This window comes from Motacilla alba, chromosome 5, assembly GCF_015832195.1.
Source record: "Motacilla alba alba isolate MOTALB_02 chromosome 5, Motacilla_alba_V1.0_pri, whole genome shotgun sequence".
Classification (NCBI taxonomy): Eukaryota; Metazoa; Chordata; class Aves; order Passeriformes; family Motacillidae; genus Motacilla; species Motacilla alba.
The window spans coordinates 55,673,774-55,962,131 of NC_052020.1; the positions used below are offsets into that span (position 1 = coordinate 55,673,774).

Here is a 288,358-nt window from a genome sequence, read left to right on the forward strand (position 1 = left end):
CTGCCAAGTTCTTCTCTTATTTGGTCATAGGTAATGATCCCTCTATCAGGGAATGTGGAGGAAAAAGACCACACAGAATATCCTCCTCAAAATGCTGTAGTTGAAACATTAACTTTCTGGACCAGAAAGATTTGGGAGCTCCATGGCAACCTTCACGTCTTGTTTGAAGGATAATGTTGTTTACTACCAGGCATGAAGTGAGAAACTTACAGCTACTGAAGCCAAATGCTTTCAAGGTATTTGCTACTGAAAGGTGACTAAAAGACAATTTTTATAGCAACCATAGTTGTTTGTGGGCGCTGTTGTAGTTCTCAGCTCAGGCTGCAAGTGAGAAGGAGAGCTGCTGGTTCTGTCTCTAAAGCAAACACGAGGAGCTCGGGTTTCTGAGGACGTGTTGGTGCTGCAGCCACAAATCTCAGTGCAGACCCAGCCCAGGCTGAAAGAAGGAGCTGAGTGTGAGTAGGGACTGGCCACGGCAGTGCTGAGCTCCTCCATCAGCTGTGGCTGTCTTCACAGGCACGTGGTGAAGGCAGCATTTCAGTCTGGAGCTAACACTGAGAGGGTCCACGGTCTCTCAGACTCATGCCAGCCCATAAAAGTGGCTGACTTGGGGCTTCTGGCTGCCAAAGGAGAAGGATTGATATTCTTTAGGGAGATCCGCACCTCCACAGACCCCAGGCAGCCCTGTAAGTACTCATCTAATGGGAACTTAGATGACTGAATCCTTGGAAAGAGGGAATATTGGCATCTCTGAGATAACTGGAGAGATAATTCATGTCTTGCATCTCTTCAGTCATTTTTCTTAAACTCTCTGAGTCTGATCATTCTCTCATCGGACTCACAAACCCAATTTTTTTTTAAAGTACCTTCTATTTAATAACCAAAGAAATGCACAATAGTCCAAATCCCCCTGCCAAATAAATCTGTCAGTAAGGAACTCATGCTTAAAAATTGCTTTGGCCCAACATTTCCTGTACATAATATTAAACTTACTCTTGCACCATCAACAAATTTAAGATCCTGTATCTCAGGGGTTGTAAGACTTCAGAAAAGCTGCTGATCATAAATGACACCTGCAGATCATACTGAGATTTTTTTTAATTCTAATCACATCGAGTTCATGGCCCCACTACTTATCTGGGAAGGGAGGGAAAAGGTCAGGTTAAGCGCTGAGGGTTGGGAGAGGGAGCACACCGTGCTGCCTGCCTCTTTTCCATGGGATTGAAGGACAATAAGTTTCTCTCCCCACCTAGTGGTCACTAAGAGCCTTTTAACAGAGCAGCAGCCTGAACCAGGGTGCTCAGCAGCAGATCCATGCTCTGATTTTTCCACAAAATGAGAAAATCGGGGAGGGGATGGTTGCTCCCTTTGCTGTAGGTTATCTAGCTCAGCTGAAAGCAGAGAGGAGGATCCCTGGAGGATTTCCTTTTTACTCCAATACACTCTTAAAATATGGTGAGGGTAAGAAACTGAACTGATGGTAGGAAATGACTGCGAACCAATGATGGGGCTGTGGCTGCTGATTTTTCCTTCTGCTGTAATCCTCCTTCTGTGGGTTTTGTGGTGAGTGAGAGCAAGTTTGAAACGTGACAGGCACAGGAACATCTTCATTGCTCAACAGTGTGTTTGGCCTGGCTGTGGTTAATTCTGGAAATAGTGTGGCATCGGGTGAGGGGAGAGGAATACGAAATTAAAATGAATATGGATGCTAAGCAAAGCTGATGCTGACTCTCCTAAACATGAATAAGTAAGTCAGGAGAGTAAGCAGTGAGAGCAAAGTTTGAATTCTTCCCATTCCAATGCCCTAAGGAGTTATCAGTAACATGAGAAAAATATATATGAGGAAAAAACATGGTCATAGTACACAAGACGCTCCACCTCCTTCCCTGAGACTGCTCATCACACATCCTGTGGGGAGTGGGCCTTTTGGGGCAAACAGTGCTTTTTTTTTATTGCTACCCCTCCTTTAGAGCAGCTCACAAGGCATCACAGAGATGAGCCCTGCTGGTGCTTGGTGCTGACTCTGGGTTACCCCGGGGATGTCTCCCTGCCTCAGAACTAGATGATCTCCTGCTGTGTTTCCCAGAACTTCACTGCAATTTTGTTAATCTGTAGCTGTGAAATGAGGGTAATGATATTTTTCTTGCTGTGAATAAAACTTCAAAAATGAAAGTTGAAAACTATAATTAAAGACTGCAGCTATGCCAAAAGTGCTGACAGAGGCTTTATCAGTTACAGGGCAGCTTGAGTGTCCTTCTCTACAGCTTGAAAAGTCACAGGGAGCCCCTGTCCTGTCCCAAATGTGGAGGCAGGGCCAAGGTAGGGGTCTGGATCATCAGCTCACAACCCAAAACACAGACTTCCCAGAAGAATTTTGTAGGAAATCCCTGGAACTGAATCCTGGCTGCCCTGAGCTCTTTGTCCCTTCCCTCTGGATGCAGACCCAGGTGATCTCTGGGGACTCAGAGGTTGCTCACTCACAGTGCTGCTCCCCCATCTCACCCTGGCATACCCAATTCACTGCTTGCTGAGGAGCTTTCCCCTCCTGCACACTAATAAAGTCTTTTAACTGAGATTTGAACTGCTCTCAGCTCCAGCAAATTGGGACAAGCTTCCCTGGAGAGAAGACAGATGTCTCCCCTCAGACTTCCCACCACTTGTCTCAGGTGTCAGACTGACTTTGTCTTTAATAAATACCTAAACCAGGGAGAGAAGCTGAAAGCCCATGGGAAGGGATCAAATTATCCTGTGGCTCAGGTGAGGAGGAGAAAAAAAGGTCTGGCAGGAGGTTTCCACATGTGACACCACGTTTCTGAAAGGTACAGTGGGATCAGCTTGGGATGGAAGAAGTGCAAGTTAAATTGCTTCTCAGCTAAAACCTAGTTATTATTTTCTCCACTTGACTCTACAGGGACCTTCATGCTGTGCCTTACAGTGGTATAATAAAGCAGATGGAGAGAAATGTGCATCCTCCCTCTAGCTCTCTTATCAATACCTCTGCTGAACAGTAAATAACAGGGAAATGGAGCTTGTCAATGTTCCCAGCTGCTGTTGCTTTCTCCAAACATACAGCCAGATATTTATTGCTAACTGTTCTGAAATACAGAACAGCATGGGACAGGGCTGTGGACACATTGTCTTGCTTAAATAAGATATTACTGACAGCCAATGTTAGAGAGTTTGGGGTTTTTATACTTTTATTTTCAGCAGATGTTTCCCTTACAGAGGATGCCAGAGAAGCTGTCAATGTAGATTAGCAGACTAATTTCAAATTAGGTTAGGTTGACAGGTAACCCTAATTTACACCTTGAACTCCTAAAGGGAGTGTTTGTAGGGGTATGGGGCTGATGATGCATTGCTGGTCTGGCACAGCACGGAGGGGCAGTGCATCCCCTCCCCACCCTCCTGGCTCTTGGCCCAGCTCTGGTTTGTCTGTGGGCATGTCCTGCCCTCCTTGGTGGGTAGGACCCTCCTAACTGAGGCCACCTGCATGCTCCTGAAGCTTTTCCTGAGGTCATTAACACGATGAATGAAGTATTGAGTGCAACTGATCAGGAGAGAACACATCAGGAGCCCAGTGTGCTCTCAGTCTGAGGGCAGATTGGTGGGACACCTTTCTGCAAGCTCCTGGAAACCACACTTCCCTTGTTTCTCATCGCTGAAATCAAGACATGCAACATCTACCACCTCCTGCTTTCCCACTCATCCTGTCAAAGAGGGAAATGAGTTTGGGCAGGGTACTACGTGTTCTTGACACTCACTGTAGCTTTTATAAAATCACTTTATAGTTCTCCTGGTGTTTATAAACAGATTGTTTAATAATTTGAGCTATTCTCTTTCCAGACTGATGGCTTTTTGGTTCCCCAGACCCTCATTTCCCACCTTTAAAAGTGAGAAGTACTCTGTTTACTCTCCTGGTGTGCAACACAAAACATATTATGCAAGAAACAGCAAACTAATATTGCATTGTAGCAACTATTCTGAGTCATCCCAAGGATTAAACAGGAACAACAGCAGTGCTAGGACCTGAATGTTCAGAGAGATAACAAGGCAGCAGGGAAAGGCTGGGCCAGCAGCAGCATCCCACCCTTGCACAGGGTGGGTGGCAGCATTGGTGGCTCAGTCAGGATGGGCTGCAGGGAGAAAAGCATCTGCCAGACAAGAATTGCACATGCTGGAGCACCACCAGAATCTGAATGTTTGGGTGTTTGGCTGCTGGAATGATGATATTTCAGAAGAAGTGTGCTGCTGTCCATCTCCCAGTGTGGAAAAGCCAAACTTGCCTTTTCCAGAATGCACTGATGGACTGAAAGAACTGACAGGCCAAAGTCAGACATGTGACTTCTGTCATATCCATATTAATCCTTGGAGTTGAAGAAAATGAAAGAACACTGTAGTTTAATAAAAACTGAATTAAGTTCCCAAACAGTTTATTTAAAAAAAAAAAAAAAAGCTTCCTTTTCTCTGGCAATGCTTGATTGACCTGTTTTGGTGGATTAGGTACTGGGGCATGATGCTTATATAAACTTTCTTAATAAGCTGTGCTAGACACAAACATCCCTTATGAAAACTATTATCTTCTTGCTGCTGACAACTGCATCCTTTTTATTGTTCAGTACATAACACAAGGCAAAAGTACAGCGAATTCAGAAGACACATTTATCATCAATAACTTCTTAATTTTCCCTTTTCCTGTCTTTCCATTAAGGAAAGTAAATGCTTAAATCCAAGTATACCATTGCTGTCTTGGATCTGTGTTTGTAATTTCTATTCCTCACAGCTTAGATAATGAGAATTTGGGGAAATCCCATCATTTTGTCATGAGGAATTTCAGTTTCAAACACTCTTGATGTGCACCATCACATGAAATATTTTTTTAATTTAACATTAGGGAGGAGTTTTGATGCTGTGCAGTGGCTCCTGGGGTTCTCTCTTTACATGTAGGATGGTGTCTCCACCTTAGCCCCTTGCTGTGAAATCTGAGTCTTGTGCATGGCTATACAAGTCAACACTCTGAAGGAAGCAAGGAGATGACTGAATTCCTGAAGGTGAGGCAATATTTTAGTCCAAATATGACCCCAGTATTTGAGGTGAGGCCTCACCAGTGACTAGCACAGGGCATCACTTCCCTGGTCCTGCTGGCACAAACTGGCTCATGATAAAGGTTGCCAAATCTTTGAGTTTTACCATGGTGTTCTTTCCTTCACACCGTGAGTTTTCAGTAATCTTTGCTGATGGCAAGTAGCTTTCTTTTCCCAGTGCCTTTCTGCAGTGCTTTCCCACGTGACAGACAAAATCATTTAAAAGTGATTATTTTTTTCTTAATACTAAAGCAGCTGCATCATGATCCCAAGTCAAATATTGCCATTATTTAAAACAGATCTCTTCTTCATTCCTTCAGTATTTGGTCAGAAGAAATTAAGTGAGCAGAAAATAATGGTCACAAAGCCCAGTTGCCAAATATTTCCATTATAGAGAGCTCTCAGTCAAGTGTCTGCAGACATAATGAACAGGAATTGCAGCCAAGTTCACAGAGCATTGGGGACAATTTAATGGGAAACTCACAGGACAGACTGAAGCTCACTTATGGAGGTACATCCCTTCTCTCCCTAAAATGAGGAAGATTTGACTGTAGGGTCACTAGAGGCATAAAGGAAAGTCCTTCAGAAAAACCTGTCAGTAGAGTGGCGTGCAATAAATGCTTGAGATCAGCTGCAAACTACACTCACCTTGGTTCTTGGGAAGTGAGTCGAGGGTTACTAGGAAAATGAATCCTCTGCTTCCAGTGAGATCAGGGGTGCTGGCTTCTGCACTACGTCCTGGTGTTCCCTGGTGGTGGAGAAACCTGTGGGACCCCGTGGTTAGGAAGGACTGTGGTCACAGCAAGACCTATTGTAACTCTTAATAAACCATAGCTGGGAGGACATCTCACAAGACAAACACAATCACTTTTTAAATTTCTTTTGTGGCTGACAAAATGGCCCTAAGGAAACAACATCTTGCATCCTAAGAATATCTCTAAATAAAAGTGAGGTGAAAGTGGGCAGTGACAACAACATTATCCCTGTGGCACTGCCATGACTGGGTATTTAGGAATACCCTGGAGGTGTTGAACAGCCTTTGGTGCAAACACTCCTCTATTTTGGTAATAACCTCACTGACTTAGTGGTGCAACACTTCCAAAGCAACTCAGGAGAGCATCTGTCCCTGTTAATATGAAACATTAAATAAATACATTGCAGAAATCAACCACGGCGTGTTACTTGAAGATGATGAATTGACACCAACCACCCAGAAAGAGCAGAGACTGAGCAAATTACACTCTATGAAACAGAGTGTTGAAAAAGCTGGAATATATGTAACCTTCTCAAAATGGTAGAGAAATCTGGGCCCACACCCTATATCAGTGAAAGGGATGTGAAGAAAAGGTACACATTTATTTTTCTCCTGGTTAATTGGCTGGCTTGCCCTATCTCAGGGAGTCTTCTTTTTAAATAAAACCTAGTTAAGTGATGTTTGAGCAGTCAGGCCATCCATAATTCAGGCTGGTGAGTTGCTGGCCCTCTGAAGCTGGCTCTGAAGGTATAGAAGACAAAGCAGTGACAATCTGCTGAGGGTATTTCAGGGGATATTTCTCTTCAGCTTTGGGGAGACAAAGAAATGCACAGCTCCACAATAACCTACAAAACACATGAAAGCTGAAGCCTTCTCCTTTGCCAGGAAATGGAAATTCATTAGATCCCTCCTGAAGGCTGACAGCAAGATGTTTGCGAGGATTAAGGTTTTGCTTCATTTCTGCTCCCTTGGAAAGTGCTGATGGTTCTGCAAAACCAAGAGAGACTGTTGGATGGAGAAAATAAATTAAAAAGAAATTCTAGGATATATTTAAATGTTAAATAACGTTTAATGTGTGGTGTCTGAGACAGAATGTGCTTAATTAGGGGAAACAGGAAATCTGTCTAAGAAAATAAATGGGTATTGACTGAAGATTTGAGGGGAGGGGACTGAACTGACCCAGGGTGTCAATTTTGTGTTGCTCTGGGGATGAGTTTGGCACAAATTGTATAAATGTCAAAAACAGGTAAAAAGATAATTGTTGATTTTGTTTGCACTTAGCCTTGCTCATGGTGGTTGCTGTTCACAGCTGAGTCTCCTGAGAGGATTAGTAATTCAACTAATGAAGACTAATAATGCAGGTAAATTAGTTTGTATCTGATGTAATGGACTATTTTTTGAAACTCTAATGATGTAACTGGGAAATCTGTACTCATTTTCAAGTTCCAGATGGTTTCAGAGCTAAGTCTGATTTTCTGAAAAAATGCTTCAGATGCATCATCTTCAGAACATCTGTATTTAAATTAGAGCTGTCTTGTCCTGTGTGATGAGCAAGGTATGAATCTTCCTTTACTCTTCCAGGAAATGTGATTTATGGTTTTATACTGTACAGGAATGGCAAAATGAGCATCCAAATTAAGCCAGGAAGAGGCAAGTTTGGGTGCTGTGCAGGGATGGGGTCCAGATTTGGTTAATTACTTCACACTGAAGGAATGACCACATCAGAAGTGAAATCTCTGCCCTGCATGTGATTTGGCAACTCTTCTAACAACCAGCTCAGAGCATGAGCTGAACTCTTGACACTGCCTGTCCACCTACAGTGGGATTTTCCCCTCTCACTCCCTGTCTTCCACATGCACATGGTGTTCTTGGCTGGTGATTGGGGCTTGGTGAGACTCAGGCTGAACTTGCTTCCAGCTGAGTTTGGATAGTTGATCCCCCTGGGAAGAGGGGGGCAGGTGAGCAGAAGAGATGAGATTGTAGAGCAACACACTCTTATCTCCCTTCCTTCTTCATGCCAAATCTGGGGTTTGAGGTTTGATATGGAGACAGGACACACTCCCACATTGTTTTTTCAAGAACAGTTTTTTTTCCAGCACTTTTCATAGACAAGCACCTCTATTATTTTCTGCAAAAGTGCACTTAAATGCTCAGATCTTAGTCCTATTCTCTTTCTACCACTTGTGACCCCTTAATTTAACATTAGGGAGGAGTGAATCTGCAGACCTTTGGCAGCAAGCTGAAAGCCACCAGCTGGAAAATATCCCATACCACATCTTGAAGCAGCCAATACAGTGTCTGCAAGCTTGGCATGTCCTTCCCTCCTCTGAGCACCTTGCAAATAAACCACCTCTTGTGGGTGTTTAAATTGTGCTCTTGGCTTCTCTTTGGGCAGAGCAGTGTTTTGTTCAGGTGGGGTATTTTTGAGTGTGCACATGTGAGGTCTTTATGGAAAACTCTTCTCCAACAGCCAGCAGCATGTGTGTGTGTGATCCACATCCAGGAAAGGACTTGGAACAGATTTCCTGGAGCTCTTGCTCATGCCAGACCCCTTGGTACTGAAAGAAGGGTTCTGTGGGAGCTCTGCCTTGCACAATTCCTGTCTGCTTTTCTGCCCTCCTGACTTCAGCCCACAGGAGAGCTTGTGGTGGCCCTCTGCAGCATTGGGAAGTTGTGATGATTAATGTGAGTTACCTGTGTGTTACCTCTAGTTTAATTCCTATCCCCAGCTGAAAACCAGAACAAATTACTGCAAGGGAACTGGTGAACTCCTGTGGTGTCACAGAACTGCAGCCAGCAGGTCACAGAGCCTCGAAAGCCAAAGTTGTGATGATCAGAAGGTAAGACTTCATGTGGAAAAACAAGAAAATTTTCTCAGTGGTGTGTTGTAGCTTTGAATAATACATGTAAGGAGTGCCAAAAGTCGAGTAAAAAGGGTTATTTGATGGGCAGGAGGAACCCTGGTAGGTGAGTGGGCACCAGGGACCAGCTGGGTACAGGAAGCTGTACCATGGCTTGTGTCCTTTTCTTGTGTGTCTGATTTTGTTCCTGAACAATGACTGCTGAACTTCTTAATCTACTCTTAATTTTGGTTATTGTTAAATGTTTTCTTCTCTGTTGTTTCTCCAGGGAAATGTTAAATGATAATATATTTTTTTTTTCTTCCCCATCTGTCTACTGGTTTTTTACCTCTTCCTGGAAGAAATCCAAGTTTAGCAATTAAGGCACTAGGAACAGTCAGAGGTGAGATCAGTAGATAAAATGTAATTCTAATAGATCTATGAATCTCTCTGCAGTAAATATTTTAACACCTTGGGCCAAATCCTCCATGAACACAAACAGAGTTTTTGGAGATCACACTGTCTTACACCTACTGGGGATCTGTTTAAAACTGCACTGACAGCTCCATTGTGATTGTCTGGGAAAACTTAAAAAAAAAATTACCTTAGGAACATGAGGTACAATACTCTGCCCAACAGGCAGTTTGGATGAAATGCATGATTTTTTTCTCACCTCCTGTGATATATGCTTGCTTATCTTTTCCCTTGGCAGTTTTCAAATACCCTGAAATAGAATTATGTGTGGACAGGTGAAATCTTCAGTTGCAGTGGTGAGCAGTTGGTTTACATATATTAACTAGACAAGGGGTGTAACTTATTCCCTAATTTGGGTGCTTAGATGAGGGTTTGTGGTAGAAACATTCCTCAGGAAATGAAACCACAAAAAGATAGTTTTGGAGGACAGCAGCAAATTCCCTGAAAATTCCCAAATCCCTTCACTCCTGGGCATCTTGTTTACCCTTCTGCCAAAGTCTGGAGCAGGTTTCCATGCCATGGCTGGTGGCAGTCACTATTTCTGCCATCCCTGACCTCAGAAAAGGCTCTCATGGGACACTGGCCCTGAGGTCTCCCTCACCTGCAAGCCCTGGGGAAACTGAGGTCAGGTGCTACCCACTGAACCTGCAAAGTGCCAGATGGTGTTCTGTCACCTCCTGGTGTGGCTCAAAGGCTCCAGAGGGACACGTGGGAAGGTTGCTGGCCACAGACATGGCAAGAGAAGGGCTTTTGAGTGAACAACAGCCCCCTCGGTGGTCAAAAGTTTTCCAAGAGACTGTATGGATGAACCCTAACAGAAGATGAACAATCAAAAAGAAAGTTTGTTAATGTTAAGGCAATGGAAGCCTGGTGGCAATTCCTGCTTGCCAAAACTGCGGGGCACAGGACAGGTAGGAATAAAGGCAGCAGCATTTAGATGAGAACAGACAGCTTATTGCATAATTAAAGCAATTAATCCCTCAGTGTGTCTTCCTTCACAAGCAGAACCAATAACCTCATTTCTTTTCAACAATGACAGCTCCACTAACTCAATAGAGAATTTAAAGAAAGCACTGGATAAGAATGCAGAATTATTATAACAGGAAGAAAAACAGTCTCATTGACATGTTAGGTACATGCTCCATCCTTTAACAAACAGAGATTTCAGGGAGCTGAGAGTAAAATTTGAGTCTATAAACTTTCCTGTAATACAGTGTAACATTACGTAACATAACACAAAGTATAACATAATATAGTGATACAAAATAATAATATAAAATTTAAAAGGCATCTGTTCTTCAAAACCAGGGTCCAAGGCTCATCTGGCCCTTCTGGGTGGCCTCTTTCCTTATGTGGGATTGATGTGAAAGCTGTTACCTCAAGCTTATGTCTGCGCTGAGTGTGTGATCAAAGAACAAACCACAACAATCTTTAAAGTCACCAGAAAGCTGCATGTCTATCAGAGACGTATTTCATTATGATTCAGAGATGCCAAAAACATCTTTTTCCTTCAAGGTTTGCCAACTCATTTGAAAGAAGACATAAAGGATGCATCTGTGCAAAGGCTTGAACAGCTGGAAAAGGGGGAAGCCAGTTGCTTATCCCTTCAGCACTCTTGCATATGCTCAAGTAAACACTGCACAGGCTGGAAAGGATGTGCCCCACTATTGTATTTGCAGGGACCCCCGTGGCAGGGAGGAATGATGAATCTGACTCCATGTTCTCAGGAGGCTAATTTATTACTTTATAATACTATATTATATTAAATAATACTATACTATACTAAAGAATACAGAAAGGATACTTACACAATGCTAAAAAGCTAATAGTGAAAACTCGTGACTCTTTCCAGAGTCTCAACACAGCAGGCCCTGGATGGCCAAAGAGTCAAAACAACTCCCAGCAGAATCCAACCAAACAATCACCTGTGGGTAAACAATGTCCAAACACATTCTACATGTGAGCACAACACAGGAGAAGCAAATGAGATAAGAATTGTTTTCCTTTTCTCTGAGGCTTCCCAGGAGAAAAATCCTGGGTGAAGGGATTGATTGTTTCAGAGACTGTGAATGCTACACCCCAAACCATGTCTGTGTCTAGCTGTGAGTGCTCAGAGAGGAAAAGCCATGCCTGGCTCTGACCAGAAGCTTTTGGAAGCAATAATGAGCAAAGCTCGTGGCAGCACCAGCGCATCTATGAGACACAGTGATGTTCCCACAGAAATATGTTCCTGTGGTTAAGTACACACCAAGAGAAAATACACCCCATGCAGATTTCTTGGTCAGTTGGTTTCTGGCAGGGGCAGACAATTAGAAAGAGGAGTTTTCAGGCATAAATCAGCTTTGTTTGGGCTGAGCAGCATTTGTGATGTCAGAAATGGAGGCCCCAGCAATGGCAGATGCTTGGCTGTCCTTGGCTCTTTCACTGTGTTTCAGTGTTAAAGTGGCTGTCCTGGGAGGAGTCAGGAGCTGGGGGTTACCTGGGTTTTAGGGAACTACACCAAATTAATTAATTTTGGGAAAACATGTTTTGCAAATGGGGAATAAAGATCAAAACCCATGAAGTGACATTATCTCTGACAACCTGCATTTCTATGGGATATTTTTGTCCTCTGAAACAGAACTTGGCAGTGGTGATTGAAATAGGGTGCTTTTGTTGTTGTTGAAACTTAAAAAAGCAAATACTCTCTGCAATTAAAATTTTCAGTTGGGATGGTTTTTTTTTGGGTATTTTTTCCCAGTAGGCTCAAGGATGTTTATTGGGAATTACCAGTAGAAGCTACAAAAAATTGTCTTGCTATGTACAACTTGTCATTTACACATGCAAAAATTAGCTCTTTGAGAAATGTTTGTTGCTTAGGTCTGTTCATTTTGGTTTTCCTGGGAGCCAAGTCCATGAATGAAGAATCACAGAATGCTTTGGGTTGGAAGGCACCTTAAAGACCATCTTGTTCCATCTCCTGCAGGGACAAGGGACAGCTTCCACTATCCCAGGTTTCTCTAAGCCCCATCCAACCTGGCCTTGGACACTTCCAGGGATGGAGCATTCACAGCTTCTGTGGACACCCTGTGCCAGGGCCTCACCACCCTCACAATCAAGAATTTATTCCTATTCTAACCCTCAGATTGCCCTAACCCATGTGCAGGATGTTGCACTTGGCCTTGTTGAATAATAAACCTTTGTGAGGTTTATTATACTTTTTGTATGAGATTTTTTTTTTCCCTCAGAATCAGTTGTGATGGCAGCTGCTGCCCTCAGATTTCCTATTACAAACAAACAAAAACCCAGAACTTTTGGTTCAGATATTTGTCTCAGTGTTCCAAGAGCAGCTAGATGAACTCACAGAGGAAGAAGCTGCCTGTCAAAGTTAAATACAAAGGAAACATCTCTGGCTGAGGAAACTCCTGGAGTGCAGAATATCTATTTTGGAGTACATGGACTGTACCTTCACATGGCTGCCAGGCACTTGTATTCCTTCCCATACACCTGTTCTCAGTCAATGCTGGAAACAGGACAACCTGGGTCTTTTATCTGCAGCAGCATCTCAGGATTTTTTCCTTGTGTTTTTATTCCGTGTCATGAAACCACAAAAATTTTGTTGCTTTGAAAATGTTTCTCAGCAGCAACACACCTGATTTTTGGAGCTACTTTGGCTGCATATTACAGCAGAAGATAAACCAGCTTGTTGATATGGTAATCTACAATGCAAAGTTTGCGTATGAAACACAAAAAAGATAGAGTGTATTGAAACAGAAAGGAGCTGCAGTGAGGTGCACCCCAGGTAACTCTGGAAACTGTCACATTTTGAAAGTAACCACCAAAAATTAAAAAAAAAAAAAAACATGTGACAAAACCTCATGAAAATCCCTTAAAAGCTTAACACAAACTTCATTAAATAACAATCAGAGCAGTAAACTTCTTGTGGTTCACTCTGGCCATATGAGCTCATTTGTGGCTTGATTTTCTCTTGATGAAATTCTTTGTGAAAGCTGCTCTCAAAAGCAGGAAAAACAATGGGTTAGTTTCATATACCTGATTTGATCAGATTGCCCAAATTATCATTTTTTTAATGCTGCCAGGGGATCAGAAACAACCTTGTATTCTTCTCCTCAGTCCCTGTCATTTTGGCATCCATGGTGTTTGGACCAGGGAAGTGTGAAAGAAACACATGGTAGCAGCAGTGCAGGGGAAAGCTTCAGTAAGTGGTTCAGGCCACTGCAGCACTTACATGGGGTCATCTGGCTGCAGAAGTCTTGGAGAACTTTGTACTAGAAATAACCAGTGGACCCCCAAGTTGTTGTGACCCCCAGCTGTGACCTCTCCACAGTGGTGCAGCCACTGTCAGTGATGCCTCAGGTTTTAGCTTTTCTATTTTTCAGATTCTGTACTGTTTTAGATTGTAGTTCTGAGCTATAATAGGGGAGCTCTCTTCACAGAGCAGGGAGACAAAAAAAAATTCCTTCTCTAGCTGGGAACCAAGGAAAAATGATCCAAATCTCAGGCCCAAGAGCACAAACAACATGGACTGAAGAGAGAAAAAGAAGAAGGATGGGACTTCATCAGCTAAAGCTCTAATTGGACAATTAACTCCAATATGCAAATGGACCAGAACATACAAAAGTGTGAGACCTCATGACTGGTCATCCATTTGGGCCATTTTGGATTTTGTGGCCATTTTGGGTGTAGCCCTTGTGGGCTCTTGTGTTGCCCAAAGTGTATTCATTGAGGCCTTCCAATAAATCCCTACTTTATTCTTTAACTCTGTTTAGCCCCTGTTCTAGGTCAGCCTTCACAAGGCATCATCAGGACAAAGTGGAAGTTCTTTGATGTGTTCAATTTGGTTAAAGAATTGCTGATTGTGTGTTAGAGAAGAAAATGCCTCTCTGCAGAGATAATCTGGTTTATCTGTGCTGAGTGTCTCTTGCTCTCACCTGATGCCATTTGGATGAGCTCTGGTCACACTGATGCACCTTGAGGGGTATATTTGCACCCTGTCTTGTGGTAGCCTGCCTGGAAAATATCCCAACTGTCAAAAATAAACCTATACATAATTCCTTTTTTTTCCCCCCTAAATTTTGTACTCAAGACTTCAAGTTTGATAAGTGAAAAACCATTTAATCAAAACACCTTCCAAAAAAGGAAACTACAAATTAAGAGGACATGTTGCCTTAACGAATGTCTTCAGTTAATTTGAACCGGCCAGCTGCTTGAGGAATCCCAGAAGGATGTAACATAAGGCTATGCCTATTTTTCACCAGCAGTCTCCAAGAAAATTTACCAATTTTTCTATTATTTATTAAGGTCTTCTGTGTCCTTTTATAGAAATCTGCCCAGAAGGAAGCAGGGCTCATCTTCTGCCTCTGATGGCCCAGGCAGGATCGTGTGCTGTGTTTGACGTGCTGGTCCCTAAGAGCCTGGAAAAAATTAAGAAATTTGAGATGTCCTGCAGGAATATGGAAGACATCATGTGCCTTGGAGCTTGGTGAATTTCCAGCAAAATTTACTTTTGCTCCAGATTCATACTAATTCCTCAAAATCTGCCAGTTGAACACTCTTAGCTAAGAAAACTGGGGGAAATTGAAAATCAGGGTAGACCAGAGGCACCCTTGCACACAGGGTCTGAATAGAGAAAAGAATAGTTTTAGGTATCCCTGAGAACCTGGGGAAAATGTCTCCACAATGCAAAGCAGCTGTGAAAAGCCAAGAACATTACGGAAGCTGTGTTAACAAGGGAATAGGGAGTAATACAGAAAGTCCAGAGGCTTGACAAATTAATCAGAGCTGGGCAGCAGTTTAAGAAACCTCACAAGGATATAAACCAGAGCTGCTCAAGTGATTTCCACCAAGAGCTGCTGGATAGATGTAAGCACTGCAAGGGGTTGGGTTGTTTAACTTCCAGAGGGATCTCAGGTTATTCAGGAGTGCTGGGGAGAGGGAGGAGGATTGGCAGCACCAAAGCAAAACCAGGGGTGATGCTCTGGGGGAGGTGTGAGACACAGAGCTCCTGTCTGCAGGGCACAGAGGGGACAGAGAGGGATTGGATCACGTGGGGACATGGACAAGGGGGAATGGCTTTAAGATGAAGGAAAACAGATTTGGATTTTATATTAAATTCTTCCCTGTGAGGGTGCTGAGGCACTGGCACAGGCTGCCCAGAGAAGCTGTGCAACACTCATCCCTGGGAGTGTAAAAGGCCAATTTAGATGGGGTTTTGAACGACCTGGTCTAGTGGAGGGTGTCCTTGCCCATGGCAGGGGATTGGAATGAGATGATCTTTAAGGTCCCTTCCAACCCAAACCACTCTGTGATTCTGTGATTTATTTCTTTATTTATTTATTGTGGGCTGAAACGGGATTCAGGACATAAGAAGCTGCAGGATTTGAGAAATAAACTAGCAGACAAAGTAAGAAAAAACAGAGAAGATCTGAATAAAAAGAATTTCAGGCAGTATTTTCTACACTGAGTCTCTGTGCAGACTGCACAATATAGGATTAGTAAATCTTATTCATTAAAAGCAGAATTGTGTTATTTAATTTCCAATTAATATCCTCCTAGGCAAAGACAACAGAGTAACTGGAGACAGACCTGCTCATGCTGCAGGTCAAATTGCTTTTATCTCCTTTAAGGGTGTTCCTTACTGATGCAGCTCCTTGTTCTTCTGTCTGCTTATGCCAGCTCACAGATCACCACAGTATATTCACATTTCTAAAATGCATAATGCTTTGCCTGAAACCTTCTTAAAATTGGCCTTGGGTAAAGATCATCTTCAGATCCTGATCACTATTACTCGTGATATGGAACATTAAAGAGGGGAGTGTTCTTTTCCCTGTGCAAAAGCATCATATCCTTGGGTGAGTTTGGTGGTTCACTCCTTTGCAGTGCTGCTCTCTGAATCCACTGTGTTTATTTGTTCTGAACCTGCTCCACCCTTGGAAGGGGCAGGTGGAGGAGGTAAGTGCAAGAAGAGGAGCTTAAGAGGCAAGAGATCAGGGTCAAAAGGAGGAAAAAGGAGAGGGGTGAGAAGAAGCATGAAGTAGAGGGAGAAAGAAAAGGCTGCAAAAGGAGGGAAAGGCACAGATACTCTGAGCTGGGAGGATGTCAGTGGCTGAGATGGAGCCATTGGAGCCTGGCAGAGGACCCAGCACTGAGCCTGAAGTGCAGGGCACAGGGAATCTGCAGAGCCTGTGATCTGAACCATCAAGTGCATCCAGCTGTCTTCTGCTCAGCTCATGGGACTGGGCTTGGGCATCACCTGGAAGGAGGCTGAAATCATGGAAACACTTTGGTGTCAGGAATTGATGTAACCAGGACAAAAGAATGGTTTAGAAGAGGCAGGCAGTTTTGCTTCACAGCACAGATAATTCTGATTGTATTATGTTTTCTGGTTTTGTTGGCAAATATCTGACAGCATGAGACAAAAAATGACTTTTAACTTATTGTTTTCTCTAAGGAAAGCATTATTTTTTAAAGATCTCCCCATTAAATCTGCATATACTTGGAGCCTGAAGAAAACAATCTGATGGAGCAAGGGGATGGAAGAGCAGAAAATCTATTTGCTAAGTCCTGCAATGGAGAATATATATTTTAATGCAAAACACTGATGGCAAGGGAAGCTTTAGACAGCTTCAAAGCAAAAGCATCCAGGCAGGCAGTCCTGCAGGACTTCAAAACCTTGTGTGGAGACAAAGCTTTTTGTATATCAGAGCTTGAAATTCAAATCAAGCAGAGATCAAGCCAAGCCAACTTTGAGCATTTTGCATTTCACTTGATGTCCTTAAAGGCTGCAAGAGTTCCTTTATCATTTTCTTGCATCACATGCCATTTTCAGTGCTGTTTTGCAGGAGTTTCTTTGCTCCTTTTCCTCCAGTTTCCTTGAGTGGTTACACAGATTTGTAGTGTATCACATGTGTTTTTTAAAGCTTTTGTTCAGCTGGATTCCCCTTCCCTCCCTTCAACCTCAAAGGCAGATTTACAGGAATCTTTCAGAGATATGACACTGCATTATTTTAAAAGCTTTGCTCTTCTTATCTTCATGGCCTTGGAGGTCACAAAGAACTACATGTGAGGATGAGCATCAGGCTCCCCAGCAGGGAATAAAGTCAGATTGGATTGCAAAAAACACTTTAACACATAAATCCAGATACTCTTTGCAGTGTCTCCCCTCTCTCCTATCACTGATGAGATTTCTTGAGTTTATTTAAAAGAAGACAGGAGGGGAAAGTGCCAGGAAGAGCAAAAATATCCCCAAACCTTTTTCAAAGAACCTGAAATAACATCCAAATAATGCTGGTAACAAGAGTGGCTCAGTTAAGATATTTTATGACAAAAGCAGCAAAGGAATGTTGTTGCCTAACTGCTGATAGGGTTTATATTTCATTAATGAATATCCAAAAAATCATCTCATGTAGAATGTTTTCAAACTAAGGGCAGAGAGGAAATTACTTTTGCTTTTGTTGAAGGAGCAACTGGATATTGGAAAATTCTTACAGGCTTTGCTGGATTTGATTCAGAGAAATGCTTGCAGCTTGGTTCTCCATTGCCTGTGTTTTATACTGTAATTTCAGCCATGCTGTCTTTCTCCATGTGCTGCTGCAATTAAGGAACCTGGGTCTTTTATAACTTACAGCTCATCTGTGCCAGAGATGGGGAACTGGGAGACTTTGGGTATGAAACTCAGGTTTGCCCACATCCAGAGACAACTGAGATGGCTGAAGGGTTGCCCCCTCAAATCTTGGCTCCCAGGGTGCAATACCAAAACCTGCACCAGCTGCCTCCTGATCTGCTGGATGAGACCCAGGTGGCTGAATTAGCACCAGCCCACCCTCTGCCTGGGACAAAGAATGAAAATGGGACAAATCAGCCTGGCTTTGTCAGTGACACAGTGCCCCTGCAGGGCACCGAGGGGCTGGGTGGCACCTGGGGGGCTCCCAGGCTCCCACTCTGGGTCCCTGGGGATTTCAGCATCCCTGCAGTGCGTGGGTGCCACTGGCAGCCTGGCAGGGAGTGAGGAGAGGGGCTTGAGAAAAGCTGTGCCCAGCCAGGTGTGCAGGGCTGGGGCAGGCAGAAACAGCTCTGCAGTGATTTAAGCAAGACAAAGGAGCAGTGCTGGTTTTGGCTGTGCCTGCTGTGGCTGAGGGAGATGAGCTTCATTTGGCCAGCAGACACAAAATATCTCCTCGTGTTCCTCTGCATTTCAGGGCTCTGTCTTTCCATAGAGAGTTCAGTTTGTCTCTCTTGCTCCTAACCCTGCTATCACTGGCATGCTTTTCATCTGAAGACAGAAATTAGGCTGTCCTACAAGGAGAGGAGCTACTCCAGGAGCTGAGCTGAGGGAATGGAGTGGGATTAAGGGGCAATGGTTTCAAAGTGAGAGAGGGCTGGCTTAGATTAGATATTAGGAGGAATTTCTGGACTGTGAGGGTGATGAGGCACTGGGACAGGTTTCCCAGAGCAGCTGCGGATGCCCCATCCCTGGAAATGTTCAAGGCCAGGCTGGATGGGGCTTTGAGCAGCTTGGTCTGGTGGAAGGTGTAGGGACACCTTCCACGGCAGAGGATTTGGAATAGATGATCTTTAATCTCCTTTCCACCCCAAACCATTCTGTGATTCTGTGACACTGACAGTCCCTTCAGCTCTGAACAGCTGCTCCATCAGTGTGGTGGACACCAGCTGTGTCCCCAGGAGGAAGCTGCTCCTGCAGACCCCCAGCCCTGGCCTTCCTTTCTCTGAGGAACCCTGGAGCCTGTTGCATCACAGGCTCAAACAAGAGGGGGTGGCACAGGAATCCTCACAAATGTAACAACCTCAGTGGCAGCATTTGGTGCCATGATCTAGTTGAGGTCTTGGAACATGGGTTGGACTCGATGATCTTAAATGTCTCTTCCAACCTAGAAATTCTGTGATTTTTGTGATTCTGTGATTTGCAGTAAAATGTGAGAGGATGGTAATCAGAGTGTGCCTCCCATTCTGATGCTATTTCCAGGTGAGGACAAGAGGATGGTCTTTCATTTTGCTCTGCTGCATAGGTCTGAGCTGTTTGTTGCTTCCATAACCTTAAAGGTCTTTTCCATCTGGAATGGCTCTGTGATTCCATACTGACTGGTTTCTTTCTGAGGGACAAGGTGCTCAGCCAGCTCTGGAGGGTTGGTCCAGCATCTCCTCTGGGATGTCTCTGCCAGGTAGGAGGGACAGGGAGTGTTCAGCTGTGGCTGGCAGAGGTTCTTGCTGAAAGGCAGAGGTACAGAAAGGGATACAAGCAGCCTCCAGTCACTCACAGGAGTGATTCCTGCCTCTGAAGACGTTGGCTCTTACTGCTCCTGAGATCAGAGCTAGCAGAAGTCTCTCAGCATCTTCTGCTGTGAAGAGTCAGGTGAGCCACTGTGCTCAACATTCACTCAACAGAAAAAGTGCTGTTGGCTGGAGGAATTTTGGTAAAAAGCCCTTCCCTTAATTTTGTGTATTTTTGTTTAATTGTTTCTAAGACTTTTTTCAAAGAAGGGTAATTCCAAATGTAGGTAAAATTGACTACAGAACACACACCCAGCTGGAGATGCTGTTAGTTTTCAGTTTGGAGGCCTCCTCAGAAACCAGTGAAATGTGTTGTGGAAAAGCCAAAAACCCCAAGTAATTCTGGCTTTAAACACCTGACCCACAATTAGCATTTTGCCTTTTTCTAGCAGGTAACACAGAAGCCCCAGGCTGTATGACTGCTGGTTATTTAGTCAGGAGAGCAGGAGACTCAGGGGGGACCTTGCTGTTCTCTACAGCTCCCTGCAAGGAGGCCGTGGCCAGGTGGGAGTTGGTCTCTTCTCCAGGTGACAAGTGGAAATGGCCTCAAGCTGTGCCAGGGGAGGTTTAGATTGGATATTAGGAATAGTTTTGTTGCTGAAGGGGTGTCAAGCATTGGAGCAGGCTGCCTAGGGCAGTGGTGGAGTCACCATCCCTGGAGGGATTTGAGAGATGTGGAGATGTGGCATTTGGGGACATGGTTTCATGGTGGGTTTGGCAGTGCTGGGTTAAAAGCTGGGCTCAGTGATCTCAGAGGTGTTTTTCGACCCTGATGATTCTATGAATCAATTATTCTGCAATTTCCATGTGCCGTGATTGAGGACAGGATATTGCAGAGCACTCTGATGGTATGGGCTGGCTTTGTAGATACAGAAACAATTTATATACCAGAATGTGACTCTGTGCCTGTGAGGGAGGAGAGGAATTAATTCAGGTGAATCTGGAGCATAATCTCTGTGCCCATGCAAAGCCTTAAATGTTCCGTGGGATGCTTTAGTCAGCAGGAGGAGATGAGGAGTCCCCGTGGGCACAGGCGAGGGTTTAAGCTGGGTATAACCAACAGGGGGCATTAGGTTTATGCTTATTAAATGTGTATGTCTACTCCTAGCAGAGAAAAATCTCGGAGTCGTTTGATTGAAAACAGCAGGATGTGAATCTTGTACCCTATAAAAGATGCAGGATTTTTTTTTTTGTTGTTTTTTTCCCCAGAAGATTTAGTAACTGTATAAGTCTGATTTTCTTTAGGTCTAGCCTGTATCTATTCTGAGACAGAGATAAGCGAGATAGATGAAATTAACCATCAGATGATTTTTGCATGATTTGCAGCTCAAAAAGCACTTGAAAAATAGAAGTGTTTCTAGTACAAATTTGTTTGTATTGATAATTCCCAGTTTTCTAACCAGAAATTAACGTAAGGCTGCAATTATATCTTTCTGATGGAAATGAGATTCAGCAGTGCACAGTCAACTGCTGCCCTTAATTCTGGAGAAATCCTTGCCCTGAATTATTTGATTACTGAATGCAAAGGACTCCAGTGAGGCAGTGAGGAGCTACAGGGCAAGCACAAATTGTGGTCTTTGGAAATGAAAGTAATATTTATTCCAGAGATAATTATTATGGCTACTCATACTCCTGTACATGGCACTATTCATATACACATTCCTTTTATATTTGTATTTTGTATTCACAGCACTGGCTGTAGGAGCAGCATTTTCCTCTTCACACATGAAGTGGAAAGCTGTAGCCTGCTCTGCACTCCTGTCATACCCCGGCAGCTGGAAAACTTATTTTAGTGAGGTGATTTCTACAACTTGTAATTAACTTGAACTGGATTTGAAAACATGGAAATAGATAAAGGAATTAGATGTCAAATAGTTAGGGGATAAAGCTGTGACCTGCTTTCATGAAGCAACGTCAAAACAAATTATTGTCCTAAGTGTTCAGATGCTCTGTTTCAATAAGTTGATTTAACTACCTGCCTGATGTTAAAATGGGCTTTACACCACCTAATAACTTCTTCCAAAGTAAAGTAAAAGTTAGGATTTTGAAGTAAAGAAATTATCAGCCTCCAGCAGTTGCAGGCTTTTTGCCTGGGATACTCTCAGCAACTCTTGTTCCCCCGCTGTCAGAGAAGAGAAATTCTAATGGATCAGTGGCACACAGTAACTCCTTTCCCCTGAGCCCTCTTTAAAGCCCTCTCATAAAAAAAAAAAGAAAAAAAAAACCCAAACCAAAACAAACAAAAAAAGAAACAAAACAAAAAAAAAAAAAAGCAAGATGAGCTTGGTTCATTTTTATCCAGCAAGAAGCTGTTTGGAGGGAGGGTTGGATCCACTTAATCAGCGGCTTGACTCTGGGGGACACCACATTCAAAGACTTTTTTCCACAGTCCAGATGTGCTGCAGGCAGTTCAAGGTCTGTAGGCTTCAGGCTGGTCACCCACTAACAACAGAAAAGTGTGTTTTATCTTTTTATCTTACCCTGTTTGTAAACACAAGGGAAGGAGCCAGATCACCTAGAAAGATTTTTTTTTTTGTTTGTTTGTTTTGAAAGTTGCTTGGTCAATGCTCTGGCACATCCTTCCTTCTCACTGAGCAGAATTTTGTGTCCCCTAATACTTAACTCAGGCTGAGCAGCGTTTTAAACAGGATCCCATCTGCTGGGCCAGTTTGTGTTAGTGAAGAGTGGTGTTACTCTGTGTATCCAACAGAACAGCAAATTAGGGACACCTTTCCCATGCTAATCAATTAGTCACATAAGATGCTCCTGCTTTCCAAAGAAGTGCTGGAGTACCAGCTGTGTGACTTGTTATGAAAGGTCTGTGTGTCAGCAGATTCTGCCTCTATGTTGTGTTTTTCTGCAGAGCCAGCAGCAAATCCTAATAAAACTTAATGTGAGAAAACATTGCCAGTGAGGTGATAGGTGGAGATTAACTGCACTAAAAGGAGGCAATTCCATGCTAAGTCTTTTTTAACTTCTCTGAAGAGTCACTATTATAAACATACCAATTTAAGGGCTTCTTTCTGCTCCCGTGAAAATCAATATGACAACTCACACTGAATTAATCTAAAAAAGAAAAAGCAGCCAGCCAGCTGCTCATCCTACACTTGGACAGCTACACTTTCTGGCTTTCCAGTAACACAAGTTCTAACAAGTATGTTTAAACTCAAAATTAGCCCCATGCTGAGCTCTAATGACAATTTCTAAAAAAAAAAAAAAAAAAAATTGCAATTGAGGTAAGCTCTGATGCAAGTAATTTCCTTCTCAAAGATAATTTTTATAAACAAGTGTATATAAATAAGTTTAAAATTGGAAAAAAATCCCCAACAACTTGTTCTTAACTGCATCACTGTTATTATAACATATTCCCCCAAACATATAAAACACTTAGGTTGCCTGCATTAGAAGCAAATGTTGTATTTAACACCTTTTTCTGGTGTCTGGGTTTTTAGGTACCTTTAAGTTGGGTTTAAGTTCCAGGATATTTAATGCCACCCATTTATGTCCATCCTTCAGCTGCCAGAAAGTCTTGAGATTTTCTAGTGTACTTGAGGCACAATCCCCAGGCTCTCAGAGGTGTCCCTGTAACATAAAATGGGGTGAACACAGTGGTCTTTTAGTTCTGGGCAAGCTTTTTTTCTGCAGCTCCTGCTGGTTTCAGAAGAAGCCCCAAAACTGGCACGATTCTCACATGGAGAAGGGTCCAGAAGAGGTGTCAGATGTGGAAATAATCTGTACCACCTCTGGGGAGGTAAATGAAGTGTCTCCTTGGCCACAGGCACCCGTCATGACTGAGTGCTCTGTCCCCCTTCCTGCCGGTGCAGCTTCCCACCTGTGTGCTACCACCTGTGGAAGGACACAAATATTCACCATCTGAAGAAATAAAAAAAGAGCCATGATGAAAACTGGATCCCCAGATCCTCAAGTCGCAGGACCAGGGGCTCTCAGCTTGCCCTTCTTTAGCAAAGAAAATGTCTGCACTTTGGAATGCCCCAAAAAGCCTGTAAACCTGGTCAGAGCACAGCCTATGAAGCAAGTCATGTCTTGGAGTCTGCAGGAAGCTGGAAAAACAGCTCTGATGCAGAAAATGGCTCCATTCTCCAGCAGGGTGCTTGCTCTCCTCTCATCTCCCACGTGTGGCCGTGGCTCCAGAAGAGTGGGGGTTATTTGCTGCTGCTCCTTTCACCCTCCCCCAGTTCCCCTGTGTGCTGGGATTGTGACCTTTGGGGTGAAGGAGGGGTGTAATGTTATCTGGGGCTTTTATCAGACTTAATCCAGGCTATTATCTACTCCTGCCTGAAAAAAACATCCCTTTCTGCTACTAGGGCAGCATTTATTCTGAGTTCCCTGCTCCTGTGGTACTCAGGATTTATTGCAAGTAGTCCAAAGACTCCCCAAAATATGGAACTCTGGAGCCAAGAGCAGGTTTTTTTTTAACTGTATTGCAAACTGTACCCAGGAAGGACCTGTGAGCCTCTGCAGTCCTTGCTTCTGTCATGGATTTCCTCAGAGCATGCCTGCAAGGATGATTTTGGGGTAAAATCTAGGATTAGTGAAAAAGGCCAAGAGAAGCAGAATGAGCTTTTGTGACATGTTCTTAGATGGACACTGCTTTAAATGCAAAATGCTTCTTCTAAGAGAAACCAGTGGATTGTTTCCAATTCTTAATCTTTTCTGTGATGATTCAGCTATTGGCAAAAAAAAGCTGAAGGGTATGATGTTGAAGCACTGTCATCCCATCTTCTCATGATTGTTATTTAATATATTACCTGTTCAGGGTAAAAATATTTTCCCCTTAAAAAAAACCCAACAAAAACAACAACCTCCCCCCCACAAAAAACCCCACCAAAATAAAAAAAAAAACCACCCCACAAAAAACCCCAAAACACCCAAACCAAACCAAAAAACAGCCATCCAACAACAAAAACAAAAACCCAAAACAACAGCAAGAAGAAAAAGGCATGAGTCCATTTTTCTTGGTCCTCTGTAATTAATGCAGTGATTTATCTCTGTAAAAGTTGCCAATAAATTATTGGTTGCTATCAACCTATTTCTCAGGATGAAACCCTGGGAGAGGAAGTTGCCATGGACTCACCAGAGCCCCCGGTGATTAATGTGGGTGCTGACATTTGCTGTCCTTATGATGGAAGAACATTTCCTGCCCTTATTCCATATGTATTTCTGACTACTCAACACCAACCGTTTACTTTTCACATCTGACTCTGACTGTGATTTACCCTTGCTTTAACGTTGCTTCCTGGGCATCTGCAAGCTGCCATCCTGTGGCACTGGTCATCCTGGGGCTTTAGGTTAAATCAGAGGACTCTTCTCTCCTTTCCAAGCAGGAGTTTGAGATTTCCACCTCTTCTCTCCTGAAAGGTCCTGAAGACATGAAAACTTTCACTCTTATCCCTGTATGCTCCCCTAGCCACAAATGTGCCGCAGCACGTGTCAGAATTTCCTTTCAGGGTTAGAATTGTGAGCTCTGTACCCTTGAAAACGAGGGACTTCCTTCCTTTCTTCCAGGGAGAAAGTGCACAGGAGCCTTGGTTTGGACCCTGCAGCACCTGCCTGATGCTGTGATAATGGACTTTGAAAGTTTTGATGCTGTTCAATTCTAGGTGTTATTTTAGGTCATTTCAGAAGCTTTAATGGCTCCCTGTTTCTGCACAGCTGGACTCATGATAACTGAAGCACAGACCTTGCAGGTGAGGGAATATGAAAAACAACATTAATAAAATGATAATGTGTCAAAGGCTCTTTTCCCAAGTGTCTGATTCTGGCTTAAGAAAAGGCTGTGGAAAAGAAAAATTTGGTTTCTAGGCACTCCAAAGGGAGGCAATGGCCATATATAATGGCTGGGTTGCTTCTGCCCTTATGTCTGTGCATTGCAACACAGTCTTCAGTTACATTCCCCACAATATTTCATGTATGTGTGTATGTAAACCTCCCCCACTGACTTCTGACTCGTGTGCAGCTTTGGCCTGTGTGCCCACTAGAGAAAATGAAAGCTATGAAATAAGGTAAGGCTATAAAAAGTGTCATGCTAAAAGCAAGAAGGAGCTGTTACTGTTAAATCTCCTGTTAAACAGGGATCTTCCATGAAGCTGTGCAAGTCATTCCAGCCTAGGCTCTCCCATTGCCCATTCCTCCTCTATTTTTCATAAGTTCCTGGGGAATGCAGAGGTTGTGATGTGAAGTGCTTTGCTCTCACAGCTGTAACCAAAGCCTCCAGACACTGAATGCACAAACTTCTGCTGAACTGGGACTCCTCTGCTAAAGGATCCTGGCTGTCTCAAGTTGGACACTGTGATTTCCCTGATTTTGACCTTAATCTTCCTGTGCCCCAGTTTCCTGTCTGATCCTGGTATGACGAGGTAGAATGCAGAAGATATTCAATGGTGCCTACAAAGCACCAGCAGATTAGTGATGAGCACCACACACACAAAAAATTAATCATGCCATACTTGAGCAGAGGTTGGCTGGGGTCCCAGGAAGGTGGCACAGGGCCATGTTGAATGAGAAGTGTAAAAGGGAAAGGCTTAGCCATTATCCATGCACTGAGCCATCCTCAGTGCATCCCAGGTGCAGGATACACAGGGAGCCTTAATTCTCCCTAATTCCTGTGTGCTTGACTCAGCTGAATGCTGTTGCTTCCCTTAAGTTCTGCATTCCTTTGCTTTGCACTGCCAAAGCGACTGAGGGACAGGAGATTCATAACCTCCAGGTCTAGCTGTCCAGACTTAACTTGCCCAACACAACAGAGAATAAAGAATTCTCATCGGTGCCAAATTAGAATCCAGAGAGTACTTTAGGACTGAGGTTTCATCAATACTTTCCATCAATTTTTATACCAAAAGCAGTGACTTTTGTGAAGTTTTTATTGATTTCCTGTCTGCCAAAGTGCTTTTTCAAATTTGTAATGGGGTAAGAAGCAAAACCCCTCAAAACAGGGAAGGAAAGAAACTGCAACTTTTTATTTTTAGGAAAGAAACAGCAATTTATTTCCTCCCTCTCTCTATTTTTGTCACCTAAATATTTTTTTCTGGTATTATCAGCTGCTGCTATAAGCAGAGATATTTCCTCCTTTTTGAAGGCTACTGTCTGAAGGCAATGCAGAAATGCAGATCTGATGCTATCCCTTCAGCAACTTTGAGACTCAGATTCCACCTTAATGGTGAGCAGGATGGTGGGTTCAGAGGTGGACTCAGAGATGCTGCTTTGCTTCCTGCAGATTTCTGACAAACACCCCCACAGTTCTTGGGTAATGTTTCTGGAGTCAGTAAAAAAAAAACCCTGACCTTATAGTCATCCCTGTGGAGGAGAAAAATTTGCAGTATGAGCTCCTCTGTTGTCCCACCCCAGTATCTGACAACAGATGTACTTCACTCATAGATAAAGATTTATTAACGGTCTAATGCCTCTTAGCAGAAAAGTCTCTTCTGTCACATTCTTGGGTGCAGATTTTTTGCCTTCAAGGAGAAAACTCTACCTGCTTTTCCACCATTTAACATCCTTCAAATGTCTGTCTCTGGCATTTGTTTTCCACTTGAGCTGTTGTTACAGTAATACATGCAGGTCATTGGAAATCAAACAGTGCTAATTTGGAGCCCATATGTACAAATCACATTGCTCATAACCAAAGCCCACAGACATCCTGATGGTGGTTTTTAGAATGGGAAGTCTTCTGTGTGCACCTGGGGTAGCAAACAGCTCTGAGCCTTGCCAAGGGTATCCCACGACTCAGCTCTGCTCACAACATTTTTAGACCTACACGGGTGAGTCTCACTGGGTCCCCAGGGTGGTCCCAGGGAACCTGACTCACCTTGTTACACACAGCACTGAGAGCAAAGGAGATGTGGATCTGTTCAGCAGCTCGGATGTGCCAATGACTCAGGCTGTTGGATTGGATCAGTGCCTGACCTGTTTATGCTGCTCTGTGTCTCCCTCCTCTCCTAGGAGCCCTGGGAGCGATGATTCTTCAATTCATAAATTCACAGAAGACACATTTAAAGCTCTGTGCTGTGAATAAGAACCAGTTCTGAAATGTTTAATAGTCCCTGAAGTAAAATAACCCTCTCCTGTAGGTTTAGATTCCAAGGGTCAGCTCTTCACCACGTGCAGCTGAACTTCATAGTGTGTGCTGTCTCCCCTTGCTGAGGGAGCTCGGTGCTTGCCCACTGCTGGGTGGATTTGGGGTATTGTGCCTTTTGTAGAAATACCAGAAAAGAGGGAAGTCACCCTGAGCAGGTGCTTCAAATTTCAGAAGAAAGGAAATGGTGAAGCAGAAGAGGAAGGAATCGTGATTATTTCTACTCTGGTACAGCGATGTGCTCATTCCCTTTCTGCCTTTTTCCTTTTAGGAAAGGAAAACTCGTTTCTTCCCTTAAAGAAACAAAGTTTGCAAGCCAGGAAGAAAGAACTAGGAATGCTGTGATCACCCATCAGGAATGTTGTTACATTTAGCTTAAACTACTTTTTTTTTTTTTTTAATGTTTTAACAATTAATTAATTCCTTGAAATTGAAACTGTTTTGACTTACCTATTCTGGAAAAAAAAAGGCATTTTGAATCACAGTGGGTTTTCTGCCCCACTTGAGAACAGCAGGTTGAGACTGGGGTATTTTTGATGTGGAAAGGAGCTGCCTAGTTGTCTTTTTCTTGCTTATACTGACCTCAAACCTTTCTGACAGTTTCCTGCGTGGTGGCTCGATGCTGTTTCCAAGGACAATTTGAAGATTCCCAAAAGAAGACAAGAGTCTCTCTGCAGTTCCCAGTTTGCTTTCTTTGTCAGACTCTTCTTTTCAAGGTTATCTTTAGCCTCGTCCAGCCTTCCAGGAAAAGAAAAGAAGTGTCCTCTGGGGTTTTTTGCAACCTTGGTATAGAAGCATCCCACCACATCTTGCCATTTCTATCTGACATCTGTGACATTTAAAGATATGTTTTTGGAGCTTGTCCCTCTCCATAACCTATTGTTTAATTAGTGCTACTGGAAATACAGCAACAGAACTTAAAAACGAGGGATCTGAAGTTGAGGAGATGGAGCAGGGAGGATGGAATGACTCTTGGGCATGAAAGTTTAGTGGAAAGAGTGAAGAAGGGCTTGATGAAAAGGGGCGTGGGAGGGCAAGTAGCAAGTCTAAGTTTCAAAATGAGGTTGGGAAATGAGTAGAAAAATTCAGATTGGTTGGGAGGGAGGGAATTGGGGAGCAGAGGTCCTGGAAGTGCTGTCCAGACAGATCAGTCACACATTTGCCTGCGCACAGCTGGGTTAGGTGAGCTACAGCTCCCTCGAAACAAAGTTGTTGCCTTCCACCATCCAATTACCAGGAGAAAATTTTCCCTGCACCTCGGGGCAGCGCTCAGCAGGAGCATCTTTTAAATACTCTACTCTGAGGAAAGCCCTGAAGATGCCAGACCTGGGAGGAAAACAGGAATGTTTGACAAATCGGGTGTGGTTCACATCTCAAACTTGTTTTCTGTCAGCGTTCCCAACTGAGCTGCTCCTGATTTGCATTTGTTTAAATGAAAGGAAAAGCAGATATTTTCCAGGGACAGCAGCAGTGGCACCCAGGAAAGTGCTGCTCCAGCAACAGCTCCTGGTGTGGTAGAGATTTCAAACTTTGGGCCGTGGAGTGCAGGTGACCTCAGTGTGCCTTGCTGGACCAAGACTGAAGCACAGGAAGGAGCAGGTGTTGCAAGCAGAATGAAAAAAATAAATAAATTGATTTTTCCACAGTGGAATGATGTCCTTTGGGAGAAGCACTGCTGCTTGTGCCAACCAGGGCAGGAGCGTGCAGCACAACGGGATATGCTCTGCAGAAAACACTGATTTTCCTTGTCTTATTCCTTCTACGATCCTTTCCTGTCTGCAGCAGCATGCAAAATTAGCAGAGGCAGAAGCAGTAGGTCGAGAAATTCCTTCCAGGATTTTACTGTCCATGGCTTTAAAAAATACTGTGCTAGTCAAGAGACGGCTGGAGGGAGGACGGCGGCTGGGTCAGGAACAGGGCAAGGCGTACCCGGGAACTCGGGTGTGGCGGCTCCCGGCACTGACTCACCTGCTCCTCTGGGGCTCCGGCGCGGCAGAGCCTGGTCCCTGAGTACGAGGAGAAAAGAGCTCTCCAGCCCCAAATCCGCCTCGCTCGGAGAGTGGGGGGAATCCTCCAAGAAATATCTTGATGCCTTCGGGCAAGGCTAGTGGCATTTAACACGTTACGTTGCACTTTGCGTTTATCTTTTGCGGGCAAAGCGCGGCCGCTTTCCAGTGTTCCACAAGCACTCCTGGGTGTTTTCCCTCAAACCCCACAAACAACACAGTGTACACAAACACAACAAAACAATGTAGATTTGAACAGAACAACCACAAACAAAACAATGTAGAGATGCAAACCCAGGGGGTTTGCGTGAGTTTCGCTCAGGGCAGAACTTCGCAGGGGACCAGCGACGGGGCGGGGGGGATGCTCGGGGGATGCTCGGCTCCGCGCGGTGCCTCCCGCATCCTCCCCATCCTCCTCATCCCCGGGCGTCCTCCCCCGTCCCCCCCCATCCCCGGGCGTCCCCCGGCCCGGCGGGGCGGGCGCGCAGGCGCAGGGGGGGCGGGCGCGGCGCTGGGTGCGCGGAGCGCGGCGCGGCCCCAGACCGCGCTGCAGCCGCCGCGGGGGCGCCACTACCATGAGCGGCCGCGGCCGCCCCTGCGCGACTCACGGGCACCGGGCGCTGCCGCCGCCGCCGCCGCCGCCGCCGGCCCCCCCCCGCCGCCGCCGCCGCCGCCGCTGCCGCCGCGCACCCCCGGCCCCCGAGCCCGGCGCTGCAGGATGCCGGGGGGCAAGAGAGGGCTGGTGGCACCGCAGAACACCTTCCTGGAGAACATCGTCCGGCGCTCCAGCGGTGAGAGATTTCCCCCGTCATGCGTCCATCCGTCCATCCATCCATCCATCCATCCATCCATCCATCCATCCATCCATCCATCCATCCATCCATCCATCCATCCATCCATCCCTCCGTCCCTCCGGCATCTCGCCCCGGCGTTGCCGCGCTGGTGGGTCCGTGCCAAAGCGGTGCCTTCAAGGAACGGGATCCGCTCGCCCCCTCCGGAGCATCCCCTCGCGGTCCTTACCCTGTCTCCCCGCACTTCTTACATCGCAATCGCTACTGCCAATTCGAACCTTCTTCTGTTTTATGAGACAATAAATTGTCATCCTCTCCACTCACCGGGTCTTTTTTTTTTTTCCTTTCCCCTTTTTCTTGTTCTTTAGTTTTGCAATAATTAGGACTTGCAACTATTTCCATTCAGGGGGTTCAAAGTTTTTTTTGCAATTCTGTGGCACTTTAAAGTCTGTGGCGAAGGTGCCGGGAAAGCGGTGAGGGAGTGCCTGTGGTTTGGATGATGACAATCCTGTGGCTGAGCAAATGGCTAAAGAACTGTCTGCACTTGGTCATTTACGGCTCCTCTGTTAGGTGAATATTTACAGGGCTAGTTCAGGACTGTGGCATCTAGTTATTCCTTGCTGCCAGAGTTAATTTCACCTTTTCTAGTGCAAAGCCCTGATCAAGAGCACTGTACACAGCTCCATTAAAGTTACGATGTGTTTGCAGCCCACTGTCTCTTTGGGTGTGCTGGTGTCGATGCTGCTTTAGGCAAGTCCTGTGCTAGTTACATTCATTTTTAATGTAGTTTTTGCACTGGCATAGAACTACTGAGACATAGGAATGTTTGCACAAATGTAGGAGAGCTGGGCTTTGGGTTTTGCTGAAAGATAACTCCTTGGTCAGCCCAAGTTTAGGGTGATGCTGCCATGGGGAAGCACTGTTTTGCCAGTGTACACCTGGGGACAGGAGTGGGAAAGGTGAGCAGAGCATAGAGAAGACTTGCTGCATTTAGTAATAATCAAGACACCAATGGGTTGTGAAATTATGCTGAAAAACATTCCTTTCCACCTTTCCATATTGCACAGTGCTGGATGTACCGCGCAGTCACACCAGCATGGTCTGGTGTGCTGGCTGGGAGTGGATTTTGACTGCAGGTAGTGAATTGGTGATTCCTGGATTTTCCTCATGAGCAGGAGTGGGATGAGGAGTTGTAATTTGTTTTAAAATGTTGTTTGTTAAAATGCCAGCTTTGTATTAGGCTGTTTTTGGGGGGCTTCCTCCCTGTCGTGTTGCCTCTGTCAGTTCCGTGGTCGGCAGCTGACTCCCTGTCAAGCCCTGTAGCTGCCCGATCTCCAAGAGCTGCTTTCCCACAATAGTGTATTTATTTCCCAGAATATTAAATGCAGGCTTAATTAATAGGCATTTATATAGCACTTTCCCTCTGACAATTTCAAAGTGTTGGGTGGAATTTAATTACACTTCACAGCTCCTTGTGGAAGAGGACATACAGAGGTTTTTCTCAACATGTTCATCAAATTGTGGAGTGAATGGAGGCTTGGGGCATCACAGCTGATTTCCCTGGGTCATGCAGCATGTCAGTGGCAGGGCTGGGAGTATGGTTTGGGAATGCCATGGTTTTGTATTGTGCTCTAATTAAATCCCACATCCTCCCCGGTGAAAGCTGAGTAAAGCTTTGAGACATCAAAAATTAGAAAAGCTCAGAAGGCTTTTGAACATTATACTTTAAAAGTATGTATCCCCTCAGTTTTTAACCTGGTTTAATTTAGGAGCATAAATCATGCTGATCTGGTCATTCATTCTGCTTTTTCTGTGCCACTGATGATGTCTAAGCATGGTGTTCTCTAGAGAGGTAAATCTTCCCTGTTGGACACAAAGAGGAAAGTAGATTGGGAATTTGTATTTAACTCATGTAAGTTGTCAGTGTTGTGAGCTGAAACATGATTTAGTTCTTATTTTTGTCATCCAGGACATAGCCTTATTCATCCTTTATAGAAATAGTAATTTTCATTGGATTCAGTACTGTTTAATGCAAACTTAATAGTATATAGTGGACCAAATCTGGTTCAAGTATCTCCTGCCAGTGCTTGGAAGAAGACAAGGATTTGGTCTGCTGGCTGTCAGCTGGGTTTTCTTTTAGACTTGGATTCACCAAGTTCCAAGGAATTTTTGGTTGACAATTTGAGGAATGGGGTGAAGGAAAGACTGATGATTGTTTTTTAAAATACATCTTCAGCATTCTCCCCAAAAAGCCTTTCTGTCACTGTTCCTGGTTCAGGAACATTCTCCTTTGAGATTTGTCATGTTTATGCAATTCCATTGCACTTCTTGATCATAAATATTTTCTTAACAATCAAGAGAAGGTTTGTAGGTACGGGTAATAACTTCTATTAGGCTACGGGTACTGCTGGAAAAAATCAGGCAGGTATTTCAGCAGATAGCCTCTTCTTCAGGTGAAATAGAAGCAATGGCTTCAAAATGAAGTGTTGATGGAGACAAATTACTCAGAGTTACCAGAGATGGATCCTAATAACAAAGTTTATAGACAAAATTGTAATAATTTTAAAATGTGGAAAGTCAGGACTGGGACTGGGAGCAGGTGTAGCAGTAACACGGTGTGCAGGCTTGGTGTGGTGTCTAGCCTCGTGTTAAAAGCAATCATATATTAAATTTTCAGCATTATTTGGGCACTTTCTCTTTAGGAATGTTGTGAATCCTTCCTTTTTACCTCATCTTTGGCTGCTCATCAGGTTGAAATTGTGGGAGAAGCGCTCACAGTGTGCAGCCAAGAGCAAAGCACCAAGGAGCTGAGCAGAAAGGAACGGGGTGGCCGTGAAACGGTGACCATGGCTCTTTGCCCTCTGTGTGGGAGAGTGGGAGAGCTGGGCTGCCCTGCTGGATGCCCTGCTGGATGCCCCTTTCCATGCCAGGGTGTTTGGGAAGGATGGAGCTGCTGTTAGAGCGATGGAGAGGTCCCACCATGTTCCCTTGGGGGAACAACGGCTCTTTTGGAGACGACTTTACACCTTGGAGCTTGTGAAGTGTTTTAGGTCAGTGTTGAAGGTCAGTGTTTGGGCAGCATCACCGGCTGCAGGTCCTTCCCAAAGCATGGGGTGCTGCATGGCAGCCTCTGCTTTGCAGGGTCTTTGCCCTCACCACAGCTGAGCTCCGCTTAAGGAGACCCAAAGCCCACGGGGAGAGCGGGGTCTGTCCTTAGGGTTCCTGTGCCTGGTGAAAGGGACAAGCAGACCTGTCTTCAGGGTAATCTCAGTGCACTCCCTGCAGTCTTTTTTTTCCCTTTCTTCTTTTAAAGCACAGTGAAAATACGTTGAGGCTTATGTGAGGCTCACAAAGATTGATACAATCTCGCTACAGCCTTGGCTGTGCCCTAGATCTTAAGAGCACCAGGTGTTTTGCTGAGCTCAAAGGTGTTTTGTGAGAGCACTGGGCTAAATCACATTAAGGTGACTGCCTTTTACTGCCATTAGTATTTGGGATGTTTAATAAGGACCATCCTAAGGGCAATGTTCTCTCCCAAGATGTTCTCAGCAGGCTGTGCCCGTTATTACTGATATTGTTCACCTCTTCAGTGCATTCAGAGCTCTTACTGATACTGACCTGTGCTCAGCGCTGTGGAAGTGCAGAGGGTACAGAATTGGGCAAGTCTCTAGATCAGGGCTGGGATTTATGGACCTGTCCCATGGGCAGAGTCATCCAGCGAGTTGAGCCAAGCAAGTTTTGTCTTGCTTTCACAAATTCTATCAGCAGAAAAATTAAGTATATGTTAATGGCATAATTTGCTTTTATGGTAGAGCATGAATCTGTGGAAAGAGTGAGTCTGGGACTTGGCAGCAATCTGCAATAAAGACTGCTAACAGTTTGGAAGAGGGGATGAATTTAGTGAAAAACTGTATATAATCTTATCTATATGATAAGAGTCATCATTATTGGATATTGTTTCTGTTGCAATAACTCTTAGAAGCTTCCTCATGAAAGTGGGTCTTTTCACAAGTGCATTGACACTGGGATGAAATCTTAGCTCTCTAAGGCTTACATGGGAATTTCAGCATAAGTTTTAATGAAGCTAGCATTTTATTCCTGGCCTTTTTCAGCTTTATGCTATGTTCCTAAAAAGCAATTCCTTCACACAGACCTTTATGCCCTGCTGGGTCCCTGTGACTGGTGGGTGGAAGGATCAGCCGTGTTCATAGGTGATTTTTGTCAAGGCAGGTTACCTGGAAAGGAGGGGGAAACAAGTGTCACATCTGTAGCAATAAGACATCTTTTAAATTTTTATTTCACTGGTATTACAGATAAAATAAGCATCTCTTGTCTCTTCTGTTCTTACTAGCTGTGTAGGGTTCCTGTCTTCCAGGCAGGGATGTGGGATGTAATGCATGTGGGCTTCTCTCCCCTGTATTAAAACAAGCTGCATTTTCACCTGGCACCAATTAAATCACACATGCTGCACAGAGAAAGTTCTTTAAAGCAAAGTACTTCAAGTTTAGTGGATGTCTATCACTTGGGATCCTCTGAGAAAAATGCAGGGCTCAGCAGTTCCCTAAATCCCTGCATGAAAGCAGGATGCACCTGGGGTGAAAGTTTCCATCCTCCAGTTCAGCTCAGAAGTTAATGAAGGGATTACCAAGGTGCTCATGTCATTGAGGTTTTCTTTGGCATTTGAAGGCACAGGGCTCCTTCTGCAATTTCTGTGACTGCAGGGAGCTTGCTGACATGTAAATCAATGCAAAGTGGATTTTTACACTGACAAGCATTACTAGATGACATATGTGAGGGGTTTGCAATTGCAGACACCCTGTTTTCCTTGCTTTTCAAGTGGGCTCGCTGAGCACAGACAGATTAAGCATCTCTGTTTGCTGCTGCTGAAATTGGGGGACTGCTGCATGGTCTAAAGTGTTTATTTTTACTTTTAAAAAAGAGTTATGGAAGATCTGTGCCATTTTATTAATTTAGAAACTTAAAGAATGCCATGTTGTTAGTGAAAGGAAAAGCTGGATTTTCTTGAGATATGATCAGCTGCTTTGTGGTCTTGTTTCTAATTGTGGCACTGCTTTCCCTTCCTTCCTTCCTTCTTTCCTTCCTCCTTTCCTTTCCTTTCCTTTCCTTTCCTTTCCTTTCCTTTCCTTTCCTTTCCTTTCCTTCCTTTCCTTTCCTTTCCTTTCCTTTCCTTTCCTTTCCTTTCCTTTCCTTTCCTTTCCTTTCCTTTCCTTTCCTTTCCTTTCCTTTCCTTTCCTTTCCTTTCCTTTCCTTTTCCTTTCCTTTTCCTTTCCTTTCCTTTCCTTTCCTTTCCTTTCCTTTCCTTTTTTTTGTATTTTTTTTCTTATTTTTCTTTCTTATATTTCTTTCTGTGCTTGGTGGGAGAGGTTTCCATCCTCTCTTTTTGGGGGATGTCTGAGAGCTGCTGAGCACTTGCCACAAGAGGTCACTGCAAGAGCTGCTGCATTCCCAGGTTAATGTTGAAACCTGAGAGAAGGAAAAGAATTTCTTTTTTTTGAGGAAACATTCAGGTTTTCTTGTTGCAGTTGGAAGGAGTTTGCAGCCAAAGAACAATGTCAGGAAGTGGAAATACATTTAATTGGCCTGTTTTATAGGGTGCTGTCTGGTGGTGAGCTGGGATTTTAAGTTATTCTCTTGGATAGCTGAAGGAAATAGGATTTTCTGATTTGATAACATTAAAATATAGAAGATTTTGGAGTTGGTACTCTAATAATCTGCTTTTCAGATAAAAAAAAGGACAATACTTGTTTAATCAGCACACTCAGGGGACTGGCTATTGGTACTGCTAAGCCCTGGCTGTCCCAAGTGGCCAGGGCCTGACTTCCCACCCAGGAGGGGTTCTGGGATCAGTCCTGGTGGATGCTTTGCTCCAGCCCCTGGCACAGAGAGGAGGGCACACGGGGTGCAGCCGATTTTCTGCCCAAACAGGTGTTTTTGAGAAGCAGCCAGGCTCTGTGGAACTGCAGCCAGGACTCGCTGCGGGCTCAGTGTTTGCAAGAGGAGCCCTGTGTCTGAAGAGCTCCTGTTCCCACAATTTTCTCCTCTGGGAATGTGAAGGCAGCACTTTCATTTGTATAAAGCTGGAAGTCTGGATTCTGCTTCTCCCTGAGGCTGCCTGTGTGCCTTGAGTGAGAGCTACAGCGTGCTCCAGTTTGAATTTAGTCTCAGTACATCTATGTTGTGTTCTGCATAATTTTAGTAGAGAGCAGATTCAGCAGCGGCATTTCGAAGATAACTGGGATAGGTGAGGGTTAGTTTAATTCCAGGATAAATGGATGTGTGTGGGAGAAACTGTGATCAGGGAATTGTATGAAATGTCATTTTCCAGGTAATTCGTAGAGGTGCTCTCATGTCCTCATTGCCTCAGAGCTCTTCCTGGGGTCAGTGATGTGCTGCAGTAAAGGCAGGGGCTGTTTGTGGGCTTCCACATTCCAAATGATTGCAGTTAATTTTCTGACTTTCGAGGAGGTAAATTCCAGGCAGGCTCTAATTTTTCTTCTTGAGCTCGCTTGCTAAATTGCTGAGAGCTGCTGTGTTCCCAGCTGAGTGGCTTACATGTGGATTTAATATTTCAGCCAGGGCTGGATTATTCATCTTCTGTTTTATTTGAGGAGCACGTTTTTGAGGCAGGAAGTGGATAATTTCAGCATAGCCAGTGTGATCACACCTTGCTCTGGGTTTAGCCCTTGCTGCATCTTCATAATATGAGTATTAAATAAAGACAGCACTGGCACAGAAAGGTGACGTAAAGAATCAGTCCTTTGAGAGTTTTTTTTTTTTCCAGGCAAGCAACACTTAATGTACTGGGTAAATTGGATGACACTGATGTTTTGCATGCTTTAAAGACACTGGGGAAATTATAGCTTTGTTAGAAAACAGCACTGTGGTTTTACAGACAGGAGTACAAAGTGCTGGTGAAGCTTGTGCTTCAAGAACAGAGGTTTGTCTGCAGCCAATCCCACAGCTGGAGGGATGTTGGTGCCTGTTGAGGCAGATTTCAGAGGGCTTTGCCCTCCAAGCGGGTTTAGGCTCTTCCTCTGTATTCCATGGGGATGCAGCACACCTTGAGCACGTGGTTGGAGTGAGCACAGACAACACCGGGGATTGTCAGGGCCAGACTCGCTCAGGAAAGCTAAGAAAATTAAAAAAGAGATCTTTTTTAATACACCCCTCCTGAGTACACCCTTTCCAAGATGCTCTAACCAAGTCTGCAGCAATTTGCTAACCCTGTGTAGTTTTGAGGAGAATCAACTGACAGCAGTTGAAGTGGTTTGGGGCTTTTATATTAGCAAAAAAAAAAGGCAAATTCCAGATATTTCTCAGCCCCCATGAGGTCTGAGCTGCCTTTGCTGTGCAGTGGAAGGGTGGTAGTTCTGAAGGACAGCTCTGTGTAAAGTTGATAGAGGTAGGAATTTGTTCCTAGATGAAAATGCTGCTTCTTTTTGTTATTATAATCATTACTGTTGTTTCTGTTCTGCTACTACTTTATTTTCTTTAGAACATCTTTTCAGTGGTGACCTTTCTAAAAGCAGTCAGTTGCCAGTTTCCTTGAGAAGAAAGGGAATTTTCAAAAATGGTGATTTAAACAATTTTGGTTGCAAGTGGTACCCAAGCATTCTTGAGAAAAGATGATTAGAGACAACGTTTCTCACTTGGTTAAGCATATCTCCTGGAATGATTTAGCTGTTCTTGCTCTCCTGTCATTACATAACAAGAATTTTACACTGCTTTAGGCATTTTGGTAGTTAAAAAAATTGCTCACACTCCATGGCCTTTTTATTTTGTTTTAATAACAAACACAAGGCTCAGCATCGTGTTGAGTGCCAGCTACTGCAAGATAGAGTAAGATTAAAAGCTTGCTGCTCTACAGCATAGGCTGCCTTTATACAAAAGAGCCTTTTTTTACAAAATAGAAGCGTGGCAACAGCAAATGCAGTGCCTTTTAAAAAATTGTTTTCCTCAATTGTGTTTTCCAACGTGAAGTTTTGCTGACTGCATGCCTCTAATACCCAGTTTCCTTGCCATCAGCATTAAACCTTGCGAATAGGAGAGTTATGTTAGTTAATAAAAAAGCCTGCTGCCTTCCTGAGAGGAATCTGGCAACTCTGAGAGAGACAAATCTGCTGGCAGGCCCTGATTTTTTTTACAGACAGACAGATGCTGGTGTTTAGAGGTGTCCAGTCAAGGACTATGCACAACCTACAGAGTTGTGATTTGGGTTCCCTACAGTGCATCACAAAGGGGAATGGGTGGAGAAGATGATTGGTGGAGTAAATTACATCAAGACAAGCTTAGAAATAATAAAAATTGACCTTCTATCTGTAAGGAAATAGGGAGTGGATGTGCACTTTCAGTGCATCGGAGAAATCCAAGAAGGATGAACACATCACCAGAGATTTTGGGGTAATCATCAAGTGAGTTTTGAAATTAGCTGCATGTAAGTGTTTTCAGAGTACGAGATATCACACCATGGTCATCTGGATCCCAGTTTCCTGAGGTTTCTCCATGTGCTGGATCAGACCACAGCCTGTCAGAGTTACTGTCCTGCTTGCAGCAGTGACCAGTGTCTTGCTGACCAGTGGGGAAGTCCCCAGCTTCTGTAGAAAAATACTTGTGAGATTGGGACCTTCACAGACAGAGAATTTCCTTTCCTGGCACAGCAGGGATATTGCACAAATTTTGGTTTACAGCACCTTACAGATGACATCAGCTGTATTTATGCCCTGCCATTCATAACTTTGGCTGTCCTTTGCAATTCCTGTTGTGATCTTTCCATGAAGTTGTGACATAATTAAAGTAAATTCAAGTGTTCTGGTGTAGCTGTAGTGGCTGGATTCAGTGATGCCCAGTTATAAGTAACTAAACTCTCTTAAGAAACACTTGTTATTGAGAATACCTCCAACAGAACATTTTATCTCAAAAGACTTGCTTGCAGAATATAGTTCTTGTCTATTTGATCTGACAGGAATATGGCTATAGAGATCCCAGTGCTGGTTCCATGCCCATCACCCTGCCATTTCCAGTCTGTTTGTTGGCTCCTTTTCTTTTTCTTCTGAAGAGGGCCTAAAACACCCCTTTTATCTGTCAAAGACTTGAGCAGGGAAGGGGAGATTGCCTCTCCCATCAAGGGAGTCTGAACATTGCCTGTTGTGGCTGCCCTGTGGCAACTGGAGATGGAGATAAAATTAGTTTTTTTTCCAGCCCTTGTCTCCTACACCTGGTTCAGGCAGGCAGCTGGAAATTGGACAGAGTGGAATTTGCCATAGACTTCTGGAAATAATGATCAAAGATAAAACTGTGATGACCTTTCTTAGCCAGGAAATCATGAATCTGAACTGTGGGAATACAAAAGTCAGGCATGCAGGATTTAGTCCAGAACTGGCTGTGGATCCATTCTCATTGGAGGAAAATGCAGAAATGGACTTTCAATGAATAGTCAGTGGTGATAACACGATTTTATAAAATTATGGTCAAAACCAGAGAGGTTCTCTCAAAATGTCCTGTCATCCAGTGCACAGTTTGGATTTTTACAGCTGGGTGTGGACTGGCTTATGTAGAATTAAATGTGCATGGAGTTATGATTTGTAACTGTAGAAATAGGGAAGAATTAGTTGTGTCTTGGTTGAAGAAAATAATGACTCATGATAAAATATAAGGTAGGTGAAATCCATAGGGTTCTGTGAATACTGAGATTTGGGTCCCCAGTAAAACCAAAGGGTCAGACACTGACCTGTTCTTCCTTCAATTTTATCACGTTGCTCAGTGAGCAGCAGCATTAATGAAACATAAATTCCTGTGGATTTGTGCCTGCACTTGGATTTATTGGTCTCTAACAAGAGGCAAAGATTGATTTAAGATTTTCCTTCGACTGGAATTGCACGCACACACAGACACACACACACACAGACACAGATATTGGTAATGGACCTAATGGACCTGGCAGTGCTGAATTTGCAGCTGAACTCAAAAATCTTGGAGGTCTTTTCCAACCTAAAAGATTCTATGATTCTATATTCCTGTGCTGAGAATGGGTGAATGAGCTTTGCTTGCTTAGGAGACAAGGGTAAAAAAAAGAAGTCAATTAGGTAAAGGAAAATTCAAGGAAAACAGCTTCTAATATGTGGTCAAGATTCTAATATGAATATTATGGATCTGATCTAACCTAAAAAATTAAAAATACTAATATCTACCAAGATGTTTCTAGTGTCTTTTTTCCTCAAATTTTAAAAGAAAAACAAGCCCACAACAATTTGTCAATAGCTTGGCTTTATGTTTTGTCCCTCCCAAGTTTCTGGTGGATTTGATCAGTTTGTTGAATGCCTTATCAAATATTTTGAGACCCTGAGGTGCAGAGAAGTATACAATCCATAGAAAACAACCATTAAATGCTATTTATCTGGCTGCATCACGTATCTTCGGCTGCGTGCTCTGTGTCCTGAAACAGTGATGGGGTGGGAATACACAGCTGAGTTCATGTCTGAGGCTGGGGAGGTTTGCAGGACTTTTGGATTTTTTTTGTTTTTTTTGGACTGTGGTCCTCTGGGGAGCTCAGGGATGTGCAGAGCACCCCTGAGTGCATCATCACCAGGCTGTGCCCTTTGTGTAGAGGTGAGGTATGAGCAGGATTTCGGCCAGAGATAGTTCTATAAAGACAATCTTTCCAAATTTAACTTGCAGCCTCGGGTTGTGTCCCTGTGGGATGGGAAATTCAGAATTGCTGATGCTCCCAGCATCTCCAGCTTCTGGAGTGTGGTGGTGATGGGGTGGCAGCCATGGGGATAGCTCAGGTTTGGAGGGTTGGGGGTGTCTCCCCTTTTCCAAACTGGAGGTGCTGCCCAATGACAAAAGGAAAAAGCCTTGCAATACTGTTAAAATGGTAAGATAAAAAGCAACTTTCTAATGAAAGCTGCAAAATATGGTGTGCAAATATGGCTCTGTGCACATGTGAAAAAGGATTTTCACAATTTTTTTAAGGTTAATTAATTAGTGTCTCTAGCCAGTACATCCAATAGGAAATCAGTTTCCCCAGTAACCCACCCTGGGGTCAGCCCTTTGGAGTTGCTCCTGGGGCTTCCTTGCCCTATTTTCTGGTTATATCTGTTAAGTTCTGGTGGAAAACACAATGTCCTTGTGAGAAATTCTCTCCTTAAGTATAAGATTAAACAGAATTTCAAGAATGTGTTAGAAAAGGGTTAATTTCATTAGAAAGGGCAGAAAAAGTACTGGAAGGTATTCACATATTAAAAATCTACAAGGCTTCAGATATATGAAAATATATAAAGAGCTAAAAAATCTTTAGACATCAGTGGAGATGCAGGTGTGGGGGGAATGCCAGTACAGTGGGAGGAACTCCAGCAAACCCTTTGTTCCCAGGTGTTTGAGCTGCTGGAATCCAGGGATATTTTATGTAATGCTCAGGCTTTACTCTGTGTTTCCTGCTGTTTGTAGCGAGGACATCTTCCTGTGGGCAGGAAAGCAAATTTTAAAGTTGACATTTAGGCTTAAAGACTATTTGTGCTGGATCCGAATAAATGCCTTGAGCATAAAAGTGTTAGATTTCACAAAATCTAAACTTCTATTTCTCCCATTGGTTGGCTTTTAAATATTTTAAAATCTGCTTTTCTGTAGAAAATCCAATAATCTCCAGATTATTTTTTTTTCAAAATTCATGCTTATAAAGAAAAAAAGAAATACTATTTTTTTAATACCTGTTCTATATCCAAGAGAATAATATTTGCAGAATGTACAATCCAGTCACAGCTATAAACACTCTGAGTAGGGCATGTGTAGCTCATGCAAACTCACTGTCACTTTTATGGTAAAATTAGTATGCACACCTGAGTAAATGTCTGTTGTTGTCATAACCATTCTTTGGCTATTATGAGGAAAAATTTGTAAAAATGTCCTTTTTTTTCCCCACAAGAACTGCTGAAAGGAACATTTCTTGTAATTTTTATGCAGCAATGATTGTTAATAGTTACATTTTAATAGCTTTTTAGCACCAGTGAATGGGACCATATAGTTCCATAGCTGTAGTCAAAATGAAATTGAAAACTAACAGTAAAAATAAAGAAAACACTGAAGATTATCATGAACTGCAATTTCAAAACATCTGCTTTCCCCAGCATCACCTGGCACTCTGTCCCTCATCCCAGGGATGCTGGCTGTGTCCTGCAAAACAGACTCAGAGCTGCCAGGAAGAAAAAATTCCTTCTCTCAAGCAAAAAAGTCATTTTTAGCTATGGGCACACATACAATTCAGCATTTAATTCAGTTTGCACGTTAATTTAATGTTGCTTTCAAGATATGTATCACATAAAAATAAAACATGCTATCTTGCCCAGATGTTGGGAATAAATGAACGCTTTCTAAATTGTTAAAGCATTGGGGCTTATATTGGTGTTTTGTGGTGTAGGAAGCTACTTGCATTACCAGGATTATTATTATTATACAGTTATCCTGTTTGATCACAAAGTTTTTCCACTTGGATTTCCCTCTGAAACATCAAGGTAGAAATTCCTGTCACGAATAACTCTGCATCTTCTGTGTAACACAAGGAGGATTTCATTGTCCTTTGCCACTGACAGCAGCCCTGTCTCCCTTTTGCTCTTTGTGCTTTCAGAATCCAGTTTTTTGTTGGGAAACGCCCAGATTGTGGACTGGCCTGTAGTTTACAGTAATGACGGATTTTGCAAACTCTCTGGATACCACCGAGCTGACGTCATGCAGAAGAGCAGCACTTGCAGGTATGCCCATTGCCTTTTTTTGCTGCCACTTGGTGCACTTGGAAACTTCTAATCTGCTGGGAAGAATGGTTAGGTTTTGGGAGGAAGGACTGAGGTAAGAAAGGCATTGTTTTGCAGATGTTGAAGTCTTAAAACAGGCTTTAAATGGATCTTATTTAGAATTCATACAACTCACAACTTACACAGAACATGGTAAAGCACCTTGAAATTTATCCTGGCTAGTAATGGTGAGAACACACTCTAGCTAATGATCCAGTAAAGAGAGTGGGGTTTTAGGTAATACAGTTCAAAGGCACTTTTGCTAGATTGTTCTGAGTTCTGTTACATGCCAGGAGGCAGTGGGCTCTTCTGCAGCCCATGCTGGCCCCTATTATTAAGCATAAACAGACCCCAGTAATGCACAAAGTGCATGTTTGTTCCCAAGAGAGTGATTAGCCTGCTGATATATTTACTCTAAGCATTGCAGCTTTATGGCTTTTTTCTTTTATTGGTGGTCTTTCAGGAGCCAGCAGCTGTGATTTGTGGCTGGATGTGCATTTGAGCTGTGCCTGCTGCCTCCTTTAGAAAGAGATGCTTTTGGGGAAGGACTGGCTCCCTGACGTATGTGGGTGTGTGTGAGAGCAAAGCAAACGAGGGACAGGGGCAAGAAGGGAGGGCTGAGATACAAGTTTGTGTAGGTTTTCCCTTTCTGCCTTCAGGGACTGACCAGTTCCAGACATTGGGGACAGAGGATGGAATATCTGGAAGTGTTCAAGGCCAGGCTGGATGGAGCTTGGAGGAACCTGCTCTGGTGGAAGGTGTCCCTGCCCATGTCAGGGGGTTTGGGTCTTTAAGGTCACTTTCAACCTAAACCATTCTGTGATTCTGTGATGATTCTGTGATTCACGGTGATGATTTCTGAGAGATGATGCTGCCATACACTGGTGATCAGGTGATGCTTCAGCTGGCAGGGCAGGGTGGGCAGGGAGCCTGTCCCTGGATGGCAGTCACTGCTTTCTCCAGAAAGCAACACGTGCTGGTCTGTGGTCACTGCTCTCATCTGCAGGGAACAGGAGGAAGCAGGATCTGGGATTGCTCTGTGCAGCCAAATGTCCTCTCAGGGGCAAGAGGCAGGAGATGGGCACGTGCTGTTGAAATAAAATATTCATACACACAGTAGCAACAGAGTCAATGCACTCTGTGGGGCCAAAGGAAGCAGCCTGATCACAGCTGCTCTGGAGATACATACACACTTTCCCCTTTGCTCTCTGCCATCCTCTGTATTGAACTGTCTGTGTTTGCTTGTGAGCCAGTGCTTTTATACCCCGTGCCCATTGAAATAATTACAAATACAGAATGGGATTGTAGGAAGTTGTTGAGGAAGGGAAGGGTTAGCAATACCTGTCTGATAATGATGCACATGTGCTTCAAATATTGAGGGGACCAAAAGGTTTGTTCCATCTGGGTGCTTATTGTGACTGTGATAATCTCCTGTTACCATTTACAAGGGTCCTGTTTTGACTCCATTCAGACAGGTCATTGAGGTGAATTGTACAAATCGAGCAGGAATTACTGTGGAAAATGGAATTGGTAGCAAAGATTGTTTTCTTTCACCTTCATTCTAGACACCCACCTCTGGATTTTGAAGGGAGCCTTCTCTACACTCAAGGCATGACCAGCACTGTTGTGTCTGGCTCTTAGAGAGGTTGGATGGAGCTTTGAGCCCCAAACTGATCTGGTGGAAGATGTCCCTGCCCATGGCAGGGGGTTGGAACAAGATGATGTGCAAGGTCCCTTCCAACCCAAACCATTCAGGGATTCTATGAGTTACATGTACAGAATGATATTTCTAACTTGTTAGGAGACATTCCAGAGCTCTAAGAGCTGGACAGATTTTCAGCATACGTAACATGGAAGATGCAGCCTCCAGAGCAGGTGGAGCTGCTCTCTGATGAGAGATATGGAGATGATTGGTGTTAAAGGCCAATGGTTCCTGCTTAGACTACTCATCAGAATATTATTGGAGGTTTTTTTTTTTTGATATCTGGGGCTATTATTGACAGTATTTTCTGAGTCAGGCTCCCAGTCCAGTTTTTGCTATGTTATGCCCAGATTATGTTACATTATATATAAAATTTGCTTTATATGCAGGGTTTCTTTGACTGCTTTGGCTGCTTTGACTCTAAGACAAGTGCTTTGGGCTAAGAGCGCTGTGGTGCCATCTTCTAATTGCAGGTTTTGGAAAGATCTGCTTTTCAATGCCAAAAATCCAACCAAATTAAATACACAGGTACAAATGATGTATATCTAGCCCCTGATCCAAGTTGTTTTTATTACTCATCATAAGTGTGATAAAGGACAATTTATAAATATTGCAACGTTTGGTCAATTGGCCTCAGGCTATAAGTGGCTCAAACTCATCTTTCAGCCATACTTTTCTCCTGGTAGTCCAGTGAGAATTCACTATATTCTTTCCCACCCCATCCCCTGCACTGGGACTGTTCATATGCTGTGTAGGTGTGGCACTCATGGACATGGTTTAGTGATGGATGTGGCAGTGTTGGGTTAGCAGTTAGATTTGATGATCTTAAAGGTCTTTCCCAGCCTAAATAATTCTGTGGTTCTGTAATTTTAAGTCTCAGATGGTCTTGCCTGATGCAGATCACAGGGAGAGGTGGATCAGCTGAAGGCACTGAAGGTGTGAGTGATTTTTTGTTCCAGCTCAGGCAATGAGTTAGTCCTGTGACAGGCTGGTAATTCCTTTGAATTTGTACTTCTCTCATCTTTTTAATCAGCAACAGTATGCTCACTGGCAGGAAAATCACTTAGAAATCCCTCAGTATGAGTGCCAGTCTCCTTAGTTTAACAGGCACTGTATAAAAAACTCACTGTACATAGGAGTCAGGCTGTATTGGGTGATGGGAGTTGATACTTGTTCTTTCTGAGCTCACGTGGCACTCAAAACTGCATGTGTAGCTTGGGCTGATATATAGAATAATTGGTATAAGTGAATGCTAAAATGCATTGAATTTTTAGGTGGAAGAACTTTTAATCTGCTGTGCCAAGTGAAAATGGGCTGACAGTCCAGGAGGAACAGGGCTTATGTGTGACTGAGACACCTCTAACCTCCATTTAGCCAAAAAAATCCCTGCTGGAGGTGTATCAGTAGGTCAGCCAGCATCCAGGAAAATCACTGGTTTTGTGCCCAGTTGTCCCCAGACACGACTATGTGTGTCTTCATGAACACGTTAAGAATAAACAGTTGTAAAACACTGCAATGCAGTTTAATGTTGCAAGTTATTTCAGTATTTTCTAAATATTGCTGCTTATCAGTTAAGCTCTGTGATTTCATCCTGCCTTTGGAAGAGCAGACATCCTTTAATGGACCTACCCTGGCATTTGGCACTTGGCATTCACTCCAGGCTTTGCTCTGCTTGCCTTCCTTGCACATGAGATTTTCACAGCCACTGTTCCCACTGGAACACTTGGTCAGCATCTCTGCCCTGCCTTGTTTTGATTTACTGCCCTGACAAGTGGGATTAAAAACCAGCCTGCAAGGGAAATCCTGGCTCTAGTGAAGCTAATGGCAAAATTCCCACTGTGCTCAAAGAAATGGGATTATGCATGGTGGGTACAGCTGGACTTGAAGAAGGGTAGATTTGGTGCTGGGATGGCACCTCTGTGGCCTGAGTTTTGTGTGTCCTTGCAGTGCCAAAGCTGTGCAAGGAAGCCCCACTGAGGATGACTGTGGGACCCACAGAGCTGCGCCTCAGGAATGGTGTTTGCTCTTCACCTTGCAGAGTTTTGAAGCTAAATGTGTACAGATGTGTATCTGTATTTGCTGTTCCTGCTGTGTGGATGTTTGTCTCCTGTAATCGATGCCCTGACTGCTTTTGGATGAAGAGAGCTGTAAATTTGGTGTAGGGCTGGATACCTTCTGTGCTTCACTTTTCCTCTGTCCTGCATAATTCCTCTCAAAGAGCTGCTGCTGCCCTGCAAACCCAGACCTGCTCTGATGCTGCTGCTCTGCATCCTGGCAAAGGACAGAGCAACACAATGTGAAACTTCAGACAAGGCTTTTCCATGCCAAGAAATACTTCAACAGGGAGCTGGGAGCCCAGGCATCCTAAATGACAACTGGTCTGTTTTAGAGGTGGAGAAAATATCTAAGATTGTTCCTCTCTCTGTGTACTTCAGCAAGTCTTGCTTCTCTTTGATAAGTGGGTTTTCTGTGTAGTAAGATTCCCAGTAGCAGAGTGGTTTTGATATTTATGTCTTGTACAGTTTGCACTCAAGGCATTTGAGAAGCACAGAATAACAAAAAAAAAAAAAAAAGAGGCAGAAAAAGACAGAGTGATTGACTAAAGAAGTAGGAATCCCTCCATGTGTACAAAATAGGACAGACTAAATTAAATTAAACTTGTGATAAGCAAAAATCTTATATAACTTGTGCAGTAAAAAGCTCTGAGGTTCCTTTGGTGCTGTTAAAAATTGCCTCTGAAAAATGTTTTTATTGTTCCAGAAGCCTTTAAAATGTCTCTTTATGTGTGAATATAATATGAGATTTGAGCATTACAGGTTTACTGCAACAATAGGCTGCTTGTAATTTAAAACATAAAGTTGATTGATCATGTTCTGCAGCACTAACTGGTATCGTCCACCTCTCATCATCAAGTAGGATTTGTCATTTTAACACTAATTAATGATGACTTTCAGTATTATAAATCATGTAAAATCAAGCACTCAACAAATTCTTGCTATTTTTTTCCTTCAGGACTATGAGAAACATTGTTTTAAGTCTCAAGAAAACAAAAAGAGATGCATCAGAGCATTAAAAAAGGCATAGATTAAAAAAAATTAAAAATATCAAACTCTTTTTGTTGCCATCTCATGTATAAATGTATAAAAGGTTATCAGGTGAAATGGGGAAAGGCAGGTCATTTGAAAAGCAGCAGTAGGCTGTGTTCTGCACGTCCTCGAGACAGCTGTGCATGTTAATGATAATCAGGACATTACTGAAGCCTCGTGCCTGGGTAAAACCATTTCTTGCTGTCAGCTGCTCTAGTGGCACCTCCTTTGCTGTCCCAAAGGTGACACTACCGCAGCACTGTCACCCTCACCACGAAGCCATGCTCCCAAGTGCCCCATCCTCGTGTTTTCTAAACACTTCCAAGGGTGGTGATCCCACAGCATTCCTGGGGAGCCTGCTCCAGTGCCTGGCCACCCTTTCAGTGATGTTTTTCCCAATACCCAGTCTAATCAATGCCTGTGCCTGTGTTGCCAGTGAAGAGGCAGCTGTAGTGACTCAGATGTTGCAGCCACTCTGATGCCTCCATCACCCAGACCAAATTGTATTTGCTGGGAATGTCCTGACAAAGGCAGGAATGATGAATCTGACTCCATGTTCTCAGAAGACTAATTGATTACTTTATAATACTATATTATATTAAAGAACACTATACTATACTAAAGAATACAGAAAGGATACTTACACAATGCTAAAAAGCTAATAGTGAAAACTCGTGACTCTTTCCAGAGTCCTGACACAGCTTGGCCCTGGTTGGCCAAAGAGTCAAAACAACTCCCAGCAGAATCCAACCAAACAATCACCTGTGGGTAAACAATGTCCAAACACATTCTACATGTGAGCACAACACAGGAGAAGCAAATGAGATAAGAATTGTTTTCCTTTTCTCTGAGGCTTCTCAGCTTCCCAGGAGAAAAATCCTGGGTGAAAGGATTTTTCAGAGAATGTGAATGCTACAACCAGGCACCAGCCTGTTGTGGGAGCAGCTCCATTGCTTCCCTGGGCTGGCTGTGAAGGGAAAAGATTCATGCTCTGGCCTTCATTGAGTACTTTAATGCTTGCTGAGCTTCTAACCACTGTGTTGTTTTATTGTTTCTTTCAGAGCAGTAGACATAAAATAAATGTTTATTGAACCTTTGGAGGTCTGTTGATCGATAAGAGAAGCTGGATTGAAACCACAGAGGCACTGATAGCTTTTCCCTTTCATATTCTCAGGGTTTTCTGTTGTAGGTTTCAGCTGAGGCTCGAACTGTTTGTGAACTAAGAGAATGGGGGGGGGGGAAAGTCTGATCAATTAAAAATATATTCATCCAAGTGTCTGAAAGCTTTTATGTGATGTTCCATTTTCTTTCAGTTCTGTAACTGGGTATTTGCACAGAGCAGCCTTCACTTATTTTTAATCCAGGGGAGAATGACAATAAAAGCCTGGCTGTTTCCTTACAAAGGCTGTCGAAAGCAAGGTCAGGGGGTTGGGTTTGCTTACACCAGCTGGAGGTCTGACCTGGAAAAGAATGCAAAGATGAGATGCTTAAGTGGCAAGAAATAGCAGAGTTAAAATTACATTTCTATATTCTCAGTCTGGAGAGGGATGAGCCTCCAAAAGCTTTTTAGTATTTTCCACTGAACTATTAAAGAAATGCAGTATACAGTAAGGAAAATGAGGATGAATTTGGTTGTTTGATTGTAGTGCAGACATGGCTACACATTGCAGTCATTGCTCGTCACTGTTTAAATCCTACCTCTATTTGTTTTGGTGTTTAGTAAAAGAATTCAAATTATCTTATTGTCCCAGATGCATCTTGACAAGATAGATTTGCAGCCATCAGTTCAGCCAACAGCCTTTACCTATAGTAACTTACATCCCTCCTCCAGAAGGACTTTCAGAAGGATTGAACAAAATTTGGGGGATTTTAGAGATTCTGTTCAGTTTTCTCTGTTTTGACAGGAATACTCCCATGGCCTGCAGCTGTGATGATAATGGTTTCATAAGCTGTCAGCTCTTTTTCTAACCTTATATCCTTAAAGATATACTCAGTATAGCACTTAATGAAGCATTATGTTGGATTTATTTGCAGTAAGAAGGTGGTCATGGTTACTCACTATTGTAGGTGTCCTTGTGACACTCTAAATGTTTAAATGGAGTATAAATCATAATTAAGCCTTGGTAAATGACAGCTCATAGCATCTTTAATGCTTTTGCTACTTAAGGTGATTGTAACAATGCTGTTGCTTGTCTAGAAAAAAAGAGATTTTTTTTTCTTTTTTCAGTTTTATGTATGGTGAACTGACAGACAAGAAGACCATTGAAAAAGTCAGACAGACTTTCGACAACTATGAGTCAAACTGCTTTGAAATTCTCCTCTACAAGAAAAACAGTATGTATATATTTGTGTGTGTGGTGCTGGGAGTGATAAAGCTATTTAAAGCATGTAATAGATTGAAGGAAATTTTCATTTTGACATATGGGTAAATTTGGGGCAAGATTTGGAGAAGAAACAGGCATTTTGGTTGCCACAGCTCAGGAAGAGATCTCTCTTTTCAGGCCAAGCATTCAGATTGCCAAGAATAGTAGTTGTTGCCTGCTGTCTCTAGTCTGACTCCTTCTTTCAAAAATATATTTAGTTTTGAGGATTGTTTCCCTGAAGGAAAACTGGGTTAAGTGAAAAGAAATGCTGAATGGGGTTCCCCCACATCCCGCAGGAAACTCCCCCATGTCTCCACAAGTGAGAAGCCAGGCCCTGGTTGTGGAGTGGCTGTTCCTGGTGGTGTTGAGATGCCTCTGTGGTGTGTAAACCAACACGTAGCAGCTCTGGGGAGAGCACTGAGCCTGGCACATAGCCCAGGGATTAGTTAGAAAACCAGGGCCTTCCATGGCTCCATGAGATTCAGGGCCTGTGTACCTTCTTGGTGGCGTTGGGATTGCAGGGAGTTGCCAGAACTGGAGATTTTCTTCATTTTGTCTTTACCATGAGCCATTCCAGCCACACTTTCTGTCCTGGGCAGTACTGGCTTGTTGACTTAGAGCACATTCTGAGCACATCCCATGCTGTTGTGTGGCCTCATGCTGGACTTGTGCATGGTGGACAGATCTGCTGAGCTGGTGGTTGTGATTCCTGTTGTTGTCAGTGTAAATGAACAGCCTCCTTCACTAGCACAGAGCCTCTTCCAAGATAGAAAGCCAAAACTCAGAGCAAAGGTGCTCCAGAAAAGCTGGTTCCTCTACTCTGCACAGAATTAGCCCAGGTGACTGGGTTGGTGGCCAGGAGCAGTCCAAGCAGTCCTGATGGAGATGCTCTCCTCAGTTTGGCTCTCAGTACAGGGTGCAGGTGCTGTGGGGCTGGGGATCTTTCCCCCTGGTTCACCTGCCTGGAGCCCAGAATCTGAGGCCATGCTTCCCCTGGGTGGGCTTTGGTGCTGACAAGGGATTGCCAGAGCTTTTTCCTGCATGCTGTGGCTGAGGGAAGGGAATGTTGTGCCTCAGGAAAGAGCTCCCTGTGCCTGACAGCCCCATTTCACTGCAAACTCACCTAAACCTTTCATGACATTGAAGGGAGCATCCTGGACACCTCCTCTTATGCTTTACCTCTGTTTTCCCTTTTTAGACTCAATCTTCCTGTGTGGGCACTAAAATAGCAGGAAATGCCTGTAGAGTTCTCAGTTCTGCCTGCATCAAGGCATTTTAGCCAACATGTTAATTAAAGAGAGAAGCCAGAGCAGCTCTGAAGTCCAGCTGCTCCTGCAGGTGCCCAGGGGAGCCCTCCAAATGACCTCTTTTTAGTTCCCAAGAATATGGATGTGTCTGTTCCACAGATCTTCTGCTTCTCTTCCCGTTTCCTGTGCATTCCGTGTCACCTGGATGCCCCCTCACATCAGAGGAATCTCCTGGGACAGGCTGATGTTGGGTATCTTTGCCAGTGGTGGTGCCCAGCACTGCCATGCCCTGTGTCCGTGTGATTTCCAAAGTGGTTCCCAGAGACCCTGTGCTCTCTCCAACCCTGGCTTCTCTTAGTAAATGCTCCTCTTAGCTCTTGCTCTAGGATCGGCTTGAATTTTATTCCTTCTATTTTATTTATGTATAAAAAAAGTCTTCTCGGTGACTTTCCTGTAACAAGGCAGATGATTTTTGCTTTGGGTTGTGGATTGTCTGCTGGAGCTTGATGATGCTGCAGAGATTTATTGAGCTGCAGTTGCCTTAATAAAATGTTCACCTTTGCCCAGATCTCCAAGCCTACACTTCCCATAAATTATGCAGGATTACAGAAGGACTTTATGGAAAATTACTCAGTATTCCTCTCCGGGCTTGAGTCACTTCCCATCCATAACATCTGTTGTCAGCTTTCTTCTCCATCACCCGAAGCCCAGAACCTCAAACACTCACTCATGCTACCAGGCTCACTCTGGGCTCCAGCTCAGCAGCTGGTGTGCTCAGGGTTTCCTTCCATTTGTCATTCTCTGAGCCTCGTGGAAGATGGTCCTTCAAGACACTGCCTGCCAATCCTCCAGGCTGAAAATGGGAGCAGAGAAGGAAATAAAGATTAGTTATCTGTTGGTATAAAGATTGGTTATCTTTATCTGTTGGTATAAAGATTAGTTATCTGTTGGTATGAAGATTAGTTATCTGTTGGTATGAATGTACTTCTGCAGAGTATAGGTGGTTACTCTGTGGAAGGGCTTGTGTTTATCACCTACATGAGGCTTGCAGTGCCTTCAGAGCACCCTCCCACCCACATTTTCAAACTGTAGGTCCAGGTGTTGTGTATTTTTGATAATGTAGCACAATGTGGTGGTTTTGTTTTTTTTTTTTTTTTTTTTTTTGGTTGGTTTTTTTTTCCTTTACCCATTCCCTTTTGCTTCTGGCAGAGGGAGATTTTGGGGTTTTCAAGTTGTTTTCCCATCCTTCTGTGCTGTGTTAGAGATGCTCTTTAAGGGCGGATGTTCTCTGGCAGCATCTGTTTGACTGCTGCCTTCCACACTCCCCTTGGTGTTCTAACCAATCTTGTAGCTTCCAGCTTCAAGACTTGAAAGCTTGCTACAACTCTCTTCTTTTTTGCTGCATTCCCTTATTATATAGTCCTTACCTCTGCCCACACAACTATTCACCAACCACATTAGGCATGCCTGCATATACATACATAGATATATATATATATCTATATATATCTATGTATGTATATATATATGTATATATGTATGTATGTATATGCATGCCTCTCTCTAGATATGTTTATCTAAATGGTAATACTCAGGAAACCTCTTTACCTATTTTTTCTCATTTTGTTGCTTCTGCAGCAGTAGCCACCTTGCCTCTGTCTTTGATTTTTGACAGCACCCTTGTACAGGGTGTTTTGCCTACTTGCTTTCATCTCAAAGGGTACCAATGGATTCCCAAGTATAAGTGCAAATTACTTCTCCAGAAAGCTGCAGCACTCTGTTTTAGTAGTTATGAAAAGTCTTTTGTCTTGGGTTAGCAACTGGGAATTAAGATAATCAAGTAATCAGCATAATAGCTCTGGAATTATCACAAAAAGCAGTCCCACACCTCTCCCACTTCTCCAGTTTACTGGTAGTGAGTTACTGGTTTAATCTGGGTTGAATTTCAATAAACCCTTGTGTGTTTTAACCTTCCCCACAGTAATCCTAGCCCAAATGGTTTTCTCTGCCCTCTGGGATCTGTGCTGCAGCTCCTGGCACAGCTCCCGGACCTGGTGCATCAGAGGAGATTTGGGGGGGCCAGCAGTGCCCATGTGGGATAACAGTGGGCAAGAGGCTTGTGTCAATGTGTCAGCTCTCAGGCAGCTCAGGAGAAAAGCCACTCTATCAACTGGTTGAAAGCACATCAAATCCCAGAGGTAATTATCTGGCTGTGAAGGCATTTATGGTGCAGCGTGCGTAGGTGCTCGTTTGGGAGGGAGGGACACAGAGCTTTGCTGGATGGAGAGCATCTGATGTTCCCAGATGCAGGGGAACAGGGTGTTTCTAAGAAAATTGCTCCAGTGTTCTAGTATTTTACCCCTGGTGGAGCACACCTGCATGTGTGTAGGGGATTGCCACATGTGTGTCAGCCTGGAAGCTTCAGCTCCTGAGCACCTGCAGGAGCTCTCTGCAAACAGGGGTGACTTACCAAAAGCCAAGCTGGCCACTCCAAAATAAAGGGCTCTTTTTGGCTGTTTATTTGATGGGTGGTAGGATTTGAAAAACACTTGGTTTCATTTTAGAAATTAAGTAGAGATAACTGCTGGGAGAGTGCAGCATTGGGCAGGGCAGTGAGGAGGTGGAGGTGTGACCTGAAACACAAAAAAAGAAATCAAATCTGATTTGTCCTGATGGGACATTGAGAGTCCAACTCAGGTCCTCTTAAATAATGTAGTCATATAAAATTTGGAGCACTTCACAGTATATTCCGTCATTTTTGGATTTGATAGCTCCATATTTCCATATTATGGAAGAGGGAATTTATTATGTATATATTATAATATTCCATATTATGTAAAGAGGGAATCAAACATGCCATTCATCTGTTTTTTTCTCACTTTTCTACATTTCAGACCTAAGTTTGTGCAACATGCTGGGAAAAAACAAGAGCAAGAGGGGAAGAACAATGTATTTTATTTCAAAATAAATTTTTATATAGCCTTCTGTCTCTGTTTATCATCTAGTTAGATTAATGAAGCTGTAAAAATGGGAATATGTTGTTTTCCTTGGAGGAAGTAAACTTGAAAACTCTGGAAGTTGCAGAAATATTGAGATACACAGCTAAACTAAATGTGTGTTTTAATAGTGTGTGATATGGGTTGGGGGTAGTTTGTGCTACACCACATTTCAATGTCACTTTTTTCTCTGCTCTAGGAACCCCAGTTTGGTTCTACATGCAAATTGCACCTATAAGAAATGAGCACGAAAAAGTGGTTTTGTTCTTGTGCACTTTTAAGGATATCACTTTATTCAAGCAACCAATTGAAGATGATTCAACAAAAGGTAAACATGAAATACATTATTATTTTTTGTGAAGGATAGAAGTAAATGCTTGAGCTCAGACCTGTCACAGGGACGTGTCATGTCTGTGATCTTTGTCTTGAACTGAGGAAATGTTTCGTGACCTGTCAGAGTTTCAATGCCACTCTCCTAAATTATTAAAAAAAAAGGATAAATCACCCTAAGTGGAAATTCCCTACCAATGCTTTTCTAGAGTCACAAGCCTTCATTTTTCTTTGTAATTCATTTCTTCATCACTACAGCAGGCACTTTCTAAAAATTACAGTTTTGATTTGTTTGAATGCTGTGCTGTTTTGGGAGATCTTTCTGTTACAGGATAGGTGTCATCTTTTCAGGAAAAAAAAATAATTCCAGCTCCTTGTGATGAGATGCTGATATTTCTTCTCTCTTGGAGGTGAAATGTGAAACAGCCTGCTTGAGTCATTTATTACTGCTGAGGAGTGATGACTGCATGGCAGTGGGCATTGTGCTTGTTACTTATCAGCTGCAGGGCAGGATTTTGTTGGAATGCTCTTGTCACTGAACAGCTCCTGGCCAGACCTGCAGCCTTGCAGGACAAATTTGTGGGGAAAGGTACAAAGGATCTGACAGCATCATCCTCTGCTTTAGTTGCAAAACATGTGTCTTGTGTCAGGTTTACATGTGTATTGCTTTGGGGGAAAACAATGCATGCTTACATAAAGCAGGACATGATCCACGTCTCTTGGAAGTTACCTCCTGATGATTAATTCTTTACTATGTTTTTCCCTTCATGCTTGAAGAAGGTTTGATGTCTCACTTGGAGCTGGTGTGCTCTAAGCCATCTTCTTTAGGATAAAAAGGTGGTGTCATTTGAATGTAAACAGCTTCTTAATTTCTAGATAGCACTTACTGCAAGTGTTTGGATAACTGAGAAGTCAGTTTATAAAAGCGGACTTAAAATGAAAGGTTCCCCTCCTAGCTAACACTAAATATGACAGATTTTTTTTGTCTAGAGAGTATTATCCATAAAATTATAAGATCCTGATATAGGAATACCTTCTCAGTCATCATAAACTTTATTGTCTCTACAATTTAGCTAGCAACCTGCAAATGTTCTTTATTTTGCTTGCAGCTCCATAATGTGGAATTCTTCTGCCTGGAAAGAAACAGAGTTTTTTAGGGTGAATGCCAGTTAATTAAAAGGACTTTATAGGTATCTGAAGGCATGGGACTGGCTCCTTGCTGCAGTGTATGTAATACATAGTGTGAGCTCGTCAAGGAAAAAGCCAGTCTTTGCAAGAATCCTCTTGTAAGGTTCCCTATTCTATGATTTCTGGAGGAACCAAGATGCATCTCACATGGAAGTCGCTCCCAAATCCTCCCTTTTTCCCAGCTCTGCCCCGCTTCCCACAGGACTGAGTTGCACTGAGAAGTGCAACTGCAGTAGGACAGAGATAACATACTGAAGGTGGCTCTCAAATGCAGAAATGATGAATTTCACAACAAAGGAATCCTCCTTTGGATTCTCAGCCTGGGGGATTCAGACTCTGCTGCCTTCCCTGGGGAGGCAGGGAGGTGCTCCAGGGGCCGAGCTCTTCCCCTCCCCGTCTTGTGGCTGAGGAGGAGCAGAACCCATGTGGCATCTAGAACAGGAATATATGTTCCTATGGGAAAGAGCAGTAGCAGTGAAATGCATGACTTGTGTGCTGCTGCTCTGCACTGGAGAGCACCATTAGCTAAAATGCCAGGTATTAATGATGGACATCACAAAATACTGCCCTTAGCAGCCAAAGAGCCTTGGCTCTATGTCTAAAGAGCCCTTACTTCTGTCAAAGTCATACTCTAAAAACCCCCAAAACTCAAACAGAACATTGCAGAGGCAGTGCAGCCACATCTCCCACATTTCTTTAAAGTACAGAACTGGAGCCTGAAGAATCTACTTTGGTTAGAGCATTGAAGAGCATTGATCTGTGCCTCCAACAAACCTCACCATCACAAACCACTGACCCGATTTTTCTTCTGCTTCTGTATAAATTAAAGCTTGTCTTTTGCATCCTTGATATAAGGAAAACATATTCAAATATTTGCAGCATTTTACTACAGGGGTGGGAAAACAGCACTGTTGCATTACCCTGTGTGTCTCAGCTGTGTGGGTCTCTGGGATCCCAGGGCTCTGGGATCAGAGTGGTTTTGTGTCAGACATGGTGCTATGAGAGATACATAATTCATTGTCCCTGCAGATAACATTACAATGTGCTTAGAAGCTGCCAGGCCACTTCATTTTTGAATTATGAGATTGGTAAACATATGCATTAAAATTTAGCAGAGAATTTTTAAAGTCTTGTGGAACAGGGTTTCAATAAAATGCTGCTGCCGAGTGCTGGGATTTGCCATTGAAAAGGCTATTTTTTTTTTCCTTTTTAAAAGAAGGATATTTCTTAAGAAATTCTGCCAGGACCATGCAATACATAATACATAAGTAACTATGGTACAGATGAGTTACTGTGTGTTACTTATGGGAGCAGTAAATTTGAATGAAAAATTCAGCAGGAATAAAATATTGATGCCATTATGCAATAATCTCTCCATACCAAAATGTTCTGCACTGTTCAAAGGTGTGTTGCTTTATTGTGAAGCTTCAGTATATCATGCCCCTATGAGGTATTTAAATCATGCCACTGGTTGTATCTACACTGCAGAGTGTCTGTGTGTCCCCACTCCTGGAAATACCCGGTGGGGTTGGCGTCTCATGGAGACCTTGCCAGGGAACAGCAGGTTTGGGGGGACAGAGAGTGGTGCTGAGGATGCAGATCTGCCCAAAAGTGTCAAGCAGCTTGTTGGGTTTGGAAAACAGGACAAACAAATGACAAACAGTTGTCACACTACAAAGCACATTGCCAGGGTGAGGTGAGATTTTGTTTTTCCTGATGTGGGTTTAAAAACGTGTTTGTTGAGTGCAGAAAATGCATCTGACTTCACGGGGACAAGCCCCGTGCGGGCAGAGGGAGTCAGAGAGGTCTGGGACACTGTGACAGATGGTGTGTCTGTGCTTACCTGTGTGCTCACCACTTGCTCTGTTAATGCTGAAAGGAGGAGGAGGAGGAGGAGGAAGAAGGGAGGAGGAGGGAGCTTTGCTTGCCAGAGGGAGTAAAAGTAATGAAAATTTTTCTCAGGCTCACCCAGGGGGCTGTGAATTTGCTGCAGACCAGAAAGCTGTTGAAACTTACTGGACTGTAAGCAAGACTTGAGAAAAGGGATATTTAAAAGCTATCTTCCTCTCATAAAATACAGTGACAGAGATCAAAACCCTTGTTTTCTGAGAGGGTACAGGCAGTCGACTGTTGACTGAAGATTGGACTGACTTGTTTTCTTGTTACTTGTGCTCCAATCTGTTATTGCTGCGTGATGCGTGGGAGACCTATGATGTATGGCAATGTAACAGTGACCAAAACCTGCTGTAAAGCCATTCCTTGGAAATGAAAAATTACTTCAGAAAGTGTCTAACGAGTCAAAAGTGTCAAAACCCCCAGCAACTCCAGCAGAAGCAGCAAAACTGATGATGGAAGGAACGATCAGCTTCCTGGTTGATGTGTTCCCTCCTGGGTGAAGGTGTCACCAGCAGCTTGGAGGTCTGGAGGGCAGAGAGAACCCCTCCATTGGTTTAGGTTTGGATTTATACTGCCCCAGCTCCTGAGCCAGTGGCTGATGAGCTGTGGATGGGGGCGGTGTGGAAGAAGAAGAGGTATGAGAATTCATGGTGAGGCAGGAGGTGATGGCTGCCCTTGGTGGTCACTGGGCCAGTGCTTTATTTTCTGGTTAAGGAGCTGTGCTGTGCTTGTCTGATCTCTCCTTTCCTTCTCCTGCTCCTCTTTGCTAATAGGAGTATTTGTCTGATCTGGATTCAGCAGCAAGCAGCAGGTCCCACCTGAGGTGGCAGAGGGCAGATCCCCAGGTCTCCTGGCTCAAGCATGCACAGCAGAGGTGGAAGGCCATTACAAGCATATGAAAGATCCTATTATGTATTTTCTTTAGGTGAATAAAACCAAAAGGATCTTTTTTTTTTTAATGTTTGTACCATTGTCAGGTCACAGTTGGATGCTTTTATCAGCTTGCTGAGCTTTTATTCTGTCTTCACCCAATGGCCTTTTAAAAACATCTGAAGACTTTCAATTCCTCCAAAGATACACAGTGGTAATAATCTTCTGTTTATTTATCAGGAAAAAAATTAAGCCATTTTTCTGGGCCCTAACTATTAGAAGGGTGAATGGGGCCACTTAAAATGTTAACACCATTTGAAGCCAGGAGTTCTGTAGAGTCTATGGAACAAAAAGTTTAAGTGTACAAAAAAACCAAAAAAAAAAACCAACAAAAAAAGACCAGCAATTTTGGTTAGTAGTGGAGTTTCACCCAGTTGTGCAATGGTTTTATTCCCTTTGTTATCATCAGTGAAGATAAAATGTGGCCTCTTTGTAAACTTAGAATTTTTTGTTGGCTGGGATTCTTACTGGTTATCTGCAGTCTCTGAGGAAACATCAGGCTTGTCCCATCTGTAGTGATGGGGAAGTTCTAGTGAATAATAATGAGATGTAGAATCAGGATGCAAAGTTGTGTTAATGAGCCCCCTACAACTCAGGACAGTGTGCTGTTAACAGATGGAATCGGGAAATGGCGCAGCAGGATCCTGAAGTTGCTTTTTTTTTTTTTTTTTCCCTTTTCACTTGATAGAGCCAGACTCTGATAATCAAGTCTGTCTGGGACAATGCTGTAATGCTTCCAGTGATATAACTCTTTATGGTTATATAACTCTATATAATGATACAACTCTATCTCAGAGTGTGACAGGGCTATAAAAAGTGTAGTAGTTGCAGAAATATGCACTTATGGCTTGCTAATCCTTGCTAAGCCTATAATTCTGATCCTTTTTTATCTTTAATAAGTACAAGTTATTAAGCATATATAACTAGTTGCACATGGGAACCTTTTTTTTTTTCCTTGAGGGGGTATCCATCCTGGTGATAATAGAAGAAGTGGGTGGAGGGATTAGAGCATGAAAATAAGGTTTCTACCTTTAGCTGAAGCACAGTGTACCCTGGTGAGTACATCACCTTGACAGTAATCCATCACAGTAATTTAAGAGGTTACAATTTGGATATCCTTAACAAGTTTTTATTGCACTTTTCTGTGACTGTAATAACAAGGGTAACAATTGAGACCCACTTGATCTCATGCTGCCTCCTTCTGCTGTTTCCCTCTTCCAGGCTGCAGGGAGATCACCTCCAGTTCTCCATTCTCCCCTGGGTCTGGAGGGCAGCATCCAGGGACTCCTGGGCCGGGGGAAAGGGCTTTGGTTTGGGAAGCATGACAAGAATGGGCATTTGCCAAGACACCAGGTGGGTTTTCAGGCCAAGAGCAGACAACTCAGTGCAGTGATGCTGAGAGAGAATCTCTTTTAGTATTTAGATAGATAATATTCAGATGAAATACTCTTTTAGGTAGTATTTTAAACCATCCATTTGGGATAGGCACAGCTTGCCAGTAACCTGGAAGACCTTCCAAGGTTGCTTTTCTTCTGTTCCTGCAGGACAAGCATCCCTGTTATTCATCCCTGTTATGTCTTCAGCGGTGTGCTGCTGGCACTTTCTGCAGACACTGCTCAGGCCAAATAGTCACAGAGAGACTTGCTTCTTCACTTTCAGGAGTGATGCTCCAAGGCCTTATTTTCACTCCCTCTTCCCCCTCTGTTTCCTTTTTTTGCTTTACTGCTGCTGGATACCCCCTGTAATGAAGAAGAGGGAATTTTCATTTCCATATCCAGGGTTGTTTAGTTTCTTTCACAGAAATGAAGTACTTTTTTTCTGAATATGATACAGACTTTGGAGCCCTTTGTGTGCTCCATCAGCAACCCATCAATGCACATTAACTGTCTGCAAATTTCTGGAAGTTTAATGTGCAATGAAAATGAAATCCCATTGAAATGAAATCTAGCCCTGTGAGAGATTGAATTAAACTGGAAGCTGATCTTTGAAGCAGAAGCTGTTTGTAGATGGATACACTTTGTATGTAGAAAACTGAACACTCATCATTAGCCAAATCTAAAATAATAAGTATAAATGTAGTGGGGTTTAAAAGCCTGATCTGTGTAACACGGGGCATTCCACTTCACTAAGTTGCTCCTCTGCTGAACCCATGAACTTGTGTGGAACTAAATCATCCCCTCCAGGGAGGCATCCAGTATTGATTTAGAAGAGGCTGAGCATCCACTACATTACTTACTATGTTTTGTGCTTCTCCATTAGGCTTTTGGCATTAAAGAAGTGTCAAATTAGCCTGGCTTCAGCTTCTTGCAGTGGCATCTTCTTATGTCTTTTTTCCCCACTGTATTAAGAAATTCCCACTAAGGCATTCCCACTAATTCCCACACATATAATCAGCTCATCACTGTGCCTTCATTTGATAAAGTAAATGAGCTCAGCTCCTTAAACCTCTGTCTAGACTGAATTTGGAGGTCTGGTGATGGCAGATACATGGATATTTTAGCTGCCCTTTAATCCAGCTCATTGGCAGCAGTAGGGATGAAGCTGTGGTGGCCTGGATTCCAGCCTTCCAGGTCCCCAGTGAGTTTCTGCAGCAATTATTGTGGCCGGGGGGGTTTCCAGCTAATTCCTCTTTATTGCTCATTGCTCAGCCTCCAAGCCCAGTTCTTACTGTTATGTATCCAAGGAGCAGGTGACTTTTTGCCAAAGCCAATTACATGCTGAACTGCTCATCTACCAAGACCTTTGGATCCTTTTCAGACCTTGTCTTGCTTGGGACATATCCCCCTCCTGTGCTGGAGTTACAATTTTCATTGCTTTTCTCTGGATGACTGTTTTCCATTTAAAGCATGTTTTAATGGCACGTGCCTAGGCATCAAGCACATCATCCTGACTGTCCTCAGGACAGTGCTGATGTAAACAGCATCTCAGTGCTGTTTAACATTCCTCTAATCCTCCTGTCATTTGACACTTCTATCAGTCATTTTATAAGACTTTCAAACCCTGGAGACAAGCACTGAATAGGATCCCTGGCCACTGGTGTCCAGAAAGATCCCAGTAACAAATTTTTACTATTTTCCACTGCTCCTTGTTTGATACTTGCCAAGTAATAAATTCTTCACCCGTTTAACCTGTAATTTATTGAACTGTGTGGTCTCAATATCTCATTGAGAGTGTCACACAAGGGTCAATTTGGTGAAGATTGCTGTGCAAGAGGCTTTCGCCACGCTGTGTCTCTGGGGTGATTCAAATGCAGAACCAGGATGAGATGATGTGATGGGATGAGCCCTTTGCTATCTGACCAACTCCTAAAAGCCAGTTAACTGATATTTACAGTAATTAGTATTTTTTCCCCTTCTTCTTCCCCAAATTTGCACCAGTTTGCGTACACTTATGGGAAGAAGTTCTCCAGTGGCTCTTCGTTTGTGTATAAAGTTTAGCCTTATTTACAGAAAAATTAAATGTAAGAAGTTGGGCACTGTACATTTAAGGCTATTTGAGAATTAAACTAAAAAATATTTTGTAATTCTAAAATGTACGCCTAGTGTAGTCTAGAGTTATATAAATCTTAGCTCTCCTTATCAGTAGATCTCAAAATGGCTTGCAAATTAGGTAATTAGCATTATCTTCATTTTAAGGAGGAGAAACTGAAGCTCAGAGAGGTAAAATGATACGCCCAAGATTACCCACTAGTTCTTCATCCATACTGAGCTACCCAGCAGTTGCAGTGGGTGGATGGTAGCTGGGAAGACAACACTGAGCAAGAAGGGAGGTTGGATGTAAAAATTATCCCAGGAGTGCAGTGCATTTTCAGACCGTGAAACACACAGTTTCAATTCTAGAAATTTATCCCAATATTTTGAATTTCATTTTAATAGACTCTAAGTCAGAAATATTTTCACTGCACCATGGGAATAATTGAACATTGTTTGACTATTAATCTGTTTATTCAGGAGTCTTGTTTATTCCCCTCTGTCTCTAAAAACCCAATACTGGGATTATCAAGTTTTTCAAAGAGACAGTGAACTCTTTCAGACATACTTTGCCTGCAGTAAAGAGCAAACAGCCATTTTCATGACAAAAACCATTGTCATGATTTTACTGCTTGAGAGTCTAGAAATAGTTTGGATTTATACATGCTAACTATTTATGCCAAAGGATGGTCTGTGTTACCAATTGCATTCCACACTTCCTAACTCTGAGCAGGGCTAGCTCTTTGCTCTTGTGGGTAAGTCATAAATTATGTATTATTTAAGCATTCTGCATGTTAACTGTTTTGTGCTTCACAACGACATCAGAACACTCTTCCCATGGCTGGGATGTGTTCCCTGTGCACCTGCAGGCAGGGATCAAACACAAGCACTGCTGGAATTGCCCTCTGCAATTGTTTTTTTTACACTGAATAGAATTCTTAACCCAGGTGTATTCCCTGCAGTCTAAGGTAGGGAATAGTTCCCTGTTATACTGATTTAAAAGTCACCATTATTTAAGACCAGACAAACTCTGACAAAAAGGTTAATTGCAACCCAGTAGAGCTGCATTAATGCTTTATTAGGGGCAGCTAGTCATGTCAAGGTTTTTCAGAGCAAGGGCACCACAAAGGACATTAACATTTCACCTTGAGATTGTAAACTCTTCATAAACTCTGATGTATGAATTTAGCTTTAAAATAACATAATGTAGTTTATGAGCTAAATATTTTTTTTTCAGTGTGGCTACTAGCTGGGTGGTTAGATCTGCATTTGGAACTGTACACAAACCCAGTCAGAGAGACTGCAAATTTCAACTCTTAATTAAATTATGGTGAGAGTTCCAAAGGTTTTATCGCTTGCATTTAGTTATATTTGAAAATATTATCTGTTTCATGAGCTTTGTGAGCTTGGAAATCCTTCTGATTCCAAGGCTTTGTCTCCACATAACCTTCAGGAAAGAGTCTCAAATGTCTTTTCCAACCTAAACGATTCAATGATTCTGTCTCATCCATTCCAGCATCACTTCTGCTTGGGGAAGCCTCCCTTGCTGCATTTCTTTGGACAGATTTTACTCTTTTTTTTTTTTTTTTATGCTCTGCCATACACTGCATCAACATCTTGGACCTGGCTGGCATTTCTCCCTGCCCAGGGAAGGCAGCAGAGATGAGCAGCAGTGTTGGAGCTGCCTGTGGGTGTTTGTGTGCTGGACCCATGTGCAGGGTGTGTTGTTGGGGAGCAGGCTGGTGCCCAGAAGGGCAGAGAGAGGTCCCTGTGGCAGTGCAAGGGTGCAGCTGGCAGAAATGTGAAAATGTGGAGTCTCTGAATGATTCTGGAAAGGATTTTGCACACAGAGAAAGCAGCGAGTGCGGCAGTGGAGGGGAGGTTTGTGCAGAGCAGCTGCCCCAGAGCTGTGCCCATGCCAGAGATGCTGCACACATGTGCCCATCCCAGCTGTCCAGTGTAAAACAGAATGATGGATTTGGGGTCCCAGGGAGAAAGATATGTGAGCACAACACTGCTCTTGTTGGAGGAGGAGCTGATGGAGGGCACGTGCTGTGAGTGGGACAGTTTGGACTCTGGTGGTGGAGGGACAAAAGGATTGAGCTCTAACCTTGAAATACCATTTCCCCCTCAGGCACCATGAAGTTTCTGTAGTGGTGTATGAATCTATACATTCATACACCACTGAGCGGGTAAATGAACTCCTCAGACCCTTCTGGAAAGCTTTTCCTCCTCTGAGGAGGTGTTTGGGTGCTCTGTCTGCTTCACCTGACTATTCCCCACCTCCCCCACCTGTGCTCCTGCACTCCCCCAGGAATCCTGTCACAGCATCAACAGCTTCAACCAGTGTCACAGCGTCTAAGGTTTAGAAAAAATACCTTTTAAAAAAAATTAATTTGGTATGCCTGTTTTTATTTCTCTTCAGAGAAACCTCTGGCTCAGCTGTTGTGTGAAGGTCATCACAAAGTTATTTCTGTCTCAGTTAGACCCAGAGTCAGAGGGCTGTCAAATTGGCAGTCCTGTTTAGGGCAAGAGGCATGGAGAATAGTGGATGTAAAATATTTAATTGTGTCTAAAATGCATGGAGGAAGAAGGAAGTTGCCAGCTTGAAGAGCAGGATTACAGCTGGGCCAAGGCAGAGAGTAGTTTAGCCCATGTCTATCAGCATGCTTGCCTTCTCCTGTCCTTGTAACTGTTAAACCTCCAGTTTACTGAGAATGCAGTAATTTTACTTTGAATAATGGATAGAAACAGGCAAATATTTTGCTAGGTTCCTGTTTAAGAGATCATTGTTTTGGATCCTGAGAATGAATGCAGATCATGAGGGTTTTTTTTAAAGCAGGGGAACATTTTGTCCCTGGATAAGAAAGTAATGAAAGAGAACCAGGAGAAACAATCATTTTATTTATAAGCTATTCCAGAATTTTCCAATCGAGGTGGTTCACATCTTTGTGTGGAACACCTAATTTAACTGCTTGTAAGGAGAAGCAGCTGCTGGCCTGAGCTGGTGTGTGGTCTGAATGCTGCTGCTTTTTTTCCCAAGAATTTGAGTGCAGTGGTGCAAGTTCAGGGTGCTGTTTTTCAGGCAGTGCTGTGGAAAAAGATGCAATCCAGCTGAGCTGAAGAGAGCGTCAAAAGTGTTGAATTTTCTCATAAGTACATTTTTGTTTTTGCCCCTCTTGCGCCTGCTATTTGTGCATCTCCTTTACTCCTTCCAGACTGAAAATATCTGTGAGGACAGACGGTCACTAATACTTGGGATAAAATTATCATTCTTTTCAAGTGTCTGTCTGAAGAGGAAAAGAAAGGAGAGAATTGTTTGAAGAAACACTGACAGCAGTAGGCAGCTATGCAAATTTTCCCTGGTCTATTTAAACATACACATTGGTTTTAAATATAATTCCGAACTTGTCTAGTCTACAACAAGGTCAAGAAAGAGAGAAATGTACCCTGTGCAGATTATTTCAGACACAAGGCAGCCTGTGTGCATTTTCACCTTCCCACTCATAACCCAGCATCTTGCTGTTGCTGTGTTTTTAATTCTCTAGGGTTGTAAATAGGAAACAAAAGAACCTGGTACTTTTTTTTCACACTATTGCAGATGGGTAGATTGGAGCAGGTAAAACAATGCTGGACTTGGTGCTGAGTTGGAGAAAAAAAGTCATGCTAGTGTATTCTGTGTTTCCAGTGTCCAGAATCATGGGCTTCACAGGGCTGAAAGAAATGTGAAAATGTGAAGTCTCTAAATGAGGCTGGAAGGGTTTTGCAGAAGGTCTGCTCTGTCACAAAGCAAAACTTTGGTCTTGATGGAGAAAAGACATGATGAAATGGTTTGTCCTGTGAAAAGAAGAGGTCAGAGCAGATGAGCAGAGTGGTAACCTTGAATGCTAAAATATGTAGCTTCTTTCTTTCACATGAAATTGATGATTTCATGTGGTGGTAAAGAAGGATTTGAAAAAAATCGTAGTTTTTCCTTTCTTTTTACTTTTACAGCAGAAGAGTTGCTGTTGTCTGGTGTGCAGCTTATTGCTCCATCTTCCCTAACTTCCCCAGGAATTCTGCATTTGTGGTTAATGGAGGACAGATGCTTTTCTTACCTAGAATAGCGACAAGGGACTTCTTACCAGTTCTACTTTTATAAGACAGGCATTTTAAACCCTGTATTTTTGTGAGAGGGATCTCTCAGCCTGAAAAGCACCTCGAGATAGGGTTTCTAGAGAGTGCATGAAGCCATTTCCTGTCATTGCCAGCCTCTGACTCTTCTCCAAATCCTCCTCACTGCAGGAACTGGCCTCACCAGTGAGGAGGAGATGGGAGGGATCACCCTCCTGGACCTGCTGGCAGTTCTGTGTCTCACTCAGCCGAGGATTCCCACTATGGACACGTTCAGCTCGGTCCTCTGGCAATCCCCACACCATTTTCTGCCAAACCACTTCCCAGCATGTATTGTCCATGGGGTTGTACCTCCTTAGGTACAGGGCTTGTCACTTCTCCCTGCTGGACATGCCCATGTCCCTGTCAGGAGTTGGAGTAGGTGACAGCACTGGGATGTGACAAATGAGAGTGATTTGGGCTGCACCCAGCAGTTTGTCTGTGGTGGTGTTGTTTTTGCTGAGCACTTCTCCATCGCTCTTGTATCAGCTGTGAGGCAGGATAACAAAATAAAGATTGGGGACTGGCCCATATTTGTCCTTCTGGACCACGGGGAAATATTTTTCCAGGGGGAGAGGACCATGGCTGAGTACATGAGTATGTGAGTACCTGCCCAGGACTGGAAGTGAGTGAACATCTTCCTGGAGGAGAGCTGCTCTTTTTCCCTGGTTCTTGCTGTGTGTTTGCAGTGACCCAAAATAAATCACCTGCATGCAGTGTGGCCTCCAGCAATTACTAGAAATGCTGGGGCAGAGCCATCACAATGCTGTTACCAGGCTCACTTGGTCTTTGAAATTGCTGGTTTAGAAAAATAAAGAACAGGTCTGACTTCTGTCTTAAAGCTGTCTCCTTCCTGCCGTTTTATAGACAATTAGGAAAAGGAAAAGTGCAAGGATTTTTTAGTAGAAATTAATAGTTCACAGATCACTGTAGTCTGCCTTGACCTTGTTAAACAGAGAAAGTGCATATTCCTAACTGAATATCCCTGTAAGCTCCAGAAGCATGAGACATATCTGAAGCTCACATTTAAAGTTTACATTTGAAAAGTTAATAAAATGCTTCTATTTTTTACCTTTTCCCAGTGAATTTTTTATGTGCATTTTTGAGGTCATGTATAAATAGCCAGACACAAATGTTTGTGCAGTGCTGGTGGCGTGTCATGGTATTTTAAGCTGTTCTGATTGTTAAATGATGAACAATGGATTTACATTTGTGTGAATGTGATATGTATATGGTAAATGGCAAAGCCAAGTTTGTACCTCATTTTTTCTTGAATTTTTACTGTCTTTTCTGTTCCCTGCTTGTTATTTCATCTCCCTCAGGGCTTTCCTTAACATTCCAAGTCCCTGACCCCTATCAGCAAAAGGCATTTAAGAGTAAGCCTAGCACTGGCACAGGTTGCCCAGAGCAGCTGTGGCTGCCCCATCCCTGGGAGTGCTCAAGGCCAGGTTGGATGGGGCTTGGAGCAGCCTGATCTGGTGGAAGGTGTCCCTGTCCATGGCAGGAGGTTGGAACGAGATGATTTTTAAGGTCCTTTCCAACCCAAACCATTCTGAGATTCTGTGATGATTCTAACATAGAAATGCTATGTTTCCTTTCTCAGATGTGAATATTTCCCCTAATTTTAGCATTCAAATCAAATGAAAGTTAAACCTTCTCCTGAACCCCTTTCCTGTCTGTGACTTGTTTGATATTTTATCCACAACTCTCTGATAAAACAATGACATTATACCTGGCTAAACGGAATGTTCAGCATCTCCTCCTATGTCCTTGGGAATATGTTTTGTTTCCTTCCTTAAAGATACTTGGATTTTTAATTTTCCTGCTCAACACTGAGGTGCTACACTGCTGAACATCCTGGTGTTTTCTTTGCTGCACCCATCTGCCCCATCCACTGATGCATCCACAGCATCACAAACGCTGGGGTGTTTTTCCAGCAGGAATGACTTGCTGCCATGTCCCTGGGCTGGTGCTGCTGTCAGTACCAAACTGCTGCTTGCTGGGTGCTGCAGGACAAATGTTCTCAGGGGCAGCTCAGTGTGTGGGTCCCAGGCTACAATTAAAGCAGATGTTTATCATTAGTATAATAGCTAAATTTATTTCTTAATGCCATTTGAAATCAAGTTCTTAATCTGACTTTAAATGCTTAATGATATATTTTTTTTAGTTTGAAGCATTGTGGCTGATGCAGTCTTTTTAATTTATTTTCCAGTTTATTTTTGTCCCTGAAGTTTAGTTGGGGCAAAAACCAGTAAAGACTTAAAGATCAGACTTCTGGGGCTGCTCCAGTGCTCCTGAATCAGCAGTAGCTTTTCTGTAGCTGGGAAGGATTTCCCTTCAGCGGGATTTGCAGACTTGGGAGGCTTTTGCATGAACTTCAGTGGCTTAGAATTAGATTTCAGCAGCAGAGTATGTCCCCAGAAGGCTGAAAACAGGATGTCATCCCTCTAACACAATGTTTCCAGAAGGCTGAAGAAAGAATGTTTTGATTCCTTTCACATTTACCTGTGTTGCCTTGAAGGAGCAGTATTTTCCCTCTTTTGCAAGGTCTTTAAGCCCGGAGCCTGAAGCTGCTCTGTGCGGCAATTTAGAGAAACCATTCAGGTCTGAGACAATATTGCTGAGCAGAAAGGAGCTTTACTAGCGCTGGATGGTGCCTGAGTAGTTCTGATGTGATTTCTGACTCGGTTCCCTTCTTTCCCTGCAGGCTGGACCAAGTTTGCCCGGCTGACGCGGGCGCTGACCAACAGCCGGAGTGTCCTGCAGCAGCTGACGCCGATGAACAAGGCTGAGGTGGTGCACAAGCACTCCCGCTTGGCTGAAGTAAGTGGGGTGGGCACCAGCCTGCTTCCTTCCTGGGGAGGTGGGGGGAAAAAAACCCACCCTAATTCCCATTGGGAAAGGATGTTCTTAGAGGAAAATATTCCCAACTCTGATTTTTTCAGCCTCGCCTCTGCTCGTCGTAAAGCAGCATCACGTGGCAAGCTCATGTTTTTAGTACAGGTCATAAAAGCACTTTTACTGAAATGACACTATTTCTGGGCACACAGTCCTCAGCTTCCTGGGTGTTCCTTAACTTGGGCTTCACAGTGTGCTTCTCTACTGTGCTGGAACACAGAACCAGGATTGATGTCCCTGAGTCCCTCTCCCAGGAAAATGGGATTGTTTGAGAAACCTCTTTGGAAGCATCTCAGTCTGGGTCCCCATGGCCTGTATATACCCTGATCTTGACTTTCCCACAAAGCCATTCCTACAACATTTCCCTCATCACTTCTGTCTTCAGAGCTGATGAAATGAACTCTTTGGCAGGTTGCAAATATCTGCTTAACAGTGCACGTGGTTCAAGAAGTGAATACCTTCAGGTTAACTTATGAAACAGGTACCACCTTCACCTTCATGTCCACTGGTAATGAAAAATAAATTGGTCAAAAATACAGGGTCAAAATACATGAGCTACTGAAAAAGACAGCCCTTGTGCCAGAGAACTTATCCTGTAGAACGGAAAGCAGCTTTAAATGTTTGTTTTTTTGGTTTCATTACCTTTCTGGTTTTAGTGAACTTTGATAATAAAAATGTCGAATTATCAGAATGGAACCAAACAGTTTTCAGGTGTTGGCAGTGTGGCATTTTCCCTTGAATGATCCCATACCACTAGCTTGGATAAATGCTGGATTCTGACACCTCATGCTTTTCAAATTCCTGATGTTTCAGTGTCCTGTAAATCCAGTTACAGCCATTCTTGGTTTAGTCTGGAGAAGAGAAGACTGAAGAAGATATGGTAACAATATTCAAAGGAGTCCAAAGCAGCTGCATAGGATGAGCGAGGAAATTGTTCCCCAGGACCACTATAGCTAGAGGGAAAAAAAAATGGCAAGGGAGATTTAGATCAGGCAGCAGCAAAACTTCAGGTAAAGGAGTAGGTGTGCTCAGGAATAGCTGGGATGAGGTTGTACTCAGGAGTAGTTGCTTGGAGAGTGTGCAAACTCCTCTCTTAAAAGTAATTTATGGCTGGAAAGTGCATTGTAGTGCTGTGAGGAAGGCAGACTGAGGGGGGTTCACCATCACTGCACAGGCCCCATTTTCCATATTTCTGTATGTGAGGAGGAGCATTATCTTCACAGCTCATCCCCTGCAGAACGTGCTGCTCACCTTATCAGACTTAACAGTTACCAGTCATTTTTATTAGCTGTACACAGGAATAATTCAGACAGTCTGTAGCAAATGCAGCTGACTAACAAGATATTGTGTATTCTTTGGTGATTAAAAATCCATGCAGCCTGAAAGAAATAATCATTATAGTTCAGTGGTCTCCACAGCCACTTGCCACCCACTCACCATGTCAAACTCAGCATGAGATTATGTTAAGAATAATAATTATGCTTTTACAGTATCGTGGGAGCTCCCAAGCACTCCACCACCAGAGGCACAGGGAACTATCAAGCATATGTTAATCACATTCTGCTTGAGCCCTAAGTAGTTTATTTTTCCAGCTCTTGTGAGGACATTTCCAGCTCCTGCCCCAGTGAACAAGGCAGGGAGCAAACAGGCCTGAAGAAACCAGGGAAAGAAGTCTCAGAGCTGATCTATCAGCAAAGTGTTGGGCACTGATGTGTCCAAAGAGATATCTGGAGATAACAACCAAATTAGGAGGCAAAGCCAAAATGGTCTGTTAAGTGCAGGTGGAAATTTTCGCCTTGAAAGAAATTTTCACAAGGCTGCTGTGAGCAAATGACTGTGTTGATTGCTGCTTTAATTCCAGAGAAAACCCCATGGATCCACCAACAAGTTCAGTGTTTTGCAGTGGTTATAGAAGTGCTGACAGTGAGTCTGTCCTGGGCACTGGGGGAGGGACACCTGGAGTTTGATGTTTTTATAGGTCTGACCAGGGGTTTGGCATCTGTGCTTGTCTCTGACAAGTGCCACTGGGACCACACCACTCCACAGAGGGCTTTTGTGTTACACTGGGGCTGGCGTGACACGAGGCTGTTGGCAAAGAGAGCAGCCACGGGCTCCTGGAGGTCTCTGCTGCTTTCTCACTGCTGCCTGTGCTGTGGGTCCAGTGCTTTTCTGGCCACGGGATAAATCTGTGCAATTCTGATGACCCTGCAGAAAAGAAATGGCTAATTAATGTAACAAGTTAGTTTTTCCTTGTGCCAGCTCCACTGACTTACCCTACAGATCCTGATTGCTAAATATGGGCTTAGGGAGGGTGGGACCAGGTAGGCAAGAGCAGGTTTGCATCCCTTCAGCCTGACACTGGCCCAGATTTGACAGAAGCCACATCCCCCATCACAGAATGAGGGAAGTACTGTAGTTGTCCCTTGGTGTTTCCTGCAGAACAGATTTCCATCAGAGCCAGACTTTTACTGTCTGATCTCAAGACTGCAAAGAATTAATGGAGAATCCCTATCTGTGGTGCTTGAGTTCGTATTCTTAGTTATTATACAGTTTATTTGGAGCCATCTACTCCTCTCCATTGAGGAAGGATCCTGTGTTTCATCAGCTTTGCACATTTGAGGCTGCTGTTTTCAATCCTAGAAATATGGAAAGATAAAAAAAAAAAATATCCTGTTTTCAATCCATCACCCAGCATGGGGCAGGTGTAGGGCTGAAATGAGTTTTAAAGTTGGTGTAATTACTTATTTTATCCCATATGGACTTGAGATCCCCAAATGGATCTTTCAGTTGTCAGTGCAATAAATTGCCACGTGTGTGTTCCTTTGTGCTTTTGTTTCTTGTGCTGGACTGAGATAAGAGGTAATTAGATTAGCTGGGAATGCCTTAAGTGAATTTGGCTTGGTTTTTGCAGTGTTTCCATTTCCACAATTTTACAGCAGTGAGCATGCAGGAGATTATAGTCCTATGCAGAAAAAAATGAGAAGTAATTACAGGAAATAAAGGAGAACCCACTAGTGATATTGAGCTTGTGGGAGCAACAACTTTTTGAAGAAAATATGAAGGAAGTGTGATATTGGCAGGGTTTTAGGCAGAGGTTGGGCACATGATGCCTCATTTTAGGAGGTCAGCCAGCAAGACTGGGGTCACCTTTGATAGGGTGTTGCTCTGGCCCAGCAGTGATTTAAAAAAGAGGTCAGGCACAAAGAATTAGTCTTGTAACTATTATAAATCTGAATAAGTGTTCATGTTTAGATTATGTGTTAGGAAGAAACTCCTTTCTGTGAGGCTGGTGAGGCATGGGAGCATGTTGCCAGAGCAGCTGTGGCTGCCTCATCCCTGGAAGTGTTCAAGACCAGGTTGTATAGGGCTTGGAACAACATGATCTAGTGGAAGATTCCCTCCCTATGGCAGGAGAGTTGGAGATAAATCTTCATTTAGGTCCCTTCCAACCTAAACCATTCTATGATTTTATGTTCATAGCTGCAAAGCATCTGCTGGTGTGGCAGGACCCAAAACCTCTGTAGGAAGCCTCTCTTCCCTTGCTGTTGGCATGGTTTCCCTCAGTCCATCTCCAAAGACCTTCCTTTTTTCAGGAATATCCTCAGATGCCATGCTGCTCCCATTCATTGAGTGATAGCTGCCTCTGCACATCCTAAATAAATCAGATTATTTAGAAACTGTGGGTTGCCTTGCAATGTCCAATGAGCACAGTCCTGTCTCTGCTGCTCCCCCCAGAAGTCTGTAAGACCCCTCACTGGATCCTGTTCTCTGAAAACAGTAACATTTGCCTCTCTGCCTCTTACAGGTTCTCCAGCTGGGATCTGATATTCTTCCTCAGTACAAGCAAGAAGCTCCAAAGACTCCCCCACACATTATACTCCACTATTGTGCTTTTAAGACCACCTGGGACTGGGTCATCTTAATTCTAACCTTCTACACAGCAATCATGGTTCCATATAACGTGTCCTTCAAGACAAAGCAGAACAACATTGCCTGGCTGGTGCTGGACAGCGTCGTGGACGTTATTTTTCTGGTTGACATAGTTTTGAACTTTCACACCACCTTTGTTGGCCCTGGGGGAGAGGTTATATCTGATCCCAAGCTCATAAGGATGAACTACCTGAAGACGTGGTTTGTGATTGATCTTCTGTCCTGTTTACCATATGACATCATCAATGCCTTTGAGAATGTGGATGAGGTGAGTGGCTATGGTCTGTCTCAAAAGGATTGTTTTAACTAAGGATTCATTTAGAAGCTTCTTCCCTGGTGCCTTGTGAAGGCTGATGTAGAGCAGAGACCAGACAGAGTTAAAGAATGAAGTAGGGATTCATTGAAAGGCCTCAATGGATCCACCTTGGGCAGCACAAGAGCCCAGCCCGGCCTACACCCCTGGTGAACCCAAAATGATCACAAAATGCACAACCAGTCAGGAGGTCTCTCACTTTTATAAGTGCTGGTCCATTTGCATATTGGAGTTCATTGTCCAATTACAGCTCCAGCCCATGAAGTCCCATCCTTCTTTTTCTCTCTTCAATCCACGTTGTTTGTGCTCTTGGGCCTGAGATTTGGATCATTTGTCCTTGGGTTCCCAGTTAGAGAAGGAATTTTTTTGTCTCCCTACTCTGTGAAGAGAGCTCACCATCCCCTAATATAGCTCAGAACTACACACCAAAGCAGCACAGAATCTGAAAAATAGAAAAGCTAAAACCTGAGGCATCACCCAGTGAGGCAGCTCACGCTCTGTGCAAATACAGGGGGGTGGCCTTGAGCTGCTGGGATTTACCAGCAAGACATTCCTGTGTTGTGGAGAGGGTCTGAGGGTTCCCGTACCATGTGTGGGTGTTTATTTTAGAGGTGGGAGTTTTAGAATGGCTTGAGTGTCATCCAAAAGCATTGGTGCAAATCCCTGTCAAAGTGGGCTGGGCCAGTTGGGATGTCCCCTGTCACAGCCTTCCTTTGCAGCTCAGTCTTTGGGCAGCTCTAACCCATTGCAGGCCTTGATTACAGTTCTGTATTTGCTCTGGCTGAAGCTGGTGACAAATTTGCCACTTACATGAAAGCAGGGAATGGCTGTGAATAAGCATTTTTTAAAATCCTGACGTAGGACTACCTTTTGAACCAGGCTGTAATTTTTTTAATGCCATTTTAAATGTTTGATTGAGAAGGAGATTTATTTCCATCTTTTGGGTACAATTATTCAACTACAGCTAAAATTTGAGAAACTGTTTGAGGAGAGGGAACATAAATATCATAGATGGATGATGAATGAAACCTTTTTAACTGCTAAGAGTGTTAACATTTATGCAGTAGAGCTTGTGGCCTAAGCTAATACAGAAAACAAGCAATAACTACAACAACTAATGCATGCACGAGTCAGTGTACAGAAATTCATTATTAAAATGGAACTGTAATGGCTTTAGGACTTGTTTTAATTTTTCTCTAGAGCTTTTTATCTTCAGGGCCATAAACAGATGAAAAAGCCTCTGTTCAATTTTGAACATTTTAGCAGTTTTTTCTTAGAACACCGTTTAGTAGGGTTGTTTTTTGTTTGTTTTTTTAATTCTCAATTCTGCACTTATATATCCTCACTATGTAAAACCTACTTTCTTTTTTTTTAATGCAGGCTTTGCTGCAAATTTTGTAGAGCTCCTTTAAAATTCCATCCCTGCCTCTGCATGCTGAGCAGCATCTTTTGACATTGTTCCATTTTATTTATAGCAAATATGACAGAAGTGATAATACTTGCAGCTTAAATTGAAGATCCTATGAGGGCTGCCCATCTGAAACCAGGTTGTACAGTCAGGCTGTGTAAGAAGGTGATATTAGCAAGGTTGTAAAGTAATACATCTTTTTAAGGTAACCAGTTTCAGACTCAGAGGAACCTGATTTTTATAAAAAATGCAGCATTATCTCCAGACTTTTGTGCTTTAATGTGTAAAACAAACAGAAAATTTCTGTGCCCAAGCAGGACAGATTTACAGGATGAGGTTAACCTCGTTCTCTAACATGTACATGGGAAAAAAAAGTCTGCAATATTTGTGACAGGGAAGAGAATCTTGACACAGAGAATTATAATTGAGACACACCTAAAGTGACAAACTTTAATCAAAATGTAATAACCATAGCAAGATATCATGAACTCCAGTGATCCTAGTGCAGCTGTCATTTACTTCCAAACAAATGAAACATTAACCCCTTTTTAATAAACGAGACAACAGTGAGATTCCCTTGTCATGAAGCGCTGTGTTACGCTCTGGAGCCTCCAGCAGGTTTGTATTTACTTGATTTCCCTCCCCTCCATCTCCAGCTTTCCCTAGTGTCTGAAAAGAGTTGAAGTGATTTTGAAAACAGGTATGTAAACAGTCAGCCTTTCCTCCCTGGGTCTACATTTTCTCTTTTCCCTGTCCTTCAGGGGAGATCTTCTTTTTTTTTTTTTTTTTTGAGATATGTCTTGATTTGTGACATTTAAGTCTTTCAAGCTGGTTGGTGTGTTCTGGATAGTTGCAGTTATTAATGCTCTTTATCTTCATGTGGTTTTTAACATTTATTTTAACTGGTGCTTCTTGCCTGGGATTTAACTTTTTGGCCCCCCAGCAGCAGGGTGCTCAAACACTGTTCAGAGGTAAAGAATAAGTAAATCCATAATCTTAATTTGGGAGAGATACTCTGATTAAAAACATGTTTCTCTTTAGAAAGTGAGTGTTTCCTTCTTAAGGCAAGCAGGAGAGAGAAGAGTTCTTTTAGCTCTTGATTCTGCAAGGTTTTAACTCTCTGTCTTGGCCCTGGTTGTTGGATAAAAGTCTTAAAGTTGATGATTGTGGCATTTCAGATAAAGTTGCAAAAAATGAGTTTAGCAATGAAGACCTTGAAAGGCGACTTCCCAAATTTCTCTTGTTTTCCCTCATCTGACCCTTGTTGTCCCACATAAAGCAGCAAATGCTTTTTTGCTAGTTGTTAAGGAGCTAGATGAGAAGGGGGAACACCGTTGGAGGGGGTTTCTTGTTCTCCCTATGGGCAGATCTCTCACTCATGAAGAAGGATACGGCCAAGGAGGGTTAGGATTTTCTCTTTCTTTTGTATCTGTAGACTGTTCTATGTGATACAGGTGCTTGAACTGACCTAAGATGCCTTAAGCACTAGAGTGCTATTTATAATACCGAAATTAAGGAGATAAATTGAAAGATTAAACAAAAAAAAAAAGGTAGAAAAAAGGAAATATGTGTTTTATTACCAAGAGTTTTAGTCCTTCAAATGCAGCCAGTGCAGGCCAGAGTAGGAACTGTGTCATTTCCCTCACAGACAACTTTAGTGAAGGCTGGAGTTCCCACCTGAGGCAAACATGACTGCAAATCAAAGTTATTTCTTTGCTGAGCACATGTAGAGCCTTGGTAGAAGGAGTTGATGGAGAGGATTATGATACACAAATTGAGAACTGGGGGGAATTAAGATGATTTGAGGCAGAATTAGAGGTGCTGGTTTCCAAGCCTGGAGTTACAGAGCCAGGCTGTTGGAGTCTGCTCAGGGGGATTGGGATGAGGGGGAGGGAGGGGGAAAGGGAACATAATGAGAGACACCTTGCACAGCACAGAGTGATCTAAGTTGATGTGATGTATGAGGAATTAAGTGCCTAAGTGGTATTGAAGGGGCAGGAAAACAAGGTAAAATAGATGGAGAAAAATGAACTAATGGGGAGGAAAGTGGAATCCTTAGTGGGACATTTGTTTTAGGAAACTTGCTAGGATGATAGTCCCAGAAAATCAGAAAAAATGCATATCTTTTCTAATTGGGCAGCATGTCCTGCACTGAACTACCTTCTGGCTAAACCAAAATCATACAGAAAACCTTTCCTTTACAGAAGTGAGACAGGGCACAGTATAGTGGGGAATCCAGGCAGTTTTCAAGGAACAAACCAGAACAGAGTCTGTGTACTCAGAGTCTCTGAAACTTGGCTGAATTATTTTTTTCAATTTAATATACGAGTTCTCTGAAACTTCAAATTTAGCCTAAAAATGTCTGCTTGTCTCTTCTTTAACATTATGAAAAAAAAAAAGAAAAAAAGACACAAAACTTTGGATTAAAGGGGAATATAGTGTTTGGATCCAAAGATTTTGGTCCCATGAAGTTCCTGTATGTACTAGGATGTGAAGTGTGTAGAGACTGGAAATTGGATTATTGTCATGAACTTCCATGTTGCTTGTAGTGCTTCTAATTTTCTTTTCCCTGAGTAATGAGCTGCATGTAACAACTCTTCCACTGCTCTATGCCCCAGCTTATAAAATCTATAAAATCAAGACTCCCTGCTTTTGAAGCTGGAGAATTATGTTACCTTGAGACTTAGCCTTTATATATGTTCTGCCTATTGGAGAGAGAAATATCCAACCTCTCTCAGTCTGGGCTACCAAAAAGTTGTTTGTAACCATTTTTTCCATACAAGTTAGAATTATCAGCCTCATATTGTGAGGAAATTGTCAGCAAATTTGCAGGTGCCCAAGGATGCTGATCAGGTATGGTCAAACCATGCTAAAATCTCCCTTTGGGACCAAGTACACTGATTGGCATCCCAAGACACCAGCATGTTGGGCAGGTATTTGGCTCTTGTCTTCCCATGCATTTGAGCCTCTGCAAGTAAGTATTTTGAGTAAATATTCCCCTAACTAGATGGATGGACAAGCTTTTGGCCAAATGGAAAACGCTTCCACAAATTAGGGTGTTAAATTCAGTTGAGAAAGCCTCTTACTGCTTTGAAAAATATGATATTTTTTCTGGGAATTTTAATTGAGATTCATGAATTTCTGAGTTTGTCATGAAGTAATACCTAGAAGCTAGATCTCCTCTGTGTCAGACACATGGTCCTGAAATGACATATCACATACTGTGAAGAAAGGGACACGAAGTCAGGGTGGTGTCCAGATGATTTTCAGATGAGTTGTATAAAAGATCATCCTTTCTACAGAAATTATTTTTGCAAGCCAATGGCTGGAAATGAAAGCAGAGAAATTCAAGTGACCTCAACCAGAATTCTGTGCCTGTTGTTTAATAATGTAAGACTACATGACCCAGTGGCCTTTAAAATTTAGTGATCTATGCAGGGCACGTTAAAGCACGGACTCCTTGTAGTTGTAATTTTCTTTTAATTGCTGTTATCGATCTATTTCAGCACTGTCAGGAACTTCTTTGTATCACTGCAATTAACAGAAACTAAAATTGCAATGTCTGTAAATCGAAAGCAAATAAAAGCTGATTAAGCTGGTGTAGCCACGTTCACACCTGCAGTGCTTTTCTGCAAACATTCCCTTTGCGGGAGGTATTTGAAGGAGGGTTTTTGGTCACCAGGCTGAACGGTGTATGCAAGGTGAAGATAAATGGGTGTCTTTCAAGAGTGTGACTTTGGCTCTGAAGTACAGTCTATGGCTAGCTAGCTTTTTTAAATCTTGGTGGCTGACATGGAGAAAATAATTCCCAGAACTAAATCCTGGCTGCAACCAAGTGTTAAACTACAATGGAAATTCCTAGCAAGTAATGACAGAAGCACTAACCCTGGGACCTGGCATTGCCCCCCTTGTTATGCACTTAGAAGACAATTAAATGTGGAGAATGCTGTCATTCTGTTGTAGTGTGTGAAAACCCACAATAGAATAATACAGTGGCATGGGTATGGTCTTAAGTTATAAATGTATCCACTGTAGGTATATATTGTGTAGAATTTCAACCATTTTCACCCCTTTCACTTAGTCACCTCTATCACCCCATTGCACTGACTTGCAGAATTGCATCTCTTCTCTTTGGCTTTCATTCTAAGGTCTTATTAAATTTCTGCCACCGTTTAATTAATCAGCTTTAAGTTTTTTTCTTAATTTAATTAGCCAGTTACTTTAATGTTGTACAAGATCTGGGATATGTCTGCAGGTTTCCCTGTGGAAACACCTGAAAGTCTCCATGATGTGAGAGGCAACTTGTGAAAGGAAGGAGCTGAGCCAGAGCCAGGGCAGGGGGTGGTGGGTGACCTGATAGTTTTATTTTTTAATATTTTATTTTAATGTGATGTATATATTACTGGGAAGCAGATATTGGGTACAAGCCATTTAAATCAAATCTTCAGTCAGAGCTCTCTAAGCTGATACAGAGTCCAGCAGAGGAAATTGTTGGTGGAGCACTTTCAAGGGAAGCTTGGAGTCCTGTGTGATCCCTTTTGCTCACAAAGGAAGGGAAGGCTTACAGAGGAGATGAGGAAATGAAATAATCTGATCAGATGCTCACTGAAGTGATGCTGATGGGAGTAGCACAAATTCCCATTTTGTCCTCTGCCCACCTTCCCTATGTGAGTGAAAATTATCATATTTCATGATGTTGTCTTTTCCCCCCTTTTTTTGGGCACACTGATGCACTAACAAATACATAGTGCAAGATGCCACATCCCCCTATATTGCCTCTAGAAGAAATATTTTGCAATCACCCTTCTCTTAATAACCTCAGTTATTTACTGTTTGACATGTGCTGCACTGTATGGTTGTGCCATAAACAGTTCACTGGAATTTTATTTATAATGTTACAGCTTATTGACATTTGTGTTAGAGGAAAAAAAAAAGGAAAGTTTCTCCATCCCCCTGGTAAGAAACCAGAAGATAAATCCCAAGCAATAAATTTAGGGGTACTTTTGGAAAATGCACTAAAAAACCTGCTTGCTTACATTTTTCTGTAAGGACTCAAAATTTTGCTCACTGAAGTCACTCCTCCCATTGCTTCCAGTGGTGCAGGGTCAAGTATTAACTGGGCTCTGCTTGTATCTGGACCTGGGATCTAGATAGCTGGTGCAGAAGAAGGAAAGCCCTTTACTCCTGTGTGTATCTACATAATTGAATACAACTCTAAATTCTGCTCTTAAAGTGGTGATAAATCAGAAATGTCACTGGTTTTTTTTTGGTTTTGTTTTTTTTTTTGTTGGTTTTTTTTTTTGGCATTCGCTCATTTTGATTTGTAGCTCTGCAGCTTTATAATATTAATTGTTTACCAAGAAATAAAGATTTCTGATACAAGTTGGAAGATTTATTTTAACATAAACTCCAGTAAAGTAGAATTAAGGAGCTAACCAGGGATTTTGGAGCTAAGCTCTATTTAAGTAGCTAAGCTTGAAAATTTCTTTTGGGAATGATTTGCTGGTTGCATTTCAAACAGCCTTTACCTCCTCCAGGATACTCCTCCTGCTCTGCACAACATAGAACTTCTTGGTTGTGTGCCTGCAGCCTCACCTGCTCGTGTTGGCAGGGCTCTCCCATTCAGTCATTCCCAAAATCTGTAAGCACTTTATTTTTCCTCTTACATCGTGTGCCCGTGTAACAACTGTTTGGTGGAGATTGCCCAAGGTTTACAAAAATCCTGCCTCTTTCACTGCTTCAATACTTTAATTACAGAATTCACAGAATCAGCTAGGTGATTTATTTGGGTGATTTTTTGTTTTTTTGTTTTTTACTTCTGGTGAGAGAAAGGTAAGGAAAATTTTGCCCACGCGTCTTTAAAGAAAGTATTTGGACTGTGTTTCAAAATGTGCTAAGCATGGGATTCACCTGATGAAACATGGGGCCAGGCATTATCCACAAGGAGGTACAGGCACATTTGGGGCATGGCTCCTCATGTTCTAAGATGCACCTCCAGAGGTCTGAGGAATCATTCTGCCCTAAAGCTTCTATTTCTCACCCTTGAATGTAGTGACACTGCTGTGACTAGCTCAGATGCAAACTTCTCTGTGGTCTAGTTTGAGCTGGGGTGAAATATATCCCCCCTTGAGACTGTGTTTGCCTCACTTCAATTTTTCAAAGGATAAAAGCAAAAGCAGAAAGAAAAAATAGGTGCGAAACTCACGGGGTCCTTTTGAGTCTCTCAGTCATCAGCTTTGGTGAGCAGGTTCATTGTTATCACCCATCCTATAAACAGGTCAAAATCCACCTTTCTTCATGATGTCTTAAGAAATCTCTCTTAATTTGCAATCTGTGCATTCCTCCCTGTGCCAGCCTCCTTGGTTAAATATTTCTTTTCCCACCCCCATGTTTGTCTCCTCGATGTGCTTAGAAAGAAGAGTCATCCCTCCCCTGCATAAACACGCCTATTTTCCTTTCCTTAGTTTAAGCAAACTGATCTTGTCTAGACAACTCATTTATGAAATTTTATGAGCATTTTTGTGACTGTTCCAGCTGCCTCTCTCTGCAGGAAGTGAAGTTCAAATACATCTCTTTAGGGCAGAGCTTTACAGATTACTCCAGGTGGAGAATTCATCTTCACTTTGCAACTGGGGTTTGGCTTTTCCTGTTGATGGTGGAAACATTCAGCTGATCTGTCCTGGAGCTGGATTAGTCTCTTGTGTGAGTGCAGCTCACTGATTGCTCTGAGTCTTGTGGGATGGGTGTGTGGGATTAACTCATATACCCAAATATTTCTTTTTCTCAGTAATCTTCAGTTAAAGACCCTTGTAGTTGTAGACATTTTTGTTAATTTGTGCTGTAATGGATGCCTTGGGACTCTATATTGTCAAGCTTTATCTCATTTTCCTTTATTTCCACATGGTTATTTGTTCCTGACAGTGTGTTCCAAAGGTGCCATTAGCAGATTCTGTGACCGTATATGATTTCTGTTTATGTCACTAAGAAACCAGAAAAATCACTAGGAGTCACCACTTGTAACCCCTGCTAGACTCCCCTTTTAGGATTTCCATTTTTCCACCCTGTTCACAAGATCTTCAGTCACCTTGGTATCCCAGTGGTGGTCCCTGTTTTCCCTGTGTTTCATAATAATTTCACCTCTTACGTTACTGAAATACTGCATTTCTTATATTTAGAAAATGGGCTGTGTTATCAGAGAAAGCTATCAGGAAACCTTGGATAGATCCCAGCTAGTCTAAGCTTAGCTAACCTACTGCTCCCCTGATTGCATTTTGATTTATCTCAAAGTTTCTAATTACTCTTTCCCTTAACATTTATTCAGGTAATGTATCTGTTTATTTCCTTCTTGATGCATTAGATTTTCTGGGAAATAGCAACATCATTTTTAGAAACTAATGCTGAGGATTAATTTAAATTTTAGCCCAAGCGTGGATTATTTTTACTTCATTGCAGCTTGACCACTTTAGTTGTTCTTTTTTTTTTTTTTTTTTTAATTTTGAATTTGACGGATCTTTGGGTATTTGTTTTAGTATTCTTTGGAAGGAAAATTTCAACCTGGCATTTGGCAATTCTTACTTTATCTCTACTTCCTCTCTAAGGTGTCGTTTTCTGTTGATCAATTTTTTGTTTTTTTATATATTGTCAGTTCTCTGTGTTTTCTTCCTCTGGGTGATTATTTACTCATTTATAACTGATGTCCAGCTTTACAAGTTTTTCCCCTTCTTTGAGTTACAACCTTTTGTACCTTTTGATGTCAGGACATTCCAGGTGTCTTGACCCTTCTGCCTTTCACAGTCCACCTGTCTTCACTATTGCTATCTCTAGTTCAATATTTATGATTTACCAGCTCTTGCCCTTTTGAGAGCAAGAACCCCAGTCCAGTTTACTTTGAATTGTTTACTATTTTATGAACTGATTCAATTCCTTCCTCAAGCCAGTGGGGACTTCTGCAAGCCCTGCCAGAACCGAAGGTAGTGTAGCATCACATTATGTGGAGTAATTGGCTGTTAAATGAAGAAATGAGCATGCTGCTGCATCTGCAGAGCATCTCAGCCTCCTGTTATTAATAGCATTTATTCCCCAAGCTCCTCTGGAGCAGGATCAGTCTCACCTTGGGAGGCAGTGCTCTGGAGTGCCTGTTTCTCTGGTACACAGCGCAGATTGGGTTGTGTGCAGATGCAGCTCTCTGGGTTTCTGGGGGTGGGTTTGATTTCTCCTCACAGCAGCTGTGTCAGCGATAGCCCTCAGCTCCTGTGTGCCCAGTGGGAGGGGAGGGACGTGATTCATCCCCTCCCCATCTGTCAGAGGTGGATGGGGTGAATCACTCCCCTGACATGCCCCACTCCTCCTCTCCAGGGAGGAAGGATGGGCTGCTCGCAGGGACAGGGTGGTTGGCCATCAGCTTGCAGCCTTCTCTGGGATCCAGAGAGTGCTTGGAGCTCAGTCCATGCTGTGGCCACACAAAACCATTTTGCTCTTGCACACAGGTGAGCCCTGGCTGCAAAATCCTCTGAGGATTTGATCACTTTGATGGAAGTTTTGCTGTAGCTGCTTGTGTTCAGCATAAAGATACTAGCTTAAATTTAGTTTAACATCTGCATATGGTGCAATCACCCTTTCACTGCATTTGTGACACATCCTACTAACAGTTCATAGCTCTGGTTCTTGGCCACCCCATAATCTTCAAAACCACAGTGTGCTGAACCTTAAAAGTGAGTGAAAAGTTGTTTTCTTCCTCTGACCTTTTCTGACACAGTGTTTTCTTTTAAATGATGCAGTACCGATCCCCATTTTCAAAGCTCGGAGTATTTAGGTTTTAGAACACATTTAAAATGTGTATTTAGTTTATTTTTGTTGTTGTTATTGCGTGTGTACCCACAGCTAACAACAAATAAATAAATAATCATGGAGTGAAATCTAATTGAAAAAGTGCCTAGAGTTAAAAACATATTGTTCCCTATAGAAGGAAAAAGACATGCATGATTTACCATTTCAGTATACTGGGATTTAATTTCAAGGTTTAAGCAGAATTTTGTATGTTAAGATGGTTGAAACTAATGGCTGTTTTTGGTTTTTTTACTTAAAAAAATTATGCAATAATTTCCAACTTCAGGAAAGATTAATTAGATTAGCAAGTAACCAGCTATTCTTTTTCAGATTTTACAAATATGCAGCTCTGCTATTCTGCTGCTGCTTCAGTGTAGAACAGACTCCACTCTTTTTTCCCTGGTTTAGGAGGTTTTGGGTAGAGTCGTCATGGACTCAGATGATTTCCTGCCCTTGTTAACCTTCCTTTTCCTTTGGTGACAGTGTTCCCTTCATCCTCTTGCATGTTTGGCTCTTGACCCCTGTACGACACAACTTTATCAGCTTCATCTTTCCTGCTGCCTGGCTTATCAGGGATTCATTAAGTGCAAGAGAACTTTGCTCCCTGTTCTTGCTGGAGGTGCAGAGATCTATTCCCACGCCGTGCATGGCAATTTTGGGAAACATCTGTCTCAGTCCTGTGGCTGGAAAAGTTCAGCTGGATGCAGACACACAGCTTAGACACTTCTTTCGTTCTGGAGGACAGCAGTTTGACAGTGTGGTAACATCTAGGGTCTGAAATGGCAAGAGTCAGGTAGTTTTAAAAGGAAGGATTGGTCCCTCTGCATGTCAGACTGAGTGCTGTTATCAGTTGTGACTCCACTATCAAATTTAATTTCCCTTCTTAGTGTATCAAGAGGATTTGAGAACACAGACTTTGCCAGGTGCTTATGTCAAGCAACCTGGGCTTTGTTTAATCATGAATGTCTAAGTTAATTCCAAAGTTAAACATCCATCCCTCAAAAATATCTTTCTGGATACATTTGACAGAGTCTACATCTTTTGTACAGCTTCAGCTGTCTCCTGAATTGAAATGGTGGTACAAAAATGGCTGGTTCACAGCCACTGCTCTTGTCCTCTCCTGATCCAGCGGCCTTAGAGGTCCCCAGGAAGGACTCCTGTGAGTCACATGTGGAATAGTTAAATGGATGATGTGTGCCAGATGGGAATTTGGTTCCAAACTTGACACCCAAAACGCAGTTTTGGAGTAGGTGGTTTTTCAGTGGAAAGATTTCTGCAGCTGAGATGATTGATGATGAGCAAGCTGAGTGTCCTCATCTGATTAGGACGTGATAAAATACATTAGCCAAAACCCCAAGGGGCTGGATTGGATGGTTGATAACATAAGGAGATATTCTCAATTAGAGAACACAGCCCAGCAGCTGTTACAGACAGTTGGCCCAGTTGAAATGGCAATGGAGTCACAAATGCTCCTCCCAGAAGGTTGGATCTCCAGGATCCAACATGTGCTTTATTCACACGATAAATAAATCCAAACTGGATTAAATGCCCCATTCACAATTTCTAATCACCTCTCTGTTCCTTGAGTGCTGAAGTTACTTCTGTCAGAGCAGATGTTCATCCTGGAGGAGGAGGGTTTCCGAAGTATTCCTTATGAAGCATAAATACAATTAAAAGAAAAATGAAATTAAAGGCAGCCTGCAATCAATTGAGTTTAGAAAACTGAATTTCTTAATTGCTCAAATGTAATTCAGGGTGGTTAGTCTTTCACATAACTTCTGTCAAAGATGTTGCTGAATCTGAGGCAGAGCTTGGCATATTAACAATTGTGCATTAATTGTTGGCAATTTTATAAGTATGAAGGGTCCAGCTTGACCCAACCTGTAGTTAGTGCATATGTGATATATATATATATATATATATATACACATATATACTCTATACATGATATATCACATATTCATTTAGCATTTGTTTAGTTGCTGTTTCCTACAAAGTGCTTTATGGAAGAGGCTTTTGAGGCTTCCAGTATTGTCTTTCTATTTTGGAAGATTAGACATGAACTGTGAATGTTCAATTTATCTCTTGATTTTCTGGCCTTAAGTAAGGGGTCAAACTGAAGAGGCTTTAAGATTTACAGTGAAACTTACTTGAATGAATTACTCTTTGGAAATAATACATTTCAATGTCAGCTAAAATGAAATATTTCTCTTTGTTTTATATGTAAGAGATGTGATTGTTACCTGTGCCTGGGGAAAAAAAAAGACAGCACAAACTTTCTCTCAGACTTTGAAATAAAAGCTGTATTTTTGTATTATTTGTATAACTGCTAAATTTTCCATGTAACTTAGAGAAGATGAAGTGTGGGTGGGGGATGAAGGGCACTCTGTAAACTCTTCTGTTCAAGGGTTGTTTGTGCAGTAAAAAGTACAGTGTAAGCTGTGCCACTGGGACAAACTTAAACTACTTGGTGTAAAAAAGGGCCCCCCAAGTTTGAATTCCAGGTTTTTAACTCCTTCCCTAGCCTTAATCCTTAAATGAACAGTGACACTTTAATAAAAAACAGAATTAATGCATCTCTGTTTGACCAATGCAACAGGATTTGGTCCTACAAGAAAAACACCGTGCTGTTTTCTCCCTCTTTTGAAAGTTGTAAGCATTCAAAGTCAAGGTTAACTCAGTAAAATGTACTGCAGGATAACTATGAAACTAGTCTGAAGTTCTTTCTCTTTTCTCTCTTCTTTTTTTCTTTATCGTAGGTATTGTTACTGTGGTGTTGGACCCTCATTCAGTGGTCCATTGGCCACAGCCCATTGTGTCAGGAATATTGGAAGGGACTTCCTAGTTTATTGGAAAAGTTGGTTGCTCAGAGTGTCTCCCAGTCATAAATCCTAAAGCAAATAAGTAGATATACATTTAGATGGAAATAAGGATGATACTCTGATCTCTGTCTTGTGTAAATGCAAAATGCAGAAATCAAAATGGGAAAATTCCACTTCCCTCTGTGGTATTAGTCATCATGAGAGCTTGAATGCAAATATAGAGCTTCAATTTAATAAGGATTTGGGGATCTGAAACACATTCCAACAGGATTTGAAAAGCATACAAGAACTGTGCCAAACAGATTACATCTAGAAATATCAGATGTATGATACCCTTCAAATGCTGGGAAAAGGGAGGGAAGGTGCAAAAGAAGGAGAAACAGAGGTGCACAAGAGACAAATGTTTTTCTGGTATGGAAAACTCCAGAAACTCCAGTCTTTTACTGTTTGATAATATAATTAGCCAGTGTTTTGACTAGACTGATTTGATAATGATGCATAGAAAAGGGCAATTTAATCTTGGCACAGTAACTAGGAATGTTTGCCTCATTGCTTTCTATGTCTTAATTTCTACTTTAAATTAAATGTCTTCAGCTTCTGAATGTTTTATATTAGAAACCTTCCTTTACAAACCTTCTATTTTGAGCCACTAGTTAATTTAATGCACAAGTTAGTTATATCATGGGATTGCAGTAGATCAAGAGCATATTTTTGTTCTCTTTCTGCATCTCTAAACTCCCAAACCATTTGTGCATTGAGAAGGACATACACATTTCTCATCCCTTCTCAGATGTTTCTATTAACTTTCTGATGGTCCTTGTGCTCTTATTCCCTAAATATTTGTATTTCCATTTATTTGTATGTAATCTTTCTTGCATGACAGGAAAAAACAACAACACTGCACCAACACTTGCTTTAGGAAAATATCTGTTGATTGGAAAGGAAATTAACCCTGTATGCAAAGGCATGTGCCTTGTGGTCCATATTTCCCTTGCTCAGGAAGGTGATGTGCCCCCACTTGTTTAATTCCATGGTCAGTCAGTGAGACGTCTTGTAAATAACAAAATATCCAGAGTTATGTTTGAAGGATAATAAGAAGTGGAGAGTTTTGTACTGGAGGAAGTTACTCAGCTCCTGTTTGGTGGATGAGAGCATCAATAGGCAGATTTCTCTGAGTTTCCCACTGTGATTACATTCTGATATTTCTCTTGAGCATCTCTTACTGTTGAGGGTTCTTTAAGTAGATGGGCCCCGTTTTGGCCAGAATAACAATCCTCTGCTTGGGTTTAATAGAAGGCTGTTCTCTGGGAAACTTCAGGAAGACTCCACAGGGTTGGTGTAGTTCCATCTGTGATTCCTCTTCCACTTCCTTTTATCCTCTTGGGGTCAAAAGAGTCTCCAATTTACTTCAACCTGGTGAAGCATTGAACCACTCCTTTTGTAATAAACTTGCTGTTTCCACTTTGGATTCTGTAGAATCCTTCTGTTGCTTTGAAAGACCGAGTTTGAACAAAGTAATTTATCCACCTAGTGAGTGCCAAACTCAATTTAGCCTGACGAGGACAAAAGCACTGGAGGGACAGGAGGGTTTGATCTTGTATTCTGTTATCTGAGGCCTGAAAAATTACACAGAAAGATTTTAAGCAGATGCAGGAATTGCTGTATAGCCGTCTGTGCTAACCAGCAGGATGTTTCAGATCAAATAATGCTTTTTATTTCTTTCCAGGGAATCAGTAGCCTCTTCAGCTCCTTAAAAGTGGTGCGCCTTCTGCGGCTGGGTCGGGTGGCCAGGAAGCTGGACCATTACCTGGAGTATGGTGCTGCTGTGCTGGTGCTCTTGGTGTGCGTGTTTGGGCTGGTGGCCCACTGGCTGGCCTGCATCTGGTACAGCATTGGGGACTACGAAGTGATCGATGAACTGACCAACACCATCAAAACAGACAGCTGGCTCTACCAGCTGGCCCTGAGCATCGGGACCCCATATCGCTACAACACCACGGGCTCGGGCCAGTGGGAAGGAGGGCCCAGCAAAGACTCCTTGTACATATCCTCCCTCTACTTTACCATGACAAGCCTTACAACCATAGGATTTGGGAACATAGCACCGACCACTGATGGGGAGAAGATTTTTTCGGTGGCCATGATGATGGTTGGCTGTAAGTAAAATCTGATTTTCGTGTGTTTAAGGGTTCTGTGGCCAGTACCATGCATGTATAGTGCGCTTGATTTAAGCTTTCTTGACATCCTAAAAAAACCTGCAATACCTGTAAATAATCATGAAGTGAACTTGGAATTCTTGAAGACAGGTATTGAAATTATGTAGTTGCTGTACATTTTAAATTGCTGGCAAGGTTAAGTGGTCTGGGTACATAAGTGTGCCCAATGGCAAGTCTATACTTGGAGCCTCGTCTTTACACTTTAAAGATGGCTTTTATCATGTTCTATCATGTAAGGTCTTTGCTAGAATTTGGTTAAAAGTTGCAAAGTGTATTTGAATTCAGGTAGTCTGAGTTTTGCTTATAAACTTACACAAGCCTGGAATCGTTTGATGTGGTTTTATCCAATTCTTGGAACATTTAGTGATTTCATAAATTGATTGTTTACTTTATGACACTGCTTTGAGCTATAAATCCTGATTTTATCTTCTGAATGTGGTGGCCTTTGTCACCAGCAAAGCTGGAAGTGAAGGAAATGATGAGACAATATATTGCACCTTTTTTTCTGCATCCTGCTGTTTCACAGCTCTGCTGAAATAGTCCAAAGTCAGGAGTGGTAAGGCACAACTCTCATTTCATGTGCTGCCAAGGTTGCATCACTGAGGGACTCTACAGATAACCAGAAATCTTCAAAATATAGTAGAGACAACTTAAAATGTTAATACCATTTGTTAAATCAATAACTCGTGGTATTTCTCTGGTGCTTTCTATTTTCTGAGCACCATGCAAACACTAAGCAATTATGTAACAAGAGAGCAAACAAAACCTTTTGATAATAAGATCTGCATAATCTCTCTGATAATTATCTCAGCTAACACTTAGAGCTCATCTCTGAGAAATACTGAACTATAAAAAGGAAGTTTTCTTGCCACAGTCTTTCTAGATCTTTAGAAGATTAAAGACAATTGTTTGGAGATTTTAAAATGTTATTTAAAAAGAAAAGTTGCAATTTTAGGACTCTTGCAGTGTGGTGCAATGAAATTTCTGCTGCACACCATCTTTACAGGATGGGTTGATGTGTTGCAAAACATTTCCAAGTCCATAAAAAGCAAATCCCCAAGCCAGAGCACAAGTGAGCTATTGCAGATAGATCACCAAAAGCCCATAGGAGCTGATATGCTGTTTGTTGACACTGATTTGTGGTATTTACAGAACCTGGGGACTTGGAGAATAAAGTGGATATAGAACATTTTTATACATTGTAATATTTGCTTCCCTTGTTTTGGCTTTTTTTTTTTGGTGTGTGTTTTTTGTTTGTTTGTTTTTGTTTTTCTTTTTTGTTTGTTTTTTTGGTTTTTTTTGTGTTTTTTTTTTTGTTGTTGTTTTTTGGGGACTTCTGTTGTCCTGTTGAGAGGGATTTGACAGAAAAAGCTAAGTGGTAAATGACTTAGGGTGTGATGAGAGCCATAAAAACCATAATGAATGTCACTACTACTATTTATGATGACAACAACAAGAACAAAATACATGCATGGCCTCAGCAGGTGAAAAGGAAGGGGAGATAGTATCTAGGTGGGTTTCTTCCTTGCATTTTCATCTCTGAAACTCATCCTAAAGGTGGGCAATGCTAAGTAGCAGGATCAAAGTTGGCACTGACAACAGCCTGTGTATGTGGCACTGGCTAGTGATTTCCATAAGTGTAACCTACAAAATTACTAAATGTTCACATCAAATATATAAATGGCAACTGTGAGCTTAGCAGTTGGGAAATTGTGTATAGGATTACAGGCTTTTAGACAAAGTCAGAAGTAGATTCTAAAATTTAAGAAGTGTGGCAAAAGGACAATTGAGTTGCTTATTGCATCAACATAATAACACCAAAATAAGTGTGCCTTCTCTTGTGAGTGGGGTGAAAAGCACTGTGGCAGGCAGGAAGGCTACCGACAGGAGAAACCTTTTTGGTTTATTTACAAGTAAAATTTACAAGTAAAAGTGCTCAATTATCATCAAATAGTGAATCTTCTGCAACAACATCAGTGCAGATTTAAAGATTCCTAATCCGTGCACATCAGTGTGAGGAGTGCTCCTGACTGAAATCCAAACCTTGATCGATCTTTTTCCACTGGTTAGAAAATAAACCAGCTTTGGAACAGGCACTGGTCATGGGCCTAATATTTGCAATATTTGTGCAGAGAGATCAGACCTGCAGGATTGTATAGACATGCTTTTCAGAGCCAGCTGCTGAAAGCCTGGCACTCTGAGCTCCAAAATTAATCAGGGATGCACAAAAAATAGTTGAGGGAAAATGCAATTTCCCAGGCATTCAGTGTGTCCACTGTGCTCAGGAGAAGGATTTGGCCTCATGAAAAGGTGTAACTAAGAACTGAGTTATTTTCAAACCAAGATGATTTAGTTTCTCTTTTGAAACAGTGTTTTGAGATAAACATTCAGTAAAATTCAATTACAGTTCAGTCAATAAATATATCTGGTCCACAAACACGCTCCTGTTATAAGCAGAGAGAGGCTGTGAAATACCTTTGGTAGTTCTCCTAAAGAAGTTTGCTAATACCAATAGCTGATATTGGCAGTGATTTTTTTTTTCTAACAAACTATGCCAAATGAATGTTTTAAACTTAGCACTGGAATTAGAGATAGTAATTCATCACAATCCCAGCTGCCTACTCATGCAAACTGCAGATAGGAAAGGAAATCTTGCCAGCCTTGTCAGCGAGCTGCAGCTTGTTCTGAAAGCCCCAAGTTTCCTATTCATGCTGGCAAAGTTATCAGGACCTGGGAGGAGTATTTGGAGAGATTTGCAAATCCTTCTGGGTGGGCAGGATTGCAGGATGGTGTTCTTGTTAAAAATAGGCAGATTCAGATTCTGTAGGTGCTGATGAAGCATTGCTTGGTGCGGGGCAGGGGCGGGGGAAGCCCTGATGGATGGGGAGCTTTTCAGCTGGATTGGCAGCTTGTCACTTGCTTGTTCACAGAGGACAGATTGAGTGGGATAGTTAAGCTGAAATACATCACCTGTCTTGCAGGAAAGAGAGTTTTGAATAACTTAACCTCATCTTGTGGAGCTTGCTTCAGATTTCTTTTTGCCTCACTTGTTTTATCTTGGTGTCCAGTGCTGTTCAGCAGTATTTTTTTCCTTTGCTTCTTTACACTTGAAAAGTTAAAAATAGCAAACAAAGCATCCCATGACAAGGGAGCAAGGTTTTTACAAGGGTTGTTGTTTAAATACCTATTGTGCATTTGCTGCCTGGAGTTGCTGAATATGCATTGAAAATCTGATTTTTGTAGTGCCTTTTGTGTTGATCTAGGTCATTTCATCCCCTCCCTGTGCAGAGCAGAACAAATAGGTAGGTCTGTTAGATCCTTCGAATGCACCAGGAATCATTTATCATTCAGGAAGGACCTTTGTTGTAAACCCCCCATTATCTTCTGTCAGCCCAGAGCCTCCAAACAAAATCTCAGCCTGTGCTGCTGCGTGTTGCTCTACTTCTGTCCACGAGCAGCTCTAAGGCTCCTGCAGCTCAGCCATAGATATGCAGAGGTAAAACTGACTGGGTTTGTGTCTTTCACAAAAAAACCCTCAAAAAACCAACAACAACAACCAAAAAAAAAAAAAAAAAAAACCAAAAAACCCCAGAAAACCCCAAACACCAAAAAAACCCCAAATCGTATCAAGAAAGAGAACGGAAAGAAATTTTTGGTGCATACACCACTATCACTATCTTGCAACTCAGCACAGCCAGGCCTTTAGTGAGCAGAAAAATAAAAGAGAAAAAGCATTTTGAGGAAGGTGGCAGTGTGGTTGGCTGAAATAGCTTGAAAAGTTCAGGAGAGATGGGGTTTCTTGAAGAAACAAGTGTGAATGTTTAAAGAACAAGAGTACCATCATATGCTTTCTTCCTTCCTGTACTTTCACTGTGAGAACAGCAGGCAGCTTGCCCAAGTCCTTGTTTAGGCAGGGATAGAGTTAATTGTTTTCCCAGTAGCTGGTTCAGTGCTGTGTGTTGGATGTAGAATGAGAATAATGTTGGTAGAACACTGAGGTTTCAGCTGTTGCTGGGCAGTGCTCGCATGAAGTCAAGGACTTTTCAGCTCCTCATTCCCTGCCAGCGAGGAGGCTGGGGGGCACAGGGAGCCATGAGGGGACACAGCTGGGACAGCTGACCCGAAGTGGCCAAAGGGACATTGCACACCATATGGCATCGTGCTGAACAATAAAACTGGGGGTGCTGCAGGGTGACTGGTCAGCAGGCAATGAGCAATAGCATTGTGCATCACTTGTTTTTTCTATTCTTTTATCGTTATTATTAATTTTTCCCACTTCCTTTTCTGTCCTGTGAAGCTGTGCTCATTTCAGCCCATGAGTTTTGCCTTTTTTTCTGATTCTTTCCCGTATTCCAGTGGGGGAGAGGGAGTGAGCAGGTGGCTGGGGGAGTTTTAGCTGCCTGCTAGGTTGAAGCACAACACCCAGCCTGGGGCTCAGAGGGTCTCTGACACATTTTGTGCTGCTGGTGTAATCTGGAGTGATGGGTTTGGCCCTGACCATGTGCACCAGTGAAATGGCTCTGTGTGGCACAGAGCAGATTGCAGCATCAGTCTGGCCCCATAAATACAGCAATTACAGCAGTTTATTTGTCCAGCCAAGTGGATCTGGCATGTACATCCAGGCACTTGGAGAAATCCAGTTTATTCCACTGGTCACTGAAATGCTCTGCTGATCTGTGCAGCAAGGGAAGGGCAGAACAAGATACTGAAGGCAGGAGTGTCAGTGAACATTGAGTAATTCTCTGTTTCTCAGGCTGTGAAAAACTCAGAAGGATCTCTTAATTATCCATTGGTCCCCAGAATTGCTGAGCAAAGGGTGCTTTGTTGTTTTTCCTTTAGGGAAATAGTTTTATCTATATACATAATTACTTTGGCTTCTATTTACTCCAGTTTTATGGGGAGATTGTTGTGGGAGAGATGATATTTTTCAGTGACTAGTTTTAAATTATGGTGAGAACAGGCCCGGCAATTCGCATTGGTTTTGCATATGAGCAGAAGAATTTGTTGTAGTGATTGTACAGGATACTTTCTCTGAAAAATGGGAGTAATTTCTAGATTCCTTTTTCCAAGAGTTTCTAGTTTAATGGCTCAAGATGCTAACTTCTTGTTTTCCTCTTAAAATACCCAGGTGTATGATTTTCAGCTTTGAAAAGGAGACAGATGTAGTTGCTGTCACTTGGACCCCAAGTTATTATTGTTCATGGGAGAGATGATGAAGGAGAGTGTGGGTGGGTTCCTCTTGATATCCCAGAATCACAGAATGCTTTGGGTTGGAAGGGACCTTGAAGATCATCCAGCACCAACCTCCCTGCCATGGGCTGGGACATGTTTCACCAGAAGGTGTCTGCTAGACACATAAATATAGATATCACTGATATCTTAGTTACCGATATTAAACACATACATGTCCTGCCCTCCTTCTAATTATATTAAACAGAGAGAATAGGACTTGCTCTTTCCTTTTTAAAATTAGTGAGATGCTCTTATCTGAGCAACCTCTGGCCCTAAACTCCCCTGTATTTGGCAAACAACTCTGAAAGGCTGCTGACTGCTCCTGGCACCCCCCTTGCTGCTGCTCAGCTCTTTCAGAGCTGTGACGTGGGGTGCCAGGGGCTGTCAGTCAAGCCTCCATTGATCTGTCAAACCGAATTCATGATTTAAGTGGCTTCTCTCATTGTTCGAGCAGCGTTCGGCAGTTCCCTGCCAATATTTGGTAGTTAGCCACTTGAATGCCGTTTGGATGAATCATGGAAGTTTATCCAGCAAATTTGTTAAGCAGTGGCTAAGCCCACGCGCTGACACAACACTGTATCATTGTAGGGAAGCGCTTGTCTGGCAGCCTCCCAGAGAAGCAATCCCAAGAGCCCCTAGGATTCAATTTTTGATCCTGAGGAAAGTGTGTAAGATAGCACCTTCCAGCAAAAATCACTGCCAGCAACGTAGATTAAATTGTATTTTTCCTAGCAACAGATACTAATATGAGAAGGTTTTACACCTGTAGGAATTCATAGGCTGGAGTGTTTAGCTGTGGTTGAAATCCAGCTCTGCCCCTAAGGGTGTCCTACAAGAGTCAGTTCTGTGGAAGGGCCGTCTGTTGTCCTGCAGAGCTCTGGGATGTGGGAGAGACATGGCTCTGCATCGAGGAGCTGCAGAAAGGTTTGTTTGGCCTCTTCAGCAGAAGAGGACTGGTGCCAGTTTTTGTGCCGCTCCTAAAGTTTCTTAAAATGGGGGCCAGTGAAGGGAATGTCTCTTCCAACAACAATACAGCCCTGGTAGCAAGCTCTTAATTTTTTCTTTGAATCACAAAACAATAAAATAATTTGGGCTGGAAGGGATCTTAAAGATCATCTGGTGCAAACCCCTGCCAGGGGCAGCAACATTTTCAACCATGTTGCTCATGGTCCCTGGCCTTAAACACTTCCAGGAATAGCACATCCACAATTTTGCAATGCAGCCTGTTCTGCTACAAACAGATGTAATCCTCAAGCATTCAGAAAGGTGATAAGTTCTTCAACATCCAAATCAGTAGAGAGTAAAACTGTTCACTCACATTTACCCATTAGCGCAAAAAGAAGAAAGTGGCACAGAAAGTTACAAGAAGTTGCCTTGCAAGGGAAAATTTCCCCTCTTGAGTGCCATTGAAAAAGCATTTTGACACTTTCGGATTGCTGAACCATAGCCCAAGTGCTATTAGCTCTACAAAGAAAGGATATCAGGGTCTTTCTGTGATATCTTTTAGTTGTTACCAATCTTACTTATGTCTCACAGCTGGGGCAGATGAAGTATTTTGAGCCAGGTTATTGGTGTCAGTGCAGCAGTTGAACTTGGCAATCTCAATATTCTCTGTGCAGCTTCATGGAAAAGCCTTAAGAGTATAATCACATCTCAATAGCCTATAGTAAAAAAATCAAATTACTCTTAGGGAGCAAAAGATGTAGCATCATCCACTTTTTAATGGAACTTGAGTGTAAGAGTGGGATTGTAAAATCATCATTTAAGTTGGAAAAGAGTTGTAATGTCATTGAGCCAAACCATTACTGTGGGGTAAGCTGCCAAGCCCACCACTAAACCATGTCCTCAAGTACACATCTACATGTCTTTTAAATATCTCTTGGGATGGTGACTCTACCACTGCCCTGGGCAGCCTGTTCTGGTGCTTGACCCCCTTTTCTATGAAGAAACTGTTCCTAATATCCAATCTAAACCTCCCCTGGTGCAACTTGAGGCTGTTTCCTCTTGCCCTGTCACTTGCTACCTGGGAGAAGATACCACCTCCTGGCTACACCCTCATTTCAGGGAGTTGTAGAGAGCAATGAGATCCCTCCCATCTTTCTTTTCTCCAGGCTAAACACTTCCAGCTCCCTCAGCTGCTCCTCATTAGATCTGAGCTCCAGACCCCTCCCCAGCTCTGTTTCCCTTCTCAGGACATGCTCCAGCACCTGGTTGTACCCACCAGACTGGGGCCATATGTGCTTTGTTCTGCTGTAATTCTGTCAGAGCAGGAGATTTTTAGATATTCAGGTTCTAGTTTATAGGAAAAACATGTGTCTTTATATAAAGAGCTTTAAAACTGTAAAACAGCCTCCTTGGGAAGCTTTATGGGATTTTTTTTGTCAAGGTTATAGCTAGCATGTGTTTATATAAGGTTTACTTTTATTGTCATTGGCTTGATGTGTTTAAAGGAAATTATGGTATCAAGAGAGATAGGACAGTGAGTGGGAGAGGTAACAATGAAGAAGGAAATGTTATTTCATTCTACTGAGCTATATTATTTAAAACAACTGAAAATTGTTATTGAATAAATGATACATAAATGTTGAAAATGAACCTTTTTGCTCACACACAGAGTGCAAGCAATCACCTGAGATGGTCCCAGAGGGTATATCAAGTCCTCTTGGATTACTCAAAACAACTGTATCTCTCAGGAAACAGAAAGTTTTAATTAGCCCAGCTAGATCAGCAAATACATCTGACTGGCTAAGAACACAACAGCTCAGTTTTATACCATATTGTGCCAGAGGGATAAACAAATCTGAGATAAAAGATAACCCCCAGGGTGTCACACTGCTTGGATGGAAGGGGCTCACGAGCCCCTTTGTGTTTGCCTGTTCTGAAGTTTCAGAGAGCCAAGTGAGTGATCTGAGTCTGTGTCTGCACAGAGATCCTTGGTTAATTTTGTGTACCCAGGAGATAATACCTCTGTGTGTTATTCATTTAAGAGGGAGAGTTACCAAATAAGTCAGGCCAGTTAACAGGTAAGTCCTGCCTGATGTCAGTGGGGATGTGCTCCTTACTGGGCTCTGCTTTCAGTGGAAAAGCAGGTATTTTCTCTTGAATCTCATTAATATTGGCCCAGTTTTGCTTGCAGGTAACTGCTGTGTTTTATCAGCTAGAGTGGAAGTTAGGATGGGCAGCTCAGCGAGGAGACAAGTTGTTTTGACAAGCGTCCTGTTGCAAAAAATTTGAATCATACCACTGAATCAGGCCTTAAAATATAATTTTCATGTTCAGCAAGAGATTTCTGTGTTTAAATTTTGTTGGGTTGACTTTCAGAACTGAAAATCCGTGTGACGTTGTCACACATCCAGAGACGCTGACAGAGCTGGGGGTTTTGTGTTGTTTTTGTAAAATATACAAAAAAACCCAGTCTCTGGGAGTTTCATTATCACAGTACTGCCTGTGGTGCTGTAACACATTTGGTGGTACTGGGGATATCAGATAATTGGATGAAAGATGAGACATACCAGTTTTTGGTTTCTAGTTGCTTTCCTTCTGTGGGTCTGAACTTGTACAATGTCATGTTCCTCTTGAACGTTCTGAGCACTGAGGACTCAGCCCGTGTGTCTCTCATCCTTGTTCATCTTTCCTGTGGCTTTTTCTACAAGAGCTTGGTAGAACCAGGAAAAATAAGCATATTCTGTGTGGGAGTATGACTGTGAGTTCCTCCTGAAAGAGCTTCACTCCTTTCCCTTCCATTTTGGAGGAAGGACAGGAGAGCATCCAAACTGGCATCTCTCTCCTGGGTACCTGCTGTGCATCCCTGCGAGTGCTGAGTCAAGTCCACTCGTGTTTCAGCAGGAATATTTTGGTCATGAATGATTAAGACTAATTTTCTTCCACTGGCCGACAGCCAGCATGGATTTGTCAAGAGGAGTTCATGGCAAATTAATCTGATTTCTCTCTTTGACAAGATAACTGCCTAGAGAATAAAAGGAATTGATACAATATATCTGAACTTTTTAGAAGTCTTTCTGACAGTTTTTTACTTAGTGGCCTTACTATAAATGTGTGAAAGAGGATCTCAACACAGTCATAACAAAGTTGGTGATAACTGATTGAACAATCTCTCTCAAAATATAATCAAGGGCTTCGCTGTCAAACTTGGAGGGAATTGCTAGTGAGATTTTTGCCCTGCGTGTGATTCTGCTCAACACTTTCATTTGCAGAGATGAGTGACAGAACAGAGAGAGCGCATTGGGAGAGTTCTGGGAAGGGCTGCAAGCAGTTCAGATGACAGCATCAGAATCCATAATGATCCCAATCAATTGGAAAAGCGTCCCCAGATCAGCAAGGTGAATGTCAAGAGAGGGAAATGCAGTGCACCACGTGCAAAGAGGGCAAATCAAATGCATAAGCACAGTCTATGGAATGACTGGGTCTGCTGCTGCGAGGCTGGAGAGGATTTTGGAGGATATTGGAGGAGGAAAGGGATAGGTGACTGCAGACTAAAGTAGCAACACAGCAGTGGGGTAAAACCTGTAAATTTCACTCCAGAAAGTATCAGGAGCAGTGCTACAAACAAGCTGAAAAGGTATTTATTCTGCTGAGCCTAAAACTGTTCCTTTCTTTTTTAGAAAGGAAGCAGCACTTTAAGGAAGCTGTAGACCAGCTGGAGGGAGAGGAGATCATAAAAATGTGTTACAAGGCAGGATCTCAAGGGAACAGTTGGAAGAACTGACTTTGGCTTAAGCTGATGGAAGCTTAAGGGGAGCACCAAGATTGACTTCAACCATGGAAAGAATGTGTTTGAAAGGGAAAAAAATATTGATCTTCTGAGTTTCCTGGAGGGCAGTCAGGTCACTTAGGAGGGAACGAAAGACTGATGTTGGAAACAGGGATTTCCAGTACCAGTCCACCAAAAATTTTACAGCTTGGGCAGAACTTTGCAGATCATGGGCAGAGCCAGCACCAGATTTGGTAGACTCCAGTTCATTGATGAGCATTGCTACAGGTATCCTTGCTCCTCCCTCAGGATTGCACTCCCTTGAGGTCCCTCCCAAGCCTACAAATCTCTGATGCTGGAGAGAGAGTAAGGCACAGCTACAAATCCCTGTTATGTCTTAGCAAGGCCAAGCTGCCAAAGCTTGCTTTTTCTAGGTGGTTGACCATCCCTAAACATCTAGTGATTAATTTCAGTACTAGAGTTCTGATTTTTTTTTTGGCTTTAAAAATTTTTGTGACTGAAATATAATTCTGAGCTAGAAGTTCTTGCCTCTGGATTTTCATAATGACTTTTTAATTAATAAAGATTTACACTAAAGAAAGAAAAAAATTATATAAGACATTTTGTTCCCCCCACCACCTTTTTTTTTTCTTCTTGTCTTTCTTTCCTTAAAGTTTGGTGTTTTTTAAATGCTGCATCTTTTGGTATATCATGCTGGAAGTATAGTAGGAGAATGGAAGTAAAATTTTCCTTGAAGACTGAGAAAAAAAAAAAAAGAGAAATTTGGGAGCAATTTTGTTACTTTCAGCCATTTCTCTTTTCAAGGGGAAAATAAGCAATCAGGTGAAAGGAAAGAAGACCAACAGAGAAAAAGATATTTTAAAAAAGTTGAAAGATTAGTAAGCTTTTATCTTACTTTGTCTACATTTTTGTTGCGTAACAACATGAAGGATTTTCTAATAGAGCAGAATATTTAATTTCTTCCAAAGTGTCTCATGAAAATTAAAACACATCTCAAAGCTCCATTGTGAAGTGTAATCAGAATCGAAATAGGATGAAGTTGATGGAAAAGGATTTATAAATATCTGCTGCTGATTTCTGCATGGTGATGTGACAATGGGAGATGGAGTGGAGGCTGCATTCCTCTGCAGGAAGAGCCCAGCTCTGTACCAGTGGCATCACGTTGGGAGAATTGTGTCAGTTCTTCCTCAGTGGAAGATGGTCAGTTCTGAGGTAAAAGCCCCTTAAATTGGATTTTTCCTGAAGGTGGAACACTGGGAGGAGCAGTCATATCCATGGCGCTACAAAATTTGTGGTTTTGCTTGTACATTCCAACAGCAGGAATGTACAGGCATGTTCTGTGGCAGCTACAGAAAAATTGTGATTCTTACATTGTATTGGCAAGGTTGAACCACCTGAACTCAGCATCAGTGTCACCCAGGCAAACACTGTCACCCTGTGAATGGGTGCTGCATCCCTCAGGTCTCGTCTCTCTTGCCTTATATGTGATCAGAGGATATTAAGTTAAAGGCTAGGAGGGCAGAATGAGGTGTGATGAAGTTCTGTCTATTTTTAAAGTTCATTTTACCCAGTCCTTCAGTGCTTCCTGAACAGGGAACTTTAAACTCATGGTGTGTTTTTAAGTCCCACTGACCTCATTGTTGCTTAATGAGAGCTTACCTTTATGTGTTCTCTGGCCACAAACCATGATGAGGGGAACATTTCTGACATTTCAGGTTTATTGGTGAATCTTCCAAGAATTGGCAAGAGGGAATTAGGGGTGGGGTAAGTCCCATTTTTAGGCTTATGCCTAAAATGCATGGAGGTGTATTGTAAAAACCTCAGCATCCATTTCAATGAGGTCCCATGTGTGGAAATTATTTTTTTTTACATTATATGTTTGAATGACATCTGATTGGTAAAGACATTGAAACAAACCATCCTTCCTGTATATGGTGAAAGGACAAGCTTCATTTTCCCTTCTCCCTCCTCATCCAGGAACATTTCAAAGCACAAAATCTGCTTCCACTCCCTTTTTTTTGAATAGGAGATGGAGGCATGAAGAAAGTTACTACTGAGCTTCATTAATGCAAGCATTTCCTGCTGAAATTGATAATCCACCTTACCTAAAGGAAATGTAACTTTCTAGTTAATCAAACACAATCTTGAAAGGGGGAAAAAAAGGGCAAGTCCATAATGTAAGAAAGAAGTTTAGCATAAAGCTGCTGGCATCAGTGCCAAAATAGGAAACTATTTAATGGCTGTGAGTCTGAAATAATTATGTGTGGGTGAAGATTGGTCATGCAAGAAGGATCTTGTAATCAAATCTTCTTGTCTGAAGATGAATGAAGGAGGAGAGAAGGGGAAGACAAGTGTGTGAGATCCCTACAAAACCTGTGGCACAGCCACAGCCCTTGGGGGCTCTTGGCCAGCCCTGCCCTGCCCCGTGCACGAGGTGATTTTAGCAGATTCCTGTCCAGTGAGGAGCCAGGCTGAGTGTGTGATTCCATGGCAGTGATGCTGTGCTGAGCCCCATCACATCTTTCACTTTCTGTCTCCTCTGGGAAGTCAAGGGGTGGCACTGGCTGTTAAATGGGATGTAAAACGACAGAATCGGAGAGATTTATCTGAAACATTACTCTGTGTCAAAATAATAAATCTTCATTGGCTGAACTTCCTTAATATTATTCAGGGGTTGCAACACATGTTCCTTTCTTCTGTGTGTGTTGATGAGCTTTGGAGCAGGGTTACAGTTTTACTTTGTAGATCCCACAGGCTGCTTTGGACGTTTTTGAAGAAAGTATTTTTTCCCCAAGCTTCTGAGTGGGGTCCAGCACTGCAGCTTTTTTTTTATGTTCCACCAACTGCTAAGGGAGCAAAGCAAATGAAAGCACAAGCTTAGAACAAGTTTCTGTTTACCCTGTTGAAAACCCAAACAAGCCCAGGAATAGCAGAAAGTATTAATGAATTAAATCCTGAGTGCTTTGCTAAACAGAGGATTTGATGATAAATGTTGGGGCCCTCCCCTTCTTCCTGTCTTAGGAACAACTGAGATTTAAACTCCCCTGCATTACAGAAAAAATAGCAAGAAAATTATTCATATGCTTTAAACATGGGTGTGCTCTTGTTTAAATGCTTCTTATAAGCATTTAAACAAATATTTCTAAATGTTTGCAATATTCCACGGGTGATTAGAGGCTTTGAGAGGAGTTTAATGGAAGCTGCAGCAGTACTGAACACCCACACGGACACCCAGAACAGGAGGGACAGGAAGCCGAGCTGAGCAGATTTGATCCTGCCTAATTAGTCATGTTGTTGTTGTTTTTACAGTCTATTATTGATACACAAACATGCTGCTGAAGAATTCGTAATCTACAACACTGCAGTTCATTAGAGTTTTTAGTGGTGCTCTAATAGCCACGCTCCATCTGGATGATAATAAGAAATAATGGGCCACAGAGAAGTTATGCATCCTCACCTTCTAATCCATTTTCAGCCAGCTGAGAAGGCAACAAAGAGGATGTTTGCTGAAATATTATAAATTCAAAGGGAACGGAGTCCTCTGTTCTTTATCTCTGCAAAAGGCATTTATCCCTTTATTCCTTTGTGTGCTGCTCTACTGTTTGTAACCAAATTTCTGCTGTGGATAAAGGCAGATCATCGTGTCAAAGTGACACAGACATCTCTGCAGCGGCATGATATCTTTAATGGTTTTTGTGTTACTACAATCAGAATGTCAGCATTAATCAGTCTTTCTCATAAGTTTATTGTCTGTCAGGTTATAATTGCAGCAGCAAGGCATGCTCAGGTGTAATGGCAGCACATGGAGGTTGTTTACTGATGTGTTTTCAGGTGCACATGAAAAGGAGAAGGACTCAGCTGTGGCTGCTTTTAATTGGCAACGTTTAACATAGAAACAAGAGCTTTTGGGTAGAGGTGTCTAAAGGCTGAGGCTTTCATCTAGGAAAGTGAAACTGTTTGGTTTAATTTCCAGATCTGACATCTCGTAGAATTGTGAGCTTTGGCGTTTGGTAAATATTGTGGTGCTTTACTCCTCTCCAAACCCACACCTGATTTGTTGGTTTAAATGTTAAATGTCTGGGGGCAGGAACTCCACATGTTTTTGTAATGTGCCTACCTAACCATGTTACGAGTTATAGGGAATGAAGAAAACCAAATTACACTAACCAAAATTAAAAAAAAAAAGTAAAAAAGAAAAAAGTCTGCACGAAATTAATCTGAATTTCTGTAGCTGACTCCACATAACTGGTTCAGACCTTGGGTTAAGTTCAAAGAGTGCAGGAGACATTTAATCTTTGCCAATCTACAGCTTAAAAGCTGAGGTGAAGGCAGAGGTAAATGTAGGATACTGTGCATTGCTCTGGCTGGCCCAATTGTCTGCAGTCAGGATATTCCATGATAGCCAAGAGTTCACATGGGCCTGGGCTGCAGCATTTGTGGGACTAAATCTTATGAACCTTGTAGTTCATCCTAATTTAAAAAATAATGAAATGCATACATTGTTTTGGTTCAGTGGATGGAGCCTAACAAGTAGGGCTGGAGGCAATTCCTTCTACCAGGAGCAGTGTGTTCCATGGTAAATAGTTCCAGGATTATTATAGCCAGGGTACATGGGAACTGTACAGATCTGTGCTGAAATTAGTCCCTGTCTCATGCTTCTCAGACAAATGTGATGAACATATGTAGGCATAAAGGCAATGGTCTGATATATCCTGATCTCTTAAATTGAAAGTAATGTGTTTAAGGCAGAGTCAATGTTATTTAGTTGAATGGCAAAAAATTCCTGGCTGACATTGCAAAGCCACAACAGGTATCTGCTATAAATATGCCAAAGTCCCCTAACAGACACTGTAAATGGGAGTTGTATAGGATAATATACAAATATTGAAAATACCAACACAGCTTTGGGGAGTTTTATGTCCCCAAAGACTCTCTCTGTCTCACTGTCAGAGAGATCTTGGCTTTAACGTCATGTCCCTGTTTTCTGTAAGCCTTTCCCATTGCAGTCAATATAGAACATTTCAAACTGGTTTAGGATCTGCTCCTCCCTCTCCTTTTGCTCTCCAAAACAACACAGAAATATTAGTCACAAAAAGGAAATGTGAGATAATAGCAAGGTTAGCATATGCTATCCAGCTACCACTCAGAGGCTCCTGACCTCTGAGCATGAGGCCTTGAAGTGCTAAACCTTCAGAGTAAATTAATATTGGACACTTCTTTTTTGTTTCATAAAGAAAAGGAAACCACAGTTTCATTGGTTTCACTTTTTATATTGCTTTGCACTTTCTGCATTAGATTTTCTTGTTTTTTTGTTCTTTCAACCTGTTTCTGTTTGAAGCACTTTGGATTAAGTTTAAAAAAACCCACAGTAAATCCAGTTCTTCTGTAGATGAACAAATGTTGGTTTTGAATGCTTTTTATATTAGAATGATATTTCCAAAGTTTTTATGTGCATTTTATCCTACTGTGATCAATAATTGCATTGAATTTGAGATGTGTGCCAATAGCTGCTGTTGCTCTTAGACATACTTCTGAAAATTAATGAAAAAGTCTGTATTTTTCATGTAGAGCTACAACAGATGAAAACCAGCCAAAATAATTTTCCCTCAAATTTCCTGGGAACATTCACCTTGACGTTGGAAAATATCAGGCCAAAACAAATTAGTCTGATGAAAGGAAGGAAGTTTAGAGTGGGAGGTGAAACTGTCTCAGCTGGGGAATGCAGTGTTCAGTCTGCAGATGATAGTTTAACTTTCTTACTTTTTAATTAAAAAAACCCACAATGCTGACTATACTTTTGTGAGACATAGTGTTGCCTTACTTCCATTTCCTGCCCCAAATGAAATTTGGCAATCAGCTTTATATTTGCAATATCCTCTTTCCTTCGTTTTATAGTTGCTTCACATTCAAGACACCTAAATAAAAACATCATGAAAATTAATATCCTACTCAGAAGATTTGGTTGAGAGTATCGCAAAATGAGGACAAATTTAATTTTGTGACAAATCCATTTCTTAGGTTTTGATTCTGTTTAGTTCATTTCAGAACCCAGTACTAAACAACGGACTTTACTCAATTCCATTTAAGCAGTCTGGGTGTCCCATGGATCAGATTGAGATGTTTTGTCAATTATCCCGTTGTTATCCTCAGAGGCTCTATCCTCATACGCTGTTTTTCCTGAAATGGTTTCTGTGAAGATGGTAATTAATTTTTTCCCTAATCTTTCTCCCCAAATTGCTGTTGTGGCACAACTGTGCATGCAGCTATGGAGTTCTGTTTGGCTATTGGGATCAGGCCATCTGTGTTGTCCCAGGGCAAAATCCTGATGTCCATGTTACCCCTGTTGTTTTGACAATAGGGGGAGACCTGCAGGATGCATAGGCTCAGCTGTGCAACATGATAATAATTTCAGCTCACTTTTTGTGACAAGGTAGAACATGGAGTGTGTTATCTTGGAGGCTGATCCTTTCAATAAAACAAGGAAATCCTCAATTCTCTCTTCTCTTCTCTTCTCTTCTCTTCTCTTCTCTTCTCTTCTCTTCTCTTCTCTTCTCTTCTCTTCTCTTCTCTTCTCTTCTCTTCTCTTCTCTTCTCTTCTCTTCTCTTCTCTTCTCTTCTCTTTTCTCTTCTCTCACCAAGCTGGCATTAGTCAGGGTGTATTTGTGATGTTGAGATGTAAAAGTGAGTATCTCTCAACTCAGAGTTACTTTTTATGGCTGATCTGTTTCTATAAGCCTGTGTTGTGCATCACAGTAAAGAAAAATACTTTTTTTTTTTTTCGTTATGAAATAATCCGTGTGATCCCATCATGCAGTGGAAATAGCATGGAACATGGGAAATAATTGCTGCTAATTAAACCTTCCTGATTTAAAACAATTTCTGTAATCTAATTAGGCTAAGTATGTAGCTCAGTTCTGTATGGATTAGTTAATGAAAATATTTTTGAACATGAATCATGATGAAATTAGAAAAGGTTAAAATTAATTATGGTCAGGAGTTTTTCTTCCTCTTTTCCACCCCTATCTGTGTAAATTAAATGGGATGTGAGGTCTCCTCCCTGTGTTTCATTTTGCTGGCAGAGGAGAGAGATTCTGCTGTTGTCTGAAACATTTATCACAGCAACAGCCATAAGTATTTTCTTTCCTTTGGGAGGTGAGTGCTCTGTGTTCTTTATGCAGGATAAATAAGCTTTTTCACAGAATTATGCTGTCAAAGTCTTTAAGTACAGAATATTGGAGACATTTTAAACATCTATTAAAAAGGCACTTTGGGCCCATTTCGTAGCAGTCATTCTGTTTGCTTTGGCTTTAATCTTGCCCATTTTTCACTGGAAAATCTGATGCACACTTTTCCCACACAAAGGACAGACTCCCACCTTTTTGTAGTCAGCACCTACAGAGCTGTCCATTTATCAAGCACTTAATAGAGAGTACAGCAAACTTATTTCAGAAGCAAAGAACTCCCACTTTTAAGGAAATACAGGCACCAAATAGCTGTGCTAAATTCTCCAAGGAGGAAGATTCAGTTTGCCTCCTCCTTCCAGTGGCTGCATTGGCAGAGCTCGTTTCTGGGTGTTTTATGCAGATCTCTGAGATTTCACCTCAGCAAAGGATGAGCAAGACTACAGGCAGAGATGGTCCAAGGGAAAAATGGCAGAGGAGTGTGGTTTTCCTCTTCCAGACCTCATGGAATAAAAAGGGCCCAGACTTTGGAGTGTCAGTAGTGACCTGGGTTCGTGTTGAAACCTGTGTGAAACTGGAATGGTTGTTCTGTGCAAGGGGCTTGTTTGCAGTGGAAATGCCTTCATGGAAAGGACAGTGCATTATTTTATTTTTAATAAAACAAGTGCGTTTCAATTCTAAAATTTCCATAAGTGAAACAACCAACACAGCCAGATTGAAATGTTCTGAGCCTTTAGTCTGTCAGTTCTTTTATTGGCCTGAAAAAAAATGCAGTGGGGGAAGAAGGAAAAGAGAGGGACAGCATATTCTGCTTGAAGCATGCAGGGGGGAATTTCAAGGCACTTTCTCCTCCTCCTCAAGAAGTTTATTCCTTTATCTTGTGATTCTAATTCCATCAGAAATTCTGTTCCTCAACCTCGTGGTTTTAATCCCTTTGCTAATTCCACTCCGGGGCTCCAGGTTGAGTGGAGTTTTGTGTAAGCACATCTTTGAATCTGGTACAGTGCCTTCTTACCTTGTTTCTGATCAAAGGCTGACATGGTGGGAAGAGAATTAGAAAATGCTTTTATGCACATACCCAAATACGTTCTGAGGGACAACCAGCAATTTCCGATCCCAGAAGTTATTGTGAGACATTTAGGGCAGGAAATGTTGGCAAGCAGTGGCAAGTTACCTTACCAGGGGTATCATTGGCTTAGATGAACATTAAACTACTCCTGTGATGAGTCTTGTAAATGTGGTGACCATATTATTGCAGCAGTGTCCCCTGGGAGGATTTCAGTTAGGAAGATTTGCAGATGAGTTGGATGTTGGGGCTCAGAGAGTACCAGGAAGGTTTGGGTTTGAGTGTACTGTGCCTGTATTTGGACCCAGCCAGGAACATGGATTTACTAGCCAGCACTGAGCAGAGGCTGAGGATGGATAGATGAAAGCCTGTGCATCCTAAAATTTCTCTCCTTTTGAGCTTTTCAGCTTCCCAGGATGCATCAATTTTTAAATGAGACTTCAATCTACAATATTTTAGCCCAATTAATGAAGGTTTGGGTTTTTTCCTTTACTTTTCCATTTTTGCCAGTTATGTAAAACCATCTGCTGTTTACATTCTTTATGTTGTTTCCTTCTGTCTTTCACTCTGTGGAAATAATCTTGGTATTTGGAAGTTTGATTTGGAAGTTGCTCTGTGTTTGTCTGTGGTGAGTCCAGTGGCTAGCAAGCACAGTAAGGCTTGGAGGTCCTGTGACACCCTTGATACTCAGAGTTGGTACTCAGGGTTGATTTTCCAAGGGCAGAGTGAGTGCAGGAGGCTGGGAATGGCACTGGCTCCCAGCATCCACACAAGCAGCTTTTCATGGATGTTCAGTTGTGCAGCTGTGGCCTAGAGATGGTTTTCAGGATAGCCTTGAGCTCAGCATTGAAGTAATTTGTTTCCTTGGCCCTGTGAAGATCTGGTTTGTGTTCCACCTTCTGTAGAAGATGTAGGGGGGAAGAGGTTAATCTGAGTAAATTTGGGGTTTGATGCTCAACTACTGCTAAGCAATTATTCCTACTGACAGCAGGAAGGCATTTTTCAAATGCTGGTTTATTTTTATTCTCACTTTGCTGGAAAACCCACAGATTGCTGCTTTACAACTTCCCCATTTGCTTATCCCAGCTTTTGATCAGCGCTAGAGGTACATATTAAAACTGCTGACAAGATGTTCATCAAGAGTATCAAACAAAAAAGAGGAGGAAATGAATTGTCAAATTTGTTCCTCAGCATCCTCTCCTTCCTTTTTATCCCAATGACTCCGTTTCTTAGTCTTGCCTGACTTGGGGTAAAATTCATCAGTGCAAATTATCATCCCAATTATTATTTAAATACCACTGGTTTTAATTAAAGAGAAGATTTTGTCTGCTATTCTTCCACCTCTCCTTTTTTTTGTTTCCATCCTGTTTTTAAAAAATTAAATGCCAGCTCTGTATCCACTCAACAGCCTCAGCAATTTAAACATTAAATACCTGACAGTACATTGACTCTCAAAGATGATACATTGGAAGAGCTGTAATCCAAAAAACCCTTGGAAAAACTCTAAACCAGGGATGTCAGTGCACTCTACATTTTGGTGTTGGTCTTAGTTGTGTTTCATTTGTTAAATGCAGAAGCAGTGGTGGTGTGAAAGACAAGAGACCTGATGTTAGACAGCCTGGCTCTTTAACCATGTCCTTGTTCACTGGGTAAAGCTGAGGGGTCTTTTAGCCTCTTCCCTAAGATGATGTGATAGTGCAAAGACTGTATCTCTATTTTATAGGAATATTGCAGTGAAAAGAAGCTTTGATATTATGAGAAAACCACAAATGCTCCCATAATCTGATGTTAAAGTAGCTTAGATAATAATTTCTGAAATATGAAGAAGAGTTGGAATGGACTGTGTTTGTAGTCAGATGGAAGCCATAGCTTAGTTATGCTGGAGATCTTTTAGTTGCAGTTTTCCGGGGTGGTTCTCAGCCCAGAGTTTTCTTTATGCTTTATCTTGTGGCAGATTTTTTATAGGCATTTCAGTCACTGAGGCTGTTGTATTTAATGCCTGTATTACTGTTACCACAGAAGGAGTTAATATCCATAATGATATTTCCCCTGAAAAAGCCAGCAGCATTTATTCTTGCTCTTTGTCTTTAAGGTGATTGTCAAGATTTTGCTATGTTCGGAGAAGGAAATCACGACATTCAAGCCACCTCAGAGTAGTAATTGCATTAGAGTACTTTTCAATTCCTTAGCTATGGCCTTGGCTTCTTTAATTAGCAGAGAAATTTAATAGAGATGTATGAGTGAAAGGAAACTAGCTTTGGAGTGTTATCTGAAGACAAAAACAAATACCCACTTTCAAGGGTGACTGAATGTGGACAGCTGAACTGGATCCACAGGATCTTCTCCAAGGATATGTTTTGAAGGATGAACACCAGAGGTTACAAAAATGCCCCACCATGACAAATCTTCAAAGAACTGGCTGAAGCTACAAAACTTACAATTTCTGTCCAGGGAGAGGTGCCTTTTCCCTGCTTCCTGCATGAGAGTATGGGGCAGAACTATGGAAATGGCCAGATGAGTTTGCTGAGGTTTCATGGATTTCTTGTTAAAAACAGTGGGTATTTAAATGTTGGGAATGCCATGAGCAGAAGGGTATGAGGCAGGGTAGCTGCCAGGATCCTCTGCCCATCTGGGACCCAGCCCCACAAAGTCAGCTGGAGTCAGAAGTTGCTCTTTGACAGGAGCCAGGGGCGATTCCCCATGGCAGAGTTCCTGCCCTCCCCTGGGTCCTGAGAGGGAGCTGGTCATCTGTTTCCCTAGGAAGACCTCCCTGAGGAACCATCCGTAGGCTGAGGGATTTCCGTCCCTCATCATTCACCCTCTAGAGGTTCCAGGTCACCTTTCTAGCTTATCCATCTTCCTGCCCTGGGTTCCTGCCTGTTTCTTCCCCAGGTGTTCCCTCCCAGGTGAACTCACTCATCTAGGACCAAGCCTGGCCACTCTTCTGAACCCTTTTTTTTTCCCCACATCCTCTGGGTTTTCAGCACCCTCCACTGACTGCAGCTCCTTCTGCCTGGTTTCTCCCATATCTTTGCTGATTCTCTCAGTCTCTGCAGAAAAGCAGCATTCAAGGTGACTTGGGAATATTTAGATTAAAAAGAGAAGCAGCTGATGGTTCTGAGTAATTCCAGGGCTAGTCCTTATTGCAACACAATGATGCAGCCATCAGAATTTTCTTAAAGTTTGTTTTCTGCTTCTGTTTTTTTGTTCTGGATCTGTTCCACGCTGTCCAAAGACCCTAACAATGATTCAGTTTTCACTTTGCACGGCACTCATCCAAGGGAAATTCTGCGTCCTGAATGTTTATGCTGAAATGCTCTGGCATGGCAGCAAAGCTGCGTGTACAGACCAGTTTTGCCTGCAGTACCCTGCCCCTGGTTCTTTTTAAAAAAAAATAAATTCTGTGACTGAGAGCATTTAATACAATTACATAATTACATTAGGAGACAAAGTATATTTTTTTAAATGGAGTTCTTCTTCCAAAATTAGTTTTTTAAAAGACTTGAAAAAAAGGCTGCTTCTTGGAAAAAATCAAATTATCAAGATGTTATTTTTGTGCAAATGCTTCCTACTTTTGAAGGCTTTATTTTTCAACTTTTGCAAAAACAGTTGAGTACATTAACAAGCAATTGAAAAACATCTGAGAGCACTGTAGCCATTTTATACTCCTTACAAAAAAGGGAGAAAATGAAGATAATGTTTTGCCTTTTTTAAAAAAGGTATACTTTTTGCATAAGTAATAGGCTTTTATTTGTCAAATGCCTTTCACTGCATGTTTACTGCTATTTGTGGGAAAAGCAGCAGCTATAGTACATTTCTTGAGAAGAAAAGCTGAAAACAGGCAGCTTAAAATAACCACGGTCAGGTGCTTGTTGGGGATACGGGCAGAGAGGAGAAGATTGCACCTGCGTTTGCCATCCCAGTGCAGCTGACTTCTTAAAATCTTTGATCACCCAGTTTGTCATTTCTTTTCTCAGTCAGAAATAGTGCTTGGCTAGCAAAGCTAAGCACTACCTAAATTCTTTTGCCTTTTCCCTTTCATTTCCTCTTTGCTTCTGCTGGTGCTAAAATCAATACACAACTCCCAGAAACGTCTCTGGAGTTGCCTGGGGCAAAGGAGTCAGTTTGGAGGTTTTGTTGTCAGAGTGTTGTTAATTCAACACCTCCAACAATGCAGATAATGTCAAACTGTCAGGATACAGACACTTTTTGGGTTCTCAAAATAAGTGGCAGCTTTTCTGTATCGATTTGGAATGGATAATGAAAAGTTCGTGTAGCAAAGGTAAAAAGATTCTAAAACCATTACTGCCAACAACAGGAAAAAATATTACATATTTTCAGTCTAGCCTCAGTCCTCCTTCCTCATCTTTCACCCTTTTCCATTCCCTTCCTTTCCCTTCCCAGCAAGGGACTGTTTAAAAGTTCTGTCAGCTCACAGGGAAGGACTGCTGCAATCACTGGAGTTTGATTCTTCTGATTCCAGTTTTATGTAACTTTTATTCCTCCTGAACGTCTATTGTCACTTTTCTCTGAATAGAAGACATTATACTTAATACAGTTTCTTCTTGTCTTTTTTGTCATTTAAATGTAAAGCCCACAAATTTAGAACCTGTTAAAAATTATTTTTAGTTAGGAAAAGAAAGTGCTGGGTAATGTTCTCTTCTCTGACCAACTGCTGGATACAAAGAGCTGGTGAACAGCCTCCAGGGCCTCCAGTTCATCAGTGACAGTACAGCATTAAGTCATCTTTTAGATCCATGCAGAGGACAAAGCCACTGCTTCTCTGCGGACAGGTGTGCTGCCCCTGTCATGATTTTAACAAAGAAGAGTTTTAATGATTCAGTTTCTATTTGAGATAAAGTAGGTGAACCACAGCGAGAAATAGACTTGCTTCTGAAAGACTGTGCTGTGTATTTTTAGAAGTTGGCACTGAGAAGTTCTATTTTTTATTTTTCTCTGAAGGAAAGTGAAAAATATCATGTGGGGATCAGTCCTGGTAAGTGTGCTCAGTAGCCTTTCCCAGATGTCATCTCAGCCTATGTGAGGATCATGAGATCAAAAGGAGAAGTTTTCTTCTTCCTGTAATTAAGAAAAACCATGTTACTGAATGAACAATTGCTTTCAAATCGCTTGTAGTAATTTAGTACTGGACTGTGCCACAGTGGTAACTGGCCTGAACATCCTCATGACATTCAATCCACAGATATTCAATGCGGCCCTTGTGAGTCTGAATGCCCTGAATGCAAATGTCATTGGGGCATTGCAGAAATCCTTCCTAGGAAACAAATTGGGAGATTATTAAAGCCAGTTAAAATCTTTGAGGGAGAATATTATTTTAATAGAAGAAGCTAATTTGTCAAAAAAGGACGTATTTAACTGATCTTGCCAAAATATCTTTTAAAACCTTGTTAGCACCCTGTGTGTTCCTGTCATTCCATTATGGGCTGATAAATTCCACATGGGACAAACTGACCTATCAATTCTGTCAATAACCATCCTTAGCTTTGAGGTTTTATTGTCTCGTGTTACTTAGTGGAATATAAAATAGTGCAAAACTGATTTAATTTTAATTCCTATCACCATAACCCACCCACACCTGCCCACAGTTTTTAAATCTAAAAATTTTTCTTTCTTTCCCATTTGGACTCAAAATCAAAGCTTGCTGGGAAGAAGAAAATCTATATATCAATCTATACAATCAATCTATATGTTTTTGAGGGAGATTGCAAAGGCAAATATAAAAATATCTATGGTACCTGTAAATTAGGAGACCATGAGGGGAGATGCTTTGCCATATGTACTTCATAAAAGTCTTGGGGACATTATTTTATTTTACTTCTCAAATTATTGAGCAATTAATGACTCCATGTCTGCTTGTGGCAGAAGATTTCTGGGGTAGGCACAGGTTGGCCTAAGTTATCTGTGGGTCCTCTGCAGGGTCAAAAGGATCATTTCTCACCCTCCACACAGTCCCTCTGAGTCTATGTTCTTTGAAATACTTGCTGTTGGCTGACTACTTGTTGGGGAGGAACCTGGAAATGGACTGAAAATTCATTTTGTGTGAATGAGACAGGAGATGGGCAAGCTCTTAATAATTATAGTCAGTAATTTGTAGCTTTTGAGAATTTTAATTTGGTTGCAGAGCTCGGAAATCTTTCACAAATGAAAATAAATATATTAGCTGAATGAATCAGTTATTGATTCTGGTGTGAATCTGCCCCAAATAATAATTAAAAATGGAATTTCATAATAGCCTTATGCCTCTGAAGTGTGAAAGGGAGATAACATCAAGGACTTCAGATAAAGTTTTGTTATTTGACTTTTTCCCTAAATTTTCATTAGCTTTTTATCCTAGCCTTGTGAATGAATCCTCATCAACAACAGTAAAAGTAGGTTTTGCTCAGCAAGTTTCTTAATAATGTATAAATGAAAATAAATGGATTTTTTCTTACTGTGCAGAGCTTGGCTATTCCCAATCTGTATAATTTCTGCAGTATCGAGTGCATAGTTTTGGGGAGCAGAACCACAGCTCTAGTGGTGTGTGTAAGTAAAAATAATGAATATAGTTAATATTCTGTTTTGCTAGAGACATTCACAAGGACAAATACACTATATCCATGCTGTGCATTTCTGACTGCCTTAGATACAAACTGTGGTCCTCTAAACTGTTCATAATTGCCCAGAGGGTTGTGATATCAGCAGTGTGATCACTGTCCAAAGCCAGGCCAAAAGGGATTGTAAGGGATTCGAGCTGCGAATGCTGCTTGGTGTGTGCTTAACATGCTTTGGCTTTATTTCATGTTTTCAAGTTAATGTCCTGGTTGGAAAGGTTTGGGTCAGGAGGTAGAGAAGGTAGTGAGAAAATTTGGATTAAAGTTTGGAGCAATATAGGGGCCAAGCAGGAGGGATTGGGGTTGTCAGAATTGAGGGGAACTTGTACCAAGGACTGCTCTTCTAAGTAGGATGCCAAATTAACCTGGAGCTCCTGACTGTGCCCCTGCTCTTTGCAGGAACTCTTCTCAATGTGTCCCTTTTTCTGTAGCTGTAAAGCCCTTTGAGAGCTGCAGAGCCCTGAAAAGCATCTCAGCCATTCATGTCTGCTCTGAAAGGCACTGTCTTAAATCACATTGCTGCAATTACAGGAAGCTTTCCTGACATTTTAGGGTGAGGCTCCATCTTCTTAGGCATCTGTGTACTGTAAACTGCATTTTTTTCCTTCCATGCTTTTGATTGAAGTGAATGGTGGGGAGCCTTTGCAAAAGCACTCAGCTGTGACCCAGCTTGTCTCCTAAACCATATCCTCATCAGCTGATCATGCTGATGGTGCTGTGCCATCTCCCTGCTTGTTGCCTTCCTCTGGGTGCCCTTGGCTTGTCCCATCAAGCACGGCCTATGTGCCTTCATGCCTTCACATCCTGGCTTGTACCACCAATGGTGTGGCCAGCGGGACCAGGGCAGTGATTGTCCCCCCTGTGCTGGGCACTCCTGAGGCTGCACCTCAAATCCTGTGTCCAGTTTTGGGGCCCTCATGACAAGATGGATGTGGAGCGGTTGGAATGTGTGCAGAGAAGAGAACAGAGCTGGGGAAGGGTCTGGAGAACAAGTCAGATGAGGAGCAGCTGAGGGAGCTGGGGGTGTTTAGCCTGGAGAAAAGGAGGTTCAAGGGAAGATCTCATCACTCTCTGTAACTCCCTGACAGGAGGATGCAGCCAGGTGGGGGTCAGGCTCTGCTCCTGGGAAAGAGGTGATGGGAGAAAAGGAAATGGTGTTAAGTTGCTCCAGGAGAGGTTTAGATTGAGTACTAGGAACAATTTCTTCATGGAAGGGTTTGTCAAGCACTGGCACAAGCTGCCCAGGGCAGTGGTGGCGTCTCCATCCCTGGTAGGATTTGAAATGGGTGTGAATGTGGCACTTGGGGTTTAATGGTGGCCTTGGCAGTGCTGGCTGGAGAGTTGGACTCAACAATCTCAAAGGTCTTCTCCAACCTAAACAATTCTGTGATTGCATAAAGCTGTGCAGTCTTGGTCAGTATCAGCAGAAGAAGGCTTTACAAAACCCTCCCACCCCCCAATTTTAGCCCTATTATTCCAGTGAAATCTGCCTGCAAGGATTAGCTCATTAATTATTTTTTGTGGATGTGTGCGAAGGTAGGGAGCTGGTGAAGGCAAGATGTTCTGCATAAATTCTTCAGGAAGATCCAGGAATGGAGAAATATGGAGTAATTTCTTGCAGCGTCATGGCAACCAGCTCTACCCAGAGGAGGCATCCTATCAATTAGGTTAAATAATTACGAACAACATTGAGTAAAATGAAGAAAAACAGCTTAGAGTCATGTCAGGTAGGAGGCAGCTGAGCTACTAAACAAAATAAAAATAAGCGATATAATTCTGGAAGAATTCAGCAGAAGCTCAAGGCAGATGTGGAGAGGAGGAAGAAATGAAGAGAGTTAATGAGATAGTGAAAAAAAACTTATGGTGGAAACTTACTCAGATAAAATAAAAAGTTTTTGGGGAAATCATTAGTTTTGTTGAAAATTTATTATTTTTCTAAATTACGTATTTTGAGGAAAAGAATTGATATACACAAGGGTTTTTCTGTTTACATCTGAAATAATATATCCCTGTTTTTCAGAGAACTTACTCTTACTCTGCTATTCAGATTTTTTTTTTCACACTACAGCAAAATGAAAAAAAATCCTTCCCTTGGTTTTTCTGCTGGAAAAAAATGGGAGGAAACCTTAATTTATTTTTAAAAAACTTTACTTGGATGGTGGAAAAGTAGAACATATTAAAAAAGAAAAAAACCAAAGATATTTGACTTCTACTTTCACTTTAGAAGGTCTTCTACAGTTACAAATTCAAACTAAGACTCAGGTTAAGGTGATACCTTTTTTGTTGTTGCTAAAGCTTCTCTTATTTCATTGATTAAAAACACCAAATAATGAAGTAGGAAATAGTAATTTTTAAAACCATGAGTGCACGTCTCAATTTTATAAAATATTTCATTCTGAATTTCCTAATAAAAAATAGAACAGGGACAATTGACATAAATGATTAAGTGTGGAACTTAATCATAAATGTTTAAGTATGGAACAAAATTGAATAATTTACCTTTCTTTGTAAAATGTATGTATTAATGAGAAATGTGAAGTGACTGTGAAATGATGATGGTGATTATTATTATTCCTAATTCTAACTATGAATAGGCATGAAGAAGATTAAAATTGTGTCCCAAAGGCCTTCTCTCCTACCTTTGGGAAATTTCTCATACAGCTTCTCAAAGGAAAATACACTCATACGTGTTTATTGCCAACCCTAAAACTCACTAACATCAGCAGCTACTTTTTATTGACCTCAGTGAATTATGGACTACAGCCTCTGGGAAAAATGACTTCAGATTAATATCATTAAGAACTAAAGCAGGTTAGCTTGCAAATTTGGTTCAAAGTGTTTTTATTTAGGTTAGGTAAACGTGTTTTAATGTTATGCTTACTAATATGTACTCACAGGAACAAGCTCTTGCATAAAATGAGAACTGTGTGAAAGATTGTTTCTCCCAAACCATCAGTAGAGGAGATGAAGAGGCTCTGCTCCGTAGTTAATAAATCTGAATGCCTGAAAAGATTAAAGGAAATATTTGCAATTTGATCAAACAACTGTGGGGAATAAGATGAACTCCTTAGGGATTGGGTTTGTGAAACTGAATAAAAAATGTAAAGAAAAGAGCTTTGCAAAGTCAACTGCAATTAATAGTTCAGTATAAAATTAATGTACTGTACTGCAAGGGCTTGGGGAGAAGCAGGCTGGAAGGCCTGAAGAGATGTGCTAATAGATGGGTTGTTGAATATCATTTTCCTGGGGTTTGAAGACTCCATCCTGCAGGGCTTGCAGCAGTTTCTTACAGAAGTAGTTGGTGGTAGGACAACTCAACGTGAGAGATACTGGTGAGAGATACTTGCAGGTGTTTAGTAGCATGCAAAAAACATGACTATACTGCCAAACTCCCCATTCCATGTGCAATGCCTGTTTTGTGTGTAATTTCAGATGTCATTGTCCCTAAAAAAGGACATTATTGGCACACGTGGCCAGCTATGAGTGCTGAGAAACAACTGAGGGGGGCAAAATAAGTGGGGGGAGAGACCCTGCAGTCATTCCCTCAGCTCTTAACATGTGAGCAAACCTGTCAAAGGCATCAAGGCCACTGAAATTAACCTCTTGCATTTGTGGTTGATCTCACTAGTGTGTGAATAAAAAGAACAAGATGTTCAGTGTTAATGGCACGTTCAGGCTACTAGACTGGAGGGCTGAATGTGTCTTTTAGAAACTGATGCTTTCTCCTGCTGCTAAAGAGTTAATGCTTGAGAGATATCCCATCCCATAACTGTTATAACTGTTGGGTCAAATCTTGATATTTTTATTCTGTCAAATGTCTTGTTTATTTTCACTGGACTTTCAGGGTTGGCTTTGTCACTCTTGGGTAACATCCAAGAACAGCTTTGTCCTGCTCTGGGAAATCAGTCCTGCTTGTAGTAGAAAGATGATAAAATCTTCCCAGTTATTGTGACCTAAACTGTGATATTGGCATAAACCTAAGAGAATTTTAAAACAATTAAATTTTGCACAGACTTTTATTTTTAACTCATAGTTGTATCTAAATGCAGCTTAGGAGACAGCTTAGGAGAAGCATAGGAGAAAACTCCCTTGTGCTGCAGGTCTGCTGAATCCTGAAATCAGGGTTTCTGCTTTAATCCAGCAATCCCACCACAGAAGTGATTGTGAAAAGGACTGATGAAATTCAGTGTCAGTGCACACAAATGAGTAGGTAGCTATACCTGCACAGTAATGTTTTCTGAATTAGCAGCTCCCACTGAGGGATGACACCTGACTCTTGCTGCTGAGAGTTCCTTGAAAATATCGGTGCAATATTCAGTACCAGTCAACAAAAGGCAAATGGGATTCCTGGGCAGGCAATTGAAATTAATGTTGTTGCACCACACTGCACTGCTCTGCAGCAAGATGCTGTAAGATTAAAAAGGGTGTCTAAAAGGTGACAGGAATGAGGCATGGGATGAGGGCTGGAAACACAGAGTGGGCGATGGTTTTAAAAACCAAGAGTGGTGTGAGGGGGTTGGAGAGGAGCAATTACTCACTTTCTAGAAAGGGTGGCTGAGGGTGGTCAGTGTAAAGGCTGGGGCAGCCAGGCTTGCAGAATAGCACAAAAAATAATGCTTTGGTGAGGAAAAATCTCAGAAATGGATTTGTGCAGTGGTATTAGATATTCTGGGTGGAGATGGTTGGTGTGAGTGCAGTCCCTGGGCTCTCTAGGTTTGTGGAAAACTGAAAGGAGTGGCTCAGGGCAGGAGTGCACTCTGCACCCTCTTTCTTGAGCTCTTCTCATAACTATCTGGATGGGCTGCAGTCAGGGGATGGGTTTTGGCTGGGTGAGCAGTTATTGTGGGGCTGCTTGTCACATTTATCACTGTACACATCTCTGTGTTCCCATCCCTGGCATCTTCCAGGCACTGTCTGGAGCTTTACAGCAAGAACACCGTGGTCCCACGGAGCAACTTCACTGCAGCATCCCAGAGCAGAGTTGAGTGCATTTTAGTGAAATGGGACATTTAAAAATGCCACGAAACAGTCATCAAAAAAGTCGAAGGAAAGTGATAAAATACACTCAATTATTCTCCTCAGACACTCTCCAGACACCAGTGTAATTTCATTGACTTCAGTGAAATTAGTGTTAATGTAGGAATGGAAATGCAGCAAATCTAATTCCAGCATCTCCTTCCTGGAATAGTGGGCAAGAAAACAGAGAGGTAATCAGGTAGAAACAAGTGCTGATCAGAAGGAGTTGGACAGGGAGGAGGGGAGCTCCAGGAGCTGCTGCCAGGAAATAAAGATACTTTTCCAGTCTCCCATAGTCATGGAAAGTTCAACAATACATGCACTGAGGACAAAATGAAAAACTAGGCTTTATTTGGTCTTAGTTTTATGGTATATGCAATCTTTTGTTGTTCTTTAGAATATTCTCAAATGCCTTCTGCCAGGACAACATTGATGGCTAGCAATGTTTTAGCATCGATGGCAAGCTAGTCCTGTGCAAACATTTACCTTTGCAGAGGACTTAGTGCAGTGTGCTAGCAATGTTACCAGGAATGTTTTTTGGTTTTGGTGTTATGGAGAAGGGAATGGTGCAGACCTGTGGGACTGGTGGAGAGAAGTGGAGGTAATGTGAAAAGTACAGTACTTGGACAGCTCGTTTCACCTGAAAGCAGATATTTTTATAGCTTTTGGAGTTCTGATGTCCAATTCTACAAATAAAATCATAAATAATAAATAAATAATATATACTACTATCTGGCTTTGTGATCCTCTGATGAACAACACAAAAACATTTTTGGGGTGTTGTCTGCCATTTTGCCCTTCACAAGGGTGCTTTGTGTCACTTTGCAAAGGTGAGCACAGAGAGTCTCTGTAGGACCGTAGGTGTTCTCTGAAGTGCTGTAAAAGCTCCCCAAATATACTGGAATTCAAATCCATTGTTTAGGGAATAAAACCTTTTTCTTAAGTGCATTCACCTTCCCCATAGAGTCTTCTGCCCTCGGTAAGAAGTGGTTTTGTGGCAGCTCTGAGTGACTGCCAAGCCATAGACCAGTGACAAACGCGGTCCCACCACCGAGTCAGGCAGGGGGGTGGATGATGTGCTTTGAATGCACAAAGGGTTAATTGATAGTGCTGAGTGCCAAAATGAGAGGCCAGCTTCTTTCCTCCTCCCAGAGGGATGCAGCACAGAGCAGGACATGTGATTCATAGAGTATGAAAGTGGGAAACGTGCTTGTTTTCACAGTTGGGTTTCACTTGGCTATTGGCTGTTCTACAAGACAACCACAGAGGAAGCTCTGAAGAAGCTGTCAGGCTTGGTGACAGCTCAGCATCTGTCACAGCTAAATCAATACTGCCATGGAGGACAGGTTCCCAGAGTGAATAATCAAAGTAGAGTAAAGCTAATTCACCTTGAAAGTCTGAAAATGTTGGTGTGAAATTTTTTAGAAAAAACCAGCATTATTCCAGCAAAAGAGGAGAGGTGCTGAGCCCAGCCCTGAACTGTGCCCAAGTGTGGGAGTGGGGAGCAGGCTTCACACCAGTCATGTGCACAAATGTACTGATAAAATGGAAATCTGATGCTAATAAATTGGGCAAAAAGGAGTTTGGATTGGCCCTTATTGCTAGCAGTGTGCTAGGAACTCCTGGCTTGGTTTTGTGGAAAATATTCCATTGCAATATAAACTAAGGGTGTGTGTGAAGATGATGGATGTTCCACTTTTTTTTGGCTGTTAAGACTATTTTTTTTGCATCAAAATGTGATTTTCTTCCATTGTTCAGGTTTCTAATATTTAAAATTAAAAAACTGGAGGAAAAATGTTTTGCTGTGGATGGTTTTAGTTTTATAAAACCTGGAGGTGAATTTTTTCAACTTTTTGTGAAACTTTTTTTTTCCATTGGTTTTAGTGCAAACATGTCAGGGAAGAGAAATTTAATCAGATATAATCTGTCAGCATCAGATGGAAAATTTTGGATACAAAAGTTTGCTAAGCTCTGTGTAGAAGTGCTGAATTTGCTGGATAGAGAATTAGAGGGAAAGTGCTTCTGTAGATGACTTAGATGAGTAATAAATATTATTCTTGAGTTCAGTGAAGCAGTTTTGTGGTCATTTTATGGAGCAGAATTACTCTGAAAATAATAGAATGGAAACATCATCTCCAAATTTGAGGCTTTTAATATTAAGGGTTAAGTACTTTAATTTGTTCCTAAAAATACCCTGTAATTACTCACAAAAATCCATTTCACACAGAGTTCAGGCTGAGTTCTACTAAACACAAGCAATATTGTTTTACCTGTTCTCTGTCTCATTAATATTTTCAGACAGATATTGTATAAATTCTCACTGTTATGGTAACAGATGTGTTTACCACATCTCTCAGGGCTGTACATGGCCTGTACTTTACAGCTGGAATAATTCCTTTAATTGTCCCAAATCCATTCTTGTTATTCGTGCTAAGATAAAACCGAACATTTAAGTAAATGAACAAGCAAAATAGGATTTTAAACAATTAGAAAGAATGAGCAAATTAGAAGACTCAAAGGAAAATTTGCACCTGCCAAAATTCTGAGCCCACTGATGTTGTATGTTCATTCACCTTTACTGTGTATGTGTGTATGTACATATATAAATGTGAATTTATGAGAATCTAAACCACACCAGCACACAGATTTATACAGCACAAACTTCTGCACTGGCATACACATAAAAAAAGAGCCCAGGAGCACAGAGCCAGAAGCATCTTTTCATACAGTGCAGTTCTTTGGAGGTGTGTTTACAAACTTTCCATTATATTTTAACAAGACAGGCAATTTAGGTGGTGTTCCCAGTGTGGAAGTGATGTTTTGGCATCCTGCCTCCAGCAACATTGCTATCCTGAGTTCATCTTAATGTGACAAGAACTTGGTGTCCCACTAAAAAAGAAAAAAATCCTTTAAAAGTATTAAGGGGGAAAAAAATCAACAAGAGAAAAAAACCTCGTGGCTCAAATCCAGCAAGGAGCTGTGAAGTCATTTCACACAGGGATACTGACAGCTGCCAACTTTGCTCAGGAATCTTTTCTCTTTGAGATGATCCCTTTGGTTCCTGTGCTACAGTTCAGTAGTGCTGGAGACCCTTTGTGTCCTGTGCTTGTTATTGGTGACAGTTTTGACACACTGAGGCACAGAGAGGAAGGCTCAGGATGGTTTTGAATCCTGGGTCTTAGTTCTGAACAGCAACAACAGTAAGGACTGTTTTTTAGATGGAGAATGGAAAGAGAAAGATTGATGTGATAGGTGGATGATTGTCTGACAGACACAATTCAGCTTTTTCTGAAATACTGGAGAGATTTGCATGGAAATGAGGCGATGTTGGAGATAATATTCAAAATGGAGAAGATGATAAATAAGGATGGAGCGAAGTGTGTTAGAGGCACAGAAGTTGCTGGAATTCATGGTGAACGTAATTCTCATGAACTTTGGTTAACTTCTGCTTCTCTACTTTCCTCCTGCACCCACTGTAATTTCTTTAGGGAAGTGATTGTGTTTTAATTACCATTTACCTTTGCACAGGACTTAGCGCAGTGTGTGAAATGCTAGATGTGCCATTTGGCGAGGAGGTGATGGCTTTTTGAAGAAACAGGAATGATGAAGCATTATTATAAGAAATGGTTTCACTCATTTCACTAGTGAATTCTCATCTGTGTTTGTGTCATACTGTTCTGCTAAATGGTAAGTTAAATATTCCTGCCCCACCTGTCACCATCAAAAGCTGTGAACCATTAAACCCAACTTCCACTGCATATGAAATGTGTAAAAGAAGCCCTAATCAGCCTTTTACTTCAGAGCTCTTAGAGAAAACGATTCTAGAATTAAGGCCTTTTCACTGCAAAATAAGGATTTTTCCAGCAAAGTGATGCTTTTACCATTCAGTTAACACAGGGTACTGCTGTTTGCCCTGCTGCCTGTTGTGGTGTAATTGCCACCATTTTTCAGGCTGTGCCTTCCCATATGTTGCTTAACACCCTTGACTAATGTGATGAGGAAGAAGCAGACCCTGGCAGTTCTAAGACCTGTAAAGCTTTCAGATGGAAAGAAATGCAGGAAATTCAATCAAAATACCAACAGGAACCCCCTGAGCTTGTGCAGGGCTCTCTTTCTGATGGCTGCCACTGCTTCTCAGGTGAAGGAACAAAGTAATCTAATGACCTGAGGTGGCTGTGGAATGGGATGTTGGGCAGGGAATGTGTGTGCAAACTGAAGCGCTTAGCATCAGACCTGGGGGCCCTTGGCCCCTCGACCTCAGGGGGTTGAAATGAGGAATTTTGTTGTCTGTGCTGCTGAATAAACTCAGCCAACTCCAGCTCTTGTCCATCATTGCCACAGGACTGGAAGCCAAACTCACTGATAGCTGTGGACAGTGGTAGCTTTAATTTAAGACTGTGTTTTGCAATACCATTTCAGCCAGTCTTGGCTTGCAGCTCTGTGCAAAAGTGCAGGTGGTCAGGTCATCACATCTGCGTGGCAGCAAGGCATTGGAGCTTTAAAGTAAGTATGTTCCATTAGCTGAGTGTGCTCATGGAAAAAAAAACCAAAAAGCCCCCAGGTTCACCATTTAAAAACTAGTGACTGACCATGCAAGTGCAGTTGAAAGCCTTCATTTTAATAAGAATTTATGCATAATGAATGCCAAATGCCCAAATGCCTCTAAATCAGCTGTTCCTCCCTTCTGTGCAATGTCCCCTGCAAAGGGAAGAACAGTGAGAGCTCCTGCACTTTACTACTGATAGTCATCTAATTTACATATTCATTAAGTTCTTGTCAAGCAAATATCAATGTTAACAGGGATTTTACAGGCCTATCTTTATTATCACTATTATCTTAATTTAGGATTTGCCCTGCTGTAGTATCAGGAAGGTTTAAAGAAAGAGACTGGATGTGGCACTTGATGCCATGGTTTAGTTGAGGAATTGGGGCATGCGTTGACTCAATGATCTTTATGGTCTCTTCCAACCTTGTGATTCTGTGAATTCTGTGAATTCTGTGAGCTCTGTGAAGCTGCTGGGCCAGGAAAGCAGGGGTGGGTGTCCGGTGGACCCAGGGAGGAGGGAGCAGTGCACCTTGTGTGGCTGCAGAGTGGGATGTAGAATGCCACCCAATGCAGGACACACGTCTGGGCCAGGCTCTTGGTGGGCTTTTGACCAGACACAACAGTGTGCAACTCCCCCCTGATTTTAGCAGTCAGGTGGTTTTGGTGAGGAGTTCAGAGCTGAATTCCCTGGCTGAATCCAGACCTTTGTCCATTAGCTTCTCCTCTGCAAAGTGAGTGGGACAATGGGGCTTATGCGAGGATAAATACATTGGATGATGTGTCATGGGATAATACAGTGATCTGGCTGCAGGGGTAATTGGAAGAAAGTTTTTTTTTTTTTTAATACTTTGGATGGTTTTGGAAGAAAAATCCAAAAGTTAGTGTGCTCTGGTTTTGGCATCTCCCTGTAAATGGGGAAAAGCAGTGATTGAACACTAATGTAAAACATTGCTGGGGTGGGGGAGAGTATTTTAACAGCAAAATATTTAGTGGGGCCAAGGATTTAGAATCAGGGTTGGCCTTTTGAAGAGCTGTAAAACCACGGGGCCGTGTTGGTGCTTTCACTGGCACAGCTGGCAGGCGGGAGTGTCCCTGAAGGGGAGAGGTGGGAGGCTGGGGCTGGCATCAAAGAAGTGCTATAAAACAGTGATGGGGGAGGGGGCTTAGCAGGATTATTTTCTCCCAAGTAGTAACTTGGTTGAAATGTGTTGGTGGATTTGAGGAAAGCTATTTCTGTTGAGAAAGTGGCAGCTTTTTGCTGCTGCAGCATCTCAGCGAGGCTGTTTGATGCAGGAGATGGCCACTGCCTGGTGTTGCACCAAACAGAGCCTGCAAACATTTTGCAGTCTGAGCAGATGTAGGTGAGGTGGAAAGAAATAACAGAAAATTGCTCAGCTTCTAAAAACATAAATCAGATACTTGCGTACTGGGTTTCTCTCTATTTATATTTAGTAAATTGTGTGGTTTGACCCTGTCTGGATGCCAGACACCCACTTTGGTGTCTGCAGAGGTGTTCCTGTCACTTTTCTCACCCTTCTCTTCTCTGGCTGCAGTTAATACCTCTTTTTTTTTTTTCATATTCTTAAATATGATACCACAAAGGTGTTACCATAATTTCTAATAGGCTCAGCCTTGGCCAGTGGCACATCTGTCCTGGAGCTGCCTGGCATTGGCTCTGCTGGACCTGGAGGAAGCTTCCAGCAGCTTCTCACAGAAGCCACCCTTGTGGACACAGAAGCCACCCTCTCAGTACCAAAATTAGGCTGTGCAAACCCAATGTAAAAAAAAAAAAGTGTATTGGAGTTTTTATTGAATCTCTCCTGAATGATAGAACTTTAATAATTCTTATCCAAAAATCTTGCAGGAATAGCTAATTTCAAAAATTAATTGAAGAAGTTGCAGCTAGCCTCAACATGCAGAAATGAAAATCTATATTTTTCCGGGATCACGGCTTCATAGAATTGTTTAAGTTGGAAAAGATCTCTATGGTCATTGAGTCCAACCATTAACCCAGCACTGCCCAACCCACCACTAAACCATGTTCCCAAGTGCCACAACTGCATGTCACTTAAATCCCTTCAGGGGTGGTGACCCCACCACTGCCCTGGGCAGCCTGTTCCACTGCTGGACACTCCTTCAGTGAAGAAAGTTTTCCTAATTTCCAATCTAACTCTCCCTTGGCACAGCTTGAGGCCATTTCCACTCGTCCTGTTGACTGATATTTGAAAGAAGAGGCTGGTACCCCCTCACTAATATTCTATACAATTGCAGTTTAGAGGAACATTGTATATGCTTGGATTAACAATACTCCAGGATGTAAGGAAAATCAGCTCTCTCAATTAAGCCTTCAGTTCCTTAAGGCAGATGTTCCTATCTGGATGTATTTAGCATACAGTCAGGATAATAAGAGATCTGAAATGCTTTGGGATTATTTAGGTAACTCTGAGTCATTTTTTTTTTCCAGAAAGTTCCTTATTTTTAAATAGGCTAAAACATTTATGTAATACCATTGCTAAATCATTCAGAAATGTACTTTATAAAAGTACAAATGTAGTAACATTTTATATGTAAAAATATATAGTACTTGGGTTCTTGTATGTAATTTTGGGGAGATTTTCCACACTTAAGAGTAAAAATAGAAACTACAATTACAGTTGGACCACTTACCTCACCTTTAGGACTGAGAAAAAATATTTCTGCATCATTACACCAGATTTATCTCTATAAAATTTAGTGAAGACTGTTCCAGATTTACACACATAGAACAATTGAGTTAATGAGCATTGCATGACTGTAGGAACATAACAGGAAATGTTTGGAGAAATTCAAGTCATTAAAGAGAAGGTGAATAAATGCAGTTTGACCCTAGCAGTCTTTTCATGAGATTGGGTAATTTCACCTTCAACCTCATCTCTCCTGTTTATTGTAAATGAAGAGACTAAATTAAAACGATTGAGTTTTAAGTGTATGAATAACCTCAGAGATTTCTTTACAGGTTGTTTAAATACTTTTACTGTAAAGAGAGGCACAGCATTTTATTTTCTTTCAGAATCTTTTGCACATGTTTTTTACTGCCAATTCCACCTGCCAAAAATAATTAAAATACAGCAAAAGTGAAGTGCCCTTGGTAGTGCTTATCTGCCTTTGTTTTTTTTTATAGGTGAGGGGTAAGACTCACACTTGTCACTTCAATATTTTCTCATTAAATAGAGATTCTCTGACAAATCTTCACTTGCTAATTATGGGCAAAACGGGTTATTGATGGAGAGCCTTAACCCTTTGAAGGTAGCAGCAGCATTAGATTCTTGTCAGCATCTCCAAACTTTTGTTGCATACCAAGACCTACAAAACGATAAACCCAGCTTTTTATAAATTACCTCCTTTTCTAGTTATCATGTAGAGAACAGGGATGGGGAGAGGACTTACAGAGAGAGGTAAATGATGAAAAATCTTCTCTCTCCCCAAAATCTGCAAACCACCCTCAGCAGCGTGTGGGCATGGGGGAGCACCACGAGTGAGGAGAGCCTTTGAGGCACAGCTCCAAAGCTGTGAAGATCTAAGTAGGTTCTCTTTAACTCTTTGCCAAAGATCCCCTATGCAGTAACCTGTGAGAGAAGTGGAGTATTTGGATGAACTCAACCATTTTTACCATTTCCAGTTCAAAAGGAAGGCTTTAGTTTCCAACAGAGAAACAATGCTGAGTTTGTCTGTGCAGTCTCCACAGCCTGGTGGATTCTGGCTTAGTGAGGTATTGCTGGGTGGTGTTTACACGATTTTTTTGTACTTGATTCAATGATTTATTCTACCCATAATTTCTTGAAGAAACTTTTTTTTTAAGTGCAGCTTTTCCAGGACCCTATGAGACACAGAACAAGAATTTCTTCTCTGGCTTTATATTTTTCTACAAATCCTCTCTGCCAAGAGGAGGTAATAGGTGCCAGTTGCTTCAGCCAAGCTGCTTTCACCATGCCATTCTTAGCTGTTTCCAGCCTGGCAGGTGACAGAGTTGCATCTCTTTGTGCCAGTCTTGCAGGGCACATTTTCAATCAGCCTGTGCTCTGGGTAGGTCTGCATGGCCAGTTGGGTTGGAGGCACTGGATTTGCAGATGCAGTCTAGCTGTGGCTAAAGGTCGTAGGAATTCTACTTCTGCAGAAAAACAGCATTTTGGGGGCAATTGGGGCTTCTCTATACATTTATAATGATTTGCAGTAACATCTAACATCAGGGATATTGTGCCCTCACATACCTGATGAGATGAGTGCATGATAAATCAACAGCTGTTCAGAAGGATGAGGGATGTTGCACTTAAGAGAAGTGATATTTCATCAGGTTTGTCCTACTGCAGAAGTCCAAAAGAGCAGAGAAAGCTAAAGAAATAAAAAAGTCATGTGGCATTCATCCATCTAAACTTTTTTATAATCCATATGCTTGTATTCTTAAGTGTTGCTATATGTCTGAATGGATACAGAGGTATAGAAAAATCTTTCTGTAGCTTGCAGATATGACACAGCAATCAGAAAAGCAAGGAAGAAACCTGCCCTTGCAATGTCACACAGACTGTTATTCTGCTCTGTTTTCTTAAACAGAAATCTTGTGCTCATTTGTGCTCCACATTGTGTGACTTTGTTCGGTTTGAATCCTGTATTTGTGATGAACTTCGACATCTGATTTCTACCTGCACACATAAATATCACAGTGTGAAATGGGAGTACGGTTCTTCTATTAGAAAGGTTTTAGGAGAACACCATGTTTCTTTAAAAATGCCACCTCTCATGTAGGGGTGATGTACAATAGAAAATTGGTTTGAAACAAAGTGGGATTTCTGGAATGAGGTAGAAATGGGCTGTGTAGAGGGAAGACATTAAGCACTGAGTGATAGAAGGCATTTTCCCCTTTCACAGTGGCTTATTTCTTACCATTTGTAGGCTGCAGGTTTTGGTTTTTTTTTTTAAAGCAATATGGAAATGCATAGCTGAATTCTGCTATAAAGTATGTCTGAGCAAAGATTATTAAAAATGACAGGCACATTTCTGAGTATTTGATAATGTCAAAAACAGAAGTAGTGCAGCACTTTGGTATTATGAGATACCAGAATATTTCTCTTTTCTGAAAAGTCTGTAATGTCTAATGTTAGAGTGTAAAACATAAAGTTCTGTGACATTATCCTTGAATTATGATTAGCATTTACTAGAGCATACATGTTTATTTTAATTTATTATTTTTTTTTCCCAGCTCTTCTTTATGCAACTATTTTTGGAAACGTCACCACCATTTTCCAGCAAATGTATGCCAACACCAACCGGTACCATGAGATGCTGAACAATGTGAGGGATTTCCTAAAATTATATCAAGTCCCAAAAGGCCTTAGTGAAAGAGTCATGGATTACATTGTCTCAACCTGGTCCATGTCTAAAGGAATCGACACAGAAAAGGTATGAGTACCTGAGGTAACAGTTTGGATAGCAAGAGTTTGTGTCCATTGTGTGCTTTCTTCTATATAGCAGCTTATAATTTACTAACAAGTTCTTAACTGCATGCTACACCTTTATTATGTTTGTGTTTGGAAAAAAACTGACTGTTTTAAAAATAGACTGTTTTGCTGCTTTGAATGTATGCCTTTATTTTTCATTGTTGTAAATGTTTTCTGCTTTCCAGTCTTGGTTCATCCAAATGCTAAATAATTTTAATGTACTTAACTATTGAAATCAATGGGAAATTGGTCCTTAGATTAGCCCAAGAACATAGTTTGGTGTCTAAACTACATCTGAATTATCCTGAGAAGTATTGGCATCTGTGCATTGCAATTAAATGAGTTTGATTGGCTTGGACCTTTTGCTGATGCCCAGGACATGGGCGTATCCATCAGCATAATTAGCATAAGGTTTAATGGCAGTAGAGATTGATCTCCCTGAGCTCAAATCTCTGGACTGGCACTTCAGGCCTTTGGTGGGGAGGTACGGAGAATGTGATACCATTGGCATCCATGCCAGGGTGGAAGTCCTGCAGGACTTTGGCCCTCAGAAGGAGCTGATCATTTAGGTTTCTTCAAAAGCTGGTTTAAGAAGGTCATCTTTGGAGAGTGATTCATCATGTGCCAGGGCTGACCTCATGGCTTGTCCTCAGGAATTCTCTTTCTGCACTGCATGTGCAGTGAGCCTGTCCAGCCTTGGATATTTCAGAGAGCTGAAGTCAGATGAGGAAAGGATTCCAGCTGCAATGCCTTCAACATAAGGCAAGATAAAACAGTTTTAGGTACAGATTTTTGTTCAGTGGGGATCAGCGATGCTCCTGTGGCTCCTGTGGACCTGGTGCATGTCAGCTTAAATTAGGCATTCAAGCTCCAGTATCCATGATTTCCCTCCTGAGAACTTAAAGGCCAAGGGTCCAAAGGAGTTAAGGAAGAGTCATGACAGATGACACATGACTCTTGAAATGTGCTTGCAGAACTTGAAAGTTCTTTCTTCAGTTGAATCTCTGGTGCAATATGGGAGGGTGATGCAGATCATTTAGGGGTGCCAGGATGAAGTCTCTGCACAGAAAAATTTAGTCTTACGTCATGCTGGTGCAACACCAGTTCTCTGATTTATCATCTGCTGTGAAATTCAGTTTACCACCACAAATACAATTACTTTAAGTAGCAAAAATCTTTATTTCTTTGATTCTTCTGCTTCAGTATGCCACATTCTTTAATATGTTAACTTCTTATACACTAATACCCTAACTTCCTAATCCCAATTCACAAGTGTTAAAAGTGAGCTTTTCTATTCTAAACTCCTGTAAATGCATTCAGTCCTATTGTATAAACTTCCAACGACATGAAAATTCAACTGCCATTTGCATTTATCTCCTTGCTATTAAGCCAGAGTCCTGTGTTACTCCACCACAGTTTCATTAAATTTTAATGATGCTTTGCAGTTAATTAGGAGAACCTATGCTTTGATTACTGAAATTTCCTACCATAGTTTCCGCATGTCCGGTTTTATAGATGATAAAAACACAGTTAGAGCCCTAATCTCTGACTCATGGCAAGCATTGTTCTCTGGTCTGTAAGTTGGAGTGGCTGCTTAGCTAGATAATTAATTTACCTGTAAAATCTGTGACTTAGGTTTTTAACAATTTTCCCTTAGTGAGGACTTGCCTAAACCTAGGCCTGGGTGCAAATCCAGTTTAAAACAGTGGAAGGATTTCAGGAACCTCTGCATCTGGACATCAGTAGTTGCAGTTAATCGAGCTTCCCAGAAAAGCCCAAGGTTCAGAAGAACAGAGACAAGAGAAACGTAAGAATTTGAGCACAAGTTTGAATATTTTGGTATTTTGTGTCCCTTACAGCCTGCAAGTCTGCAAAAGCAGCAGCTCCAGTGGCCTGTAGTGCCTGCACAGAGCAGCCCGGGGCTGTACGAAGGCAAGGACAAGGCAGTTTGCTGTCTGCTGCAAAAAACCTTTGCCTTTAGCAAAAGTTTGGGAAGCTGTGTTGCAGCCAGTCTTACATTTATCTCCACTCGGGAAGGTGTTATGATTTACTTCACCCAAACAAAATGGTGTGCTTCACCCAAAACATTGTAAATTCCAGCTGGAAAATTATAGAGACAGTGGTACAGCCCTAGAGATTGGCCATCTAGGGTGCGTGGTTTCTCTTGCCTCAGGTCTTTCATTAACCCTTCAAGCCTTGCTGTAAAACCCTCTGTACCTAAATTGCATCCATCTGCACCAAACCTAGAGCAGCCAGAGGGACCCCAAGGTACCCAGTATCACATCAGATTTATTTTTGTGGCTACAAAGGGGCTAGTGGGATGCACTGCACCCACAGCTGAGCTGCTGAGTCCAGACAGTGCTCCAGCTTGGTAGAGGGGATTATTGTTCCAGGTCTTGGATTGCTTCTCTGCACTGCTTCTTCAGGCAGCCTGGACTTGACCTTAGAGGTTTCTGCAGTTTCATTTTCAAAGCTTGAGCAATGGCATTCTGAGCAGTCTGTTGTGAGGATATATTTGCATCACATGATTTCCCATTTTCCTTAATTTTTATGAACTTTTCATTAAGCTTCTCATATCCTGCAAAAACACATGTGCTCATGACACAGGATAATTACTGAAGAATTTCAGCTTTTCATTTTCCCTCAGACAGTTTCTATCATCCAAAGATGTTTTTCAACCTAATATACTCTATTACATCCTAAATTGTTCCACATGTATCTCCATGGTCACACTGGAGTGTGTTTTGGGACATCACTTGCTCCAAATTTGTAGTACATTTCACTCAGTCACTCAGCATGTTGAAATGGCTGTGTTTTCAAACCCAGATTTAAAGAACGAGTAGAAAGAATGCATTTTTTTTATATGAGCATTACATTAGGTTTCTGTGGTGTTGAACAATCCCAGCACTGATGGAGCAGGAGTTAACATGTGTTTCTCTGATAACTAAAGATTTTAAATTAGTGTGCTTGAAATCAAAATATAAGTTAAAAACTTGATTGAAATTACTACCACTGCACATCTGTTGATTTGTTGCTTCAAATATTTATCCCTGAATAGCACATTCATTGTGTAGTCTCAAAGAAGATCTTGGCCAAAAGTGATGAGTCCTTACATGAGAACTGAAGGCAAAGTGGAAGTTAGAATGGAGGAGGTGAAGTTCAAGTCCTTGCTGCCTGTGTAGCAGGATGTCCTGAAAAGAATTTAAAACCTCAGTGTGTTTTCCTTGTATGTGGAAGAGGATTTGGTCTCCCACACTGAAGTGGAGGTGCTTTAAGCTCAGAATTTTGGCTCCCCTGATCGCCTTGGGAATAACTCACCTTTAAATCCTGCCTTCAGACCACATTGCTTCAGCCTGTCTCTGAGTGCTCACAAACAAGGAATTAACAATGACACTAAAAGCATTAGCATATTTATTATTATTACCTAAGGGGAAGCAAGTGGCCTCTGATCCATAATCTTAAATCACTTAAACATGAGAGCCCTCCTCTGACAGCTGGGATGAGATATGTAATACATGGACACTCATCTCCTGGTGTAACTGTGGCTCAAAGAAGATGAGATTTTTTTGGTTTTTTTATGTTTAGTGATGCATATTTTTGGGTTACTCATCTAATAACAAGCAGGGTTAAAAACATGACAAAACTGAAAAACTGTTATATATTAAGCAATATCTGTCATCCATCAGAACCTGGGGTTGTTTAGTGAGAGGTAGAAGGGGCAGTGCTTTCTTGGTATATGACCATTTTTAAGTGGATTAAAAAAATCTTTGCAGAAGTAATTTGGCATATGAAAAGCACTGAATTCAAATATCTTAGTTTTTATTAAAATATCCAGGCAGCAAATGAGAAATTTATAGATACTAGCTCTTCTGTAAGAAATAGGTCATTATCCAGGAAAGCAGAACAACCATTAACTAACATGCAGATGTCTCAAGGTCTTATCTAATGATAACACTCTGAAATGTCTGTAAAACCCAAAGATTTTCTCATCCTGACCTTTGTGCTGTTATATGGCTTACAATTTGCTCAAAAAGCCATTAAATAAATGTCTATCATGTTTTAACAGTAGTTTCCTTCAGAAAAGCCATAGGTTGAACGAGAAAAAAGTGATCTTATTTAGTTTCAACCTGAACATCAATGGCAATTGGGATAATGAAAGCAAATTCCACATTGCACTGACTGAAATGGAAATCACAGGAACATTACACAGTATTAGAATTATTCACTGCTAAGCTTTCATAAAGGAGATGGGTTTATGGTAAATAGACACAGGTTATAACTTCATTAAACTTGAATCTACATGAGGACAGCGCAGCTTATTCATGTTTGCTGTTAATAAGAGCTTCAAGAGCTGTAGAAATAATTAGTGATATCCTGAGACAAATTGAGGAATCAGGCTGCCATTCCTGCAGTGTCCCATCACACTGAGGTGTCCAGAAGTGCTGACTGGATTTCCTTGTGGATGAGCAGGAGTAGAAGCCTGCCAAGCTTCGTGGCCAAAGGGAACTTCCACAACATTAGCTGTGACAGCTGCCCACAGTTCCCTGCTGAGAAGGGCAGGTAAAAATTGTTTGGACAAGCATTTTTGTTTCGTTGTAGAGGCTGTGGAGATTGTTGGTTGTTCCTTGCAGATCAGGATGAGGTGAACAAGGAGTTGTGCCTCACCTCCCTAGAGCTGAGTTAGGAACAGGTACAGTTGGAATCCACAGTTCTCTGGAGAGTGGGAGGCAGGAGAGATGCTCAAGATCTCACTGTCCTTCCCATGGGTCCATGAGCAGGGCCGGTGCACTGGTGGGGCTTTCTGTTTCCCTTTTACGATTGTTATCCTCCTGGATGTACTCTGCAGGACCAGGAAAGAGTATTCACAGTTATTTCTGCCTCTTGCTTGTAATATCTTGAGATTAATACAGAATAAATGGTGAACTTGTCATGCTTGAGGAGATGCCAGGGCTGTAGAGTTGCTCATGAGCTTAATTCCTGGGGGAATAAGTCCCTGAGTGGATGGGCCAGGCAATTTCCTGGGCCACCAAAGGGATGGAGCAGACAAAGGGGCTCTCAGTTCCAGACCACATCTTGGGGAAGCTCTATCCACATCTGTTTTCATCTTTCAGTTCTCTGAGTGTCTTTACACAGAGCTGCATGTGAGAAAATGAAGCCGCCTCCAGAAGAAGCACAAAATGAAATAGTGCACTGAACAATTCCATTCTTCCAAGGGTGACCTTAAGTGCCAGAAGCTGTTGTGACTTGAGAAATTCTTTGATGTATGACATATTCTTTCTGATGTTTCTTTTTTGTTGTTTTATCTAAAAAGCTGGTTTTTAAGCATAGATTTCCCAGTAGTGTCCTATCCCTTGCCCAATTAGAAGGCTGTGCAATAATTTTGCTTGCTGTAGTTATGACAACAAAACTGAAAACTATAAAACCTTTAAATATTCAACCTTTAGGCAACCTGGGATCTACTACTTGGGGTCATCCACTGATGTTATTAGTGTGCCACTTTTCGGTGCATTAGAGTAGTAGCCCCTGTGCTGGTGAACCACTTGATTCCCTAAAGGACATTTTGTTGCCTTTCATCTTGCCCTGATTTTCAAACCCTTAGCCAGATTCTATCTGTCTTGACAAAACTGAATTTAATGGACTCTAGCAAATTTCTACTGATTTTTTTAATGTCTCTAACCAGTTACTTGGTTAAAAAAACAAGTTAATTTTGTTATGATACCACTAAATCTATCAATTTGAATCACTGGTTCAGCTCATATATTATTAACAAGAAAACAAGCCAAACTCAACTTAGATGTGATTTTCAGATCTCGATTTCAGAGCGTTTAAATCCAAGTGACCTTGGATCTCTGTGCAATTAAAACAGAGCACAGCATTGCTGCTGACATTGAGTTCTTAGTGCCAAGATACTCAGTGATGTGCTAAAGACTACCCTAATGCACGCAGGGTTAATCACTGCTCAGCTCCATACATCATCTTTGAGATCCTTACAAAATTACCTGATTATTGCAGAAAAATGCTGTGATTTACCAATCAGATGCTTTCTTACCTTTGTCTCTTTGGCCTCCATCCAGTGCTGAATGTAATACTTTTGGCCAGGCCTGAAATAGAATTCCATACTCGTATGAGCCAAATCTTCCTAAAAATCTGAGTAACTTGGTCAGCTGCCTAGTGAGTATTGTGGTTTTTTTGTAAAGAGCTGACCTTGATTCTGACTGCTGAATATGTCTGAAAACCCAGAGTGGCCTTTTTCCACAAAATAAAAAGACCTATTTGTGGCCTTAAATGGGTTTGAGGTTGGAGGAGTTTATTTTCTTTATTTTCAAAGCTGGCATTTTTAGTATCTCTGATATTTGTTACAGTTATTCATTCAGGAAACAGTCCTTGTTATTACACCATAGAATGTCAAAGCTCTTGGCTTGGTTATCAGTCAATATATTCCCTGCCCACAACCCCCAAAATGTGGGAATCCTGTGTGCTGAAAGAGAATTGATAGCTAATGTTCATTATTCATTGGCCTTTGCCCTTTTTGTTGACAAGTCTTAACAAATTCTATAACACCTGCTAAGCCATCCTGTAGTGTTTTCCAGCTGGGGAAGATTTTTTAACAAACACTAAAACCTGTAAACCCATCCTAAAAATTATTACTTGGACACGCTCTTAATCTGTGCAGTTTTTGTTTTGATTCATTTGCTTTTGTTTGAATTTTTTATAGTCTCTGCTCCCCATAGAGCTCTTTGAGCTATTCAGGAAGCTTATCTTGAACAGCCTGCACATGCTGAGGAAATGGATGAGAGAGTTAAAAAATCAGATGGAACCTCCTGGGGAGTTTAATTCCCCACCCCTACAGATCTCGAGCTGAAAAGACTGTGAGACCTTTTGTGCTAATTCCCTGTGAGTCTTCCAGAGCTGGTTCCTGCCTTTCCCAATCTCTAGCAGCAACCACAAGCCATTCTCTCACTGTCAGCATTTTCCAGATGAGATGATCTAGAGATGATGGTGCTGTTGAGTCTTTGCTCTGGGAGTTATCGTGCTGGCGTCTGTATCAGCTGGGTGCCAGGTGGTGATGGCAGAGTTCAGCAGCTGTCTTTCAGTGACTTTGAGGAGATTCAGTTTCCTGTGCAAAGAGGGAAAGTGGTAAATACTATTTTGTGCTTTCCTTTCTCCTCCCTCAGCTTTGGAGTGGGTCAGGTCTTTGTGGATACCTGTGTGCTGTTCAGGGAGCCTTGCTTCTCTCCTGGTGAAATCAGAGTCGGTACAGCCAGCAGAGATTCTCCTCTGGGTAGAATTCAGCTTTCTCCTCTGATTTTGCTCTGATATGTAGCAGGTTCTGTTCTTTTATGCTGCCTGGACACGTAGGGGAGAGCTGGCTGCAAAGTCTGTGGCTGCAGATTTATTACAGAGCAAATTCTGTAGCAGCACAAGCACCTGTCCCCTCCAAGTGCTCCAAACCCCTCAGTTAGCAAAGCATTGCCATCAGCCACCTGAATACCCTGCCTGCCTTACAAACTGCCTGTTTCACTGCAAAAGGCCACGGAATCTCCATGGAAATCTCCTCTGAAGAAATTTGTCCTGGTGGTTTTTTGCTGTGCTGCTGGAAGGACACACAGGGCAGAACCAATGGCCCGGCTGAGCTTTGGTTCTGCTGCCAGGATATGTTGGAGGCATTTCCCTCACAGTGAAAGGACTGACTGAGCATTGCAGGATATCCTCTTCCTTAACCTCATTTCTTTCTTGTTTGCATCCACATGAGTGCATTTGTACACAGTATGGACTCAGGGACGGCCATGGTGCTACTAGTTTGTATTTCTTTGGCTGCATGCTGCCTTAAAAATGCTGAGATCTCAGGGAGAGCAATTCACAATAAGAAGGTCCAAAGTCTTGTATTGTCAGTAAGGGGTCATTTTCATGAATATTCATCAGAATTTGAAGTGCTCATTTGAAGAGCATGCAGTAAACATGTAGCTGAGTATTATAATTGTCTATCTTTGCTCTCTTTTTCCCCGACATGTATCTACATTTATCTATAGCGGTCAACAATGCCTTGCCAAATCTTCTAGTCTTAAGTATTTGTTTTACTTGTCATCTGTTTCATTCTCTGTTCTCAATGCCTATGTAGCAGGCAAGAAAAATCAAATTAAGCATATTTGTTCCTGGCTAACTCTTAGATCATTACTCATTCACTGCTGATGTTGTTGGTAACTGATATCTCCGTATATCTCTGTACAGTGATTTGTCATTAGGAGAATCACTTTATCCTGACATCAGAAAATTTCTGAATTATGCTTTCTAAGGCTGGCTTTTCTCTGTGCAATGTATTTTTTTTTCTGTCTCTTCATATTACAGTGTGTAATGATAGATATGCTGCTTGTGTCTATAAAAAGAATAATTCTTTGAGTGTTCACTTTTAATACTCTGTATTTAAGTCTGTATTTGTGAGGGAATGGTATGCTGCTTTGCATCTGAGTGGCTTGTATTCTTGAGGGACACAATTATTTTACAGTCCAAACAAACAAAGGGTCTTGGAACATCTCAGAATCTTACAGGAACAACCTCTGCATCAGTTTAACCAATTATTTTCTGCCATTTGGAAGCTCAAAAGCTGAAATTTGGTAATCAGTCATGAATGAACACAGACATTTTTCTTAAGAGCAATGTTTGAGAATTCCTAGCTCATGGCCTTGTTAAGTCAAAAGCACTTAAATTTCTGAAAGTATTAAAGGGACATAAAAAACTTATAACCATGATTCAGGCCCAAGAGTAGATAAAAATGTTCAAAATCATCAATCATAGTAGAAAAGAAAGCAGAGTTTTTCATTAAGTTACTATTGAGATGAAGAAAGATGGCATGTTTCTGTTTTATTGTAATAAAGACAAACTTTCTGTTTGATCCATAAGTGAGGCCGAGGTGAAACAATCACTCTCAAAAGTAATTTTTTTTTTTTTTTTTTTTACTGAGAAACTAAGGTGTGCCCATATTTCTACTGGTAAATGGAATGACTCAGGTAAATAGACTTTAGTAAAATTGACATTTGCCCCTACTAAATTATGGAAATGTGATACAGAACATGGTCTACAGTGACTCAGACAAGATACTATTACTAATGCAAATGATGGCTTATAGAGAATATGCCTTGTCAAATGTGTTTATTACTATTTTTTATGATAAAGCATACTTATGCAGGGTATTTTAATGTTTTCTGTACAGCATTTTGTCACAGAAAAATACCATTAACTCAAATTGACTTACTTTGTGTTGACTAAAATAAAAACTAATGATCTGGTAGCTCTGGGAAGTTGGTTGTAAGTGAGAAAACCTCATGCAGAGGGAAGTTTCCAAAGAGAGCCTGTGCTTCATAGTGTTAGGCAGAAAAAGCATCTTCTATCTCTCTTGTTTTTTCAAAATTGAGAGGTGACCTGGTCATATGCTATGAACACATGCATGTGGAAGAGATTTATGAGTATTGCAGGTCTTTTATCTCAACAAGATCATAGATTCTCTGGCTGTTGGCTGAAAATTTAAAAAGAAAAAAAAAAAGAGTTCAGAAACAACACATGTTTTGAAAGAAAGAGGAGCTGTCCATTGGAACAAATACCCTGTACCATTTACAAACGTCCAGGCCATAATTTTACGAGGTAATTTGGGATTGATGGGAATATTTGGAGTGGAAGAGGTTAGTGCAGATGGTTATAGTAGTCCCTTCTCACCACACACTGTTACAGTACAGAGAATGGGAGTTTCACCTTTCTGCATTCATTATGTCTTTGAACCCAAAGGCACTTTGATCTATCTGAATAAGAAGAGGACTAATTATTATTATTAAAATAGAAGTTATTTATTCTTTTCACACTCTGTACTTTAGGAGCTTTAGTAATGCTTTGCAGTAATTTGTTTTATACCTCTCCTGCATTAAACAGAAATTAAAATCGTGGCTTGAGTTCATTAACATGACCATTTACCTCAAAGCTTAGTCAGGGTTACCAGAGTCTCCCTCTGCTATTATTCCATGATAGTCAACTCATTAACCCAGTGTTCCTGTCTCCTGCACTGTCTGCAGAGCAAGCTGCCAGATTAATTCCACACGATGGGAAATTAATCAGTACTATTGATCTGCAGTCTTCTTGATATGAGACTTACAGGGTGCTCTTAGTCTCATGCTCTTTTCTATCATTTAAACTAGAAAAACATTAAGAGGCTTTATGTGTTTCTTAGTGCAATTAGCTACTGTGCATTTTGGGGCTATGAGAATGTTAGTGTGTTTGGGAGGGTGTGCAGATATTAAACACACAGTTTACAAATCCAACAAGACCTACAGGTTTTCACTTTCTTTCTTCAGGCGTATTTGTGTTACTGTTTCAATAGGGAAAACTATTTAAGGTAAGACAGTAGTTGAAAGTCTTATTCAATTGATCTACAATGAAGATGTCTTCATAGTGAACTGTCGTTCACTCACCTTTCCTTTACATTTCATGAGGTTTCAATATGCTTCCTTTTTCCTCCAATCTCTTTGGATTTTCTAGTCTAGTAAGCCCTCCAGAGCAGGTAATTCCTTGTATATCTCACTGAAATTGAGCCCTGGTTGTGTTTGGACATGTGTTGGTAAGTGGTCACTACATCAAGACTTCTGAAAGTTGGTTTTTCTGAGTGTGAACAAAATGTGGTGGTTTTCTATTGTGGATGGTCTGTCTTTGCATGTCTTCAAACTCCTTCAGCTCTGTGTTTCCGTTCTGTGCTCCTGCAGGGACTGAGCATAGCAGCAGGCAGACAGTCTGGGACCAGGTCTGGAGGGACACCCACAGACAGGACAGAGCATTTCCACCTCTGGAAATGAGTGTGAGAGCAGTGAGCAATGAGCAGAGTGTAACAGAACAGTTCTGTCTTCCACATCACCCTTTCAGACGAAGTGAAAGCAGCAGATGGTTGGGAAAAGACTATCCCAAATCAGGATAAAACTCCCACCACAAGCTGTATGAAATGACTGGATGGATGGATGGATGGATGGATGGATGGATGGATGGATGGATACACAGATGGATGGATACACAGATGGATGGATGGATGGATGGATGGATGGATGGATGGATGGATGGATGGATGGATGGATGGAGGGATGGATTGGATGGAGGGATGGATTGGATGGATGGATGGATGGATAGATGGAGGGATGGATTGGAGGGATGGATGGATGGATGGATGGATGGATGGATGGATGGATGGATGGATGGATGGATTTCAAGATCCCCCCCAGGCACATCTTCAGACCCACCCCTCCGGTTTATTTCAAACAGCGGTGGCCTTGGTGTCGCATGCCCAGCTGATTATTTTTCCATCTTTTCTTTCATCCAGGTCCTCTCAATCTGCCCGAAGGACATGAGAGCAGACATCTGCGTGCACCTGAACCGGAAGGTTTTCAACGAGCACCCTGCCTTCCGGCTGGCCAGCGACGGCTGCCTGCGAGCTCTGGCCGTGGAGTTCCAGACCATCCATTGTGCCCCGGGGGACCTCATCTACCACGCTGGGGAAAGCGTTGATGCTCTCTGCTTTGTGGTCTCAGGATCCTTGGAAGTCATCCAGGACGACGAGGTGGTGGCTATTTTAGGTACTGTGATTTCTGCTTGTGGTCTGTGTGTGTTTTCCTTTTGCTGAGGTTTGAATATTATTTGAATAGTGAGTCTTGCCTAACATCAGCTGGGACTACGGGAAGCTAGCAGTTGTCATAAGGTGGAGATGCTGTGCCTCCAGAGATCCTTCTCTAGAGGCAAATCCTTCATTTTTTGTGCCATTGAGAGTGCTCTTTCTGCTCAGTATTGCTCACTGGTCACAGCTACAGTGTCTCTGAGCAGAAGAGAATGGCATCTGTGTGCTTGACGTGTTTTAAACTGAAGAAATGCACATTGTTTTATCTTACTCCCTCAGGAGGATTTCCACATTAACCTTCACACTGAAATTTTCATTTTTCTGTGTTCTAGCCCAGAATAACACCTGCAAACAGTCTCTGCAAGGAGGCAAAATTTTTGCTTGTAGTGAGCTGGCTTTACAGAAAATAGAGTCTGATCTGACTTTGCAAAGGGATGGGGTTACACCATGTATGTAACCACAGTCATGAGGACTCTGAGTAATGGGGGAATTTAGGTATATCATGCTGTCACTCCACTGTGCTGTCTGGTTTTGGGAAAGAGACCAGTGCAGACCCTTGTTAGCTTGTATGGGATTGGGAAAGGTGTGGCACATGGTGGGACTGAGTAGTCAGCACCGGTGTGGAGACGGGAATCCTCCTCAGAGACAGAACTGTGTGGAGGAAAAACTGCTGGCTCTGCAGAAAAACTACCCAGAGCCTGTCTTGCCTGTTTCAAATAGACCCGTTTGTTGTAGAACTCACACCCTGTTAAATATTTGCCTTTTCTTAAGGTGGAGCTGTCACTCCCTGAGGGCAAATCCAGTGGGTTCCTGGTCCTAGGGCAGTTGTCAGACCCCACTGAAGCTCTGTGCTGCTTCTTCCCTCTAAGGGTGGCTCCAGAAGGCTCCTGACATGCTTCCCTAAAAATATGTGTGTGCCTGGGACTGGGGTGGGATTGGGCAGAGTGTGGATGGGGCTGCATGGGAACAGCTCCCCCAGGGCATCACTCCCAGCTGGAGTAGGAGCTCAGGAAAACTCACATCCATGCTCTTTGGAAATACCTGCTGCACCTTTCTGTATTCTAGTGTACACTAAGGTTTTAAAAAAGAGAGATTTCATGTAAGAATGAATCTGTTTCCATATTCAGATGTGAAGTCATTACAATGAAAGCTCCTAAATCAACAATTTCCATAGGAAATTATTCCTTGTATTCCAGCTCACTGGACTATTTCATTTTTATAATTAATCTCAGTGATGATATCTTATATTTGCTTACAGTTATTTAGAAAACAAAAGGCTTAAGAGGAAGTAGCAGTATTTAAACAAATACATGGTTTTTAGAATGAAAACAGTAAGTATGTAATTTACTGAACTAACAGCTATCATTCTTGGATTGCATGCAAAACTTGATTGCAGTTATTAATGGATACTGTATGTTTGGAATGACAAGACAGTAAGAACTTTTTGTTTCTACCTTTTAGATGTATTAAATCTAGTATCTATGTTCATCCCCATTTGACCAGAGAGACTTTTAACCATATCTGGTTAAATGAATTACCTTTAATTACCAAAAGTGCCTTCAATTCTTTCATGACTCAGAGCTGTGTTCACCATGTACTACAGGGACTGGCAGAATGTGTAAATGTAACTTAAGGCAAGATAAACTGCTTCCTCTAGTCCTAGAACACACTGAAGAGTTTTTTCATACTCTGACAGATTATTTAGTAGAATAGTGAACTGAGTAAATTATGGGATATTTTGTCCTAAAAATTCATTTGTGGAAGAAAATCTCTCCCAGATGTAGTTGCAAAGGCATTTCTAGTGGCAGCTGTGGCACCTGAAATGGCAACTGCAGATCAGACACTGAAAAACGTAATTTTTATTGATCTGTTCTGCCTTGAGAAGTTCAAGAACAAAGAACATAAATCTGCCTGAGGGAGAGACCAGGTTTAAAAAAAGTGACTAATGGGAAACCTGAGTATATGCTTTGAATTCTCCAAGCATCTGCTGCCACACTGGTTTTCCCAGGGAAAGTCAACTTGCAGGATTGTGCTGCCAGTCTGTCCATCTTCTCCACCTCCCAGCAGTGACCTAGAGTAGAGGAAATGCAATAAGTATCCTTTGGAAACTTGTCCTCATTAATTTCCTCTATGAAAACAGGAATGAACAGGACATTCTGTCTGCAGCCTCTGCTCCTTGCAGAGGAAATAATAGTGCAATGTGGTTTAATATATTAGTGTGTTATTTGCCTTACTTAAGGAAAGAGGGAGGGAGAAGGGGTGTTTTGTTTTTTTTTCACCCACAGATGGATGGTTTGATGTATTTTTAAATGTGGAATATCCAAGAGAAGTGAGTCAGGTACGGACATCAAAACAGGTTAAGAACCATCATGTCCCATCTTTGCCATTCATGCTTCCGTTCGAAGTGCAGGGCTTCATCCTCCCTCAGGTCCTGGCATGAATCACTCCATGGATTTTGCTGCTTTTTCCCTTTGTCCATCTTCCCTTCTCATGTTCCCCTGCCTCCAGCCAGGGTGAGTTGGCACATCCAGCCTCCCTGCCTGCAGAAACGGTGTCCTCAGGAGACTTGGCATCCTGTCCAGGTGCTTTTCCTTTTTTCCACCTTCATGGAACAACCATCCTTTCTTTCACCAGCTTTCTTCCTGCCTCAACAGTGCCAGCTTTGGTGTTCCCTGTGCTTGAAATCAGGTGAAACCTGGTGATTGACAGGGTAACTTGCAGCACTGTGACATTTGGTTCCCCCCAGTTTGATTTTGTTCTCATTTGCAGATAATTAAACGCCCAGCCGCTGCAGTAATCAGCATTACAGGAAACACTAACAGTAAGAGAATGACTCCAGTTGTAGACCTGCAGTTCTTAGGACTCATTAAAGGAGATATCCAGGTGCCCCATTATGTTCCCCTCATTAGTTACCTCCCCTTCTCAAGGGCAGTGTCCCACCTTTTGCAGGTCCTGGCTGTAGCAGGGAGCACTCCATGTGCAGAGCTGGGGTGCTGCTTCACTGAGGAAAAGGAGACACAGACATTTTAACACAACTCATCTGCAGCTGCCAGGAGAATGGAGAAGGGCAAAGAGTCTTGTCTCTAATTATCCAAACTTTCCCAGCAAGCGAGGTGACCCTGAGAAGGCACGTCAGTAATTTTCCACCATCTCAAGCAGGAGTAAACAATTTTAACTGCCAGTGCTCTGCATGAGGAGGTGTTACCAGCGAAGGATCTCAGAGAGGACCAGGGGTTTGGAGTCCCCAGGCTAATGAAAAGAGGCATCAGCTACCCGAGGGCACCTCATAATTCACCCTGCTGCAATTAACCTGAATTTGCTCCTGATGAGGAGTTACACATCAGTGGCAATGCTGTCTCTGGAAGTTGCTTTCCAGCTCCTGCTATTTGCACAGCTGGCTGTTTAAGTTGTGCAGTAACTTAAACTGGGCATATTGATTAACAAGGTTTAAAGAAGTTGTTTTTTCAGCAGAAAAATAATGGTCTACTGCGTTCAGATGTTGATTGTAGGAATTGATCAAAAATATTGCTCGAGCTGCATGGCGATAAAAATATATTGAGCAGTGAAATCCTGGTGGGGGTTGCTGCTGAGTGAACTCAGTGTGATAGTCAAGTCAAAATGAATATAAATGTTATAGTTCATGTTTCAGCCACGCTTAGGGTCCTGATCCCATAGTACTCAGTTATTTGCCTTTATGTATTACATGTTAATTTGCAGCATGTTCTGCAAATAATTCCAGAGCAACCCATTGTTAATTGTTATTAGACAAACCAGACCTTATTAAAGGTCTGCTTCATTAATTATTTTTAAATTTTTTTTATCTGGGAAGGTGATATGATGCAGTATCAGAAGAGTAAAGCAAGTTTCTTGAGTTTGGTATGGAGGGTGAAAATTGGGATGAGTCTTTTTCTGCTCTTAATGCTACTTGTGTTTGAAGTTCAGAAGATTGATAAAAGATCTCCCACTAAATCCCACAGAGAAAAGTTCTTTAGAAGAAGAGCAAGTAGCAGCTCCCATTTGGGTGAGCAGGAATCCCAGGAGCTCTATAGCTCTCATCCATGGCCATTAGCAAGATGATATTTGGTATCCATGCATCAGCACGCTGAATTTCCATGCCTGGGCAGCCAGGCATGTGCTTTGGGCAGGACGAGACTGACTGTGCATGTGGTGCACTTTGTGGCATGAAAACCTGCTAGTCCAGATCCATCTCACGGTATTAGTGGCTAATTGCTTGATTTTAATTTGTTTAGCTGCAGCTTGGGTTTCTTCTCAAGTGAAATGAGGGTGGCAGAATTGGCCCCTGTGTCAAATCAGCTCTTGTTAATTTATAGTGAATTTTTGTGTTGTTTTCCGTGTGAAGTCGACCAAGGCAGACTAATTGTGAACATTTCCCCAGGTTAGTAGCATGCACCTGGTAGCAATTTACAGAACAGGCTGTATCCTGTTTCATCTATAGGAAAAGTCCCCTGTGTTCCAATGAGTTAAAGCTCTAAATTAACTAAGAGGAAAATGATTCATAGAGGAAAGGGTTGGGGTTTTTTTAAGCTAGCAGAACTGAAATAATTAATGTGATTTAGGCTGGGTTTAAGTTCTGAATCTGAAAGTATTTTGGAAAATACTTGAAGGGTTACTGGTCTGAAAATGAGTGTGATTTTCTGGTCTGCACTGTGTAGTTCTCCTTAAGTGCCTTGGAATCAGTCAGATCTTGCAGGTCTGGCTTGACATCTGCAGTACCGTTGTAGAATTTAGTCCTACTGATGCTTGTTCAAAAGTGTCATTAGTTCTTGCTGACAAACCTGATTTTATCATATTGTTTTGTAAATTTAATATATTTTTGTGTCTCTGCATGATGGTTAATTATGATAAGAAACATCAGTCTTAATTTAGTGCCAGCTAGTGTGTTACAGATTTGATCCACAGCCTTCAGAGTCAGAAAGATTTCTTTCTCTGAATTGATATGTTTTTGAATTAGACCTGCATGCTTCGCTGCCAAAACTCAAAAGTCTTGCCAGCACAAGAATAGGAAAATTATTTTAAAATCGTGTGGTACAATTCTTTTAAATCAGACTAACAGTTTGATAGAACCTATTTCTATATAAAATCAAAATGGAAATAACAGAATCACAGAATCACAGAATTTCTAGGTTGGAAGAGACCTTTAAGATCATCGAGTCCAACCCATGTTCCAAGACCTCAACTAGATCATGGCACCAAGTGCCACATCCAGTCTTTTTTTAAACACATCCAGGGATGGTGACTCCACCACCTCCCTGGGCAGATGATTCCAGTATTTGACCACTCTTTCTGTGAAAAACTTCCTCCTTAATTCTAGCCTGTATCTCCCTTGGCACAGATTGAGACTGTGTCCTCTTGTTCTGTCTGTTACTGCCCGGAGAAAGAGACTGACCCCAGCTCAGCACAGCCACCCTTCAGGAAGTTGAAGGAACTGGGTTTTCTAGAAAGATGTGAGGCAGTGATGCTACTTGCACTAAAAATGAGAGAGATAAGGAGAGAAATCTTTCTGGACTTCGGGCCCTGCTTGCAGCAGTCCTGAATGCTGGAACAAAGGTGATTCCTTTGTGTTTCCAGGTGCAGATGGAGAAGGTTGCACTGTGTTAAATAATGCAAAGTACTTTTGCCAGCATGGACCAGGGTTTTGGCACAGTCATTGCTGCTTTACTGACTGTTTGACAATGCTTCAGAGGCTGGAAATGCTGTTTTCTCCTGTCATTCTGCCCTTTCACGTGCAGTCCCATAGAGGTGGGTTTATGTGCAGCTCAGTGATCAGCTCTGGTCTGATTTTCAAGGAAGTTTTGCAGATACACAGAAATATGAATTTGTATTATTATAGACCCCAATATATTTAATTATGACCTCCACTTGTGTGCATGCTGCCATCACTTCATGGTGTTTGGCCCTTGAACTGATTGGATGAACATTTTCTCTCTATGGTGCGTTTTTACTGATCTTCAAACAACATCAGCCTTTGCTTTTCATGAGCAGTGTAAGATTTGAGTGCATCCTGATGGAAAGCCAACATCATTCATCATGTCTGGCTCATGCTAGCGTGACTGATGAGGCTTTGGAGATATTTTCAAATGGTTAAAGGGTAGCTGGTTTATTAGCTAAGACTGCACAAAAAACCACCTCCTTAAGAAAACTGAATCCCCTTTATGTGTTTTTACCCAGTGATATTTCCCACCAAGAATTTATTCTTTAACTGCCTGCCTAAACTTTCTTCCAAAGGATTCATCAAGCTCTTATTTCTGCTAGGATATTTATTAGCTCAGTTTCTGTCCCCATCTGAAGGAGGATAAATTTTGTCTCTACATAAATACACATTTGGATTCTGAGATGTTGTTCAAACAGAGTGTTTCTGAGTGTTTCATTCCATCTGCAAGCTCCTGGGGGGTTCCATAAAGCCCTTAAGAATTTTTCTACTTGAAAGGTCCAGGCATGAACTCCTGTCTGGCGAATTGGCAGGTCAGTCCATGGTGTAAGGCTGCAGAGAACATCTGTCCCCCCACATCTGTTTGGCAAGGTGATCAGAATATAGAAGATAGAGCAGTGCATAGAAGTATCGTGACCTGTTATACAGCTGCATACCATATGATTGCCCCGAAATATATTTATGTGAATATGCATGAATATATATGTATATTTTATGTACAGGCACATATACATAGTATTTAGAATGGTAGCAGTGTAGCTATTTCAGCAAAAATGATGCCTGCCACCAACAACCTTCACATGTCCTCTTGTTGCAAAAAACTGAATTTTTATGATCTTAGTGGCCTTTTCCAACCAATGATTCCATGATTCTGTAGATATGGCATTTAGGGGCATGTTTTAGTGTGGATTTGGCATTGCTGGGTTAAGGGTTGGACTTGATAATCTTAGAGGTCTTTTCCAACCCAAAAGATTTTATGATTCTGTGATGTGTAAAATGCATGCACGTAGTTCACTTGCACTCTAATTTACAGTGTTCCTTCTTCCAGCGATGCTTTGGGCACTGGTAGCAGGGGCAGGAGGGTTTCCAAGAGCTTTGCTTCCATTCAGGAGGTGCTCAGGACTCAGGACAGGGCAGATTTAGGAGGGAATGTACTAAGGCCTCAATAAATCTCTGGAGAATCTTTGGGTATTATGCAGGCTGCAGCAGCACCTCTGCATTCCCAGCTCAGCCCCAGCAGCACTTCCCCTGGAGCTCTGAACATCCCCTGCAAGTGAAAAATTCTTGTCTGTGTCTCTGGGTAGCTGTGTCAGACCTAGCCAGTTGAATTTTCTGTATTGTAACCGTGAAAATTTTGTTTTTATTTAGTTGCCATGTGTAAAATCACTCTCAGAATCATGGAATGGGTTGAGACACCTTCCACTAGACCAAGTTGCTCAAAGCCCCATCCAGGCTGGCCCTGAGCATTTCAGGGATGGGGTACCCACAGCTTCTCTGAGCATTCTGTTCAATGCCTCACCACCTGCTGAGTAAAGAATCTTTTCCTACCTTCTAATCTTGTCCTGAGTGAGAAATTACCTCTCTGCACAGTGAACTCTAGTTAATAGGGATAAAGTATAGTGCATTAATCTCTGTATTTATGAAAGAAGAGGCATTGTTTTGGAGAATCTGGTAGGTTTTGTTTTCATTCTGTACATTCTTTAGCACATTTATAACCAGCAAACAAGCTCAGAAGTGTGTGTGGGAAATGTCACATTCAAGATCCCTTAAAGGCTTCCAAGATTTTGTACTTTCTGACGATTATAAACCACAATGTAAGAGGAGTTTAGAGTTTCACCCTTCAAATCCAGTGAGTGATGGCCCATGGAAGAGTGAATAACTTCAGTTCATTGTGTGTATCCCAACCTTTAAGTCCCAACCAGTGCAGTCCCACATCCCTGCCACACTGAAGGACACCAAGATCTTCTCAAACTTATGAATATTATTTCATTTATCCATGGTCTATATATAGATTCTGTAACACATTGTTGTCCTGAGTTTTGGGGTGAGCACCCATTGCTTTCAACCTCTTGGTTAAATTAACTACATATTAGCCTAAATTTGAAAAGAGAACAAGTGGTTTGCTCACATTTCAGTGGTAAAACCACTGTCTTTTAAGCACTCTGCACTGAAAATGGGACTCAGCTCTGTCCTGTGTCCACCTCAGAGAGCAAATCCATTAAGCAATTTTCTGCATTTCAGAGATGGACTGTTTTCTATAAATTATGTAACTCTGTTGAGCATGTCTATAAACTGGGTTTTGAACTCTAAGTAGAGACAAGGACAATTAACTGCAAAAGGTAATTTCAAAACAGTACATTGGATAAATTATAATGGTACTAGAAAATGCTCTGTATTAAGGAAAACATTTTAAAGCACCTTGTTATATAAATTATACCAGCTGTGTTATGTATTGTAGTTAAATTTAATTACATAAAAATATGTAGAATCAAAAGCAGCTCATTGAGATGCAGTTATAACCTTTCTAAGGGATGATTCTGTTATAGAGACATTTTTTAGAAAATAAAAACAGAGAAGGGAAGATAAGAACTTGCACATTTCACTCTGCCTGAGAAATGTTAGATATGTTTTACTGGATACAATACAAAAGCAGGATTGGAAATAAAGAAATAGAGCCTCTGACCCCTGAAAGTAATAAGGTTGGATAGATTACCCCTCTGGTCTGTGTTCTTACAATAGAGCGGAGCAAAATGTTAAAAGTTCTTACAAGAGGAAATACTAAAATCCATTACCTTTTTGATGCCAAAACTGTAACATCCCTAACCTTTACCAAGGGGCTGCCCGAGGTGCCTGGAATCAATAGCCACTGGCTGGCTGATTTGAGTTCCCTTTTAATAACTGCTAAAATACAGAGCTGGGATATCTCTGGGGCTCTGAAACGAAAAATACCCCTTGTACCATGGTTTCTGCTTCAGGATTTGAGGTGTCAGCCACAAGCCCCACACCAAGGTCCTGGCCAAACCCAGACAGCAAGAGTTGGAATGTTTCAGTGTGTTTTCTGTTGCCTCTTCTCAGAACAACCAGAAGGTCCAAACCTGAAAGAATATCTCCAACCTGCACCCATGCTGGGGTTCTGGTTGGGTCAGAAGTGTGATTGTGAATCTGGTGTCCTCATCCTCTCCTCCTGCTTGGGTGTCTAGCACAGGTGGGGGGGATGAGGATTCCTTGCAGAGGAAAGAAAGCTGGGCTAAGTCAGAGAATTCCCAGTCCCTGGAGCTCTTCTGTCCATGGCACTGGACTACAGCTAGTCCCAAGTCCTCAATCAGCTCTTCTTCTACACTGCAGAAGTAGCCTTAGGTGTAATTTTCCCCTCTGGTTGAGGGTATTTATACGTGTAGGTGTCTCAGGTGTCAAACCCTCTCTTACTCAGCAAACATTGAAATACAGGCTTAAGTTTAAGCCTCTACTTAAATGGATGAATTTGGGTTTAGAACTATACTTTCGGATGTGTTTAAGATTTAGAGGTGGTTATTTTAAAGTTAAAAGTCTCAGTGAGGCTTTTGGTGGGTTTTCCAGAAAGAGTGTTACCACTGACACTGAATTAAAAATGTTAAAATGTCCTTTAAAATGTGGTCCTCGGGCCCTGGAAGCTGACTGCTGTCCCTCACTGTAGAGCCATGAGGATGAAAGAATCTAGATGTCAGAAGGTTTTTGTAAGACCAGGACTCCTAAATCACTTGGGAACAGACACCTGAAATATTCAATCACCTGAACATTAGTTAGGTGCTCATTATATTCAGTAGCCTTTGAAAAATCCATTACTTGAATCCTCAGCTACAAGGAGACCTTTACAATCTGGCTCTTATGCTTTGTGACACTTCACAGAGCAATCTATAAATACCTTAAAAAACCTGGGGCTACTGCTAAGGATGCTCAAGTACCTCAGCTAATTTTAAAACTTTTACCCTTGTTAGTTTTCATGGTTGGGAGCTTGCGTTGGGATAATTGGGAGCATAAGACAGGTTGTGAAAAAATCACTTGTGTGCTGAGAAACTCTGCCTAAGCATTGCCTTTTAACAAATCTGCCCTGCTGGTTTTCAGGTAAAGGTGATGTGTTTGGTGATATCTTCTGGAAGGAAACCAGCCTGGCCCATGCATGTGCCAACGTTCGGGCTCTGACCTACTGCGATTTGCATATAATCAAGCGAGAAGCCTTGCTGAAAGTGCTGGACTTTTACACTGCTTTCGCCAACTCCTTCTCGAGGAACCTCACGCTCACCTGCAATCTGAGGAAGAGGGTAAGCTCCTTATTTTCCCCTTCCTCTCACCGGGTGCTTGCAGTGTTTAACAACCCCCCATTTCCTCCTGATGTTTTCAGGTCATCGCAGATTGAGTGGCCTTTCGATAAATGCTCTTGTCACTGTTGGTAATGATGGCTCAATAAAAGTTACCTGTAGATTTGCAGCTCTGGAGAGCAGTCCTAGCAGGATGACATATGGATAGCATTTCTTTTCCTTTTCTTCATAGTTGCTGGTTTTCATTTTGTTGGTTTTTTCCGCCCCGTCGCATGAATGTATAAAGTTATATTTTATAGAATCCAGATTCTGGATTTCTCAAGGTTGAAGTCTGTAAGATACAGTTCAGAGGAAAATATGATAGATCTCCATGTTATAGACCAACTAAGAGAAATTGATTGATGTTAAATAAATAAAATACACCCATCAAAGGTTCTGTATTAATACCTGTTCTCATAGTTGCATAGTCTAGAATTTTAATATGGCAAAGTTAATAAAGCTGGGTAGTGATTTTACATTCACAGCTCACTTCTTAAACCCTCCTGCTCATTTTATAATCAATCAGCAATGCTCACTATCCATTAGTCCTTTCAAAGAACACTCCATCTAAAAATTAATTAGCTATAAAGACGTATCTTGAAAACAGGTTAAGGGATCCTTTAATTCACATTGCGGCTGCAAAATTTCATCTTTATGATTTTTTTTTTACGATTGATGAGGGTTATATAAATTTCATTTGCATAGAGAAATCTCATAACAATGATTTATAGGTTGCTGAGCATTAGCTGGGATCCTCTAGCTGCTGAAACACGTTTTTCTGCAGCTGTACCTTGGGCATCTCACCTGATAATGTACCAAGGCTACCTCAGTATTTCACAAGACCATTTCAGCCTCTGCAGTAAGAGGACTTCAACACAACTACAATTTTACTTTCTAAGCCTAGTTTCTTTCTAGCCACTGGAGCTGCTTTCAGAGGAGGCTTCAATTTCTGTGCATCACTTGTGCTCATTGATACCCCAAGTGTGGCACAAAATACCCATGGCAAGAAGCAGATGCAATGGGATTACAGTGCCCCTCTGTCTGTGCTGGAGCTTGAAAGAGCTGAGTTATAATCAGGTTTGGTTCCAGCTTGTCAGCTTACCTCTGACTCGAGTTTGTTATCTCCCCTTCAGACCTGAAGGGGGGCTTTGGGGCTTGGAAGCTGGTTCATGATTTCTAGCTTATCACTTCTCTGTTGATAAGAAGTGCTCCAAGCCTTGACTTCAGCATTCCCCCCCTTGCCATCCCACCGGCCACAGCCCTGCAATGACAACTCTGCTCAAGCATTGCTGATGGTGATTTCATGGGACAAGATAATGCCACATATATTGTACCAAAATGTATTCTTTCCTTCTTAAAACTGTTATCCTGTCACTCCAGCTGGCTTCCTGAGAAAAACATGGACATGTCTATTCCTGACAGAGCTGTGTGCTGGAGTTCAGTCCAGGGATGCATTCCGAGAGTAGCCTCCTGGCTGAGTTGTCACAGAACTTCTTCTCATTTTCTCTCTTTCTTCTCAGAATTTCTTCCTCATTTTTCAAAGGAAAATTGGTTTCTCTGCAGGGCCCTGGCATGGGGAATCACCCAGGTGGAAAAACCCATGGAATTCCAGTTGCCAGTAGAGATACCTGCTGTTTAGCTCAGTGTCAGGTACATGGACTTTGACTTGGGGACAGTGACTCCCAGTGAGAAGCGGCAGCATTCCTAAAGAAATGTTGGATTTTGCAGAAGGAAAGGAAATGCTGTTTGAGGGAAAGTGTGGGCATTATGTGAGAGTGGATGAAGAGTCAAAGAAGGGTTGTGTCAATGTGGGACATGAAGAGTGGAGTTAATTTAATTTAAAATTGGGTGATGGTATCAAGGATAGTCACCAATCACCTTCATAGCTCATGGAGGATGGTTCCTCTGGGAGGAAATCACCTGGCACCTCTTCAGTGCCCAGTCTGGGATGGGAAAACCTTTTGATTTCACAGAGTTCATGATCACTAACTTTTAAATAGCTCACGTCCATCAGCTGAACTCCACCCCTCTCCTGCAGTTCCAGTCAATGACTGTTTTGGAAACAGCCTGGCATTGCAGTCAGATGCGCTGAGCCAGAGCCTGCTTTGCAGAAATTCTGTGTTTTGTTCCTGGGCACAAAATAGATCATACTACATTCAACACCAGGGACACAATCCAAGTCCTGTTACATAAAGATATTCAGGGGATTGTTTCAAACCTCCTATCTGCTGGAAGGATACGTGATTCCCTGTTGGGAATCGCAGGAGCGTTTGGCAGTGAGTTCACCCCTGAGGAAAATCGGTGCCACCCAGGAGGGGTCCATCAGGTGAACAGAATGCAATTGTTCAGGCACTGAGGCTGGGCTGACAGCTGCACTGTGCTGCAGCAGCTTGTGCTGGAGTCATGGAAGCTAAATGGAAAGAAAATCTTTGTCTCCTTTAATTGATTTCTATAGAAATATATACTTAGAACTTTTTCTACATAGTCATCACTCATAAGGCTTGACATTTAATTATAAGTTAAATAAACTCCTTGGGGGTTTGTGCCTGAGAAAATGGCTGTTCTCACTGTCAAAAATACATAGGCAGAAGTGTTCTTGCACCAGGTCTGCTCTTTGAAACACATATCCATGGATTTGGGTGCACACACCATGTGTTTGTGCTGCCCTGTCCCTCAGCCAGCACTTTGATGCAGTCCACAGACTGCAAAACATTTAGACGTTCAAAAGGCTAATAAATTAATAATAGTGCTGAGCACAAAAGGTTATTTCCACATGACAGGGAAGCTTAAGTCTTGTTGAAGTGGGAAAATAATGTTTTCTCACTCCCAAATAGCATTTAGAGCCTGGCATGTTGAATGACCTCCTTAAGGCATCTACTCAGCAGAAGTATTGCAGCATATCATATTTTGTGCTCAGATATCTTTACAGCGTGTCTGACATCACTAATGCACACTCCAAGGCAGTACCAGGACTTTGAACCTCTTTTTTTTTTTTTTTTCCAATCAAGGAAAATAATTATTCTGAAAAGATATTCTTTAAAATCACAATGAGATTACATTGCTGCCTCTGAGGATTGAGTAATAAAGCAGGGTTTGGGATGAGTCTTCAAAGAGTTAATTACTGCCTTCTGATGCTGGAAGAGAATATTAATAATATCTAATTCATTAAGTGCCTCTCAAGATTTCACACAGCTGGAGGGGGCCCTCTCTGTAAGCTTGAGCCATGGAGCTTGGTCTGAGGAGGGGAGTCATGACTGATTTTTAGGAGGCTCTGTGGCATCCAAACATCAAAGGGAAGTGAACACCTAGGGTGGAAATCTTGGGTGGAAAGGAACAACAGAAGTCAGGGGGTCTGCAAATGGTTGCAAAGTTTCATTAGTAAATGACACACTTGGCACGGGAATTTTTATGAGTTAGTCCCTGCTCTCCTTGTGTAAGCACACAGCAGTGGGTTTTGGATAAAGGAGTGGGGTGAAAGGGAGCAGAGAAAGAGAGAGATGAATGAAAGCAAGAAAACAAGCAAAAGAAGGGTGAGGAAGAGAGATCACCGGTCCTGGCTCCAGGTGGGGTGTCCAGGGTTGTGGGGTGCATTGAAACACAGGCTTTGTGGGGGTACCTGTTTGCAGACAGGTTTTCCCATCCTGGAGATAAGTTTCTCATTTTCTATGCAAATTAGTTATCATGCACATTTGGTTCTTCCAGACCTTCCTGGCATTGGGTTGGAAGTCTTTGTGGGTCTTGGGTGGTCTTGATCCCCTGCTACTGTCCATGCCCACATTTCAACCTCATTCCTGCACTTTTGCTGTGCTGTGTTGCTTTTATTCCCAGGAGCCAGAAAAAGGATGTTTGTCCTGGAAAAGTGCTGCCCTACCTACCTCCATATGGCCCCTGCTCCAGCCACATTCTGATTTTTTATTTTTTCCTTTTCTCATCATTGCTGCCATTTGCTAATGTACCACCTCTGCTGAACTGTGAGCCCAGCACAGCCTGTGTGGGAAAAATCCAGATGAAACCCTGTCCCTCCTGAAATCACAGCTAAATTTCTCCTGTGTTCCATACAGCAAAGATGTCAGCCACAGCTTTTAAGGCACACAGTCACATCCTGCTGCTTTCTGCCGTGGCCAGAACGAGCTGTGTTAAAGGAATGAGTCAGGGGCAGCCGGGGAAGAGGACAATTGTTCCTGCCTGACCCCTGGTGCGTTTGCTCCTGGAAGGTGTGCTGAGAGTGAGCCGAGGAGATGTGAGGAGAGATGAGTGCCTTTAAGGCAGTGAAGTCCCATTTGGGGAGCTCAGGTTTTTTTCCCTGTGATGCTCTTTAAGCCAGGGACAACTGTGAGCAACTGATGTTATCTAATACCTCCAGCACACGGAATCTCTGGGGCTTTTTAGCAGGCGAGGCCATCAGACTGTGTTAACACACACGTCCTATTTTCCTTTTTTCCTTCAGATTAGAATAATTTCTTTTTAAATTGCCTTCCTCTTTTTGCTTGAGGTTTTAATGCATCATATATGGTTTCTTGACTGAATCACTCATCAGTTCTGTGTCATGTGGTTTTTAGAAAAGCTTTATTTTAAGTTGACTTCTGCATTCACGTGTCCTAAAAGTGAAGGTTGTCCCAAGGTTCATTTACCATCCCTGTTTTCATTTTCCAGACCCTCCCAATGGTGTGCTGTATTAGTGACAGTCCTGATGCAGAATGCCAGAGGCAGAGAGCATTGTTCAGCTATCAGCCCTTGCCCCTGAAGGTCACTTGTGTTCTGGTGACCCTGAGGACTTTCACACATTTTGAGCTCTGAATTGAGCTGCTCACAATTGCAGGACCTTAGTTCAGAGCTGTTAGCACTTCACCAGCTGGTGCTTATACACACAGTCCCCACCAGTGCTGGTGAGTGACTTGCTGGCATGGAAAGGGGTCAGAGCATCCTCCTTGTCTCAGGCCTTTTCTCTCCCTCTCTGGTTTTAAGTTGTCTGGTTTGGTTTTTTGTTTTTTTTTTTTTTTTTAATATATAAACGTGTTGTCCCAAAAAATGAAGTCCTATAGGGATAGTTTATCTTTAGTGACAGTTTAGTGTGATTACCAAACAAGTAAGTTACACCCTCAAAAGTCAATTTGGTTTCATTTTGTTCGCATCTGAGGAGACTTTTCAGCTGCCATTATGCTTGGAAAGACTTTCACTTGGAAAATATTTGAAGATTTTTATTGTTTTACTTTATTGCATTCACTGCTCTCTCCAGATACGTTAATACTCAATTGCAATATTTCCTAAAGGACTGTTCCACTGATTTATATCTAACACCACCTCTGATGGTGTCTACACTTGGGGGCTTGGGTGGGAAGAGCCCACTCCAAGCCTTCAAACAAAGTGACCTTGTCCAAATTGTTGATTGGTGGTCCTGGGCTGGAAATTTCTGGAGAAACTGCTCAGGGATCTGAGCAATCTGAGCAATCCAGACCCATGTGAGGAATTTATCAGTACAGATAGTGCAACAATTCCTTGTGTATTTGTAGCTGTGTGGTTACAGACAGCCCAGCAAAGGCCATCCTCCTTCTGCCACTGAGAGCCCCACGGATCCTTCCAAGTGAGAATTACAGACATGAGGTGAGAGTTTTTTCTCCAGCTCTTCCTTCCCATCTCCAGCTCCCCTGAGCAATTCCTTGTGCCTTTGCCCCTCTTCAGGGACATGGGGATTTGAATTTAAGGCATTCAAAGCAAGGAAGTGAGTCCTTGGAGGACTGTGTGTGACTTTGCTAGGTAGAAGAGCAGCATAAAAATCAAAAGGGAGAACTGCAGCAGCTTCAAGTTCAGCCCCTGCCAGAGGGGTGGGACAGCTGGAGCAGAGTGAATGCTGCAGGGGCTGCCATGGGTTTGCTGCCTCACTTCTGGAGCTGTGATAGAGCTGGACTCTTTTCCCTGAGCCTCACTCCTTTCCCTGTCCTTTCTGCCACTGCTTCATCCCCTGTACGCTCATCTCTTCTTCAGGTCATCTCTTCTGGGTGCTCCTCAGGTCATACTGACCGTGGGAAGTGAGGTGCAGTGGCACCTCTGAATCCCCTCCCTGGAGGAGCAGAGGGAACACAGGGGGTTTCTCTTGCTTGGCTGTGGCTGCACTCGTGGCTGAGTGCAGAACTTGGTGCTAAGTGTGAAACTCTTGAATGCATCCAGGGCAGCAAAGCTGGTGAAAGGGCTGGAAGGAGTGTGGGGAGCAGCACTTTGGGCTCTCTAGTGTGGAGAAAAGGAGGCTGAGGGGTGACCTCATTTCCCCCTGCAGCTGCTTGGGGAGGGGAAGGGCAGAGAGAGAGCTGCTGATCTCTTCTCCCTGGGGTCCAGTGGCAGGATGTGTGGGGATGGTTCAGAGCTGCTCCAGGAAAGGTTTACTGGAAATCAGGAAGCATTTTTTAACTGAGAGGATGGTCAAACACTGGAATGGGCTCCCTAGAGAGCGGGTCGATACCCTCAGCCCATCAGTGTTTAAGAGGCATTTGGACATTGCCCTTAAGATCAGGCTGTAACTGTGGATCAGCCCTGAAGTGGTCAGGCAATTGAATTAGATGATGGTTGTAGATTCTCCTCTCCTCTCCTCTCCTCTCCTCTCCTCTCCTCTCCTCTCCTCTCCTCTCCTCTCCTCTCCTCTCCTCTCCTCTCCTCTCCTCTCCTCTCCTCTCCTCTCTCTCCTCTCCTCTCCTCTCCTCTCCTCTCCTCTCCTCTCCTCTCCTCTCCTCTCCTCCAATACTCACCTAAAACCCAGGGCACTGAATATCCCGTGGGATCTTTGGGAGCTTTGGGGTACTATGGATTCACAGCACAGTCTGGATTAGCACATTTTGCCTTCAGACTGCAGGCAGATGCAGAGATCAGCCAGTGCACTATCATCTTTAGTAGTGTTTCAGAGCCACACAAATCCCCCAGTGTACCAGCAGGCCAATATTCTATTCTGGATATAATCTCTGAGTTAAATACCTTCCTCAGACGTCCTGCCCATGCTTCTGTAGGAGCAAGAGACAAATCACCAGCTCTGTTAAAAGCAGGACTGAACCAAATTCTGATAATCCTTTGGCATTACAGAGGTAGACTTATTATTTTCCTGTATGTGGAACTTTCCTGTCTAAATCTAAATCAAAAGGTTGTTTTATGTTGTTATTTTTCTGCTGGTTTTTAAATGCAAGGCAATTTAGCATACTTCTCATTCAAGGATCTTGGAACAGCATTGTCTCACTGAGAAAAAAGAATCCTGTGTGCTGGTGTGATGCTTTCTGCTCTCAGAGACTCAGCAGCTGATGCTAAAGACCCTCAGCTGATGTACCCCAGAGAAAGGTGTGAGCATCCCTTCCTCAGGCAGGCAGTGCAGTCTGGGTGATTTGTGTGTGGAAAGATCATTAAACAGGAATGGCAGGGAGGGGAAGGTCCATATGGAGAAAAAAAGGTGACTGGCTGTGTTAGAGTGAAGATCCAGATTGATGATTATTTGCTATTGTGCTTTCTGTGCATTAATACTATTTTCTTGTTTAGAAAGCTCTCATAATTAAGGTATTCTCCTTGGTTGACACAGAAAGAATTCTGCAGGCTGTCTGCTGATACCAGTTCAAGGCAGCATTGCTTGCAGAGGACATGACTGCTAATAAAAAAACAAATCAAAGGTTTGCTATTTTTAATCTTGTAAATATTAAAAAATAAACATTTTGTGTTTACCTCCCCTCATCAATTAGAATTGATGCTTTTAATCTCTTTCCACTGCAGAGGAAAAGGAGGGAATGTGCATGGTGCAATGGGAAGGAACATTGCCATTTCATTTTTGATTTCCAGTTTTTACCAGCAGGCAGGATTCACACAGAAAGTGGGGACAGAGGTGTGTTGTGTTACCTCACACCCCTCCAAACAATTATTCCAGAGCAATGGATTTCTTCTTACAGGGGCTGCTGAGTCTAATTGCTGTGATCTATGACTTTTTTTTCAACCTGATAACCTCAAGAAAACAGGGAGATGTTAAAAAGCTGAGATGATTAATTCTGTCAGTGCTTCCTGGAGCTGAACACCAGACATTTTAGCAACAGCACAATATGACTTGAAGGTATAAAATGAGCTTCTACCCCAGACTTTTCATTCCTTAAACCTTATTTCTGCCAGACTGGGAATGCTGGTAGAAATGCACCCAAAGCCATGGCTGGGGAAAGAGAACCTCTGCCTGTTCATTGGGATCATATCAGTAGATCCCCATGGGCTTCACAAGGCACAGGCAGAGCTTGAGCATTGATCCAAGTAGGAATTGTCTGGCTCTGCCCAAAATGGGATCCATTTTGACCCATCTAGAAATTCTCAGTAACAATTTCACAGCAGTTTTGCAATGGAGACAGCACTGATTTTATTTATTAGGTTTTCACCTTGACTTGAACAAAAAGTCTCCTCAAATAAATAAATAAATAAATAGCTTCTCAAATGCTAAATAAAACTCCCTATGTAAGGCCTTTCTTTTCTGTGCAAGTATAAATCCATTAATCTATTATTTTTCAGCTCACACTTCCCAGATGCAATAATACCCAAATGTGCTGGTTCAGCGCACAATAATCATTGCAGTCCTGCCAATCCCAGATTTACCTTGCTTTCAGCGCTATTTTGGGGCTACTTTCTACAGAGCATGTAGGAAAGGATTAAATTGTAAACAAAGTGCTAGAGGAACTTTGTGGGAAAGTTTGCATAAATCCCACTAGTTTAGTTAAAAATAAAACCCAGCCTGTCACTTCCAACTTGATGATGGCTGATTGACTGTGCCTTTTTTAATTGTCTGCCAGTGGCTGTGATTAGCAAGCTGGCTCAGTTTAGGTCCCATGCAAAGAAACTCTGGAGGAACAAATTCAGGAGATGCTTAAATATATTCCAGAGGTGGGCATAGCTGTCAAGAGGGACAGGGACATTCTGGGAAGCACCTGAAATTAGCTGAGTCCCCTATTATTGCACTTCTGAGCAACTTACTGAAAGCTAAAAATATTCTGTGCATTTTGGAAGGAATATATATTATTAATTTCACTCCCCCCCCATATTTTTTACTTCTCAGAGCTTACAGCCCTAGCTCTTAATTTGTTTCCCTTTCTGAAGATAGCAAAACCATAATATAGGTTTTAGTTGTAGGTTACTGTTAAAAAAAGGAGCACAGTGTGAGTGTTCTAAAAGCCTCTGATTCTCTTAACTCCTTGATTAAACTGTCAGTGATCTTTTGATATTTTGAACTTTGGGACCTCCACTCTGACTTCTGGGTGAATATCAGATTTTTTATTAGTACTCCACAAAGCTGTCTCAGCTGCCAAAAAGGTTCTATATACTGTTTCCTATAATAAATTTCCATCAGTCACTGTACCTCTAGAGCAGGGGGACTTTACCTCTCCGTGCTCTCTGAGTTCACATCCCTTTGGAAGCAGTCCATTGTCCTCTTTTTTATTATGAACAGCACTCCTGTTACCTCAGGAACAGGCTCTGGCTTCTTCTGAGAGCCTAAAACACTTCACACTCCCTTAGAAATGTGAAAATGGGGACTTAAGCAACCAGCAGATGACAGCAGCAAAGAACAGCCATTACTAATCAGGATATTTCTAACTGATCAGATGAAATGAAGCCTTTTAATTGTGATTAAATTTGCTTTTCCATTCATGCCCACTGCTTCCCTCTCAGTGCACAGACATCCACTTTTCCTTGTCCATGTCCCTGACCTTAACAGAGCATCCTGTCATCTCCATAATTAATTTCTCTGTCTAGTCTCACTCTTTTCACCAATTCTGCCTTCCTTGACTCCATGCCACTGTAGTGAATTTCCATCTTCATCATTTTTCTGAGGTGAATCCCCTTCTAAATGGGACAGTTGTTGGTCAGAGCAGCTCAGTTATGAATGACCATCCTTCTCCCAGGCTGTATTGGCCATCCTGCCAAGGAAGGCCACGCTAGAAATGTAAATGGATGAACTGCCTCATGCATGCTTTTCATGTGTGGATTACTGTCCCTGTTCCCATTTAGTGAAGGACTCAGCCAACAACCTCAAGATGTTCTACAAAAGTGCATGAATAATAATTTACAAGCTCAGTGCAGCCATGCATTTATGTCCCAAACAGATGCCTGGCTGAGCCTGATGAACCATCAGCTGGAACTTAAAGCATTTGTTAGAAATTTTGTAATACGTGTCCCATGAAGAGCTTCCTGCCCGACCAGTTGGGCTCAAATTCAGTCCAAAATGTCAGGCAGCTGCTAATGGGGATGGTCAAGAATCTGCTGGGACAGAGACTGGGCTTGCAAAACCCCAACAGCTTTCTTTAGCCTTGCTGGCCTTCTTGAGGGCAAGGTGCTCTGGCCCCATGGATCAGCCCTGCCCCATGGTGGAACACAGAATTACAGAATCACAGAATAGTTGGGGCTTTAAAGATCATTTCCACTCCCCCTGCCACAGGCAGGGACACCTTCCACTACAGCAGGTTGTTCTGAGCCCCATCCAGTGAGGCCTTGGACACTTTCAGAGATGGAAAACCCACAGTTTCTCTGGGCAACCTGTGCAAATCCTCCTCACAGGGAAGATTTCCTCCTTAAATTGAACCTAAACCTGCCCTCTGGCAGTATAAAGCCATTTCCCCTTGTCCTATTACTGTGTGCCCCTGTCAAAAGTAAGAGCTGCCCCCCTCCAGCTCTCTTGTAGCCCCTTTGGATACTGGAAGGGGCTCTCAGGTCTGTGTCCAGGCTGAACAAGCCCAGCTCTCTCTGCCTGTCATCACAGGTGAGGTGCTCCAGCCCTCTGAGCACCTTCATGGCCTTAACATCCAGCATAGCTGTACATTTGTAGGTGTCCCCCAGCATCTAAGGTGAGTGGCAAACCCCACTGAGGAGACTCAGCCTCCTGGACAAGGCTTTCCTGGGAGAAGGTGACTGAAGAGCTGCTGTCTTGTGTGGGAGGCTTGGGGTTAGCTGGATTTTTTGGACCTCCAAAAAAAAAATTTAAGAGAAAAACAGAGAGATGCTTTAGCCGAAGTTTCTGAGCTCAGAAGGAGCTCTGAGAGGCAAACACAGCATCTGAGATGGAAAATAACAGAGGTGGAGATCTGTACTTTTGTGTAGTGTCTTTTTACATCCCTGCAGCAGTGTTTATCTTGCACCAGCTGGTGTTTCATTAATTGTGTGTGCACAGGGAGTGGTAGAAAGCAATACAGACTGTGTGTAAACAGGGTGAAGCATGGCCAAAAATAGGGAAATACAGAATGGTCAATATTATTGATTGCAAAGACCTGTTATTTGTGCAGGTACAGGGTTTTCTTCTAGCCCCAGACAGGAAGAGGAGATTGACTCCAGTTTTACATGAAGCAATTTCTGATCAGTTTTAAAGCCAGCATACAATACTGAGAATTACAAACTAATTTGTTTAGGTCTGGAGCAATGAGATAAGCGAGGGCTGCAAAACCAGCAGGCTCAGCCCCTGTGGAGCATCCTGTGTCAGTGCCTGAGTACATGGACGGGAACAAAACCACTGCTGGTGAGCTTTACAGAGATCCACAGCTGGCCAAGAAGCAATGGCTGCCATACAGATAGCAGGGCAGATCACCAAGAACCACGTGAGAAAAATGGAAGGAGCTTTCCCCGAGAGTAGATGAAATGTGGAGACCCAATAGAATGATACCCACAAGCAGGATATGGTCAGATCATTAAAACCCTTCACAGCACAGCCTCAGCTCATTGCCATGAAAGCCCAGGGATTGATTTAATGCAGTCACTGTGCAAGTGGGAAGGAAATGGCTCTTCACCACACCATCTGTTCATGCCATCCCCATAACCCCACCAGCTAACTCTCATGTGCTGCCTCTTCCTCCTGTGGGTGCCCTTCAGAAATAAATGCGAGGCTCTGCAGAGTTCCCACTTGCCAAATGCCTCAGTGACATTTCCTGAGCTGGGAAAACGTGCAGTGCTCCCTTTGGGGACAGGGAGAGCACTTCATCCTCGGGGTGTGTGTCACACAGGCAGCCCCGTGGTGCTGTCCGAGAGTGGCTCTGCCACGACTGTCATCAGCAGCTGCCTCTCTGCACAAGTGCCTTCAGGGAGCAGCACTCTGGATTTTCACATGGCTGATGCTGTGTTTCCATGTTGTGGTAGAGAGCTCACTAGCTGGTGGGTAGCTCTCCTCCTGGCTTTCCCAGCTGTGGGTGATTTCCCTTGACTCTGCACCAGAAAGGAAGAGCTCTTCTCTGGTGCATATTCAAGTGTGAGGAAACATTAGCAAAATCTTTGAAATGGCATCTTTGCTCTCTAAAAATTAATTTAATTTGATCCTGCCATAAATAGAAGGCTCCTGCTCTGCTGACAGTTACAAATGCCTCTAAAAAGATGTAATTCCTTCAGTCTCCTGAGCTAAAGCACCCTCAGTGGCAGAGCCATACCAGACACTTAAGGTTAAAGAGAGAAGTTTTAGGTGAAAGTAGCACATCCTCTTCATGGTATATTTCTTCTTGACAGCATACTCCTAATGTTTGCATGCTTGTGTCTTGGGTCTTTTTTTTTTCTCCCCAAGTGGTTCCTCCCCACTGAAGCAGTGACTGTCATCATATTAAAGGCAATTTCAGCATGTTCCAACAGCCAGCACTCCTTAATCACACACTGCCAGCTAAGAGCTCCCAACTGGGAAAAGCTTTGCTCTTGCTGGGCAAGATGTTTCACTTGAAGAATCCCTGGGATACTTTTTAATGTTATTTCACCAAGCTTTCTGTAGTTAAATGAAGTAGATATTAAAAGTTTAAATAACCTTTTGGTCTTCTTTTCCTGTCAAATTTGGATTTCTCAATGGTTTAACTGTGTTATTTCACATCTATTGCACAGTGGGCTGACCCTGTCTTTCAGAGGTGTTAATCTTTTCCAAGTCTTGATTTCAAATTAAAAGAATTGCCAGATCACCCTGCCAGTGGATTTTGTGCTGTGTCTCTGGGTTCAGAAGCACAGATGTTGCTGAATTGCCCCAGCTCCTTCTCCCTGGCAGCATCCCTATCGCTTCATTTGCAGGGCATCCCATGGTGGGCACTGGGATATGATCAATGGTGATTTGAACTTAGGTTTCATCCAAGAGATCTGCAGAAAGGGAGTGAGCACTGGCAGAAATGTCCTGAGTTTGGTTTAGACAGCTTCAGTCTTCTCTGATATGGCAATAGGCTGTACAGGAAAAGGAATAACTGAGGTAATTTTGGTATGATTGCTTGGTTGAGAGGAGAACCGTGGTGCAGTGTGAGCTTTGGGCTTGAAAACAGAGAGAGATGAGAGCTGTTCTGAGTGCAGCCTGATCAGAGAATCACAGAATCCCAGGATGGTTCAGGTTAGAAAGGACCTCAGTGGATCATCTGGTCCTACCTCCCTGCTCTGGCAGGGCCATCCCAGAGCACAGGGCAAATGATTGTGTCCAGATGGTTCTGGAATATCTCCAGTGAGGGACACCCCACACCCTCTCTGGGCAACCTGTTCCAATGCTCAGTCACTGCATAGGAAAGAGGTTTTCCCTCATGTTCAGGTGGAACTCCTGTGCAGCAGTTTCTGCCCATTTTCCCTGCTTGGCACCACTGAGAAGAGCCTGGCTTCATCCTCTTGGATCCTGCCTTTCTGCAGGGGGACACTGCTGTGGGACAAAAGGAGTCCTGATGCCCTTCCACCTGGTGTGACATAGGCAGCCCCTCAATTATAGCCCCAAAAGCTCAGGTCCCTGACTGGAATCTAGAAGCACATGGGAAAGAAGCAAATGACTGCCCATCCATCAGTCTAAATCTGCTCCAGTCAGGAATACTGCAATGTTTTTCAGCTAGCTTGGGTCTGGAGTCAGTGACTCTCTCCCCTAAATTGGTCTCTGCTACTGGCCCTGGTTGAGGTGAGGAATATCTGACAATGACTGAGCAGCATGTTTTACCTCGCTGTTTTGTAATACAAGCTGGTGTCTTGGCTCTTCTAGGTACAAAGGCTGCCCCTTGTCCCTTCCATTTGGGTTTTTGAAATTATTTCTTTATTTCTGACTTAGCACTTCCAAACAAAACTGATGGTGTTCTACATTGCATGGCAATGGAAGTGCATTGTTCTAATTGAAGCTCTTGCTGTAAAAGCTTTTCAATAAATTAACAATAAAATTAACAAAACCTTGAAAGTGATGAAGTCAACAGAGTAGCTGGTGGCACATTCCATATAAAACCAAGGTTTCTGAAAGCCAGGTGGAATGTTCTCAATGTCAGAAGCAAGGCTGATAGCAATGGGTGTTATTTTTTTATTGGGCCAGTGGATATAGCTGGAAAAAAATCAAAAATCTTTCAGTTGCAAAGCGCTTTTTCAGGTCTGAAGACTTCAGATTAAATTTCAGGCACTTTATAGTCTGATACAGTAATATTTAAGTTAAAAAAGAAAGCCATAATGATTCCAATTAATTTAAATTTCCACTTAAAGCAGACAGCAGAGAGTAGTATATTTGAGGAACAATTTGCAATTCTTTTGCTGATGTATTACTTTGTAAATGGAGAGACTCTCTTAGGCATTTAGTGAGACCATTTAGTCTTCAGGCAAAAAGCAATAAGAGGCAAAAAAGCAGAGAAGAAAACACAAATTCTGCAAATCCTCTGTGCCCGTGTTGTATGTGGCTTTATGCTGGGGATGTGCAGGATCACTGCACAAACAGGGCTGGCCAGAAGCCAAACATGAGGATTTTGATATTTTTCATTGGAATAAAAGAACAACCTTTGTTGTCACTAAATAAACAGAAATAGTTCTGCCTCCCTCCTCACCCCTCTTCCAACTAAAACCTGAGCAGCAGTAAGTTGTCCTGTCTGGATTTAATTTCAGCAATTAACTGCAATTAAAGGTGAGCCCTTTCAGTTATTTCAAATCCAGAACTCTACACACCAGAGAGGACAGTGGTGAAAAGAAAGGTTGTTATTATATTAATAATCTTCTTTTACTTCTAAAAAATATATTTCTCTCTTTAATCTTTTTGCAGTATGGCTTTTCCTACTTTAGGGGCTTTAGGTTGGAAGCCTTGGCTCCATCCCCCCAGCTTATCCACTAAACAGCTCAGTGACCCTGGGCCAGGGATGCATGACCTCTCTGTGCCCTGCTGTTGGCCTCTGGCACAAATGGCAGCCACGTAAATCCAACTTCCTCCAGTACAGGGAAAGGAGAGTGCTGGATTAGTGCTGCATATTATTATTATTGATGATTGATTTTCTGCTCCAAGTTAAATCAGGTTGAAGAGCAACTTGTAAAGTCTTTTGGCACTTTTTCCCTGTTTCTGCAGTGTGCCCCAAGCTCAAACCACCCTGCTGCTGTCTGGAGGCTTTGAACCGTGTTTCCCTCTCCCTGCCCAGGAGCATGGCCCCCTTAGGAGATCCTGGGAGAACTGAAGGCTGTTTTCTTCTTTTAATCATCTCTGGTGAAATGCAGAGACAGTGACTAATCTGCAGCACAGATGAGCGTGGATCAATTGGCAGTGCTGCTGACTGACATTTCATTAGGCCAGTGCCAATAGCAGATATTGATCCAGCGGCCAATCGATATCAGTTTGCAAGGACCCAGCCTGCCTGATAGAGTTGGGAGCTGTGCTGTGGAAGGGGGCACTGTCTGGCAGTGAGCACAGCACCCTTCAGCTGGGCTGGGAGGCAGTGGAAAGCTCCCTGTGGCTCTTGAGCCCTGGGGTACCTGATGGTGATGTGCTGGCAGCATTGGTGGTGACAGCGTGGTCCTAGTGAGCCACGTGGTGCCACATGCCACCATCTCCTTTCATCTGTGGGGTTCTCTGAATGTCATGAGATGGTCTGGTTGGGGTGGGTGGGGAGGCTGTCTTTGCTGGGATTCACTTCCACATGCAGTGAAAGATCTTGGGTCTAATGGGCTTGGATTTTTAGCCATCTGCAGGGCTCCTTTTTCCCCCTCTGTAAGTACCTCAGCTTCCCTTCTTGCAGGAGAAAGAAACATCTGCAAAATGGAAAAAAAAAGAAATCCTGTCGAGAGAAATCTGCTTTTCCCTCTGCCTTAATGCCAGACAAAGAAATAGGAGAAATAACTTCCTTGCCCTTTGCTCGCTAATAATTGCATCCGCAAGGAAGAGAAAAGAAAGGGGAAGGAGAGATGAATCTGTGATACTTTTCATCAAGAACACATCTGCAAGTAGTTTACTCACCCACCAAATGACCCGTCCAGATTAGACTTGTATACATGGGAGGGTTGTTAGGGAGTGAAGGAAGGCGTGAGTTTAAATCCCAAAGTGGATAAACCTAACCAGTGAGAGGGAACGGGGGTCCCCACAAGACACTGCTCAGTAATAGTTACACTGCAGCCGTCATACTCAAATTGTTCTCTGCTCAATTTCCCCATGTTTAACCAACTCTGTGTGATATACAGAAAACAGATTAGACTCTGATTCAATGCATTATTTCAGCTCTCCAATCCAGTTTTGTCTTTTTATCAAGTTCAATGTAGGATTTAGGGTCCTGAAAAGGAGCTAGGAGGCTAAAGCTGGGCTTCTTTGCTCCCACTTGTGACATGAGTCCAAGAGGAGCTGTGACCATGACCACAGTCCTTCTGAGGCCACACAGATCAATACTTCACTCTGCAATAGACTGACCCTAAACAAGGCCAAACAGCAACAGACCGTGGTTGAAACCCACCATAAATTCATAAACAAAGTAGCCTTTCTGGTTTATTGATTGAAATGATTTTGTATGTGGAAGGAGCATTTTGCTCACTTGGATAGTATTGCAGAAATCATTCTGAATCTGTCTGCTCTGCAACATGCTGAAGCATCTGCTGTTTGGTTACAGCAAAGAAAACAGAAAATTTTAAGTGAAAAAGCAGCAAAAATAAGTAATAAATTCCTGAGTCTCATTTAAAAACAGTGGCAAAGCTCCCCACTTCTAAAGGAGCCCAGTGCCCTTCTTCAGCATCCCTTTCCAAGCAGACAAACAGAGCCCAGCAGACATGAGACAACAGCTGAACCTGCAGCCACAGGAAATCCATGAGTTGTTTTCCCCTGGGGTAGGAAAAGATGGAGGCATCTCTGGGCAGGAGGTGCTCAGGCCTGAGTGACTGAAAAAGCAGAAGAGGAAACCGAGCTGCTCTCAGATAATGCTCTTGTAGTTGGTTGAAAATGGTATAATTTTGCCAAGGGAGGAAAAGGTTTTGGCATTTCTTTTGGAAATCTGACTCCATAGCTCAGCCCACACTTGGCTGAACACCGTTTAAAGAATCCATCAGGCCAGCTGAGTGATCTGACTGATCCTTCCTTGCAGAGTAGGTGTCGGTAGGTGTTAGTTCCTTTAACCAGTCTGAGATTGATGTCTCAGGGGATGAGACCAGGACTTCATGTAGCACTGTACATCCATTGTGCACTGCCCTAAACATCTCAGGGTAGCAGTGCCCTGGGCCCTTGATCTTGAGCTGAAACCCTGAGGACACCTATGTGCATTTTTTCTTTGACTGTTTTTTTTTAAAATTAACTGCCTCAGTTTTGGCAACAGGCCAGCACAGCGACCTCTCTTTGCTGTCAGCCATGGGTTTTATTCTCTCAGTTGTAAATGGTTAGCAGTGACAGAGGGATTTCCAGTTAATTGGGGAAATGAGGGCGGTGTTATTATCCTCTCTTACACTGGGAGATGGAGACATGAAGAGGCAGAGTGATTTGTACAGGACTTCCCACTTGGCTGAAGGTCAGACCAGCAGGATAATCCATCCCTGTGAATCCCAGCCTGGCGCTCTGTGTGTTTGGCCACAATGCTCCGGGGATGTGACAAATGAGACTTGGATCTCTGCCTGCTTCTCTCCTCTTTCTTCTTCCATCCAGACATGTTTTAAATGAAACCAGGATGACTTCAGATCCGTACTAAGTATGAAAAGGATGGGTCAAACTCTCAACCACTTTCTTCTTAATATTCATGCTTTTTCACAAATGCAGATCAGCCTAATTGGCTGCCAGCATGCACAGATGTCTCTCTGCAAGACTACTCAGGTGCTGTGAGAATTGATTGTGAACATGAAATGGAACAAAATTAAAATCTGACCTACAGTAATCAATTTCTAAACAGTAGGACAAGCAGTAAAGAGATGATGGAATTTCTGGACTTTGGAAATCAGTTGTTGGCTGTTGTGATTTTCCGAAGGGTGTCTCCCTCATTACATGTCCTGATTTTTCTTTAGATGAGCAACTTGGGGGACAAAGATCTTTAGGAAGTCATCATAAAAAAACGAACCTCTTCCTTGCACATAAAATGCCACTAAATATCCCTTAAAAGGGCTTTTTCTGCATCATGGAAATAATTCTCATTTCCTTGAAGCGACATCACTTTGTTACTCGGATTGGAACTCTTCACATCTCTTACAGGTCAATTCTATAGTTGCTTAGGAAGAATGTAAGTGAATACAGTTTCTCCAAAGCAAAATTAAAAATGTGCTTGGTAGGAAGCTTTTGCTGTGGCGTGTTACTGTGTCTGTGAAGTCAGGATCAATGGAAATTTGCAGAAAGGCTATTATTTACTGCTTCTCTCAAGCAGCTGGAACACTAACCTGCAGAAATCTTCTTTTCCTCCAAAATCCAGCATGAAAGACTGTTTAGTGAGACATCCCTATCCTGGAGATTAACTAATTGCTCAGCAGTCAGTCATTTTCACTGCACAGCCAAGGACAGCGATTCCTTTCTCTCACGCAGATGGAGCAGTGGTTTAACACAAAACAGTTCCTGGGACAGGAGGATTAAGGGGAATTTACTGGAGAGCAATTAAAAGAGTTGTTAGAGCAGTTTGTTTTTGAGGCTGAATTTCACATCAAAGTGAAGCTATCTGAGGAGTGTACAGAGCAGAAGAACAATAAAGCCATCATTTCAAACCATCTACTCTGCATCCTTGGAGTGCAGATTAATAAAGTGAGCTAAGAGTTTATGGAGATTTGCAGGAGTGAATTAGGGAAAGCAGCCTAAAGGCTTGTGTAGGGTCATTTCTATTAATCCATTTCTGTCTCATCTTTCATAGTTTGACTTTTTAAATTCGCATTTTAATTAAAGTAAACAGAAAAAGGAAGATTTTCTTAATATAATGGAAGTTTTTTGGGTTTTTTGAAAAGATAATATCTGAAAAATAAGATTTAAAAGCATTTTAGCATCAGGTATTAGTAATGTCTTGGGAGCTTTCTGAAAACGAAAATCTGAAAAATAAGATTTAAAAGCATTTTAACATTAAGTATTAATAGTGAGCCTTGTTCTCTGGGACTTGCCTAGATTTTAAAAACACATTCATTTTGGAGCAAACCTTTTCACTAAGGGTTATACATTAGGAATTGGTTTTGACTGGCCTAGTTTTCAGAATATCAGAAAAGAGGATCCCAGATATGCCCTGTTTTGGCAGCTGAAGTCTCCTAGAGAGGACCAGTCCTCAAGAACTGAGGGATGCAGCATCCCAGCCCCCCTGAGCCCATCAGAGCAATGGCCTGGGAAGGGTTTGCTGGGTTTGCAATGCTTCGTGCCAGTGGTGGGAGTGATCCAAGCAGGATCTGTCCTACAACTCCTGGCGTGGGAGGAGTTTTGCTATGCAAAAGGGTGGGTGTTCAGAACAGACACATCTCAGGTGGTCTCCAATTTCCTAGGGGCTGTGGGAAGGACATCTCCATTCCCCTCCTGGAAGGTTTTCTGTGACAGTGTTCGAGGGGTCCCAGGATGAGGGAAGAGATGAGAATCTTGACTCCATGTTTCAGAAGGCTGATTTATTATATCATGATATATATTATATTAAAAATGCTATATTAAAACCATAATCAAAGAATAGGAGGAAAGGATTCATCAGAAGGCTGAGAAGGAACAGAATGGAATGAATAACAAAAGCTTGTGACTCCCAGAGAGTCCAATGCAGCTGCATCTTTGATTGGTCCTTAGTTAGAAACAACGAGCATGGACCAATCAAAGATGCACCTGTTGTGTTCCACAGCAGCAGATAATTATTGTTTACATTTCTTTCCTGAGGCTCCTCAACTTCTCAGGAGAAAAAAATTCTAGCAAAGGATTTTCATAAAAATATCATGGTGACAGTTTTCCTGGGAAGTGTAGTGAGAATAAGGAGGAAGGGGTGGGTTTCTTTTCCCTGCTGGTGCTTCATCCAGTTGCTCCATCTGATTTTCCACAAGCTCTCACTGAGAGCCACCAGTCTGGCAGGGTCTTCTGGGCAGTTGTGGCTTGTCCTCCCTCTGCAGTTTTTGAAAGACTAAAGTTTGCCTGTAAGGACTGGCTGGGCCCTGAGGCTGTGGGGAATTCATCCCAGCCAGGAACTGGCAACACCCCAACACGCTGGGCTGGAAATGAAAATAGCATCAGATGAAGGGTGCAAAACACACACACACATACACAGAGAATACCTACCGGAGGTTTTTTACACACTCTGCACCAAACCCTGACATTTGCACTGCCAGAGGTGGGGATTTGAATCCTCCATCCCCACCATCCATGGAGGGTGTCTGCACAGAGGCGACAGGCACGGAGCTCGCTGTGCAGACACCAGAGACAAGCAGGCAGCTCAGGGTACAGCTTGTCTGACCTGCTTTGACACCCAGCTGCAGGTGAAATGACTCACACCTTCCAAGTGCCTTTGTCTTCCTCCCTCTGCTGTGCAGGGCTCCTGGAGGGAGATCAGATGGAGACAGAGGCTTTGTAGGTGAGCCCTGTTCCGAGTGTCTGTGCTCTGGAAATTGGGTGTATTTTATGGGGCAGGAAATGTATTTATGTATTATGTATTTTCAGGAGCAGGAAATAGCACACACATCTGCGCTGGGGTATCCTGTGTCTAAATCCTGGATCTGACATAAGTCTGCCTTCCACATTAGCATGACAAAAATGTAAATTACTTTTGTACAGTGCACTCCAAGATGTGAAAATTAATGTATTTTTTGCAGACATCTTTATGGAAATTTATGTTGTGCAGCCTTGTAGCATTATTTCCAAAGAAAATGAGATCTGTGTTATTGCAGTATTGGATATTGGTTATACCTCTTAAAACTTTTAAAATCCATTTGCCAGCTTCAGCTAAGCTTGTGTAATTTCAGACCAAGGAGGCAAGGGAAGGTAGCTCTCCTATTTCCAAAAAAAAAAAAAAAAAAAAAAAAAGGCAAAGGGCAAAAAAGCTAATATATAATATAAAAGGGAGCCAGGACCAACACACCTTGTGAGGACACTCTAATTACCTTTTTGTGTGGGAATTAGACATTCCTGGAGGAGGGAGACCAGTCCAAATCCTTCTGGTGGGATCTGAAACCTGGTGAAGGAGCTGCTGGGCGAGTCTCAGCCGACTGCAAACCAGCTGCCAGCTCTGCAGTGTGGTTCAAGGAAGGGTGCATTTCCCTGAAATCCTGCCTCCATCACTTGGGAAGCTCCAGCTCACCTTGTCTGCTCATCCCACTTGCTCCATCTGCAGTGTTTTCAAGTGCAGCTCTGGACCTGTGCTGTCAGACGGGTCCAGGTTAAAAAGAGCCCTCTGTTTCTTCAAGTTTATTAACCTGGACTTGGTGATCTTGATTCTAACCTTAATGATTCTGTGATTCTATGATTCGTATCTCACTGATCTCAGATGCCTTTTAAGAAGTTGCTGTAATAAATAGGAACAAAAATACAGGGATCTGGACAAATACATTGGGTTGTGAACAACCAGATGCAAGGGAGATGGGGCTCCTACAAGACATTGATGCAGACTAGGTAATTACCTCTGAAACAAACTTTTGAGAGATGATCAGCACTGACATCAGCCTGGTCTGTGCTTTAATGAGAGTGACCTGTGGCTACTGAGTGGATGTAGCTGTGGGGACTGAAGTGTGGTGTTTCTGCTGCAAAAATGTCCAGTGAGCTGACTCAAACCAATTCTCCCAGGACAGGGTCTTCACACTGTGAAAATCTTTGCTTTTTGGTGGCTTTGTGTGGCTCTCTCTCCCTCCTTCCCTCTCTCCATCCCAGTCAGTGCGCACACGCTGCATGCATCACCATGACAACTGGGTTCCCTTTGGATCCATGGCTGGCCCTTTCTGTGGATTTCTCTGGAGAGGAGCAGGCACACCTTGAACGCCACTGACAACAGCATGGGATGTTCAGGCACATGGCAGGATGATCCCTGGTCAAACACCTGCCACTTTTTATGAACTCATTGTTATTCTTCAAGACTTTTACCAGTTCTGTAATCCCTTCACGTACCTGCCTTGGAGTCACTTATTAAGGGATCTTTGTGCAGATTTCCTGTATGGAGCAAGGTCATGGAGGGATGATTTCCACAGCACTGCTACAAAAAAAGACAGCAGACAAGGGATGCATTTCAAAGCACCTGGAAAGGCCACAGCTTTACTCTTGAATTCAGTGTGTGTGTCTTAGCTTTGAGCTGGCTCCCTGACTCCTCATTGCTGTTGCCCTCATCTGCACTTGAGTTTGGAGCTGGTTATACAAGCTGGCACCTCACAGGAGCTGCTCCAGCAGTGACATAACCATTGGCAGTACCTGTGGTAAGGTCCCCCTTTGGAAGGGACAGAATTCACACTCACATGAGTTACCTCTTGGTATGGAAGGGAGGGAAAGGAGAATGAGGTTGAGATCAGATGGAGAATCTCAAATTGCTGTTTTCTCCTCCGTGCCTGCCTCATAAATAACTTGAGTATTTCAGTCCCCATGGCTGGCTAAAAGTTAATTGCTGCTTCATCTTTGCCAGCTCAGTAATTTATGTCATCTCTGTTGCCCCTTCTTCCCAAAATAAATGCACTAAGAGAAATCCAGGAACCTTGTCCCATGGGACAAAATTTGTGCCGCATGGAACATCTTTCACAGTCTGATCCATAAAGGAAATGGAGTCCTGCACTTAATGTCTGTTACCTTAATGATTTTAAAACTTGGTGTGAGACAGGAGTGTGGCTCTTTACTCCTTGAAATAAACTCTATACGTGCTTAATTCAGCTTCTTTTTTGAAGATTGTGACTGTTCCTGGGACATACATTTGGGCAGGCCTATGTGTAACTTCTCTGAGAAGGGTCAGGGACAAATTAAGTAGCTCATCCAGTTTAGGATTTCAATATAATGCTCTCCCAATATTCAGGGAAATGTCAGATTGCATGATATGTTTTTCAGTTCTTATTTATAAAGAAAAAAGCTGGTTAAAGTTATTAGACATTAATAGAATTAAGTTTCCATGTAAACATTTGTAAACGTAAACACATTTTGACTATTCTGGTTTAGTTTAAACCACTGTGGAAGCAGATTAAATCCAGCCACATGAAAAATCTCCTAATATGGAAAAAATTGGTAATGAAAAACAACTATTGCTCTGTTGGTGCTAGAATTCACATCTTGTTTTTTTTCTTCAGTTCTTTGTTTGTGTAAGATCTTTCTTTTCTTTTACTTGTACATATTCTACTGCTGTCAAGTACTCCTGACCAGAACTAGATCCTTGCTGTGCTAGGGGTGCATCTTCCTTGGTTGAGGGGAAGGAAGAGGGGGAAGTTCTCCATGGGGTGAAATGATTTCCTTGGCAGAGTAGTTCAGTGAGAGAGTGAGGACCATGACCTCAGTCTGTATCCAAAGTGCCATTGTTCCACAGGGCCAGTTGGGATGTGAGGGTCTGCTTGGTTACCCAGGGCTGTGCACCAGCCTACCTTTGCTCCATTGGAAATAGGCCTCCACTGAGGTAGATCACTCCTGAACTCTTGACTCTCAGCTAACCCCTGGATTTCTGAGTCCCTGGGCATTTTCTGCACTAATTAACCTGTGGTAGATCTGCTTCTTCAGAGGAGCTGCCCAGAACCATTCCAGGGTGGAGCATTTTCTGTCCCAAGAGAAGAAAAGGGAAATAATTAATTGAAGAGCTCTGTCAGCTTGCATTCTGCAAAAAGGAGAGAATGTGTTCTGAGGAGGTGACAGCAGGGCTTTGGGTGTCTTTGATCTTCTCCACTGCATGGGCATAAAGTAGGGGTAAAGCTCATGGCTGTGAGTGGTCAGTGGGTCCTCGGCCTCACACAGCGGACCAGATTTGAATTGTGTATCTGATGGCATTTGCCACCTTGGCCACCATCCCGTTCTGCTGTTCCCAAAGTGTTTGCTCTGATCTGAGTCACAGCAGCACTCAGACTCAGATCCCCCCCTGCCACTGGGCTCAACCCATCCAAATGACACCTGGCCAAGTGATTCTGGGGCAAAAAGCTTCACAGTAATTTCCTGACTTTTATAAGGACACACTTCAGGAGTGTGAGGTACAGGTGGTGTCAGATTAGAAAGGTTTTGGCTTTTCTTCTGCCAAACCCAAGTCACTGGCAATTATATTCTGTGCAGGGAGACAACCTCTGTCTGGAGAAGGCTTGAACTGAGTCTAGAAGAGGGATAAAAGAACCAAGATTGGACTGGGGGAAGAAAGGGAGGTGAGGGTAATTTTCAGTGAAGTGCAAGCTTTGGGAGAGGAATCATAAACTACTGCTGTGGTCTTCGTTGTTGTCATTCTGGTTATTGTAAACATGCAGTAGGACAGAAGTTGTCAGAGTTGCCTCCTGCCTTTCCCAACGGCACATCCAGTGCCACACTGGCCAGGCAAGCCCCGTGGACCTGTGCCAGGCTGCTGGAGCTGCCTCCCTTCCAGCATCCCCCACTGCCTCTGGACAGCAGCTGCCAGGCACAGGCTGCCTGCAGGGAGCAGGGTGCTCAAGCTGTGAAACAGATTTGTGGCTAGAAAGCAGGGGAATCATGGAAACATAGAATGGTTTGGGTTGAAAGGGACTTTAAAGATCATCCATTTCCAACCCCCTGCCATGGGCAGGGACATCTTCACTGTCCCAGGTTGCTCCAAGCCCCATCCAACCTGGCCTGGAACACTGCCAGGGATGGGGCAGCCACAGCTGCTCTGGGCAGCCTGTGCCAGTGCCACATCACCTTCACAGTTAATAATTTCTTCCAAGGGTCCAGTCTAAACCTACTCTCATTTTAAAGCCATTCCCCCTTTGTCCTGTCCCTACACAACCTTTTAAAGAATTGGGTAGAGGATGTTTCCCCCACTGCAGATATTTTCAGGGACTCAGCACAAAGCAGAGCAGCACAGCCAAATGGGGACACCAGGAGAGGAACCAGCCATGTCCCCTGAGACACACCTTGGGGACACATCCTTGCAGCTGGTTGCTTTCACTGTTGCATCTTCTGCTAGAGGTGCTGCACTGCCCTCTGGGGCAAGAGAGGCACAAACAAGACAACAAACACAACCCACTTTCCAAATGTGCCTTTAGAGAGCATGGCTTCAATTAAATGTGATCACTCAATTTTGAATCAAGGGCAGTTTCTCTTGCCATTATCTGCTCTCGAGATGGCCTGAGAGAGAGAGAGAGAGAGAGAGAGAGAGAGAGTAGCTCCATGAGGGCAGCTGCTAATGAAGGGGAGCCTCCAAATGAGGGAATGTGTCACTGCATCTAGGTCAGAGCAGTCAGATTAAAGTAACTTCCATGGTTGTCCCTTGGTTTTGTTTATATTTTTTTTAACTGGGCTTCTAATAAGCAAGTTAACCAAATTATTATAAGCAGCTGCATCTATCAGCAGCAGGCAAAGAGATACCTACTACATTTGAAAGCTCTCTAATGAAGCTTTGAAGTCCAGCTCATCCCAGATTCATGCCGTGAAGGATCTGTAGCCATTGTGGCACTTCTCGGCTGGCTTCTGAAGATGTGAGACTTGAAAGTAAATAGATTCTCAAATATGGATACTCAAGTTGATATTTCAAAAGCCTACAGCTGACTGACACAGGGTTTTGTTTGTGTATTTCAAGGGCTTTGTTTTCCTTTTCTTGCCACACTGTCCCTTCACAGTCCATATTTGTATTTAATCACAGGCTGCTTTTCACAGTGTTGTCAAACAGAGAACCAGTTTCCCAGATTCCCAGTCCCACATTCAAGAAAACTGGATGAACCTAAAAATAAAAAAAAAAATAATATGAGTAACATGCAGAAAATCAACAAAAAGATATTGCTTTGTGGATCCTCCTTCAGCTTCCTCAAAAAGGCTCAAATTCCTTTTTCTTTAGCAGCCTGAGACATGCTGCTGGGTGAAATAACTCGGCATTAAATGGCATGATGAGATGACGGATATTGCTGGGATTTAGAGCCACACACACCCCTATTCCGCTGCTTCTCCATGGTGCTTCCAGTTCACCTACACATATTAGACATACTAATTCTGCAGTAAACACTTGTAAAATGTGTGAAGCCACACATGTGCCCCATGGGGAACCTAATTGCACCCTACAACACACCTAAAAAACCCTAACCCTAACAGCGAAACCAAAAAGTATGGAGCAAGCTGGGATTTTCCAGCCTCTGAAGGGTGTGTACATTGAATTTATCTTGCAGCTGTGTAGTCCCTGCTGAATTACTGTTTCCTTTTGATCTGTACTAAAGATAGTGACAGAGCAGGAATGAGTGTGAGTAATGGGTAGGCTGGCATCACAGTATTTGGGTTCTTTGTCAACAGCTTTCTTCTCTTTGTTCGGTTTCTTTCCTTCTTTTGGTGTCGGGATATTTTTAGTTCTTCAAGTAGTAGTATCTTCTGCATCAAGAAAAAAGGTGAAACCCACTTTTAATGTATCCTGTTAAGAAATTGCGTGTATGTGTAAGTACCCTATCTATAGTGGTTAACCTTGAGGTTGCTGTGTCTTGATCAGCTCCATTTGAATTCACTACAAAAAATTAAGATGGAAAGGAAAATCAGAATTAGGAATAAAGAGAGAAATGGCTGTTCTCAAGACTTTTTATCCATCTCAAATAAATATTTTCATGCAATGCCCTTTGGGTCCTGACTGTTGTGGATTTATCCCCCCACAGATCATCTTCAGGAAGATCAGCGATGTCAAGAAGGAGGAAGAGGAGCGCCTGCGCCAGAAGAACGAGGTGACGCTGAGCATCCCTGTGGACCACCCCGTGCGGAAACTCTTCCAGAAATTCAAGCAGCAAAAGGAGATGCGCAATCAAGGCTCGACCCACATCGACCCCGAGCGGAACCAGCTGCAGGTGGAAAGCAGGAGCGTGCAGAACGGGGCCTCCATCACGGGCACCAGCGTGGTCACCGTGTCCCAGATCACGCCCATCCAGACCACCTTGGCCTACATGAAAACCAGCGAGGCCGTGAAGCAGAACAACCGCGACGTGATGGAGCTCAAGCCGAACGGAAACGGAGAGCAGAAATGCCTCAAAGTGAACAGCCCCATGCGGATGAAAAACGGGAATGGGAAGGGCTGGCTTCGGCTGAAGAACACCATGGGCGCCCACGAGGAGAAGAAGGAGGACTGGAACAACGTCACAAAGGCCGAGTCCATGGGGTTGCTGTCCGACGACGCCAAGTCCAATGACTCGGAGAATGGTGTTAATAAAAACCCCCTGAGGAAAACAGACTCTTGTGACAGTGGGATAACAAAAAGTGACCTTCGCTTGGATAAAGCTGGTGAGACTCGCAGCCCCCTGGAGCACAGCCCCATCCAGGCGGATGCTAGGTGTCCTTTCTACCCCATTCCTGAGCAGGCCTTACAAACCACGCTGCAGGAAGTCAAGCACGAACTCAAAGAAGATATCCAGCTGCTAAGCAGTAGGATGGCTGCCCTTGAGAAGCAGGTGGCAGAAATTTTAAAAATATTGTCTGAAAAGAACGTATCCCAGCTCTCTTCCCCCAAGTCTCATTTATCACCCCAGTCCCCTCCCCAGATACCCTGTCAGGATATTTTTAGTGTTTCAAGGCCTGCATCACCTGAATCTGAAAAAGATGAAATCCACTTTTAGCATATACCTATGTGTATATATGTATACAGTATATATGCAGAGGTGTATATATACCTTTATACATATATATATATAAATGTGTGTGTATACGGTAAATATATATACATATATATTTTCACTTGCATCCAATATGACTTGAACACACCAAGGATTTTGATATGTAAATATTGCATGTCCAGCTGGATTCTGGCCTGCCAAAGAAAGCAATTATTAACATAGATATTGCTTGTATATTATGCAGTTGACTGCATGCACACTTTACATTTATTTATAATCTCTATTATGTAATAAAAGAATGACTTTTGTTTAACAAAGGCAATGTACTATTTAAAGAATCAGGGTCTAACCTGCCAATATTGCCATGACAGTTTTGATCTCAGGCTGGGTGAATTGAGCTTTTATTTCCTCACTGTCTTTTCTGCCAAGTTAAACAGTAGATTAATATGACGTGAAGGACACGTTCAGACTCCTGTTAGTATTGTTTGTTTCCTGGTATCATTCCATGACAATATACTGTATATTTGGTGATGAATTCCCCTACTCCTCCTAAATGGAGGGCTCGGCTCAGTGGGCAGGAAAGGGCACCGTGCCTGGTGCTAGGGTGGATCGCTGGAATTTATTTGTGTGGGTATTGTGCATGCACAGCCTTTTATTTCAAGTATCCTCCTGCTCTTTTAACATCGTAAGTAAGAAATAATAATAATAATAAGAATAATAACAATGGTGATTTATGTAACAAAATGAAACTAACAGAAACTCTCTCAGTTGCACTCCCTGAGTGTTTGGGGGTAACTTCTTTCTTGAAAGCCTCCTTTTACTGATGCCATTTTTACTGAACTGTTAGAGTAACATTATGTAAATTCTCTTTGCAACACTCAGTGGTGGTGTCCGGTTCTGTCAGTATCTTCATTAGCATGTCCCATTTTTGTGGGGTTGTGGTTGCTCTCCCACTGTCTCCCCCATTGCCTCTGGCAGAAAGACTTTGCACGAGGTCTGAGCAAGGGACAGAGCACTCGTAGTTCAGCTTGGGAACCACGAGAGCAGGTTTGAAAGCCTGAAGTTAAAAGGCTGCAGTAAATCCCCCTCCACTCTCTTTCATGAGGACGTTTATCAGTCTGCAGCTGCCTTTAGAAAGAGAGAAAATAACTGGTCAGGATGTAGTTCTCTGTAGTGCGAGGTGCTTGGATGATGATGTGTGGCTGGGAGAGTGGTGGATGTGCTGGGGGGCTGGAGGCCTGCCTGGAGTGCTGCTCGTGCCTTGGGCTCGTGCATGGAGGTTTCAGTGAGCAGTTTGCAGTGCCCACAGGTCCCACACGTACTGAGTCCCTCAGGTTGGTGTCAGAGGCTCTGTCCCTCCTCTTAGCTGACTCCCAGCCTTGGGCTGTGCTCAGACTCCCTCTCCACCTCCTGGGCTGGAACTGCTGGTTTTGCAGGGCTGCAGCAGGGCAGGCTTTGCACTGGATCTTGTTTGATCTCCTGTTTGGAGCTGGACTTTTGGACTCTGCCCCTGAGTGTGGTAAGGGTTTTTGCCCCTCCATTTGCACTGGTTTGAATCCAAGTACACAAGATGCGTAGCAGAAATTGCCATTGAAGCTTCAGAGATGTTACCTGGTGTAGTTTGAGGCCAGCCCAGCAGAGCACAGTGGCTCCTTCAGAGAAGGATTCCCCCTGGCTCTGGCTTAAATGACCTCTTGTATCAAGATCCTGTGTTTTCAAAAGTGCCTGGAGAAAAACATGTGTGTACCACAAGGCATCACTATGATTCAGGTATATCAAATATGTGGGTATAATTAGTGAGCATTCTAAACACACACCAGTATTAGATCCATTTTTTAACATTAGAGAACTAGACTAAACAAATCACATTCTGAAAAACTAAAAAAAATCCCTAAAACCCAAACAAACCATCATTTGCTGTAGTGGCAATTAGGAATCTACATCTTAGAGTGAACATATCTTCTTCATATTGTAAAATCCAAACCCATAGAGCTCCAAAAGCTCATAAGAAAGCCAGAGAAGTCATTGCTTCTGTTGTATCAACTCATGGAAGCTTTTTGGGAGATGATAGTTTTTCCTGTCCTGTTTCTGCTCCTTTCTTTAGGAAATTAGAGATGCCAAAAAAAAAAAAAAAAAAAAAGGGGAAAGAACAAAAGCCACAGTAGGGGACAGCTCTTCCCAAAGCCTGGTGGTCCGGCCACCCACTAATTTTAGTTCTCTGCAGCTGCAGTTGCCTCTGTCAGAATTTTCAGCTGTATTTTGCAGCTGCTGTTCTGACAGGAGTGCAAATCCATGACTCTGCAGCCATGGTTTGGACTGCAAGAACAACCTGCACCTGCAAAACAACAGGACTTCCCATTCCTGTGATAAGTCCCACCCTGGGACTCTGAAAGAATGGGGGGGTTATGGGGTTAGGGAGTTACAGGGTTGCTGCAGGAGTCTGCACAGACCTTGTGGTACAGTTTAAGTGCCAAGATGTCAAGTGTTGAATGTTCTTGCCTGACTTGGTCTGCTGGTTAAGACAGACACACAGCCACTGCCCAGAGCTGCCTGGTGAATAGCTGAGCCACTCAGGCTCAGTCTGGGGGCCATGCTTTGTTAAAATTCCTGGAATGCATGAACCTGCCATGAAGTGATGCTGATAAAGAGACAGCAGGATAATGGGGGTTGGCTTTGTTAGAAAGCTTTAGCCTTAATGGCATTCCTCTGCCTTTGTGACAGACTGCTTTTCTTTCTCTATGACTGATATTAATTCTAGGTAGAACTGCATGGCATGCAAAGGGATCTCTGTTTAGGTTTATCTTGCAAGTCAGGTGTAACTTTGTGCCACTTTACAATGAGAGAATGTGTTAACAGGATTAGTCTGACCTTGAAAATCATTTGGGCAGGCGCAGAATGTCTATTACAGTTCAAGTGCAGCTTGAGTGGTTCAAATGTGTAGTGAGTGGCTAAATAGTGTAAAATACCAAGTTCATGAAACAAATACAGTGTCTCCAGGTCTATTTCTAGTGCTGCTTTGACTCTGATATCCCAGCTCTGTTGATTGCAAGTTCAGTGGAACCAGCTTGTACCTTGCACAAAGCAGTGGTGTGTGTGATGGGTGCCCTGCAGGCACAGCCTGTGGATGGGCTGTCCCAGGCTCTGTGTGCTGGGGGTGGCCCTGTTTGTGGGGTTGGCTATGGCTGGTGCCATTCTGAAGGACTTTGCCTCCAAAATCCATGTTGGGAGCATTACATGTTGCTTCATGGAGTCGTCAGCAGTTTGTCCCCTGTCCCCTCATGTTGTGCATGATGCGATGAGTGACTGGGGCTTTCCTTCTCTGTTAAAAAGCATGTTTCACAGTCCTGTATTCAGGCTGGACTGATAGCAACCACCTGTAGTCATTAAGTGCAATAAGAACACCAAGGTGTCACTTCCACCCAGGCCAGTGCTCAAGCAGTGACACACCATGAGGCAGTGCATGCTTTCCTTTCTTTTCCTGTAAGAGCTCAAAACCTGTACAGATGTTCCTGCCAGATGCCGGGAGCAGCATCCTTAAGCACCTACCCTGTGCTTGTGTGTCCAAAGCATTTTACCTGCACATGAGTGGATTTTATCTTTCTGGACTTTGGAATAGAAATAAAACATGTACAGAAAATGTGTACAGAAAAGTAAACACTTCCCAAAGCAAATGAACTAGAGTACTTTTAACAGCTTTTTTTTTTTTTGTGTAATGTTGTGTATAAGAAATAGAACAGCACTTCAGGATAATGACTGGAAAAAAAAAATTGTTGTAGTGAGGATTCAGTTCTTCTGAATTTGTATTTGTAAATCCTTTTTTTTTCCCCCTATTTTTGCCAGGGCACGGGGGTTAGAGCAGAGCTGATTCTGGAAATGACAAACTTTAGCTTTGTCCACTTCTTTTCTGTGTTCTGCAGAAGTAGCACAACTATAGTGGCTTGATGCTGCACCAAAGTTTGGGCTCATCACTAGACTCAAGTTCAGTCTTCATTTCCCACCACATGGAAAGTAACCCTGTTGCACAGGTGGGAAGGTTGAATCTGATAATCAGATCAGACTTTAATATGTATTTTGGATCCCAGGACAGTTGCAGAGGATTGGAAGCTGCAGAAATAACGTTGTACTCTTTGCAAAGCCAAGAGCAGTTGCCCTGGAAGTAACTGAGACTGTTCCACAGACGTCATCATTGCCTGGGTCAGAAAACAGATGTTGGGCTCATGGAATAGCTTAGAGGCCTTTGGGGGGAAAAGATGTCCTGAACTGGAAGAGAAAACAAAAAAAAAAAGGTCAAAGGAATAATATGGAATTTGGGAGTGAGGACATAGAGGGATATATTGTTAGAAATTTACTCTTTTTTTATTTGGATTTTGAGCATTTAGAAAACTCAAGCCTATCTTTTTGGATGTCAGAATTAGACAGATTGTCTTTTAAAATAAATACTTTTTTTCCTTAAGTGAGGTGGTGTCAAAGTGATACCTGGTTTATTTTTTAAAAAAAGGTTTTCAAATACCATTTTCCTGCAGAGCAGGGTTTGAATGGGTTTTGTTAACATTGCTCTTTATAGGCTGTAGGAGGAAAAGTTTGATCCATCTAGATTTCCACATCTGGGAAATCTGGGAATATTTTTTATAACTCTCCCTTTTTTTTTTTTTTTTTTTTTTGGTGCAAGTGGATAATACAATCTCTGCATGTTTTATTTGGTTTAATACGCTATGGTGCATTTTCAAATGAAATATGTTCTTAAAGCAAAGTGCTGAATGGAGCTAAACCTGACAAAAAGTCCACATTTTTCTGGCAGAGAAGCAGGAAATGTTCTTACTGACATAAAGAATATTGTGCAAAGATCAGTTCTGCGATATCTGACTAATGACAAACAAACTAAAATCATCCTTACTGAGGGTGCATTTAGCCAGGCAGAAAATTGACCTTGTAGTGCACAGTGGGACAAGAAGGCACATATTGATTTTGTATACTCAAATAGCAGAAGCATTTAAAAAGGGCTTGACCAGGCCATGCTGAATAAATTGTATTTATTTCTTATATTATGTTAATCAGCCCCCTGATGCATGGCACATGAAACCAGGAATCTGAGGCAGTGTTCTCACAAACCTTTTTATCTGTTTTCTGTAAAGCAGATAAGTTCTTTTCTTTGTTATTTTCTTCTTGGAGATGAAAGCTTGTTTAGCCCACAATCTGAGACTACTGGTGTGCACCAACTCTGTGTCTGGCTGTCTGCCATGAATACATCAATTAGCCTTAATTAAAAGCCCTATAAAAAGGATTTTGTGCTAGGTTGGGCTCAGCCCTCCCTGCTCCAGGACAGGATGAGGCTGGCAGACCTTTCTGGGGTGACAGCTGTGGGACAGGGAAAGTCCATTAAAGGATACTCAAATATGTGCTGTTAGAGGAAAATGTGGGCTTCAGATGAGCCAAAGCTCTTCCAGTATCCCAAAAACCTATTGGAAAGGGGAATATAGTATCTAAATTATGTAGCATCAGTGTATGGACTCTGTATTTGCAGGTGGCCCTGCAATGAGCAGAGGGGGTTGGACCAAGTGATTTCCAGAAAGTCCCGAGTTCTGTTTCATCATTTGGTGATTCTGTAGATTTTAATAGCACTAACAGAAGGTAAAATTTGAAGGTTTTTAGTTATGCCCTACTTTTTTTTTCTGGTTTTCAGTTTAAATACCATGCGGAGGAGCATGTTGCCAGTTTTCAAGATAATAGCTGTGAGAGCCAATACTCATCAAACAGACAGCAGAGAAATCTGGCATATTCTAAAACTATGGCATATAAATAAATTAAGCATTTAGTTGGCCACCAGCTAAAATCCACACTTGGTGCCAAACACTGAGAAAAATGTCTCAGTGACTATGCAGTTTTTGGAAGCAGTGGGCTGATATGGATACAGCAACAACACCCACACCCTCTTCCAGCCTCTTCTCCAGTCCAGTGAAAGGTGATTACAGTGTCTGAAAATGCCATCAAAATATCAATAGCATTTGAGCTGGTTTTCAGTGGGAAATGTGCAGGTTCCTCATTAGTGGCTGGATCTGGAGGTGATTCTCATCTCTCTGGATTCTCATCCCTCTGGATTCTCATCCCTCTGGATTCAGCCCGTTCCTCTCATGGTATGTGGACACCATTGATGAAAAGACCTGGGCTTGTCCAATGGGTCTGGGCACATTCCTGGGGTCTGCCCAAGCCCCATTCCCAGGCTTACTCCCTGCCTGTCTGGGCACATTCAAAGGTTTACACCTGGCTCTGTTATTAGATGTTTTCCCAGACTCTGTAACCTCCTCAGTCTCTATGATGGCTCACAGGGCTGCTCACAAAATCCTTCCCAATCTGCGGCTTAGCAACAAGTCTCCAAATTAAACAGGAATAATAGGGCAAGGCTTCTGCCATTCTCAGGGCATTATTTTATTAAACAAACCTTCATTTTTATTGTATTGTGTTGTATTGTATTTCTGGCCATTTTATTTTATTTTATTTATTTTTTATTTAATATTTTATTTATTTTATTTATTTATTTTTATTTTTAAATTTTGTTTTAATTTTATAATTTGTGGCCCTTTTGTACACTCTTGAGCAGCGCATTGTTACACAGAACTGCAGGGACTGGGGTGTTTGTGGGTTTTAAGGAGCCACTTTGAGAAGGGGAACTGGAGTGAGACACCAGCTTCTGCCACGTGTGTGACCATTCCTACTCCAGTTACACTTTGGGTGAACTTCAGCCCTAGCAGCAATTTGAACCAGTGCCATGTAGTGATAGTAAAATTTCTGTGTATTTCCTCAGGCAAACCTAGGGCTCTGCTCAGCTTCTCCACGTGTCCTCTGCCAAGACATGTGGGCACTTTCCTCTTCTGGACTTGTTTTCAGTAGAGTTTCCTGACACGTTCCAGCTCTTTTCTCTGTCACCACTTCTATTTCCTAAAAATAGGGGGGAAAAAAAAGAAAAAAAAAAAAAAGCACTTTCTGACTAATCATTGGGAATTCACTTGCATCCAAGGCTGCTGCCAGGACCATTAGTTGGAGGTCACAGTTCAGTTTGTAAATTGGGTGTCTTATCTGAGCTATCATGGAAAAAGGCATTTTTTTTTTCTAAAGGAAAACAAAATTTCTGCTCTGCTTCTAATTAGTCCTCTGTTGTCCCTGCAGGATTAATTACTGCCTTCTTCACTCGGATCATCAAATGCTATTTGGCAACAGCTTATTTTCTTTTTTTTTTTAAATTTTATTTTAGGTATAATTAGGAGTCCTGGCATTACAAACAAGCCCAGTCAGGTTGTACCTTAAAATTTCAGAGCTAAAATATCACCTCAGCTAGTAGTTTATGCCCAGCTTTTGAATGCCAACAGCCCCATTGCACTCAGTGCATGTTCAGAGCTCATCCCTTTGAGGTCATCAGTAGGTGAGTGTGAACATCCTTCTCCTGAAATCAATCACAGAAGGGGTTTTATTCTGCAGGATCCTCCCACAATGGGACTTTTAGAAAAGGATTATGGGTGCGAGGATGCAATGGCACCTCCCAGCTCTTCCTGCTGCCTGTTGATGGTCTGTAGATTCCCAGACACATCTCTTTTCTATTAAAAGGAAGGGCTGAGGGCCACCAACTGCCTCATTCTATCAAGTGGTAAATTGAATTTATCGGGTGAGAGAGGCAGTAGCCAGCAATAAGGCAGGATTTAGGTGTTAAAAGTCTGCCTGGTGGGAATTGGGCAAGCTACCAGAAAGACAATAAAGGATTTATCTGGCAATGCATGCCAAAGGAATGCTAAACTTCTGAGCAGGAGAATTTATTGATACCAGTGGAAAAGCTCATTAGCGCTGAAGTGCGAGGCAGGTCTGTAAACGTTCCTTTCAGCTGTCCCAGTAAAATCCCTGCACTCAGACAAGGGGAGCTGTGGCTCATTTCTGTGGAGGGTACGACTGGCTAATGAGCTTTCCCAGAAAACTTGCACACAAACCATGTTTTCTCCAATGTAATAGTTGGCACTATTTCCCTTCCGTGGGCACATTTCACAGCTGGCCTCAGTGTCAGCCTCCCCCTGCCCCTGGTTTCACAGGGATTCAGAGATGCTCCTAAAGCTGCTGCTGCAGCATTTCTCCTAGGGCAGATTTATTCTCCCCTTTACTTGTTGATTGTTGATTATTTGCCCTTTAAGAGATCTGCAGCCCTGTAAGGGACGTGGGGCAGCTTGTGGGGCTGCAAGCAAGGTTCACCATATCTTGTCTGGAAAACATGCCAGCCATAAAAATACTCTTGCTAACAGTTTAAAGCTCCAATGCCTTATCAGCACAGTTTATGTAACAAAATCCCATTAGTACTGCCAACCACCCTCACATGAATTAGGACATGATATGCTTCATAAACCTTACATACCCATTGACTGTTCTTCTGCACAGAGACTTGGCTGGGCTTTTATGTGCAGGTGTAGCTGCGTATCTTGAGTTAATTTTTGTGTTTTGAAAGCTACATAATATGAAGCAGGATATTTTCCACAATGAAATGCAGTGTTTTCCTTCCTTATTTGTTTGTTTATATCTTTTCTCTTTCTCTCTCCTTCCTTCCTGCCACGTTTTCTTGCCTAGACCATTAGGCTAGCAAATTGTAGAAATGGGGAGATTGATTAAGTGATGTTGCATCAGCAGATTTAATGAGGTAATGATCTGTTTTGCTGTTTCTGTTCAGAAGAAATAATATGCTAATAAGAATTGTAGCAAGAGCAGATTTTTTAATGTCCTGCTTAAATACCAGCCAGTGACTGAGTGGTTCAGCAAAGTGGTCTCAGCAGATCTTCTAAATTGTGTTCTCTGTTTTGGAGGTAAATATTTTCAAGATTTCAGCATCTTGTGTAAATATTCCTTCTGAGGTCAGTGGAAGTCTTTCCATTAATTTCTCTAGCTCTAACCCAGTTCTTGCAGAGGGACCAGGACGCTGAGTCCCAGCGTGGGCTGAGCTTTCTCAAAACTGAGAACTGTGGGTACTAGAATTTTAATTTCAGGCCCTTGTCTAATGCAAATGGGTCCAAGATTTCATGCCCTACTAAATGCTGCATGCTGAATGCAGAAATGTAGAGAATGTCTTTGAAGATTGAGACAGCAAGGTGGATTGCCATAAAAATCAGCTGACCCGATCAGGGAAAGGGCACTTTTTAATTAACACGTCTTGGAATCCAAAAGACACATTCTTGGTGTCTGAACTGTCAGTAATTTCCATCCAAAGTAACTGCTCAAAATTCATGGCTGTCTGGAATATCCTTGCACAAGCCAGATATGTACATAAGCTGTGCAAACTCCCTGGGGAGAAGCACAGTTAAAAATAAAGCTATTATTGCTCCCACAGAGAGAGATGATGACAAAGACAAGGGGCTGAGCACCAGGTGCTGTGAGGCTGAATCCTGCCATGCAGCCCTCCATCTGAGCATTGCTGATCCAGCTGTGGGCAGATGTGCTCAACTTTTGGGTCCTGTTCGTGTCCCCACCTGGAGCAGAGCAGAGCAGGGAAGGGGCAGCTTGTGGGGGGTTCCTGAGGTGTGGCCCCCACCCCAGACCAGGCTTTGAAGGCTGAAATCCTGGTTTTGGGAGGGACACATGGGTTTTAGGCTTCCTCCCCTGCCTCCCCCATCCCTTTGATATGCTTATGAGTTCCCACACATTTAGGCAACTAGTCATCCTAGGCTCCTAAATGAAGAAAAATCTAGGGAATTAATGCTGGGAAGAAAGAGGGACAAGGGGTGGGCATGATCTGTGCACCCTCAGCTTTGCAGTGGTGTCTGTAGAAGTATCCTGGTAGGAGCATGCTCACAGAATAGTCACAATTAGTGGCAGGGGGAGATTATTTTTTAATGAATTGTCATGGCAGGGGACCTTATTACAGTCAAAACATTGTACTGGTTTTCTAGGTTTTTTTTCCTTAGGCTTCCCCCCCTCACCCAAAATGACAACAAAACTAAACTGAGCAGGAGCTGCTGTACAAGCCTGCACAGAGATGTTGAACCTAAAAACCAGCCTGCCCTCACAAGGTACCCACGGGGTGTGCTGAGCACCCCACCTTGGCATAACCTGCCTTCTATTTCCTTCTTTTTTTCTGCTGAAATTGTAATGTGAATTTTTTTTCTTCCCTTTTATCACCAGCTCTGCACTGTCCACCCCACATTTGTGGCACATTTGTGCTGTGGTGTGTCTCTCCACCCTCAAGCACCTAACAGGGACTAATCCCTGGCTTGTGGACATCTTTCCATGAACATTAGTAGGGCTTTGAAAGCATAGTGAGCTTTAAATCCTCCTCTTTTCTTTTTTTTTTTTTTTTTTTTTTTTTTTTTTACCTTGAGGTCCTTACTTTTTGTGTTCAAGTTTCAAGGTGTCCCATTAGCTGAAAAAGCACCAGCTGGTACAATTGTGTTTGTGCAACCCTCGTGGAGAAGTTGGGCAAAGCAACTGGTTTTAAAAGCTCATGTTGGAAAACCTGATCTACAGAGTGACTGCTGCTTTTGAATGTATGTGATTCACAGACACGGGACTGTGGGGAGGAAAAGTATTTTGAGAAAACTCTTTTTTTTGCAAGGAAGAAATTGGGGAAAAGGGTTATTGGTGGGGTGATGTTTCTTTTGTTACTACTTGCTGCTCTTTGTACACTAGCCAATGCAAATGACATTCATGTTCCTGACAATATTTTTGAACAGCCCAGCTATCTTTTTTGCTGTTGTTAATATACTGAGGATTTGGGAGGATTTTAAATGCCTCTGCCTTTCAGGATTATTTCTACAAAAGCAATTGAGAACTGTGTTTTGACAGCAGGAAGCTTATAAAAACCTAGAGAAAAAAAATAAAATAAGGTGTTTGAAAGCGAACAGCTCTGAAAGGAATGTATCTCTGCTACCATATCTGAAACCTGCAAAGCAGTTGGGAATTGCATCAAGGAAGGACCATCTTTCCACTGGAAATCCCACATCAGTTTGTGCAGAGTGGATGCTCCCTTGGCCACCCGTGTGGCTGCCCAGGAGGAAGGTGTGGGAGAGCTTTTGTTGATTGTGACTCTCCCGTCACTCCTGGACGTGTCCGCGTGTGCTCGGGGGAAATTGGTTTATCTGTGGGAAGCTTCTTGTTGCACTTTTCTGTTTGCTAAAATTCAACAACAAGGAAAATCGTGGGTCACTTTAAAGCATTGGCAGACAACTGTTTCTAACCCAAAGGAAAATGGGTTTTAGCACAATGAACTGTACTTCTTCAGGGAGGATAAATGTTGATTTTTTTTTTCCACACGTCTTTATTTACATGTGGCTATATTTTCATTGATACAGAATAAAAAGTGCATTTTATTGACCTTGAGTGTTTGTGTCCTTACTTTTCTTGAGCACCATAAAAGCCATAGCTCTTGTTTTCCTGACCAAAGCAGAACACAAGTTGTTGAGATTAATGAGCAAAACGTAATCTTATTTTTAGGTGGTTTGGGGATGAGGGAGATACACAAATCTATTGTTACAATGGAGCTACAGGACAATAGGAACAGTTCTTGACCTCAGTCCTTGTTAGCCTGAATACAACAGGAAATAAATCAAGCTGAGCTGGTCACAGATACCTCATCCATAAAACTTCTGTAGCATCTAATTCCCTCTCCTAAGCAAACCAGGCTGAAGAGGGAATACTTTATCTAAGTAGATAATAAGTATTTTCTTATAAACTTTTGCTCATAAAATATTCCATTTTATTTGCTGCAAATGGGTAACCTTGCTTCAAAAAAATTACACTTCAGATGCAAAATGAAGATTTTGAAGGGCAGTGGGATAGAGGCAGAAGTGTTTCACTTGGAAATTTAAATAATTTCTAAGACATGGCTCCCTTTGCTTCTTGCATCATTAGCTTGGTTACAAATGCATTCCCAAAAGAACTGCCTGTGCCAAGGTACAAGAGATTTTTTGACAAAAACACACACAACATTGCTGACCTCTTCTTGAAACCACTGTTGCTTTGGGGCTCCTTCAGTGCAGGAACCAAAGCATGTGAAAATTGGTGGAGCTTTTTCTATTCCCTTGCAAGTGGCTTTGATCAGACCCTACAGGTTTTGTCCCAGCCAGGAATGTCTGGGTGTGGAGTAATCACAGCTGTGAGAGACAGAGTGGCATTAATTCCATTTGAGGATAAAGCATCCAAATCTAGTTGTCCTCAGATAGGTTTTGCCATCTGTAGGGACAGGTGCAGAAAACTAATTTATGGTGTAAAATATTAACTGGGGAGCTTTTACATTTTTTGACTCTCTGAGCCTACTCTCAGCATCCTCAGCTGGGGTGAGGAGACCCTGAGCTCAGCACAGGAGGGAGAACAGGCTAAAGCCTTCAAACGCTGGTAGAACAGGCCATAATTTCCACTGCTGAAGAAAACAGTGTCAGGGACTGCTCCTGCTGCTTGTCTTTTCTAATTGGGGTTGGCTTTTGCCACACTGGGTGTTGGCAGCATCAGCACAGCAGCTTTTTCCAAGTGGGCATTTGGGAGAGTGTCAGGGGGAACTGTCAGGATGGGGTATGAAGCAAGAATGGATTTATTTACAGGAGCTGATTTGGCCGGCAGCGCTGGTTTGTGTGGTCTTGCAGCTATGCCTGAGCAAGCTGGCATCTCCTGTCGTTGTCCATGGGATGAGCCCTCAGCAGATCCCATACTCCTTCCACAGCCCCAGACAGGGTTTGCATTGTAACCTGCAGTGGAAAGGATGCTCTCCAAAATGCAGGATAGTCACCAAAATTTCTGAGCTCCCATTTTGCTTTGCAGACTGCTTTGCCTGTGCTCATAACCTCTGCCTAAACAGGCCCTGTGGAAGCCAGGGAAAGAAGTTAATAAATGCACATCTCAGTCCCTTTAGGAGATCATCATCCAACACACCAGGATGAAGATTTATTCTCCATGGCTGATGCTACTCCTGATTTAGGACCCAGATCTAAACTACATGTACAAGACAACACGGGGCAGGAGCACAGGGCAGAGACAGAGGTTTAGTTCAGTCCAGCTCCCTCCTCACATCAGTGCACCCTTTACAGGCACCTTTCCTACAGAAGATTTTCCTAATTGTCCCCAGTGATGTTACACTGGCTGGGCTGGATGGGGCTTGGAGCAGCCTGGTTGGGTGAGAAGTGTCCCTTCCCATGAAAGGAGATGGAACTGAAAGAGCTTTAAGGTCCCTTCTAGGTCAAACCATTCTGTGATTCTGTTATTTGGCAGAGAATGAGGCTAAAACAATCATCTTACACATCTGAATAAGTGAAGTAATGAAGATGGACCCAGCAAGTTCTTCAGCACTGAAAATTCTGTCTGCATAGAAATAAAACAGCTGCTCAGTTCAGGGCACAAATTGAGCCAGGCATTAAAAGCCACCTGAACTTTTATAAAACATAACTCAGAAATGGATGAAGAGAGGTATGCCACTGGTGTCAGCTATTTTTCTAGACACTTTGAGACCCTGTCCTGGTCAATAATTTCCATCTAGCCAGGTCTGTCTGAGTAAAGCCTCTTGCTCACTTGGTTGCACTAAAGAAAATGTATAAATCATTACTTTCAAGCATGAGCTGGTCCTGCAAGCCTGAGAGTGGGATGTTTGTGTGTGGGCAGCATGGGACAGAGCACTGAGGTGACATTCCCAAAGAGCAGCAAAGCTGTCCCAGGGAGGATTCCTTCACAAGTGCTGCTGCAGGGATTACTGCTGCTCAACACCTTCCTTAGCGAGAGCTGTCTGTGGTGCTCACAGAGGGGAACATATGAGGAGGAAGGGGGATCAGGCAGCAGGGCAGAGCACAGGAGGAGTGGCTCTGAGTGCTCCTGTGTCACTCTGATATTTTATGAAAATCCTGTTGCTGGGATAAGCCTCAGAAAAGAAATTTAAACAATAAATATCTGATGGCTGTGGCATGTGGTCTGGTGATGGTTTACCAACAGGTGCATCTTTGATTGGTCTCATGTGAATGGTTTTTACTTGATGACCAACCATGGTCCAGCTGTGTCAAGGCTCTGAGCAGTCACATGTTTTTGTTATTCATTCTTATTCTATTCTTGTCTAGCCTTCTGTCTGTATCTTTTCTCTAATTCTTTTGGTATAGTTTTAGTATAGCTATTACCGTGGGTCTTCTGGGCAGTTAGGACTTGGTGAAGGGAAGGAGAGATCTTGACTCCATTTCAGAAGGCTGGTTTATTATATTATGATATATATTATATTAAAGAAGACCACACTATAACTATACTACAAAGAACAGAGAGAAAGATTCATCAGAAGGCGAGACAGGAATAGAAAGGAATCAATAACAAAGTTCTGTGACTCCCAGAGAGTCTGAGAGCTGCTGCCTCCTCAATTGGTCACCAAGTAGAAACATCCCACACTGAGCAATCGAGAAAGCACCTGCTGCATCCCACAGCAGCAGATAACAAATTGTTTACACTTGAAGCTGAGGCCTTCTCAGCTTCTCAGGAGAAGAAAATCCTAGCAAAGGGATTTTCACAAAATATCACAACCACATATAGCATTTGTAATATAGTATATATATATCATAAAATAATAAACCAGTCTTCTGAAACATGGAGTCAAGATTCTCATCTCTTCCCTCATCCTGGGACCTGCAATTCCACACTCCTGACCTGGGCAGATGCTGGCTGTGATATCATCAAGGCTGGCAGCACATCACCAGGCACTTAGGAAACACTGCTGGAGCAGAGCTGGAGTGTGCCCTGCCAGGAACTGCCGCTGATTGGCAGGAAGATGGACTGACCAATTCAATGAGCCTCTTCCATCCCTCCCCTAGGTAATCCTGTGACATTTTCTCCAGGAAAGTAACGCAGTTCCAAATTAATCTGATTGCAGTGAGAGCAGGCTGTCATCAGCCCCTGGAGAGAGCAGAAGGGTGTGATCCATCCCAGCTGAGAGCAGGTGAGACTGCTGCTCCAAAGGTACCCAGAGGGCTGAGGGTGACCCTCCCACAGGGTGCTGAGTCTGTCTACTAATAACTAGCAGAGAAATAAGAAAGATAGGATGAGGAAATAGATTGAATCAATTTACTTCCTGCTAGGTAAATAAATTATGGGAAAGAAAAGAACTGAGATGAGAAATAGATGGACAGACAGAAATGAGGGATTAATCAGTCTTGCAATCTACTTAAAGGATTATAAATCAGTGATATAGACACTACTCAAAGAAAAGCACAACTCTGCATGAGATCTAGGACTGCAGAGCAGACACTGTTCAACATGGGAGGAGAATTTGGGCATATTAATCTGTTTTTCATACATACATACATACATACATATATATATATATATATATATATAAAAAGTTTGTGTGTGTGTTGTAACATTCAAAGCCCTCAGCAGCCTACAGGTGAGACAGGAGGTACCAGTGGGAAGAGCTGCAGGCAGCTGGATGGATGCAGCTCTGCTGCCTGCCTGTTCTCAGGTTCATTCCAGCCATTAGGAAGCATCAGAGTGAGGAGCTAGGTAGTGCAGACATGGGAAAGCACATCTTTCACTTAACAGGCAACAAGAGAAAAGCCAAATCTGTGGTCATGCAGCACATGAACATTCAAAAGTCACATAAAGGATTCAACACCAATGGCAAGGTTTTGTTTGTTGAGATGTAAAGGAAGGAGGCAAGAGGGTTGGAGAAGCACAATTCTGTCCCTGATGATTTCCTTCTTCTCCAGTTTCTTATGTTCTTCCATTCAGCTGCCATAAATTAAGGGCTTCCATCAGGAGTATAGAAAATTATCACTTGAAATAGTTTTCCACAGAAACAGAACAAGGAATGACATCCCTGATTTCATGGGTGGCAGAAAGTCAAGGAGTCTGAGAATATCCACAGCCTTTCAGAAGCAGCTTAGCCTGTTGTTATATTCCAAACTTTCTCACAGGGGTTCTGCTTCATGCTTGGGACTTCCTTCTCCAGCAGAAGTTTTCAAATGGGAAAAGCCCTGGATCAATGGGTATAAGGAGACTCTGAATCCCATTTGAGGCTCACGATCTGATAACATAAAAGGTATTGTTTATCTAAAAGGCCCTCATCATCCTTATCTGCTATTTACATGAACAGGGCCAGGAACAGCACAGATTTCCTGCAGTCAACAGATCACTCACCCTAAAGATTAAAAAATGCTACCTCAGCCTTTCACAGTGTAATTTTTTAATTGTCTATGCAGTCAGCTTTTCTTAATGGAAAACGAAATGTGCCAAACCATGGCTTCTAAGCCATGAGCAGACTTCTGCATCCCTGTGAGAGAGGAGGCCTGACTCAACACAGACCCCTTTCTAATAAACCTACAGTTTCAACAGGTTGGTAAACTTTGTCCTGGGAGCATATAAAAGTGCAGTGGCTTCAGAGAAGACTTAGTTTTCCTTCAGTAAGGTGATGCCTCTTTCCATTTCCCTTTTCTCTTTCTCTTTATTCTTTCCTTTTCTCTCTCTCTCTTTTTACTTTTTTTTTCTTCTTCTTTGGCTTTCTTTTCCTCTTGTCCTTTGCTTTATCCTTTTGAGCTCCATGCAGAAATGCAGACATTTGTTCAGGCCAGTCTGACCTGCAGCATTCAGCTTGGCTTTTTATTCTGGCCAGATGACTTTTTAGCTGTATCAGGGAAAGGAAAAAGAATGGAAAAGATCCAAGACATCAATTGTGACAGCAACTGTATGCTGGCAGTCTAGCACACTCTATATTTCTAGATAAGCTTGCTTGAAACAAAGACAACTAAACAAAACAAACAAACAAAACCCTCCCCAACCTCTTGGAACTTGACAGAACTAACCCCTCACCATATGATATTTGCTAATTAACTGCATGCAGTGAAAAACGTGTGAGAATCCTTTCCGTGCCTTTTTGGGGAGGGTGATAAATTAATTTGAGTAATGTAATAAGCGAGTCTGAAAATGGGTTGTGGTGGGTGGTTGCTTGCCCCCCCTCTGCTAAATCATGCCATAAATGTTTCCCTCAGCAGATGCAGACGCACATAATTTCTTTCGGGATTTTATAACCATGACAACCAGTTTTAAAGGAACGATTTCAGTTTCCACAGTTTAAATTAGAAGTGTACCCAAAAACAGGGTTGTAAAATGAGCAGAAGTCAGCTACTATTGCCACATCTTCCTCAGAACAATGGGGTGTTGCATTTTTGCTTTTGGCTTTACATACAAATATGAAAACATGTAAAATAAACATTCTGTGCCCCCTTTTACTTTAAAAACATTTTTAAAAGATAATTTTATTCCCATGCTAAAATGCCTTCATTTTAAAGATAGTGAAATTAAATCTTTCCTATTTAACTCATGTTAGATTTAATGATACTGTAATTTATAATGAGTAAAGCATGTTGACATTTAATGCATATGCCTTCTTTGAAGTTACATCCTTTTAGTAGAGATGAATTTTGATGAGTTTTACCAAAGGGGTTGAAAGAGTTTAGGCAAGCTAAAAATAACTCTGGAGCAAGTTTAATCTGGGTTAGACAATGTTCCTTTTATTTTACATTGAAATCTCATTAGCAGCAAGGTGCAGAGAACCTTTCAGGGCTTTCAAATACTTTAAAAATCGATGCCAAGCCTTTGGGCTGGAGTCACAGAGAGGACATTACCCAAGCCCAACATGCTGCCAGTGCTGCTGTTCTGGTGACCTGCTGAACTGGGGTTTCACGCCAAAAGGCTCTTCTGTGCTGCCATTTCTGTTTAAGGCCATGTCCAGCTCTACCCAGGGCTCTTCAGCCCTGACCTGCTCACCTGGAGCCCAGCAGTGCTCATTAACACAGGTACTGCCCCTTTGAGCACCTGAAGGCCCAGGGTGATTTACAAAAGATTTGTGCAACACCCATAGCAAAAGAAGAGAGAAGATGATCCTCTCCCAGAATTTCCCTAAGCAAAACTTTTTATTGAAATGAAACATTTAGATAGGTCAGATGAGCCACGCTGCATGAGCATCTCTTCCTCTCTTGTTGTAAATTAGGCCTCACAGAGAGGCAGGTGTGTGCTTTTGCATGGGTAAATCCCATCTGTTCTTGGAGGTTCTGATCTGGCAAAGCCAGATCTGGGATCACTGTGACCAGCAGATAAGCACAAACTTTTGGTCCCAGGGCCCTCAGAGTGCAGCAGTGCTCCCAGCCTCTGGTTACAGCACCCTGGCTACTGCCCTCGTGCTTTTGCTCCATGTTTTGGCTACAAGAACTTTCATTACTCAGATAATGACTTTGAAACTCTGCTGGGCTCATTGGGGTTTAATCAGGGTGCTCAGTAGGGCTTTCTCAGTGCTGCTGCTTTGTGTGTATCTCTTCCCTTTGCATGTTTCACATGATTAGCCCCTGGTTTGGCGTTTGCAGCTCCTATTTCTAACCCATCATGAAGCAGTTTGCATAATGTCCCTGTGGAGTTTGTTTGCCGTGTTGCCAGAACTCTGTGCCAGCCTGGGTGGGTGGTGCAGCCCCTCCTCTTCTCCCAGGGCAGGGTAAAACTCTCCTACAAGGTGCTGGGCAATGCCAGGGTTCATTTACCACCTGGCACATATGAAAACCTGCTTCCCAAACAGGCAGCAAACAACATTCACCTGATCCTGGTAAAGTCAGCATTACCCTGGCATTACTAAGAGGTGCAGGTTGTTCTGTGCTCAGCTGTAGCAAACAGCAAATTCTTCCCCCTTGTGACTTAGGGATCCACCAAAGGAAGATGAGCTTGTTGGGTTGTTTATTACAAAACCACTGAGGACTCAACACTTGTGTAACTTCTCCTTAGAGGTGACTAAGGTGTCTTGGTAATTCCTCCCTCACAGTAGAAGTCTCCAGCCCTATCCTGAGAAAGCAATTTCAGCCTCCATTGCAGCCCAGGTTTCCAGTCTGAGGTTCTCCATCACCAGAGGGGCTTCTTCCACACACCCAGCTTCACACAACTGCTGGCTCTGCTAATTGATGCTCCACTCCAGCTGCCTGCCCAGCTGGGCACAGCTCCTGGGAGCACATTGCCCTCTCTGCAGAATCACCTCAGTGGCCCCTGTGCTGGGAGTATTCAGACCTGTGCCTTGCTTCCTCAGGCTCGCAGTTGTGTGTTCCATTTAAACCCTGGTGTCAAGCCAAAACAAGCTGCTGGTACAGGGCTACAACAATCAGCTCATGTTTCCTTTATCTAATCACATCTTTTCACGCTCAGCAATAAAATCCCAAATAAATGAAGCAAAGTGTTGGCTTCACAGAAGTGGGGCAGACTATTGTTAACCAGGAACTGGTTATCAGCAGAGCAGCACACCAGGCACAAGCAGGTAACACAGAGGTATTCAGAGGAGAGGTGGGGTTTAATCTAGCACTAGGCCTGCTTAGGATGAGGGTTACAGAAAGTAATAATCTTGGTTTTTTTATTATTATTTTAATGGAGAATTTCTTGACACATGGGAGCTGTACAAGCATTAGACCCTGCAGCCATATGAGCACACCAGAGCCATCATTTACAGGTTTTCAAGGTAAGTGAATGCTCACCAACCCTTGGGAATAGCATGCAAACATCAGAGGAAGTTCTGACCTCGAGCTGCTGTGCACCACTGGATCTCTGAGGGGAACCAGGCTCAAGGATTTGGGCTGTGCAGCACTCACCCATGCTGGCTACTGTGGATAGACACTAAACTTGGTGCTCTGAAAGCACCTTTGATTTCTTTCCTGTTTAGACATAAATTTAATCTAACTTTGATATGGAGAGACACTCTGCACAACTGAATTTCACAGTGATACAGATTTTTTTATCAGAGTCCAGCTGAATTTTCAGTTCACTGCTGAGCCCTCGTTGCCCCCCTGCCTTGCTGAACCCTCTCAGCTGCTGCTGGAGCTTGCTCTGGGTACAGCATCAGACCTGCAACACACTTGGCAAAGCCAGGAGCAGCAGCCACTCCTTTGGAAGCAGAGCTGAACACAGCAAAGGTAAACAGCCCCATTTCCCTTTCAGCAGCAGGTCAGTGATGCAGTGTCTCTAATTAGCACTCACAGCTGGCCATTGCTGAGTGCTGGGAGATGTTCAGGGGTCCGCGGGTATTCTGCCATCCTCCCCTTCCACTGCTGGTTGCTTTCAATGCTCCTGCTCTTGACTGCTGTTTCTTGAGCTGCAGAGCCAGCTGTTACACTCGGGATGAGGTCAGAGGATTTTTGTTACCTGAGTGAACAAAGAAGTGGGCAGAACACAGAGAGAATCTTTCACAGACGTGTCTAACCTTCACCATGTCAGGAATTAAAAACAGGTTTGGGTTAGGGGGCAGTGTAAATTCCTTCTCCCTGTAGATCTGGTCTAGTAAGACCAGACCCCCCCAGATCTGATCTAATAAGAAAATGCTGGGTGTAATTTTCAAGCAGAAGTGAATATTTATTAAAATTTACCATTTAGGACAGGGCCCTTAGTCTGTGAGAGACAAGCAGCAACGTGATTTCAGTTCAAATCCAAATACACACACACACCTATATAAAAATGTGTGCTATACATATGAATGTATACCTGTGTGCTCCCATATTCCCATGTTCATGCAAATAAAATTATTGAAGGCATGGACTGAAAAGAGAAGGAAAAAAGTAGAGGAAGATGGCAAGTTTTCAGCCTCTGGAACAAAAGCTGGTTTTAGAATAACTGCTGAGAAGACAGCAGTGTAAAGCAGTGATGTTCCCACAGTCCCTTTCTCCCCTAGCTAGTGCTGCTCCCTCCTTTTTGGCCTCTGCAAAATAAATTAAGCTTAAGGAAATGCTTCCCAGCCTCAGTGATGCAGGACTCCTCCAGGGCTTTGCTTTGCTAGGGATGAGCAGCCTTTTCCACCACGAGCCAGTGAAGAGCAAATGCTAAAGGCAGCCAGGCCCACTGCAGTGCTGGGGTCTGCAGTGCCACGGGAGGGGATTTTTCACAGCTTTTCACAGAGCTGGGGGCTGGCTGCAGGACTGAAAGGCTGCTCTTGTCCCTGCTTACAAAGAGCACCAGTGTTTTCACTAAGCAATATTGCACAAAAATATCATTCAGTTCTGTGAATGGCAGTACTCAGAAAGACAAGAACTCTTAAAAGAGCAAAAATAGAACATTCTGCAAGTTGGGGTTTTTTTTAGGAATCATCCTTTCAAATCAGCTATGACACACCTAGCAAACCTGTAAGGCTTGATAGGGCTGAGTGGTGTATTAGACTCTCTTCCCAGGGCCCTTATCTTAATTTTATCACAGCTCTCAGGAAATTAAATGCATTTTATACCATTCCTTCATTTGTGATATACCTGACCTTGGTCTAGATTTAGTTTTTTTCCAGCTGGCTCAAATTGGGCACTCATAATCCCTCCTTTCTGCTGTTGCTGAATCTGAAATACCTGAATTAATGAAGTCTCTTGTTTCGCTATCACATGATCTAGGCTGCCAAAATATTTACTTTCTCCCTGAGTGATGTACAAAAGAATGAAAATGTAAATTGTCTACGTGCTCCTTCAAGCTCTACTTTACATATAAACTACTAACCTTGCTGCCTTCTACTTTCCCAGCTGTACACTGCAATACACAAAGAATGCTCAAATTCTGTCAAATTTAACCACAAGTATAAATATAATCCTGGGCATGATGGGCTTTAGACCCACTTAAACTGCAAAAATCAGCTTAACCAAACTATCTGCTTATACTGTATCTTTGGGCTAAGTCCCTCAAATATATAGCTCCCAGCTCACAGGATAAACCAAATGATATATTAGGAACTCGAATGAAACCATAAAGATTAGGGATAGCTAAGACTTTAAAGTCCTTCTAACATTAATTTGAAAGTGGAACCTTTCCCTAATGGGAGAGGAGAGATGAAAACCTAATAAAAATACTTGTACTTTATGCCTCATCTAATGAATGATCCTGTAACAAATGTTAATAGTTAAATAAGGCAAAAACCATTAAAGTGCTGTTGCTCAGGCCCTGCTGTCAGCTGGAATAACTCCACATCTTCAATGAAGTGAAAGCCAACTCAGGAACAGCAGAAGATCTGGTCCGCTGTGTTTCTAAGGAGGCAGACAAGCATCTCAGCAGAAGAACTTTCCTTCACATTTTCCCTTCTGAATATACATACTTCTGAAAATACTTCTGAACATACAGATGGCTGGAGCAACTTTCCACTTTCCAATGTGCAGCCTGGTCAAAGGAGAGAAATCCCCACCTGTTTGGTGCCACAGCCAAGAGGCAGGCAGCAGCCAAGGTACTCTTGGTGCCTTGATACCTTGGTGTCCAGGTATCTGTGTTTCTGCAAGCTAGCTGTGTGCCCTAGCTTCTAATAAATCTGCATTTAAGAACACAAATAGTGTTTCTTCCACCCCAGTCTGTAGGAAGTGCCCTTGGGATAAGATAATTAGGTGCAAATAAAGAATTTATTGGGTTCAAATCAAGGAGGTGCCTTGTATTTAGCACAAATACACACAAAAGGAATCTTATCTTTTGATGGTTCATTTTGGTTTGGGGGGGGATCTTGAGAAGTTTGACTGGGACGATAGAAAACTCATGGAGTGCAGAGAAAAGTAATTGCTAATTTCTGTGCTAATTTCTGCAGCTGGAATTACAAAGGTAGGTCAAGTAGAAGGAGACAATATAGGTAGGTCAAGTAGAAGGAGACAATATAGCAGGGGAAAATCCCCACAAATTGCCATTTTGGAGGTTCAGGGAAAAACCTTCCATCAGGAGGGTGCTATAGTGCTACAGCAAGCTGCACAGGCAGGGGATTTTAGGCTCATTCTTGGTGGCTTTCAAGACACAGATAAACAAAATCACATCTGACTGCTAAATCAGACTATAGAACTCCAGAGTGATTCCTGCAACAGATGTGTCATTCTTAACACCTTCCTCTGCTGGTAAAGCCTTCATTCTCCCAGATAAATGGAAATTTTGTGATATATCACAAAGTTCTGACAAAGCACAGGTGTCTTTGAGCCTCTGAGGAAAACTTTTGATCAGAAATTTATTTTCTTTGTGGCAATCTGTTGATGTCCTTCATGTCCCCTGAGTATTGAAAATGGAGAAGTACTTCAAATATCAACATAATTAAAAAAAAAAAAAACCAAACAAACCTAATAGTAGGGTATCTTCTGCTTTCACTAGAGGAAATTTGTCTCATTTGAAAGAGAAGTTCTAGCCAGTGAGCCAAAAATCATTTATTACAGGTAAGGATACCAACAGACCTCTGCATGCTTGAATCCAAATGGAGGATGGGCCACAGGCTCAGCCAGTTCAGCATCAGTAAAGATATAGTCAGTGGAAATATTGTGATTTACACCAGCTGAGATGTGGTTTTCTATTTTAATAAATCATCTGAGAGAATAAGTTTCTCCTTACGAGCCTGGCATGGTTCTATTGAGATGTTTAACCACACTAACACAGTGACTGTGATTTTAGTGCAAACCACAAATGAAACATCTTCTGTGCCATATAAAACACATCTTCTAGCTCAGACTGATTGTAGAGGTGCTAATTATATTAGTGTTGCAGGAACTGCTGTAATTCACTTCTAAAATCCATTTAATTTCTTTTTAATTACTCATGTTTACCAATTCCTTTTTGATTCAGAAAAGGCTCAAAATTGCAGTTAGCAAAGGAGGCTTGAAGTGGAATGATTAAGAGCATCTGGCATATACATAATTATACCAGGCAATTTATTCCACCATTACCATTTCACTATAGCCATGGTAATGAGCTGGGGCTGGATTCTATCACTTTTCTGAACATTTGCAAGCACCTTACTACACAGATAGCTTCACTGATATGACTGGCAATAATTAAAGTGTATAGCACCAAACCTTGGGAGAAACAATGGGAGATTCTTTCTCTTGCTAAGTAAAAATGCCAGCCCCAGATGCGTGGTCAGCTTTGTCCATCAACAGATTCAGGCAAGTTTGAGTTTATCTGAAAAAAAAATATTGTCTGAATGTAACTAAATATAGCTTAGGAAAAGTATGAATCAATACTAAAGTCATGTTGATTTTCTGCAAAGATTTTGTCTTTGGAAAAAAACAAAAGGAAAAAAGTAAGGCTATGTCACACCCTCACTGTTTCAAGGATTTTTGAAGTTTGACATTTCATTCTTGCTTTAAAATATTACAGGAACATAGAGGAGAAATTAATTAAAGAATTTTACTTTCAAACCATGTTCAACCTAATTTTCTTACGTGGGACACTGAAAAGATTTACCTTTCCTGAAATTTGTGCAAGGCCAAATTTCCAAAGGAACTCAAAGAAGGACTTTGATCTTCATAAATATATTTCTGCATAAGTAAGTTTTTCATTTTGCAAATGATGAGATTGGTTGATCAAAGTGACTCCTTGTGGCCAAGGATCTCTTAATTTTACTCTCTGACTATCATCTTTTTGGATCTCTTTGTGCTTTGCAACCACTGACCAGGCACAGTTCAGACCATCTCCTGGGAAGTGCCATGAGCCACAGGGTCACCAACAGCTCCTATTGCCTATGGCCCTGGGGTAACAGGGAAGAAAACATTCCTGAAAGTATTCCAGAAGGATTTGGCCAGTGTCAGGAGTTGTGATAACCTAGGAGAAAACATCTTCTGAGAGAATTGCAGGATGACTTGACCAGTGTCAGGAGTAACCTTAAGACCCAGATGACTGCAGAGAGCCTGACTCCTTCTGTACAAGTTCTTAACAGAGAAAAATGAGCAAAAAAGAAACCAGTGAAATCTAGGTTCCTTCCTCTGCAGCATTTCACAGGAAAAATATTGCCATCCCATTAATTTAGCATCTCAATAGTCCAATTTGATAATTCTGCATTATGGATTTCCATGAGACATGTAATGGAAAAATCCAGCCCTACTGTGCAGTCAGAGCAGCTCCAGCTGCAGTGAGCCAGGGCTAAGTAATGAAACTTGAGAGGGATATTATTTGAGAGTTTGAAAGTTTTAAAGTGCTCAGACTGTTGTCACCACCACAATCCAGAGCCACCACAGCTCACCACCGTGGCCAGCTGGTGGAGGGACAGCTCAGTCCAGCTCCCCCTGCACTGGTCACCTCATCTCTGTGCACCAGCAAGGAGGAGGTGGGCTTGTGCATCCTCACAAGATAATCTTCTCAGCACAAAACTAATTACAAAAAGAGTGCTGGTCCAGGCCACAGCCACTCAGCTTTATTTTTAGGGATGGCAGGATACACTTTGCATGCTGCCTATGTACTGCAAGTAGGCAGAACTCTCCAGTTTAATAGGCAAGCAATATTGTCCAGGACCATTTCCTTGTGCCATTTCTTCAAGTTCTTAGCCCAGGATATTCTTTCTTTTGCAGTCTCCTGGTCTTATCAATCATTTGTTATTGGCTCCGAGCTGCCATGTGGAACTGATTTCCTTTTTCATTTAGGCAGTCTGTCAATTCTGCCACAAAATTGACCCTTACTTATCTTTTCTTGTGGTTTTGTGTGCCTTTTGCTCCATCTTCCTGTTTGTTCCTTTGTGCAGTTTCAAAGCACCTCACTTTGGTCTATATTATTCTTGTGAATAGGAGTGACAATTTTATTGAAGATTCAGCTTTTCTTCTGTGTTCTCTGTCTGCCAAATATTGAACCAAGTTATTTCAGAGACTACTTTTCAAATCCAGGCACCAAAAATGCATATGCTTCCTCCAGACAGACTTTATAGGATGCAGTCCAAACTTGATTTGAGTTGGCCCAGCAGCTGCCTCTACACAGTAACATTAGCATTTCCCTGCATAAACTGAGTCTTAAAAAATTCATTGAAGAATGTTTTATTCTGAAAAACCTCCAAACCCAACCAAAAACCAAACAAAAAACCCCTCACAACATTTTTTGTATGAGATGCATGTTCCTACCTCAAATTTAGATTTCTTTCCATATATATCTTGCCTGGGCATACTTTCAAATTTCTACAAGGGAATTTCTTTCATGCTCTTTCAAAGGCTGAATGGAAAGAATTTCATTTTTTGTTTTGCTTATTCTAGTGGCTGTTGTTTTCACGTGAAATACTTTATTGACATATTTGCATGTTTCTTGACATGTGCAAATTTTGCATCTGTGGCCAAGTTGTGATTTGATTCTTCCTTACAGAGTCAAAATGACTCCTTGTGTTTTAACTATGGAACCCCTGATTTCAATCTCAGATGTTCTGTTCTAAGTCTGGCCTGCACAGCTCAGTAACTGTCAGTTTTCCTGGTTAACACAAGACTGTGCACTGGTACAAATGGCAACTTAAATCTTCCTTCCTACAACCCATCCCTTGGTCACCAGTTCTCAACCCACTGAGAAAACCAAGATAATTTTCAGCAATGTCTGAGGAAGATGCTCAAGCACAGAACTGTGCCAGTTATCTTTATCTTTATTGGTGTAAAGTTATAAATATTGGGTTTTTTTATTTTTTTTATATTACCATGGATGCTTCTGGTTACAGCATCAGTCCAGTTAGCAGAAATTTCACATGAAGACAGGTCTCAATAGACTCATCAGCCCACCCTATTTTCTTTGGAGCTACAGTGTTGCTGTGAACAATAAAAAACAGGGAAAAAAATTAAAAAGGTAAGGAAGGAAAAATAACTGAAGTTAGTAGCAAACATGGAAACTCAAAAGCTGGTCCAAAGATTTTATTTCTATTAAGTGCTTGTTTTCCTAGGTCTCAGATAGCCCATTTCTTACCCTGTGTAAATACAAACATGCCACTACTGTTCAGTCTATCTACTTTGCAGACATAATGGGAATATAAGCCCTCAACAATGGCAATTTCCATTCTTTCATCAGACTTAGACATAGCCTTTATGATGTTATAAATCAGTGTTGGCATCAAACATTGTTGAGGTGTGCTGCTTTTGGCTGGGTAGAGTTTATTTTCTTCACAGCAGCTGGTGTGGGGCTGTGGCTTGGATTTGTGCTGAACACAGGGCTGGTAACACAGAGATGTTTTTGTTCTTGCTGAGCAGGGCTCACACAAACCCAAGGTCTTTTCTGCTTTTCCTGCAGCCACACTGATAAGGAAGTTGGGAGTGCAGGGGGGTTGGGAGGACACACAGCCAGGACAGGTGACCCCGATTGCTCCTCTCTGAGAATTCATATAAGGAGGGCTTACTTGGGCTTTTTGTTTCTGTTTTGATTGCTATGCTGTGGGGTTTTTTCTCACTTCTTTTTAGGTAAAAAAGGTTGAGGGAAAAAATTCAGAGCTTTGAAACAAGAATTAAAGAGAAGAGGAAGGATATTTTCCTTTTTTGTCTTAAAATAATATTGGCAAGCCTTTCTGTTTTGTTTTGTTTTGCTTTGCTTTGCTTGGTTTCAATAGAAACCATGAGCACACATGGATTCAGTGCAGGTGTGTTCTTTGGGGTTACAGCTCTGCCTTTCCCTGCTGCTGTGAAAATCCACCAAGCTATAAGGCTCAGTTTAGTGGAGTTTTTTTTTCCTGAATTTGGCTGTTGATGCTTTTGAAGGTGGCAGTTTTCACCTCAGAAGACTTGCACATCTCTGACGTGTGTGGTCCATGGGGCAGCACCTGCTGCAGCCAGGGGTGGTGGATGTGGAGCTTCCATCACTGCTGAATCTCACTGTGCAGCACTCAAATAAGGGACAGAAGGGACAAGGTGAAGAAAATGAAAAACACACAAAACTTGAAGCGCTGGTGAGGCAGGGAAGGCAGGGAAGAAAGGGGGAGATGAGTTTGGGAGGAGGAGCCATCAAAGCGACAGAATGGAGAAAGAACGAAGAGGCACGAGAGGGTCTGAATTAAGGAGAAGGGTTTAAGGCAGGATTGAACAACACAATAGAAACAAGAGAACAAAAAAACAGGTTGGAGGTGGAGAGCTGAAGAGCTCAGGTTTGTGGACAGAAGAGCAGAAGAATCTAGTTGGGATTTCCAAGGAAAAAGAATGAAAGTTTGAAAACTTCAATTAGAACTCTCTGAACATCTTCAGACACCCCAAAATCTGGTTGTGTTACTACAGGGATAATCCCAGTTAGTGAGGGACAGTGTACTGGGGGCTCTGGAGCAGAGTAAAAAGGCTTGAAGCCACACTTTGCCCAGTGAGGAGACAAAAATTGTGTCCACTCAGGTGCGGAAAGGTCAGGAGGATCAGATGGTGGTCAGTCAGTCAAAGACCATATCACAAAATGTCTGCAGAAATGGACTTTGCACGAGTTCTTTAACCCTGGCAGTCACCTGTGAGTGCATAACTCTGCACTCGGTGGTGCTCCTGGAAAGTGAGATTTCCCTGTGGTTTAAGGGTTTTGAAGCACTTCATGGTGGTGCTTTTCCACTGACTGTAAGTGAGCTCAATACCAAGCTGTGCTAAAAGTCTCACCCTTATTTTATGTAAATTTTCCTAAGGGAAGAAAGGCTCCTTAAGATGTGGAAAAGCAGCAGTGTCAACAAGACTATACTGAGGTGGGAAACAAAGCAGAAAAGAGAAATTCTGCAATTTTTTTTTCTTTAGAAAATGCAATGTATAGCAATTTGGAACTCCAAGGGTATTTTAAATCCATTTCACACTGCACTTAAACTTGTTCCATTTAAGAATTAGCTGATAATACCATTTTCTATCTGTCTTTTTCCTCTTAGTTGATGAATAGAGGCAAGGAAGTTTTTATCAGTAAATAATAAAGCAATTATTTTTTAACAATTTCAATTTCTCAGTTGAAATAAATAATGAAACAATTATTTTTTCTCGATTCCTTCACAGAAAATCAGCACACCCTGTAGCTCACAGGCTTTTACTTCTAACCACAGCAAGAAGACCTTGCTTCCCTCTTTACCATTGCTACCACTTGCAGGGATGGTAAATGCTTTAACTTCAGCAACTGATCAGCCTACAAGGTGAACATGAATTGTTTGCACAGCACAGCTTTTAGTTTAAATCTCAAAATTTTACTTGATTAAAACACTTCCTACCTTCTTCTTCTGTGCCGACAGGGTTCTGCCTGCAAGCACCCTAACTGCAAGTGGCCAGACAGATAAAAAAGGTCACAAACGTGGGAGAGCACAGCACGTTTCAAACATGCCATTTAAAAAGTGCCTTTTTTGGAGGGATGGGGTATGCAAATATCCTGTTAAATTCAGCTGACTTGGTGTTGCTGATTTGAACAATAAGCCCAAAGAAGCTCTCCAGGTTATTGATTTTTGCCATGCATTGTGTGCATTTACGTAAATCTAATTAAAACCCCGGGCCTAACCCAATTACGAGCTATTCCCTTAAAGCAAGTTTTATATTTATCTAAGCCAAGCTGTGCCAGCTGTGAGAATAACCCTGGATTTGCATATAGTTATTGTGTAACAGCTGAAGTGGTCAGAGAAATACACAGAGGGTTTTGCCTTTTTCCTCCTGGATCATGTACTTGTGGATCAGGACTGGCTTCGGCTTCATCAGGTCACTGAGTTGTACTGCATTGGCATATTTCTGCTATCAGATTGCTCAGAACAAGTTAAAGATAGAACTTAAGATCAAGTTTCAATTTTAAGGTTAGATGAAGGACAACAGAAAACCTTCTATAAAACCCAGTACTGGTGAGTCTTCCTACAGTAGTTCTACACCATGGTTCTGACAGTAATAAACTATGCATAATCTTTTCTACCATTGGATGAACTATAAGATTCAGGAGGAGCAAAGACTGGACTGAACTTTTCTTTCCAGGAGTAGAGCCAGCCCTGAACCTGCTCGTCTTCTCCAGGAGCACTTTGAAGAATTGCCCTCACTCAAGGCTCAAATCTTTGCTCTCCAGTTTAGGAAGAAGAGCTGGCATAGAAGAACCCTTCCTAAGCCTGGGGAATGGGAGAAGGAGGATAAATCTGGCTGAACTGTGTGGGAGAAGGGGTAGTGAAGCAGGAAAGCCCAGTTAGGCATGTGCAGAGTCACTGAGAGAAGAAAGGGAGAGGAGAAGACAGGGAGGCAGAGCACTGGTGAGGGTGAAACAGAGCCAAAGTGACTGTGAGCAGAGTGAGACTGGGACAGCACAGAGGGACAGGGCGAAGAAAGGACACAAAATTTTCTCCAGTGAATGTTCATCACTCTAAGGCAGGAACTGAAGCTGTCAGGTGGAAAGCCCAGGTCAATTCTCACATGTGACTCCCAGCAAAGTACTTTTCCTTTCCTTTCTTCATTTCCATGCTCTTGGGGACAGCTTAGCTGATCAGCAGCTTAGAAACCATCCCAACCCAAGTAGCACTTCCCCAAGCAAGACTTCAGCTCCCAGCAGAGTGCCTGCAGAGGCAGAGCTGCTGCTGCAGAGCAGCATGACAAGGAGCAGCCTCTCCTCGTGTGACCTCTGTGTGTGGGCTTGGTAGTGCTGGAAGCATCCCCCTGGGGCAAACGAGATTGACATGGCAGCTGAGCACATGTACTGCCCAACCCCAGGATTTCAAACTACATGCCACTTCCTTCCAGTTGGAGACAAGTTTATGAGCTTGAGCAGGCAATAAAAGCTCCTCTCTGCATGCTAATGAAATGTCCAAGTCCTAATGGATTAGTAGTTTTCATATCAGATTATACATGCATTTTTTGCTAATAAAGACAGAGAAGTCACTCCTATTAGGCTTTCAGATTCTGTTAGTAAAAAGACACCTCAACAGAGCTCAGTGCCTATGGGATGCAAATAGGGCAGAAAAGGCAGTAACATGTGATGGTGGACTGCTCAGAAACTCTGCTCTCCTCCAGCTGGCCAGAACACAGTCAGGCAATGTGCAGAAAGCTATTGCTGATAGGGAGAAACCCTGTGGACACTTCCCTAGAAGACCATGCACAGCCCCAGTCCCTGGAGCTCTTCTGCAGCCATGGTCAGACATGGGACCCCTGGAGCCATGGAAAATTCTCCCACTCCCTTCAAAAAGTCCAGGCCCCCCTATTGATTCTTGAATCTACTCCATTCTCTTTGTGAAGCCTCTGAATGAGTGGTGACCTCAAACTCAATGCCTCATCAGTAACTTTCCACCCCAAAGAACTGCAAGCGTTATTTTGGGGTACAACATCAACCCCAATTCCTCCAGAAAGCTGCCTAAACCGTGCCTGTGCTGCTAAAGGAAACAGCCTCAGACACCAAGCACAGGTGGAAGCAGCTGGCTCACATCCCTGCTGTTTAGAGCTCACCCTTTCTGTCCCGAATTTTCTAGAAGTGAGTTGCATGGGTCAACAGCAGAGCTGAAAAGTGAATTATCAGCTAAGCAACATGGACAATAGATGTCCAGCACTTAAGCTGGTTCCATGCCTCCCATTCAGCAGCACAGATATTCCCTGGGAGCCTGGCAAAGGGTGGGATGTCACTGTGTGGTGGGACTGCACTGAAATTGTGATGCTGGAAAGCGAGGTCCCTGCACAGGGCACTCCAAAACTCCATTGCCAGGAGAGAATTCCTGGCTGTGGATCCCCTCCTTGCAGCTCCCCATGGGTGCCCAAATACTGCATCTAAAATCCTGAATCCCCCTTGCAGCAGTGCCTTGTCACCTGTCCCTTTGTGCTTTGCAAGCCAAACATTCAGGGTCTCCTCTGTAAAAGGAGTTTAATAAAGTGCAGGACAAAATTGACTCAACCAGAGGGTACATAGCTGATATTCTGTACTCATGGATGGTTTTTTGTAGGGTTTTTTGGGGGTTTTTTGGGGGTTTTTTTTGTTCTTTTTTTTTTTTTTTTTAATTCTTTACCTTTTGGAAACTTTTGCATTTGTTGTTTTGGACCTTAATACAGTGATGCCATTTTCCATTTCAATCAGTGACCCCGCTCGCTCCCCCTCTTGCATTTCTGACTGAGTCCAAGGAATAAAAAGTGATAGATGAATTATGGCATTTGAAGTCAGAGAAAAAAAACTCTGAAAGGAAAATGTAATTAAGAAATAAATTGAAAAATGGAAGCACCTGTGATACAGTGACCAGGAATGATTATTTTAGGGGGGAGACCATCACAGGCAGCCTAATTCCATTTCATTCTGTTGCTTTGGGATTTGGACTGTTTGCTCATTTATTTGGATAAATGGTAAGCCTATTCTACTTGCACTGTTAGATGTAATGAGTATTATTTTGCATTTAATTAAAATACTGACACATTCCCACTGATAGAAAAGTTTCCATTGCTTTTCAGAAAGTGCTGGGTCATTTGATTTATAAGACATAGTTATTAACTGCTCAGCAAATACCTGGAATGGAAATAATTTTACCTGTTGGGAAAAGCACTGCTGCTCCTGTAAAAACAGAGGTTTCAAAGAGACTGAAATGTCTGGAAAAAATTCAAAGTGCGAAGGGAAAATTCGCAGGAGGGCAACTGCAAAAAATGGTAAAGTGACATTTTGAGTGTCATTTGTATCAGTCATTTTGATCAATGACTGATACAAATGTAATTACACATGGAAATGTGACTACACTGGGACAGGAAGCACTGCTGAACCTCTGTAAAGTCTGGATTCAGTAGCTGAAGTGGGATGAGTTGCAATAAAAGAACTGATAGCTGAAAAATGACAGAAAGGGACTGAGCCAAAGCTTCCCACAATCTGAATTTGCATGGTATAAAAGGGAACTTTTTCCGAGGTGAGTTTGCTACTTTTACAGCAGCATTTACAGTTGCTTCATTGCTGTGGGAGAGGGTGAGCAGAGCAGGAGACAAATCAAAAAACTGACCCAAAGTTCAGAATTAAAAGCCAGAGGAATTCTGCCCAACAGCAACCCTGTGCCATCATTCTCTTCCTGCTGCCTCCTAACATTTCTTCTTCTGCCCAAAAGCAAAACTACTCTTCCCAATACCAGAACTCTCATTCCTACCAAAGATTGCCTAAACATCTTGAAATCAGGGAGGAGGGCAGTGGCTCTCTCTGGAAATGCCTGCTCAGTTCAGAGCTACAGCTAACAAACTTCAAAGCATTGAGGTCTATCTTTTCTGGTGATGTTTTAAAAATAAAGTGACTCTATTTCCCAGGCTTTCTGCCTTTTGGAACAAGAAGGGACAGGAGAGCTGCCACAGCTCTGTGCTGCAAAGGAAGAAACAGGTTCCTTCATGTCTTGATGTACTCAACCACCACTTGGTAATGGGAGCATCCAGGAGATACCTTGATATGATGGGAACAGACTCTGTTCTGGGGTCCTATATGGACAGCAGAGCTTGTCTCCAGCCCCTCACGCCTGCAGGTCCCACTCACAGCACCTGGAAGCAAAGTCTCATGGAAGATCTTGTCTAACAACACAGGAGTACGTTTCTCAGATGGATCTGAAGCCATCCCATCACCACAGAGCACCAAACCCTGTCAATTTTTATTTTATTTTTTCCAAAGGGGCAGGGAACTTCTGACCTCTTTTCTTTTATATTATCAGTGGCACAGGGAATCTTTGGTAGAAATTAACACTGTGGCATAAGAAAGGCTGCCAGAATGTGCCAATAGTCCTACTTCCTAGTCAAGCTAGCTTTTTTTAAAAAACCTCTAAAGAGAGAGAGGTGTCTCATGTCTAATATCTGTACCTCAAATTATTTCAACGTGGCTTAGTTGAAAGGCTGAAAAAATCCATGATGAACAAACCAGGCATACAAATACAACAAATGCTATAGGTGATTTCAATTCACAACTTTTAACAGCGCTTTCAGTAGGCTGTTCACTTCTGTGTTACACACTTAGGAATAAAACCTTAACAGCTGAAAAAAGGCTGAAGCTGCATAATCCCACCAGAGGATCACAAGGAAAGCCAGGGAAATGGATGAGATGACATTAGTCTAGTTACTGGGTTTATTAAATCTAAAGTACTTGGAAAAAATAGAGATGAAAATTTTAAAATTGCTGCAATTAATTGTTACCAGAACTCTGAGGCTTCAAGACAGCAACAACCTCCATAGAGAATAACTGAGATGAACTTACAACATTTATTTCGTCCTAATCTTCCATTAAAAACATGCACAGAGACCAGTTAGGAGTACATCAGACTTGGAGAGAATCTAGAACTGGTGTAGACAGCAATGTTTCAAGTACTGGTGTCTCTGCTTCCAGAGCCGGGCAGTTTATTATGGGTATGGAAGCTTTTCACACAGCAACTCTGGGAATTACAGCAGATGAAATTTTTACAGCAGGAAAAATTGCACTGTGGCAGATTGAAACCACATTACAAGCACAAGGACATACTGAGGGGGAAAAAAAATACAGCAGCAAAACCAACACACATAAGTGTTTTCAAAACAAATATTTCAATATTGTTGCAACTAAACAGAATTGCAGCTTATGGAATGGATGAGGCTGGAAATTTCCTTGGAAGCCACCTAGTCCCATGCTCCCATGCTCAAGAAGAGTGTCCTAGGGCAGGCTGCTCAGGGCTGCTCAACAAGCCTGGGTTTTTCACCCATTCCCCCAGAATGACTCACCTGCATTTTAGTCCTCAGATGCTTCTGAGACAAACACTGATGGTCAGGACCATGGATTTGTTAAAGTCACAGTATGAGGTTTATTGAACAATATAACAATCAACTTAAACGTATTAAATATAAGAAAATTAATAAACTTAATATTAAGCATAACCTACTAAATATAACATAACAATATAATATATTTTTCAATATATTTAGGAATTTAGTGGCTGATGCCAACAGCTATAGATGTCCAAGAGAGTAGAGGAATCCTAGGTAGTTTTAAGGATTTGTTTCCCAAATATCTGGCTCAGTGGAATAATGGGGAGTGAGTGGTCCTGGATGGACTGCACAAAGTACATGCACAGAGTGGACACTTTAATGAATGTTCATTTTTATTTCAGTTCCATGGGTCAGTACTGAGCTTTCACTGCAGCTCTGTGAGTCTCAGCCTCTGTGGGCCTGCAGGGCAGCCCAAGGCCACTGCTTTGATGGGAAGATTTCTTCAAATGACCACTTGATGTCACTTGACACCATGCTAATAATCTTGTTGAAGCCCACTTCTGGGCAGTAACTAATAGTTCTTCAAAAAAGGTGTCTGAAAATGGGAAAGCAAAGTGCTAAAAAAGGTGATATTTATTTTGCTTACTTGTTCTTGTAAACCAGTACTGACCATTGCCAAATTACTTACAAATCCACAATTTCTTTTGTCCAGGGAACCTCAGGGTCATAAAATCATTTAGGCTGGAAAAGATCTCCAAGATCATTGACTCTGATTCTGACTGATCACCACCTTGTCCACTAAACCATACTCTAAATGTCGCATCCAGCTGGTTCTCGAACAGCTCCAGGGATGGTGACTCCACCAGAGCCTATTCCAATGCTCAACAACCTTTTCATGAACAAATTTTTCCTGATGTCCAAGCTGAGCCTCCCCTGGCACAGCTTGAGGCCATTTCTTCTCCTCCTGTTGGTGGTTGCCTGAGAGAAGAGGCCAACCCCCACCTTGGTATGGGTGCCCACTTTCTCCTCCAGAAATGGTTTAGAATTCATCACTAAGACAGTATTTTACTAAACTGGGATGTGTTCCTCACTTTTTGGATGCCCAATTCTAAAGAGGCATCAATGAGACACAGATGTTTCTGGATTCCTCTTGCACAAATAAAATTCCATTAGCAATCCAGCATCACCAGTCCCTTTAAAAGTTTTAGCTAAGCTGTAGATTTTCTCTCCCCTACAGCTTAATTCCTGACTGGCACTGAGAATGTCACATTTCCCATGCATGTGAAATACCAGCTCTGAAAACTAATGCAAGATTCCATATTTCCTCATCTATCTAGTCCAAAGTAAAGTGAATTATTGTTCCCTGACAACATTTTTTATACATTCATACCTGAATCCTAATAAAGTCACATGAGCAGGGCCTTAAGGTCTCTCTTTTTCCAGTTTCCATTTATGTGCTGCTGGGACATTGACTTATTTGTGACAGAAACCTTTGTCCTGAGACTTGTATATGTTGGCCTTATCTCCTGGTATTCACCAGCCAGCTGGTCTTGGATGAAAACAGATCTGTCTGTAAAATAAATGTTAACCCAGAATTTTTCAATCCCAAAGCTGGTTGAAATATTTTAGCCAGAAGAAATTTTGCCCTGCAAGTTTCACTGCAAGTGAAATGCTTCTCTGGGTACTGTTTTCGAACTATTATTAGATAGAAAAAAAAAGTAAATGACTTATTGAGGTTGTCCCATTTTGTTTTGAAAATGTCACATGAAATTTGTTCTTACTTTAATCAAAGCAAAATGAATAAGCCATATTGAGCTATATTTTAAAAAAATTATATTGGTTTTGATGTCTTTTTAGTATTTGAGTCGTTCCACATTTAAATAGTTTGGAAATTCTGTTATCCTGAATTTTGGAGAACAGAGTAGATTCTGCTTCTTGTTTGTCTTTCAGCATTGGTATTTATCACAAAAAGAAAATGGCCAGCCTGGTCATATAAATGTTGGGCACTTGTTCTCATTTTTGATGTGTTTTATTTAGAGACTACACAGTTTCACCCAGGTAACAAGCTTTTCCTTGGCAAGGCAGTCTAAATCTGTACCAACAAGCCAGTGACACTCCCGATTCCCTGTAATCAGCTGAAAACAGCAGAAATTCACTCCTTATGCTTGAGGGCTGCCTAAGCCCCTGCAGGTATCTCATTTATGATTTGCTGTGCCTTATCAGCTCTCACTCTTCCTGTTCTGACCTTCCACTCTTGGCTGGAACCAGGATGAGCTGTGGCAGATCCTCCTGTGAAGCGCTGGGTGAGAGGCTGGGCATGAGCTGGCAAAGTCCATCTTCAGCCCAGGAAGCAAATCCCATCCTGGGCTGCACCCCCAGCAGCGTGGGCAGCAGGGCCAGCGAGGGCATTCTGCCCCTCTGCCCCTCTGCTGAGAGCCCACCTGCAGTGCTGCATCAGCTCTGGGACCCCCAGCACAGGAAGGTCATTGGAACACTGGAGCCAGTCCAGAGGAGGCCAGCAAGAGGATGAGTGGAGCAGCTCTGCTATGAGGGGAGGCTGAGAGCATTGGGATTGCTCAGCCTGGAAAAGAAAAGGCTTTGAGGTGACCCAAATACAGAATTCCATATTCTGAAAGGAGCCTACGAGAGAGATATGGAGAGATAGGACAAAGGGGAATGGCTTCAAATTGAAAGTAAGTAGGTTTAGATTAGATATTAGGAAAAAAAAATCTTTACTGTGAGGGTGGTGAAGCCCTGGCACAGGTTGTTCAGAGAAGCTATGGCTGCTCCATCCCGGAGAGTGTTCCAGGACAGGTCGGATGGGGCTTTGAGTAAGCTGGTGTAGTGGAAGGTGTCCTTCTCCAAGACAGGGGAGTGGAACTGAATGATTTTTAAGGTCCTTCCCAAAAGGTCCCTCCCAATCTAAACCATTCTTGGTTTCTATTATTCTATAACTCCTTCAAGAAACATGAGGGAGCTACAGAACCTTTCCATAAACCTTCAAGGTCATACATGTAATGTCCATAACAAATTTACCTTTACTCAGTAGCTGAGGTTATCTTTTCTTTAATGCATGTCAAGCCAAAAAATGCCCAAAGCTGGGTGTGTGTACACACACCATGAAGTTTCCTGGAGAGCTCTTTGGTGGTGCTGAGTGGAGCCACAGCTTGGAGGCACCTTCCATAAATATGTGTTGCTCTATAATACTGAGTATAATACTGAGTATAATATAACACTGAGTATTGCCATGGCTGGACAAAGGGAGGATGGTCAGCAAGAGAGCCAAGCTTGCAGGTTTTCAAGCAATCCAAACTAAATTTATTGTATATTGAATCTGTCTGTAAATTTGGGCTGGATGTGACTCCTTCAAGAGGACCAAGGAGATAAAAAAGAACTTTACCTAGCAGACATAAGCACTTTTTGGACATCTTAAACTCCTTTACTTCCCACAATAAGCTGGAGTATTTTCAAAGATCAAGACATAATTTTATTTGAGAGAATTAGGAAAAGTATTCTCCATGGTCTCATCTCTGGAAGGTGGTGTCTTGAACACCGCAGTTTTCCTATTTGGGGTAATTTCTAGATTTTTTTGCCTATACCCCAGCTCAGACCTGTTTCCAAAGTTCTTGTCCCCAGAGAAATGAAAGAATAACTATATAATTATTAACCCTCTTCCTTAGGGAGGTCACTTTAGACACAGACTGCCTTCCAGCACCATCCTCTCTGGCTGCCAGTGTTTGCAGTTCTCTAGTACGTTATAATCTCAGTTTCCACAAACACTGTGCAGATATTGGTGATTTATTCCTGTAATTATTGTGCTCTTGAAGCTGTACCAAATGGAGTGTGCAGTTCTGTTCTAAACATTGCAAGTGAAACCCCACTGGTCAGGAGGGAGAAAAGCAGTGCCACTGATGGATGTCTAAAGCACATTTCAGCCCTTGCTGGGCAGTCCATCAAGCAAGATGGTCTACAAGACAAAGATGAGACAAGGAAACACACACAATCCATCTTCTTCCAGTGCAGGCAGTGCGTGCAAATTATTTATCTTGTGCTTTAAACTGTGTCCCTTGGCCCATTGCTTTAAAATGAGAGCTTATGACAATTTCTAGGCCCAGGAAACTTTGCTATTTCCTTGCCAATTGGAATGAAAGCTGCAAGTATTTTAAGAAATCATGAGAATAATTGGTAAAGCCACTTTGTTGCACTTAGAGAGTTGGGTTCCAATGCAACCCAAGATGTAATAATGGTGAAAACTGACAGAAAGCAAAAGCTTAACAAAATCAACAGAGATAATGACCATATCCTACCAAAACAAGACATCTGCAGACACAGAAATGATCAAACCATCTGTTCCCATAGAAAAGCATATTTGCAGATATTTTTGCCTAAAGTAAATGTGAAAATTTATTTATTTACTTAACTTGGGACTCCTGGCTTCATGGGTTAGGTGCACTGTGACAATGCACTGTGATTTTAATATAAAATAAAAAGCAAGACTCATCCAGGCAGTGTATTGCTGGAGCCAACATCTGCAGAACCAGGGCATGCCAGTGCTCTCTTTCCTCCCACCAGGTTGGCAACCCAAAAGAAAGGGGGTTAGCACTTGTCTGATGAGTTTTTCAGCTCCCTCAGCCTTTCCCCATATGAGAGGTGCTGCAGTGCCCTAAAGAGCTGAACATAAATCCAAATGTCACTGCTTCAGCTCAGTGATGTTGTGTATTGGATCACCAGTTACCCATAATTGTTCCTCTCATTAGCAGCCATTACAGTGCATTTTCCTACCCTTTTTTTTTCCCCAGCTATGTTTCCACTTGCATTAATTCAAAAAACTCTTAGGGCTAAATCTGGTCTCGGAGAGTTGTAAATCAGGCCAGCATTGTAAATCAGGCATCCACAGTGGTATAACAGCCACGTAAATGAGATTGGAAGAGACTTGCAATTTCGTTCTGTGGAGAGAAAGCTCTTTGCTTTTTCAGCAAGTTAACTTAGCCTTCCTTCTGAGAGATGACCACACTTAAATATGAATCTGTGAGGAAGCAGAATGAGCCCAAGCAGCACACAGCAAGCTCTGAATGCAAAGCAGCTGCAAGAAGCTCTCGCAGCAAGCCAAAAATCTGAGGAACTGCACCAGCAATAGTTAATGTTCTATTGAACACCTTTGAACTGTGATGAAGCAAGCCTTGGGAAGACTATTGCTTTGGTTAAAATCACAAATTGAAATGAAAGATTGTGGCATAGGTTCACAGCTGTGTTTCATGTCTGTGCTCATTTGAAGGAAGCAGACTTGAAGGCAGTGGTGGAAAGCAATTTATTTACTGGATGTACTCTGGCTTTCCACCCAAAGGCATCAGGAAGGCACACAGGTAGCTCATTAGGCTTGAGGATAGATGGCAACTCAGTTGCAGACATTAACCTTATAGCGTCTTATAACCTTCCAAAACTTCATATCAACACATACAGTCAATTACTGGAGATGGAGAGCAGGAAATGCCATCCCGAGCTCTCCCTGCATTGATCGAACTCAACTGCGTGTTGCTCCACACAATTCCCTCTCTGCAAGCGAAACTCTGCTAGAATTTCAGAATTGGATGTGTCACATTAATCACCCTGGGCTGGCACAGCACAGACCTGCAGTGTGCTGCAGGTAGTGCCTCACCAGGGGCTAGTCAAAGGCTCTCTTGGCCGTCTCTACATTGACATGGGAGCTCAAAAAGGAAATTAACATAAATAGCTAGTGCTCAAGTTCTTCCCATCTCTGTAGCTCAAGAGGCGACCTGCACAATATTCATCATATTGCACATGTGAAGGAGTCATGTGTTAGGTCTGTGAAAGAAGGGATGGACCAGAGGGTTCTGTCATGTTCTGCACACCTGACAGTGCAGTGGGGTGTCTGTCATCCTTGTCCCTCCCTGAAATGTGCAGTGGCTCTCACCATGCTTCTGTGTGAGCCAAGAGTCTTTCCATCCTCAGAGTGACACTGCTCCTCACAAATTGTTCTGGGCTGAGGTAGAGCTTTACTAAATTCTCTTTATAATCAAGAATTTGGGACCATAAATCCCTGCACTCTGTGACAAACACAGGCTGAAAGTGACGTCCAGAAGTCACCCCTGAAAGAGGTAGCTTTTGAGAGGAATTTGCTAATAGTGGTTTCCCTTTTCATTTGTCAGAATCAGATTTCTGTGTTGATTATGTGTTTGACACGGAGACAGATATCAGTAATTAATATCTTGTGTCAAGCTCATCTTACAGGGCTGAAATAAATAATGTGAGTGCCACTCTAACTCATTTGAACTAGTGAACTCTGCATCATTTTCAGAAGGGGAAAATGCAGGCTGACTGTATTTACAGGACAAAAAAAGAAAGCCACCTATTTGTTTCCCTGAGAGGTTTCCTAGGGCACACATCTGCACAAATTCAATTTAGAAAGGATTTTTGAAAGCCAGGATACCACTCTAAAGTGAAGCACTAGGAAGGTAACAGACCTGCTATTTTGTAAAGGGATTACATATTCTTCCTGGTCCCTCTGGAGACAATCTGCTTTGTAGCTACTTTGCTCTTCACCTTTCCAGTGCTCCTCTTCTTGGATTCCAAATACTTCTCCGATTTCCTTAACTTGTTTAATGCCCACAAGACAATGTGTGGGCTATATATTTGTCCCTAAAAAAACACTTGATTGATCATTTCTTCAGGCCTTTCATGAACTGCAACATCTGCAGTGCAAGAGCAGTAAAGGCAGTGAGAAACCATGCAAAAATCTGCTCCTCTCCTTTCAAAAAACAACTGAGCCAAGGAAGTCTCATGCTCAGAATAGGGCTGCTCCCCACATGAGGAACTCAAGTTGCCTTAAAAGGCATAAAGCAAATGTAAAATCCTGCAGTGAATCAGAAGAGGGAAGAGTGAGGACAGTGGACACCACAGACTAAAGTCAGGCATCCTGCCCTTCAGAAGTTGTGGAAAATGGGGATGGAAGAAATGAGAGAGGAGAGATGCCTAACAAACTCAGGGGATCAGTGGTTTCCTGACTCCTTTCTCCCTGTTGGTCAGCAAAGCTCAGCAGGATGAGGTCAGCCCACATTATCCCCATTTTCAGCCAGACACAAAGGGAATTTTCTGACTTTACCACCACTTTTTAAGGAGTTGTTGGCTGCAGCTGTCTCTCTTTGGCCACAGTAGTTTCATTACTATGTTTCCTTACAACCTGGTACAGTAGTTTCTGAATACTTCGTCTTTTTGGCACACGATGTGTCCATCCCTAAACATGCAGAAATTGAGACTTCAGACAAACTCTTCCCAGACCAAACAGACGGCACTTGATCCTGAAAGCAGTGAGGATGGATGGGAAGCACACTTCTGTCTCCCTGATCAGATCCTGCAGGTGACATCCAGGCAGCCTAAATCCTGCTGAGGTCCCAGAACTGCCGCAGCCTCTCTGCTCTCCAGCTCTGCTTAACCCTTGAATCTCAGTGTGCTCTGAGGTGGCCAGGGGGTTCCTTGTGTATCCATAAGAAAAGGCAACACTTCCTTGACTAAATTATTGTGTTTGGGCCTCCAGAGCCTCAAAATTTCCTGTTTGGTGATGGACACACTCAGTGGGGCAGTTGCCTCAACCAACAGCCCAAGGATGGAATAACCTCAGCTGCAGGTCTTTGCTCAGAGGGGTTCCACCCATCCCAGCTGGGTCTGTGAGAACACCAGAGCCACCTGGATACTGTGGGATGGAGCTGCTGGGTGGGGGAGGATGGGGACTCTCTGCCTTTCCTGGGACATGGAGCAGCCAGAAGCACAGGAATTACAGGGCAGTGGAAGAACAACTTGGAGAGAAAGCGACCGTGACTCCCAAGTTTGGCCACTCAGATGCCTGTGTGTGGCCTGGAGCTGATCCAGCTGGATTTTCTCCTGGCTGGGAGGGCTCCTGTCAGATGCTGACAGCTGAGCTACGTCTGTGGTTGGTGTGAGGACAAACTTCACCACTGCTCAGGAGAGACGAGCCCCATGAACCCGCTGAGGGCAAAACACTCACGTGGACCTGACATTTACTTTTCAGAAAGTATTTTAATAGATATTTTGTATTTCTTCAGTTTACTTCTGACTAATGATTTGCTTCATGCCCCCAGAATGGGGGTTGAAATCAGACAGGCAGAAACTAATGCAATGAAATTGGTTTAATGTCCTCCACAGCATTGGAATAAAATTTGAACAGAGTGAACAGAACTACAGATAGTACATTTATATTGAAGTGGAAGAAAGAAAATTCTTCACTCATCAGAAGTGTCCTAAAATAAGCACAGCAATATCAAAGCCAATTAGGGAGACGGTGATGTAATTCCAAGACAAAATAAGGAGCATTCTGTGATGTGGTTTATGAACAATTTATCACCACACTTTGGCTCCATCAGGAATATAGTCCAATAAGCTACTGGCTTCAACTTACCTTTAGATCTCTATATCTGACTCAAAATGATGGAGCCCCGACCTGAGAGTGGTGATAAAATGAGCTATTTCCAATTATTCAAACTCAACAAAGGGTCTTCTAACAAACACATTGAATATATTAAACTGAATTAATTTCCTTTGATGGATTCCCAGCGCTACTAAAATCAGTAGATTGGTGGAGTGGAAAAAAAAAAAAGAAAGAAAAATCTGTGTGTTGAAGTGACAGCACAAATCCATAACCAGATACAAAACTGCAGACCCCCAGTAGTGTGGGAAGAAAGAACATTAGGCTAAACAGAGGATGACCACTGCTGGAGGGAGGAAAGGAGTGTGGATATTGTGCACTCTTTGCCTAATGCACCAAATTGACTCAAAACCAATGTTTGCTCTAAAAGATCATTGCAGGGGTAGAAGAATTTGAAAATCCTGTTTCAGACAAGAGAAACCATGGTGAGTGTGCTGGAAATGCTCAAACACATCAAATACAAAATAAATGGTCACTTGAGGAAGGCTTTAGCAAGGAATAAACAGAGAAGTGCACACATAAAATTTCCCTGACCTTTCCTTCCACAAATCAGGAAGTTATAGCAGGAGAGATTACAAGCCTAGGCCTGGTTTTGAGTGAGCTGGAGGCCAAAAGTGGGCCAAGGATTTGTTTGATTTCTGATTCCAGAGTCACATTCCCTACTCTTAGGAATGGTGCTTCTCTGAGAGACATTTAAGAGCAGGACACAGCAGCCAGACCAGACATTTCTCACCCCAGGGTTACAGAAAGTGAAACATCATCAGTGAAATGGAATTGCATCAGGGTCAAGTCACCCTTTCCTATTGCAAAGATGCTGGGAGGATTCAGACTCTGATGTTACTGTTGGAAGAACCTATGGACAGGTAGTCCCGAATTTCCATCCAGTGATTTGGACAACAGCCCACCAAATTCCTGCTTCCCACCAACATTTTTCTCATGAATGACCCTGAGAACCAGCACATGCTAAGGGACACTTTGATCCAGGTGTTTCCATCAGTGTCACTGTCTTGCCTGTCCTGACCATGATGGGACACACGGGAGGGCAGGAGGCTGCACAATCACCAAGTAATCTTTGATTCTAAAGTTTGGGGCAAAGCCTGAACATTGCTCTGCAGAAAGCCAACCTCAGTATTCTGCAGCCTAGCCAGAAATGTTCTGCAACTGCAGCACACGAAGCAATCCCCATTCCAATGGCACAAGGAAGAAATGCAGACACAGATTTGCCCTGCACAGACTGCAAAGGGAAGCACAGGGGGATTGAGCTACGACACACAAGGAGCTGTAGGCAACCATCACACAGGACAGGGACAAATTCTTCACATCATGATAAATGAAGAAAGCAAACTACATTTGTTTCAAACCTTCAGCATCTCCCCATGCTCAGAGGATCCACAACTTGTGTGCCCCATTTCCTTTTGTTAAACTGCTCAAATCCTCTCTTTCCTCCTTTTTCAGGAAGATTGATCCCATTTTTCACATGGACTTATTGGTTATAAACCAAGTAAAAATAGCTAAACTTGCTGAAAGGTGGTGCATTCATTCTTTTGAGTTTCTTAGCTCCAGAGCCACCACAAAAAACCCCAAAACTCAGAGTTGAAGAGGTAATAATTTTAGTTATATCAGCAAAGTGAAGGGCTAATACATTCCCTACCGAGTGACAAATTAAAATAAGCCTAAAGCAACAAGAAATTTCTGACTTCTCCATGTGTGTTTTTATTTCCAGGTCTCTGGTGGCTACCTACAAGGAGGAATATGTCAAAAGCTTCCCTTAACTCTGAATTTCAAGGCTGAATTATATTATTAGTGCCAGCAGATGCTCCACCATGCTTATTTAACTCATGCAGCATGCATGCTGCCTGTTTTCCAGCCAGGCTTCCTGGGATGCCTGTCTGAACCTAGACAGGAGAATCTTCCCTCAGGAGGAACCCTGTGGGAATTGGGGAGTCCTCAGCAGCATGAAGGGATCTGGCCTCAGCTGTGTGTGTCTCAAAATAAAAACCTTCCTGCTACAGTCCCTTCTGAGGACACCCCAGCAAGTCTCATATCTCCTGTCTCTCCATTTGGCCTGCTCCCATCACACTGCATCAAATTTTCACTGGGCAGTCAATCTAAACTAAGAGAATAATTAGCTCAGGTGCCCTTCCAGAAATGAAGAATAATCAGGAAGGATGGGAAGACGTACAGACTGTGCTGTGCCATTTCCCCACTGCCACAACCCTTGTGTCACTGATGTGCAGTCCTGTCTTCCCAACCTGCAGGGCCATTACAGCAGTGAATTGGTCTGTGCACCTCCACCTGCCTCCAAGCCTGTGAGCAAATCCTGCTGCTCACTTTGGAGGAAACACTGTTCCCAGTTTTCAGCCTGCCACTCTGCAGACAGTCAGACCTCAACATCTGTAGCACTCAGCCAGCAGCAATCAAAGCCACAAACTATTCTTTGCCACTTCACTTCTCCATCACAGCCCCAGCCGGGCTTGTTCTCCACTCCTGTGAGTCAAAAAAGGGACAGAGAGCACAAGTTCAACTTGGGGAATGTTTCACAGATAAGTTCTGCTTTGTAAGCCTGCTTGACTTTGTTCACTGCCATCTGAACTGCCTGAAAAGGAATCAAACACAGCCTTTCCTAGCAACAGGGTTTTAGAAGAGGATCAGACTTACAATACCTGCAGTGCCTAAAAATGGAGCATTGTAATGACTACACTCAGTCAGTTAAACCTAAAAATCCTAAAATTAGAGCCTACAATTCCAGTATTTAAAGGGATGATTTTCCACTTGAAGATTTTTAGACTTGAACGCTTTTCTCCCATCTTGCTGAGGGAGCAGCTTGTATTATGAAGAAAGCTGTGCTGCTCCCCAGTTTCTCCTTCTGGGGGCTGAAACCTGGATTTTCCTGACACCTCACCTTGCACAGCTTTTCTATGTACAGTAACTCTGTTGGAAATGGGATATAAGAAGCAGCATATGGTTGTTTTTCTCCAGCAGCAGCAAAATTAATCTCCGAGGATAAGATTAGCAGTGGTTAAACTGTTCTAAACTACGGCCAAAGCCTTCAAAAACAACTGCACCATAACTTACTGCAGGTTTGGGAGAATCTAACAGCTTCCTTTTTCATTATTATTATTATTATTATTTCTAAACACTTTCTGTGTTCAGCCTTCACCAGGAGTGCTGAGGCTACAAATGCTTTTTGGCATGTGTAGACAGTAATATCCTTCATTGTCTGATGGCAATGTACTTTTCAAGCCTCATATTCATAAATCTCCTATATGCCCTGGGGATAACCAAGTACCACTGTGTACCACTATGATGACCTAAGGCATAAAGAGGGTAAGAAACTTTTCATCCTTTACCAACTGAATCAGACATGGGCATGGAATCTCCAAGAGTTGATCCCTTATTTTTCTTCCAGGCACTCACCAGCCACCCCTTTCCCAGTAACCAAGCATGATTTCCAAACTTCAGCTGCTGCTTCTTTTTGTTACCTTCAGCAAAATCATTCACTGGCAAGACTTCATCTTCCATTACTTATGTAAATGGAAAAGGCATTTAAAAATCTTAGCATGGAGAGCTTGGGTTTTCATTAAGGGAAATCCACCTCCAAGTGAGAGAGGGATAGGGCTGATTCCTGCACCATTCACTTGCTCTCTTCCCCTCCAGGCATCCACCTTGCAAGCAAAAGTCTGATCCAGCAGCCACCCTGCTGCCTTGCAGCCACTTTTGGAGGCTCAGCCTGATGCCAAGTGTGCATTATGACACCAGTGAGACAGTGGGAGGAGGTGAGATCTCACAGCAAGGTGTAGGGAGAGGAGGGGAGAGAGAAGGAAAGGCAGTGGAGTAGGAGCACCACTGACAGGCAGCAGCTCCTCAGATGAAAGCAGCTTGAATGTCCCTGGTGCAGCATCAGCCCCTTTTTGAGCCTTCTTGCACAAAATGAGGAGGACAGGTATTTTTATATTGCCTTGGCTCTCTGCCAGTGGTGGGCACACAGTCAGGCTGGACACTGATGAATTTGGCTGGAGGCCTCCACATCGAATTTAGGCCTTTTCCAAAGCAATTTCTATAAGGTGAGACCAGCAGACGTATTTTTCATTTTAAAACAAGCAGGGAATTTTATCAGGGATTAATCCTGGACTGGAAGGAAAAAAAAAAAAAAGTCTTAGGAACAAGTTTTAGATATTGAATTTTTGTAATCAATGTGTGTAAAGGTCACCATCCACTGCATCTCCTGGGGCCATGCCCTACAGCCACTCACACACTTGGGGTATCCAAAAGGGGGGTGCCCATGGGCTGTCTCCTCAGCTGAAGACTCTTTCAGAGTACAGTCCAGGCTCCCCAGGGCTGGAGGGCAGAGGAAAAGCCTGTTTAGTGGGGAGCTGCTTCACTTTGCTAAATAAAGTGAAAAACTGCACAACCCTCCTGGTGAGGAGGTGGCAAGGAAGAGAGCCCTGAAGGCTTTTAACTCTCCATGTGTTCAGTTGCTGCTCTGGAGACTGGTCCTCAGCCTGCCAGCTGCAATTTCTGACATGGGAAGGGCTGAGGCCACACAAATGGGATGGTTTGTTCCCATTTTTGCTCCATTCTTACAGGCAAAGCTGACAGAAGTGATGTTATCCTTCACAGGGCTCAGAACTAGGGGCTTTTGTGGGGAAACAAGGAGGGAGAGATGTCAAGGAGGCTCCCCTGAGAAATCCCTCCCCTGTGGGGCTGTGGAGAGGCCACAGAAAGAACTGGAATACTGGAGACAGAGGCTCTGACAGTTTCCTTAGCTCTACAGGATGCCCTTTGATCATTTCTAGCCCCATTCTCCCCAAAAACATGCCTTACTTGAAGGAAACATTTGTGACCCCAGATGCCCAAACCAGACCACTTAACCACAGCTGCCCACCAAAAATGGCTTCAAACAGGTTTGTTACAGGTGGTGATGCCTTGTGAAGGCTGACCTAGAACAGAGGCTAGGCAGAGCTAAAGAATAAAGCAGGGATTTATTAAAGTAGGGATTTAAAAGGCCTCAATGGATCCACCTTGGACAGCACAAGAGCCCAACCAGGGCTACACCCAAGATGAACCAAAATGGTCACAAAATGGACAACCAGTTATGGGGTGTCTGACTTTTATGAGTTCTGGTCCATTTGCATATTGGAGTTAATTGTCCAATTACAGCTTGAGCTTATGAAGTCCCATCCTTGTTTTTCTCTCTTCAGTCCATGTTGTTTGTGCTCTTGGGCCTGAGATTTGGATCATTTGTCCTTGGTCCCCAGCTGGAGAAGGAATTGTTTTGTCTCCCTACTTTGTGAAGAGAGCTCACCATCCCCTAATATGAAGCTCAGAACTACAGTCTAAAGAAGCACAGAATCTGAAAAATATACAAGCTAAAATTGAGGCATCAATGGGAAGACCAGAAAAAAGTGAGGGGTTTTGGTACCTATTCCCAGCTCCAAGGATCAGCTGGCACAGCACCTGCCAAGCCACCTGAGGATGTGGAAGCTGGGCAGATGCAGCCCCAGGTCTGCCTGAAGCTGCTGAAGGAGCAGGAGCTGTGCACAGACCCTGCGGTCTAAGGGGTGAGAAGAGGACAGCAGTGAGAAAACAAAGCCATTCCCTGTGGAGTGGTTGCTGGAGGAGTGGGAGAACCTGGCTCAAAGAGAAGCCCTGCTATGTTTTTTTTGCTCTGGTGCGGAAGTGAAATTGGATGTCCAGGGGACACGCGCTGCTGTGCTGTTTTCCACATTAACCTCATTCTTTTGTTTATGAGAGACAAAGAAAAAGCACTTCTTGCAGTGCAGCTAAAGGGAGATATCTTCTCCAGGGAGTCTGACTAGATTTTAACAGCATTTGTTGGCCAAAGCTGCCAGTATATGTTTAAAACTCTATATCCAGATTAAAATCAACCCTAAGCAATTACTCCAAGGTTTCCACTCCATCTGAGAGATTTTTTTTCAGAAATTCTGGTTGACCATCACCAGAATTTTACTAATTATTTTTAAAAATGATAGGCCCAGCAGAGAATTTGCTTGGATATGTAGTAAAAGTAAAAAAATACCTAGACCCATTCCTCTTCAACAAAGAAAGCACAAAACAGCCTAAAAAAATGACAGACACTCCTGGTCTGGCAGCATAACAACTACACAATTACGGATGCACTGAGGGAGTCAAGGTCTTGACAAAATTAAAAGCAATTAAGACAATTACCTGATTGTCTTAGAGAACAAAACCAGCACTCATTTGCAGAGTCATTGTGGAAATACTGACCAGAATGCCTCTGCCTTACACCCCCTCTAAGACTCTCTCATGCTCTATTTTCATCATCCTAGATTTTCCATGAGAATAAAGCATTTTGTGTGATCTGTTATACACCCAGGCTGGTTTGTAAGGGGAGACAGTAGCCAGTGACTTCTTTTTTTAGCCACATGATAGAAACCTCAGACTTCAGGGCTGCTGCTGGTACATGCAGCAGACAGGAAGAATCTCACATTTCTCTCTTATCTTGCTGCATGATTTAATTTCTGGTTTGTGGATTTTTTTTTCTCGCTTTCTCTGGACACCAAAGAGCAGCCAAATTTCAACATGAGAGAGAGGCTGATTTTCTGTGGCTCTCAATGAAATTCTATTCTCTAAAGTGTGCAGGGCTTGCACTCCAACAGGTTTGGAACTCCCTAGGAGGGAATTTTCCCCCTAGGTAAGATAAGGAAGAATTTTGAGGCATTTCTGTCTTGTCTCCTTTATGTGCCTTTCTTCTCTTCCATAATCTCAAGGAAAATCTGTTTATTGAGTTCTCTGGTATCAAAGGAGTGTAAAGACATTGCTGATTCCCTCAATCTCTTCTGTTCTCTTTCTGTCACACATTTAGGGCATTTTATTTCTTACTACAGGCCCAAATGGGACACGATTTCAATGATTCTTGGCGTGAGGATAAGCCTGTGGATTTTTTTCAAGAGTGCTTCTTGGTCTCCTGCTCTTGCAAAGGACCAAAATCAATGTCCCAGGGTCCCCCTTCCAAGCCTGTGCCTTTTTAATTCATTTACCTTTCATTAAATGCAAAATATACAACAAGCCACATGAATGAGATGAAATATTACCAGACTGCTGAAATTATACTGTAGCTATACATGAACCTGTAAGTTCTAGAGTATCACCTGAACCTACCTAAAAACTGGATTCTAAGGGTTAAAAAAATGCACTATAATATCTGTGCTTCCTGCAATCATTCTATTCTGCCACTGTCATGAACACAAAGGCTTGAGAAAAGAGGAGGAGGGCCAAAATTTGCTAAAAATATCCAGATATTGGTTGCTTCGGGCTATGCTAGCAATATTAGGTTTCCCTTAGTACAAGAGCACTTTCAAGCAGCATTTTAAGCATGCAGTTAAAAAGGCCAGTCTTTCAGGAGCCTCAGTCTTTTATGAGGATTTTATTTGCCACTCATCCTGGTTACCACCTCCCACCTTGCAGATTCTTTAGAGCAATGGCTAATGTTACAGTGCCAGTTTATATAAGATTCTTTACAGGCGATTCAGTTTTAGTCTCTGAAAATAAAAATTGCATGGAAAAACACCTTGCTTGTTTTTTCCTAAGAGACACAGCAGTGAGCATGCTGGCTTTCTATTCTCATCATTTTTATTGCCTGTGTTTAGTATTTGAATGATGTGGCACCCACAAGGGCAGGACATGAATATTCACAGAACCACAGAGTAATCAAGGTCAGAAGAGACCCTCAAGACCATCTAGTCCAGCTGTCAGCCTAATCACCCCTAAACCACATCCCCAAGAGCCTCTGGATTGCTCTTGAGCACTTCCAAAGGTTGTGACTTCACCACCCCCCATGGCAACTTATTGCAATTCCTAACCAGACTTTCAGTGATTTTTTTTTTTTTTTTTCTGATATCTAATCTGAACTTCCCCTGGGCACTCCTAGATGCCATTTCTCCTTCTCCTTTCGCTTGGGCCATCCTCACCAGCCATTGTGTCTTTCTGGGCTCTCCGTGCCTTTGTTCTCCCCACCCTCTGCCTTTCTGATCTGCAGTACCAAGCTCTGTGGGAAGGACAAACCAAATAATACAACTGAAAATAGTCCCAGCAACATGGACAGGCTGTGGCCTGCAAGCAGACTGTCCAGTTTGACCAGAGTCCACGATTTGTTCCTTTAAAAATGACACAGAATTCCAACCAAAGCTGAGAAGCTACGAAGCACTCCAGGAATCATTGCAACCCTCTGGCCCTGTGGTCAGCAAGGAGCTGGTTTGCCTCACACCAGGTGACGAATCTCAGGTGTTTTCAAGGATTACCAGTCTCAAAGACAGAGTGAGCAAGAAATACAGTATTTGAGCACCAGTCTTTGGAAATATCCTGTGGCAAGGCACTACTTGGCCTCCTGCTTCCTTTAGATTTGGGCCACCACCTTGATGGGTTGAAGTGCTCTGAGCAGCTACATAGACAATGACACATCCATTCTGTCCTTGGGGTCACCACTGACTGCACTGGCCCGGCCAAGTTCATTCAAAGCAATATTTTTCTCACTTACACCTGCCAGTGCTTCAGGGCTGCAAGCAAAGAACAGCCTTGACAGTCAGTTAATCAAAGGCCAGGAGAAAAGAAATTAAGAAGCTTCAGCAGCCCCCACTAGCAGACTCTGACCTCTGTGTGTTGGGGTGAGCTTGTTGCTTGTGAAATAACATTGGCAGAGTTTTTTATTTTGCCACAGGCAGAAAATCAGTGAAGGCCTCAGCACCATGTGGTTTGCTCTAGCAAACTCCTAGTTTCCATCAGTGTGTCTCAGTGCTATGAGATCTAAAGGTCTTAAAGATCTCAGGACCTAAAGATCTCAAAGCTTAGTGATTAAATCATTATGCTCTACATCCAGGCATTTTAGTGTCTGTGTAGGGTAACACAAAACCTTTCTTAAACTGACCCAACTTTAAACAGTCACCAGTTTATTTGGATTGCAAAGTTTATAGTCTGAATGAACACCATTACACCCACATCACTGTTTGGTACATTCCTGGGTTTGATCCCTACCTCAATACAGATGTCCTATCACAACAAGTGGTTGAGGTCCAACCAAACCAAGGACCTTGATATGATGTCTATGATTAATATTTAGATCCTCCTGAAAGATCAGCAAAATGTTGCCTAGCAGAGAAGGTCCGATTAGACAAAGGTAATGCAGTTTCTGAACAAATTCAATTATTACAATAGAAGCACAGATGCCCTTTATCCCAACCCCCCCCCCCCCCCACTTTTCTGCCATTGCACGTCTGTGATTTTAAAGAAAAGATGCTGAAGAAGAGCATTTGTTAGCTGTCCTCAGAGATAGCCTGAGTGGGCAGTCAACCCAAGCTATTTTCTTTTCATCAGGATATGAACCAAGGCATGACTAAAAAAAAGCAACAACTAGATCAAAGCTCCTGGTTTTGTATCTTCCTGTTCAAAAGATAGCACATAACAACTGAAAGTGTGCAGATTTTTTATTAAATTGCTAAATCTCCACCAGCATGCAGCTGTCCATTTCAGAGTAAACTCTGTATTTCAAATGCTAGACTCAGGCAAGGATGCAGCATTACTGCAATGTTCTCAATCTTGATTAAAACAGGATAAATTGGAGGCCAATTCCCTCATATGGTCAATTAACCCAGACAGATACTAAAGCAACTGAGAGCCCAAAAGCCATGGAATGTCTTTATAATGCCACTTTAATTATGATCATCTTTGTTGTCTTAAAAGATTCATTGTGTAATTCCATATAACAGCAACATGTAAATTTGTTGTGGTATTATTTTGTAGTGTTTTCATTTGCAATCTCCCAGTACATGAACAGTGAAAGAAAACATCAGTTCCTAATGGTTAGAGACACAAACAGAAGATCTGCTCTCTGGTTTCAGAACAAGTCACGCCTCTCCCTTATGTTTGCCAGCTGCACAAGGACAGCCAAGCCTCCTCTGCTCAGCACTGTGGATCCCACCAATCTGTATGATCAGAGAAACACAGATCACAGATTGATTTGGGTGGAAGGGACCTTAAAGATCATCTATTCCTAATCCCTTGCCATAGCAGGGACATCTTCCACCAGACCAGGTTACTCCAAGCTCCATCCAACCTGGCCTGGAACACTTCCAGGGTTGGGGCATCCACAGCTTCTCTGGGCAATGTGGGCCAGGGCCTCACCAAACTCACAGTAAAGAATCTTTTCTTAATATCTCACCTAAATCTACTCTCAGGTCAGAGCCAATTCCCCTTGTCCTGACACTACATGCTTTTGTAACAAGTCCCTTTCCCTGTAGGCTGACTTCAGGTACTGGAAGGCTGCATTATTAAGGACAAACAATAGGAATTAAAACATGTTTCACTGAAGATTTGAGTGAAGAGGATGTGTATGAGATGAACTTCTCCTGAGGTGTCTGATGATCCATCATTAGAATGCCTGCCTCACCTCCCCTAGCCAGCCTCTCCCAAAGTTATACCTATGGTCAAATGACAAATTTTCTTTTCATGCTTTTTCTCATTTCCTGAACTGTCTTTCCACTTCCAGCAATTTCAATTTCTGATCACAGTGTTTAAATCCATCAGTAAATTCATTGAGTCACTTCATTTTATTACTCACTTCCCTCCTCACTAAGGTAGATGATGCATCAAACCTCCACGCTAACCCCAACTTGCTGTGCCACCTCTCGAAGAGATCAGAAGTTCTCACAGCAAACTCACCCCAGCATTTCTGATTTGACACATTTAGGTGAATTTAACTACTGGCTTGTGTAACAAAAGAAAAAATACTGCTTTGACACAAGCAGAGTTAGAGGCTGTGCAGGCATTTCTGAGGCATGGTCTGGCAGAGAGTTTGCATAACATTGAGTGTTATAAAAGCACAAATACTTGATGGCTGTGGAGTTATTTTCCAATATCCCTACAGAGTACATAAAACGTGGGTGCCTGACAACCTGGGCAAGTGACTCCCACTGGAGGAGTGAGTGTCTACGTTTGAAGACATTGCTTTCTATTTCAGTTTGGAGAGAGTGTTGCTGGTTTTTGTTGTTGTTGCTGTAGCTGACTGATCCTATACTCTGGTGATACACTACTCTCCCTTGCCTGCCTTCACCAATCACTCCATGTCTGTAAAAAATGTTAGAATCGGTTGGCACAGCTGCATCATGAGTGGAAAGAAGCCAGGTCTTTTGGAAATCCTTTGAATTTTCATAGCCTGAACCAGTTAGCTACAGCACCTGGCTGAAATTTTAGTGTTCTTTAAGGAATTGAAAAAAATCAGCCAGCACTTAACAGGTCTGAATTATTGAGGCTGGAGTTTAAAAAAACCCCAAACCCAATAACAAAAACCAGTCAGTCACAGAGGACAATTGTGAATTCTGAGAAAGCAATTGGAACATTTAATAGACTTTTTAAAAGCCCTGAATGAAGTCATGAAGTCCTCAGACATTGAATTAAGATATCCACAATAGGCTGATCCGAAGTGGAGCCTGGGATGTTTCAGAAGTAGAATAAATTTCAGACTTTGTAGTCAGTGCCAAGACTTCAATTCCAACTTTTAGTTGCTTCACTTCAATATTGTCTAAACTCACTCTTTTCCCTGTGTGTTGAGATTTAGAATTGGTGCTGTGCTGGCAGGAGCTGTTATTAGTTGCTGAAGAATTCAATCATGCAAAGGAGAGAGGGGTGGCAATGAGCACCAGGTTATTTATTATCTCTCTATAGGTGCCCTGCATTTTGCCCAGGCAGCATCTGAAGGAAAATTTCACTGTGCTCATAAAGACAAGGCAACAATGGAAAATATGGTTAAAAGTCTAGAAATTCTGATAATAGCTCTACATTCAGTCTGTTTTAATTCAGCTATATATCTTCAATATATGTCAATCTAATTAAGAACTGGTGAGCAGCTATTAATAGACATGTATCTTGGATGCTAATATTGTGGGCTTTATGCTCCTGCCTAGCAAAGCTGAGATGTTAGAGGTGATAGGAGTATTAGTGTCAGAGAGCTGTCACTCTTGCAAAGGCGGGTGAACGGCTCCCTGTGGGAAGATCTTCCTCTCCAAGAGCCCCCGTGAGCATTCACGGTGCCCCTCTGCCTACCTGATGCAAAAACTCAACATTTATAGTTCCCAAGTGGTTCAAAGGATTGGCTGGTCTTCGGAAAGCATGGATGAGAAGGAGTTTAAGCAGCAAGAGAAGCACTTTGTGAAGCAGCATCATCTAACAGCTGTCACCTCCCTCCACCCCTACACACGACCCTGTCTGGCTGTTACAGCCCCCTGAGCTCAGTTCCAAAGAAATAAATAAAGTCACAGCCTCCATCAGGAGAAGTGGAGCACACCCAGAGTGGGATTTGGAGGCATCCTGTGCAAAGGCACACTCTAAGGGACTGCCAAAAACCAGTGAGTTTAGCAGATATGGCTATAAGTCCTGTCAGGATGGAGAGAGAAAAATCTTCTCAGGTCTGGTGCCTGTCTGGTGCTGCAGAAACTCCATGTTAGAAGGAAGATGATCATCACAGCGCTTTGATGGGTTCTCCTGTCATCGCAGGCTAGACATTCATCCTCAAACTAAGACAAATACTTGAAAGAACGAAGGAAACTCTGAGATTAACTATTTAGGTCAACTGAACAGAACATCAGATGGAAAAGAGACCTAAATCTCCGTGATGCCTTTCTCCATGCTGGTTGTCAGGATCTGCCTTTTCATCCATTGACACTTTTTACACAAACTATCACAGATGACAGTGGAATAACAAGTCCAAAAGGGCTGCTTGACCAAGCTCTACAACAATAAGAGCTTTTTTGACTGAAGTGTGAAAATTGGGAAATGCTGCTAGAAGGTATCAAATTCCATCCGTTCTTTCACCAGAAATTACATTTCACTGTGATAGATTCAATCATTTTGTTTCAATAGAATAATTTCAGCTACCATTGTGACAAGCAGAAATAAGAGCAAAATGTTCTAAATTACCATTACGAAGCATTTCAATCAAGACATTTCAATGTTTCAGGAACAAAAAATTCCCCAACTTCACTTGGTATTTAATTTTGACTTCTAGTGCTTGTTTGAAAATAAAATTGTAAGTTTCCTGCAGAATGAATATTTCATTTTCTGACCTGTCACGTTCAGTAAAGATATTTCAAATGTAATTCAGAGGAATAAAATGGGTCTATTTCCATGCACTGCTATGGGACACTGTTCCAGTTGTCTCTTGGTCTGCCAAGAACCTCCTCCTCTTCTCACAGGGCATCAAATAATATTTCATGGGCAGCAGCAGCGAGCTGCACACAGCCCATCAGCCTGCAAAACTAGCCAGGAGGGGTCTTCATTACTTTAAAATATTACAAAGCCAAAATCAGACAAATCTAATAAACCAAGGGAAAGGAAACCCATTTCAGAGAGCACTAGAAGGGAAGAAAAGGAGAGGAAATAGAGTTAAAAGAACCCATTTACCCATCACAGGATTGACAGTGGGTCTCTCACATAATTTGCAGAGATAGAATGGGGTGCAAATGTTTGATCTCTAGGTTTGATAAATAACTCACACTCAGACCTTCCAATATTTTATGTTTTTACACTTTTTTGAATCTGAGAAAGAGTGGAGGGAGACAGCCCTAAGGGATTTTTTTTTGCTTGCGTTTCCTTTGCCCACATACTTGGTGTGCACCTCTCTGCTTTTCTGGGATGGTGAATGCCTAATGAAAAAGCCCTCTGGAAAGGCTTTTTTTTTTTTTCTGTGAAGAACAGACCAGACAGGTATGCCTGTGGTGCCTGCACATGCTCATGCCCCACACCTGGACGGAGGGGAGCAGTGGAGATGAAGCTCCCTGGAGGAACCACAGAGAGGAGCTTAATTAAAGAACCTCTTCCCACCCAACATGCTCAAGGATTTGCACAGTTTGAAGACATTTAAATATTCTAGATTTTTTTTTCACTTACTGATATATTTCACATCTCAAAATAGTGCTTCCTCAGCTGAGGGATAGCGTGGAGGGTTACAGCAATGAGCATTGCATTCCACAGAAGTCTTGAGCACATTTGCCCAAGAGAAATGGGAGAAGGCAGCAGGTACATGCAGGGGCTCTGACACACAGCTCTGCACTGGGACAGCACCACAGCATGCTGTTCCACCCCGGCCATCATGGAGAAACCAGCTTGGATTCACCTGGGCTGGGACTCAAAGGGGTGCTCTCAATGTCCCACACAGCCCTGAGCGGGGAGAGAGGTACAGAAGGGACGTCCAGGCTGCTGCTTCTCTTTTTCTGCTTCCACATGGTATAAAGGCCAAAAACTACTGTTGGGTCACTTTTGCCACCCTGGAGAGATCTCTCAATCAAGTGCCTGGCCCCTCAAGCGGGCTGTATGCCATTAAGTCAAAACATTAAGTTTGGAAGTGACCAGAGATGTGGTTAACAACCAAGGGGCTGCTAATGGGACCTTTACCAGCACACAAATGTCCTTCTGTCTGCACTCTGCCTCCAAAACAAACCATCCAGCAAAGATCCAGGTCCTTCAGCCTGATCTCCTGCAGATCCTTGCACTGGGAGCAAGTTCTCTGCATTGTCTAAAGCATCCCCTCTTTCCTGTGCTTTCCATCTCCTCCTTGAGCCACTACAGCTAAAATAGGTAGGAAAAGGAGGGGGATGTAAAGGTAAAGGGTCTGAAAGAGGCCACAAGCATGAACCTGGGGCTAACAGACACCAACACACAGCCCATGCCTTTCTGGAGAGGTCGCAGATCTGGCTGCACTGCACCAAACACCACTTTCAGCAGGGGGGCACGTTGCCAGGACAGGTCATCTGAGCAGTTCTGAGTCCTGACTGTGCCTTTCCTGGTGTGAAAGACACACTCCTGCTGCAGGCTGTGCAGTAGGGATGGATTTCATTTGCTTTTCATAGGCAGCTGGCCTGAGTATCAGCCAGCATGCAGAGATGTGACGCTGACAAGGCAGCCATCAGCAGGGTTTTGTTTCCTAGCCTCTTTTAATTGCAGTGTTAACTTGTCGAATACCACAACACTGCTTTCCCATGACCTTTGCTGCTAGCCAGAGACTTCAGGGCAAGTTGGATTGCTTCTCATCCTCAGCAGCAGCTGTGGGGAGCAGCCGACTGCATTTAGGCAATCTGCAACCAGAGGGACTGACTCAAAAGCATCAATTGAAGTGTGAAATTTGCCTTTCCCTCTCCTCCTAATCAGCCCTTCACATTTAAAACCCCTGTAACTACTTTGATGCCACCATAGAGGGGGAAGCAATAACTGCCAGAATACAAATTATAGTTTATGCATTAATGATGAATATTTATTAAGTGGGCCAGCTAGTGCTAGTGTGCTCCTGTTTGGAAGGGTCTCAGCAGCATGAAGAAGGCTCTTTAAAAAGCAGCATTACTTTTAGGACAAATGAACACTTGTCCAAAAGGCCAGAACTTATAATACACATCCACACCCTGCTGGGAGATTTTCTTGCAAGAAATTTGTGTATCTTCCATGTCCATTAGGTTAAACTCTGTTCAGTTTGTATTCCCTGCTGATGCTTCATGTCTGAAGCTTGTGTTGCTTCAGGCCATGCAACAGCTCTGATTCAAAGGAAATCTTTTCTGTGGTCACATCACAGTTCTGCTGGCTTTTATGTGCATTCCTGTTCCAAGGATGGGTGGTCTGGTCCAGTTCACAAAACGAAAATATCATTCCGAAGAAAATTTAAATTTTCCACCTGAGACGCAGTCAGTTGAAATTATTTTGTCAAATGTTACCAATATAGTTTACAAGAAAAAAACCCCACTCATTGGAAATATTAACATTGCAGGATAATAATAAAAATATGGAAAATCCCAGATAAATTAATAGCTTCACAACTTGTGAAGGGCTTCAAACTTTCCAAAATCACTTTCTCTTGTCAGATGAACATGGCTACTCTCCTCACACACCCCTCAAGGAGAGGCTGCCACAGCCAGACATAGCTTGTGTTATCATCTCTCTGCAGCCTTGAGCTTCATGTCTAGCATAGGAGAAAATGATTACACTTTCCACAAATTAAATGAAATATTCTGGGTTCAGACCACTCCACATGCAAACTGTATTGCCTACACTGCTCTGATGGGGCAATGCAGGCAGAGAGGGAGGGCTCCATGCCAGCAGTGGTGTGGTGAGTTGGTGATGGGACAGGAGAATGACACACAACCCTCCAAGCCTGTTCTGCCATCAGCCTCCTGGGGCCAGTGTCCCCAGACTGTCCCTGCACTGGGATCATGGGGAAAGGATGACTTGGGCTGCCTGGTGCCCATTTCTTTTTCAGGCTCTGGACCAGCACACAAAGGAGAAGTACAGCCGAGCCAAGCCAGACTCTCTTGGCAGAAGCACAGTGAATAGTCTTAGCAATAACAAGTTGCAACATTTTCAAAATATTTCCCTGGTAGGATTTTCATGTGCTGTGAGCAGTGCTGCCTGTTGGACATCTGGGGTTGACTTCGGGACAGGATAAGTTTCTTCTCAAAAAGCAAGAGGCAGGTAAAGAACTACTGTGGTTTGCAAACACGAGATCTTTCAGTTACATAGGATACACACAGCAAAACACATGGTCTCATTATAACACTTTGTCTGAAGGGAATCAATGACTTTTAGAAGAATTTCAAATCCTGGCACAGTTCAATCACCACTTCGGGGTTCTTGAATGCAGAAGTGTTTAACCAGCCTTGGTCCTTCAGATGAGAGCAAAATCCTTCTTGTGCTGAAGGAAGTTCACAGAACACCCTGTCCTCAGGATGTGATTTCATTATGATTTGGAACCTCTCCTACAAAGACAGAGGGACCTGGGGCAGTTTAGACCCTTAGAGAACCTTGCAGTACCTGAAGGGGCTGCAGGAGACCTGGAGAGAGACTTTTGACAAGGGCATGGAGTGACAGGACAAGGAGGAATGGCCTCAAACTGAAAGAAAGTGGATTTAGACAAGATATTAGGGAGAAATTCTTCCCTGTAAGGGTGGTGGGCCCTGGCACAGGTTACCCACAGAAGCTGTGGATGCCCCATCTCAGAAAGTGTTCAAGGCCAGGTTAGAGGGACTTTTGAGCAACCTGGTGTGGTAGAAGGTGTCCCTGCCCATGGCAGGGGGAGTAGAATGAGATGATCTTTAAGGCCCCTTCCAGACCAGACCATTCTGTGATTCTGTGATACTTATCCATGTACCCATAGCTACACCTCATGTGTCACTACTAAAAACAGTGACACTTCACTGGTGTAGGGTATTTGTAATGAAAAAGAGAGATCTCTAGCTTCTCCCTTCACTGCTCTTTGAACCAGCCTGTGCACACATAGCAAACACAGTGTAATCTTCAAATATTTCTATCTCAGGGCCACACAAGTGGGATAAGTTTGTGCAACAAGATCAGCAAAATATACCAAACTGATCTGAAAACTTTGGTTTAATTAGAGGGAGATGAACTCTCCCGATTCAGTTTTTGATAAAAAGCAGGCTCCTCTATAACCTTCCCTGAGAGTTTTGATAAGCAGCACCACAGCTCAGCTGTTAGTCTGTGATCAGGAGCTGCTTGGGATGGGAACAGCAGAGGCTGCTTCACGCCAAGGGATCAACACATATCTGGGGCAGTCTCAACACAGCCCACAGTCCTATGTCTGCCTCATCTCCACACTACTCATCCCTTGCTCCCATATGAGCTGAGCTCCATCTGCAAACTTAAAAATGGAAAAAAAAAAAAAAGCAAACTTTTTTTCTTCCCCCCATCAAATTCTGTCTGAGCAGACAGCTTTCAGAAGGCTCAGCATTTTCTGAGTTGCAGGTTCCCCTTGGATTTCTCACAAAGTGGTTGCCCACAGTCATCAGATCTGCTTGAAAACCTTTGCCTTCACCAGTAGGAAATTAGATGCACAATTGCATTTCCCTGGGGTTTTGGAATGGTCTCTGTGACTCACAAAACAGAGCGTGAAAGAGGCAGGTTTGTGTCAGAAATGCAGACAATAAATGGTAGTTCTCAGTGTGAAGATTTATTTATTTAGCAAAGTCTCAGAATGAAAAAGGACGACTTGAAAGGAAAGGGCAAATGTATTTCTTATTTTGTCCACCACATGGAACTTCTTTTCCTAATCCTTCACCATTTGAATATGACTGCTCCTGGAGGCTGCCAGGATCAGAGAGATGAAAGGGCAATCCTTCATGTAAGCACCAGCCCTCCACTTTAAAAGCTCCCCATGCACTCTTTCAACTTTCAACTGCCCCCAATTATATGTTTTTACCATTTGAAAATGCTTTAGGACAGCAGGTGCCTCTGTCACTCAGGTATTGTTCACATGTCATCACCCTCTGCCTGCCCTCTCCCGCTTAAAACCCTCTCCTTTTTATGAAAAATACCATAATAGTCTTGTATCCCAAAGGGGGAAAGGTGGGAAGACAGAGGAGGTGCAGACCTCTGATACCTGCTGCCTGTTTCACAGCCTGATCTCTGTGCTCTGAGGTGCTCTGTCTGATTACAGCTCTTCTGCTACAGGAGAAGAGTCAAGCTGGGTACACACCTGCATTACCAGGGCTGTGACTGCAAACCACTGCTCCCTCATCACTGGGACTCTGCTTGCTGCAGCCAAGCCAGAAGCTGCTGCTGGCTTCATGATTGGAGCTGCAGGTGGAGCTGGCAGGCGGAGAGGGTGAGATGCACACAACCCCTGAGCACTGTGGCTGTGGGGTCTGAAGATGGGGCAGTGAATCTCATCTGAGAGGGTGAAGGAGAGGCAGCAGACCATACAGGTCAGGGTGGTTGTTTGAAGGATCCGTGGGTTTCGGGCTGTAAATCCCCCCGGCTAGCTTGGGATTTAGGCCCGCACGGATCCTACATGGACGAAGTAAAGGACGAGAAGTGCTCTTTCTCCACGTGGTTCTGATGTCCTGTTTATTAGCTGGAAAGGGACATCTGCTGCGTAGACCATCCAGGTGAAAAGAGAGGAAGAGCTCCAAACCCAAGGGACATTTATACCCGCGGAATGGGAGGCGGGGACGGAAGGCCGCAGCGAAGGGGACACCAGTGAGGAGGGGCAAAGGGAGGAGCTACAGGGGACAGACCACCTTATCCAAGGGATACACCATCTGAGGGGAAGGGGGAAACATTCATGTAATACAACCCCAGTGCAGCATCCAAATAACTATCTAGTGCATCACAACAGTTGTTTCTCTTCAGGCTGTGAACACACACATTCTCTCTTTGTAAAATGTGTGGATAGCTGGTGCAGGCACTCTGCCTTCTAAACTTCTCTGAAGAAGATGATGCTGGGAGGGCCGTGGAGGGGGCCCCTGTGCTCAACTCGAGTGATGAATCCCACACAAGGGGGTTCCTGGGGCTACAACAAAGTGGGACAAAAGCTTATCTTTCAAATCCCTCTGTTGCGTTTTACACTCACAAAAACTCAGCTGAAGGTTCATCTAATCCCACATCCATCCTCCTTACTGTTTGAAGCTAATAAGCCCAATCTACCAAAACAGCCTGGCTGCATCTTCTGATGAAGGCTGGACAGCCCATAAAAGACCCAGGGAGTGAGTTCCTGTACCTTGGGCTACCCAGCAGCGAAATCTGTGTATGAAAACCAGAAGGTAATAAAACCACACCATTTAAAAATTCATATCTGCATAATGAGTCCTGCAACTGCTCTCTGTACCCAGAGTGAGTCAGGCCCTCACGGCTGGGGAGAGCTTTCAGAGCAATAAGGCAGCACTGCTTGCTCCAGGTTGCTCACACAGACATTAACACTGCAGAGAGGCTCTGCAAATCACAGGGCCCTGCTGCAGAGCCCAGTGTGTTACGTGGGCTGCCATCTTGGCCATTGTTATTAAAAAATAAATCATGTACAGAAAGGGAGGGGTGTCTTTGTGCTGCTCTGCAAGGGCTCCTGATTAAGCACGCTGCTGCTTTTAATGACCCTCGAGTCTGACCTTTTAGTGCCTGGCAGGGGTGCAGTGCTTTGATTTCACAGCATCAAGGGAACAAGATAAACAGATTCAGATGATTAAGGTAATCAATAAAACCTTTTGATTCCCATTTCTTTGTAGAAAACGGAATAGCTTAAGGCAACAAGGAGAGACAAAACTGTCCTGATGCGTCCTCATTACCTCGAGCCTCATCACAGATCTTATACACTCATGGCCCAGACACAACCAGTGACTATCAAATACCATTTTCACCTGTGGATGAAGCCTGGGAAGGACTAATAAAAACATTAAAGGGGGAAGGAGAAAGTTTAATACCTGTGCAATCTCTGTGCTGTCCTGGAAGAATTTTGGTCTGGTCTATCCTGACTGGAAATCCTGAGAAATGGAAAAGATGTAATCCCAACTGCTTTCAATGCTCACCCTCTTTCCACCTGAACACAACGCCAGGTCGAAGCTCCATCTGGATATGAGGAAAGGCAGGGGAAGGGAATAGCTTTTCCAGTGTCTCTCATCCCCCTCAGCCAAGGCTTCAGGAGGTGCAGCTGCAGGATGGCCGTAGAGAACCTTCCCACCAGGGGTGGCCCCTTGAGGCTCATGGGAAGAGCAGGAGAAGCGTGTAGGGCTTTTTTCTTAGCAGGATTGCAGGAGTAAAGCCAGAGGGAATCTCTCTGAATGCAAATTCATCACAGTGAAAATCTCTAAATTCCCACTGCCCTTCCTCTCTGGTGGCACAGTCTTGCCAGGTAGTGTAGAATATCTCTTCAGATGGCAAGGTCAGGAGGAAATACTGCAATTATCTAGACTGACTTTCTGTGTAATATACACCTGAGAATTTCCTGGGACTTTTCCCCATTTGGAGTTGATCTCCATTTTGAAAAACACCTAATCTCATTTTAAGACATGTCAGCAACAGACAGCTGACAAGAATACTCCAGAGGAGCTCCACTCGTTATCTGCCACAGTCATGGAAAGCACACTCTGGTGCTAGCCTGGTTTTGGCTTCTCTGGAAACCCCAGTGCCTGCATTTAAGGCTCTGAAAAGGAAATGCAGGTTTAGCAAAGATGCACAAAATGTGACAACCTTTTAGAACACCTACAGCATGATGAAAAGCTCTTTTTCTGGACTTGTAACCAATTTTTCTCAAAGACCACAAGTACCAGCCCTTCACCAAGACATTAGACCCAAGTGGCATTTTGTACTCTCCATTTAAGCCTGTCTCTGTAGCAAAGATTCCCTTTAAAGACCTTGATCACAGAGGTTATTGCAGACACCAGTATTTCAAATAGCCTGACCTACCCATTAAAATTATAACCTCAGTGTATGTTCAATAAGTACTTAAAATGCTTTGATTTCAGTGAAGTCCCCAACTTTTATCATTTTATCCCATTTTTCAAAAACTGATTTTAGGTGTTTTGCTCATATTCTCTCTCTTTTTTCTTCTTTTTTTTTTTTTTTAAACTTAAAACCAGCTTGTTTTACATAAGAATATTAAAAATACAGCTTTGTGATACTTATCTCTCACCTTCCAACCCGTGTTAGCAACACAGGTTGCAGTGAACCCAAAGTGTCAGTTTTGGACTGTCTCAGAAGATGGAGTAGATGCAATTACTTGCATTCTTTAAAACATGATTGATCTAATGCTGTCACAGGAGAATTCACACTGGATTCTGATGGCACAAACACTGCTGAAATGAACCTAAAGTGTCAGTCTGTGACTAAGATACATAACGAAAGACAGAATAATTTTTTTTCAGCTTGGGTCAAAGATCCTTCCTGATGCCTCATGGAAAATTCTGAAACATGCTCAGAGGTGATTTTGATGAGAGATAATTTTCTATATTTTTCTGTTTATTTTAGGCACAATCTTGTGCTCTCTTTGTCATCAATAGCCTACATACTTATGCAATATCCTGGGTTATGCATCCTGATACCTGGATGAATAGATGATCTTTGGAAGATTCAAACCACACCTGCTACAATTGGGTCTTAAATCATCTTTTGCAGTCTTTTGTTGGACATGTAATAAGGAAACATAGCAGGAATTTTTTTGAGGGAGGGAAAGAAAATTACTATGATTGTTCATCAAAACCTGCTGGCTGACTGAAACCAAACCCTTTCAAGGAAATATACTGATTTTGATGGAAGATTTATTAACATTAGTGCAGAATTCAAAGCTTTGCTCAACCCAAACACAAAATTATTCTTCCTCAATGTGAGTGTTCCAGTTTAAGGTTAATAAGTTATCAGTAAAGATTCAGAACCTGCAGACCTGCTGCAATCTAGGGAAAAGTCCTTACATCCAAGCACTTGGCTGGTTGTGACTCCTTTCCACAATTCTCTTGTTAGAGGTGTTAGCTTCTATATTACACATAAAAGGTCGTGGGGAAACCAGCAATTCTGGAGACTCAGATCTAGGACACTCTCCCCAAAAACAGGGAGGAGTTTGTGTCAGCAGAACAGCAGACATGCAAAAGAAACCAGAAATGATGCTGAAGTGGCCATTTGTTACTTAGAAACTGGACAAATTCACGCTAGGAATAAAAATAGAGAGATAAATATATTCTGGAGCTGGAAGCACACTTGGGCTGAATCTCATCTCATGGACATGGCTTTATCTAAGGTCCTTTCCCCTTTGATCAGACATTTCACAGTTCCCATCTGCCATGGCAGATCAAAAGCTTCTGATCTCCTTAGAATGGAGTTTCCCCACAAGATACACATCACCCTGTCTGGGATGAAAACCAGCAGGGAACAAGGATCACAGACTAACTAGGGCAGCATAGTCCCAGCCTTCCGACCCTGGGTTATAAACACAAAAACAAAACATGACAATCAGAAGAAATTTTAAAGTTTTGTCATCCAAGATGCCAGAGTAGCACCTGTGTGTAAAGCAAATGTGGCTGTGGGACCTGGGCAGGAACGCCCCTTAGATTCCTAACCCTAGCCCAGTGACTTGGTCTGCACCTCCGCTTCCCAAAAATGTGCATTGGCCCCATCTTCCCTCACACCCACACCTAGTAAGGGATCCCATCCCACTGAGCTCCTCCATCCACGACTGTCTTATCAGTGAGGTAGCCACAAAATAAACTCCTTCTTGGGCATTTTTGGGATGCAGTCCCTGCTAAAGCCAGACTAATAGAAAAGAAAGTGTACAAAATTTGGAGGAGAAGTTGTCTGGGCCCAAATTCTCAGCAGTTCCACGCTGGGTGGAGGTCATCCACAACAACTTCCATGGATTTATAGGAGTGTTGACAATCAGCTGTGTACCAAACAATAAGGGTAGAAAAGCCCTTGCGAAAATATGCAGAGACCAAGGATACACAGATGTCTACAGTTTGTAAAAGAAAGGAGAATTGCTCATGAAGCAGCAGTTATTTGGATCCCAAGAGGGTCGTGCAATGAAGCTGAGGGCAACAAGTGGCTGTGAGGTGGTTTGTTGGTTAATAAAATCACTGACAATGAAACCACTGAGCTGCATTTATGAAAGATGGATTAACATCTCATTTGGCAGAGTAAGTGGCAGAAAGACTCGAAGCAAGGTGGCATGGCAAGTCTAATCAAGTCAAACTATGCACAGCAATGACACGAGCAGACAGCAAATTACTTCCCTGGCAATTCATTTGGGTAATTGACCAAGAAGATACAGAAAACTATTGAAAAAGAAGCTGTTGGAGGAAAATTAACTAAGTGGAACAAAACATAAAGAGCTCCTACAAGGTCTTTGTTTTCATAAAGAGGTGTCATAGACTCTGTTTATGTCTTCACTTATGGAATTATAAAGCGATTGAGGGAAAATCTTCTGAAAGGATGTTGAGAAACTGCATTGTCTTAAAGCTACATCTTGAAAGAAAAGAGCAAAAGCCCAAGCAAAGCAGCAATTTGCCAACAGCATGATTTCACATCTGAAGCTATCTTTTTGTAAGAGAAGTTTTCAACACAAAAATAATCTATTTAAATGAAATTTACCTCAGAAACACACCAACTGAAATGTCTGAGTGACATTAAAACATTGCAGTTTAATGTTGCTCCAACAGGTTACCTGCATTTTGCAGTAGTTTAATAGAAGTTGTGCTGTGACCCAATTAATGCAAGCATCCCAACCCATTATCCTTCATGGGACAGAACTTTTGACTTCCACTTATGCTATTTTCTTTATCAGAGAGAAAATTAAGGTGTGATTGACATGAATTAAAGAGACAGGAGGAGTGGAAACAGGCCTCATGAAAAGGACACTTCAAACCAGCAAATGCAGCAATCCTTGGAGGTTAAATCTGTGAAATCCAAATATAGAATAAGACATTTTGAATAGTGACAATAACTAAGCATTGGAGAAGAATTTATGCTCCATTTCAATCGTGAAGGAGCTGGCTCCAGGAAAAAGAAACTTTTCTGTGCAGGAGACAAAACCAGGTAATTCCAGCAGCTTGAACTCAATGGAGTGTGGTGGCAGGATGATACCTGTTGGTGGTGGCATCTCTTTGCTGGGTCATTGTGGCATGCTGGAGAGGATGAGACTTTCATCTAGGTGAAGAAGGGATTGAATTTCATACTGTGAGTAGAAAATAGCTTCTGGGTTCACAAATGAGTGGGTACAGAAAGTTTTGGAAGGCTTGCTTTGTACCAGACTCACTGCACAGATCAGTGCTACACTGTAGTTTACAAATCCAGCTGCAGTGGTTTTGCAGCTGGAGTGGTGCCTTTCCTCTCTCACATGCAGATGTGCCAGCTGTGAGTCGTGCCAGCTGTGAGTCATCCCAGCTCATTGGGAACTGCAAGGGCAACTTTGAATGCACTTATTTGCTCAAACTGCTTCCCCCTAAAGTGGTTTAAATGTGTTCATAAGAAGCATTTTTTGGGGAGGGTTACTACCCTGTAAAATCCTGAAGGAAAGAAAAATCAGGCTCACAGGAGTGCCAGAGGCTCTGGGAAACTCTTGTGGCCTAGCTTTCAACTATTTCTGGTACTGTAATCCAGTTCTGGATTATCATAATAAAAACCCTTTTGCCCTGGTATCTCCATCACAAGAGACTCTTAACTGTAAAATAGAGATTGTGCTGTCCTTGGGACGGACCAGAAATGTGTTTGCTCATGGAGTTTGCCAGGGGTGTGCTTTGTAACCAAGTATGACACCTGTCTGTGCTGGAAAAGTGCTTAAATATTTTACTTTCTAAAAAATGGTGAACAAAAAAAACTAAAGGGACATGAGGTGCACTCACCATCTCCACCCCAGTTTCACCTGCAAGGAGATACTGCAGAGTTTCTGGTATAATCTCAGACCCTATTCTTGTACCCAAAATCTTTTCAGCTGTGATCACACTATCAATCTTGTAGGGCACATCTTAGTTCTGTGAGCAATTCTTAGTTGTGTGAGAAGTAAAGTTCAGGAGTTCATAACAAATAAATTAACTCAAGTGGAAAGATCCTTGCAGGTACCAACATCACATTCCCAGATGGAATCCTGCCTGTGCTCCAGCCAGTCCTCTGCTGCCAGGGGGACACAGCTCTCATTTTGTCTCTTCTTATTGCCCCTGCTCACAGAGAACACCTTGGAGTCACCACACAGAGGAGTTTATGATGAAGCTCCAGTCATGGGAATGAAATTAGCAATGACTCCACTACAGAGGTCTTAATAATCTCTCAAAAAGAACAATTATCCTGGTTTCTTTGGCTCTGAGCAACATGTTTGTGCAGAAATTTCCTAATTTTCTTCTACTCTTCTGCAGTTTGCTTACATAGCTCAAACACATCTCAGATTTTGCACCTGCCTCATGCCACAGCCCCATGGAGCCTAGAACTTCAGCCCAGACACAGAAAGAGATCTGGGATTGATTTGATTGCTGGAGACCCTGAGGAATACAGGACATTCCTATTATGTATACCAACAACAATTTTGAAAAAATTGTCCAGGGCATAGTTTTCCTCAAATTTTTGAGGCAATCAGTGTTTGCTGAACAGCTGAACAGTCTCCAAATGGCAGCTAAAGATGCACAAATATCACAGAAAGGTTTCAGCTGGAAGGGACCCTAAAGACCATCTCATTCCAACCTTACACTAGACCAGGTTGCTCAGGTATTCCCAAAGTCCAACCCTCACGTGGGTCTCACCCAGACCTCAGACTGCATTTAGGAAAAAAATGATGAGACCTGATCCAAGATGGGAAATAAGACAGTGAGGTTGTCTCTTGTACTTCTCCACCCAGGGGCTTGGTCTGTGATGGGGACAGGATGATAAAACCAGGACAGAAAGTGGAATACAACATATTGAGAGCCATACTCACTGCAGATCCTGAGCACATTGTCTCTTGGCAGACTTAAGTAGGTTTGACTTAAGACAGACATTTCTGGGGACAGAGCTGTCAGTTCACTGTCTGGACTGTGTCTGATGTCTCCACGTGGCATTGAAAGAGTCTGAGTGCAGGCTGAGGCTTTTCCTCAGAGAAATCTCATGGTGCCTGACTGGTGCCTCCAAGGGTGCCCTGGGCCACCAGCCTGGCCCCAGGAAAGGGCCTGGACCTGCACTTGCAGCATGGACATGGTCTGCTCAGCGCCCATCACTGCTCAAGGTATCCACTGGATCAGGGCAAGACCTGGGAACACCACAGGGAAGAGGAGCCACAGGAAAATGTGAGAAATAATACCTGTACAAGACTCTTCCCTCAGCCAGGGCATTTATACAGCATTAAATGTCTGGCATGGATAATATTTTCACACTGGATGGAAAAAAGAACCCTTTTTAATTGACTCAAAACCCACACCACCACTCAGGCTGCATTTTCTTTAACTTGACATTCTTTCACTTTCATTTTCGTTCACTCTTACTTGCTTGGGGCTTTTTTGATACAAATCTTAGTAATATTTTTAAATGGTAGAAATTACAATCTCAAATAGAATCTTTCTTTCTTAATACTGGTGTTCCTTCTTCAAATGCAGCTCAGCTAAAGGTTTCTTACTTCAGGTAATCCAGGGAAAAATATAGAGACAAAACCTCAGAGGAAATTCAAGTTAAAAAAAGGAAACCACATACCAGGAAAATCACTTTCAAGAAATATTTCACAGGCAAAGCTTCTTCTTCGGGAAACTGCTAACAAATTACTTCATTTTATTTATCCCAAGTGAACATTTCTCCTATAGGGTGTTTGAGTTAGACAGAAGGTGGCTGCAGGAAAGGGTCAGACTGGGAATTTCTCATTGCTCTAAAGCACAAACTGATAAAAAGCTATACCAGGTACTGAGATTGGATTAAAAAAAAATAATTATTCTGACCAGTGAAAATTTTGGAGTGCCCAGGTGATCCTGCCATACACTGGGATAAAATTATGCCTTTTTTTTTTTTTTTTTTTTTTTTTTTTGCTTTGGCAAATAGAAGAGTCTATGGCTGATTGCATGAAGGATACTCAGCTGGACTCTGGCAAGCTGAAGGACAGGCACTGCTCTGCCAGCAAGAGCTAATCCTGGCTCTTCTGTCATCTCTGATTGCTCTGAGGATTGAGATGAGGAGCTGTTCCAGCTCTTGGAGGAGAAATTCCACTTTTTAATGAGACTTTGGGCAGAAGGAGCAGGCAGGCTGATCCTCTGGGCTGCCAAGCAGTACCTCTGTGCTCCAGGGCCTGGTGCTTGGGGGCCAGCTGGGCAGCAGCAGAGCTCACCTGGCTTTCTACATGAGCTAACACAGCTGGTCACAGCACTGTGCCTCAGGGGAGATGCTGAGCCAGGTTAATTCTGGTCTCCTTTGTCCAGGGGCAGATCAGGGCAGCCACAAAACCTGTTACTTATACAGGTAGAGTATGTTCTTTAGAAGGATCATGTTCTTCATAGTCCCTAAATATAGGGCAAGATGTGTTATTCACAGTGCATCTTCTGACAAAAAGTGTGCCAGATACTGGGGCCAATAGAGCTGCTGCTGCCTGTTTCCAGTGCAGCTAAGAACACTCTAAAAATAGAAACCAGTCAAAGACCAAAACCCTACAGCAGCCTGCGTCACTGCTGGATATCTTCAAACCATAGCAATATGAGATGATAAATAAAAAAGGGAGAGAAAACCTCCAGGCCAAAAAAAACCAGAGAAAGGACATAAGTTTCTAAGACAAAAAAAAAAATCTCTCTCAAATGTTGCAATTTTAAATGAAAAACAGCAGAACATTAAGATTAGCATTTTATTCATTCCAGGACAGAGAGAAATACCCCAAGTGTGTAAAAAAAAATATGTTGTGGCCCAGAAAGTGTTTCCTATAAAGAAATCCATGGAATTGTTTAGATCCTAGAGCTTGGGGATACAACATTCTCCACCCTGAAACCACCATCAAATCCAGGTTCTTTGAAAAATGCTCATGTTTTAGAAGGCTGATTAATCAAGTCTAGGATGATGATGTTCCTATGTATTTCCTCATAAGCAGTTTCATTGCTCAATAATCCTTATTACCAAAATCACACTCTCTCTTTTCAGCACGATTTTGTCTGAGTTTCCTGTTCCACTTCCCTGACCACATTCTGTCTTCATTAGTTTAAAGACCATTCCCCAGTCTCAGAGGCCGTCCATCATCAGAGATGTAAAACTAACTCACCTTCAAGCTCAGTCTCTCCAGGGCACAGTCCCATGCCTACAGACATTTCTGTAGCTCTTTTCTAAGTTTTCAAAACTCTGTTTTCCGGATGGCTACCAGAACTCAACATCTTCCAGCCATGGGCTTGCTAATTCCACCTCTCCTCTCCTGGTCTTTGACACCCAAGGGTGACGTCTTGAAATCAGGTGAATGGGGGAGGACATTTGGGCCATGGCATTGTGAGCTGGTGAGCAGAGCAGGCAGAGCTCCCCCTTGCAATAAGTGACCCAGGACAGGGAACTGGGTCCACCAATTCCCCAGAGAGCTGCTGAGTGGGTCTCTGGGTGGGGCTGAAGGGGATCATCGGCATCAATCATGGCTTACCTGGACTCCATATATTGACTCCCAGACTGCCCTCCTCCTTTCTCGATGAGAAAATAATGAATATTCTGTCTGCTCCCTCTCCCACCCTTGCTGTTTGTCACACTCAGGCAGTCAGCAGGGTTGCTGCCCCAGCCACAAAGTGATTATTCTTCTCCCTTTTTTATGCTAACCTAGCTGCTTAAAAAAATGAGCAGTTATTAATTCACAAACACTTTTTTAGCAACAAGGGGGCAAGCAGGGTGTTGTTTTCCTTTCCTTTCATGGTTATTCCCATGGTACCATGAGCAGAATCTTTATTGACTTCACGCCTCTATGGAAAGTGGGGGCCCTGCTGTACAGGGGCAACCATCTCCTTGTCCTGCAATAGGAATGCTAAATTTAAATGTCATTAAAACTACATCAGTCTGAAGCTTTCTAAACAAAGCTGGTTGAACAGAATCCCAGAAAAAGCTGTTTCTGGAAGATATTGTTTAGTTAGTCACTTTCTAATGGCATTATCACTTAACTCTTCAGAAACAAATTTTAGGGAAAAAAACCCACCCCGATCACAGGTCCAAATTTGTTATTCTGCATTATCTTATGCATTTTACAACTTTGTTAAGAATGAGACTTTTTTTTGTGTGTAAAAGCTACAGAGGACAGCTTTGTGCACCTTCAGTAAATTGAAATACAAAATACAAACAGTTGTGCTTGGTAAGGTTTATTGAGTCCTGTAAATTAAAATTTCTTCTCAATTCCCACTGCTATTTCTAGGCTGCTGCATAATAACAACAAAAATATTGTGTGGCTAAAAATAGGTCAATGAAATTTACATTGTCCAAGCTGAAACCAAAAGCAGAATTGGTGCTAGAAACCATTGAAAATCAGTATCATAATATAAAGGCTTCCCGGGCAAATTTGACAAAAGCAAAAATATTGATTTTTTCCTCAAGAGCTTCAGTAATTTTAGAGAAAGTGGGAACCACAGCCTGGCTGATCATTGTTGCAGCTTTGGGGAAGCAATGATGTTGTCTTCTTGACTCACCTCTCACTTCTTGGGTTTTGCCTATCTCAGCTTTAGCATCAAATGTAGTAAAGGAGGGGATTTTTTACCTAAATTGCTAAAGAACAAAAGTATCACTGATTTTCAGTGTATCAGCTGTCACCCAAGACACCAAGCTGATTGTGAAAGTCATGAAGTCCTTGTTTATGGTTTTTGTGATGGGATTTTCAGCCCTGTAGACTCTTTGATAACAACTCAGTGTCTCAGAAGAGAGCAGCTCCTTCAGTCTGCCAGTGATCACTACTAATCACAGAGTCACAGAATAGTTTGGTTTGGAAGGGACCTTAAAAATCATCCAGCTCCAACCCCTGCCACGGGCAGGGACAACTTCCACCAGACCAGGTTGCTTCAAGCCCTGTCCAACTTGGCCTCTTTTAGATTTATAAATGGAATTAGTGATGTTTTCAAATGTTAGCACAGTTTCAACCATGAAAATTTAAGCTGACATTTCTCATTGATAATTGTATGGGCATCAAATGAAAGCAAAATGAAAACTCAAAGAACAGCTGTCCCCTGCCCCAGATGCCACAACACCAAGGAATGCAGCATGAGAACACCTCTCTGCATCCACTGGCACCTTTCAAGGTACAGATAAATACCAATTAATGTGATAATATGTATGTGTATTGCATGGTGACAAATTACAGCAGTCTTTTCCTTGATTTCTTGGCTCCCTTAACCTGGGGTTGTGTCTTCTGAAATATACATCAAGCACTGAGAAATCTTGAAGAGTCTCTCTAAAAGTACTTTAGAACCCTCTGCAGTACTAGCACTATTCTCTTGACAGAGCTTCTCTGTTGAGGTATTAAAAAAGTAAGGAAAATGAGGATTTTTTTATTAAACCTGCCTTCTCCAGTATCACTAAGCCAAACACAACTGAGAAATCACATTGCTGCAAGACTGAGGGATGGAAAATACATTAAACAAACAAGAGATCAATGAAAAGAAGGGATGAAATGTTGCCTAACAGATCACTGGAAGCCCAGTGTGCCAGTGGGAGGCAATGGATTAAGTGTAGTTTATAGCCATGAGTTTGATGGCAGAAGCAGTCCCAAATTGTTCCCTGAATAAGAAAGGGACGTGTCTAACTTCAAATGTGAAATCTTATATGAGGACACTTTATTGAAGATTATATTGTGATCCTGATTATAAATTCCCCAGGTTCTCCTGGGGCCAATTTACAAAGGTTTGTGTGCAAGCCTAGTGCTGGGAGATGAGAACACAACATTGTTTAACACACAAAGCAAACTAAAGCAGAGTGCTGTGATCAGGGGACTTCAGGAGTACCAAAAACCAAAGGAAAAAACCTATTGAGCTTGAAGCCAACATATCTTAGACAGATGTCCCAAGAAAAGTCACATTTAAGGCTCTTTTACATGTTGCAGAAATCAGTTTGTTACTAAAGTTGATAAAAACATTTTGAAGAGAAATTGAGGGAATGAAAATATCTTGTGATTGTTAGGGACTGCTTTCCCATAAAAAGAGGGATTCTGCTTTTTTTAAAAAAAAATTAAATGCACGAGAGAAAATGAAAAACCAAAACATTTGTATTCTGAAAATGTATCAGATTCAAGCCAAAGAAATGACAGGTGACTGCCTTGATGTTGAAATGCCACTTGCTCTTTCCATCTCTCCAGTCTGGGTTTCCTGTGGAAAGCATGGACGTGGGACACAAGCGGTGTCCTGGTGGGGGGGTGGTCAGGAGGCTCATGAGAGAATGGATGCACCAAGTGTTGAACTACAGCTCCCACGTTGTGCTTCAGCAGCATTTCCAACCAGACTGGGAGGAGGAAGTGAGGGTGTGCTTGCTTTCTTTTTTTTTTTTTTTCCATTTTTAAGCAGGAAGAAAGAAATATGTGGTATTGACATTCTCTGAAAAAATCCCTTCGCCCAGGATTTTTTACCTTTGAAGCTGAGAAGTCTCAGAGAAAAGGAAAACAATTCTTATCTCATTTGCTTCTCCTGTGTGGAATGTGTTTGGAGATTGTTTACCCAAAGGTGATTGTCTGATTGGATTCTGCTGTGAGTTGTTTTGACTCTTTAGCCAATTGGTGCCAAGCTGTGTCGGGACTCTGGAAAGAGTCACAAGTTTTCATTATTAGCTTTTTAGCATTTAGTAAGTATCTTTTCTGTATTCTTTATTATAGTACAACATAATATAGTATTATATTATATATAGTATTATATATAACATAATATAGTATTATAAAATAATAAATTAACCTTCTAAGAACACAGAGTCAGATGCATCATTCCTGCCTTTGTCACGGCATTCCCAACAAATACAATAGAAATACCCTAAAAAAAGTCAGTTATATTGGCTGAAAAGTCAAAAAACCTCCATAGGAAGGCCTTGCACCCCCTCTCTGATCCCCATTTGTTTTACCAGGGCTCCTGGGTGCTGGTGTGCTGGTGCAGTGTTTCTTTTTAGAGAGAAGGAGGAGACTGTAGTCTGTCATATCAGAAGGAACTGGGTCAGAGACAAGAGGCAGATGACAGGGGTGGTTGGGCATGGTGTTGGCAGGGCGTCAAGGGGAGCTGGCAGGGGGTGGGAGCCATCTGTCTGGAGAAGAAGGTTGCTGAGATGGAGGTAAAGGGGGTGGTAGAGGGAGAACAAGCCTGTACTGTGCTTCAGAAATACTTTTGGTTGAAGTTTGGGAGTGGAGTAGACGTGGACACATCCCCACATGCAGGGAAGTTATTAATGGTGCTCGATATGAGCTTATTTTCCTTGAAGAAAAGGTGGGTGAACTCACCCTGGGGGAGCTGACAAGGCTGTGGCAATATTGAATCAACCTGCAGGGAAGTCGATTTCAGCTACAGAAAAGCTTCAAGTGGGTGATTCATGCTCCTTCCAAGTATACAAGCCAGAGGGTCTAATCACAGGAATCTGAATGGCAGCCCAAGAGTCCTACCCAGGTTTAAGTTGTCCTTTCCCTGCATGCATCATTCATCCCCACATAAGCAGCTTTGGAGAGAAAAGCTTCAGGTGTGCCTGTGTCTATAACCCTAAATAGGAAAGTCAGCAAAAAAAAAAAACAAATCCTTGCAGGTTTTCTGGCCTTACAAAGTAGTGGGGATGCTCATGAAAATGGATGTGCATTCCTAACATACCAGCCTAGATAAATGACAAGGGAGGACCTTCAGCCAGGCAGCGCTCAGAGAATATCAAATATTACATAAACCAGAGGAAAGCAGAGCTATGGACCATGGGGGAACAAGAGCAGCTTGAAGAGGAAAGTGTATTCAAGCAATAATTGATAAGGAAAGTGGCATTTTCTGTGACTGTTCAAAATACTAAACTGTAAACAAGTGTTCTAATATGAAACTGAGAATTCAGTGTCAGGCAACATCCCAGAGCTGCAGGACACTCAGCACTACCAAAAAATGACAAACCTTTGTCAACAGATTTGTGGTGGTGAGAGATGAGCCCAGAGGTCTCAGCTGGGTTTGTGTTAGTCTTTCCTACTGGCTAAAAGAAAAAGAAAAGGAAAAACTAAAAAATGCCAAGTTTTAGAAGAACTTGAAGCAGAATACTTCAAATCTTACAGGAAGAATATTTGAAAATCACCAAGAAAGCTAGAAAGGTAGAAGACAAAAAGGGTTTTAGTGAAATTTTCTGAATGGAAGTGTAGCCACAGAAATAAAGATTTGATTTCTCCTCCTCTCAACAAATGGATGGGGAGGATGGAAAAGGCTGAGGTTCAGCACCCTGAGTGTGTCTGGTTCACAGCAAAGCTCCTCATACATCAGGTCTCAGACACAGGCAGGGCACAGGACTGGAGACTTTTCTCCTGCCAGCCCAGCCAGAGTCCTAAATACTGGCAATGGAGTCTCCATCCCTTCTTCCCTTATCTCCTCTCTAAAGAAAGTGTCATTATAAACAGCTCACGCCTATAGAAAATTGTAGCTGTGAATGGGCTGTTTCATGAGAATGATAAAAATTAACTATATTTGTGATCTCAGATTCTGCAGAACATTCAAGCATATGCTAAAATCCCATTGAGGTCAAACTACCTGGTTCAGTTCCATGAAGTACTTCCATTAAATAAAATTAGACTAAGGGTGGCAGGCTTGCATGTCTGGCAGCTCATTTCTCCTGTTCCTGGAATTCATGAAACCCCTCCCCATCTGGAATTCAGGATTCACTCTTTTACACAGGCCTGGCTGTATCACATTCAGCTCAAGGGAAAGACTGATATGTAACCTCTCCTCAGTAATAATTTTTGTATGGTGTGAGTTCAAATGTACAGGGTTTACACACTAAATGGAATTGCAAACATTTGAATTATCTCAGATTTAAAAGAATGGTTCTACTTCTATCACAATCTGAAAACAGTGAATAGGGGGAGGGAACTGGAGATCTTATCAAATTCTCAAACCCCAAATAAGTCTAAGATAAATTCCATGAAAAGTTATCTTTGTTCTGCTGAGTACTCACAGTGCTGGATAAACCTGCCTTGAACAGGAGGTCTGTGTGGAAAAGAGGAGATAATTGCTGCCACAAAGGCAAATATAAAATTTCATTTGGGGATTAATCAAAGCACCCAGTACAGAACCAACCTTCCTGCAGTCAGATGGAGTAGAAATTGAAGGAATCCATGTCTCGTGTCCTTAAAATATTTTGGCATTCTATAGCAGAGGGACCTGTTTGAACCACCACCAGCAAAGACACTGAAGAGCAAGAAAGGCCAAAGGATCCCAGGGGACATAAAGGCATGTCTGTGAGTGACATGAGTGCTCCAGAATGTGTTCAGGTAAATAATTTGATCAATACTTGCAGAAATGAACACTTCCTCTCACACAAGGGGAAGCAAACAAAATAAAAGAAAAAAATTAAATTTCTGTGGCAACTTGTTCTCAATGATTAATTCAGCAAGGTCTAATCAATTCCACTATTTAGTCTTGCCATGTCCTACTGATCTGAATCTCTTTTCCCCACCTCCCGAGAACTCCTGTGGAAAAAAAAACCAACAGAGGAATGATTAATTTTTTAGTATGAGGCAACCTGACCTTGTACTCCATTAAGCTGAGTGTTTCCATAGTTTCCATGTAATTTGTTATGGATGAGTTCACCTATGTATCAAACTCTTTATATTACCAGAGTTGTGTAGAAAAAAAAAATCTGAATTGCTGCTGTTTAATGAAAAGATAAAACCCAAAGTGAAACTTCAAAAAACAAATATTCACATTGTCTGTAGGTGGCCAAAACCCACACTATTTTTTTGTTCTGTCTCCTTGTGAACTTGGAAGGCTCTTCACCAAATGAACACACACTGTGACACCCTGAGCATTTCTGAGGGTGTGAGTACAGCAGAAACACCTCAGGAGAAAGCCTGGATCCACTGTAAACAACAGGATTTGGACCATTGGTTTCAGAGGATCATAAAGCTACATAGCAACTTGTTAGAATTTAATTTCAGGCCTTTAATTAAAGGTTTAGCACCAGAGTCTCACTTATGCTGCTTTCCTGGCAGCATTAAATGCTGTCACTCCTTTGGGGATTTACAATCATGTTTGCAGGTCTCCTTTCTGGTGAAGGCAAAGGGGACACAGCTTGGAAAAGTCCAGCATCCCATCCCATCCCATCTCATCCCATCCCATCCCATCCCATCCCATCTCATCCCATCCCATCCCATCCCATCACATCCTATCTCATCCCATCCCTAAGGCTGGAGCAAGCCAGCAGAGGACCAGGGCAAAAGAAAAGGCAGCAGCCCAGCATGGGCTGGCTCAGGTGAGGATGCCAGAATCCACACTTAAAAAGGAATGTTGGGGTTTTCTCCCCTAAATTTGCTGCAGAAGAATAATTTCTAGTGGAAAACAGCAATCAAGGCAGGAATAAAGTTTCTGTGCAAAATTTCACAGACACAGATGAAAGGTGTGTGATCTTCCCTCATCTCTCTGTACAAAACACAGAGAAGTGAATCTGGCTTGAGCAATCTCTCAGAAAGTACCCAGGAGCACTGAGCAGTTGTGGACTCTCAGTTTGGGGAGTTTCAAAGAAAAGCTTGGATCTTTTTCATAAAGATGACAGGAGAACAGATTATGCCACTCTTCCTTAATGCATTGGCAACTGATTTAAAAGATAAAAGTATATTACAGCCTTCAAACTCACCTCCAAGCCAGATGAAAACACCAGCTGACAGAAAAGGAAGTATTTCCACTTTAGAACAGATTCTCAGGAAATGTAAAATGACTTAACTCCATCGATTTCAAAAGGGCAGCATCAGTTTAATCAGACAAGGATTGATACAGGGAATAATGCTGCAGAACACCCAGGTAGGTGCTGACCTGGAAATGCCCAACCAGGGAGTCAACACTTTTGGAAAAGTGATAACAAGAAATTGCCTTTGCTGGGATCTGGAAATTTTCTGCTGTGTTTGAGAAATCAGTGATTCCTGTACTAATTCATACACAAAAGCCACTGCAATACAGATCTTTATTAGCACCCTTGAAAAACAAAATGAAACTATGCAAAACCATCTGTAAAGCAATAACAATATAAAGTCATATTAATGTGAAGAAAATTCCCCCACCTTCAAAATTGTCATGAGTTTTGATATGATAAAGTTCCAGTGGTGAAATATATCTGCACTCTGAGCGTGTGCGTGTGCACTCCTCTCTAACTTCATTGTCGTTTAAGGTTCTGTGAACCATGGTAGGGAAATGATTGATATCAGTGATGGTAACTCAATTCTACATCAGCATCAAGTCGTCAGTCTTCTGGCACTCTTAAAAAAAAAGAGCCTGAATAATGTTCTATTGATGTTCTGTAGAGCTTCTCCTTTCTGATGTTATGTATTATTGCTGCAGTTTCTTCCAAAATTGTAAAGATCTTTATTGTTTACAAAGTGAATTATGCTTTCATATCTTTTGCCTTACTGCTTTCCCAATTGCTTAGCAACAATTCTCCACAAAGAACAAAAAACCCAGAGCACTCTTTCTTTTATGTTGCACATCAGCAGCATTGCTGGAACAGCAGTGACCTCAGACAGCTGAACACCCAGCACACATTTGTTCCATTATCATAATCCTGGTGTTCTGCACAGGGTCTATACATGTTAATATTGAAATATTGCCTTTCTGAATCTGTAATTGCTCTAGTCCTGGGGCTACAGCTTTGTGAGCACTATCTTCCACCTTCAACATTTTAAAAATTGTTATTCATTCCCAGCTCTTACTTTTCCAGAGAAATCAGCCCAATTCCAGAAGTTGAGGTAAGCCAGACTTGTGCTAGGTTGAAAAATCCTGTAGCTACTGATCCAACACAACCTCTGTAGGGAAGAGACCTCTGTAGCTGTAACCTGCATACAGCATCTACAAAATTAGCATTATTGTTATTTTGGACCCAAACAGCCACAGTGATGCCCATCATGAAAGAAACATTTTTTTATACCTTGACTGCTGCATCTCCTTTCTTCTTCTTTGTCTTACAGCAAGTCCAGTGGTCTCTACAGACAATTGATGTATGCTAAAAGAGAGGCCAATAGCTGGAAAACTTTTCTATTTAGGTATTCAGTCCTCCTAAAAATATCTGAATGGGGAAAGACAAACTGGGTGATGGCAATGCATAAGTAGTATGGGGAGCAATGAGAGAAACTATCCCAAATAACATGAAAACAAATCTTCTCAAAACAACATAACGGGTCAAACTGGAACATCAAGGAGGTGCCAGCCCTATGTTGCCAAGGGAAAAGCACTGCATTATCTAATATTATTTTCTGTCTTTAATTTTAATGAACATCAGGCTGCCATCTTCAACGAAATGCATTCCCAGATGGGAAGGTTAAATATGTTTACAGGCTTATATTGGTTTTAGAGTGCACCAAGTCAGATGACTGCTAAGATAGACTGGTGCAGCTCAATCAATCTTTAATACAACTGAGGAGATACACAACAAATACACAGTGTGTACAGCTCTGCACTGCTTTGATGAGTTTGCCAGTGGCTGGAACTTTTAACAATAGCCTGCTGTGATATTTTGGTTTGGTGGAGGGTTTCTGCTACTCAGATGAAAAATGCCCCAGATTTCCATGCTGAAACCTCCTTCCCACTCTGCCCTGACCCTTGGTGTGTGTGTGCAACCCTGCTCTGGTACAGCTCCACACCAGGTAAAACCCCAAGTGGAATTCCTGTATCGTGGAGAAATGAAGACATTTCACTGAAAACCTATAACCATGTTCAAAGCAGAAAATCACAGAATCACAGAATCACAGAATTTCTAGGTTGGAAGAGACCTTTAAGATCATCAAGTCCAACCCATGTTCCAAGACCTCAACTAGATCATGGCACCAGTGCCACATCCAGTCTTTTTTTAAACACATCCAGGGAGGGTGACTCCACCACCTCCCTGGGCAGATGATTCCAGTATTTGACCACTCTTTCTGTGAAAAACTTCCTCCTTAATTCTAGCCAGAAGTCCTACAAAGTTGTGTCTCCTACTAAGGACTCGGCATTTCCAGTTTATAAAGTCCTCTTTAGCATTTGGGAGACAGCCATTTCATCCCTGCTAAATTAGCACAGGGGTGCTTTTCCAGCAGCAGGAACAGGCAGCATTTAAATGGCTTTTGGAAATGAGTGCATTTTCTGGATTTTAAGGAAAACATATTTTCATACATATATATGTAAATGTATATGTGAATATACAAATATGTATGAATATAAATACTATAATACAAAAAATACAAAACTGTTACTGGCTCACATTGTCCATTTCCATGCCTCTCATTTAATGTTTTCAGGTGCATTTAATTTTTTCATGCAAAGTAGAACTTCCCCAGAGAAAGGGAACGCCCAAATATGCTGGCAGAGCTGGGCATTCTTGCAGGGAGGTCTCTGAATATTTTATGTGCAGGATGGATGTTGAGGATATAGAATGATAAAGTTCTGTAAACTCAAGGGAAGAGTTTTCAGATCCCTGGAGGCTTTAACTCTAAAGAGCAGAACTCATATTTCTTTACCTTGAAATGTGAGCCAATCTCCTCTGAACTTACTCAATGCACTCAGGGCTTTTAGAGCACAGTACGTGCATTGACTAAAGGTAGGTGAGCAATATTTGTAGGGGATTCTGGTAAACACGGGATACACAGCAAGACTCCAGGACATAATTAACTGCCAATAATGACAAAAGTTGTTATTCACAGGCAAACACAAGCTGCAGTTTTGCTAAGTGAAACAGCTATTAGGACATGCTATTACGAACAGTTCAACTCCAGAACACTTGAAAAAAGTTTGGCCAGGGGAGTGGCTCTGGGATATCCTGCAATTTGGGCACAAGCCCTGTGTAAGGACTGACTTCAGATTCCTTCCCTTCAAAAATGGGACAAAACCCACATTTTTTCTGGGGGTCACCACCAGACTCCAAGTCTTCCCCTTGTTCATGCACTGAGCATCACTGATGGCCACACTGAGAAAGGGCAGCCAGGAACTGACTTGGCTCTGCTCAAGGCTCACCCATTCACAAGCAGGGAGAGCAGAGCACAGAGGTGGCCGACAGAAGCTCCATATTCCTCAGTAAAAGACCATGCACACCTGGGAAAGGGTGTGGGTGGTCCAGGAGAAAGAATCCAGCGTGGTAGCTCTGCTCTGTGCATTAGAAAATCTCCTCACAAGAGTGGTGAGAGACCTTCATTTGTGTCAAGAGAACTAAACACTGCTGGAATCTCTAGTTCAAGTCACAGTTCAGCTGTGTATAGGCTGCACTACCTCACAGAAATTACCTGGATCTGACAGAGATCTCAGCTTCTTCAGCTGTAAATGGAAATTATCACTCCACTTTTGTTCCTTTGCAGAACTCAGCAAGGCTCAGCTCCAGGGGTGACTGCAAGGTGTTGCCATTCAAACAAAGACCATGGAACATTCACACCTTACCCAGCAAGCAAAAGTGTTTACCATGTGTTCAGTTCAGTTCACTGCTGACACTGTTCCTGTGTCTGGAAAAGTGTCCACATATCTGTGGGAAGGTATATGACTCTCTGGGATTCCTTCCAGAAGTGCACTAGAGCAAGTCAGGGTGCAAATAGCTCTGCCCAACAGCAAAGGCATTTCAAAACTAAAGCAGATAGCCTCTCTCACCCCATGTGCAAGCTGAAAGAGCAAACAGTTAATATTCTCTAATCCTTTCCCACATCTGCCACTGCAGGTAAGGGCCAGAAGGACTTGTTCCAGCAGCTCATTTGGTGCTGTAACACTCAGACTAAAAGCTGAATGAACAACCACCCCAGGCTCATATTCAAAGCAGCATTTAAGCAGTTATGTGAAAGCAAATATCTTTATTTGCAAAGCAATCTCAGCGAAGGAAAGTACACCTGCAGGGTATGGGCAAGGCAATGTGGCAAGACAAACCATTCTCCAGGGGAATGTTGCATTCCATGCACATTACTTTACACAGAGTTGATTACTTCCAGCACCTCCAAAAAGGCTGGCAAAGAGTCCTTCAATGACTGTTATTAGTGCTGATTTACAAGAAATCTATAGTAATTTTTTAAGTATTGCAGGTTGGGAGAAGACATTATAGTGCAGCAACTTGCACATAAAGGCTTAAAACCCCCCCCACGCTGAGTTTCTCACTGCAGCTCCCCTTGAATTGATTCACCTGATACACAGCTTGGGGTTTGCTGCTGTTAGTAATTCTGCTCTGCTTTTGTTCACTTCTCTAAGTGTGATGAGTCTGTGTTGATTCCTTCCAGACAAACAGATCAGCCATTGCATATGTACAAGGTTAGGATCATGTCTAGTTATTTCTTACGCAACCCAAGAGGTCTTTACCTTCTTTGATGTTTCTTCAGCAAAACAAACAAACCTTGGCTTATTAGAGTAAGGCTTCCTAGCCTGAAAGATCAAAGGACCCTTAGCAGAAGAAGAAGAAGAGAGAAAAATCTCATACCCACCCATATTCCATGAGAACCATTCTTTCACATTGAAAGGCAGAGGCTTCCAGGACCTGCCAAGATCCCCATGAGCAACACCCCACAAATTTGGGAGAGACAGGGATGCTTGTATTCCACAGAAAGCTGAAGGGGAGCTGAGGAACTCTGAGGGCACGTTGAGACAGCAGAACACAGCTTGTCACCAGCAAGATTTCCTCATCCTGTCAGCCACAGCTCTGGGCTGGAAGCAGTGTGCAGGCTGGAGCAGATGACTACAGGGGCACTAATATTTGTATATTTTGTCTGGTCTTCCCATTCCAGGCAGGACTCCACAAAGTCCAACTTTCTCTCTGCAGATACCAAGCTCCTGCCAGTCCTAAAAGTGAGGTGGGATTTGATTGCACCTGGGTATATCCAGAGGCTGTTGCTTATCCAGAGTGGGTCATCTGAAGTCTGTTTGAGACATGTCTAGAGGAGAATTTTTATCATCATGGTATTACCACCTCCTTTGGTCCATGGCCAAAGGTATCCATCCCTGCAGGTGTTTAAGGAAAGGCTGGATGTGGCACTTGGGGCTGTTCTCTGCTTGGCAAGCTGGTGATCAGTCAAAGGTTGGACTCTATGATCCCAGAGGTCTTTTCCAGCCTACTTGATGTTTGATGGCATCTTCAGGAACATGCTGGCCATGGGGTTAGCACACCCAGAACTCCAGCCCAGCAAGGAGAGGCTCTGCCTGCTCCACAGAGCACAGCAGGGTAACCACAATTCCTCACATGAGGCTTTCACCACTGCAGGGACCAAACCTGGCTCTGCTCAGGTAGGGAAAACTGAGAACATGAAGCAACAGAAAAGGTGTTGCTGACCTGAAGAGCTGCTGCTAGATTTTGGGGGACTGAAGAGAGGATGGACAAATTTAGGAGAAGTATTAAGATCCACCTTGTCCTAGCAGTACTTGGGTTTGAATTTTTGGTCAATTTTTTAGTTTGAATTTTAGGTCAATGTGAGGGAAGAAGGAAGGAAATCCACAGTTCTTGTCCCAATTCCTTCTTGCTGACTGCACACATTACTATAAGTACTATGGCTGGGTGAGTCATTCAGAAGAAATTGGTAATTTGACATTGTTGACCCATTTCCATTTCACAAATCACTTCCACCATCATATTTTAATTCAGTTTTTTTTACAGTTACATTTCTTCAACAGTCTTTCTCAACTTCTGTCAGGGTGCTGACTGCTCATGCATTATTTATTGTTCAGTAAATAGAGTGTACTGATTTGTCACCAAATCTTGAAGGTGCTGTGGAGGTTCAGGGGTCAGCTTAAAAATGAAGTGCAAGCAAAATTTGTTTTGTTAATTTTTACCTTGGTAATTTCAGATGAGCCTCTCAGATACTTAACTGATTTCATTAAAAATATTTTTAACCAAAAGTTTGGGTTATCAGTAAATGTAGGAAAATAATTTAAAAATTGTAGAAACCATGAGAGACGGCTCTAAGACAATTTTGTAGAAATATGCCTATGTGTGGATTTTTATTCTGCATGTGGTTGGTGGTCTTCTCCATCAGCATTTTTTACACATTCTTGGAAATAAAAATGCATGCCAATAATGCTACATCTAATTTTATAATATTTGCAATCAAAATACCCAAGTAATTTACCAACAATGGTAAAAATACATCTCCCAAGCTTTTATTCTTTATAACCTATAAAAGCTACAGACATCCATTTCAACACTTATTTGGTACATTACTCCTTTGCCACATTGCTATCATAATCATAAAATGTGATTGATGGACCTTCATCCACTGTGTCTTTTAGACAGGTTTATTGACTAAGCTACAAATGCTCCAACTCAAAAGCTGTGCTCCTTTCGCAGAGGAATATTTTAGCAGCACATGTTTCAAAATGAAAAACCTATTGGAATTCCATCTCTAATCTGAATAGGACTTCAGAGTCAGCCTTCAGACAAAACTCCCACAGCTGTGTATTTGCTAAAGTATTGCATCTCAAACTTGTTTCATACTTATCCCTTCTAAAAATCTATCATCTAGGTATTTGTTTATTTATTTATTACAGCTCTGCCCAAAAGTCAGCGATAATCTCTGACAAACTGTTTTATTTATTTTGCTGTTGACAAGACAATAAATCATGTGCCCAGTTTTATTGCATATGTAAATATAACTGTATGAGATAATTTGCAGATTCAAAGCAGAACAGCAAATAATTATGATGATAAAATAATGTGGGGAAAGGAATTTATCAAAGCCAGTGTACTGCTCAAATTATCAGCAAGGAATTTGAATTTGGATGAAAGCAATAAGGGTTTAACTATTTATACTGATGGTGATGACTTGAATTTACTATCTTTCATGTAAATTGAAAAATTTCCATAGAGAGGAGCTTAAATAAATCTGACCTCAGGTTCTAAAGAATCTGGGTCTCAGCAAGTACAGAAGATTGCCACCAGGAAACTGCAAAAATAAAAATGTTGTGTTTTGGTGTTTTGGTGTTTGGGGTTTTTTTTGTTTGTTTGTTTGTTTGGGGGGGTTTGTTTGTTTGTTTTTTTCTGAGAAGAGCAGGGATTGATTTTAATTAACCAGATGGAAATCTGGAATTATCCTTTTTCATCTCACAGAGGTTCAAACAAATGTCCCCAATGTCTTTGAGGTAATTTTGACAAAGTCAAGGCTAACACACAGCAAATCACCACAAGATGGGTTACAAATGATCTTATTTTTTCCCTTTCAGCAAAGCCAGAGTGAGGTTTAGAATGAAATTAGCCCATGGAAGTACAATTTCAGTTTAGAGCAGCCACCAGTGTCAGTCTTCAGCCTGAGAAGGTCAACTGTCATTGATCCAGCTCAGCTGGGACAGCACAACTCATGGTGTCAGGAGTAGAAGAGGTCATGGGGCCATGAGAATTTCACCAAGTCTCACATGGAGGGTGAAAGAAGGAATTTTCCATGGGACAGGAACAGGGAGGAAAAGCCAAAGTGGCACTGTGTGCACTGACAGGAGGAGCAGAACTCCTGCAGTGCAAGGGGGCTGGGGACAAGTCACGCATCACCTGTGATGACATGGGACTGGGATCCAAGATGCACAACCTCAAATTCTCTATTTTAAACCACTGGCAAACTCCCTGGAAAGTATGAAACAGTCTAAAGTTAAAACTTTAGTGTGGCTGAGTCAGCCCTACCCCTACCAGAGAGTTCAGTTGCGTCCCCAAAACCAGGCAGAGTCACTGCAGGGATTGCAGGAGCACCTTCTGGTTTTGCTCTAGCTGGGAATTTGAATGCCAACACCTTTTAGTTTCTGCCAAAGAAACCCAAGCTAGTCTGCTGATCAAAGCTTTGAAGGCTTGAGCTCAATTTAAATCTCAGCTTCATATTCTGAGTGGCCAATACATGCTAGCAAAAGGATCAGAAGAGGCCAGAGGAGAATTAACCACTGATTATTAAATTAGAGAGAATACTCAAACATCTCAGTCTCTCAAGTTAATGTTGAGCAGAAACATGTGGGCAAAGGCACATCCTTTATTAAAAACACTGCGCCAAAGTGAAGCTTGATCTATTATTCAGTCAATGCTCTTTTGAAGCAAATGGTCATTTTACATCAAACCCTTTTATCTTTTTTGTTTTCTTTTTAATGCCATGTCTACTGAGAGGGTGGAGGGCACTAAATGTCCCTGGATGGTATTCATTCAGCTGCCCTGAGCAAGCAGGGAAAGGAAAGGAACAGTCTATTTATAAAGCTATAGAAAATACACTAGTAGAGTGGTTTTGCACTTTTTTGTGGGTGCAGACAGATAATAGGGCTTTGTTTAAATTTATTTTTTTTGTATGAAATCACAGGAAAGATATTTATACTTCTGGCCACAGTGGAAGTCCATTTTTGCTGACAGTAGAGGCCTCCCAGGTATATCTGCCTTCACCTTTATGTGAGGAGAGAAGAGCTGCAGGAAGTAAACAGAGGCAGAGACCTGACAGCATGGAGACTGAGCAGGGAGAGCTGGCAAGACAAATCAATAAAGAGCTCGCAGGTGCCTGTGAGACAAAGGCTGCAGCAAAGGAAGTTTCTGTGGGGGGAAAAAAAAGATACATGTGGCACGTGGTTATGTATTAAAAGAAATAGTGAGGCAATAATAAACTGGAAATCTGTCCTTCCAAATGAAAAGGCAAAGAGTTCTCAGAGCACCGCCCATGGTGGTGAAGATGGTGGAGTGGGATGAAAAGCAAAGCAGCTCTAAGTGGGGGAAGAGCTCCCTGCCCATGAGAGGGAGGGATGGCATCAGCGAGAGACGTGTGTGAGCAAAGGCAGCAAAGCAGGAGACAAAACAGAAGGCAGCTTTGCAAAAATAGCTGCCAGTCAGAGAGGATGGACTGGCAGAAAGTGTGTGTGCATGCACACTCTCAGTGAGGCTCCATGGAGCACAGCACAGCAGTATTTTCTGCAGACAAATCACTTTGGAGGGTGATTAATTTGTGTATCCCAAGCAGTACCATCAACTGCTTCAAAACTGAGGTTTTTCCCCAGGTTTTTCTTTAGAGAGACCCACAACAGCAGTTTCCATCAGATCCTGTCTTAGAATAGCCAGGCAGCAGCATGAGACTCAGTCATTAATGAGGAAAATGCCTCCTCTTTACAATCCAGATTTGCCACCAGCAGAGAACAAAGCTAGATTAGGATCTGAATTCCTGTTTGCCAAAATCAGAAGGAAACAGCATAGAAACTTCACCTGGCTTTGGAGTGGGCCGCTGTAAAGGATGGAACATAGTGGGATGTAGGAATCAAGGTTGAATAGTTAAAGGACAGACAAAAGAGAATTCAGCAGAAGGAAATGTTTAATACATATAATTTTGCAGGTTATCTGAACACGCTCTGTTTGGCTCACTCCACTTTTCTTTATCCACAGGGCATTAGACTGGAAACAGTACACAGAGCAGACTGGCCACTCCTGGTCTGGGGGAGCTTCTGATCACAGCATGGCAGGGGCTGGAAGGAAGCTCTAGTTGAAATCCCCTGCTCAGGACACGGCCAAGGAGAGCAGACTGTGCCCAGTCAGGTTTTGAACAGTTCCAAGGATGGAGATTACACCACCCCCGTGGGCAATCTGTTTCACTCTTTGACCACATTTGCAGCAAAAGTATTTTCATATGTTTAAACAGAATTTCCTTCCCATTTGTGCCCATAAGGCAAGGTCTAAACACTCATTGACATAAGGATGGCCCATCTTGGCCTGTGCTGCACTGACCCTCTCCTCTTCCTCAGGATTGCAGAAGGAGCAGTTGATCAAATCAATTCTATGTGCTCCCATTGGGAAAGGCTTAGTTCTCAGCTAAGCAATCAGAAAAACATCATTATGAACAAATTACACTGTTGATTTTACAAATAACATGAGATAAGAGACATCAGTCCATCTCTCTTGAGGGAGCATCAGCTGTCTACAGCCATCTCTGAGCAGCTAACTGTGCCTCATCTTGTGTCATGAGGGTAATAACCATTGTCTTTTCTATAAAAACACATCCCACCCCAGAGCCTTCCTTGTGGGAGAGACCAAGGCCATAAGGCCACTGCACTACATACCCCATATTTAATTATAGCAGCGTTTCCAGATTCCTTTGACTGCCCAGATTTCCAAAGGAAAAGGGAGGAAGATGGAGAGAAACAGGAGTTTACTTACCAAAACCTGTATGTGAAAGGAAAAGTATACTTTCTGTCACTCTAAGGATTATTTAGCACAATTATGGGAACAAAATATTGAGGACATACCAAAATATATAAAATCTATGACACATTTTATCTAATTCTGTCTCCCATACTCCAGCTTTGGATTGCTTGACTTACATATTCAGATATATTAAATGTGCTATAGCTTTCTAAACCTAAATAGAGTATTCTATGGGATAGGAAATGCATCAAACCATGAGGAACCATGAAACCTTGTCTCCCAATATTTCCTCACTCTCCAGCAGAGCTTTCTCTTTTTCACATCCATTATAGTCTGGATTACTGTAAACAACTAAACAAAATTTTTTATTTATTTGCTTAGAAGAGAAGCAACCTTTGCAGGAAAATGGTGCTTTAAAGCTGTTCCCACCAGAATGCCTTCTCCCTTTTGTGAAAGCCTGCCCCATTCTGCTTGTGATTTTTGGGACAAGGACACATAAGAAGAGGAGAAGGGAAAGTTCTGCCCAGCTCTGCTGAAGCAATTCAACTACAGACAATCCACACAAAGAAAGAACTGTAGCCTTTCCCTACATGCTCTGAAAACCCCTTAACAGTCTGTTTCAACTTGTTCCAGATACATAAGCAAGCTGATAAACAACTCTTGCTGATTTTATTCCCCTAACTTTAATAATGTTTTAATATAGCATTGACAAGCTTGTGCCTAGTAATTATTTAGAAGCTGCCTCATGGACAGGTTTTGTACCTTATTGCTGCTGGTTTTCAATCATCAACAACTGAAAAAGGGACATTATTAAAATACCTCACCTAAAGTATCTTTTCTTATCGTGCCTTGTGATATAAAAATAACTGGGAAAAAAAAATCCTTGCATATTTATGCCCTTCAAATTCTCATATTATTAAAGAACAGGAATAGAGGAACAAAACTACATCCTCATTGTGCCAGGTCCTTTTATCAACTGGAAATTTCAAATTAGGCAGTGAGAAGCACATGTACATATCTTTTTTTTTTTTTTTTTTTAATAAACGGTTGTTCATTGTGTTTTACCACATTACGTAGCGTCTGCTTTAGAGACTGGCACTTTGCACCTATTCTAATGCTTCTGGGGCAAGATTTCAGATACAGCTGACTGCCTGAGAGTGGAGTAAAATACGATGGAAAGACTGGAAGCTGAAGATCAGAAAGAAATGAGCAAAAGGTATGGTGAGTTTAGCAACAGTTCAAGGTAAAATGTGCCTGAACTCACTCTTACATTTGAGTTTTTTCAATCAAGGTAGGGTATCTTTTACATAGGATGTTTTTCTTTAGAACTCCACCAGAAAAAGACAAAAGATATTTGAGAAAGAACCCAAATTGTGTTTTTCAAAGCCTCAGAAATGCCCCAGCTGAGCTCAAACATTGCATCAGATAGAGCCCCAGCATTTTTAAGCCAGAAGCTAAAAGGGCACGAGTGTGATGGCAAGATCTGCAAGCGCACAGAAACGCTGTTCAGAGGATAAAATTCACAGTGCTCAGTTACACTTTGCACAAGGGTTCACACTTTGCTGCGCTGAGTAAGCGACGCTCAAAGCCAACCACTGCTGAAGTCAAGAGGACACGTGTCGAACTGCCACACTCTTGGACACAGGTCTATCCTGGGATTGCAGAAAAGAGCATCAGGGAAATCAAAATTCAGGGTGAAGCCGTCTGCACTTAGCAGCTGATATGTCTATCCTGATTTCTGCCTTCTGTACAAGAGGACACGAATTAAAAACCCTTTTCTAGGGAATGACCCAGGAGTTGTAAGGTCAGAGGAAGAGCAATGAGGACAGAGACTCATCTGTTCGGTGCCAGGAAGTCAAGAGACAGCAGGCAGATCTGCATACCAATTCCTACCTCCATGGGGAAATGTTATTGCTTCAAAGATATGCCTGACTGGATCATAAGAGACATAGTTTAATGTTTCTCTCAGTGTGTTCTCAAACAGATTTCACAAAGATTTTGTTTGTATTCAGTTCCCCTCTGAATTATGACCAAAAGATGAAAATCTGATGAGGACCTGACCTCCTGAACTTAAGTCCAGTTTCGTTTCTGTCAACATACCATTTTTCTCCAGATGAAACATCTTCTCATTGGAAGAAAAGAAAACAAGAAAACAAACTCAAAAAGCAAAAAAAGCTCCCTAACATTTGCCTGATCTCCTTACTAGATCTTAAAGTCATGTTACCCTGCAGTCTTCCCAGATTAGAACTGCTTTGATGTTTCTCCTCCTTCTTTTCAGGGTGTTTCTCCTCCGTGCCCTCCATATTTCCCCTCATTGCTTTTTTCATTTATTGGAGCTCATTTGTGACACTTTCTGGTAGCATACCAAGGAACATGACCAACTTTGTCAATAGTTTATTCTCACTCTTCCTCTCTGGAAAGATATGATGCAAGAAGCATCTTATGATTTAAATAAACAACCACAACAACAAATCCTTGCTCTTGAAACAGAGGGAGTGTTAAAAATGAAAACAGCTTTTGCTGACAGTAACCCCCCTGTTACTGCTCTTTGGTCTCCAGCCACACGAATGGTGGTGGGGGTCACCTCCCACCCCTATTTCTCAGTGTTCCCACAATCCAGAGAGCAGCTGCACATTTCTTGTGTCATTACAGGAAACACACAACTCTATTCTATAGTTATTTTTCCATTGGAAATTTACCAACCATTACAAGAATTGATAGCAAGCGCTGCACTAATCTGTCATCCTGATTTTGGAAGCTTCATTGCTCTCCAATTTCTACTCCTATTACAACCCCCAAATCCAACATTAATTTCCCCCATTGCTAAGCAGAATGGAGAGTGACTGTCCCACTTTGAAAGCCACAAGTAACACTTCCACATACCCAAACATGTTACACTTCAATTTTCCATCTAAACCACTTTTTGTCAGCAATAAGCCATTAGGATCCATTTTCTCCAAGGAGTTCAAGCTTATAATCAGCTCATTTAGTGCCTGCACAGCTTTGGTTGCTGCAGCAACCTCTCTTCTCTCATTCCCTACTCCATACTTACTTTAGTCACAAGTTTTACTAATTAGAACAGCCTTCTCTCACAGGTCTTCCTCAGATGTCAAAATCCTTCCCCATAACTCACCACTTCCATTCATTACAGACTTCACTAGCCCAGTAGAGTACAATCCCAAGGAGGATTTGTACCCCTGACCAAGATTCAGATCTGGGAAGTCAAGTGACTACAAAACATAAAGAAAGTAAGAAAGAAGTTAAGTTTCTGAGGTCTGAGTTCTCCATGAGTGTTTGCAGAGGTTTTACTGTCAATGCAGGTGAGCTGGGATGGGGAAGCGATAACTTCAACATGAAAAACTGAAGACTGTCTGGTTTCATATGAGAAAAAAATCCCACCAATTCTTATTTGTGTCTCTTGTTAATCTGATCTACACCCACTGCCATTTGTAGAGGACATTGATTTTTTGTTCTGATCCCAGTGGGCCAGAGCACAGACACACGCCAGAAAAAAAAGGTGGTGAAGGAAGAAGCCAGTTCCTCTCCAGGTGAAGGCTGTGAACACACAGCCCCAGTGCACTCCCAGTCAGAACCATGTGAGCTCTGACCTACAAAAACCTTCATGAAATAAGATCTGAGTGCCTGAGATCTTGCTTCATTCCCCAAGAACAACAGGACTGGCTGGGGTTGCCCTGCCAAATCCAGCATATTGCTGGCAAAAATCTCTGGAAGGGCCCCACTTCCTTCCCCGGTGTGAGAAACAGGTCCTGTACCACGTCTGGCTGCCTGCAGGGAGCAAATCCAACCTTTCCCTGCAGGAATTCATTCAAGGCTCGAGCCTGACATGTCTTTGGAGAAACAAAGATCTGAGAAGTTTTTGCAGTAACACGAATGTGTCAAAGAGCTTTCTAACGCAGGAGAGCCGGCGCTTCTATTTCTGTCGTACAGCCTCAGACCGTAGCCAAGATTTTTCCTAGGCTGAGCAGGGATTTGGGGTGCCTCTGCTTTGGGAGCCCTCTTAATGAAATTCACTTTTATGGAAATGGAAAGCTCTCATTTACAGCAGCATTCATGTCAATGCATCTGGGAGGGATCCCAGAAGCAAGGGCACTTGGATTTGAATTTTGACGGAAGGCAAAACTTGGATACATAGACCCATCCCCTGAAGGAATATATTCCAAGAACATTATTTCATCTTTCCATCACTCTAAGGGGTTAACTTTCTAGGAAGAACACTGCTATATTTGACAGGAAAGGGCAATTACTTCACAATACTTCACTGATATTTTATGGTGAATATCCCCTCAGCCCAACTGCTCCAGATACAAGCATAACTGCAAGGGAAATTTACTCGAATATTAATTGAGTACTTCATATAACACGCTGATGAGTTAAACATCCCTCATGTTTTTTAAACATATTTTCTAAGATGTGTAGTCTAACAGAATACAATTAGCTTAATGAGATTTAAATTGCACTAATGGACCTCATTAGGAGGAAAAAAGTTATGAAGTCTTCAGCAGTTACTCAAAGGCTTGTGTCAGCACAAGGAGAAAAGGTTCCCAAGCTTCATCCATAGTCAGTGAAGAGGAACAGATTCCTGTAGAGAGACAGGCCTCATTCAGATGTCCTGATGCAGCCTCAGAGGATCACATCTCTTACCATCAACTCTGAATTAAGCTTAAAGAGGCTACCTTTCCAGAAAGGGAATAGGCTTTGTGGTCACCCACAACCTGCCAAAGCTAGATTTTAGGATCTCCACTATTATTTCAAAACCTGATATGGAAAGAGGCATTGTGATAAACTGAGTGAAATCCATTGAAATACTATTTTTTCATAGAACAGCAGTGACCAAAGCAATTAAAAAGATAACTTCACATATTTCATAAGTAGAATGAGAGATCCAATTATGTAATTCCTGGTAAAACAAAAGACTGAGTCTTCAGCCAGTCTGCTGTTTGAATCTATTTGGATAGACTATCAAGTCAATCCATTACACCCAGTCAATAGCAGGATCGGTCAAAGGCAGAGACTGCAGTACTGAACTCAAAGCCTTCTCCTACACTCCAAGTTATTTTAAGAAAGTAAAGATTTTTTGCTTCTTCATAGTCATTATAGAACATTTCTGAGGTGCACAGGGAATTATTTTAATGATTGAAAGGTTTGATAAACTGTTCTATAAACAGAAGTTTACTACTATGTAGGGAAGAAAGCATGGCAAAGACTGTAAATAGGTGCAGTTTGGTACATAAAGCTCTAAAATTGCATTATTGCATGTCTGTAAGAGCTTTAAGTCTCCTAAATATTGTTTCTTATGGCTATAAACGACAGCTATGAAGAATTAAACAATCCCATGTTTCTTTCTCAGTGGCAGCCTTTTACTCCCTTCTGAACCCCATCCAATGACCAAGAGGTCTCTGTGAATTAAGTACTACAGTTTTAAACTCCTCTTTGGGATGCAGCACTTTTGAACCTTTTAAAATGTTTTTTCCAGGATAAAAGAAGGCTCTGGGGAGACCTTGGAGCACATGTCAGTACCTAAAGGTGATACAAGAGCTGGAAAAGGACTTTTGGCAAAGGCATGCACAGGATGAAGGGGAATGGCTTCAAACTGAAAGAGGGCAGGGTTAGATTAGAGATTAGGAGGAAATTCTTTACTGTGAGGGTGGTGAGATACTGGAAGAGATTGCCCAGAGAAGCTGTGAATGCCCCATCTCTGTGTTCCAGGCCAGGTTGGATGGGGCTTAGAGCAACCTGGTGTAGTGAAAGGTGTCCCTTCCCATGGCAGGGGAGTGGAACAAGCAGGTCTTTAAGGTGTCCCTTCCAACACAAACTCTTCTGTGGTTCTGTGACTTGCAAGAATAGGCCCAATATCCCATTTAAAAAGCTAAGATATCACCCATTCAGCAATAACCAAATTGGTAACACTTCTTAGTACTGCTTAGACCTTTCCAAACCACTTTCTACTCAACTCTGATTACACTGAGGTGGCCAGGACCCTTCCTGTCCCCTCCTCATTCATAGCAGTGCTGCCCTGGACTTCCCTCTGGCCCCCTCCCAGCCAGTGTCCTCTTATGAACTCGGCACACCCAAATACAGCACAAATGCAAATGTCTTTCTGCTGCTATTCTAGTGGTTTGCACGTTTTCTCAACCAGTCCATATTCTCCTCCTTGCCTTGCAATGACAGACCTAGTTCCCAAAAGTGACGAGCTTAAACAGTTTAGCTTTTGAAGGAAGCATACATAACCCATAATCTTTTTTATTTATTTTAACAGCATGCCAGTATTCTGTCTGGCTTGGTACTTAGGATGTCACTAAAAGCTTTATTGGGATTTAGATCACGGTAAAAATGTTGCTACAGTAAAGATCACCTATAAAGGAAAAAACCCAACATTTATACCATGATCTGTTTTGTTTGGGTTTTTTCAGCTATTATTTTTAGGTTTGTTTTTGTATTTTTTTTTAATTATCAGATGAAACAATCTAATTGTAAAACTAGAGAAGCTTGTTGACATTCTTGGTATCAAAGGACATGACCCTGCCATCTGTCTGCTTAGAAAGATCTAATTATTTCTTCAGTTTATTAGCTTATTTCTCAGACTGATAACCCCTTGTCTGTTAAATAGGACCAAAGCTGTTTCAGAAGTGTGTTCACATAAACCAAACAAACTGAGTTAATCAGCCTCACAAGAATTTTTTTAAACTAACTCCAGCCCAAACCCCATTGTGTTAGAAACATGATTAGCAGCAGGCAGGATGCCACATCATCTTCAGAAACAGCTCCAAAATCCCCTTCTCATCTTCATGTTTACTTATTAACTATGTATTTTGCATATAATCTGACAGATATGGAGTAGTCAATTGGTTAGGATAAGTGCATTAGTTTGTGTCACAGTAATATAAAAATTTGTTTACTTAATTGCAGCAATATTCTATAATGAAAAAATATTGCACAATATCTTGTATATTACCAAGATCCTTCATTTAGTCTAAAAAGATCCCACATTAAACAAGCTAGTCCTTTGGAAAAAATGCCTGAATTCCAGATCTGTCACTTCATATTCTCTCTTATTTTGTTCTCTAATTATTCAATCTAACATTAACTAATCTATCAGACATTAGCCACATCAAGGGGGTCTTGTAATCCATGTCATATCAATGTCAAGTCCCTGCTTTTCTTTACCTCTTAAAGATTTGGGGGTAAAATAATGAGTTACGAACAACTTCTTGTTTCTCCTAATAAATCAATCTCTTTCCTGAAAGAAACAACTGTGGTTTGTTCATCTAATATTTTAAATCACAAGTTTTAAATTACAAATCCTAACCTCCAGTGAGTAAGATTAACGTTATGAAATTTCAAGAAACAATCTCTTCTTCACATGCTTCCCCACATTAAGCCAAAGCTACAACTGGAAAATCAGCTTTTGGTCCCTTCTTCACATGAAGAAAAGTTACTTGCTCTCAAGTTTCAACACTATTGTGGTTATCAGTGCCTATCATTTGTGTATCATTTACATATCACAAAGGAGGATCGGGGAGAACCCTCAACAAATATACACAGACAACAGCGCCAATGGAGACATCTCAAGGATGCGGGAAATCTGAAGTGTCCTCCTGGTCCAAGGTGCAGCCAGAGATGCCCAATGGCAAGAACATGGAAGGGATTTTAACTAGAAGTGGCCTGTATTAGTCTAGAAAGGGTGACTTTAAAGGGCAGATCTAAAGCTTCAGTAGGAGGTGAGGAACCTTTGCAGCACTTGCACATCATGTTTGGCGAATTTAGTGACATGGGGCATTGCTATGTATACAAAGTCCCTTAAAAAAACCACAGAAAATGCAGAAGTAATAACATGGAAGACAAAATGTAACCTATGCAGGACCTAAAAAAGTACTGCCTGAAAAGCTTTTCCAGTTTTTAAAACAAATTTATAGAGCAGAAGAGCATCCACAACAAAAACAGCATTACTTTTCAACTGAAGAAATGAAAGTTTTCAAAGTGCTATTTCTAGCTCGAATCACAACCTTTTCATTGGCAATGCTCTGAAGCTGGAAAATAGGGAACATTTTACCCATGCCAGAAGATGCATAGGTGTAAAGAATAAAAAGATAGAGTCCATGTCAAGCTTGCAGTGCCACAAGAGTTTAGTCGAGAAACCCCGTAAGCAGGAAAGGAACAGCTTTTAGTCTCAACATGCATCACTTGATCTGGAAGTTTGTCAAGATCTTGACTGGAAAGTAAGAAAATAGATGCAGATTGTCTCAGGAAATCAGCATTGTATTTAAAATAGACTGTGAAGGAAGTGCACAGATCAGGTATTTGAGGAACATGAGAGATTTTGTTGTTTTTTGTGAGAACTCAGCTCACTGCAACAGGGATGCAGACATTAATTAGAGAGCCACTGCTGAAGGAATTAATGCTTCCACAGTGGATGCAGTGCTTCAATAATGTTTTATTTTCTAGTTGTTTGGAGGATGAACTGTTCTTGAGCTAGATCCAGTCCCTACCGATAATTCTCAGAGAGGGAATTTAGTCTGTATAGCACCAAGCAAAAGAAGGTCCTGGAAGCAATAAACCCAACAAATCTCTGAAGAGCAGAATTATAAAAGAGCACCTGTGCACAGGTGAAACTATCCTCTGCAGAGGTTTGTTTAAACAGACACCTTCAGAAAATTTTGTGAGCAAAGTTAAGTGTCCAGAGAATCTTGACAGCTCTAGAGTTTCAATTCATTGGTTATGAAGTCAGTGTTAAATGGTTGTTGCTATCTTTTTCTTTCTTTCCCAAGGGTCACTATAGCAATTTTTTAGCCCATGCTTATTTTCCTGTGGTGTACTAGAGCCCAGAAGACGTCTACCTAATTTAGAGACAAGCTTGAAAAGGTTTGAATTTCAGTATGAGTCAGGGGTGGCTCTGTGCCTACAGGGTTTAAGAGAAGAGGGAAGAGAAGAGGTGACAGAGGTAAGGCTGATCTTCATGTAAGATGAGACCCAAGACAAGGATGTGAGACTTTAACTGTCCAGTTTGAGAGACTCTTCCCTTATTTTCTTTCAGCACTAAGATAACTCCAGGGACATTCCAGGAACATGAAGCCTTCTTGGCTAATCAAGATAGCAATCAAATGCGATCACTCGCATGAAGAGAGCGTAAGTGACAGAGCTGCTAACTGGCAGTTCCCCGTAGCCTGCTATGCCAACAGGAGTTCAGCTACTACTGTAACAAGGACAGCATTACTGACAGATCCCCCACACACAGGATACTGAAATCTTGACCCCTGTGAAGTGGGTGGGTGTCTGTCATTAAGTTAAGTGGGGATGCGACTCTGTCAGAACGCACTGATGTTTCTTTTTTTATTCCCCGCACACACACACATGCACACGCACCTCTTCCTTCAGAAATACTCAAGCCTCAACAAAACCACCCTTTTCTGGATCAGCCACGCAGAGAGTGGTGAGAGGAGGAAGCATCCTTCAGCAATCTGCTTTTTATATGGGGCTTACAGAAATGGGGTAGCCCGGTCTCCTCAGATAGCAGCGCGTCCATCCCCAAGGTTTGCTGCAGGGCTTCCAGCTGGCCCAGGGGCACTCCCAGTGCAGTCCCCTCTGCCTGCTGGGGCAGGTAGTGTGCACAGAGACAAGGCAGGACTCCAGTGGAGTGGTTGACAGGACTGAGCCATCTTGCAGGAGAAAAATCTCTGAGTCAGGCTGGCAGCAGCACTCCTCCTGGTATTCCAACCCCACCAAGCACCCAAGTGATAATAACCACACGTGACTGCCAAGCTGCAATTCCAGACACAAAGCTAACATGGGAATGCAGGATATCCCAAGGACTCTGGAGTTAGGTTTGTGGCCTGACACATCTCTGGGTGCTCCAAGTAGTGCCCAGCTTCCTGGGCACTGAAGCCTTTTGTCCTGAAGCCACCTATGCATTGTCTCTCCCTGCTTAATTCTGGCTTACCCCAGGAGCTGCAGCTCCTCCCAGCAGCACCTGGGATCTCCTTGGTGCCACCTCTGCTGACTGTCAGGAGACCCTCTGGGCAGGAGCACAAGGCAGACAGCAAAGCAAAGCTCACTGCCCTTTCTGAACCGTGTTTTTTACACTTCTGGCTATGTCAGAAGTGCTACTGGGAACCAGTTAAATAAAGCATAAATGTAACTGCCCACCACAGCAGAGAAACAGGGGCAAACTTCTGCTCTTTGTACCTGTGTAAGCTGCTGTCTCCTCTTTGCTCTTCAAATACAAACCTTGCACAGAAGCAATATGCACAAAAAAATGTCTGCTGTCCAGGCTGTGCTGCAATCAGCAGCTCTGAGGCATTTGAAATCTGTTGGGGAGTGGGGGGGGGAGGAAGGATGTTTTTACTTCTGTCAATCCCATGCTGAGGCATACCAGAAAGGCCATTCCAGAAGTGTAGTCAGGTCAAAGTGGACTATAAATTGGTTAAAAAGCTCTGGATCCAGCACTCTAAAGCAGAGCTGGAGACAGCAGTCCTCTCAAACTACTTTTCTGATGTATAAACCGTAATTTATAACACAGAAAGTTCCTAACATAGAAAGTATAGCATTTTTTTTGCAGATTCCGGAGGGACTTTATTATTGACATGATGGTTGCTATTATGTGAACCATATAAAGTGGCTTAAATATTATACAATTCCTGCATTAAGGCAATGGGTGAACCAAAGAGCCTATTGTGAGCTCACATCAGATCCTGAGCAGCTTTCTGGTAAAACTCTAATGTTTGAATTTGAAAGCTGAATTTAAGCCCAGATCCTCCCATGCTCAAACATGAAAACAGAGTAGGTGAATCCATCTCACCCCCTCCCCAACTCTGCAAGGGACCTGATTGCAGAGCATTGTATTCCTTCCTAAATCTGATCCTCTGCCTTTGGAAGTCAAATGGAAGCTTTGTGTTACTCACAGACTCTGTATCCTATCAGTTCTAATAACAGCAGATCCAGGCAGTTCAATATCTGATTTCATCATCCTGACACAGGCAGCACAGAACTAGAGGTTATCCCCAGACATGTCAGATAACAAGAGGGGAGGAAATTTCTCACCTACGGAATTTAAACTTATTACACCTCTAAATGCAGCACACAACTTCTGTTATAACTCAATAGGTTTCTAATGAAAGAAAATAAATAATTTTACTTTTTGCTTGCCAGAAAATCAATTTAAGAATACAGCAGCTCTCACATTGTCTGCTTGTGAGTGGACAAGGATCCTGTGCTGTTCCTTCTCTGATCTCAAGAGTTTTATATCATCCACAAAGCACATCTTGTAAAGGAGTTCAATCCAACTATAACAGACTGGCTTTGTTAAAACAAACCAGGGATTCACAAAACTGCCAATTTTTCTCTAGACATGGTCCCAAAGCTTATGCTTTTGACAGCAAGGTCTTCTTTAGTCCGGCAGTGATTTAATTTTCCTATGTCAAATTCAAACCTCATTCAATCTATTTTGGAAGAAGAAACATCTTTCTGTCACCATTACCATTCTCGCCTTCATTTCCAAACAGAATTAAGTTCACACAATAGATGCCACTTGGCAGTGTGTGTACATACATAACTCCTCCAAAAGTTTTGAGCCCCTCAGTCAATTTGTTGCAGGAGCACAACATCTCAAAACACTTTGAGTCCCACAGTTCTGATAATTACATGTTTCACTAACAAGGAGGAAAGATTCCAAAACCTTGCCTTTGAGTACAGAAACTCATTGAATGGTGTTTTTCCTCTAGATGCCCTCCCATATCCTGTCTTCTGGGTGGGGAAGAAATGAGCATCTGCAGGAGGTGGAAACCAGAGGATGGGACTTCTAGGTCGTTCTGCAAGGTGTGTTCTGTCCAATGATCAGACACAGACACACTTAGCAGGAATGGGATGTGAAGAATTTGCTTTGAGTTTCAGGTGCTGTATTTTTAAGCCTGATAAGGTTATTTTCACTTCTACAATTGGTGTTATTTCTACACTTTGCTGTTATTTCCATTATGTTTTTGAGAGCTGAACTTGGTACACTGGAGGAGAGGCAGTAGTTTGGTTTCTGTAACAGAACATCCCAGAGTAAATACCACCAGCACTGAGCTTTGTCTGTCACCAGTCCATATTGACTAAATACATCTCTGGTTTTTTTCTTCTGAAAATTAAATGACCAAAAAAATGCTCTTTTGCTTTGTTTATTTGTTCTTGCACAAATATTCACAACATTCCTGAGCAAAGCCTCACATCAACAGTATATGGTGCTTACATTTCCACAGAGAAGACAACTTCATGCAACAAATGTCTATTGTATCTACAGCCTTTTTTCCCTCCTTCAGTATAAAACCAGTGGTTTAAGTCCTTTCCCTTAATATTATTATTATTATTCATGAATTTTCAGGTTGGATGTAAAATAAATAATTTAATTGCACTTCTTCCAAAGTGTTGTATCTGGGTATCCAAAAAGCTGAAGTAGTTAATAGTAGTCTCAGCAGATAAATTTTTATGCTGTTATGAAATAAAAGCAAATTGATCTAGGATTAAAGTACTAGCCTACATTTCTTTTTAAGTCTTAATTAGAAGTTCATTGATTTTTCTATACTGTTATAGAGACATAAAATAAAATGGGTTTGTGAGCAACCAACTCCTGGTATTGCAGTACCAACAGGAAATGCAACTGCTATGCATGTCCCATTATGCTAAGTGGAAATGCATATATGAGGTATTTTTGGCATAAAACTTTTAAAGTAAAGGTAGGTGAAAGGTGGACAAGAGCAAAGAAAAGTGTTATTATGCCCCTTTTTTGAGGAAAAACCTGATACAAAAAGTTTAGGTACAGGCCAACTTCTCAATCTCACCAAATCTAAATCATCCGTCCTCAGTTTCAATGCCACTCACATTATTGCTGTCCTTTTTATCTCTCTGATTAATCAAAAGCTCTGAACAACCCAAAAGTCAGGTTATGATTTCAAACCCCAGCTTCTACCACGCTCCCTCCCACCAAGAGAAGCTCCCAAAGGCCTTCCAGAGAACAACTTTGGGCCTCTCCCCCTCTCCCTGTGCTGCATCACCTGGTGAGGGTTACAGGAAGCAGCCACAAGAATTTACAAACATTTACAAAACCAGCGCTCCAGCTCAGTCCACAGAGGATCTGAGGCAGAAATGCTCTTTTTGTGTCGTGTCACAGCAGTAAGTGATCCACTTCATCAAGTTTAGCTCCTACCCATGGCTGGCAATGAGCCTTCACCCCTGCTCCCTGTGCAGCAAAGCAACACAACAGAATTTGTACTTGCAGACAGATTTCCTTCTCCAGTTTAGCAGGAGAGGTTAGATGTGCATTGTTCCTTTCAGCTGGCAGCCCCACAAAAAGCATCTGGGGTGAAGAGTTAATGCTCCAGCAAAGAGCTGTGCTCCAGCTTGCAATTTACACTGTTTGTGATGTGAACTTGGTGCATTTTGGGCTCTCAGGGATTCTCCAGGATCACATTCCCACGAGTCAATATTGGTTCCTAATGAGAGCCAATGGTTCCCTCTTTTTGGTTGTCTCATCAACCAAAAATGAAGTCTCTCACAGAGACTGCACTAGCTTCACTTACTCTTTTGTATATTTTGCAAGCCTGTAGATTACTTAAAACTTCAGGTTTTAAGAGTGAAACTTGCACAGTTTTACGTCCAGAATTGGGATAGATTTTGGGGTGACCTAGCAAATGCTGAGGGGTTTTTTAATAGCATATGGGAATATTTATTCTCCTGCCTCAGAAGGAAGTTTCATACATGGCCTACATAGTAGACAGTTTTAAAAAGGGAGACTCTTCTTTTAGAAGAGATTCTCTTCTCACAGAATCTTAGAATCATTCGGGTAGAAAAAGACATTTAAGATCATCAGCAGTTGAATCAGCACAGCCAAGCCCATCACTTCACCAGGTCCCCAAGTGCTACATCTACACTATTTTAAATACTTCCAGGAGTGGTGATTCCCCCACTGGCCTGGGCAGACTGTGCCAGTGCTTGACATCCCTTCAGTAAGAAATTCATCCTAATATCCAATCTAAACCTCTCCTGGCATAAACTGAGCCCTCTTCCCACAGCCTGCAGTGGTACCTGGGGTTGTTGTGATCCAAATGCAGGACCTGGCACTTGGGCTTGTTGAGTCTCATAAAATTGGCCTCACTCAATTGATCCAGCCTGTCCAGATCCCTTTGTAGAGCCTTCCTACCCTCCAGCAGATCAACACTCCTGCCAGCCTTGGGGATTTGTATGGAATGGAGTAGAAATCTGAGTCATAAACCAAGATCTAAGGGCTACTGTTGAATAAACAAAATAAGCCTCTGGGTTTATTTCCAGCTTTTCATCTTTTAACTCAAACCTAGGTGAGCTTAGAAGAGATATTTGAGCTGTTTGATACCTTAATTTATACGGACAACCTCACTGGCTCACACCATCCTGAAATGCTTGTACTGTTTAAAAATAGCAAGAAGTTGCCAATTTGAGAAAACATCAAACTTAGCAGGGCACCAGTCTGCCCTCAGTGTATTTGAGGAATGCACACGTTGTGGCAACAGCTCTTTTGCTGGAGCCTTTTAGTTTCCTCTCCTGGTCAGGTGGCAAGTGGCATTCATTGCTGCTGTTCTAGGCTCTGCAGCACTGCATGTTCCAAAATTAATTCAGCCCTTGGGCCAGACTCAGCTAAAATTTCCCCAAATTTGCTTTCAACCCAAGCCCTGTTACAATCTGGAAAGATGGAGGAATGAGATGTTGTCATGCCTCCAGCTGAAGAAAGAAACGAGGAGGAAGCAGGCACTTGCTGATGGAGAAATGTTTAAGAACAGACACCCAGGAGGATTTGGGATGGTTTTTGGCAGTGAGAATTGTCCAACAGAGCATGTTCCCAAATCTGCACACTGGTAATCAGGCAAAGATTACAGAGCCATAAATAAAAGTCACAAGTTACTCCAGCACTGATGAAAAAAAAAATCCAGTATCGAAGAATTATGACCTAAGCAAATATGCCCACCTCTGCAGACTGGCACAGGCAGGACAGACAGCAGGCACACAGTCAGCAGCACTTCTCAACACCAGGCATGAATCACTCAATCCACAACGGGCAGCTGAACCCTGCCAAAGCTCCTGGCAGCTGCCCAGGAATGTGGTAGTGGCCAGACACTGCATTGCTGCCAGGAGAGGTGAATACTGGGCTCTGTAATACTTCCAAGAATATATCAAATCAGGCATATCCTGACTGTCTCCTAACTGCTGTGGGAACACCAGAATCACAGATAGAATCACGTTGTTTGAATATGAACTGTTGGTGTGGGTGCTGCAGATGTTTCATGTGCAGCCCACTGAGGATGTGAGGTTGGCATCTGTCCATCCCTGCTTAGCCACAGCTCACTAGAGAGACTTCCCAGCAGACACAAAGGTGGATGAGCTCAGCTCCTCAACAGCTTTATTTGTGTCTCCCACATCAGCTTTTGTAGGATTTCTGCCTTCATTTCTGATGATTCCCTCTTTGCCAGTGAGGGGAGGAAGAGCATAAATCTGCTAGCTCTCATAAACACTGGCACCCCTTGTGATAGCCTCAGGTTTGGAAACCCTGCTGCCATTAGGAGATGAACCCTTCATGAAATATTAACATTTGCTTTTCACATGCACAGTCCTCCCACACAAAGTTAAATGCCTTCACCATTCATATCCCAGTAATTTTCAAAGAACATATTCAGGGTGGGAAAGAAGTGCTGAGGGGCCCTTCTGATCATACATTTGGCTTCATTGTCAGAAACTCCTCTCCTGTTCCAGGTCCCATCAGTAGAAACTGATTTGGGACAGACAATTAAATCAGTCTCACCTCCTCAAGGACAGCCTTGCAGGGATGGAACAAATGAGTTAAGAGAAGATTCAGAGGTCACAAGTCTGACTGCTGTCACATGTGGAAAGGAGGTCTCTTCAGCATCACTCACTGCACACTAGGGCATCCCCTGGGGCAGGTACATTCCTAGTGCTGACCAGCATCTTCTAATCCAGCCAGGAAATGAACAGTCCCTCTCCATCACACATCTCTCAGTATTTATCTATTTAACCTGCCATTTACTCCAGAGTAAACATCTGAGCTCTCTTGATTTCACCAGTGTAAGAACATAATTTAATTTGGCATTTTTCTTCCTCTGCCCATGACTAACAGAGAAGCACCACCACTCCTGAGATGGTGGCTGCAGCACTGTGCTGTGCCCTACCCAGGACAAGAGAGTGACACTGCAATGTCCACATGCCTCAGCTGTCACAGCACAAGAACATCCTCTCACAGGAGAGCACACACAGCCCAGCTATTTATGTTTGGTTGCAGAAGTTTTAAACCTAAACATGTAATGTATGACTAGAAAGACACATGAAAAAAAACCTAAGAAGACAGAGCTTAACAAAATGGAAGGGAGGGGAATTGCAGATAGTCTCAGAGCTGGAGACAGAACCTTCAGGCATGCAAGTGAGGCCTGTGCTATGGCTGGGTCAACATTCTTCTTGTTTCTTCAGCTTTAGCAGGTAGCTGACAGCTACACCTTGGAAATTGTTCACTCTAGGGCAAAAAAAAAATAAACAAAAACCTGTCAACTTTTGTCAAGGAAAATACAATTGAGCAGCCACCCAGTTGATCCTTGCAAATATTCACAAGTCCTTGTGTCTGTATCACTAGAAAGGTTAAGGGCAATTCACTCAGGGCAAGAATCTGTGGCCACAAAAGAAACAAGCAGAGAACAGCTTATCCTCTGTGAGACGTTAGCCTCCTTTGACTGAAATATTGCTGAAATATATATAAATAATACAGCTTGCAAGGTTTGGATTTAACTAAGCAAACTGTAAACAGACAAAGAAAAAGTTGTTTGTCCAGACTCCTTTCTCACCAATGAAGGAAGAGAAACTTCTAAGGTTCAATAGGTCTGACTGATTTTGGAGAGCTGTCATTATATGAAATAAATAACTTCTTAAATATATCCAGTTCTCTCCATCAGCTTTGAAGGGAGCCTCAACAACAAGTCTGTTTGAAGTGCAGATGTCTACCAGCTGAAGCTGATGAATCCCAGCTCAAAATGCCATCCCAACCCCAGGCATTTCTCTACATTACTGGAGGTGAAAGCTGTACTAATAAAGATGGGAGAGTGTTTGCCACAATTGCAGCCTGCAGACAAAGGAAGCTTCCAGTCAGCTGGAGTTGTAATTCCCAGTGGCAAAGCAGGAAAAGCAATCTCTTGGTTGTCAGCTTGTTTCTCTGTGAAGTTTCAGAGTTTTGCTGACAGGATATAGGGTATAACTTCTACTCAGCTTCAGCACTGTAGATATTTTGTTCTCTCAACAGACACAGCTCTCTATTGCTACTTCCAGAAGAACCCCACAATTATTTTAAATCTCTCTGTGGCTGCAAAATTACTGCTCACACCAGAGAAACCCCCACACAGTGAGTTACAGCCTGTGGCACACAAAGTGACACAGCAAAACCCCTTCAGGAGCAGCTGTTTACTGGCCTGAGGCCCAATCAAGGAAGGGAAATCAAGCTGAGGGATGAGATCCCCACCCAGCTCAGTGCATCGTGTGGCCCCAAGCAGCAGCTCAGAGCAGATCCTCAAAGCCTCATGCTGCTGGTGTGGCCAGCACAGTTGTGACAGCCTCTCTCTTTTGTGGAAGGGCTTCCTGACAATCCCAGGCACCCTACACAAGCCTCTGTCTTCTGACCCTTCTCTCATTCCCTAGCCCACCTCACCCTTCACACACTTGCAGTGCAGCCCTGTGGAAGGGGGAGCTGGAGCATGTGAAGGATCAGCTGGGAGCAGATGAAGGAGCCTCTCCCAGGCATCCTGACTGATTGCAAGCCCAGGAGCACATGCCCAAGAGCTCCAGCAGCTTTTGGCAGCCTTTCCCATCAGGAGTCCACTGTTCATGGAACTGGTGCAGAATGAGACAGGCACAAGTATGATCAGTAAAACCTCTTCCATACCCATCTCCACAGCACTGAAAAGTCAGGATTTTTGCTCCTCATATCAACTCCAGGTCAATTAAAACCAGCTACACAATAATTGCTTTCAGATTTTCGTTAAGGTGTATTTTGTTCCTCAACATTACATTGTCAGTGCAAAATATGAAAGCTTAAAAATCACAATTCCTCCAGCATTGCCCTCATGGAGAGCAAGAGATAAGCTTAAAACACTATTTATTTAACCTCTGAGGGAGACATACATCAAAGAGAGCTGACAGTTCCACGAACTGCCAAATTGAAATGAAACTCAGCAAGCCACATAATCATAGAAGGACAAGGGCAATAAACTCCAGAGAAGTTCCTTAGCTGCTAACAGAGTCAAAGTATCCATAAGACATGTCCCTGGAGGAGAAAAATAAGAAAAGAAAACCCTGAAGATTCCACACTCATTAGAGAAATAGAAATACTTTAACCTGAAAACTTGTGGTTTTGGTTGTTTGATTTTTATAATTGCCCAAAAATAAAACAGATAGCATCGAATGGTTTGGTTGAAAGGGACCATAAAGATCATCCCTGGTTCAGGGACCCCTTCCACTAGACCAAGTAGCTCAGGACCCCATCCAAGCTGGCCTTGAACACTTCCAGGGATGGGACATCCACAGTTTTGGATGTTGAGATCCCCCCCATGTGTGGGAGATCAGAATTTTTGATACTTCAGCAGTTGCCTACAAAAAAAGTCAACAACAAAATACAGTTAATGTTCATCAAAATAGATAAATAAAAGGTTTCTCACTGAATGCAATTTGAAGCAATCAGGAGGGAGGCATTCACTGCCTGTAGTACTTAAAGCACCGCAGACAAGTGTATCCAGCTCTAAGGATCTTGGTCACCATGTTTCCAGCATGATACAGGTGTACAGATTTCTCCAAAGCATTCACTTTTACACAAATGTTTTCCATAAGAGATGATTAGAAGAAAAATCTCACTTTGAACTGCAATTTACTATACCCATTAAATAGGCACTGAACAGATGGTAAGTATAGGACAACAGCAATAACATTATCAGCAGCAGAAACCCAGAAGCAAGTATCAGCAGCACTTATACTTCAAAGCCCTGTCCAGGAACATACATAGTCAATTTTTTAAATAATGTATTAACCATACAGACTCACAAGTGTTCCCAACAATTTACATGCTTCAACCCTTTGTCTGGATGATTTTTTTTTTTTTAAATCAAAGTTACTATTGGATCTTGGGATGTGCATTCTAATTGCTATAAATAAATCATGAATGATTGGCTCAATGTATTTTTCCATGGCAACTCCTGCGTCACACACAGCATTACATTTTTGAAAGAGAGCTTTGCTCTTTGAGAGAGAGACAAAGATTCACACTTAGGATGGGCCTCAGATCAATTTTACAGTTTTTTCTTGAGTAGAACATGTGTGAGCAATGAAATACAACAGTTTTCAACTAATCATAAATTACTTAGGCACCAAAATTTTTATAGTGCCCTCCACCAGAGCAGGGAGCTGCATGGCAACTGCCCATACAAAATGCAAGTTTTCTTGATTCTTCAGGCTCAGATCAACTTTGACCTCCTCAAACACAAAGCATCCTGCTCCAGAAAAATCCTGTTCCATTTCTGTCTCACATCAGAGTCCTAAGGAACCTACTTCCTGAGGATGCCAGCAAGGATGGGGAAGAAATTGCTTCCCTGGGTTCCGAGGTCTGGTCAAAAGCAGGAAGATGACATCTGTGCATAGTAGGTTATGCCAAGGAAAACAGAAGGAGCACTTTCCAACACAGAATTTGGCCCTGGTAAGATAAAACAGGAAAACCTTAGATATATTTCCTCTACCTCCAAAAAAAATAAAAAAGGACAGTTCTACATTACTTGAAGTCACTCATCTGCATTAGAGAGGAGCATTCCCAAAGTGCATATTTCCATTTGTTTTCTGAAAGGGGCACATGAAATATTCAGTAATTTACAGGACCAAAATCAGTTTTCCACTTATGAAGTAAGATTTTTTACACCAGTTTAGAAGATTCAGTATCTAAAGCCAAGAAACCTTCTACTATTAATTAAGAGAAATCAAGTTTAAAGATTCAGTTGTTTAAAAACTTTCAAAAGCCTCCTGAAGTCCCATTTGTAGCATCAAGCAAGTTCTGTAGATCAGATCACACAATTCAGATGCATTTCCTGAGGGAAAAAGTCAAACAATTTTAAATTCAAAACTTTAAAAAAGCAATTTCAGTTCCAGGAAAGGGTGAAGCCTTCAAGAGGAGCTGTCCCCATAAGACTGTATCTGACCAAGTGTTCATGGTATTCCAGGCATCCTTCCACTTGTTCAGCTTCACCAGAGCCTGCCAAGCACCTGACATTTCATCCTGAATGCAAACCAAACCATGGCTTGGCTTTAGTTTCAACTCCTGCAAATTCAGATGAAGACACCTTGGAGCATCTCTAGAAGCTTACATTAAACAGAGCCCAGAGAACCCTATTTTGAAAATTAATTGGCATAACTCCCAATCAAGAAGCTCAAGCTCTTCCTATTTCATGGTTTTCACACCCCTTGCTTCTGAACAAAGGTTCTGGCATCAGTTATTTATTCTGCATTTTCTAAGAGGTGTGTATTTATAAGCAGTGTGTATTTATGACATCCACTACCCACATTACACAGTTTAATTTCAAATTATTCAGAGGAATTTGTGTTCATATTAAGTAACCTGCAGGAGATGACACACCTTTTGTTAAACAGCCATCTGAGGAGTAAAATTTATAATAATGGGCAAACAAGCTCACTTATATCCAGTTCATGGTGAGCATCAGGAGCACAGAGTGAATTATCCATGCCAGTAAAAATT

At 42.5% G+C, this 288,358-nt stretch overlaps 1 protein-coding gene across 1 annotated transcript; it reads left to right on the top strand.

The window, feature by feature from the left end:
- Window positions 1-30,252: 30,252 nt before the first annotated feature.
- KCNH5 (potassium voltage-gated channel subfamily H member 5) lies at window positions 30,253-189,774 on the top strand. Its single transcript, XM_038138200.1, has 11 exons — window positions 30,253-30,325; window positions 42,966-43,089; window positions 50,144-50,250; window positions 54,722-54,850; window positions 69,196-69,311; window positions 73,192-73,584; window positions 88,412-88,841; window positions 128,519-128,718; window positions 140,104-140,356; window positions 150,446-150,642; window positions 177,496-189,774. Exons 1-11 carry the CDS (start codon window positions 30,253-30,255, stop codon window positions 178,441-178,443), a joined length of 2,970 nt encoding a protein of 989 aa, XP_037994128.1. The 3' UTR covers window positions 178,444-189,774.
- The last annotated feature ends 98,584 nt before the right edge of the window (window positions 189,775-288,358 follow it).

Coding starts and splice junctions, on each gene's coding strand:
- KCNH5 (XM_038138200.1), top strand. CDS start 30,253: ATGCCGGGGGGCAAGAGAGGGCTGGTGGCACCGCAGAACACCTTCCTG. Junction 43,090..50,143: donor CAGAAGAGCAGCACTTGCAG/GTATGCCCATTG, acceptor TTCTTTTTTCAG/TTTTATGTATGGTGAACTGA. Junction 88,842..128,518: donor GGCCATGATGATGGTTGGCT/GTAAGTAAAATC, acceptor TTTTTTTCCCAG/CTCTTCTTTATGCAACTATT.